Genomic DNA, 214,545 nt, shown 5'->3' with positions numbered 1-214,545 from the left:
TGGCTATCATATGCCTGTTAATTTCTTGTTTGATATTGTTAAAATGGATTATAGGCATTTGTTAATAACTCAGTAGACTGCTAATACGTGCGTTGAAACAGATAATAAGGAAAATAACAAATCATCCCACTTGTAAGAATTCAATTACTTTCACGAGTCTGTCTAAGAGGAGATTTCTTAGAATAATTCAAAGAGATTGTCTACATGTTCAAAGTCACTATCACTCTCTTCCTCCCTCTTAATTGTCCTTGCTTTAAAGGTCATGGTATTCTCAAGGTAATGAGTAACTGTTGCATCATTGACTCCAAATATAGACTGGTATTACTATTCCACAAGCACAAAGTGATTTCAGACTGGCACACCTATTGGTAGAAAAATCAATACGTTTACAATTCTTCCGTGGCGTCATTCAAGATCATGCATGGGTAGTAAGTTACTGACTGACATTTTCCGCATGTATTAAATTACAGTGCAAATTTAGAAAAAAATATAAAGAATTATGTAAAACGAAAAAAGGAACAAAATATTTGATTGCAAGCTTGTCTAGTAGTAAAATAATACAGATTTACGAGAGCACATGACATGTCAAGAGTTTATTAAATTTCCATATGTTTGTCTGACGCAAGAGATAAACATCCTTCCCACACCGTGATGAGCAAACAAGACAAATTAAACACTGGAAAGTATGATGCAATTGAGATAATTTGTTTGTTTGTTGTTTTTCAGGGAACTAGATGTTAAAAAAATATATGGAAAAAAAATGTGGTTTAATCTTTAATGTAAACTGAGTTTTTGTTACGGAAGTAATTTTGTAGTAAAATTCAATCCTCTAGTTTTCTCCATTTTAAATAAAAAACAAATAAACTTGAACATATTATTGATGTGGTAGTCAGGCTGTAAATAGCTAAGACAACCTTATTTTCTATGACTGTTAGTCAGTAGACATATTTTGTTGCCTAAATGACACAAAACAATTTAATAGATATCTTCTCCTTTATTTAGTACAGGACTGTTTATCAGTATATTTACACAAAATTTTCAATTTGTAGACACTTATCACTGAATCGGACATAATAAACAGGAAAAATTGGTCCAGATTTGGGTTTTCTGTTAGCTGAACTGGATCAGTCTAGATCCGAGTAGTTTAAAGCAGAAATTGTCCCCCCATTTACAGACTTTTGATGCTAAAACGTAATAGAGTGGGGTTTTTTATTGCCAGTTTTCTCGGTGAGCTGTTGTGTTCCTATTTTTATAACTGAAACACTATTTTGGTCTAAATTGTGTCAAGATTAAGACATCAGTTTTAGGGTTTTCATGAAATTGAACAGAATATTTTTAACTTTGCTTTCAAGCATTATTCTTAAAATCATAATTTGATCTTACACTCCCTTTCTGTTTCTAAGTAAAATATTATCAGTATTAAGTGGTAGATTTTTTTCAAGGAAAAATACTTGACTAAGTGCAAAATTGATGAGTATAAGTACTGCATAAAGTAGCAAAACTGTTTGAAAATAAAAGGCAAGTCGGATGTTTTTCAAAACTGTTGTTTTCATAGGCTGTCTCTGCAGAGACCTTGAGTGTTTTTTAGCAGTAATGCATTTGTCAAGTAGGGTGTTTTTGATTTCATTGTAACAAGAAGTGTAAATACCAGAATCTCATATCATGTAATAGTTTTCTTGTTTACGTTGTTTAGGATTTAAGGGAAAGAATACTGTTTTAAGTTTTTTTTAGTTGGGTAAGTTTCTTATATAGTCTAGCACAGGCAATATTTGATGTATGCTGGTATTTTTGCTAAATGATACATTAACTATCTGCAAAATAATGACTCATGAACATCACACATTCAGCTGAATCTTGTTTAACCCTTACCCTACTAAATTTCTAAAATGGACTGGTCCATCATCCAATTTGGGCAGTACCACTTATTATTCAAAGGGGTGTTCACTGGAAATTTACTTGCTGAATAGCCATGTCAAGCCTAAAATTAATCTTGTGAATGAAATAATCTAAATAAAAGTTGTAGTCTGCTGGGGGGAAAGAACTGACCAGTCAATTTCTTATCCCACCAAACAGAGCAACTACTGGCTAGCGGGGAAAAGAACTGACCAGTCAATTTCTTCTCCCCACCTGACAAGTCAAGTACTGGCTAGGGGGAAAAGAACTGATCAGACATTTTCTTCGCCCACCTAACAGAGCAAGTACTGGCTAGAGGGGGAAGAATCGGTCAGTTCTTTCTAGCAAGTACTGACTAGAGGGGAAAGAACTGACCAGTAAATTTCTTCCCCCACCTGACAGGTCAAGTATATGATAGGGGGGAAAGAACTGACCGGTCAATTTCTTCCCACTTAACAGAGCAAGTACCGGCTAGGAGGGAAGGAACTGACCGGTCAATTTCTTCTCCCACCTGACAAAGCAAGTACTGGCTAGTGGGGAAAGAACTGACTGGTCAATTTCATTTCCCCACCTGACAGGTCAAGTACTGGCTAGGGGGGAAAGAACTGATTGGTCAATTTCTTCCCCTACCTAACAGAGCAAGTACAGGCTAGGGGGAAAAGAACTGACTGGTCAGTTTACTTCCCCCACCTTACTGGTCAAGTACTGGCTACGTGGGAAAAGAACTGACCAGCAGTAATTTCCTTAGTAAGTTACCTTAGAAGAAATTGAAACAGGAAAAAGGCAAATAAAAAAATACAACAGAAATTAAAATAATTTCTTTTAAAAACATGTTTTTAAATTTACACAAAATATGAAACATATTTCTTATTTTATATGAAATTTAAATGAAAACCAACTTTCGGAAACAGGCTAGTTAAGAATAACCAAGAATAACCAGTTCCAATTCACTAACAGGGGAAATAATTGACTAGCCAGGAAAATTGATGAGGGGGGAAAGAATTGACTAGTTAGTTTTTTCCCCCCATAAGAATGATCAAGAGTAACCAGTTGCGATTTGGGGGAAAAAATTGACTAGGGGGGGAAAGAACTGACCAGTCAGTTTCTTCCCGGGGAAAAAAAAAAACTAGTCAATTCTTTCCCCCGGGGAAGAAACTAACTAGTCAGTTTTTTCCCCCGGGGAAAGAACTGACTGGGGAAAAAACTGTCTGTTACACCAGATCCACTTGAATCTCAGGTCATCTTTTATGATAGCTTATTGGTTATCGGTACAATTGTTTTGCTTTTGGCGGTTTTTAGCTCACCTGTCACATAGTGACAAGGTGAGCTTTTGTGATCACCCTTTGTCTGTCGTCTGTGCGTGCATCCGTCCGTCCGTCAACAATTTCTTGTCTGCGCGATAATGGTTTCATTTATGATTTTATTTTAACCAAACTTACACACAACTTGTATCACCATAAGACCTCGGTTCCTTTCTTGAACTGGCCAGATCCCATTATGGGTTCCAGAGTTATGGCCCCTGAAAGGGCCAAAATTAGCTATTTTGACCTTGTCTGCACAATAGCAGCTTTGTTTATGATTTGATTTTAACCAAACTTGCACACAACTTGTATCACCATAAGATCTTGGTTGCTTTTTTGAACTCGCCAGATTCCTTTATGGGTTCCAGAGTTATGGCCCCTGAAGTGGCCAGAATTAGCTATTTTGACCTTGTCTGCACTATAGCAACTTATTTATGATTTTATTTTAACCAAACTTCCACACAACTTGTATCACCATAAGACCTCGGTTCCTTTCTTGAACTGGCCAGATCCCATTATGGGATCCAGAGTTATGGCCCCCTGAAAGGGCCAAAATTAGCTATTTTGACCTTGTCTGCACAATAGCAGCTTCATTTATTTATGATTTGAATTTAATCAAACTTGCACAAAACTTGTGTCACCATAAGATCTCGGTTCCTTTCTTGAACCGGCCAGATCCCATAATGGGTTCCAGAGTTATGGCCCCTGAAAGGGCCAAAATTAGCTATTTTGACCTTGTCTGCACAATAGCAGCTTCATTTATGATTTGATTTTAACCAAACTTCCACACAACTTGTATCACCACAAGATCTTGCTTCCTTTCTTGAACTGGTGAGATTCCATCATGGGTTCCAGAGTTATGGCCCCTTAAAGGTCAAAAATTGGCTATAATGACTTCATTTATGGTTTTAATTTGATACAGACTTCCAAAATATCTTCAACAACAATAAATCTTGGATTCCATGACAAGTCAGATCCAATCGTAGGTTCCAGAGTTATTTTATATCTGATTACCTCCCCTGATTGTAATCAAATTGGATTTATATCAGTAAGTACTTATAGGACTTATTTGAAATTTCATTACAGTGTTCGAAATTCACGGTAGTCCGACAGCCCGTGGCTACCAAATTTCAGCTCGGGCTACCGATTTTCCACAGGTACAAGCCCGACTGGGCTACCGAATTTTCCTCATTTGTTTAAAAAAACATGCTAATTAAACGAGTACTGCATCGTGATTTTCCAGACTGAGAAACGCTTATGGAATTATTGGTTTTTGCACTCTCACGTGTTGAGAATCAAACACAGTGTCAAAGACATAACCGCAGCGCTAATTGGCTGAATACAATCACCTCTAGCGTAAAGGGTAATTTGATTAGCTTTCACACTTCTCGCGAAAATCTCACAAGTACCTGCAGTAGGCGGAGCTTAAATTATGTTATCAGCGTGTGTGTAAATGTGTATTCAGCACTCGGTATTACATCTTACAAATTGTCAACAGTCCGAGTTGCAGTAATTGGCGAGTGCGGATCCTAAAAAATCGGGCATAACAGTTTAGATTTCGTTTTGACAAGGAGTGTCATGTCCGATGTTTTTGGACTCTGACGATGCTGATCTGGACTGGAGTATTTAGAGTTAAAATTTTTCAAAAACATGGCAAACATGTACTGTATGTCTTTTTTATTACTTCAAACATGAATAGAGATGTCTGTAAAACAAAATGTTATATGGTGCAAAAATTATGTATTTTAAGGTGTTAAAGTTCGGGCTAGTGAAATTGGTGTCGGGCTTGGAAATTTTTTAATCTGGTAGCCCGAACGGGCTATTGGATTCAAATCTGAATTTCGTACACTGCATTATTGTTATTAGTTGGACTGAGACAATTAGGGTAGATAACTATGGACTGATTTTATGTCAAATTACCTCCCTTTATTTTTACCCCCGCCAAAGGCGAAGGGGATATTAGAAATGCTCTCCGTCCGTCCGTGCGTCCATCAGCAACGATCTTTGTCCGGAGCATAACTCCAAAAGTAATGCAGGGATTTTCTTCAAACTTCATACACTGATAGAGCACATTAGGAGGAAGTGCAGTGTGCAAGAACAATAACTCTACCCTGCCTATTTTTTGAGTTATTCCCCTTTATCATATTTTCTTTAAAAATTTTGTCCGGAGCATAACTCCAAAAGTACTGGAGGGATTTTCTTCAAACTTCATACACTGATAGAACACATTGGGAGGAAGTGCAGTGTGCAAGAACAATAACTCTACCTTGCCTACTTTTTTTAGTTATTCCCCTTTATAATATTTTCTTAAAAAAAATTGTCCGCAGCAGATCTTTTTCATGCATGGAGGGATTTTGATATGTCTTGGCACAAAGGTTCACCACCACGAGGCAGAGTGTCATGCGCAAGAACCAGGTCCCTAGTTCTAAGGCCAAGGTCACACTTAGAGGTCAGAGGATACAAGAATGAAAACCTTGTCCGGAGCACTTCTTTATGCATAGAGGGATTTTGATATAACTTGGCACAAATGTTCATCACCACAAGACAGAGTGTCATGCGCAAGATCCAGGTCCCTAGGTCTAAGGTCAAGGTCACACTTAGAGGCCAAAGGTCAGATACAAGAATGACTTTGTCCGAAGCATTTCTTCTTCATGCATGGAGGGATTTTGATGTAACTTGGCACAATTATACACCATCATGAGACGAAGTGTCATGCGCAGTTCCCTTCTTTAGAATTACTTCCTTTTGTTGTTACTTTAAATAGCTTTTATTGTAACTTTTTCATTACTAGTCGTAGGGAAAAATCGAGACCACTTTTCAGTAGTACAACATGCATGTTACATCCAATTTTGAGGTGTATTTTGACCAATCTCTACCTAGTAAAGATTTTTGTGTGGACTTAAAAAATTTTTTTTTTTTTAAAGATTTACTTCCATTAGTTGTTACTATAAATAACTTATGTTGTAACATTTTTATAATTGACCACAGGGAAAAAACAAGACCACTTTTCTGTGGTACAACCTGGATGTTACTTTCCAATTTTAGGTGTATTTTAAGACATCTCTACCTGGTAAGGAGTTTTTTTGTGGACTTAGAAAAACAAAAGACTTACAATGATTACTAAACAACCACAAAATTAAAATTCCATTTGCAAATACAGCTGCTAGAGTAAAGAAATTTGCTGTGACGGGCATATATTGTGACATTCTGGCAGTAAACCACCTCACCACTGAATAATTTTTTCTTCCACATCTTTAAAACCCCTGATGTGGACCACAACTAAATGGTTTTTCAAAGCTTCTCCCAAAATGAATACTTTCAGACACTAACTTGCCAGGAACTTTAGCCTTCAATTATTATATGCCCGGCGGGGGGATTGGCCATGTCTAACATGGCTCTTGTTTAAAATTAAAATGGTACAATGGGTATATCTCCATAACTAATGAAGATACTGATCTGAAATTTCATTTATGTCAACAGATTTATTTGGCAGATCCTTCAATTTACAATATTTTTTTTTTATAGTTACTTCCCTTTTACGTTACTATAAATAGCTTATTTTTAGTAACTTTTTTATTATTGGCCGTAGGGAAAAACTGAGCCCACTTTTCTGTGGTACAACATGGATGGTACCTCCAATTTTTAGGTGCATTTTGACATATCTATACCTTGTAAGAATTTTTTTTTCTTTTTTGGTTAAATTTCTTTCCTTTGTTGTTCCTGTCCTTTCGACTTAGATATTTTTTCTTAGGACCTTCTTGTCCTCAAGTGCAGTGATAACAGGTGAGCGATATAGGGCCATCATGGCCCTCTTGTTATTAAATTGTAATCTTTCTGAAGATCCTTGACTTAATGTTACGAGTAGTTACATGTGCAGAATTGTAGTTAAGGATTAGGTATACCTGAAAATACATGTATAATATCTGTATTTTTTGTCATTATTTTACATGTATGTGAACTAGTTACCTTGGTTACTTGGTTTTAGGTGACTTTTATACAGTAAAATTTCACTCAGTTTAGTTTTGATGGTTTGATCATCCAGGCTTTTTCAAGTTAAGTCATGTGATCCCCAACAGTTATATTTTTGTGTGATTTGAGTACTCAGAACCCAGGTTAACTCTAGCATTTTACTCATCCCCTTGTGACCCCGTGTGGCGGGTGTTTTACTGTATTTAAAAACGCCCCTTTGCAGGTCTGCAGAATATGTGGAAATGCTGTCTACTGTGATAGTTACACAGTGAAAATTGATGTGAAAATAGAATGAATCTAGCTGTTAGGTAATATCATACTCTTAAGATACGACCATTATTAAGTGATTCCTTTATTGTGATAAATTTTTGAAGGCATGTCCGCTTTGAGCTGCTTCAGCCAAGTATATTACTGTAAGACTATTTATACCGTGTTCACACTAGCAGATTGGTTTTATTAGCTCGACTATTCAAAGAATAGTCTAGCTATTCTACTCACCCTGGCGTCGGCGTCGGCGTCACACCTTGGTTAAGTTTTTGCATGCAAGTACATACAGCTATCATTTAAAGGCATATAGCTTTGAAACTTATTTATTCTTTTTCTAGGTCAATTGCCAACCTCACTGGGTCAAGTTCCATAACTCTGACATGTATTTTGAGCAAATTATGCCCCCTTTTGGATTTAGAAAATTCTGGTTAAAGTTTTACATGCAAGTTACTATCTCCAAAACTAATGCAGATATTGAAATGAAACTTCACATGTGTCTTTGGGGTAATAAAACTAGTTGATAGCAGCAAGTCCCATAACTCTGACCTTGATTTTGGCCAAATTATGCCCCCTTTTGGACTTAGAAAATTCTGGTTAAAGTTTTGCATGCAAGTACATACAGCTATTACTAAAAGGCATATAGATTTGAAACTTATTTTTTCTTTTTCTAGGTCAATAACCAACCTCACTGGGTCAAGTCCCATAACTCTGACATGTATTTTGAGCAAATTATGCCCCCCTTTGGACTTAGACAATTCTGGTTAAGGTTTTACATGCAAGTTACTATCTCCAAAACTAATGCAGATATTGAATTGAAACTTCACATGTGTCTCTGGGGTTATAAAACATGTTGATAGCACCAGGCCCATAACTCTGATATGCATTTTTGGTCAAATTATACCCCCTTTTGAACTTAAACTCTTTTGATATTTAACATTTTGGGTAAAATTTAGTCGAGCTTGGCTGTCTTACGGACAGCTCTTGTTTTTATCAGGCACTAATTGGCTATAATTGGTATTTGACATTTAAAACCCATCAAAATATAATCTAGTTTGTGTCCATACTAGGCAAAGAAATGTGGTTTAAATATATACATGCAATGTTGGAAGTTAACATATATTTTGCAGTAAGCAAAAAAAGGTAACAAAGAAGGAGGCTAACAGAAACAAGAAGGAGTCATCAATGTTTAAACTTCTCTGTTCATCTAAGAATTTCTGTTCATTCCATCTATAGTCCATTTTGAGCATCAGCATGACTCCATATCGCAATTTAATGTTTGTGTTTTTCATCAACACTCCAATTACTTTTGCCAGCCATAGCATCAATTGTTTGATACCAAAGAGAAACAGATGATATTCTTTTGCCAAAAGGTAAGATCTGTGGATTTGGGATTGTAAAACCAGTTCTTACTCACATTTGCGTTCACACTTGTAAAATAATGCAGTATTACTTTTTAATATGGTATTAAAACCACCTCCCGAGGTAGTTTTAATGCTACATTACAGAGACAAAGTCTAGATAGGTCACAAAATATCAAAGCCTGAAAGTTCTGATAGATTTTCAAATTATTACAGTGGTCACTTCAGTTAATCCCTCCTTAAGTAAACAGTACACATATTAAATATTATATAACGAGTTTTCTGTTTGCATACTTAACATACTAGATATTAAGTCACAGGATGTCGGCTTACCCTTTAAGAACTTTTAAGCCGTAAATACCATTGTTGTAGGACACTGTGTCAGTTAGTGAGATTTTGGTGTACATCTTGATTTAATACAAGATCAAGCGGCTTTGAGACATCAGAGTGGGTGGTGATACCTTAAGACAGGCATTAGCTTTGATAAATTAGTTTGATGTCAGAGATCTGACTTGGTCTTAAGGTTCATAGACCATTTATGAAAATCGTCAATTTCAGTTTGTCAGTATACTTTGTATTCCATTTTAACATACGAGCTCCATTAATGAAGAAAAGTACTTTTGAAAGTACATAGAATACATAATAACACAGAAATTGCTGACAGGCCGTACTGGCGATATAATGAAAATTTTATAAAATTCAAATGCGTAGTTTAAAGGGAAAACATTAAAGCCTTGAGAGGCAGTACTGGCGATACATGCAAATTGGATAAAATTCAAATGCGTAGTTTAAAGGGAAAACATTAAAGCCTTTCGGTAATTAAACTTTATGTAAATCAGATGATCTTAATATATTGTTGGTATTCATGGTATAATGCTGCAATTAACCAATTAATTTCAAAATTGCATTATCTTATCTTAATGATTATTTTATTTTATTGTTTTTGACACAAGTCTACCAATATCTCTGTCTGTCTGTTTAGGGATTGCATAATTGTGTTTTTTTGTTACATGAGAGATAAAGAGAGATAAAGATGTAAATGAAAATGTTTTGTGACTACATTTAATTAGTTCAGAATCTATCTTTAATACTGAGTCTTTAAAAATTTGAAATGATAGGTAGCCATTGGTATTCCAGTTATAAATTAAATGAGGTTGGATTCTGCACAATGCAGGCTGTGTTGTGATTTGTATCAAAAATTTAGTTTTGAAGTATGTAACTTGTTCAATATTTCAAATACTGTTGGACACCTTAAAGAATTTCAAGAAATGAGCCGCGCCATGAGAAAACCAGCATAGTGGCTTTGCGACCAGCACGGATCCATACCAGCCTGCGCAGTCTGGTCAGGATCCATGCTGTTCGCTTTTAAAGCCTATTGGAATTAGAGAACCCGTTCGCGAACAGCATGGATCCTGACCAGACTGCGCGGATGTGCAGGCTGGTCTGGATCCATGCTGGTCGCAAAGCCACTATGTTGGTTTTCTCATGACGCGACTCAAATACAGATGAAACTCGGATAACCTTAAGCCTGCTGGCAGCACGTGGTTCTGCCTTTGCAACCAGTGCAGACCAAGATCAGCCTTCACCTACCGGGTTTTAGTTATAGCAAATTACTTGATTGCTATGAAACTCTATTAAATATATTAAACTACAATTAGAGAACTGTTTTGTACCACCTTACCCAAAACTTGGAGAAAAGGCAATGTTGATTAACTTTTGTTTGTGTGATTGTCAGTTTGTGTGCTTATCTTGAAGAGATGGTTTGGTGTGGGATTGGTCAAGACTTCAATCACATAGCTTTACACATGAGGCATACATATAAAGTTGTTCGTGAACACCAATGTTTTTGAAGGGAGTTATATTTCTGCAAGTAACTGCTCTGTGCTGTGTTCAGTATATACCAAGCATATAATAAATTATTCATATTATGCTTATGCAGGCCTTTTAAACCAGTGCACGCTTTTCTAGCTTTTGCTTTTCGGTTAATATAAGTTATGTGAAATTGTATATTTGCATAATTGGAAGAGATTGCAGCCAAAAAGAAGCACTTTTTAGTAGTGGATTCTTGATCTTTCAAGATGAAATGCCATGACATTTGAAAAATGGTATTTAAAAAAATATCTTTAATGCCAAATACACAGTACTTTGACTATCAACAGATGTATGCTAGTCAGAAAGAATGTTCTCAAGTACTTCAGTTTTTATTCACTGAAAAGGAGTTAATACATGATTGCACTGTCTCTGCTTTAAGTTATTTTGTTAGTTTCTTAATTCCTCTGTCGATCAAAAAGCATTTCTTATCTCAGCTATACAGTTCAAGGGACAAACAACTAACTTGATGGATTTCAGTGAAATGAAACTTTGTACAAGTGCTAAGCCAGGGGAGTCAGGTCTTTTCCTCAAAGGTGAAGGCAAAGAGCACTTGCTGGCATTTGTCACTTAGTAGCGACACGTTCTTCTATGTTGTTCATCTTTCTTTATGTCAATTCTCTGGTTCCTTAGGTGTCAAAAACATTATATCATTTCTGTCCAAGATAATATTTATAGGTGATCAAAACACAGCCAAAATTTAATCTGATAAAAATTGTAAAAAAAGATTTTTGAATGCATTATTGTTATCTATGGATTAGATTCAGTAGATAGGTGATATTCAAGACTTTGGCATGCCCTCTAAGTTGCACCAGTGATTGTAATAAAGGCAATGGTTTTTAGCATGAGTGATAATGGTAATAAAGACAAACATTTCATCTGTGACCAAAATTTGAACTTTTGAAATTTTAAATTCATTGTGCTGTTCAGTAACTTAGTTCATATTTCGTTGTCCTGATATGTCTCTTTATTGCCTTGATTCTGTGTGACCTTGAATAAAGCCTTATCAGTGGAAACCACTTGACTGGTTCTCTAAAAAGTACTTTGATAAATTGGGGCAGTTGATATGTAGAGTACTTAGTTACTGTAGATACAGTAGCTTTGCAATGACAAGTGAATTTAAGATTGCAACTGTCCGTGTTTGAATTAAAAGGTCAATTTAAATTTTAGCTCTGCTATTTGAAATTTTTCTCACATGTGAGATACTGTTGTCATTCTTTTGGTGATGCCTTCATGTTGAGTATTTTTATGCCCCCGGCATCTACTGATGCGGGAGGCATATAGTGGTTGTACTGTCCATTTGTTTGTCCGTCCGTCCGTACAAGGTTAACCAAATGGGACCGTTTCATCTAGCATCAATACCCCTAACTAGAATGACTTGATACTACCTGTACGAAAAAGTTCACCCGGAATCCAGGCGGACAAAATACGGTATGTCCGGCAGGATTCCTGGTCATTGGCCAATTACTTTAAACAGACACGGACTACTATTCTTAGTAACATCCACCTGGTATTTTGAGACGGAATATGTAAATATGTCCAGGTCATGTGATCCAGTCCACCTGGAATTTAGAATTTGTCCGGCTGGACATGGCTTTTTAATGTATATAAAAGTATTTCATATGTCCTAGCGGACATCTCAATGTCCAGGCGGACATCTGAAATGTCCAGGCGGACTATTCAGATGTCCGCCTGGACATCCCAGATGTCCGCCCGGACATCCCAAATGTCCGCCCGGACAACCCAGATGTCCGCCCGGACAACCCAAATGTCCAGGTGGACATCTAATATGTCCAGACGGACATTTGTCAGTGGCCCTGCTTATCCAGGAAGACATGAAAATAGGTTACAACCCTATTGCCAGACAACCCATCTATACTTAAAATTCAGCTAAGCCTCAGGCTCAACTGAACTTTTACATAATGGGACATATGAAACTATGTATAACCCTATTGCCAGACAACCCATCTATACTTAAAATTCAGCTAAGCCTGGCTTAACTGAACTTCTACAAAATGGCCACATGACACTTAATCTCTGACCTGATTTCAGTAAGTTAGATAGTACCTTTTAATGATTTTTAAACAACCCTTTTGCCAGTCTAAATATCAATGATATTGTTTTCCAGGTTTGTAAAAGTGCCACTAACAAAACTGGCAATGGAAACCTGTTTTATTAGAAACCTGTATGTTCCTTTCCAAAAACTACACAAGTTATATCTCTTAAAAATACATTTAATCCACATCACTGAATTCCTTCTACAAGTAATTTTCAGTTTTTCTGAGCCAGTGACCGCTTCATTTTCTTTCTGGCATAGGCAGTCTGTTCAGTCACAGCCATGTTGAGGTCCTTGTCTTGTGGTGTTCTTTTCTGAACATCAAGGCTCCAAGCTATCACATATTCTGAAGAAGGATTGTTTCTTTTAAAGATCATTTCACATTTAAAAAAAAAATTACTTTGTGTAGAAATAGCCTGATATAAGAACAGGTACTTGTATTTACAGGTCCATTAATTCTTTTTTGCTTTAAATACACTGCTTAAATATTTGAGACTGCTGCTGTATATAATCAGCTAATGCATTAACAAAATGATACAAGTAAGTGGTAGATTCTCTTTTCTACTTAGGTTCTTTAGAATAATATCAGCAGAAAGTAAACTGACTTTTCTAAAAAAAAAAATACCTTTGCATGCTTTAATTCTTTCTGCATCAAGGGCTGGTCTGGTGTCATCAGCTTTAATGGGGGCCAGTCCCAAACCTCGAGAATTTGCCAGTTCAGATGTGGAAAAAACACCTTAAAAAAGAATGTGTTTATTAAGAAAATTGTAACAACGAAAAAATTGATATACATGTATAAGCCTTTAAAAACATGCTAAAACTGTCAATATTTTCCATAAAAGCTGTCTTAAAATATTTTCGTCTGATTATGAAGAGTGTCATTTGGCTCTGGTGAGCTAAAAACATATTGGAAATACTTAAAAGGAATGAACCTTCAGATGACCCTAAAAGCTGTCTTTAAAATAGTATATCCACTAACATACCTGTCAGCAGTTTCGACATTAGGGTGAAGGCTGGGCGCTCATTTTTCAAGGCCAAATTGCGGGCTGCCCTGAGGACTTTCCTCGGAATTTTCACGTTTCCCATTAGTGTGATATTCTGAAATATATAAACATTTTTAAGTAGTATTTTGTTAAGTGAGAACAGTGTTTCTTAAGATTACAATCTATGAATGAGCTTTTGAAAAAAACACAAAAAAACAAGATCAGTTACATGAAGCTAAATTTCATATGTTGCTATTCTTAATTATTTTCAGAAATTAACCACACTAAGTACATGTAGCATACTGAATTAACACTACTAGTACCAGAAATGAGGAGTGACAAGTAAAACAAGAGCTCTGGCAAGCAGGGCAATATACGCCCGAAGGGTTACATCACAGGATGGGAGCAAAATTTAAAGAACTTGACTTGAAGCCCAAAGGGCAGGAACAACAAAGGGAAGAAATTCCCAAAAAATTCTAAGTCCACAAAAAAACCTTTGCTCTCTTAAGTGTGACCTTGACCTTGACTGGGGGTATAACATAATACGTCCCTTCGAGTGTATAAAAAGAAGACAACAGTCCCTTTTGTTTTGGTTACAGTGTATGACAGTAACACGTGTATTCCAATAAAATAGGGTTGTTATGATAAAAGTGAGATCTATGATGCTGTATCTGGCTCATGTGGATTTTGCCAGATTTGATCTCACGAGGCGCGCAAGCCCCAAGTGTGATCCATTGCAAAATCCACTCAACCGAATACAAAATTCAAGATATATCTACTGTTGCAATGACCCTTTTATTATTTACCTCCACCATTTTCTTTGTTATTGAACGAAATCTTCAATGTTTGCTGTTAGAATAGAAATAAATGGTTTTTGTGTGCGCTGTATCAGGCCATGCATATTCAATGAAAGTAGTTCAGCAACATACAAACTGTACAAAACAAAATGTTTATCTGCCTGTTCATATATGCTTATAAAATACAAGCAGTATTTCTGACAGAATAAAATTATAAAGATAATTATAATAAAGAGCAAAATTAACCTTTTCTGCTTTACATTTGATAGCATTCTATTCTGGTTGATGTACTACTCCATATTTCTGTCCACGGGATTTTTTAAAAGTTAAAGCTATCTAAAACATTGCGACTGTCTTCCCACCCGCAAAATCAGTACATTTGATGTATATAAGAAGTATAAATAAAGCTCCCCTCTGGAGTACCAAGTTAGCATTACTGAAGTTGGCGCTTTAAATGTACTTCAGTTTGACGGCAATAACTATGTATTAGCAATCAATAGGAAGAAGTACACTTGAAGGCCCGTCTAAAATATGCTAATTATGCATCAAATGTGCTTCGTCAGGGAAGTATCTTTGAAGCTTCTAATGAAGCACAACTGAAGTCCCAGCTGTAAAAAATATGGAAATTATGCCTCAAATACGCTTCGTTCAGGGAAGCACAACTGAAGTCTCACCCACTGAAGTACATTTGAAGTTCCATCTTAAATAAGTAGCATTATGTGCCTCAAATGTGCTTCATGTAAAGAAGTATCTTTTAAGTATATCAAGAAGCATGGATAAAGTCCCATCTGAAGTACCTTTAAAGCACTATCGAAGTAATTTTAAGCCCCTTGAAGCTGTTATTGAGCATGTACCAGACAAACCTGACTAACAAGCTAAATGTTGACAGACAACAGACAGACAGACATCGAGCGATCACAATAACTCACCTGAGCAATTCACCCGGCTGAAAAAATGCCACGTTTTTCTGTGAAAAACTATGGAAATAATCACTGCGGCTTTTTTGCGGAGTATTCGGACTCCCTTTTCCGTAGAGTTTTAGCGGAAAATGATAAAGTAGAGACTGCGGAAAAATGTTTCTTCCGTAAGAAAATAACTGCGTAAATCCGCAGATATAAACATGCGGAAAAATTTAGTAGAAATATAGTTTGCGGAAACCTGTGGACATAAAAAAAATGTGCGGAAACCTGTGGACATTTGTGCGGAAATTTTTTAATAAGAAACTCGGGTACATAATAAGTGTGTTAATTTTCAGAAGCCTTGAGTTTTGTGTTTTTTGAAGAACACAATAATTACCTTACTTTTGTTGAAATTTTCCCCATCAAATCATACTTCCATTTTCTAATAACAATGCATATTCTGGGCCTTATATGAATGAATGAACTCGATGATAAAAGTCGACAGAACTCTGCAACTGTAAAACAATAAATTTTATTTTGCACTTGTTAATCACAATTCACAATTCAATTGATTTCCAAATGTCAATTTTTACTTAGTTTTCACTTGGCCCCATCCTCGAGGGTTTCAACATGTTCAACAAGTCCCTGAGACGAAACTGAACAAATGATTCTCCAGTACCAAATTTCTCCTTGATGATTTCTGAAATTAAATCATAATGGATTATTTAAAAGGAAATGAGACTTAAAATTGAGAGAATTAAACAAGAGATCCGCCAAGCAGGACAATGTACATCTGAAGGGTTACATCAGAGGACGGGAGAAAAATTAATAGATCTATTTATAGTAACATAAAAGGGGAGTAAACCTAAAATTTCTGTTGTAAGTGCTTGGCCTCATTTTATTTTCAAGTGTCTTATAGATTTTATTAGAACTGATTAATAGATCCACCATATATGTTGTACCACAGAGAAGTGGTCTCAGTTTTTCCCTACGGCCAATAATAAAAAAGTTACTAAATAAGCTATTTATAGTAACATAAAAGGGAAGTACTAAAAAAAATGTAAGCGAACAAAAGTAGGATCTGCCAAATAAAAACAAGAGCACTGCAATGCAACGCAAATGCAGAGCAATATTCACATAAAACAAAGTCATATGACCTTTGACCCCTAAGTGTGACCCTGACATTGAATTTAGCAATCCGAAACATTCGTTCTGCACATCCTTTCAATGAGTGAACATTTGTGTCAGGTTTCTCTGAAATCCATCAAGGGGCTCGAGAGTTACAGAGCAGAAGGGAAATTGCTAACCAACACACAGACAGACGGACACCAAGGCGATAACATAAAACATTGGGCGTATAAAAAAGAATCAAGATCTTATGGTGATACAAATTGTGTGCAAGTTTGGTTAAAATTAAATCATAAATGAAGCTGCTATTGTGCAGACAAGGTCAAAATTGTCGATTTTGGCCCCTTCAGGAGCCATAACTCTAGAACCCATTATGGGATCTGGCCGGTTCAAGAATGGAACCAAGATCTTTTGGTGACACAAGTTTTGTGCAAGTCTGATTAAATTCAAATCATAAATGAAGCTGCTATTATGCAGACAAGGTCAAAATAGCTAATTCTGGCCCTATCAGGGGCCATAATTCTGGAACCTATTATGGGATCTAGCCGGTTCAAGAAAGGACCCAAGATCTTATGGTGACACAAGTTTTGTGCAAGTTTGGTTAAAATCAAATCATAAAAGAAGCTGCTATTTTGCAGACAATGTCTAAATAGCTAATTTTGGCCCTTCCAGGGGACATAACTCTGGAACCCATTATGGGATCTGGCCGGTTCTAAAAAGGAACCAAGATCTAATGGTGACACAGGTTTCGTGCAAGTTTGGTTAAATTCAAATCATAAATGAAGCTGCTAATATGCAGACAAGGTCAAAATAGCTAATTCTGGCCTTTCAGGGGCCATAACTCTGGAACCCATTATGGGATCTGGCCGGTTCAAGACAGGAATCAAGATCTTATGGTGACACACGTTGTGTGCAAATTTGATTAAATTCAAATCATAAATGAAGCTGCTATTATGCAGACAAGGTCAAAAATAGCTAATTCTGGCCATTTCAGAATCATAAATGAAGCTGCTATTATGCAGACAAGGTCAAAAATAGCTAATTCTGGCCATTTCAGGGACCATAACTCTGCAACCCATAATAGAATCCAGCCAGTTCAAGAAAGGAACCAAGATCTTGGAGTGATACAAGTTGTGTGCAAGTTTGGTAAAAATCAAATCATAAATGATGCTGCTATTGTGCAGACAATAGCTAATTTCGACCCTTTCAGGGGCCATAACTCTAGAGCCTTTTATGGGATCTGGCCGGTTCAAGAAAGGAACTGAGATCTTATGGTGACACATGTTTTGTGCAAGTCTGATTAAATTCAAATCATAAATGAAGCTGCTTATACAAGTTTGATCAACATTGCTTGCAAATTGTGGTCTCTATTGTGTTCACAAAAATATTGTGGACGGACGGACGAAGGGCAATCACAAAAGCTCACCTTGTCACTATGTGACAGGTGAGCTAAAGACAACTCCAATTTGAAATATTTTATCGAAGTTCATTGTCTCAATTCAACAAACTTGGAAAATTTGTTAGAGTGGTCAGTAGTTCGAGTCTCAAACAATATAGATTGTGCAGGGAATTTGCGTGAGTTTGAGCCAGGCAAGTTTGATTTACTTTGTCTTTTTAGAACCATGTTTTTTCCCCATAATAGTACTTTAAGTGTTACAAAGTGAATTTTTTTTTTATAAATCATCTGACAACTGATGATCAAAGACTGACTTACTTTTGTGAATCCGCCTTATGTTATACTAGATGATAAAGTCCTGAACTACAGCTGGCAAAGCTGGCTCATCTAAATTTGAAGTTGGGCAGCTGAACTCTGAAAGCAAAACAAACCAGATTGTCAGGTTTAACATACAAGAGGGCTATGATAGCCTTGTATCTCTCACCAATGTTTAGTTGCAAATTGCGCACTAGACACTCAGTTACGAACAACTGTGCCAAATAACATCAAAATGCCTCAATGCATGAAGTTACAACTCTCGACAAAGTAGTTGTCAGTAGTTGTATCTGAGTGTCACCTATGGCATCTAAGTGTAACCTTGAATTTAGACGTAGGACCTGGTTCTTGTGTATGACACTTCATTTCATGATGGCGAACAATTGTCTCTTCAAGCACAAAAAAGAAATGCTCCAGACAAAGTAGTCATTCTTGTATCCTGATAGCTCATCATGAACACTTTGCTCTTTCACAGATGAGCTAAAAAAAATACACATGCACTCACCAAGTTCTTGTTTTCAACTTTTATTGCTGCAACAGTCATGTAGTCTGTGTGGAGAGCCATAAGCTTCTGACAGATGTCTTCTAAGCTCTGTCTTCTAAGCTCTGTTGCTGCCAATTCTGATGCATCATTTAATTAGCCAAATCTTGGCTCATATATGTGCGACACTTCTGTGCATTCGATCGGGATCTGCAATAATGATTTGATTTATTATTTATACTGAAACTTTACAAACCTTTTTAAAACGATGTGTCAGACAAAACTTTGATGATACTTTTAATTAACAAGTGTTATATACATCCATGAAACAATAATCTGTTAATCTACCATAACAATGACTACAGGACAAATCACCATTAAATATATTTCATATGCAATCTATATAATGCCCGAGTTAATTTAATTAAAAATAATGTAGACGTCTTTTTAGTCTACTAAAAAAAAAAAAACGCAATGGATAGTTTCCATTTTAGCGGGTCCCCATCGACTTTGACTATTTATTTTAGAAGGGTAATGTCACAGACACTTGGGGGTCAGAACCTGTCCCCTCTCCCAATCCGCCCCTGCCAACCTTCAACCAATATATTTTCGCTTTTTAAATCAAACTGAGCACATGTCTCGATCATACAACAACTTCTGTTACCATTTCAACATGTTTAAAAAATCTCCCATATGCTATCAATGCTCAGAAAAACTAAAGACAACTTACTCCGAGCGTTTTCAACACAAACTAGCTTGTCCAAGGAATAGGAGAATAGATCCCAGCTTGATGTCAAATTTACTACACAGAGCCGGGACACAGACAATATCGTTAGTGGTTAAAATAAAAATACTTGCCAATGACGTCAACTGCCGCGGTGGCCGAGAGAGTACAGACGCTGGTTCTGTGAGCTTATTTTTGGGCAGGGCCGCGGGTTCGCTCCGCGCTATGGGCGATCTTTTTTTCCTTTTTTAGGTATTTTTTTTTATATCTTGAGAATATATTGTTTAAAAAGAAAATGAAAATATTATATTAGAAAAAGAAAAAAAAGAATGCCCGAAGCGCGGAGCGAACCCGTGGCCCTGCCCAAAAATTTCTTTCAAATCTAGCGTCTGTACTATCTCGGCCATCACGGCTGTTGACTTTCTAAGCAAGTATTTTTATTTTAACCGCTAACGATATCGTCTGTGTCCCGGCTCTGCGTAGTAAGTCTGACTGCGCAACATCAAGCTGGGATCTATTCTCCTATTCCTTGGACAAGAAAATTGTGTTTACACAATCTGACTAAAGTGCTTGATCTTCTAAACGAAGACCTGAGAACGACCCATTCACATTCGTCTTCTGTATATTTTGGATTTCCATTATTGCTATTTTTATGTTATCCAATCAGACGACTTGTTCGATTGTCAAAGAGTAAGAAAAATATGCAGTTATTCCAGGACTCGAACCCGGGACCCCTCGCTTACAAAGCAAGTGGCCTACCGACTGAGCTAACCGGCTATTTGATACATTACGACATAAGAATTGTAAATATCAAAAGTCAATGCTACAGGTAGATTTGCAAGATGTTGTAAGCTAGGCTCTAATTGGCTAGTGAAAGGGCCGTCAGAACGAGGCAATGAATAGGTCGTTTTCAGATCCTATGCGTAGCGTAATAGGAGATGTACTTTAGTCAGATTGGTGTTTACATTGCGAAGTAAGTTGTCTTTAGTTTTTTTGAGCATTGATAGAGTATGGGAAATTTTCAAACATGTTGAAATGTTAACAGAAGTCGTTGGATGATCAAGACATGTGCTCAGTTTGTTTTAAAAAACAAAAATGTATTGACTGAAGGTTGTCAGGGGCGGCATGGGAGGGGGAGGGGTGCTGACCCCCAAGTGTCTGTGGGTAATGTTAGATACTGCGATGGTAATAAACAACTGACGCTGCAAATGTCAGAAAATTAAAAGCAGCCACTCAGCGACAGTAAGTTTGTCTAGTCACATCTAAAGACTCCATCATCCATGTAAGGATCCAATTTATTTTCTCGCGGGGGTGGGGGGCGGGGTCTTTGGATCCGCTAAAATGGAAACTACCCGGATCCGCCGTGTCAGCGTGACAACATTAACATCATATACCACCACAGCAGAAGCCATGACAGTCTTCCCCGAAAATAATAGATAACAAGATTTTTTTTATAAAATTTAGTTACGACTACGTACCCCGAGTTGTTCCTGGTCGTTAATTTTTCCACACTAAACATTTTCTCTTGACTTCTTTTCCGACATCAGGCATGTTTTACTTCTGGACAAAAGGCAAAAGATTTCTCGGCTCCAATTTCTCTACGATTATCTTTTGGTCAACGTGATATATACAGACTAAAACTGTCGCAAAACAGTCACAAACATCTTCCTTCTCTCAATCTTTAAAAATGCCGCCAAATAAACCCGACCGCTTTGACAACCAATAGAAATACTTCAAACAATTTGCCCTTGGTCTTATAGCCAATCAAATATGTCATTACAAAAATACAATATTCGTCGATCTCCTGATTGGCTGAGAGACCTTGGTAAACAAACATGGCGGCTACTATGCGATCGAGGATTAATTTTCTCAAGAAAATTGTTTATTTGAAATAAATACAGCCGAACAGGCAGTTAAATGTATGTCGTTTCATTGAAATGTTATAGTTTTACTGTTCTTCATTGTTTTTCTAATGTGAATTGGACAAAAGTCCTAAAACAACGCGTAAAATGTTATCTTACAGTTCATTCGTCCTCGGTCCCACTCGTTCCCATTTTGACAGTTCGTGTTCAAGTAATAATTTATTCGTATCATTCACGGTTAAAGTTCATGCAAGCTTAATGTTTCATAGACAACTGTTTTCTATGCAATTTAAGTTTATAAATTCAGTTAAAAAGAAATAGAGTGGCATTTTAGTATACTAATAATTCTTCAAATAGTCAGCTAAAAAATAATATATTATGAAGGCCGTAGAACTGAGTGATATATTGTTTCGCATAAGAACGAAAAACTCTGGTTATTCTATGATGAATCAGGCACTTCGGAACTTATTATTTTGATTCTAACACGACAATGTTTTAAAAATATGCAACTACTTTCTATGACTGTGCTACGCATCTTGATGGGATGACGTCATTGCACGCGAATGGTTTATTGTAGAAATTTTAACCAGATATAGATTTTACTCTTCATGTACGTAGGTTATTTGCTGGTTGTGTTAGAATGGATTATTTAAGGAACAAGGATTTTTAATTTACAAAAGCATGCAATTGTTTGAGATACCAATTGATATGTGAATATAACCATTTTGAGCTCACCAGAACACAAAGTGCTCAAGGTAAGCTATTGTGACCAGTCATTGACTGTCGTCCGTCATGCATAAACATTTGTCTTATTGACACTCTACAGACCACATTTGTGATCCAATCTTTATGAAACTTGGTCAGAAAGTTTGTCTTGATGATCTGTAGGCCAAGTTTGAAACTGGGACTTGTAGGGTCAGAAACTAGGTCAGTAGGCCAGATGAAAGAAAAATCTTGTTACACTCTTAAGAGTCCAAAATTTAATTTGAAAATCATGAGGATTGGTCAGTGTTTGTCTTGATGACCTCTAGGTCAAGTTTGAATCTAATTAATGATAAGGATATGTAAATTATCTCATTTTGCTCTCCATGTTTGGAGATAATAAAATTAATTATCTCGTTATAGTCTTTGTTTAAGGGCTTTTTGGAAATGTTGAAAATTTTATTTTGTGAGAGCAAAAAAAGTGCTTAAAAATGTCTAAGTGTTTTCCGCACATTTTCCAGCATAGAAACTGCCCCAAAAATAACTAAGTCGAAACTTTCCGCAGGTTTTAAGTCTTTTCCACCTTTTTATACGGACAAACAAAACTTTCCGCAGTGTTGTCCAACAACTTTTCCACATTAATTTCAAAAACATTCCACAAAAGAGATTATTTCCACAGTTTTCTACAAATCTTCCGTAGGTTTCCACAATATTCCACATAAAATTATATTTTAATCTTAATTCCGCAGACCGATGTGGAAAATGTACAGCCGGGCTGAGGTGAGCTTAAAACAGGCTAGGTAAAGCACAAAAGTCAGCCTAGGGTATTTAACAAGCACAAAATTGCATAATATTTATTAAGCTCTATGTATGTAGGAAAGTAACAAACAATACTATTTATTTATTTATTTATTTATTTACTTGGGTTTTACGGCACACCAACACAGTATAGGTTATATGGCGCTTAACAGGACTACAAATTTTGGTTTCACGTCTCATTTACATCGAAATAAAAACATGAGGTATGGAATCAAAATTTGCATATCTGTCCACCTTTGCTCCGGTCCTTACAGAAATTTTTTTGATCTATTTTATGTATGCTTTCCGTTGCCAGTGCCTGGTACCTCCTATAAACGGTTATGTACAGTCCTTGCCAGTAGACTTGTCCCCCATGGTACCTATGTACTTAACTAACTCATTTCCCAGTTTAAATATTCTTATACTAATCTGCAGAAAATACATGGTCAACTTCTTCTATGGCATCTAGTCTCTAACTGACTCACAAAAATATCATTATAAATTTTGAACAACTATTGAAAGAAACAGACAAGTTCACCCCTAGATGAAACCCGCTTCAGTAGGCCAACTCCATGCTACCAGTGCAAGGGTTAAAATGGTACAAGTATGGTAAGCTGTACCCCCCCCACTGCTGATATCTTATGGATATGTGTGTGACCACAGAATTGTTAAACTTGGTATTGGAAATAAACAACTTGTTTTCTAGCAAAAACTGAGAAAGGGACTATTACACTTTACACAAAGTGCGGCTGAAATTGTCAGGTGTCAACCCTAATGGACAAAGCTGACTTTCATTTACATGGAATTATTCTATTCTTGTGTAATTTACATATATGCGTTTTGAGTATTACGTAAATGGTATTTTTTTCAATGATATAACAAAAATTAAGGAGGGTATGGGATAGTGTCAAAAAGCATGAGCTAGAATATGCAGATACAATTTTTAGTGCGAAAAGAATCCAGTTGAAATCAACTGTAAAATTTACACAATGTGGCACTGGGGCTTTAAGATTAGCAAGACAAAATATCTGTACAACTTTAATTGTTTATTACAAATATACAAAGTTTAGCACTTTCATAGTATAAAAAACCACTACTGCACATAAAATGAAGGAGTCACTTTAAAAATAGAAAGTCACAGAAGTACATTTTAAGTTCCTTAGATGCAGGTATTTTTCAAAGTTAAGAAAGTATATTTGAAGTTCCACTTGAATCCTCAATTATTGTTTATTAAAGATTCTAAAGTATCATTGAAGTCCCCTAGTACTTCCTTGAAGTCCCATGCTCAAAAGTGGAGCACAATTAAGGCCCCGGAGACTTCAGGGGAAGTATGAGACAAGTACAATTGAAGTCTCCGGGACTGAATGCGAAGCAGATCTATGTGATTGGAAGTACCTTTAAAGTACATCAGAAGTGTATTTGAAGCAGAGGCCTTTTTTGAAGCTCCTACTACTTTTGTGGCTGGGTTGTCCTTTTAATACTAAAAATATCTACCTCATCTGGTGTGGAAACCAGTGGTTCTTGGGGCATAATCAGACGTTTACGAGGGGATCTTCTTACTTCTTGAACATCCCCTGTGCTTTGAGTGGTTTGTGGTGTTTGTATAGTGTTGGGTGAACTGGTTTGTGGTGTTTGTGTAATGTTTGGTGTAGTGGGCTGTGGTGTTTGTGTAATGTTTGGTGTAGTGGGCTGTGGTGTTTGTGTAATGTTTGGTGTAGTGGGCTGTGGTGTTTGTGTAATGTTTGGTGTAGTGGGCTGTGGTGTTTGTGTACTGTTTGGTGTAATGTTCGGTGTGGTGGTTTGTGCGTGATTAAAATCCAGCTGATGAGCATGATTCTGTGCTGTATTGGATGGAGTATTGAAGATTGACTGCGGAGTATAAGGTGAAGTGTTTGGGGTCTGGCTGAAATGTGATTGACCTGAATTTTGCGAAACATTGGTAGGGTTATTGTTGGGTGATAAATTGAAGGACTGATGCTGCTGACCAGGACTTTGCAAAATGTTTTGACTGCAATAGTCCTGAGTATACTGTAAAGGTGATGCAGTATACTCTTCCATGGATTGATTTAGTGATGTAGAAGCAGTGTGTTGTGAAGTATGTGTTGTTGAGAAATTGGAGTGTTCATATAAATATGGCTGTTGAGTGAAATGAGTTGGCATAATGGAAGAATTTTGTGAATTTGATGTGTATGGTAGATCTAGATAGTTTTTGGCTGTTCTGGCATATGAGGAAGCTTCATTTCCAATCTCTGTGTATTCTTTCTCTTCCTGAAATATTGGGAAAAAAATATTTTAATGAATGCATATCGCGGGCTTAGCGCAAAACGGTTGTAACTTATATGAAATAAAGAAGGAGTTACAACCGTTTTGCGCTAAGCCCGCGATATGCATAGCTCTGGCATTTCATCAGCCAACACAAACACATTTTCTAAGACTTACTTCCGGTTTCAATTGCAAAGGTACATAGTGAGACTTGATTAATCTCTGTCAAAACCACTCCTTTAAACAGCTGATATGACAGATATCAAAGATAACAAGGAATCTGTAAAACCAGATGATGGTCCCAAATGCATGTGCTTGTCCCAATATGGGGAATGAAGTATAAGAAACCAATAAAAAAGTGGGGATAATAAAAAGAAAAAAATGAATAAAGGGAGAAAATTAAAATTACTGACCTACCTTACCGAGCATGTTACCATTACATGTATTCACATAATTTCTGATTTGTTTTCTAGACCAGAATTAAAATTTTTTACGTACCTTTGACTCAAAATAGCGAATCATTTCTTTTATCTCTGCCTGAATTGAAGGAGTCGACAGTTTTTTCAGAACGGAAACAAGTTCTGTTGAAGGAGTAAATTCCTTGTCTGCAATCAGGAGATAAAATACTTCCAATTAATGTAAGCCTGTTCTGTGATACAGTTATTTACAAAAAATGACTGATATGAAAATAAAAACAAGAGGCCAAAAGGGGCCTAAGTCGCTCACCTGAAGAAACTCTTAACCTTCTGAGTTTGCCTCTAACCAATTTTGGTGAACACCTTTTCAAGCTGTTCATTTAAACAAATTATTTAAAGGTTGTTTTTTTTCTATATTTTGCTGTTACGCACCAAACATGCGTACTGGTGACCATCAGGCAAAATCATTTAGGTAGTTCTATTTTAACTCTAGTGACTGCTATAAGGGCCCAGTATCCCCAGTTGAATAAACAAGTTTGATGAAGATCCATCCAGAGGTTCATATGAAGTCATTTAAAGGCATTTCTGTTTTTCAACTTTAGCTGCCCATAAAAGTGCCAATAGCCACCCCCTCCACCCAGCTGAACAAATTTTGGGGAGTATAATTATTCTGTTGATGCTACAAACCAAGTTTGATGAAGATCCATCTAGCTGTTCATGAAACAAGAGCTGTCGCTGGAGACAGCTCGCTCGACTATTTCGATGCTGGATAGTGAGACTGGGCACACGAGGAAACTGGAGTGTTTAATGACGCCAACGGATGAAGATATTGCACAATAGCTTATGTGTGTGTCAAAAATAGACAGGTAAAGATAAAGTGTATCAAAACACTGTATAGTACATTTCTAAGCAAAAAGAGGGGCATAATTCCTAAAATATTGGTGCAAGAGTATGCACCTTGTGTCATATGATGTGGGTGATGATGTGAAAGGTTTAAAGTCTTTAAAGGTTTTTCTATTTTTAACTCTGGCCAACCATAAAAGGCGTTAAGGTCAATCATTTGAACAAACTTGATAGAGATTCATGCCATGGTTTGTAGTTACTATGACCAGTAGAGGAGAAGATGTTTAAGTAAAAATGTTGACACAGGACTACAGATGACAGATGCCAGACTATCCACAAATACTAATAGCTTACCTTGATCAACATTTAGGTAAAATAAAATATTGTACCAACATTATGATAATACTATTTTTTAACAACTTGATGCTGTCTGACCAAAAAAAAAAAGGCTATTATAATTAAATTCAGTAGTAGTTTTTAAAGAGAAGCAAAGGTTTAGAGTAATTATGTCATGACCTGGAAGTTGTAGGTTCACGCTCAACTGGCTCCATGTACATACCTCCACATCAAAGTGTTTATAGAAACATTCACGCTTCCTTCACACTCAAATAGTATAGATAGGAAGTACTATTAATTTTGTTTAATTTTTGCAATTTTGCGCTACATTATCTAAAATGAAACAAAATCATGAAAATTAAGAAAATTTACAAACCCTTTTCATTTATGAGACGCCATGTTTCCATAAGAGATGTTCCAGGAAGTTCTTCCACATTCTGACCAATGACCATTTTCCTAGGGTTGCTGTCAGGCTTTTTTGGAGGTGAACTTTCTTTCTTAGTGGGTGCCTTCTTTCTTTGTGAAGTTTCCCCCTTCTTCAAATTCTTGGTTGGCATCTTGGGTTTTGGTCCATCCTTATCTTTCTTGTTCTCATATTCTAGTAGCATTTTCACAGACTGCTCACATGGTTCAAACAGAACTTCTTTCAGGAGTTGGTGCATCACCCCTTTTACATCAGATTGGTTTTCTATGAATAAATTCATTGTATCATGATTTTAAATGATTCCATTGTTTTAAATAATGTTAAAAAATAGTATAATGTACGAACGTTGACTGATGATTATGAAATTCAACCACTTTGTCATTAAAAAATAATTCTCCATATTATATTGAAACTTTCCCAAAAAAGCTGCAAGAGTCATTACTAATCATTAGTAATGAAAAGTGACCCAATGTCAGGCCTTTATGTGTTAACAGTGAGCATGTGCAAAAAAACATACTCTTCCCAAGTAATTTTGGATAAATATTACTTAGGAAGAGTCTAGCTGTCGGGTAACCGGATGACAAGCCTGCATTCTAGCTGTATGGGTACTGGACGGCTAGCAAAACATCTGGGGAATTTCTATCCGTTCGGTAAAACAGCCTAAACATTAATTCTTACAACACACAATTATAAATAATTGTTTGGAGCGTGTAAAACAAGCAAGTCATCAATTAATTTTGACCATTATTTCGATAAAGTAGATAAATTATGAATGCTAACTACTTTTTTTCTAAAAGTTTTGAACACCACACGCCCCCTATTGAAATTAAATGTCATTTAAAACAGTTGCCATTTAAAAAAAGTGTTAATATATCAAAATTTCAAGTATTTTAAAACCGTTTTAATTTTGAAAATCCAGTGAAAAAGTTTTAAAATTTAAAAATTCTGATCTCATAAAAACATTGCTTTGCTGCCTGGCCTTATGAAGTGATTTTAATGAGTGACATCAAGGCAATCTCACCATTATTGAATTGGCAAGCTTTCGTTTTATCGGCTGAATTGCAGTGATTTAATCGTGACCTTTAGTATGTAGTATGTAGTTCACACAAAATTCTGTTTGCAGATAAGTATCAATATCTTTAGTGAAAAACAGGTATCATTACTTATTCATTACGAAAACAATTATGGGATGGCTAGATAATCCCCCAAGGATTTGCTAGGTGTTCGGTCACCAGGCTAGGCGTCCGGTTACCGTATGGCTAGACACTTCCTAATTTTTAAACAGATACATGTAAGTCATTTATTTATACAGAATATTTACCAATTTTGTTTTTGTTTACACTAGTTGGTGTTGTGGTTGCATTTGGACGGGGTGTTCAATTATATAAATAACTGCTAGTCTGAAAGTCAAAATAATTCAACTTTCAGATTGTTTATATTTATGACTGGCAATCTAAACATCATAACTTTGAAGGACCAAAATTATGGCGGATGAATCTCAGTAGACAGTCATGTAAAGTTACTGGTTTTATCGCTTGCGCATATTATCGTGTATACATGGTAAACGTTAATCATATACAGTACATACATAGGTTAAAATCACCAGAAAATTCGTAATTTAAGACATTATTTGATAATTTTCACATAAATCAATGAGGAATTGAATACCCTTTTGATACATTACAGTTTTATTTGAATTTATGGCCAATTCGTGAAATAATCATCATTTAAACCTAAAGCATGTAAAGCGTCGTCAGCGATGAAAATTTCATCAGAATTTGCTTTTCGAGTGTTTGACCGAGTGGACATGAAATTTTAGTAAAATAACTGATTGTAATCAAATAATTCAAAGGCGGCCAATTTTATCATCTGTAGGAGTTTATCATCAGTATCAGTATGCAGCCATTCCATAAAAAAAATTAAAATGAAATCATGGTTATGTAGATTGGATATTATAGTTTATACACGGTCTTCCAAAGTGAAAGTAGATATATGTACTTTCACTTTGGAAAACAGTGTTTAATTTCCAATATCCATACTTTCGCGTCTTAAAATTCATACAGTTTTTATGATACCTTCTATGCAACACAATAAGCTAAGTTTAAAAAGCGTTTTCAAGCGTTCAATTTCTTAGGGGGCACACTTTTTGGAAATCGTGAAGGGTCCAGGGAATCAAGTGTTTGCAAGTTGTCTTGGTTGTTGAACAGACGTTGATCAGAGAATTGTTATTTGACGCTATTTTTCGTGTCAGGCAAAATTATGTACGTTTACCGATTCGCCTCTACATTTCTGAAATATAGTTCCAGTTAAATACAGCAAAATGTTATCTACTGTCTTGCCGTCAAATCCCGAGAAAAACAGCCGCTACCTAACATTTCACGCCGGAAGTAAACAATACTGTATTGTGCGCATGTGCGCTGACACATATTCGACTTCGCATACACTTTAAAAAAAAACCCTGCTCTTAATAAGCATAAAACATGTTACAATGTTTAGCCAATATAACTATAAAAAAAACAGTGAGAAAATAATAGATTGATATAGAAATATTGTAGATAGCAGCAAATATGTTAATATCAAAAATTCAAAATATAAAGGCAGATCTAGATTGCATCAGGGACATAAATAGATATACATGTATATACATTATTCCTGATTGCATTAAAACTTTCTTTTAAAACTGGACAGTATCCGAAATAATTGATCAAAGTTGATTTTTTCACAAACTGGAAAGAAAAATAAGAATAAGAAGGCGGGACCTGAAAGCCAGTGCGGTTTATGGTGACTCAGTTTCAAAGGTCCAAAATAATTAATTCCGCCAATATATATCGTCGGCGACAGCCTACTGTTGTGTTTTCGGCGCCGGTCGACGATATAGTAGTGTTACAATGCCATTTATTGTTCATTTGAATGTACGAGATAATAGAAGTTTATATTTACATACCACCAATATGGACGATAGTGCCCTTCCATGGTTGTCCCTTGAATTTCACTGTACACTCTCCTCCTTTAACGAAATTCTCACATTGCAATGCCTTACTGTTTTCGTTAACTACAGTCAAGGTATTATCGCCCGAGAAAAACACACACGCAAACATTTTTTACAGAAATTTAAGCACTTTTTTTGTAACGATGATCCAAGAATGCTTTAACTAACTCGAGGTTCGGAATGAACAGGTTTACGCGGTCAATCTTCGAAACTTGCAGTGTAGTTTCTCCGTAGGCAGCCAGCGGGGTTTCAGTAAAATTGTGGCAATTGCATCTATATCTTACGCCATAAAATCTATATCTTACGCCATAAATATCCTTCATTGGGCCCCTGTTTCTAATCGGGCTGCTGCATCACGTGATGCGTAAACAAAAGTTCTACATACAAGACGGCTCAAAGCGAGTTTCAGAATAAAAAAAGATGTCGGCAAAGAGAAAAAAACGTGGGCCTTATCGTGCAAATATTAACTGTGATGTTGATGATGAACTGCACCCACCTACAAAAAAATTGCGCAGACCTGATGAAAAAATATGTCACGAGACAGTTATGAATAAACTTAGGGAAAGTTTACTTTCACGTAGCAAGGATAAAAAAGTTAACGGATATTCAAAGGTAAGATTGATGTGATATATTACAATGATCACATTTCTTAATTACAGCACGTGTGTATATTATCATATGAGTTCAAGCACTTGTCTCATCGAGTACAATTCGGGACTGATACTGGTCGAATCATTAATTAAAGGCCCATCTAGACGGTACTCCTGAGGTGTTCATTTTTTTAAGGAGTACACCTTGTACATCTACACAGCAAATTATGGTTTATGCAACTCATTATCCTTTATTTAATTTCCCGCCAACATTCCTTCTGCACAATGTAAATGCTTGAAGAAGACCTTTTGTTGTGTGTTTGTTTAGTAATAATTTGTGTTACTGTTAAAAATTAGAAGGGATAATTTGATAGGAAGACAATGGGTGAGGTCATGGATAGCCAGGAGGGATAAATTTGGTGCATATAATGCACTGTTACACGAACTTGATGCTGAAGATCCAACAGCATTTAAAAACTTTATACGCATGGACAGACCTTCATTTCTTGAACTGTTGGAATTAGCCACACCCCTTATCAAAAGTGCTCTTTGTCTGCAGTCTTTCTTGGAATAATTAGGATTTCTTATATTCCATAATAGTTCTTCCCAGTGATAATATTCAATTATTTTTTCTGTGTCTGCGATGCTCCAACTAACCGACATTTTTGTATATAATCACAAATAAATTCATAAATTGTACACTATACTTCAGGAATGTCATACAACAACACTTTAATTCGCTTAATTGACGACACTGATTCCAGAGTATGCCCATGCAAAATATACTGATGTTTAATGGGTGAACGTTTGCGAGAAATGGTAATTACATTACACTTTTCCGGATGGAAAACCATTTTCCATTTTTGTTCCCAAGACGCTTTATCTAGACTCAGTAATTAGACTGTAGTGTTTCCGCATCCGACGTAGATGTTACTGCCATATATGCAATGCTGTCATCTGCAAAAAGTCTAAGTTTGGATGTTAAGCCTTCAGGCATATGTCATTTATATAAAATAGAAATAAACTCTGCCCGAGAACACTTCCTTGAGGCACACCGGATTCGACATTTACTGGTTCAGAGGAGACTCCTTCGACGATAACCGACTGTGACCGATGTTCCTTTTGCCATATATGTTTATTTTACCTCGAATTCCATAATGATAAAGTTTATTTACTAGTAGGGAATGGCCCACTTTATCAAACGCCTTACTGAAATCCATAACTAAAACGTCAGTTTGTTTCCCACTTTCCATGTTTCTAGTAATATCATCTACAAATTCTATAAGCTGGGATTCGCAAGAACGACCGCGACGAAATCCATGTTGGAGCGGGTAAAGAATGTTATTTCTATCCGCATGGTTCATTATATGACTGGTAACTATAATAATAATAATAATAATAATAATAATAATAATAATAATAATTTCTTTATTTTACGAAGGTAAACTCATTATGCAATCACATAAGCAGATACAAAAGAAATCACATATTTACAATGAGGCCTTCAACAAGGTACAGAGTATTTTAAAAAAATGCATATTAAAACAATACAATATAAAAAACAACAAAAGGTAAAAACACATTTGATCTGAACACCTGTAGCATTATAATTATGCAGTGCAGACTTCATCAAATAAAAGTTTTTTGTAACTGTATTTGAAAGAGTTCACATTCGCTGCATTTCGGATAATAACTGGTATAGAATTCCACAGTTTCATTGATAAAAATTTGAAAGATTGTTTCATATAATCTGAATTTAGTCTGAAATGAGTAATTAAACCTTGGGAATTAGATCTTAGGTTGTATGACTTGTTGTCGGAAACAGTAATCAACTGAGTAATATATTCCGGGGTTGAACCATGTAGAGCTTTAAACGTCATTACAGCTATATGTAATTTATGTCTGTTTTCGACAGAAAGCCATTTCAGTTCTTTAAACATAGCAACAGAAGAAGATAACAAAGGTTTTGCTAATATCCATCTAGCAATACTTTTCTGAAACACAGATACTCTTGAAAAGTATGTTTTGGGAGCATTACACCAAATTATCGCAGGTAGTCAATAATCGGAATGATGTAGGCATTATAAAACATTTGTTTCATTTCTAGTGTAAGAAATTTTGAGATCTTTCGTAGAAGTGTAAATTTGTTAGATATTTTTTTGCAGACATTTTCTATGTGAACATCCCACTTTAAATGCTGATCGATATGTACACCTAAAACTTTTTGATTTGTGACAAAACTTATACGACAGTTATTTACTGTTAGATTCAGAGAGGCAGAATGTCTTATTTTATACTGGGAACCTATCAGCATCGAAGTAGTTTTTACAGGATTAAGTACCATATTGTTTGCAGCGCACCATTTATCTATGATATGTAAGTCAGACTGTAAATTTGTCTCAATAAGGGAAACTGACCGATCAGCCACATATAAAGTTGAATCATCAGCATACATGTCAAGATTAGAATTTTTCAAATGTAAAGGCAAATCGTTAACGTATAAGAGAAACAATAAAGGGCCTAAAATTGAACCTTGAGGCACTCCTGTTTTTATGAATGATTCATTAGAAACACTAGTATTTAATTTAACAGACTGCGTTCTATTTGAAAGATAAGATCGAAACCAGCCAACAGAGGAGGGAGAAAAATGGTACAATTTCAATTTTTGAAGCAAAATTTCGTGATCAACCAAATCAAATGCTTTACGGAAGTCAAGAAAAAGACATTACCCGAATCTATTTCTTTCAACCATTTATTTACAAGGTGAATTAAGGCAGTGTGACACGAGCGTTTTTTTCTGAAACCTGACTGAGCCGCATGCAAAATATCAGTTGACTGAAAAAAGCAGCATCATCTATACCGGACAAGGCTAAGTCATGTAGGTAGTTTTCTTCGGAAAATTTACTAAACGATCTATAAGTGATGGTTTTATGCTTTACAAATTTAATGTGTTTACTGACTTTACGTATAAAACTTACAGGATAATGGTCACTTAAACTTAATTCTGAGACATTGAACTGAATAACATTTTCCATATGTGTAGTATAAATATGATCAATAGTTCTTGTACTAGTCTTAGTAACTCTTGTTGGTAAAGTAATCAATTGAGTAAGTCCATACTTTAAAACAAAAAATTCCCACTTCTTATTTTCAAATCCATAAGTATTTGAATAATTAATATTTATATCACCCAACATGTATATTTCATCACAATAGTCTATTGCTTTACAGTATTGCTTTTCAAATTGATCAATCCAAGACTGCGTTGAATTAGGTGGCCTGTAAGTAAAGACAATTAGAAACGGCTTAGTGTTTTGAAAACATATTTCTAACCAAATACATTCTATGTCATGAGATTCAATATCAATTCTTCGTAAGAAAGGTATGTTATTATTAACATAGACCAACAAGCCACCACCAGATTTATCTATCCTATCCCGGCGAACAATATTATAGCCATTAATAAATAATTCATGTTCAGCAACCTTTTCAGATAAGAAAGTTTCACATATTCCAAAAATATCTATTACATTATTACCTTGCAGAATACAGTTAATTTCATCATATTTCATCATTGTTAGCATCGAAATTGAAAACAAAGTATGTTTTCTTAATTGCTTTTTTCCGAGCTATATGAGCTATAAAAACCCAATTGGCATCCATTTAAACTTTAAAGAAATTATTCACTTATTCGAGAACCGAGTTGTGCTTTCTTTGCAGTAGTTTATCTTTTGGGTGAATGTGGTTATTGTTGGTATTAATGCAATGAGCCTCGTTGTGGACGTAAAATGGCGACGGTCTGTCGGAAGTTCTCTTTGTTTTGTTTTTAAATTGATTTTCGGGTAAGTTATCACATTATTGCTTATAAAGTTGTGTTAACTCTAAATTATATGACCTACTGAACACGTCTTTTCATCAAAAGTATGACTGACAAAAGGTATCATATATTTTTGTTCTGTTAAAAGTTTTATTAGATTTTGAGTGACATAAAATTTTTAAAAAAATCTGTAAATATTATATTTACTAAGTAGATTCTGATTCTTTTCTACTTCTACATCAATACAAAACTTCAGTCAAGCACTGACCATTATGTTTTGGAACTTAAAAGAAAAATAAAATAATAAAGGAAAGAAAAAACAAGACTGGGAAAAATGGAAGGAACGTCTGGTAACCCGATGCATAGCCTGTGTTCTAGCCGACCGGCAACTGGACACATAGCCTATTCTTTAGTGGTTTTCAGTTGGTCATGATGTAGTGACCCAAGTCTTCTGGTTAACCAGAAGCCAGGTTAGCTCAGTTGGTAGCACCCAGTCTAGACAGTCAGATTGTTTTATATTTGTGACGGGCAATCTTACTGTCAAAATATAGAAGGACCAAAATAATGGAGGATAAATCATAGTACACAGTCGTGTAAAGCAATTGGTTTTACCGCTTGCGCATAGGCTGTGTAGAAGAGCAGTACACTTCTTCTTCGGTTAAACTCCAAACCTGAGAATTGATGTTACTTTCAAATTTTTGGTGTTTTTTAAGGTATCTCTACCTGGTAAGGATTTTTTGTGGACTTAGAAAAATAAAAGAATTACAATAATTTCTAAAAAAACAAACATTGTAAACAACCACAAAATTAAAATTCCATTTGCAAATACAGGTGCTAGTGTAAAGAAATTTGCTGTGACGGGCGTATATTGATATTGTGACATTCTGGCACTCTTGTTACAATTAAAAGTAAAAACATTTTTGTGGAAGACTGTTCCATAACCGTATTGCACTCAAGAAGAACGAGCCTTCGTGGAGTAGAAGTCTTGAATGCGGGACTATGAATCACATGCTGTGACTTCTTGATGACTTAATATTTGTTCTGATTAGTTATGGAACCGATGGGATAGCAGTAAGTTGATACACTACTTTATAAAGTATAATGGTTTTGCTGATCTCACAACGTTCTTTTAGCCTTGGCAAAGATAAACTTTCAAGCATAGATGGTGCGTCCATTTCATTTTTTTCCCACGAAGTTATTGTGTATTTGATGATCCGGTAAAACTGTTTTTAATTTTAGCGAGGTGTCAGTTTTGTTGTTCACAGTTTGATCTCGGTTGGAGATGATACTCGATCTTTAATTACTTAGTATCGTTATATCTATGATTTTTATATTTCTTTCATCAAAATAATGTTAAATTTACATGAAATTGAAATTGTTTAAGGACAAAAACAACAACAAACAAACACTCGATCTTTTACAGAATGTAACAGCAATCTTAAATTTTAGTGTAGGCAATTAGCGCTGAGAGTAGTTTCCCTTTTAATGGCGAAAATCGTAAATAAACTTATTTTTAAGTTGCAAAATCGTATATACTTGTGAATACTACGTGCTCACAATTCGGGGTTGGCCCTGGAGGTCATAAAACTGCGCATTTTACATGAGTATCAACGGTATGTTCGGTAATATGAAAGTATAATGACATTTATTGAACATGTTTAAAATGTATTCAGATAGCAACAACCACCACTTTTTGTTAGTTTTGATTTACAGGAATAAAATTATGTTTTCGGACTCTTAAAATGTGTATGAATGACAAATCAGTTGTGTTTTTGAACATAAATATTACTGATAAAGTTTTATGTGGTGTTAAAGTCGTGTCCTAGATTTTGACACGTAACAACATTTTCAGGTTTTTTGTGCAAGTGTCCGCATTTAATTGCATTTTTTCCACTACATGTATTTGATCTATTTTGATATGACTTATTCATCCACTATAAAGGAACATTTTCCTAGTTTCTTTAGAGAGATTATGAAGCCATTCAATAAAAAAATATGACTGAAAATTTAGCCCCATTCAAATAAATGGTACTGTCACTTTGGAAAACAATGTATAATTTCTAATCTGCACATTTTTAAGTCTTGAAAATCATACAGTATTTTAAATACCCTCTGTGTAACATGATAAGATAGGTTTGAAAAGTGAACACGGGCATTTCAATTTTTTTGTGGACACATTTTTTGGAAATCCTGAAACAAGGCTTTGCAGGAGTTATCTTTCCTGTAGTTATTGCTAATTCAGATTTGCACTAGAAGAAATTCCATATGAATTCAAATGAAAAACAAACAAACCAAACATAATTCTGTTTGTTTATATAACATGCTTATGATTAATAAATACATACTGTTTGATTTATGATTGCAGTCATTATTTTTGTCTTGCAAGTTTTCTTGATTAGAAATGTCATAAAATGTTAAGTTCTGCATAAAGATTGTTTGCACACTATAATATACAGTGCAGTAACTTACAAAAGATACATTTATAACCAAAAACCATGGAAATCTACCTTTTGATTGTTGTAGACAAAGGTTTGCAACACGCAATATGTACCCTGCCCCATTTTTAACAGTACGGTACCTTGCCCTTTTTAGAGCTCTTGAAAATTCCCTATAAATGCACATCTTTTCATTTAAAAGAGTCTGTTGAAAGTTGAAATACGATGAATATGAGATTGTGTTGTTAATAAGCATGCTAACTTGATATTGTACCATCATTGATAAAATGACTTAAAATTGTTATTTATATTTGTCATAAGAAAATATAAAACACATAAGATATGACCTTAAATTCCATAAGCCATTTGCTTTCCCATATTTCAAGATCTTTCTGTAGAATAGTGGTGTCTTCTGCTGACCTTATTACTCTGTATAATAGACAATCGTATGTGAAAAGGCATGGTGTAGAAAAGATACAGTCTGGCATGTCATTGATGTATACAAAAAATAATAGAGGGCCAAGGACTGTGCCTTGTCACTGTGGAACCCCTGATGCTACGGGACTTCGAGAAGAACGTTGACCTTCAAGAATGACTGACTGGTAACATCCTGTGAGGAAATCAGCGATCCAGTGATGCAAGTTTCCACGTATACCATAACTTAACTTTGTAGTTTGGCCAGTAGACATTGGTGTGGCACCTTGTTAAATGTAGGGGTGAGTATTGCCACGAAAATTGGTATTGCGATATATTGCAATATTGTATGTGGATATTGCAATATACTGGGATATATTGTACCAGTTATTTAATGAACAAAAACATGATGAATCATACTGCTTTTTTCAAATTTATTCAATTAAAAATGAGTAAAATGACTAACTAGTATCAACAACACGAGTGTTTGCTCCACCTTCTCAATAAATAAAAATACCAGTAAACAAAAAAATAAAAAGTTTTGACTAGATTATGGGGAGTATTGACAATTTGTCATACACAAATACTATTAACTGTTGATGATTTTGCCTTTATTTTCAACAATCTCGAAGTCCGACATGTTGCTATCATGCTATGACGCCGATTACCGGATATTCAAAAGTGAAAGTAGGCTGCGTCAAAATATTATTTAGTTTATTGTGCGGCACTACATTCGGTTTACGGATACAATCATATGACACAGGTTGCTCAATTCACTGATTATAAACGAGGAAAGTGGTATAGCTGTTGTATGAATAATAAATTCTAGTTGATAGAAAAATTTCTAATGAGTCGCTGACAAATAAGAAATTATATTTATCTAAATTTTCTTATTGGTTTTATTATGTGGAATTGGGTCCGTAAAATAGCTGTAAACCAGTCTGCTACCTGCACCGGAAATGAAAGGAGAAAAATGAAAACAAAGTTGAATCGTGCTGGCAAGAAAAGGATTTTTTTTTGTGAATCTTCTTGGTTTACGTTAGTGTTACTTAATGTTATAAAATAACCGGTATTCGAAAATCATATCGCAATATCGTATCGTCGGAAAAAACATCGCAATAACCGGTCTACCGCGGTATATCGCCCACCCCTAGTTAAATGCTTTACTGAAGTCCAGTATAGTGTTATTTCTAGAGCTCAAAAAGGGCAGGGTGCTGCCAAAAAGGGGCAGGGTGCTGTCAGAAAGGGGCAGGGTGCTCTTTTAGATGTGAAAGTCACCATAGCAGTAGTTGCATTTCTAGATGTCTATAGTTAATATGTATTCCATTTATCTTTATTGCACACTTAAATGTCACAGAATAAAGTGGTAAATCTTCCCAAAACCAGTAACAAAGTTTACAAAGGCTTTTTACTTACTTTATAGTTTAGGTTAAACCATTCAAGCCTTTCTCTTAAAAAATGTCACCAAGAATGTCAACTTATTCATATGAATATGAAATAGTCAGGGGTCACACTGGGAATTTTTTCTCTGAGCCACTGCTTTTTTCCGAAGATAAAATTATGATGCCAACAACCGCGAAGCGCATAGCATTGACGTTCTTGTAGGACTACAGTATATGTACCAAAGTACTCATACCACTCAAGAAGTTAATTTACTTATTACATATTTTTTAGTAACCCTTTAAAAAGCTATTTAGAAAATTATTTTTTGTTAACTTCTAAAATTATCATTTTTATAAACATCTGCCATTTAATAAAAAAAAATCTGAAAATCACATTTAAAATAAAGATGTCAAAAAAGAAAATTTTTTGTTTAAGCAGTGTCTTATTTTGCACATTGCCTATAAGTGGGTGGGGTTCGATGCCTTCGCATGTTTTATTCTCGAAAAATACTTCAAAATAAGAGCTCCTTTTGCAACAGTTGTCATATTTTTCTTAAATGTAGACTTTTTATTGGCTTTTTATTAAGATTGCTCTAAAAAATCTCGTCAGAAAAGACAGAAATAATAGTTTTTGCCCAAACTAACCCTCGGCAACATAGAAAATTTGCTATAGATCGTCTAACGGCCGATTGTTCATAAAATAGTATCAAGCTCACAAAATGATGATTATAATTATCCAGTTTGTTATTCAATAATCTAATTATCGCCAATTAACTGCCTGATCAAATAAAAATTTTGCAAATTGTCTCCCTCCCTTTCAATAACGGATCTTGTTTGTCTACACAGATTATCGATTTTTCACACCTTTTGATTCGAAATATGGAAAAATTGCATATGACATCGGGAGTAATAAGACTCGTGAACGGACATTCTAAACTTACTTTTACTTTTGATATTCATTAAAATTTCTGCATTTTCTAGTTTAAATTACAGTAGAATCAAACTGCATTGATATATACTTGTTATTATACTAAACAACAGTCTAATCTAAATTTTGCACAAAGAAATCTTGGGCACTTTTCACGTGCTCGGTAATCAGCTGGCTGCTTAGGAACGCCTTTTTGACATTTCACAGGATCCATACTCTTTATCAATTAGTTTTAACACTTCATTGATTCTCATTACCTGTGTGCACTCGCCGTGACGTAATTTGCTGATCAAAAAATCGTCGAGGCATGTCAACAGGGAAATTGGCGGGATTTAGCAGAAGATCAAAGGCAAGAGGTGCAGCATGGTGGCAGTAAAAAAGGGCAGGGCGGGGCGCCCCGCTGCGTCGCACTAGAAATAACACTACAGTAATGCATCATCAACTTGACCTCCAACGTCTGCTAAATCCTGTACATCGTGATAATGAGTTGTGACTCGCATGATCTTTGCTTGCAGAATCTGTGCTGTGCTTCGCTCAAAATACTATGGCTTTCTAAATGTGAAATTATGTGACTGCGTATTACATGTTCAAGCAATTTGCAAAATATAGATCTACATGTATGTCAAGGACACAGGACGATAATTTGATGGTTTATGAATACAAATAAGGGGGTTATGCCTTTAGAGCATTGATCAGTAAGTTGATTTCTAACATCACTGACCATGTTTAAAGCATAAAAAAGTGCAGTTTTGCAACCTTGTTTTAAAAATTTGAAAAAAAAATCTCCAAGGCCATAAAAGCATTTCGAGTCCTACACTGGGCAGATGATTTTCTTACAAAAAGACAATAATCGTTTAAGTATTTTTCAATGAATGTTGACATAAGCTTTCACTACCTTGTATAGCTTGATCAGCTGCTGTTTTGTTCTCCAGGACTGTCAGTAAGACTGCTTGTGTTCCTGTACATAGCAATTTGTAGCATACGTGACTACATGGCTCTGTACCATCTCTGCCTTCCTGACGGCTGATGCAGTATATTATTTGGTTCAGACTACAGAATGGTAAGTGAGGTTAGACCTACAGTACAGTCAGCGCGGAACCTTCATTTGAACACCCATCGCATTGCGATGGATGGCCGCGATGGTCCTTGGTGGTCGGCCGCGAGGAACCCTGGTGTTCATTTAATACTCAATGTAACAAGGGCTTAATATACTGATGCTTTGGTATCCCGATTGTTTATGCGGAGGTTATGTTGTAGGAATCCAAGCATATTCTCTTTCTTTACAATCGTGTCAGGGTGAGTATTCCAGGAGAGGTCAGATTGATGTCCATCCCCAAATATCTTGCCGTAGTGTTTGACCTTTAAGTGTATTCTTTGTCTTGATGGGATTCCTGGCTGTAGTGTCAGTACTTAGTGATGCAGAGAGTATTACATTTGTCTGGATGAAAGGACTAGTCATAGTTTCTTCAGGTCTTTTTGTAGGTTAGCTACATCGTCACTGGAAGTTATCTCTCTCTACACTGCACAATCATCTGCAAATAGCCTTTTCTTTGACTGGACACTGTCAGGCAAGTCGTCGATGAAGACCATGAACAATTAAGGACCAAGGACTGCCACATGTTGCACGTCGCTGACCACTGGTGCATTGTCTGAAATCGATATACTAAAACCTGCTGATGTCTGTTTGTCAAAAATGACTATCCGTCATTCCTCTGATCAGCTTGGTTAACAGATGCCTGTGTGGAACTAGGTAGAAGGCCTTTGTGCAGCTACCATGTCTATCTGCTTCTTTCAGTCTAGGCTGGCTGCACACTTATGTGACAGTGTCAGTAGTTGCCTTTTGCTTCCTTGCCTTGCTGGGAATCCGTGCTGGTAATCGGCGTAAGTGGTTTAATTACTGTGTAACCAGTAATGGCTTTGCCTGTAGAAATACATGAATAGAAGGTGAAGTTTCATGGAAGGTGTTAAAGGCCCTTTTAAACATAATCAGTAATGGCAGAATGAAAATATGATCAATTGAAGAGGCCCTTGATTGACCAGGGACTGTTATTGAAAGCATACTATCAATAGACCTTTGTTGAAAAATACAAATGCGGCAAAGTTTAAGCTGAAGGTTAATCACTAGTTTAGGAGCTTATCAAAGATGGAAATTATTTCATTTGGGACTGTCGTGTCTAACCAGATGATAATTTTGTTACAAGATGCATTCTCCGCCATTGAACAGCAGCCCTTTGGTATTTTGGAATCGTGATTTCTGTTTGACCAAACGTGACACCCTCCGGACAGAACTGCAACATTTTGCCCTGGATTTAGTGGAGAATGCAATCAGAAGACTGAGGGAAAATTAAAACATTGGTATTGCATGTAGCAGATTCTACTGATTGTTGTGAGTGACCTTAATTTATGTTTTTAATTATACAAGTTTGTAAGTATTGGCCAGTGAATTTTACTCGTGCTCGGCTGACAACCTTATTTTAGCTGGTGTTTTCATACTGTTCTGTACTGGCGCATTTTTTGCTAGCTGGGACTTTCAGCCGGAGGGCCGGCCAATGAACAGAAAGGGCTAGAGACGTATGGATGGTTTCATTATGTAAATACATGTAAATGCATATGTGAAATAGTGATAGATAGTTTGTGTAATTGTCTCACAACAGGGTGTGAAGTGAACCCATTGCTTGAGGCTCAGACATCTGGTATCTGGCCTTGTGTATGGTATATATCATTTTGAAGGAGCTCGTATTTTGCTACATATTGTTTATTTTGGCATGATTTAGGATGAAAATGAGTTTTGTCTGTCTGGTCAAATTTTCATCCAAGGTCCAATATTGTGCCTGTGAGTTGTAAAAAAATTTTTGTACTTTCTGTTCAGTTTAATCAAGTGATGGCTGACTTTTTCCCTGATATTTTGTGCAGAGATGTGGAATTCTTATATGCAACTTGGGACATTTTGCTGGTGGACAAATGTGTTGCTTTTTATTTTTCATTTTTCATTCTGTTTGTATGCGGAACATTCAACAGATCTAACAAAATGCCATAATTATCCGAAACACAGCCATCTGCCAGTAAGAAATTGTTGATAGCAACTTCACTAGCTTCAAATCTCTCATGAACCATTCAAGATATTGGCTTCAACAGGGTTTCAGAAATCCCATGTCTGGAGCCCGGGGGCTACCAGGAAATTCTGTCGGGCTACTAAATTTTTTCAGAGCGTGCCCGCCGGACTACCTTGCAACTCCGTAACGAGTAGCCCGGAAATCAATAATTTAGTCTTCAAATATAATTTTGATAGTTGTCTATAATCCCCTTGTTTATCAAGAGATACATGCCCGAGGCTTTAATTATCTTACCACCTAATGTCACAATCGGCAAACAATTAACCGTTTAATCGTACCCGCAGGCAGATGTTTACAAAAACATGTGCAAGAGTGATTTTAGACTGATCGTCGCTGATCGGTATTGTTTAAAACAATATGCAAACCAGTCTTAAAATTACGTCATTTTAGCGCCACCGGCCAAAGTGTACTTTCGGTTTCGCTGACCTCAATATTTATCGAGCGATCAGAAAGAACAGATATGTTTGATTTTGAGGCAGTTTAGTGCTTACACTGATTGTTTATGCTTTTCAATGTAAATACTTGCCTAACATGCAAACAAATCGACCATGATTTTGCAAAATATCAGAAAGTATACAGAATTTTGGACAAACCAAAGAAGTATAAAATACACAGAATGGCAACTGGCTGTAATCTCGCATGAGCTCGTGTCAGGGCGTGATTCGGCGTTATCTTACTAAAAACAAACAACGGCGAGCATGGAGTTACAATTTGTACCTTTAAAACTACATTTAAAATAACAAGAAGCGTGGTCATATGGTGATAATTATTTTACCGATGAATAATTGCTTTCGCATACAAAATGGCGCGTGGAGAAAGCGCCACTTCCGGTAAACGAGATCTCGTTTTTTTGTCACGGGAGGTTGGCGAGATTTGCTCTATATGCCTTTCAAGTTGCCAATCTATTTTTATAGCTCTTTGGACAAACATAAATTCGGATAAGTGAATACACAGTGTCAAGAAACTGAGAGACGTTATATACGCGGTTCTAGTACGTTTATTAAACCAGACAGATGTTTAGAATCAGACAGGATCAACTTTAAATAATTTTGAGATAAATTACAATTCATACAGCTCTAAGTTAGTAAGTTCTAAAGAATTTGCAAGTTTATAAAAATTGATTTGCATTCCTTTTTTTATTGCCATGTTAGAATAATTATCAGGAGTACTCCTGATACTATTTCTCAGTTTAAAAACATGTAGTTTTATCTTTTAAAATGAGAAAAAGGAGTAATGATAATTGCTATTTAAGAGAACAAAATTTATAACAGTGTGCGTTTGGCTAAAATTATGAAACCTCTAATAATTTCCACTGTAGTATAGAAGCACATAGTAAATAAACCAAAATGGCCGTTGCCAAATAAACTTAGATGTTCGGGCTACCAGATTAAAATTTTGGTAGCCCAATGGGCTACCAATAAATTTGCAGATTTCTGAAACCCTGGCTTCAAACTTGTCATGTAGATACTAAGGTAGTGATGAGACGATGTGCAGAGAACATGAACCTGGTCTATAGGTTTAAGGTCAAGGTCACAGTTTGAGTTCAAGGTCAAATCTGTCTGTCAGATTTAGTGTCTTGGGCTTAACTTATTAACCATTCAAGGTATTTACTTCAAACTTGGGATGTAGGTAGGTGGTGATGAGACAATGTGTAGGGTACACGGAACGGGAGTGTAGGTCAAAGGTCTAGGTCAGACCTGCCCATCATATTTCATGTCCAGAGCATAACTTAAAAGATAAAGGTATTGACTTGAAACCTGGAATATAGCAGGTGGTGATTAGACGATGTGCAGACTGCAACAATTTACACTTCCCTCCTCCACAAACCACTGCCACTAACCATTTGGGTCTAGTACAAAAATGTACATGTACATGTATACCTATTACAAATTGGAATTCGAAAGAAAGAACTTTTATATTCTGGGACATTACACCTTTGTTTTAAATACTTATGGTCATGTGGGAGCCCCTATATTTTTTTGGAGGGTAAGAAGATTTTCATGTTGATCTAAGCTATAAATAAGTGGTGATAAAACAAATTAATTATATAGGGTTATCACCTCCCCCCGTCTCACACCCCTACCCCTCCCCATTTATCATAGTGACCTTGGCACATTTTACTTTGGAGGGTCATTAACAGATCCAATAATAAATAACTTATTGGTACAAAGACATCAGCTTACAAACAGATTCAAAGAATTTTCTTCAGTTTTTAACTCGACTGTTCGAAGAATAGTCTACTGTTTAGCTATTCTGCTCACCCTGGCGTCGGCGTCACACTTTAGATAAAGTTTTGCATGCAAGTACATATGGCTATCATTTAAAGGCATATAGCTTTGAAACTTATTTTTCCCTTCTAGGTCAATTTATACTAACCTCACTGGGTCAAATCCCATAACTCTGACATGTATTTTTGCTAAATGATGCCCCCGTTTAAACTTGCAAAATTCTGGATAAAGTTTTACATGCAAGTTACTCCAAAACTAATGCAGATATTGAATTGAAACTTTATGTGTCCTCCGGGTTATGAAGTTAGGTGATAGCATCAAGTCCCATACCTCTGACATGCATTTTGGCCAAATTATGCCCATTTTTGAACTTAGAAAATCCTGGTTAAAGTTTTCCGTGCAAGTAGTGAAGTACATTATGGTTATCATTTAAAGGCATATAGCTTTGAAACTTATTTTTTCTTTTTCTAGGTCAATTATCAATCTCACTGGGTCAAGTCCCATAGCTCTGACATGTATTTTGGGCAAATTACCGTAAAAACTCGAATATATTACGCAGTTTTCTTACGATTTTTTTCATTTTCTCAAAGGGGTGCGTAATATACACCAAGGTAGAGCTTCAAACATTTTTTCCCAGCTTGAAAACCCGAAAATATCGGTGAAAATAGGACAATTTTGTCAACTGTCATGTGTTTACATTTTGGGCCGTGCTTTTTTAACCTCCTCTTGAAGAGTGTTTTATTGAGTGGGTCTAAAAACACATACGGAACCGAACCTCTCATGATACATGGTAACGTTGGTTTTGATTGAGAGTTAAAATTTTTGTAATTGTAAATCTAATTAATAAATATGGTACATATCCAGAGCATCGGATAATGTGTCAGTTTAATAATTAGGCAAAATACAAAATTTCGCGGTTCCGGGCTGTAGGTGTTTGATCATTGAAATCATTATCTTTCAAGGATCAGTGGTTGGGAAAGGAGGGAGCGATGCGCGATTTCACACATTCAATAAAAAAATAACCCATTGAAATTCCAGTAGAATGCGCGAAAATCCCGGCAGAAAAAGAACTATAGAAATCGCAAAAATCGATAAAAATATACCACATGTATGATGACGACTTTACAATAGGCCAGGGGACTGCAATAGACTATTCAGTCACAGTGTTAAAAATAGTATCAAATCGAGACCGAGTCATTGATGCGTCGTAGCGATACTTTCGAGGGATACTTATGCGATTTAAATCACGTTCCGAGGTGTTTCCAATTATGATTGGATGCAGCGATCCAATCAAAATGTTCGATAGAAAAATCTACCATAGTTTTGGTTCTGTAGTTGCTGAGAAATTATAAAAATAAGAAATATGTTGACGATTTTCACCAGCAAAAAATGTGAATTTTATTTTCGACTTGGTATCATAAGAAATGTATATCGATAAGTTTTTCTTTGATTTGCATTTGAAATGAAAAGTGCAAAGCATGATGAAAAGGACCACTGTTGGATGACTTACCGATGTCAAAGAAATGGCCAACATCACCGCTGTTTTTTAAGTTTGACATTTTAATATTTTATTTGTCGCAACAGAATGAATAAGATTTCGAATATAAATGAATCAGATTTGCTTTGCATTTCGTTTTCATTTCTGTATTTCTTTATAAAAAGTTATGGTAAGTTGAACTGTAACAGTTTTATAAGTGAAAGTGAAACTAGAGAAATATTTAGAAAGTGTACGTGTTTTAGATGCATCAGATTTTGTTAATATTATATAATTACAATTGTCATTATTGTATGCTGTACGTGCTGTTGATGTGGATTTTACAGGCCACCATGCTTTCTCTTTTCATAGCCAAATATATTTTAGTAATTCATATTTTTTTCTTATTTTCTAGTCGATACTTTTTATTGAAATTAAAAAGCCCCATGGAGTTTGAAAATCCCCCATTGATTTCAGGGCCAAGGGGGGATTTTTCACATTGCAAAAATTTCTTTCCCAACCACTGAAGGATGCCCAAATAAATTGCAATTAAAACAGATTGTTATTTCTTTATCTCCAGCCAATTATTACTGATAAATATAAACAAACATGCTAATTAACCGCGATTTTCTCGTTTGATGTGCCCATAATTATGAGAAGTTTGTTTGCACGTCTGTTAAAGCATACTAAGGTGTTGACAGCTTGAGAAAGTTCTAAAATACTTTAGAAAGATTTGTCTCTCAGATATTGTCACAGTTGTCTGTAACCGATTATGCAGCTATTGCGATTTTCACGAGAAATAATTTTAACGCATGCCGCTAATGGCCGATTTCGAGTTTGTAAACAATGTTTTTCTGACTGAATTTTCGGTGCGTAATATTATTCCAATGTAAGCATTTTCCCCAAGATTTTGATACAAGATCAGGGGTGCGTAATATACATGCTAGCGTGATATATTCGAGTTTTTACGGTATGCCCCGTTTTGGACTTCTGGGTAAAGTTTTGCATGCAAGTTACTATCTCCAAAACTAATGCAGATACTGGATTGAAACTCTATAGATATTTTAACATTAGAGTAATATTCCCTCTTGGACAACAATTCGAATAGTTGAGTACTGGCTTTCTTACAGACAGCTCTTGTTTGTCAGGCTATTATTTAAAAATCATTTGTTTGTGGTAACACGTCCTACCCATGAAAATCACTGCGACAAACATTTTTTCTGATCAGTCAGATGAAAATATTGTTTTTCCTCTATATGACACTACAAAAAAATTCCCTAACTACCTACCTACCAACACAAAAAACTATGGGTGGTGTTACCGCGTACAAACAATCTCTTAATTACGGCCTCATTTTTTAGCACCATTTCACAGTCTGGAATTAAAATATTCTGTCAAGCACTGCTATGGCAGGTATGAAATACAGTGTTGCCCATACTTTTAAAAGCACATGAAAAGTATTTTGATGGACACAACTGATGCGTGGGATAAAGCTGTGTTTGAACCTGCTTATCTGGACCAGAAAGTAATGAAATAGTACTTGACAATCACTTTTCCTTTAGAACAGTCCACTTGTATGAAAAGTGTTTGGTACTTGAAATTTAGATTGAAGTGTTTATGATTTGTGGACATTTACTATAGGTTATCAAATGAATTAGAAGATGTGTTGAGATTCCAAGACTAGACTTAACAGTTATAGGATGAAACAAGTAATTTTGTACATATTCATGATTTTTTTTTACATTTCTTTGCTAATTTCTATTTTGTTTTCCTGGGGAATTTTCTTGGAAAAAACATACTTTTATTATAAGGGTAATGGGGCGATATTTGAACCCAAAAACAGCTAAACAAGTGTCCTGAAGTTTCTGACATAAATGTTTGTGGAGAAGGTTTAAACATAGCTAATGAATGTCTTCACACATAAATGGTTTGTGGAGAAGGTTTAAACATAGCTAATCAATGTCTTCGCACTTAATTGGTTTGTGGAGAAGGTTTAAACATAGCTAATCAATGTCTTCGCACTTAAATGGTTTGTGGAGAAGGTTTAAACATAGCTAATGAATGTCTTCGCACTTAAATGGTTTGTTGAGAAGGTTTAAACATAGCTAATGAATGTCTTCACACTTAAATGGTTTGTGGAGAAGGTTTAAACATAGCTAATGAATGTCTTCACACATAAATGGTTTGTGGAGAAGGTTTAAACATAGCTAATCAATGTCTTCACACATTTATAAATGGTTTGTGGAGAAGGTTTAAACATAGCTAATCAATGTCTTCGCACATAAATGGTTTGTGGAGAAGGTTTAAACATAGCTAATCAATGTCTTCGCACTTAATTAGTTTGTGGAGAAGGTTTAAACATAGCTAATCAATGTCTTCGCACTTAAATGGTTTGTGGAGAAGGTTTAAACATAGCTAATGAATGTCTTCGCACTTAAATGGTTTGTTGAGAAGGTTTAAACATAGCTAATCAATGTCTTCGCACTTAAATGGTTTGTAGAGAAGGTTTAAACATAGCTAATGAATGTCTTCGCACTTAAATGGTTTGTTGAGAATGTTTAAACATAATGAATGTCTTCACACATAAATGGTTTGTGGAGAAGGTTTAAACATAGCTAATCAATGTCTTCGCACTTAATTGGTTTGTAGAGAAGGTTTAAACATAGCTAATCAATGTCTTCGCACTTAAATGGTTTGTGGAGAAGGTTTAAACATAGCTAATCAATGTCTTCGCACTTAAATGGTTTGTAGAAAAGGTTTAAACATAGCTAATGAATGTCTTCGCACTTAAATGGTTTGTGGAGAAGGTTTAAACATAGTTAATCAATGTCTTCGCACTTAAATGGTTTGTTGAGAAGGTTTAAACATAATGAATGTCTTCACACATAAATGGTTTGTGGAGAAGGTTTAAACATAGCTAATCAATGTCCTGCACTTAAATGGTTTGTGGAGAAGGTTTAAACATAGCTAATGAATGTCTTCACACATAAATGGTTTGTGGAGAAGGTTTAAACATACCTAATCAATGTCTTCGCACTTAAATGGTTTGTGGAGAAAGTTTTATGCAGCTATTGAATGTCTTCGTGCAGAAAGGTTTGTGCAGAATGTTCAAATAAAGCTTTTGAATGTCAGAAAGGTTTGTGCAGAATGTTCAAATAAAGCTTTTGAATGTCGGTTTGTGCAGAATGTTCAAATGCAGCTATTGAATGTCTTCGTGCAGAAAGGTTTGTGCAGAATGTTCAAATAAAGCTATTGAATGTCGGTTTGTGCAGAATGTTCAAATGCAGCTATTGAATGTCTTTGTGCAGAAAGGTTTGTGCACAATGTTCAAATAAAGCTATTGAATGTCTTCATGCATGTAAGCTGGAATTTATATTTATGTGTCATTCATGCACTAATTAGTTTAAAGTATATAATGAAAATTCTTGCATAAAACTACTTTTTTCACTGGATCCGCCCATGTATTAACGGGAGAAAAATCATGTGCAAACAAGGCAATTCACGTGCTGTTAATACCCAATTTTTATTTTTGAAATGCTTTCCCAGGGACGTATACGTATTTCTGCGCAGATTGACATCTTGTATCTGCGTCTTGTTTCTTTCATAAAAACCTCTTCTTGAAGCGTTAAAGATGCAATCTAATCCATAGAATGTTTTACTGTATCAGTAACTTAAGCCAAATGCACTGCTACATTAATGTTCGTACTCGTTTCTACCCTTGTTTACTCCCCTTTCAGAACTCTGCGTCAATTCAGATTTCGCAGACAACCGTGAATGTTAAAGAATCGCGTGTTTACCTGTGCGATTCTTTGTTTTTAGGAATCATATTTATGATTTTGGTAAGTATCAGTCGGTATGTTTTTATCTAATTTCTCGAAGAATTTATATAAACAGCTTGGAAGCTTGACACTACGTTCCTACTCATCCGTACTCCAACTGTGTCCATACTCAATATAACTCGAATGTAAAGTTACTATTCTTGAAATTGTGATCGAGTCCACCAAATTGTGAAATAATATGAACAATTATTGGTAGTTTTATGTTTGTAATAACGAGAGATAAAAAAAATCGCTTAAAAACCTTCAGGATGTGCTTTTGATAGTGTTGTTTATTTCTGGGCCCTGGATATGGATATTTAAAACATGTTTACCATTTCCAAGAACAACAGGAATGGTAAATAAAAAATGTACCGGAATCGTCAAGTCATCACATATGAAATCAATACGTAAAGTCGTCGTGTAATGTTTTTTATGCAAGAATAGCGACAATACACGTTTGTTTTGTGTATTAACGTCTGCAGAAGCCCTTGGGATATGTTTGTGACCTCGACCTTAGGTCTCGGTCACAAACAATCCCGCGGGCTTCTGCAGACGTTAATACACAAAAAAACGTGTATTATCCCTACATTATAAAAAGTCACCCAGTCTAAAACAAGACTTTTAATAATAGGTTTCTCCTCCCTGCTAAGTTTTTACCTCTCTGGAAAATCTTTCTCACATTTTTACTGCTAACTACATCATCTTGTGTTTTTATAAGTGTTCTTATCTTGCTCTTATCAGCAATATTTCCAGCAAGGAAAAGAAACATTTGGCTTTGGTTTATTCATTGTGTTCTATTGATGGGACAGATATTTCTTAATTTCAATTTTCTCTCTTCTCAACCATAGCAAGTCTGAAGTATCACAGGAGCTGCACACACTGATACCTAGATGCTTAACAATGGGGAATATCTGGAAAATGTTCAGAGACCTTTATAATAAAATAGCATGTCTTTGCCTCAGGGCCTCTGGTGGGCCTCAGAAAGTTGTAGCCACTCTTTAATAGAAACTGCCAAATTGAAGCTTAAAACTGCTGATACATGTATTTAGCCACATTTTAATAAAATCTTGTCGCCACTTTCAAAAATCTGTAGCCAGTTCTTTGAATTTGTAGCATTTGGCTACATTGGCAAATGACAGAGGATGCCCTCTGTGACTACAGATCATGTGCCCCAAGCTTTTATGGTTTGAAGGAAGTTAAACATTGTTTAGCCGTACGTTTTCACAAGCGTTAAAACTTCTGGCTTGTAGGAAGTGAAGCTGTATGCTGACAAGCACAGAACTTTTAAATTTACTGGAAGCCATGCTCTATGCTTTTAGACATCAGAACTTCTGGCTTGCAGGAAGCCAAGTTGTATGCTATCAGGCATATCAGATCTTTGGATTTACAGGAATCCAAGCTATATGTTGTTTGGCAGCAGAACTTTAGGTTTGCAAGAAGTCAAGTAGTATATATAATATGCTCCCAGGCAGCAGAACTTTGGGTTTGCAAGAAGTCAAGTAGAATATATAATATGCTCCCAGGCAGCAGAACTTTGGGTTTGCAAGAATTCAAGTAGAATATATAATATGCTCCCAGGCAGCAGAACTTTGAGTTTGCAAGAAGTCAAGTAGTATATATAATATGCTCCCAGGCAGCAGAACATTGGGTTTGCAGGAAGCTGTAGCTATTTGATTATATTTCCAAATTCTACAAATGTTTAGTTACTGACATTTAATGAAACATTCTCTGTATTTTCAGGTAGTGTGTGTCATTGTTTTATCAAGAGATTTTATACTTGGTAAGTCTGCTAACACATTTCTTCCTTCTCTAGATTTCTGTGTAATACTGAACAATGATTTGTTAATTTGTTTAAAAACTGATATAATGTTATTTGTAAAAGACACTTATTCTGATTCTGACTTGCATAAAAGGTGCTGATTATTTGCTGTAAGCAGAAGAGGAAACAAGGTTTGGGAAACTTTATTACAGATAGTAACTAGCTTCCAGTACGGGAAGCAGTCAACTTTTTTACTTGTTTGTTTTTAAAAGTTGGGTATAGTACATATGAATATACACAGTACCATTAGGTCAGAGAAAATATTTTTGATTCTTATCTAGATTTCGAAAAAAAAAAATGGGATAGATAGGCTTTTCAATTATTTTAAATACATTATTTTTGAAACAAGAGACACTTTATGTCAAAACTTTCTTATAAGTTGACAGATGAGATAAAAACTTCTGTACTGATAATATAAGTGTATGATGTTTTGTCTTTTAATTGCCTATGTATTTAAAAAACTGCTCTTGATATGTGTAAAAGTTCAATTTCTTGTGATAGTAGACCATTTCATTTCAATGTTTGGGGTGTAATCTCAGTTAATTGTATACTGCACAAAGTATATACCCCCACTTACTGTCGCTGTACTGTACAATTAAAATGTTGTTCCTGTCACTGTGCATTGTGCTTAGACTGCTGGAACCAGATCTCATTGTGTTTGACTCATGAAAATATCTAATGTTTGTTTATTAAAATTTAATTCATTTTCAAACTAAAGATATTTAATAGGGATGGCAACGAATATTCGAATATTCGAATATTCGTTCATGACACGAATATTCGAATACTGTTTCACTATTCGAATATTCGGAAAAAAATATAAAATCATAAGAAATAAATAAAAACCAAATGCAAGAACCAGTATGTTCGTTTATCTTATTTACCAAAATTCGCTTTCATAGTAAATACGCGCGAAAATGGCTTCCGTCGCTGTCAGACGTGTCACTTTGTATATTAGCGTGCCGAGATTGTACATCGCTATGGTGATGACATCGTACTCTGTAGTAAATACCGCTAATTGCTTACCTTTAGAAATTTTGTTGGTCCCCAATTGATGTAAATCCGTTACAAATCGCCTTGTTTTCGGTAGGTGCGAACCGCATATAATTAAAAATCACCAGAAAGCACCTGAACTAATGACTCGGATTTCAATCAAAGTCGATTTAAGATGTATTTCAGTAAAGAAAAATGCCGAAAAGTGTTGTAAACAAGTCAAATGTGATAAATATTATTTTTATGTAAAACGGATTCGTCTTGATAATAAATGAATTTCGTATGGAAAAAATAGTAGAATCTACTCAATATTCAGACAGAGGATAAAGTTACGCAAAATATATCTTTTAAAAGACCCCCCCCCCCCCCCCCCCCCCCCTCCCCCACCACCCCACAGTCTTAATTTTACACCCCGTTTAATCGAAAATATTGTTCATGCTATTAGGTGATTCTACTGTCAAAATGCAAGCAATGCCGCCTGTCTTTTTAAAGTATTTCACGCGATCATCCGATAAGAAGTCGGCTACGTGTAATATGTGTGGAGAGAACCTTACATACGGGGGACTACATCCCTGTAAAAACATGTTAAAATTAGTAAAACCTATATAGATTATATGTAAATGGAGGCAAATAACAAATATTTTATATTCAAAAAGATGAACAAGCGATGAGAACGATAAGTCGGTCTGAATTCGTCAATGTCTAAATTACTTCCGGTGTAAACGAAAGTAGAATTAATGCAGATCGCTGCTAAGGGTACGATAAATTTATAAGATTTTGAGTTGATTTGTCGATCATTTGATGACCGAATATTCGAATATTCGTTCGGAAGGCTGACCGAATATTCGAATACCAAAATTGCTATTCGTTGCCATCCCTAATATTTAAGTCTTGTCATAGTGCATCCCGAATCTATGAATCTAATGCTCCCTGCTTTGCATGTGAAAATGGCATAAATGTGACTAACTGCAATTTATGCGCAAGGTCTACCTTTTCATAATATATCTTTGAACCTAATATTGTTACTGGTCTGTCAGGCTCACAATGGTGTATTTTATTAATCATGATAAATTATGTATATTCTTATGCACGGGACCTTTTGAAACAAACAAGTGAAAATTGGTGATTTTTCTTCAGGAAGCAAGATACTATTTTCAGTATCAAGTTTCCCAGTCTGACAGAATGGAACCCACTGATTGTTTCCTCAATGGGAAGTATTCCCTATTGTTTCCTGTCCCTGTAGAAACATGTATAGATGTATTTTCTGGCATGCTTGTGAACTTGCACTGTGCATCCTGTGGTGTTTGTAACTTGGGTTTATTTATTGTGGAAATGTTAATATTACATCTGTTACAGTTAGTGTACTGTGACATTTTACATTTTTTCTCTCATTCAGCTGTTTCGAGTTTCTGTTTTCCTGCTCTAAAACCAATACATTATATGGTTATGGATTTAACAAGATATTTGAGAGCAATTGCCAGAAGTGAATATTTCAGCATCTGAGATAAGATTCCACATCTGACAGGTTATTACTTGCATAATGAATTATTCTTTGATACACATAACAGAAAGGTAGGGAATGAGCATTTAAAGGCTCAATTTAATGAAATAAATGTAGTCTACATAACATTGCAAATAAGCCATCAGTTGATTAATGCAGTCGTTGATAGCAAAGGTATTACTATAAATGTGTAAGCCAGTAGGGATGTTTTTGATGTAGTGATCTATTTGTCAAGCCAGCTTGCAGAATCGAAGATGTAGTCGTCCAAAATTAATGGCTGTTTGGTGTATGTGCATTAGTTGGTGTGTGCATTAGTACGTGCTTCCGTCATGGAGCAATGGTGTTTGTATTTGGCATGAATGTTTACCTCAATGAGACGGAGTGTCGTGCGCAAACCTCAGGTTCCTATCTCAAAGGTCAAGGTCACACTTTGAGGTCAAAGGTCATGTCAGATCTTGTCCAGGCTATAACTTTGACATGCATAAAGGAATCTTGTTTATATTTGCCATGAATGTTACCTTCCATGCGACAGAGTGTGGCTTGCAAACCCCAGATTCCTATCTTAAAGGTCAAGGTCATTAGGGAGTCAAAGGTCATTTTAGAGCTTGACCGGGTCGTAACTATGGTAAGTATGAAGCAGTCTTTTTTTTTATTTGGCATAAATGTTTATCTCCATGAGATGGAGTGTTGCGCAGGTACCTATCTCAAAGGTCAAGGTCACACTTAGGTGTCAAAGGTCATTAGAGCTTGTCCGTGCCATAACTTTGACATGCATTGAACTGTTAGATTTGTATTTGGCATAATGCCCCTATTTTAAAAGTCAAGGTCATACTTAGGGTCAAAGGTCATATAAGATCTTAGGCCATAACTTTGACAAGCATTGTTCAATCTTTTTTGTGCCCAAACTATGAGTGGTTGTGTCATATAGATTTAGTTTTGTTAGTGTGCCTGTCCGTCTGTCCATCCGAAAAAAAGTTTGTGGTGTGCCAGACTCAAAAAGTATTTGATTGAATTGATGAAACCTTGCATGAGTCTTGCGCACCTCCTCTTTTTCATCTGGCTCCGCCCGTTATTTCCAGATTTATGGTCCCTGAAATGGTAAAACCCGCCTACTTAGCTCAGTAGGAAGAGCACAGATCTATGGATCGTGGGGTCGTGAGTTTGATCCCCGGGCAGGGCATATGTTCTCCGTGATGATTTGTTTGAAGACATTATGTCTGAAATAATTCGTTCTCCACCTCTGATTCATGTGGCAGGGGCGGCATATTCAGTTGTTCGTATTGCCCAGGTTGTCCCAAAGCTTGTACGGACAAGTGAAATTTTACCAGAATTTACTTTATAACTTCCATACGGACAAGCAGAAAATGGCAATTGACAAAATGGACAAACAAGTCAAAATTCAGATTTCGCCGCCCCTGTATGGGGAAGTTGCCAGTTACTTGCGAAGAACAGGTTTGTACTGGTACAGAATCCAGGAACACTGGTTAGGTTAACTGCCTACTGTTACGTAACTGAAATACTGTTGAAAAAAGGCATTAAACCCAAAACAAACAAAACTGAAATAGCTCAAAAAGTATTTCATATAAATTGACAACTTGTATGAGCCATTTATCATGATATGAACTTGTGCACCTCCTATTTTTTGTCTGGCCAGAGTTATAGCCCCTGAAATAGTAAAAAATGCACATTTTCACCTTGTGGCGTGAATGTTCTTTGCAAAATGTCTGTTGCAGTGTGTTTGAAAGTCTGGAAATAATTGTTTAACCATTGGGAATTAGGATGATTTCACTGGAAGAGTTATAAAACTTATTAAACAGAATGTTGGCACTATATAGAGTTACTTGTTAGACTTGCATGATCAGTTAAATGCCTTTTTTTCAAAGACTTTTTAACAAATGTGGGAAGAAGGTAGAAGAGTTATGATTTAAACAGAAGGTAAGTAGTGTACAGTTGCTTGTTACATACTGATGATTTATGTATGCTTGCACACTAACTGATTATGATGAAATGGAGGCATAACATGCTATAATACCTGTCAGAGCAACAGCCCTCCCAGTTAGTGAAATACAGGACAAAAAAACATTCTGCTAAAACCATAAACATAATCTTTATCATTGTGTTAAACTTACAAGCAACTTCCAGAATGGAACTGGTTAATAAACTGAGGTTCTGTGGGAGAAATAATTAGTCTTTAATTAGTTGACTTTTGTTATGATACCTGTGAAACTTAGACTGCTATGTACACTTAGCTAGTATTTCATATAAATTATCATAATATGGATGTATCTAGAGACCTACCATAGCTCTTCGCATTCTTCGATTTTTCAAAAAAAGTGGTTTTTACAAGAGCACCGGTTACGATTAAACATGTAAACAACGGACTCTGCCTGTAAATTATTTGAATGAATGAATGATCCTCGATCTTGGTCATAATATTGATTGACAGTGAATGCTAATGACTCCTTGTGTTGCAGAAAGGTATTTAGTTTGTAACTGTAATTTCCTATCAATTGATATCCTCTCGAAACTGGTAAAGTAATTGCTTATATTTGGACAAAGCCCACTGTCTTTGCAATTCGCCAGCTAATAAAAAGGCAAATATGTAAGATTCAGTGAAAGTTATATTTCACTGGTACTACCAGATAGTAAGTTCATACTCTAAAAAACACGTCAGAGAAATTTGGGCAGTTTTGACCGATTAAAATGTTTACAGCATTAGATTATATTTTTTCTTTACACGAAAATTGCCGTTAGGTAACAAAGCAAATACGCCAATAATCCGGAGTAGGCCAATTATGTGTTATTGTCACAAAACTGTTCCAGTTCGAGTTATGTAATTGGTGCACTTAAACTGCCTAGCTATAGCTACTGCTGTTATAGGGAAGTGGTAGAGTGTCTGCATCAGGTGTGAGAGGTCCTGGGTTCGAGTCCCAGTTACAGCTTAACAATTTTCATTCTGCTACAGCATCTTTTTGCTGTTAAAGGACTGTTCCAGTTGTTCTATATTTTTAGCACACAGTATCATGGATCATTATTTAGAAATCCAGATCACAGTTGAATGTTAAATCAGATGCACCCAAGAAGAAAATATTCGCTATATTATGTCCCTTTGATGTTTCTGCTCTCCAGGTTCAAGAAGAGTTACATTTCCTTGATCACAAAATATTCTTTTACATGAAAATATTAAATGCTCATAACTACGTTTTTGCTTAAAATATTGTCAATATATCTATTTTTGAGAAATATATGGACATTTGTCTTCATTTCAAAGCTTTTTAACTTCATACCTATGATTTGAAAAACTTAGGTACTATCTCTATATATCTTAAAGTTTCTTGGAATACAAGGTTTGATACTGAATGAAAATTTGGTATATGACTAATGGATACAAAGTCTTGCTTTGTAAGTTCACAGGTAGCAACAACACTAGAGTCTTAACTTCTTATACTAAGTTCAAAGTTTGAGGTAGTTGACAGAAAAGACCATTTTACTGTGTTTGTATGTGAGTGTGTTGTGATGAAGCATTTTGGTGGTGTATGCAGGTGCAGTAGCAGGGAATGTTTGTTATGTCATGGATGTTAGGTAATAATTGGGTAATTAGTGGCATTTAATGGGTGTAAGTATGTGATAATTAATGCAGGCAGCAGGAGCTTTCCATCAAGTGGTATATGGAAAACATCCCTGACATGTCTTTGATTTTACTAAAGATGTTCATGTAACTGCCTCGGGTAACTATTGACAGTATTCTTTTTGTCTTTGTTCAGACCCTGTGTTTTGTTCACAGGAGATAACTCCTGAGGCTCTTCAAATTTTGTATAATTATGTCCCTTTTCTTCTCGAAACACATAATCAGAGCCAAGAAAGATTGGTCAGAATATATAAGAGAAATGATTAAAAAAAATTTAAAAAATTTTCTAGTCAGTAGCCAAACTAAGTATTCTTCTACAGCAGTAGATATAGTAAGATGTTTAGTAAAAGTGTATCTGTATATTTATACTGCAGACTAATCAGCACTTGCATGTATCTCTGGTTGGGCATTATGATTTGACCACAGGCATTGCATGTAGTGTTCTGTCAATCTGTGTATGAAATTGGAAACAGTGTGAAAAAACATACAAAAATTGTATAAGTGTAGATTTCTGGAAGCACAGAACTCTGTGAAGAATTGAAAAAAAAAAGTTTCTGTGTCATTGTGCATAATTGGGGGATTGTCCAAATGTGTAACTAATTCAGAGCAGTGCTGGAGGGAGATTGTAAACTTACAATTTATTGCTATTTTCCTTCTTTAAGCAGCACAGCAAGGCTGGTTTTTTTTGTATAAAGATAAACAACTGTGAATTTCTTGTTGAATTATATGTCTTGTAGATTATTATGATAAAGGAAAAGAAAATTTCTTTGAACCTTGGCTCATATAAACAAATAATGCTTTGAAGTATAACCTGCTTATTTCCCAGAGAAAGTTCTTGTACAATAAAAGTTCATGGTTTACTTTGAGAGAAAAGAAACTCAGATAGTTACATTCAGGCAGAGCATCAGGGCAGTCAATGACTATACCGCACCCATCCCTGCCCTTAATGAAATCCCTGCTTTTCATGTTTTTTTTACATTTTATTGCATTTGTTCTAGAAAACACTCGTTGGTCTGTTTTTCTGTTTGAGCTCAGTAAGTCTTCCTTGTGTACCCAACTCCTACAGAATCCAGCCAGATCAAATGTAGATTTGGTAAACAATGTGTATGAGCAACATTAAGTGAATATGTACATATTGTTGGGACTTTCATTTCTGGTTATTTTCTGAAGTTATACCCCTTTTTAGACATAACAATATTACAACTACATCAAAATGTACTTTTTTGTACTCAACTTATCAAACTTGAATGAAACTTGGTGTACAACATGAAAAAGAAATGGGCGTATTGTCCCGACTTTTATGTCAGATTTTTAGCTCATCTACAGGAAGAATAATCCCCTCCCCACACCCCTTGCGAACTTCCCACCAAAAAAAAGAAATCTTTAAATTCTGCTGTTTCTTTAAATATTGCTCCCATTCTCCTGTGATCATGGTGATATAACCCTTTGGGTGTATATTGCCTCGCTTGGCATAGCACTTGTTAGATTTCATATTACAGTCTGTGAACAATATTGTCAGAGTTTGACATGTTACAGTTCAGTTTTATGCGTTATATTTCAACTATATTGTAAACATGGTCATATTGAACTCCATGTAACAATATGAATGAGTGACTATAATATGAATTATTTCTAGAAAATTAGCTCTCCTCATCACATTTGACATAAAAAGGTTATTCTCAATTTGTTTGCTGAAAGAAAATTGTTACGTTGTTTTAAAGACTAACTGCCAGTAAATACATGTAAAGTATTAGTAACAATCTGAATTAGATCAGTGTAAGTTTAATATTGTCATACAATTATACTGCAGCTAGATGTTCCCTGAGACATTGTAAAAGCTACAAAATGTATAACTAAATATTTCAATTATGATGTTATTGTAATCTGTTCAAGCAAGTAATAGAAGCTGAAAAAAATCGTCTGCCAGCATTTCAGAAACCTTTTCTGTTAAATTATTTGTCTGAGACAGTAGAGAAATTACTGTTCACAGTTATATATTAACTGAATATTGAAGCTGAACTCGACATGGTTAAGTTACATTATTGCTGTGACCATACACTCAACTTGGTATAGTTACATTATTGCTGACTATTTCTCAACTTGATATAGTTACGTTATTGCTGACTATTTGCTGTTACCATACACTCAACTTTGTATAGTTACATTATTGCTGACTATTTGCTGTAACCATACACTCAACTTGGTATAGTTACATTATTGCTGACTATTTGCTGTTACCATACACTCAGCTTGGTATAGTTACATTATTGCTGACTATTTCTCAACTTGGTATAGTTACATTATTGCTGACTATTTGCTGTTACCATACACTCAACTTGGTATAGTTGCATTATTGCTGACTATTTGCTGTTACCATACACTCAGCTTGGTTGAGTTACATTGTTTCTGTGACCTTACACTCGACTTGGTATAGTTACATTATTGCTGTGACCATACACTCAACTTGGTTAAGTTACATTATTGCTGTGCTCATACGCTCAGCTTGGTTAAGTTACATTATTGCTTTGACCTTACACTCAGCATTGTTAAGTTACATTTTTGCTGTGACCATACCCTCAGCTTGGTTGAGTCCTCATTATTGCTGTGACCACATACACTCAGCTTGGTTAAGATACATGATTGCTTTGACAATACACACAGCTTGGTTAAGTTACATTATTGCTGTGACCACATACACTCAGTTTGGTTAAGTTACATTATTGCTTTGACCATACACTCGGCTTGGTTAAGTTACATTATTGCTGTGACCACAAACACTCAGCTAGGTTAAGTTACATTATTGCTGTAATCATACACACTTAGCATGGTTTAGTTACTCAGCATGGTTTTGTTACATTATTACTGTGACTAAACACTCAACTTTGTAAAGTTACATTGTTGCTGTGTCCTGACACTTAGCTTGGTTAAGTTACATTATTGCTGTGGCGATACACACTCGGCATGGTTTAGTTTCTCAACTTGGTTAAGTCACATTGTTGCTGTGAACATACACTCAACTTTGTAAAGTTACATTGTTGTTGTGTCCTTACACTTAGCTTGGTTAAGTTACATTATTGCTGTGACTATACATTCAGCTTAGTTAAGTTACATTATTACTGTAAGCATACACACTCAGCAGGGTTTAGTTACTCAGCTTGGTTAAGTTACATTGTTGCTGTGACCTTACACTTAGCTTGGTTAAGTTACATTATTGCTGTGACCATACACTCAACTTGGTTTAGTTACACTTTTGCTGTGACAGTACACTCAGCTTGAATACGTTACATTATTGTTGTGACCAACACTTAGCTTGGTTTAGTTACATTATTGCTGTGACAGTACACTCAGCTTGGTTGAGTTACATTATTGCTGTGACCAAACGCTCAACTTGATTGAGTTACATTATTGCTTTGACCATAAACTTGGCATTGTTAAGTTACATCATTGCTGTGGCCATACACTCAACTTGGTTGAGTTACATTATCGCTGTCAACAGACACCTTGGTTAAGTTACATAACTGCTGTTACCATACACTCAGCTTGGTTTAGTTACTTTATTGTTGTGACATTACACTCAGCTTGAATAAGTTACATTATTGCTGTGACAAAAGCTTGGTTTAGTTGCATTAGTGCTGTGACCATACACTCACTTTGGTTGAGTTACGTTATTGCTTTGACCAAACCCTCAAATTGATTGAGATAATTTTTTACTTTGACTCTAAACTCTGCATGCTTTAGTTACATTATTGCTGTGGCCATACACTCATCTTAATTAAGTTACATTATTGCTGTGACCATACACTCAGCTTGGTTAAGTTACATTATTGCTGTGACCATACACTCAACTTGGTTTAGTTACAATATTGCTGTGACCATACACTCATCTTGTTTAAGTTACATCATTGCTGTGCCCGTAGATTCAGCTTTGTTTAGTGACATTATTGCTTTGACTATAAACTCATCTTTGTTAAGTGACATGATTGCTGTCAGTAGACACTCACCTTGGTTAAATTACACAACTAATGTAAACATACACTCACCTTGGTTCAGTTACATCATTGCTGTGAACATACACTCAACTTGGTTAAGTTACATCATTGCTTTGAACATACACTCAGCTTGGTTAAGTTACATTATTGCTTTGATCATACAGTCAGTTTTGTTTAGTTACATTATTGCTGTGCCCATAAACTCAGCTTGGTTTAGTGAAATTATTGCTGTGAACATAAACTCATTGTGGTTAAGTTACATTATTGCTTTGACCATACACTCAGCTTGGTGTTAAAACATTATTGCTTTGACCATAAACTCATCTTGGTTTAGTTACATCATTGTTTTGACCATAAACACAGCTTGGTTTAGTTACATCATTGCTTTGACCATAAACACAGCTTGGTTTAGTTACATCATTGCTTTGACCATAAACTCAGCTTGGTTTAGTTGCATTATTGCTTTGACCATACACTCAACTTGGTTTGTAACTTACATTATTGCTTTGACCATAAATTCAGCTTGGTTTAGTGACATTATTGCTTTGACCATACACTCAGCTTGGTTTAATAACATTATTGCTTTGACCATAAGCTCAGCTTGGTTTAGTTACATTATTATACCCCAGCAAAACGAGGTTTGGAGGGTATATAGGAGAGAGCTTGTTGGTCAGTCTGTCAGTCTGTTTGTTTTCATGGTTTTAGGAAAATAACTTATGAAAGGCTTGACAGATTTAAATAATTTTTGGTACACTGGTGTAACATCAGGAAATACAGGTCAGTTTCAACTTTGAGGTCAGTAGGTCAAAGGTCAAGGTCACAACGACTCTGAATAGTTAAACGGTTTCCGGATGATAACTTGAGAACGCTTGGGCCTAGGATCATAAATTTTGGTACACAGGTGTAACATCACAAAATACAAGTCAAGTTCGACTTTGAGGTCAGTAGGTCAGAGGTCAAGGTCACAGTGACCCGGAACAGTTAAACGGTTTCCGGATGATAACTTAAGAAAACTTGGGCCTAGGATCATAAATTTTGGTACACAGGTGTAACGTCACAAAATACAAGTCAGGTTAAACTTTGAGGTAAGTAGTTCAAAGGTCAAGGTCACAATGACACAAAACAGTTAAATGGTTTCCAGATGATAACTAGAGAATTCTTGGGTCTAGGATCATGAAAATTGATAGGGAGACTGGTCATGACCACAGTGATCCGGAAAAATTTAAACGGTTTTCGGACAATAACTTCAGAATGATTGGGCCTAGGATCACGAAACTTAATAGGGAGGTTGGTAATGACCAGCAGTGAGCCCTATTGATTCCGAATTCAAAAGGTCAAAGGTCATAGTGACTCAGAACATTTAAACCGTTTCTGTACAATAACTTGAGAACACTGAGGTCAATTATGTAAAATTTCATAGGGAGGTTGATCGTGACCAGCAGATGACCCCTATTGATTTTGAGGTCAGTAGATCAAAGGTCAAGCAAGTTTGGCTTTGGCAATGACTTTGTTTTGTGACAAGGCCATATTGTGGGGGTATAATTCGCCACTCCTGTGACAACTCAAGTTGCTTTGACCATACAATCAGCTTGGTTTAATAACATTATTGCTTTGACCATAAACTCAGCTTGGTTTAGTTACATTATTGCTTTGACCATAAACTCAGCTTGGTTTAGTGACATTATTGCTGGGAGCATACACTCAATTTGGTAAGGTTAATGTATCCATTGACTATTTAATTAATTTATTATTGTGACTATTTAATTTTGCATACCTATAATTTCTTTAATTAATATATAATTTGATCAGTATTTCATTGGAATCAGTATGTATCAAGAGCAGGCTTTGTCCTTATAAATCTGTCAACATTTTGAACAATTTTCTAGTCTGTGTAAATAGTTAATGAAAGTAATATAATTTTGACCAAATTTACAGCAGTATGATATTGTGAAGAGTATTTTTTCAAGGATTTGATGATAAAAGTTAGATCAACAAGATAGGATTGAAGTCTATAATACTTGAGAAAGATTTATTTTGATCTAAATCCCCTTTTAATCAGATTTTTGCCGTAAGTACAAATAAGAGGGAGAGCAAGTGGACTTGAAAGTGATTTTCTCTGTTTTGTTTGTAGATTAATGTACTAGAATGTGATTGACATTGAAGGGGAAAATGTAAAGGAAAGAAAACTGGAACCTTAATTTGTTTAATGAAAATAGTGCTAGTTATTCTTTTGCTATATTTGTTCAAGTGGTATTATGATTTTGCTGTGGTAAGTTTGTTTTTCTCCATAAAAGTTCTTCCCTGTCAATATTCATTTAGAATTGATCTTCTGAAGCCTGTAATGATACCATTAATACAATATGTACTAAACACAGCTTACACAGATTAAAGAAAGAATAGGGAATTAATGTGTCAAAATCTAAATATTTCAAGCTTCTGAATAACAATTTATCTTTGGTTAGAGGTATATTCTAAAGCATTACAACTGATTTATATTAAAGTTAAACAGACCTTTTGCTATTTTCCTTTCAAAACTGAGTCAGCAGCAGCATTTTTTCTTATTTTGCATAAAATATTCTGCTTTAATTGTTCGAGTGTTTTTATCATTTTCTCTCTCACACAGCTACAAAGAACTTTCTGAAGTCAGTTTGGCAGGCAAAAACGTTTAGTTTAAATCAAATATAATAATAATTAAATGAATATCATAAAATAGGAAGTGAATAATTAAAATATGTTAGATAACAACAAATAAGTATGTTAGTATAAATTACCAATGAAAGAGATACAAGTCAAGTTTATGCAGGAAATGGGAATTAATAGATAAATAGGGAAAGCAACAAAGATCTGAAACAAATCTTGATGAAGACAGTGAACTGATACAAAAAGATTTCATGATTTCTTACTTGTACCTGCATTGTACTCGACTTAGCTATTTGGTTGTGAACATATTTGGCAGTTGGGGCTTTTTTTCTCTAGAAGAAGCCCTGGCCTTCTTGTTTTTGATTCCTCTTTGATTCATCTTAAATTGTGAAGTTTTAGCATTGTTTTCTCTAGAATTGTGAAAAAAGTGTGATATTGACTTTATTTGTGGAACGTCATTTTACACAACAGTTTCAAATATTTAGCATCTAAACTATTCTGCATGGAAGTTTTCTATAGTTATAACATTTTGACTGGAGAATTAACTTTTTTTTATGGAAGTGCATATTGTAAGAACCTCTTATTTGCATTTATTATTTGCACAATCTATATGCATGTTGTTAAGATAATGCAACAGATCAGATGTCTCTGCGTCTACGTGGTTTCTGTATGTCTATAGTATTGTGTATTACATTGAAATGAGACTAGACTTACCTTGAAAATAAAAGTGCCGAGTCATTATTAGACTGCAGTAAGATAGAGAATAAAAAATATTGTATGATTACCAACAGTTATATTGTCATTATTTACCTGTTACTTACTACTATCAAACAAACAACTGTTTGATACAACAGTAAATGCAGTTTCAGCATTGACCTTATGGAGCAAAGTTTAAGTACTGTAAAATCATTTAATTTCGTGGGCATGAAATTTTGTGGTTTTGGTCAAAACGGCAATTTCGTGGGGATATGAATTGGTGGATTTCAAGTTTTGAACATAAAATGAATGGGAATTTTACATGTTCATTGGGATTAAATTTCGTGGATTGACTCAACCACGAAATCCACAAAAATTAGTCCCCAATGAATATTAATGATTTCACAGTATAGTCAGTCAAATTTAAGCATCATTTTTATGCCAATTTTCACTTTTTATAATATATTCTTTTTGAGATTTAAGGAACAAGAAGACCCATTTCATAGAGTTAGATCCCTATTAGAAATGTATGTTTTTTTTCTTTCTTTTAGCTCACCTGAACAGAAGTTTCAAGGTGTGCTTACATTTTTATAGGTTGATGGGTGTCCATCTTTTGTCTTCCATCAGTCGCAGTTTACATAACCATCTCCTCTGAGCTACTGATCAGAATTACCCAAACTTGGTCTGAAGCATTCTTGAAAGGGCCTCTCTTACGTTTGTTCAAATGGTTTGGCTTTACCCATTTAATGGGCAGCATGACTTAGGGCTGAAAAGTAGAAATACCTGGAAATACCTCATCTCATGAACAGCTCGATGGATCTTAAAATTCATCGACCAGCTAATAACTTACATACTTGTAGAGCAAAATCTATCTCGTTCACCTTATATATGTATCACATATTCATCATTTAATTTTTATGCCCCACTTCGAAGAAGGAGGGGTATATTGTTTTGCAGATGTCGGTCGGTCGGTCTGTCAGTCGGTCTGTCTGTCTGTTGGTCTGTATGTAGACCAGTCCGTTTCCGGATGATAACTCAAGAACGCTTAGGCCTAGGATCATGAAAGTTGATAGGAAGGTTGATCATCACTTGCAGATGACCCCTATTGATTTTGAGATCTGTATGTCAAAGGGCAAGGTCACAGTGACCCTGAACAGTTAAACGGTTTCTGGAAGATAACTCAAGAACGCTTGGGCCTAGGATCATGAAAGTTGATAGGGAAGTTGGTCATGACCAGCAGATGACCAGGAACAGTAAAACGTTTTCTGAATGATAACTCAAGAACGCTTGGGCCTAGGATCAGGAAGATTGATAGGGAGAATCATGACCAGCAGATGACCCCTATTGATTTTGAGATCATTAGGTCAAAGTTCAAGGTCACATTGGTCAGGAACAGTTAAACGGTTTCTGGACGATAACTTGAGAACGTTGGGCCAAGGTTCATGAAAGATGATAGAGCGGTTCATCTTAACCAGCAGATGACCCCTATTGATTTTGAGGTCAGTAGATCAATGGTCAAGGTTACAGTGACCCGGAACATTTAAACCATTTCCAGACAATAACTTGAGAACGCTTGGGCCTAGGATCATGAAACTTGATAGGGAGGTTGGTCATAACCTGTACATGACCCCTATAGATTTTGAGGCCAGTAGGCTAAAGGTCAAGGTCACATTGACCTGGAACAGTTAAACCCTTTCCAGAAGATACCTTGAGAACGCTTGGGCCTAGGATCACTAAACTTAATAGGGAGGTTGATCATTACCAGCAGATGACCCCTGTTGATTTTGAGGTCAGTAGGTCAAGGTCCATGTCACATTGAACGAGAACAGTAGAACTTTTGTTTACAGTGAGCAAATAATTTCTGTTCGTTGTGCAATTACTGAATGCATCAAGGGAGGCATTTCATGTTCGACGAGCTCTTGTTAATGTACAGTTGAGTGATACAGAGCCATGGTGACCCTCTTGTAAGGAAATACCATGCCAGATCTGCCCAAGGATTATTAGGTAGGGAGAATGTTTGAACTGCTGTAGCAAAAGATCAACATTTTCTAGGATTCCTGATAATTTGTGGGAAGAAATTGACATTTATTGCTTAAATTGTATTAGCAGATGTTAAATGTTCATCTTGTTAATACACAAGCTCCAATTTTATGAGTAATTAGTAACATTAAATGGATAAATACTGAGAAAGACAGGGTAGAAATATTCCAGATAATCATTATTCTGGTATTCAATGAAAAAAGTGTCTGAAAAATGTTAGGTGGTTTTCAGTGTGAAGGTTTCAAGTTGGTAAGAGAAGGCAGATGGCTTCAGTTCAAGTGCTATTCAGTTTTAAGAGAATTAGCACAAAACGTCTTGTTACTTTCTCTCTTTGATTTTAACACCACACTTTTTTCATTACTGGAGTGGGAATTTTAATGTAAGCCTTTGCAAGTTGTGTTTGTTTTGCTATTCCCACTGTAAATTTTTTTCTAGAACTAGTATTAAGTTCTTGAACATCAAGAACTTCTGAAGAACTTGAAGAACTGTTCTTGAACAGCAAAACAGTTCTTAGACTATTGTTCTAGGTTACAATGATTGTTCTTGAACATTGGTTCAAAAACTGCAAAAGTTCAAGAACTTATAAAATGTTCTAGAACTAGTATTAAGTTCTTGAACATTCAGGAACAATATTCAAGAACTTCTGAAGAACTTATAAAAGAACTGTTCTTAAACCAGCAAAACAGTTCTAGACTGTGGTTCTAGAACAATGATTGTTCTTGAACATACTTTTTACAATAATGAATAAGTTCTTGAACTGTTCATGAACGTTCTTGAACATTAAATTCATAATGTCACATGATCAGATTATTTTGTTGCATGCTGGGAAATTTTTTGCATGTGATTCAGGAATTTTTTAGAAGTTTGTGCAGCAAAATAAGAAGGAAATATTTATCATACTACAGTAAGTAATGGTTTAAAAGGAACATGAGTATAATGAATATCAAATAAGTAATTATGATGTTGTCATTAATTGTTCATTTAAAAAAAAATATAAGATCCTGTTAAAATGTCACAAGTTTTCACGACCCTGAAGCAAAGCTAGTATCTGAATTTCAATCTTGAGATTAAATAAAATTATACATTATTTCACTTAATGTTTTGTTTTTTATGCAGCAATTGTTTACTTCTTATTATGCTCCCTATCGCACTCTAGTTTACTGTTTTACTCATGTCATTTGTTGAGGGTGTAAAATGTCATTGTCACAGTGACTGAGACTAAAAAAACAGTCTCTGGCCACTGACAGAACATCACTTTGACCTATAGTTGTCAGATTTCATAGGATGTGCCATTGGCTTAGATGGTCAGTCTGCTAAATAACAGTAATGTAGTTAAAAAAAAATATGTTGTTTGTGGCCCCTGCCAAGATCAGTTCATGAAATTTTCGACAGGGTTCTTGTATTTGTTTTTGAATTTGTTCTTGAATTTATTCTTGAATAGTCGAAGGGAGGGACTCAATTGTATTGAACTTCTGTAATCATATCTAGAAGTTCTTGAACTGTTCAAGATCATTGCAGAATTAATATTTGAACTAGTTCTTGGATAGTTCAAGAACATTAAAATTGCCATTATAGAACTAGGAGTTCAAGAATTTGTTCTAGGTTTAGTTCTAGAAAAAGTTCTTTAACTTTAAGTTCTAGAATGGCCATTTAATGTTCATGAACTATTCTAGAACTAGATTCAAGAACTGTTCAAGAATTATTTCTTGAAATAAACATAAACAGACTATAATGCTGCATATAGCTTTGAACCTAGAAGCTCTCCTGATGCTGACTAACTTATGCTGGGCTACAGTGCTGTGGAATGGCTCCTTAACAGATATAGCTTTTTCATTGGACATATTTCAAGCTTCGTGTGACATTTGAAGGTTCGCTGGTTAAAATTCTTTTCTGCAAGCTAAATTATATGACACTTAATGTTAGTTTGTTTAACAGTGCATATCTAATGCCGTATATGACACTTAAAGTTAGTCTGGTTGGAAGTTCTTCAGTGGACATTCATATCTAATGCCGTATATGACACTTAAAGTTAGTCTGGTTGGAAGTTCTTCAGTGGACATGCATATCTAATGCCGTATATGACACTTAAAGTTAGTCTGGTTGGAAGTTCTTCAGTGGATGCATATTTCAAGTCTTATCAAAAAGTAACCAGAGCACATCAATACATTTTGAAAAGATTTGCAGGGCCCACGCTGTCGTTCGCCACTCGAGCCATTTGGCGAATCTGCGATGAAAGTGGCGAAGAAAAATCGCGAGTGGCGAAAATGAAAAAATGTTCGTAATTTGGACCGCCATTTTGTTTCAGACGTTCTAAATCGTAACCTCCGAGAAATTATGTTAAAAAACAGTTGACTGGTATTTTACCTTATAAAATTAACTTATTTCGGGATAGTACTACCCAGTCTGCGTTTACTTTACATATAACAATGTGTAATAAACATCTTGACAGGCGAGAAGATGCAATTTGCAATCAATTAGCAACCGATTATCGGGTTAAAATAATCTTTTTGTTTTGTTGTCATTACGGCAGATTAAATGATTGATGCCTTTAATTTCCATGGATCAAATAATTAATAAATAAATCGGCAAAATAATGAATGGTTTGATGAATTTTTTAACGTTGTCGCCACCGTCAAACAGTATCTCAGTCACAGGCACGGGTCCAGTGTATTTTTTGTTTAATATAAAAATCCTTTTTTTTTCACACAAATATACTTTTTATATGTTAGTGTATGATATTGTGACCGGATTTTTTGTCATCATTTTTTTTTTTCATTTGACTAACATATAGAAAGCATATTTGTGTGAAAAAAGGTGTTTTTTTTTATATTAATCAAAAAAAAAAAAAATACACTGGACCCGTGTCTGTGATGGAGGACGGACGTTTTGGCCACAGACGTTTTGGCCCGGTTGTTTTGGCCTTGTTTTGGCCTAGGATGTTTTGGCCAAGAAAATTTTTGAGGTAGGATGTTTTGGCCAAAAAATATATGCAAAATATGATCTGGATATTAATATGTAATCATATATTACAGTATCAGTGATCAGTTATTAAGAAAAATAATTGTGAATAAAATTTAATTTCATAACTCTTTTGATTTGTTGTTTGTTTGTTTTGTTTTGGGTTTAACGCCGTTTTTCAACAGTATTTCAGTTATGTAACGGCGGGCAGTTAACCTAACCAGTGTTCCTGGATTCTGTTCCAGTACAAACCTGTTCTCTGCAAGTAACTGCCAACTTCCCCACATGAATCAGAGGTGGAGGACTAATGATTTCAGACACAATGTCGTTTATCAAATAGTCACGGAGAACACACGCCCCGCCCGAGGATCGAACTCGCGACCCCGCGATCCGTAGACCGACGCTCTACCTACTGAGCTAAGCGGGCGGGCTTTGATTTGTTGTAAATGGCAAATATTTTCACATACACACACACACAATGTATATATATATATATATATATATATATATATATATATATATAAAGATTATAAAGAAATGAAAGTAAAATACCATGAGTATGTTTTATTATCAGTTTAATTTATTCACTTACACTATAACAAAGAGCTATAAAAATAAATGTTTTTTTATACTTCTTTTACTATAACATTCTTTAGAATAATCTCCAGACCATATTTTGCATGATATGGAACCACAATTTATTTTTGGCCAAAACGTCCTACCCCCAAAAAATGCCTGGCCAAAACATCCTAGGCCGAAAGATCCTAGGCCGAAACGTCCGGGCCAAAAACGTCCACTGGCCAAAACGTCCTACATTCGTCTGTGATCTTAGTAAGTAATTAGTAAAGGTGTTTGCCAAGTTTTTTGAATGTCTTTAAAAGTTAGGAATGGATTTGAAATGTAATCCTGTATCAGGGTAGATTTCTCGGAAGCACAGAGCACCAAAAACACAGCCCCCGGGCCATGCACTCACATAGTAGGCCCACAACAAAAAGAAGCTGTAATGGAAAAATATTTCAGACAGGTTGCTTCAAACATCCAACAACATTTTAAAATACAAAACCTGCATTAGAGGTATACCCACTTTCATTCAAAAGTCCCCCTATATAGCTAGAATATCACCATTTGCTTATGGGAAGTAACAAAAATTTTCAACGCGCCGCGGGAAGGGAAACGTCTCCAGCACCCTCCCTACCGTTCCCGAGAAAAAGGTGGCTCCAACTTTTTTCAGCCCAGTGTGGGCCCTGGATTTGGTATCTTCCTAGAATCAAAGTCCACTGTACAATGTTGTTTATGCACTATAAGTTAATACCTTTTTATACACAAAGAGCTCAATGCTCTGTCAGGTCACCTGCTTTCAAACCAAGAAAATTAATGAGATCTTAATTATTAGCCTGGTCCTCATTAATTTTATATGTTTGATTAGAGTAAAATGGAGATTGTATGAAAACCAGTAAGTGGTTTGTCCATTAAATACTCATTTGTTATATCCCTGGTCTCATTCTTTCTGAAAGGTACATTACAATATAAATGGGTTCACTATTTTATAAAGTGATTACAAACTTTGAGTTCTTGCTTCAGCTTTGAAATGCTTTGCCAGCCGCAAATCTGACACTTTTCATATATCATTATTATTACATCAAGCTCTACGCTATTATTTTATTGTTACCTGATGGTGTTTGTGCTGATAGATAAAGTTCTAAAGTATAATATTGTAGTATGATAAGAACTGATGGCCATCCTACTTCATTGTACTATACCCTTCACATACAGAACAAGCATTTTCCCAGGATTGTCTGTTGGGTTGGAATCACAAGAATTAATCGCTTTATTTTTTAGAATTTTAATCATTTGGTTATAGCACGTAAGAATTTAGTGCTTTCAACCCCATACTTACTACCCATGTCTAATATATTGGCAAATTGACTTCTAATTGTTTATATATATATTATCAGCTGGGATATATGTCTCACCTGGGCTACAGATTGAGGTTCAAAGAGTTGTTCACCTAGCTCATTAACTTTTATCTTTATTGAGTTCTAGATGGCTTACACCTTGCTCAATATCTACTGGGATCATCAAAGATATGTGTTTCTAGAGGTCATAATAAGCTGTTTCTATGGTTTGGAATTTTTCTGAGTATGGAGCTTTTTAGTTATTAACTTACGATATAATGTTGTGCTTTAAAGGGGTATGCAGGTAAAATTATCGATGAAAAATGAAATTTCTTTTGTAGAAAAAACATTTCTCACATTTTACTTAGATTCCTTATAATTCAATCATTATGGTGCCATTGTGGGAGCACAGCTTTTATCTTATAGTTTACTATAAACCTGACCTATGTTGCAATAGAATGTCACATTCTACTTTTCTTGTTTGTTATTACTCATTGTGCCACCATAGACAATGTAAGAAAATTAGAGTTTGATGATCAAATTATTGATTGGACAATTTGTCACATATATATATTTTCTTGACTTTTTGTATACAAAACAGTTACAACAAGTAGTACTGCTACCACAGCAAGATTTAATCTGACCATACAGCCTGTTTTCCTTTTATTAATACCAAGACAAATGGAATACATAAAACCCAAATACTCTTTTAAATTGTAGAACCATGTAGTGTATGTTCTAGTAAAGGGCATTTTAAGATGTCAGATATTGAAATATAGATTGTTACTCTTGGATATGATGTCAATTAAATCAACAGATAATGCTGGTAATATGCTTGAGGGAAATTAAAGGGAGATAATTGCAAGTTTGACATATTGACAGATGTTACCTTGGAGATCTATATAAGAGATACAGTTTGAAATTCAGAACAATTGTTTAAATTATTAAATACAAAAAGATTGAGTGAATGCAAAATTCACTTAGCGTTACAGTAAATAGATTTAAGACGAACATTTACAAAAACACATTTAGATTTTGATCAAAAGAACAGCATCAATACTAAAAAGTCTTATTACATTTATTCATTTAGACAATTATTACCCTTCATTGAGCATATGACATGGTCATGTGACATGCTAATTATAGCTTGAAGGGACAGAAAAATCAAATAACCGTAAAGTCTGATTGTAGGATGAATCATGATTTTTAAAAGACATACAAACATACGAATGTAATTTTGAAGTTAATTAAATTGAAGTTTAAAGGATTTTAATACAGGAACTGCGGTATTAAGGTACTTTTTTAACACATTGTTTTTGTAATTTGTTTTGTAGGGAGAATTGCTGATGCATATTTTGTCTGTAAAATAAAAATACTTTAATAAAATCCTCATTTTATATATAATTATGTGCTTACTGATTTAAAAAAAAAGTAAATGAATAGGAGGTTTTTTTTAGTAATCTGATTTTTGCTTGCTTGTTTTCTAGTAGATGTATTAAGATATCATTGAAAGGATTATAAGCTTCTCACGATGTTGATCCACCCTGTCTATTAATGTCTTGTCTAAGTATATATTGGTGATAATTTTGAGATGTAATATACACTGATACCAAGAAAAAAGGAATTTGTTCCTTACGATAAATATTACTACATCTGATATAAATTAATGTATAATCCGTCATCATACATGAAATATATATTTATACCATAGTTCCTTAATTATAAGATCCAAGATGTGTACATTGTTAATCAACTACTCCCAGCAGTTACTGCACTGTATGATGGTAAAATACATTTTTGCATTGTAACAAAAATTATCATGTTACTTTAATGATATTTTAAGCTGTTGACCAATAAAAGCAGTAACTGTTGTTCTCTCCAGGTATATTCTTACTGTGTTCTTGACAGAATAAATGACTATGTTGCATGGCAGAATTTGGCCGGACTTGTGTTCATGACAGAATTAAAAACTAAGTGAGACAGAGCAGAAATTGTCCAGACTTTTTGTTCATGACAAAAATTAAGACTATATGACTGGAAGTTATATTGACAAGACTTGTGTTCATTACAATATTAATGACTATCTTTCATGTCAGAAATTAGTTTGGCTTGTGATCGTGACAGAATTGTAGACTGTGTGACTGGGCAGTAATCGTCCAGACTTGCGATATGACAGAATTAAGACTGTGTGACTACACAGTAATCTGCTAGACTTGTGTTCATGACAGAATTAAGACTATGTTACTATACAGTGATCTGCTAGGCTTGTGTTCATGACAGCATTTAAGTCTGTGTGACTACACAGTAATTTGCTAGACATGTATTCATGACAGAATGGAAGACTATGTGACTACACACTAATTTGCTAGACATGTGTTAGATTTCATGACAGAATTGAAGACTGTGTGACTGGACAGTAATCGTCCAGACTTGTGCTCATGAATGAATTGAAGACTTTGTGACTACACATTAATTTGCTAGACATGTGATCAATACAGAATTGAAGACTATGTGACTGGACAGTAATCGTCCAGACTTGTGCTCATGACAGAATTGAAGACTATGTGACTGGACAGTAATCGTCCAGAGTTTGTGCTCATGAATGAATTGAAGACTTTGTGACTACACATTAATTTGCTAGACAAGTGCTCATAACAGAATTGAAGACTATGTGACTAAATACAGTAATTTGCTGGACTTGTAGTCATGACAGAATTAAGACTAAGTGCTACACAGTAATTGCTAGACATGTGTTCATGACAGAATTGAAGACGTGTGACTGGACAGTAATCATCCAGACTTGTGCTCATGAAGGAATTGAAGACCATGTGACTTCACAGTAATTTGCTAGACTTGTGTTCATGACAGAATTGAAGACTGTATGACTACACAGTTATTTGCCAGACTTGTGTTTATGGCAGAATTGAAGACTATGTGACTTCACAGTAATTTGCTAGACATGTGTTCATGACAGAATTGAAGATTGTGTGACTGGACAGTAATCATCCAGACTTGATCTCATGAATGGATTGAAGACTATGTGACTTCACAGTAATTTGCTAGACATGTGTTCAAGACAGAATTGAAGACTGTGTGACTGGACAGTAATCGTGCAGACTTGTGCTCATGAATGAATTGAATACTATGTGACTATACACAATAATTTGCTAGACTTGTGTTTATGTCAGAATTGAAGATTGTGTGACTGGGCAGTAATCATCCAGATTTGTGCTCATGAATGAATTGAAGACACCCTTATGAAAAACCTTCCCTATTGTCAGTGTATGGTCAGTTTATGTCTAGTGTGTAAAATTTGCTTGTGAGTCAATTTTATTACAAATTAAGATTTGCAATATTTCAATTATCAATAATATAATATTGAAATCAAAAGAAATTTGTCCGAGATTATGTAATTAGCATGTTTAGTTTTACAAGGTAGCAAAAATACATGACTTTTAAATTTTCTGTATCTGTTTAGCACAAATAGTTTTTGAGGACAGACTCTGTGTTACAATGAAAACTGTAAAATGATGAAAAAGTACCTTTACAATGTGCGCATCAATGCTGGAAGACTATTTAAAACTGAAAATAATTTTGGAGGGAAAAAATCCAATACATCGGCCATTTTTATAAGGTGTCTCGTAATACTTGTTTTGTTGTGAAAATTGCTAAGATGGATATATTTCCAGTGTATTGCCAGTATGTAACCAGTGTATTGTCAGTATCTGCTCTGAGTATTTTAAAATTTTTTTATATCCAATGTACTGTCAGACACACAGACAAAATCCATGCCATATTGTCACTTCTGTAATTTTTTACAATTCCAGTGTGTTGCCTTATAGTTAGATTATAGAAATTATGTTTTTTATGTCCAGTTTCTTGCCATTTTCCTGCCAGATTTCTTCCAGACACTGGAAACAAGCTGAAAATATTGTCAGTGTGTTGACATGCTGATTGTTATGTGCCAGTTTATTGTCATATAGTTGGCTGCCCCTGCGAAATAATCTGGAACAGTTCTAGAACTATACTAACATTGCTCTAGAATAAGTGCTCTAGAACAGTACTAGAACAACGCTCATTAGTTCTAGAACATTTAAAGAACAGTTCTATTACGTTAAATGAGACAAATCTGTCCCTGGAATGTTTTAGAACTGTTCTGTTACTTTTTTTAGCTCACCTGTCACGAAGTGACAAGGTGAGCTTTTGTGATCGCGTGGCGTCCGTCGTCCGTGCGTCCGTCCGTAAACTTTTGCTTGTGACCACTCTAGAGGTCACATTTTTCATGGGATCTTTATGAAAGTTGGTCAGAATGTTCATCTTGATGATATCTAGGTCAAGTTCAAACTGGGTCACGTGCGGTCAAAAACTAGGTCAGTAGATCTAAAAAGAGAAAAACCTTGTGACCTCTCTAGAGGCCATATTTTTCATGAGATCTTCATGAAAATTGGTCAGAATGTTCACCTTGATGATATCTAGGTCAAGTTCGAAACTGGGTCACGTGGGGTCAAAAACTAGTTCAGTAGGTCTAAAAATAGAAAAACCTTGTGACCTCTCTAGAGGCCATATTTTTCATGAGATCTTCATGAATATTGGTCAGAATGTTCACCTTGATGATACCTAGGTCAAGTTCGAAACTGGGTCACGTGGGGTCAAAAACTAGGTCACTAGGTCTAAAAATAGAAAAACCTTGTGACCTCTCTAGAGACCATATTTTTCAAGAGATCTTCATGAATATTGGTCAGAATGTTCACCTTGATGATACCTAGGTCAAGTTCGAAACTGGCTCACGTGGGGTCAAAAACTAGGTCATTAGGTCTAAAAATAGAAAAACCTTGTGACCTCTCTAGAGGCCATATTTCTCAATGGATCTTCATGAAAAATGGTCAGAATGTTCACCTTGATGATATCTAGGTCAAGTTTGAAACTGGGTCACGTACGGTCAAAAACTAGGTCAGTAGGTCTGAAAATAGAAAAACTTTGTGACCTCTCTAGAGGCCATATTTTTCATGGGATCTTTATGAAAATTGGTCAGAATGTTCATCTTGATGATATCTAGGTCAAGTTCGAAACTGGGTCACGTGCGGTCAATAACTAGGTCAGTAGATCTAAAAATAGAAAAACCTTGTGACCTCTTTAGAGGCCATATTTTTCAAGAGATCTTCATGAAAATTGGTCAGAATGTTGACCTTGATGATATCTAGATCAAGTTCGAAACTGGGTTACGTGCGGTCAAAAACTAGGTCAGTAGGTCTAAAAATAGAAAAATCTTGTGATGTCTCTAGAGGCCATATTTCTCAATGGATCTTCATGAAAATTGGTGAGAATGTTCAGCTTGATGATATCTAGGTCAAGTTCGTAACTGGGTCATGTGCGGTCAAAAACTAGGTCAGTAGGTCGAAAAATAGAAAAACCTTGTGACCTCTCTAGAGGCCATATTTTCCACGAGATCTTCATGAAAATTGGTGAGAATGTTCACCTTGATGATATCTAGGTCAAGTTTAAAGGTGGGTCACATGCCTTCAAAAACTAGGTCATTAGGTCAAATAATAGAAAAACCTTGTGACCTCTCTAGAGGTCATATTTTTCAATTGATCTTCATGAAAATTGGTCAGAATTTTTTATCTTGATGATATCTAGGTCACATGTGCTCAAAAACTAGGTCACTATGTCAAATAATAGAAATAACTAGGTCATACTCAGTTCAACACTGGGTCATGTGGGGATAGGTGAGCGATTCAGGACCATCATGGTCCTCTTGTTTATCAGTTGTTCTAGAACAGTTCTATAACATTTCAGGCACAGATGTTCTAGAACTGTTCTGACCAATTGTTCTAGAACAGTTCTACAACGTTAAATGGGACAAATCTGTCCCTGTAATGTTCTAGAACTGTTCTGTTACTTCTTTTATCAGTTGTTCTAGAACAGTTCTATAACATTTCAGGGACAGATGTTCTAGAACTGTTCTGACCAATTGTTCTAGAACAGTTCTACAACGTTAAATGGGACAGATCTTCCCTCATTGACATGTTGAGTAAAACAGTAAACTAGAGGTGGGATTGGGAGCATAATAAGAAGTAAACAGCTGCTGTATAAAATACAAAACATTAAGTTAAACAATGCATAATTTACTTTAATCTCAAGATTGAAATTCAGATGCATGTACTAGCTTTGCTTCAGGGTCGTGAAAACTTGTGACATTTTAAAAAGACTTTATTTTTTTAAAATGAATGATTTATGACAACACCATAGTTACATATTTTGATTTTCAGTATACTCATGTTCCTTTTAAACAATTCCTAACTGTAGTATGATAGTTATTTCCTTCTTATTTGCTGCACAAACTTCTTAAAAGTTGCTGAATCACATGTGCAAAAAATTTCCCAGCATGCAACAAAATAATGGAAACTGATCGTGTGACATAATGAATTTAATGTTCATGAACATTAATGAAAAGTTCATGAAGTTATTCATTTATTGTAAAAGGTAATAAACCTAAGTTTTATGTTTAATGAATGAACAGTTCAGAAGTTAAAGTTATACAGGTTTTTTTTAAATTTTTGTGTAACAATTATTGTATAGAACATTTGAAGAACACAAATCCCTTAACTGTTCTAAAAGTGTACTGGAATTCGGTTGCAGATCGTTTCTAGAATATATGCAGAACTTGATTTGACAAAATCTTCTAGAATTTTGTTTCGGAACATTTGCAGATCATTTGAAGAAATTGATATTTCCTTGAAATGTTCTAAAAATGTTCTACAAATAAGTTCTGGAACATTTGTAGAACTTGTAAATCACAGAATAGGTCATGAATTTATTTTGGAACATTTTAAGAACACTTTTAGAACCAAATATTGTTCTGCAAATGTTCTTGATTTGTACAATAAAATGTTCCAGAACAGTTCTATAGTAATTGTTCTAGAACTGAGTTACGGAACACTTCTAGTACTGTTCTGTTACGTTCGGAAACAGTTCTAGAACTATACTGATTTCTAGAACAGATTTTCACAGAGGTGGAAATAATATGGAAGTAGTGCCCATGTTATTTTCAGCTAACCTTTTCTTGGAAGTTTGTTCCCATATAGGAGTCAGATTATTTCCAGTTACCTTTTTTTTTGACAGACTGTTTCCAGATCATTGACAGTTACCTTGCAGCTTAATGCCAGCCTGTTTCCATAATTATTTCATTTTCGTAAGGACTAAGTGACATCACAGTAAGTTGCTAGACATGTGTTCATGATAGAATTGAAGACTGTGACTGGACAGTAATTGTTCAGACTTGTGTTCATGACAGAATATTGAAGACTTTGTGACTCAGACTTGAATATCGTCTAGACTTTGTGTGCATGACAGAATTTAAGACTATGTTATTGGGCAGCAGTTCAGGTCTGAGTCTTGTATTAATACAGAAAATTCACCAGATCTAAAGTGTTCATGACAGAAGACTATAAGGGCATGCACGGCCAGCTCAGTTGAAGCAAATAATTTTAGTAGCATCAGTTCAATGTAAAAATATGGAAAATTTGCAGAAATTTAATTATTAATGAAAGGAGTTTGTTCTTATGAATTAATATTTGACATAAACATTGTTTCTGTTTCAAGTGTTGAAAGTAGAGAATTCTGGTAGCACTTTGTATTTTATCTGCTCACATCCAGCAGAGATTTGATGTGCCTAACATTATCAGATAAGCATCTTGGCTGATTCACTGTGTACTATATACCACTTACTTTTTATACCCAGTATGTGAACATCCCACCATATAATGGATTGTACTTTGTAATGGATGGTTTGTGTCTACAATATCATGCATAATTATGCAGTTAATTAGTGTGTCACATATATTTTATTGAAATTCAAATGAAGAATGTGTTAGGGTTATTGGTGTAAACTCTTATCAAATTTAATATAGGAAAAAAGGAGTGTTAAGAATGTATCTGGTGTTGAAATTGCAGCATAATACAGTGCTATACTGGATAGAGTACTAGCTGATGAAGGTATATTTAGATTGTGTCTGATGAGTATTTTAATCTGATCTTGCACTGAAGGTATTTTGATCTAGCTGTAATATATACCATCTTATATTTTTATAGGCAGAAGAAGTGTTCTTACAGAAACATTCGAGTAATTAATAAGAGACTGAGGAACATCTTTTTTTCGTTGATTCAGTTATTCATTGACAGTTGCCAGCATGCTGTTAACACACCAGCTGATGTTGACAATGAGTTTTATTTGGCCTTATTTGGAATCACTTAATATTGTACAATGCTGTCAGGTGGACGCCAACTGAGTTTGAGAATTTTATCTCGTGCATGAAACATGGTTATTGTCTAGACAAATCTTGTTTTAAAGTGTTCTTAATGCTTTTTTCTTCTTCTTTGAAGCTACATAACTGGTATATCATGTCTCAGGATGTTTTTATAGATAACAAAATTTGTCAGACTACAAGCTGCATTTTTTTCCAAATGGAAGATATTTTTTTACTGAAAGTTCAGATTCTTGTGACCTCAATTTCTGAGATGTTTAAAAATTGCTTTGTTTATAGATAATACGAAAACCGTTTATATTCTCATTAAAACAGGGCAATATTCATGTCCCTCCAACATATTAATTGGCACCATGTACAGACACTGAGGAATAATGCTGTTGGCTAATATTTAGTTTATACTGATCTATTTTAGCTCTGTTGATCTTACTCTCAAGTCTTACCATTGCAATACTAGTGTCATGTGAGAATTAAGGCGTGGTAGTGATTTTAGAATCCTGGTTTGAGAGGCCAACACATTAACTAAGACCACTGCTTCAGATACTAATATTGCATTTCCTAAAGAAGTTAATCTATGACTGCAGTCTTGAGGCTACATTGAATGTTGATCAATGATTGCAGTCCTTGTTATGAAAAATTTTGATCTAAAAGCTGTGTTCACACTATAAAGCAATCAAAAGAGGCAAATAATTCACGAGATGCCTATGTACTTCTACAGTTCGTTTTCGTAAACATCATGTTTGTAAACATTAAAGATTGCGTTTTGTAACCTAACTCGGGGTTCCTTACTTTAGTGTGCCTTGTATAAGAAAAACGTGAGCTCAAGCTTAAACAAAATATAATCAAAAATTGTAAGTAGAGAAATTTTGGTTTGAAAACGTGTATACACATACGTACATGTATGACCTAGTAATCGAACTGTAAGTTATTTCGCAGGATGCATAATGTCTCCCCATTTTAAATATAATTAAAACACTGTTTATGTTGATGTCATGTTGACCTACCGTTTAGCACTATACATTTTGATAATTGATTTTGTATCTTAATTTAAAAGGAAGAAAGATAATTGCTACTATATGTCACTGGCACTTAATCTCAATATAAACAACATGGACTATAAGCTAGCATAACATGAAATAAACATTTTAAATTTTGTATCACGCAGCCAAACTATTTACAGTAATTTCATAGTCCTTCTTTTTTGTGAATTGATCATGTTAAGGAGTGAATTGAATTTATGAATATTTAATTGTTTCTATAATTTCTTCCAGATAATTGAGATTGATGATTAAAGAATCTTAAGGCCTGTGTGTGTGCAAGTTTATATAAAAAAGGTAAAGAGAAAAAGGTTGCACTTCTTAAAAAGTAAATATTGATACTTGACAGCTAGAGTTTGAACAAGTGCCACTGAGGCATTAAACTGAATATTGTTAGGACAAAACCCCCTTGCTTAGCTTTACACCTCAAACCTGTATAAAAAACTATTTAGTTTTTCATGCATTAAAAGAAATGGAGACTTTTATCCTTTGAAAAAAAAGGTTGAACAAGTAAACAGCATGTGGTTTTACAGATAAAAATCTTTTTGAACTATGGGGCTTGTTGTATAGCGGAAATAATGGTCTGATTGTTACACAGGGAGACAAGAGTCCAACCTGTCTGGAGGTCCTAAACTGTGTAAACTTTCAATATATTCTTTTCATTTTACATTGATTCAATAAGAAAGGTAGAACAGTTAGTGGCAGTTCCTTGACCTAGTTCTTCTTTATAATAAGATAACTTTCTTTTGAAATAGTAAAATATTCTTTGCCACATTGAAACATGTAAAAACTATAACATACACATACCGTAGATACCCATGTATAATGCGCAGTTTTTTTACCTCCAGGACCGCCCCCGAATCGTGGGTGTGCATTATACACAGGTATAGACGATTTTCCAACTTCAAAAACAAGTTTCGTTTCCGATTTTTGCCATTTTAGTAAAGGGAAACTACTCTCCGCGCTAACTGTCACTGCTTAAATCAAAGATTGCCGTTTCGTTCCGTAAAAGATCGACTGGTTTATTTTTCTTTCAAACAGAGTTAATTTCATATAAATTTAAAAGTATTTTGATGAAAGTAATATTTAAAAATCACAAAAAAATATGATACTAATTAAAGATCGAGTATAATAATATCTTTAACCTAGATCGAACTGTGATCAACAAAATTGACACGAGGTGACACGCTAATTGCTGGTAATTACTGGCTGTTTGATCGTAACAAAAAGACTATCACACCTTTTGTTATTGGTTTGAATTGAGAAGCTCATGTCATTTTGAAAGATACCTTTCCGAAATATTGAAACAGTTGCTTTCTACTTATTCAGAATATTTAATTAAAAAAGAAAACCACCAAATATAACAATATTTCACTGGTTTTATTATCGAGAAAACAAAAATCGATAGTACTGCGAGACCGATGCTGCTCTCGGTAAAATTAATTACTGGTGTTGATGTAAACTCTTCTTTTGTTTTCCATCCACCTCAAAATTGACCAAAAATGTTTTTTTCCTGGATTTTTGGCTAACATCGGGGGTGCGGATTATAGACGGGTGCACATTATACATAGGTATCTACGGTACTTATGATTGCCAGAGTGCATGCAGTTGCAGTGCATGTTTAAAAATGATCTTTAAAACTTGATTAAATGCCTTTTAGTGTGACATGTTCTCAAGAAACCAACATTAATGATATTTTGCTTGTAGTATCCAATCCATCAGCTTTTGCTCCTCACACCCCCAGCTAAAAGTAATATATGAAAGTTTACTTATACCTAGTAGTCAACTGTAACATGAACATACAGCAAGAGGATTTACAGTGTTCTCTGGACAGACATCTAGTTGATTAGTTACTGTAGTATTTCAGAGGGTTGAGGGGGTTAGTAGCTGAAATACCACTAATACTGACTTTAAAAACCCAACAGTGACAACAAAACGTTTTAGGCAGACAAGAAACAGACAGACCTAGTTGAAATGATCCTCTCTTAGGCACACAATGTAGTTTCAGTGAGCCACTTGGAGACTGAAAGGTGAAAGCTGTTTGATATTAGAGCTACTTTTAGTTTCAGTGAGGCTCTTGGAGACTGGAAGGTGAAAGCTGTATGTACTTTTAGTAAAGCTCTTTAAGACAGTATGATATTAGAGCTGCTTTTAGTTTCAGTGAGCCACTTGGAGACTGGAAGGTGAAAGCTGTTTGTACTTTCAGTAAAACTCTTTAAGACAGTATGATATCAGAGCTACTTGTAGTTTCAGTGAGGCTCTTGGAGACTGGAAGGTGAAAGCTGTTTGTACTTTCAGTAAAGCTCTTTAAGACAGTATGATATCAGAGCTACTTGTAGTTTCAGTGAGGCTCTTGGAGACTGTAAGGTGAAAGCTGTATGTACTTTCAGTAAAGCTCTTTAAGACAGTATGATATCAGAGCTACTTGTAGTTTCAGTGAGCCTCTTGGAGACTCAGACCCTTAGAGATGCATGTAGTTCAGGTGAGACTTGGACACTAGAGTTTCTTGTATTTTCAGGGAGCCTCTTAGAGACTGGCACTAGAGGTGCTTGTAGTGTCAAGGAGCCTCTTTGAGACTCTGATGCTAGAGCTGCTTTTAGTGTCGGTATGCCTCTTAGAGTTTCAACTTCTTGGATACTCAGACACAAGAACTGCTTGTAATTTTATTGCACCTCTTGGGGGCTCAGAGCTGCTTGTAGTTTCATTTATACTCGAGACTCAGACGCTAGAGCTGCTTGCTTGGATACTCTGATGCTAGAGCTGCTTTTAGTTTCATTTAACTTCTTGCAGACTCATACACTAGAGCTACTTGTAGTTTCATTGAACCTCTTGTAGAATCAGACACTATAGAGCTGCTTGTAGTTTCATTGAATCTCTTAGATACTCATGCAGATGTTTGAGCTGCTTTTAGTTTCATTGAACCTCTTGTAGACTCAGACACTATAGAGCTGCTTTTAGTTTCTTTGAACCGCTTGGAGACTCAGACACTATAGAGCTGCTTGTAGTTACATTGAACCTCATGTAGACTTGGACACTACAGAGCTGCTTGTAGTTTCATTGAACCTCTTTGAGACTTGGACTCTATAGAGCTGCTTGTAGTTTCATTGAACCTCTTGTAGACTTGGACACTGTAGAGCTGCTTGTAGTTTCATTGAACCTCTTGCAGACTTGGACATGATAGAGCTGTTTGTAGTATCATTGAACCTCTTGCAGACTCAGACACTAGAGCTGCTTGTAGTTTCATTGAACCTCTTGTAGACTTGGACACTATAGAGCTGCTTGTAGTTTCATTTAACTTCTTGTAGACTCAGACACTAGAGCTGCTTGTAGTTTCATTGAACCTCTTGTAGGCGCAGACACTAGAGCTGCTTGTAGTTTCATTGAACCTCTTGGAGACTCAGACACTAAAGCTGCTTGTAGTTTCTTTCAACCTCTTGGAGACTCAGACACCATAGGTGCTTGTAGTTTCGTTGCACCTCTTGGAGACTCGGACACTATAGAGCTGCTTGTAGTTTCATTGAACCTCTTGTAGACTCAGACACTAGGGCTGCTTGTAGTTTCATTGAACCTTTTGTAGACTCGGACACTATAGAGCTGCTTGTAGTTTCATTGAACCTCTCGTAGACCAGACACTAGAGCTGCTTGTAGATTCATTGAACCTCTTGTAGACCCAGACACTAGAGCTGCTTGTAGTTTCATTGAACCTCTTGGAGACTGAGACACTAGAGCTGCTTGTAGTTTCATTGAACCTCTTGTAGACTCAGACACTAGAGCTGCTTGTAGTTTCATTGAACCTCTTGTAGACGCAGACACTAGAGCTGCTTGTAGTTTCATTGAACCTCTTGGACACTCAGATGCTGGAGCTGCTTGTAGTTTCATTGAACCTCTCGGAGACTCGGACACTATAGAGCTGCTTGTAGTTTCATTGAACCTCTTGGACACTCGGACACTATAGAGCTGCTTGTAGTTTCATTGAACCTCTTGGACACTCTGACACTATAGAGCTGCTTGTAGTTTCATTGAACCTCTTGGACACTCGGACACTATAGAGCTGCTTGTAGTTTCATTGAACCTCTTGGACACTCAGAGACTAGAGCTGCTTGTAGTTTCATTGAACCTCTTGGACACTCGGACACTATAGAGCTGCTTGTAGTTTCGTTGAACCTCTTGGAGACTCGGACACTATAGAGCTGCTTGTAGTTTCATTGAACCTCTTGGAGACACAGACACTAGAGCTGCTTGTAGTTTCATTGAACCTCTTGGAGACTCAGATGCTGGAGCTGCTTGTAGTTTCATTGAACCTCTTGGAGACTCAGACACTAGAGCTGCTTGTAGTTTCATTGAACCTCTTGGAGACTCGGACACTATAGAGCTGCTTGTAGTTTCATTGAACCTCTTGGAGACTCAGATGCTGGAGCTGCTTGTAGTTTCATTGAACCTCTTGGAGACTCAGACACTAGAGCTGCTTGTAGTTTCATTGAACCTCTTGGAGACTCGGACACTATAGAGCTGCTTGTAGTTTCATTGAACCTCTTGGAGACTCGGACACTATAGAGCTGCTTGTAGTTTCATTGAACCTCTTGGAGACTCAGACACTAGAGCTGCTTGTAGTTTCATTGAACTTCTTGGAGACTCGGACACTATAGAGCTGCTTGTAGTTTCATTGAACCTCTTGTAGACTCAGACACTATAGAGCTGCTTTAAGTTTCATTGAACCTCTTGGACACTCAGATGCTAGAGCTGCTTGTAGTTTCATTGAACCTCTTGGAGAATCGGACATTATAGAGCTGCTTGTAGTTTCATTGAACCTCTTGGACACTCAGACATTATAGAGCTGCTTGTAGTTTCATTGAACCTCTTGGAGACTCAGACACTAGAGCTGCTTGTAGTTTCATTGAACCTCTTGGACACTCGGACACTATAGAGCTGCTTGTAGTTTCATTGAACCTCTTGGAGACTCGGACACTATAGAGCTGCTTGTAGTTTCATTGAACCTCTTTGACACTCAGACACTATAGAGCTGCTTGTAGTTTCATTGAACCTCTTGGAGACTCAGACACTAGAGCTGCTTGTAGTTTCATTGAACCTCTTGGACACTCGGACACTATAGAGCTGCTTGTAGTTTCATTGAACCTCTTGGACACTCGGACACTATAGAGCTGCTTGTAGTTTCATTGAACCTCTTGGAGACTCAGATGCTGGAGCTGCTTGTAGTTTCATTGAACCTCTTGGAGACTCAGATGCTGGAGCTGCCTGTAGTTTCATTGAACCTCTTGGAGACTCAGACACTAGAGCTGCTTGTAGTTTCATTGAACCTCTCGTAGACTCGGACACTAGAGCTGCTTGTAGTTTCATTGAACCTCTCGGAGACTCGGACACAAGAGCTGCTTGTAGTTTCATTGAACCTCTTGGAGACTCAGATGCTGGAGCTGCTAACCACTTCAGCTGCTTGCTTCTGGCCAATGCCATGTTAAGATGCAACTTTGATCAAAATAAAGAGCACGGGCGTTTGATCTTTTCCACAGGAAATTTTAGCAGTTTAATAGATGCTAAGTATGACTGAAAGATAAAATCTGTTTGCCATTTGAAATTTGAGGTCACAATGAAAATGGATTTAAAATTTGTCACTGCACAGGTGTATGAAACAACTTTAACAGTGGTTGACAAGTACATAAACAAGTTCCCAGTTTAATCAGGTGTATCACAAACAGTTTTACTTAAAATTTATTGTGAAGTGAAGCAGGAATTTTTGAACTTAGTGATTTAAAAAAAATAGATCCTTATGTTGAATTGTATTGATGGAGAAAAATCTGTTACTACTCTAGCAGTCCAAAGAAAAATTCGACTTCTGTAAGAGCTGTGTTTGTTACCGAAAGGTTCTAAATGGAACTATAAATCAACAAATATAAACACACATTTTAACTGCTTTCTGTTTTCTTTAACATGTGTGTTTACAAACTTGGTGTACACAAAATAGTTGGAATAAATGATTCAATTAGACATGTTTTAGTGAAAGGTTCAATGGGTTGTGGTATGTACAATGAGATTAGAAAACTTGCATTTAGGATGTATTTACCAGGCTTTTGTAAGTGATTAATTATTTCTTAATGGGATTTTTTAGTGATGTGAGTGGAAATAATGCAGTTTCATTGTTTACACAGGCACTTGAATGAATTTTGATAAAGAATAATTTATGAGTGCAGTAACATGATTCTGTATATACATAAAGTTGAAATTTATGACCATTTAACTTTTCTTCTTTTGTTATTTAGTTTGGAAAACTCAGGTGCTAAAGTAAGTTGTGAATTAGAGATTGCCATTTGTAATTGAGGTAGCTTTGCAAATTACATTTTATTTTTCAGGTCTCTGATTCTGTGTTTTCTTGTGAGAACCAGTGTAAAATAGGACATGATGTTTATGTGTTTCTGGTCATTAGGGAATTGTCATGAGACAGATGATGACTCATAATGTATGAGAAATATTATAATAGTTCTTTGATTTCACTTCTAAACAAAGACCTGAGAGGTTTAAAAATCAATCAATGTTATAGCTGGACCAGCTGGCATTTAATGGTCTCTGTTCACTGAATATCACTGTGACTTGCATGAACCAAGAATGCATGATGTTGATTAGCTTTCTCAAAGACTGATTGAATTTCTAATCAATTAGCTTTTCATTAACTGTAATTACATTGAATTTATGTTTTCTCTTTCTGTATAGTTAAAGTTTTAAAATGAAAAGTTTTCTCAGGATATTTTCATGCCAAAATTATGTAAATTTTATGACTGCAAATTGTAAAATGTGATTATAAAATACAAAGTGAAATGGAAAGAAAATAAAGGGGAAAATGGATTACAAATGGCATTAATATGAAGAATGAATTAAAAGTAAACCTATTGATTGAATATTGTCTTATATCTGTGAAAAGGATGAAAGCGGAATTGGGATAAATTACAATTTAGTTGTATGAACCTGCAGAAACATATTACTAGTATAATATAGAAACTTGATGCAGAAACAGATGTATAGATTTAAAGTATAAACTGGCAAAGAGGCTTTTTGGAAAGGACTTGCATAGAAACTGGTGTTGGCACTAGGTGTCTGGACTTGATGTAGAGACTTGGTGTAGTCAAAATTATATAGTATAGGAACATGCTTTAGAGATTTGGCGTAGAGACCTGGTGTAGAGACTTGGTGTAGTCAAAATTAGTGTAGGAACCTGCTTTAGAGATTTGGTGTAGAGACTTGGTGTAGAGACTTGGTGTAGTCAAAATTAGAGTAGGAACATGCTTTAGAGATTTGGTGTAGAGACTTGGTATAGAGACTGGTGAAGGCAGCAACTGATGTAGAGATCTACAGTGTAGAGACTGAGAGAGAATAAACTTGCCTGTCAAATGTTTAAAGGATCGAGTCATAAAGTGGATGCAACATTTTCTACATTAGATGTTTTGCTAAAGTCATTCTTACAGTAGCTATTTGTCTGGATCTGCATGTGAATGCATCCAATAATTCCTTTCTTGCAACATAAAAAAACAGTAGTTTCCCCTGTAAATTGTCAGTTAAAAATGCAAGTTCTTTTTTTCTTGGCAAGACTGTTTACATGCCAGTGTTCGCTTTTTACCACCAAGAATCCTAATGAGCCAAAAATAAGAATGTTTTAATGCGTCATTGCTTATGAGATAGAAATACTTTCTTTTATAAATTTATTGTGTTGATAGCTGTTGTATAAGAGAGAAAAATCTCTGCAGGATTCCTGGTCATTGTCAGCTTCATAAGTCTGGAAGCATTCAAAATAGTTTATATATGACTAAGTCTCATTTTTGGTCTTTTAATATTTTGCTTTTTTCTTGGACTTCCTTAAATCAAAATTTCAATGCATATTTGACAGCAATAAATTGTACTGTTCAATTTCAACAAAACTTTTAATCTAAATGAGATCTCTGGTGGCAGTGTACAATATTAGCTTGTCAAATACTGTCAAAAGGTTATAAATTTAGAAAAAAGGTTTTGTTAAAAGAAAAATTGCTTGTAAAAAATTTAATGAGATTTATGGGAATGAATTCAATAGCTGATGATAGTTCTTTAGTTATCTTAGAATGCTTTATTAATACAATGACATTTTGTGTAACTCTGCTTTTCTAGCTCACCTGAACTTTCTTCTCGTGAGCTTTATGTATAAGGTTGATGATCTTACATCCATCGTCTGTTGTCCTGTGTCAACTTTTTTACTTGAACATCTCTGAAAGTACTGGTCAGAATTTTGCCAGACTTTGTAGACATGGCTTTTCCTTAACCTCTCCAGTAGGGCCAATTTTGGCCATATTCCCAGTGCCAATCTAAGGCTCCATTTTAACTTTCAAAGCCTGGGTAGTTACCCTGGCATGGACCTATCTCAAGTTTGTTCAAATGGTTTTTAAGGGGTTGCAAGAGGTAAAAATAAAAAAAAAACTTCTCCTCACAGACCACTTGATTGATCTTCACCAAATATGTAACATCTTTGTACAAACCTCTTTCAGTTTTATTTAGACCTTTAAAAGGCCTTAAGTATTGAAAAATAGAAAAGCCTTTAAGGAACTTCTTCTCATGAACCACATGATGGATCTTCTGCAAGCCCAATTGCTCTGTAGCATCTTTATATGGTTGTCTTTCAAGCTTGTTCAAATTGTTCTGCTTGACCCCTTTTAGGGGCCATAAGAGCTAAAAAAAACCATGACCCTCCTGATTGTACTTCACTGGTCTTGTTTTATAGCATCCTGGCATGGACCTCTTAGTATTTTGTTCAGATGATTCAGTTTGACCCTTTTAGGGGCTGACAGAGCTAAGAACAGAAAATCCTTAAAAAAAACTTCTTGTCATGAACCACTTTATATATTGGTCAATGTTGATTTGTATCGTGCTTCATTGAACCTCTCAGATTTGTTCAAATTTTGGGGCGGTCATAGCAAAACTTTGAAAAGGCTTTAGATACTTTCTAATGAAACTGCTGCTAAATATTTAGGATGTTTACTAGACTTTGTCAGAGGTCAGGGTCCTCAGGTGAGTGACTTAGGCCCATTTTTGCTTCTTGTTTTGTTTGACAGTTTAATATCACACACAAGAAAAAAAAAACAAGAGATTATTACTATTTCTTTTCTATTTTCAGGTTTTAATAAGATAAATTGTCTGCCCAGTTTTGCCACAGAAACATCATCTTTATTTATGGAAATTTACAGCCAGAGAAAAAAATGTCGCCAAAGAAAGGAAATTGACTGTGGCATCTCCAGCAGTGTAAAGGACATGGTTCACCGATAAAAGTATTTTGAAAAAGGATATAATTTATATAAGTTGTGCTAAAGAAATTTTTTTCGAGGATTTTTACTTGATCAAAGAATATTGCCCAGGAATGTGAAGAAAAAAGGAACAGGAGTGTTTTGCTGACTTTGTATAGTTTATTACATTTGATTAGCCATATCACTTGGAAGTTTTATTATCCTCATACATGTAGATGGGAATAAATCAGAAATGGAATGGCATAAATAATTCATGGATATAACAGAAAAAATCAGCAATTTCCTGTTTGTGGTACTCATATTGATATTGTAGGAGGAAATATTTTAGATAGTGATGTATGATCCGTCACTGTAGCAGATATCACACACACATATTGGATATATTTGGTATATAGACATATTTAAGCAAAGTGATGTAAAGTAAAAAGTCTCATCTTTTACTTGTATAGTGAGGCATCAGTCACAGTGTGTCTATGGTTTGGAATTTCTGTTGTCAATGAGTGTCATTTAGTTGGATGAATTATTTTGAGGATTTGAGAGGAATGTTACATGTTTTCTAACACTATATTTACATTGATCTCACAGTTGTCATTATGGGAAAGAAGTTAAAGGAAGAAAATGGACCTAAGTGTAAGAAAAAGGTACCAAGTGGTTTACTGCTGAAAGTTTGCTGTCTCTACCAGATCATCTCTCTCACATCAGGTAGGAAACAATGAACTAACAGTCTTTTTTTATCAAGTCATATATTTTAATAACAAACTGTTAAATCATAAGGAGGGGTGAATGTGAAAGAGTTCTAAGTGCATATAAATAAAGAAGCTAACCACTCGAATTAATCAGTGGCAGACTGAATTATTCAGTTAATTATAAGGTCAAAATTAAGATTAAGTTTGCTGTCTCTTGATCAACCTGCTCAAAACACTGCACTCCATGTTTTTTACAGGCCCACAAGCAATTCTGTTAAAGTGAACATTCATTCAAATGCTTTACAGAACAGGCTTTAAATGTAAATTCCAAATATTTTTCAATGGTAGACAATTACATTATGTTACTCTGTTTGTACATGTCACACGTTGTGAATAGATGGCATTTAATTGGCCAGTAGATGTACCTTATACTATAATGTTCAATTTGCTGTTTTACTGGCAAAAGCGACTTTTTCAAATATTAATAAATAAAACATTTTAATGTAGCTAGTCTGACCATTGCAGAATTTTTGTCTTATCGTCACCTTATTTCCACTATGCCGTAACTAGCTTTTTGATAGTTCTGGGAAACACTGTTTAAAGATTGAGTGAGTGTCACGCTGGCCATTTTCGTTTTGCTATTTAGCAGACATGTCAGTACAGATGCTTGATACATAAATGGTAGGTTAGAAGTTCTTCTGAACTAGTAGGAGAAAATGATCAGTGAATACAGAGAGAAATGATCATCTATTTCACTGGTTTGAATATAAAGATGTCAACAGATATAACTGCTGCTGTCAAGTGCAGACCCATTGTCTCACACTCTCTACTTTTATGTCTCACACACTCTACTTTTTTCTCTGTCTTGCCTTGCTATCATGTTTATACTAGAGTTATTTTCTCTACTTCCTAACATAAATGTCATTTGTTCGCCTGCAAGTCACCAGTTTTGGTTCATTGTCCTTAAAGCGGCCTGCCTCCAGATCGTTCGGCAACAAAAAAATAAATTTTTTTTTAGATATCTTGAAATAAATGCTATATTTCTTAAGAAGGTTTTAAAACTTAATTACTGACAAACTTTATGTTATGGAAACACATGAGAATTTGCAGTTTTTAGTACTTTTTACGATGAAAATCGAGAAGCGTTTGTCACGCTTTTACTCCAGGTAAACTGTCTCGATTATAAATATCTATATTTTGAAGTCATTATTCACTACTTCAGCTATAGCGCTATTGGTTATGATGACGGGAAAATGTCTTTATTGTCGCGGTGGTCCGGGGTTCGATTCCTGATGGGGTCATCTTTTTTTCTTGATTTGGAATTTTTAAAATATTTTAGAAACAAAAATTCATATTCTAATGTTCATAATGTGACCAAAACTTCAATTTAAAAGAAAGATTTTTTTTAGCCAAATCTGGAGGCATGCTGCTTTAAATAAATACATACCAGCAAGACTATTTGAATTTAGAAAAATGTTTGACTGTAAATGTATTACAATTTTAGACTGTCCTACAGGGACCATCAGTTTACCTACTTCTAAGATTTTGCAGATGGGTAATTTAAATTTATCTGATATTGTTTCTCAAAGTTTCTAATCACAGATACACTCTGCATAATTTATGTTTTCGTCAACTTTATTAGGAAACTTGAATAATCTTCCCCAGTCCATTTCCAGTCCAGAAGACAGTGGATATTCTGATTGGCTGATGTCGAAATGTATGTCAAGCATCATTTCAACTACACAATCATGCATGTTAAAGTACATGTGTCCGGATTTGTTTGTCCGGACCATAACTTTGCATGGAGCAATCTTATTTATATTTGGCATGAATATAAAGCGCAGTGAGACGGAGTGTCATGCGCAAACTCCAGATTCCAATCTCAAAGGTCAAGGTCACAGTTGGAGGTCAAAGGTCATTTCAGAGCTTGTCCGGCCCATAACTTGGACATTCATTGAGGAATCTTGTTTATATATGGCATGAATATTTAACTCAATGAGACGGACTCTGTCTCAAAGGCCAAGGTCACAGTTAGGGGTCAACGGGCGGGCTCGACATGTTTTCTGTGGGCATCTAGTTCAGATAAGAAAACAACCAAATATGTACCCCTGTATGATTTCACATTCAGAATAATTGATAAGATTTCTTTCATTTATCATTTAGAGTTTGTGTAATTAATGTAGGATGTCAAGTCATTAGTGATCTGTAAGCTGACAGTTTCTATAACCATTGGTGTGCTGTATGCTGTAAGAATTGGAGTACTGTAAGCTGACAGTTTCTATAACCATTGGAGTACTGTAAGCTGCAGTTTGTGTAACGTAGGATGTCAAGTCATTGGAGTTCTGCAAGCAGACAGTTTTTGTAACGTAGGATGTCAAGTCATTGAAGTTCTGCAAGCAGATAGTTTTTGTAACGTAGGATGTCGAGTCATTGGAGTTTTGCAAGCTGCCAGTTTTTGTAACGTAGGATGTCGAGTCATTGGAGTTCTGCAAGCTGACAGTTTTTGTAACGTAGGATGTCGAGTCATTGGAGTTCTGCAAGCTGACAGTTTTTGTAACGTAGGATGTCAAGTCATTGGAGTTCTGCAAGCTGACAGTTTTTGTAACGTAGGATGTCTAGTCATTGGAGTTCTGCTAGCAGACAGTTTTTGTAACGTAGGATGTCGAGTCATTGGAGTTCTGCAAGCAGACAGTTTTTGTAACGTAGGATGTCGAGTCATTGGAGTTCTGCAAGCAGACAGTTTTTGTAACGTAGGATGTCGAGTCATTGGAGTTCTGCAAGCAGACAGTTTTTGTAACGTAGGATGTCGAGTCATTGGAGTTCTGCAAGCAGGCAGTTTTTGTAACGTAGGATGTCAAGTCATTGGAGTTCTGCAAGCAGACAGTTTTTGTAACGTAGGATGTCAAGTCATTGGAGTTCTGCAAGCTGACAGTTTGTGTAACGTAGGATGTCGAGTCATTGGAGTTTTGCAAGCTGCCAGTTTGTTTAACGTAGGATGTCAAGTCATTGGAGTTCTGCAAACTGACAGTTTTTGTAACATAGGATGTCAAGTCATTGGAGTTCTGCAAGCTGACAGTTTTTGTAACGTAGGATGTCAAGTCATTGGAGTTCTGCAAGCTGACAGTTTTTGCAACGTAGGATGTCAAGTCATTGGAGTTCTGCAAGCAGACAGTTTGTGTAATGTAGGATGTCAAGTCATTAGAGTTCTGTAAGCTGACAGTTTGTTTAACGTAGGATGTCAGGTTGGAGTTCTGCAAGCTGACAGTTTTTGTAACGTAGGATGTCAAGTCATTGGAGTTTTGCAAGCAGACAGTTTTTGTAACGTAGGATGTCAAGTCATTTGAGTTCTGCAAGCAGACAGTTTTTGTAACGTAGGATGTCAAGTTATCAGAATTCTGTAAGCTGACAGTTTGTGTACCGTAGGATGTCAAGTTATTGGAGTTCTGCAAACTGACAGTTTGTGTAACATTGGACAGAAATGGATGAAGAATCCTATTTAAGTTGCTGTGTGTAACAAAGAATATTAATCAGTAAGATTTCCTGCAGTAGCTATAAATGGATGTTTTTGCTGTTTTGTCAGTTTAGGTTGAACCATACATCAAAGAACCTGTTATAGAGGCATCATATTTCATCCCATCCATGTACCTCTGTACGCCACAAATTGTTTCCATAGCGGAATTGAAGAACGGTGATATCACAGAATAGAGAATATATGATTATTACATTTTACATCAATATAGCTGATTGAGCACATTTGCACGCTTCCATTTTTCATGTTTTGAGAGGTGGATAAATTGACTCTACCAGTTTTTCTGATTAAATTTTCTTGAACAGTTTTCAGTATTTCTGGATGAGATAAAATTGGGGGTTAAATTGTAAAATTAGTGAGAAAGAAGATTGGCTGTCAGAACTCGTGTTTTTGAAAGGAGTTTGTTTAAGTACTGAAAGATTTTTACAAAGTTAGATCATAAGATGAACATTGAATTCAAGTATTGTTGCTACTAATTGTGATTGGGGTACACTAATTGTGAATTGGGGTACTGTTGCTACTAATTGTGATTGGGGTACTGTTGCTACTAATTGTGATTGGGGTACTGTTGCTACTAATTGTGATTGGGGCTACTAATTGTGATTGGGGTACTGTTGCTACTAATTGTGATTGGGGTACTGTTGCTATTGTGATTGGGGTACTGTTGCTACTAATTGTGATTGGGGTACTGTTGCTACTAATTGTGATTGGGGTACTGTTGCTACTAATTGTGATTGGGGTATTGTTGCTACTAATTGTGATTGGGATGGGGTATCAACCTCAATGCTAACTTGATCTTATACAGAATTTCAAAAATTTACAACTGAGTTGTTCATCTTGTTTTATTAAATATCATCCCCCACTCTCTCATGTCCATAACAAAATAATTTCAGCTGTGCCATCAACTTTCTGAAAGTTGGTAAAAACTTGTTTACTTTTCCAGAGAGACAGTGCACTAAGCTGCTGGAATTACTTTTGTCTAAATTCCCCGTTGAAAGATTGCACAGAAAAAAAGCAGCTTGTTTCCAACTTTAATTTCAGTGTAATCTAGTACATTTAGCAGAATGAATCCAATTGTTACAAGTTGGTTTGTGTACCATATGCCACATCAATTAGTGCTTTACATGGCTGAAAGAGATCTTCTAAATAAACAGAAGTGAAGTTAGTGTAAACATGTTTGCAATGTGACCAGTACCCAGACTCTAGGGCTGTAACGAGTATCCGAGTACTCGGATATCCACGAGTTTGACCAAAAGTTCGAGTACGGATATTCGTCATTGTCAAGATCGTTGGATCGCGATCTTTTTCATTAATACATGCAATATGTATAATTCTATCAATAAAACTGAATTAAAGCCACATTAAAAGTCTTTAATGAATTTCCTTGCACATCTAAGACGATTACGCGTTGTCAGATTCTAAACCGGATGTAAACAAATGTCTTAGGTAGAGTTAGCATCGGTCTTATATTCGAACTAAAATTAATATGAAATCTGTCAAAACAGTGAATAAACATTTATCATTTAAGTAATTAAATTCAATAAAAAGTTAGATACGAAATCCCTGTTCAAAAAAAAGAAAATTTTCTTATAAAAAAATACGGAACTGTTACTAAATAGTGTGATATTAATGACCGACGTCATATCGTTATCTGCAAGAATGGCCGAACATTACAAAAGTCCACCCGCGAAACCTGACTTTAATTAATGAGAAAAACATTAAACATAGGTCAAAACTATTAAACTGAGCACCATGAGAACTACAAATTTAGATTACATAAAGAAAAAAGTACAAAAATAACAGGCTTGCATTTTTGTACATTATAAGTTGTTGCTGATGATCCGTTGTTCGATCTGTGAATCGTAAGCCCCGACTCGCGGATCGGATCGGATCGCCACTTGTCTGACGATCCACAGCCCTACCAGACTCCATAGAAATTAAGCAGTGAAACATAAATAGACAACAGCTAGTGCCTAGACTGTGATTTTGGGGGCCTCCGTGGCCAAATGGTTTATGTCGCTGACTTCAAATCTCTTGCCCCTCACAGACAAGTTTAATTTATTAAACTTGAAAATATCCCAGAAAGTTTTTACCAGGTAGTGTGTGTATATTTAGGAAGATAACTTGACACTAAATTATGTACACAAGAAAATACCAATGATATAACAAAAAAATGTAGGTAAGTTCAAATTTCCCTGAATTAGGGCATAAAGATGGCTTAAATGGTCTTTATTTAGTAGTTGTTTCTTGGACAATATACTGGTAATCATCTAATATCATCTAACATCTTTATTAATATTTACTTTGATATACCGTATTTTCCCGAATTAAGCCAACCCTTACTTAATTACCCCTCCACCATTTGACGAATAAAAATCACAAGAACGGAAAATTCACTAACATCATTTTTATAAGACATAATAGTAATTTAGTACTAAGGTCCAATGTATTAATTAAACACATTTTTAACAGTCATGTACGTAGATTCAAAACATTGGGTACTAGTACGGTATTAACAAAAAATTAAACCGTTAAATACTTTTGATTTGTTTTTTCACCACTCGGCGACGCCCTGCCACTTTAAAATCTTGATCAGCAAATGTTTTAATATACCTTTTCTCGCAGTTTTAGAACTTTAATTTAAAGCAGGCACTGGGTGTCAAACATTGACATTGGTATTGCGTCTTTTAACTACGCATGTACTAAGGAAAATGTTATCGGAGTACATAGCTGTTTGGGTCATGACGTAATGTGTAGTGTCGCGAGCGTGTCAAAAAGCCAGACATGGAATACACGAGGTACCGTATTTAAATGCATAAAAGACACACTGCATTAAATTGGATGCCAAATAATTACGTTTTGGGGAGATTAAACAACACAGAAACACTTTACAGCTAGTTTGAACGATGTTTTTAAGTTTTGTAAAAATTTTCATTTTTTATTTTTTTACCTCAAATAAACGCCCCCTCTTTGGAAAATGTAACGCCCCCGGGGGCGTTAATACGGGAAAATACGGTACCTGTCATCCATAGAATATGGAAATACTCCCTGTTGAATTGACTATACATTCAGTTTTTGGTTACAAAAGGACTTTCGTGTTGAGACATTTTGGTCAATGGTGGTGTATCTGTTTATTTGATAACAGCATTATATTTATCAGTTGCTAGGATGATTTTTATAAAACATGGACACTGTGTGCTATATGAATACAAATTCTCAAAATTATTGTCCTTTCAGAAAGCTTGCATCATTTTAAATTTTTTCACTTCGGTAGGGCCCCTTTAGAATGCTTTGAATTCAGAGAAGTTTCAAATTTATATCTTTTCATCTTTTATGTAATTTGAATTTTAAGTGATTTTAAACACTTAATGGTATTTGATTCATTTTAAATGACTTAAAATTACATAATAGACACAAAGTTATTGCAGAATTTATGGGTTTGATTATGAGATTTTTTGAAGTACAACAGTCTTCATGTGACATGTACCAAATAATACAAGCTTGTTTCTTGATGCATTTTATGTTTATTTACGAAATACAGATGTTCTTTAATCATGAGGGTATTAGTTTAGAAAAAAGTTTAAATTTTCTCATCTGTCAAACTACCACCTTGCAGAAGTCAAGTCACTTTAATTCCATTAAACTTACCTGTTTTATCCCTTCTGAAGGAAATTAGGCCCTACAAGGATCAATGAGATTGCTTTAGCCAGGCAACAATATGACCCTTTGTACTTGTATAATATTATATATAAATAGTTACATGTCTGTCTGGTGCCATATCTAAGACAGGGCTCAGGAGTATTTCAGTAAAACCAGGTAATAATGTAAATTCATCCCTGCAAGTTTCAATGAAATTGCTTGAGGGCCAGATGTTATTGCCTGTAATACATAAATATTTATAATATTTATGTAGAGTATTTCTTTGCAATACTAGGGTGTAGTGAGCCAGAATACTTTGAAACAGAGATTAAAAAATGTGTTCTGCTCACTGGGATCAAGGTCAAGGTCACTGTTACTAAAACTGATTTTGCTCTACTGTTTCTGCTCTATGACTTATGACAGGAATAAAGTATCATGAAACTTGGAATTTAGGAAGCTTACGTGGAGGCCAGGGGTTTAGTTATATTTAGGGCAGGTAAAGGTCAAGATCAGTTTTACTTTAACTTTAGTTTCACTATAACAGCAGTTAGGAAGGAGATAAATAGACTTAACCTGGTAAATAGATAGGTTTAATAGAAATCAATGTTTTTGGTTGCATTTTGGGTAACTAAATGGACCTTTTGTGCCATTGTTTCTAAATAAAGAAAAATTGTTTTTGATCAGTCTTTACTTAGGAATGTGGAATTAAAACCAGACTTGGTATAATACGACTGGTGGCTTTCATGGAGACAAAATTAAGCTAAATTTTAGTGCTTTTTGGCTTGCTTTAGTCAAAGTCTAGGACAGTGTTACTAAAAATAGAAGAATATGTTTTGCTTAATGATTTGAGTTGGAAATGAGACAACACTAAACTTGGTATTTCAGTATCTTTCATAGAGACCAAGGTTTGGTTGCATTTAGTTTGCTTTGGTCAAGGTCATTGTTACAGAAAGTCATGTACTTAAAATATAAAATGTTTTTACTAGAAATGAGATATTTTGACATGAAATATGTAAGCCGTTTGTACTAAACTTGTGTAAGGACTGCATGAGAGACATTGGAACCAAACTGACATCCATTTTGAAAATATAGCAGAGAACGATTGATATTGATAACTAATATTTCTTTACTACCATTGCATTGAGACAGAACCATTTACTTGCCAGATAGAGAAGCAAGATGCCAAGAAAAAAATACACTGATGCCCTCAACTAGTTCCTGATAGGGGTAAATTCATCTTAAAATTGCTAAACACATCACAATAGTCTGCCTTTGCAAAACTGGGAAAATAAATTTGTAAGCTATCTAATATTTTGTCAGACTGTTGATACACTTCCAAGTCAGGGACAGTTCTCCACACAGTCTGATATTCTGCTAAGCCAATGAAGCAATTCAGTTCCACACACATTTTGATATACCGCTAAGCCAATGAAGCAATTCAGTTCCACACACATTTTGATATACCGCTAAGCCAATGAAGCAATTCAATTCCACACACATTTTGATATACTGCTAAGCCAATGAAGCAATTCAGTTCCACACACATTTTGATATACCGCTAAGCCAATGAAGCAATTCAGTTCCACACACATTTTGATATACCGCTAAGCAAATGAAGCAATTCAATTCCACACACATTTTGATATACCGCTAAGCAAATGAAGCAATTCAGTTTTACACTCATGCCGATACATTGTCATGCTCATGGAGCAATTCCACACAAATGCTGATACACTGCCAGACCGATGGAGCAATTTTATATAAACACACATGCTGATACATTGTCATGCAATGGAGCAATTACACACACATATTGATACACTGTCATGCCCATGGAGCAGTTCCACACAAATGCCAATACACTGCCATGCCCATAGAGCAATTCCACACACATATTGATACACTGCCATGCCCATAGAGCAATTCCACACACACATTGATACACTGTCATGCCATGGAGCAATTCCACATACATATTGATACACTGTCATGCCCATGGAGCAATTCCACACACATATTGATACACTGTCATACCCATGGAGCAATTCCACACACATGCTGATACACTGCTATGCCCATGGAGCAATTCCACACACATTGGTACACTGTCATGCCCATGGAGCAATTCCACACACATGCTGATTCACTGCCATGCCCATGGAGCAATTCCACACATAAATATTATATTGATACACTGTTATGCACATGGAGCAATTCCACACACATACTGATACACTGTCAATCCCATGGAGCAATTCCACACACACACTGATACATTGCCATGTCCATGGAGCAATTCCACACATATGCTTATACACTGCCAGAATGAGATCTGTCGAGCAATTAAACACAGTCATGCTGGTACACTGACAGGTCCAAGGTGCAACTGCATGCACATGTTGATACACTGTCAAACTCATTCACATACAAATAGTTCTTGTAAAAACACAGCACTAGCCAGATCCATGCAACAGTTCCTTAAACATGTTGATGCACAGCCAGATCTATGGAGCTATTCCACACATACATAGTTCTTGTAAAAGCACTGCATTAGCTTGATCGATTGAGCACTATACCACACACAACTAGTTCTTGTAAAAAAACTGCATCATGTTACACTGTCAGTTCTATGGAGCACTATTCCACACACAACTAAATCTTGTAAAAACACTGCACCAGCCATATGTCTATGGATCAAATCCACACACAAAAACGATATATTAGGTTACACTGTCAGGTCCATAGAGCAATTCTGCACAGAAATAGTTCTTGTAAAAACACTGCATCAGGGTTACTGTAAACAAGTTCTTATTAAAGCTAAGAATCCAGCATTAAAGTGATGCTCACATGAAACTTAAATCAATTTTAAGTTGGAATTGATAAGGTTCAGATTGGTTCCTGTGGACTTGGAAGCATGTCAAGTCTTTAAATGCTGTCATAAAAGTCATGCTAAGTCCTGTAACTTTTTTACCCCAACCACAGTTTCATACATCTTAAATACTGACTCATTTTTAGCTCATCTGATTTTTTGAAAAAAAAATGATGAGTTATTGTCATCACTTGAGCGGTTGTCGGCGTCGGCGTCGGCGTCTGCGTCGGCGTTGCCTGGTTAAGTTTTATGTTTAGGTCAGCTTTTCTCCTAAACTATCAAAGCTATTGCTTTGAAACCCGGAATACTTGTTCACCATCATAAGCTGACCCTGTATAGCAAGAAACATAACTCCATCTTGATTTTTGCAAGATTTATGGCCCCTTTTGTACTTAGAAAATATCAGATTTCTTGGTTAAGTTTTATGTTTAGGTCAACTTTTCTCCTAAACTATCAAAGCTATTGCTTTGAAACTTGAAATACTTGTTCACCATCATAAGCAGACCCTGTACATCAAGAAACATAACTCCATCTTGCTTTTTGCAAGAATTATTGCCCCTTTTGGACTTAGAAAATCAGTTTTCTTGGTTAAGTTTTATGTTTAGGTCAGCTTTTCTCCTAAACTGTCAAAGCTATTGCTTTAAAACTTGCAACACTTGTTCACCATCATAAGTTGAACCTGTACAGCAAGAAACATAACTCCATCCTGCTTTTTGCAAGATTTATGGCCCCTTTTGGACTTAGAAAATATCAGATTTCTTGGTTAAGTTTTATGTTTAGGTCAACTTTTTCTCTTAAACTATCAAAGCTATTGCTTTGAAACTTGCAACACTTGTTCACCATCATAAGCTGACCCTGTACATCAAGCAACATAACTCCATCCTGCTTTTTGCAATAATTATTGCCCCTTTTGGACTTAGAAAATCATTTTCTTGGTTGAGTATTATGTTTAAGTCAACTTTTCTCATAAACTATCAAAGCTATTGCTTTAAAACTTGCAACAGTTTTTCACCATCATAAGTGGACACTGAACATCAAGAAACATAACTCTATCCTGCTCTTTGCAAGAATGATGGCCCTTTTTAGACTTAGAAAATCATTGGTAGGACAATATTTCTATTACACAAAAAAAAATCAGATGAGCGTCAGCACCCGCAAGGCGGTGCTCTTGTGTTTAATGTATTATGTTGGCATAAAAATGAACACAATTGAAATGAGTGCTGATAAAAGCAGAGCAGATCTAAATAATTGTTAGTGTAAACATAAAAAAGCTGAACTCATTTATAAACTTTATTGGTACAAAAACTATCATGTTAGATGTCTGGGTCTAGGAAAGCAATGAAATAAAGGAAGGGACATCAGTTAATTATTTCATTTCTTTTTACAGCCCTCCAACTTCTGGCAATAAATCTAGTTTATTATGGAAAGAAAATAACATGTCTATCCTTGGATACTGATTTGACTCACAAAGTCTGTACAGACATATAAAGCCATAAAGGTAGTGCTATTTAAAGTTTATGCATCTAATACTAAAATTAGGCAGCAAATTTCTGTAATTGTGCCATATTTTAATGAAATGTTCACAAGAGTGATTGGTATGAAGCCTAGTTGTGCATGTTGATGGCACATCCTGCTTGCATTTATTTTTTTACTAAACAATAAGTCTAATGTTGAGATTCCTGACCACACTTCATCTCCAAAACTTCTGTCACTTCACAGGTCAGTTATTGGTATAAAGACATGTCCAACTTGTATCATTTTTATAAGCTGTGACCCCTTATATTTTAATTAAATTCTTCCAGACTGCCTCTGTAACACTGCTTAGATTTCATTGTTACTTCACTGTAATGATCAGTAGCAAGTGTAGTTGAATGATTTTTCACTGAGTCAGTTTGCACTTTGATTATTATGTATAAAATCTGTGTGTTGATTCTTGTCCATGCTTCTTTTCAAATCTACCACCACACAATGAAACTTAAAAAGATTCACTGATATTAAGCTATTTCGTTGGCAGTCACCTTGCTCAAGTTATTCATTTGGAGTTAGGGCCGCTTATAGTTTCTTGTGTTATTTGAATGAAACTTCATAGGAATGATCTGACAGTATCAAGTCTAAGTTAGGTCTGTAATAAGAGTTTTATTGTTGCATAATTTTTCACTGAGTTAAAGTCCTTTGATTTCATTGGTTACATCTTCATTTTTCGTTTGTTTCTCAGTGATAATTAACACCTTTTTCCTGTCTGTTTCCTAATAAAAAAAAACCTGCCTATGCATAGGGAGACTTTTTTTTTTTCAGAAAGGTCAATCTAGTCATGAACTAAATCTCAAGAAGATTCTCAAGTCACATGTTGTTCATGCAGTACATTATAAGGCAGTTCATTTTGAGTTACTGAAGTTTTTTGACTTAAAAATCATAATGTCATGTCGGAGAGATACCATTCCATATATATACATGGACAAAACAGCCATGACTGGATGTCTTTATATAAAGTCTACTGCCATATAGGATAGTTAATGTTTGTCTATAATATTATATTTGCTAAGAGTTATTGACCAGAGGCTGGAAGCTTTTTCAGCGCTTGATAGGTGATTGATACAGATGAATATGTCAATATTTACTTCTATTTCCGAATTTATCCATTTACACTGTCTTCCATTTACAGCCAGCCAGATGTCTATATAGTATCATCTAAAAGATACATGCAGAAACCTGTTTGATTTGTTATTAGTATAATGAAAAGTTAGATGATGATGCTGCAGCTTGTTATACCATCTGAACCAGCTAGTAGTATCTTTGCATAAACACCGAAAATTAATTAATTACAGTTTCAGTGCTGCTATGCAATCCACCTACCCAGAAAACAAAGATGGCGATGTGTCTGCTGTACTACTATGGTAAGATGGTGATATGTCAGCAGTTTGCCTAAATATGGTCAGAGCTGTACTGCTGAATATGGTCAGATGGTGATATGTCACCAGTTTGCCTAAATATGGTCAGAGCTGTACTGCTGAATATGGTCAGATGGTGATATGTCACGAGTTCGCCTAAATATGGTCAGAGCTGTACTGCTGAATATGATCAGATGGTGATATGTCACCAGTTTGCCTAAATATGGTCAGAGCTGTACTGCTGAATATGGTCAGATGGTGATATGTCACGAGTTTGCCTAAATATGGTCAGAGCTGTACTGCTGAATATGGTCAGATGGCGATATCGGCAGTACTGCTGAATATGGTCAGATGGCCATATGTCGGCTGTACTGCTGAATATGGTCAGATGGCGATATGTCAGCTGTACTGCTGAATATGGTCAGATGGGGATATGTAGGCTGTACTGCTGAATATGGTCAGATGGGGATATGTCGGCAGTACTGCTGAATATGGTCAGATGGTGATGTGTCAGCTGTACTGCTGAATATGGTCAGATGGGGATATGTCGGCAGTACTGCTGAATTTGGTCAGATGGTGATATGTCAGCTGTACTGCTGAATAAGGTCAGATGGAGATATGTCAGCTGTAGTGCTGAATATGGTCAGATGGTGATATTTCAGCTGTACTGTTGAATATGGTCAGATGGTGATACATCAGCTGTATTACAAAATATGGTCAGTATTGTAGATAATTCTCTAGAGAGAGGAGAATTCAAATGAAGTCTTGTAACAATATTGCTAGATGGCTGAGACATCGTAGCTAACACGATTGATGGTTAGAGGGACACGGAGATTAATTAGAATTTATTTGAATACCAAATAAAGTGGAAAACGTTGTTCCCAACAATTTTCTCAGAAAATTTTTCTTCCCGGAAATTGCTTACCAAGATATTTGGTGGCAAGGAATTTATGTTGCAGACTACTGTCTTAAACATGATTTAATATACATTCTTAAACATGATTTAGATTTTAGTTCTTTTTCTAACAAAATAAGACCCACTAGGTTACACCAAAATTTCAATAAACAGAGTTTTTCTTACCAGTTGTAATACACTAGTTGTAGTAGATTACAGTTGTACAACGGAATGTTTTTTTAAGATGATTAAAAAAGCAAAATTATTCCTTTTACTGTACATTACTATCCGACCAGGGATACATGACAGTGACGTCATATTGTGTTTACTTTCCAATGTTTACCTTATATTGTACTGGATTATGATTATGTTTCTTTACCTATAGCTAGCATGGATACGTAGCCCAGAGGATAACGGCGCTGTCGTAGTAACCGAAAAATACCGAGTTTGAATCCGGTCGGTGGAACTTTTTTTCCCGCACAATATTTTTAGCTTAAGCCGTAAGAGATGTAATGAAACAGAGTGAAATAAACATCGAGTTATACAAATAGAATTTTAGACATATCTGGCCATGAAAATACGCCAGTAAGTGACAAACAAAATAAAATGTCAAGACAAATAAAAAATTACAAACATTTCTGATTTTAATTAAAAAATAGGGTGAGGTTGGGTGGGTAAAAGAAAAATATTGCAGATCCTTTCTCGTTCGAATTAATGTTAAACTAAACGCTGATTGGTTGCTATAAGTATCCACGCTAATTATATGTACAGTAAGAGTCTGCGGGCCAAGTTAATATTCGTCGTCCGGCACATAAATAATTTTATGGCATATAAAATACATTTATGTTATCCGTGACAACCACCAAATGCTCATTAGAAGCTAGTATGGGTAAAATTCAACACAAAACTAGGTATAGATTGATATTTGGGCTTTATTAAGCCGTAAGAGATGTAATGAAACAGAGTGAAATAAACATCGAGTTATACAAATAGAATTTTAGACATATCTGGCCATGAAAATACGCCACAGCGTGGGTGGTTTCATAATAGGGAAACAACCCACAACAGTTGGCCTTGTTTTGAGGATCTTTTGCGAAGGAATCTATTATGAGCAATAACCGGACAAAGACGGTAGTTTTTGTTTGACTGAAGGGTGATATTGGAAGGTTTACCATTGAAATGTTTATATTTTGGCATGTGAATTGTGGCTTTGTGAAGCATTTTGTTTTTCTGGTGCAGAACCAGATTTTCCACTGTATAACGTTATGAGAACCTGTCCTAGTAAGAGTTATCTCCCCAATTCTTAGTAGACCAAAAAACGACACTAGAAAAATAGTCTTAAACAGTTGTCTATCATAAGATGACCTTACAACTTCTCTTAACGATCTTACAAGGGAGAGTAGGATTGGCAAAGTAATCGGACGTCGGCAGTTTGTCGAAGAAGTTTTCGTTCTCAGGGCGTACATTAATTTTGAAATTAGGAATGTATCGACAGGGTTTTGAGCATTGTTTATCTTATGCAGATATGCTAGACTGGACAATCTTGAACGAATGGTTGAGTAGCGATAACCTTGTTTATGGCAGAAGGCTATGTACTGGGCTAATTTATGTTCTGTTATTGGAAGGATGCGTTTGCCTGGATAAGTATGGGTAGAAAACTCACAGAAATGTTGAAAGGCATTCTGGTATGATTGTTTTGTGGCCAATGATAAGGAACTATTTAACAGGTCTAGTACTGTATGATCTAACACAGATCTAAAACTATTGACTCCACGTCTGTGGGATCTTTGTCCATATGTGGTGCTGCAGCTTTGAACTGTACGATCTGTAAACGTGACAATAGATCGGGCAAATGATTTAATTTACCAAGGATATGTTTAGCTTTAATCAAAATGTTAAACCGCATGCAAAGTAGAACAAAACGTCTAACAAGATGCATTAAGGCTTGGTTATTTGAAGATTGTTTGTTTAAGATATGTACTACAGCCTCATTATCAGAATGTAAAACCAGACACTTGTTTTTTATTAACAAACCCCATTTTTCAAGAGCTACAATAATGGGGAACAATTCTTTAAAGGTTATAGGCATCTCTTTAATAGGTTCCGGCCAGGTGCCGTAAAACCAACTTTTCCCAAAAGAAAAATATTGCAGATCCTTTCTCGTCCGAATTAATGTTAAACTAAACGCTGATTGGTTGCTATAAGTATCCACGCTAATTATATGTACATAGTTAACTTGCGGCCGGACAGTAAGAGTCTGCGGGCCGAGTTAATATTCGTCTTCCGGCACATAAATAATTTTATGGCACATAAAATACATTTATGTTATCCGTGACAACCACCAAATGCTCATTAGAAGCTAGTATGGGTAAAATTCAACACAAAACTAGGTATAGATTGATATTTGGGCTTTATTAAGCCGTAAGAGATGTAATGAAACAGAGTGAAATAAACATCGAGTTATACAAATAATTATCTTGATTTTCTGGTGCATCACGAATTATGCGTACAGAATAAATTGTGTAGAAAACATTCGTTATTTCACTCCAAATAAAATGGCTAAAATGGCTATGAACACGTTTTTAACTGTAACAACCTTTGGAGAATAACGAGAAAGCAATATCTATTCTAAAACACAATAGACTGACGGTGAGACAGGCATAATAATTATGTTGCACTAACATTTTATATACTTCATACTATAATAAATGATTGATGATGAAAAAAAAAACTTACAAAAAGAAACATCTAAAAACAACATTTTTCCAAATCAAGGAAGCAAATGTAACTGGTCTTTCAAACAATATTTTTGCTACAAAAAATGCATAAAATATACATCGCCTACCACTGGTTTCGAACTTACATTGCCTGCGTGACAAGTAGCCAACACATCCACTGGACTATACCTTACTTAGAGTTTCTCATACGATAAGGACATATTTCTATCTATTATAGGTATACATCCGTTTGGGGATATATCGTGGTTATTTATAGTTTGTTGACAAAATGACGTCACTGTCAAAAATTGTTGGTGGATTAGTAGTTGCACATATTTCTGTTTCTGTATCCAAATAACATTAAAGGCCTTTGTAAACATGATCTCAATTAATCTCTTTAATATAAATTAAATAGATTCTACAGTTTATGTCATCACTTACTGAATACATCATTTATCAATGCTAATCATTCTACTGAGCTTTGAAATAAATATATTTGATAGTGTAGGATGGGTTAGTGCCAGTTGGGGTGGGGGTGGTGCTGTGGTGGGGGGAGGTGGTGTTAGAGTGTCATTCTGTGACAAAGCAGTTCTACATCTTAGTATCTGAAATTGTATAACAGAATATATATATTTAAAAACATGAGTCACTACTATTGTATATGATTTTTACTGAATGTCTAAATCTGTTGATAGCTTTTTCTGTACTTTTCTTAGACTTCTGTAGATACTGTATTACAGTAACTAATAAAAGACAAATCTGGTGGCATCATCCTCTTCTCCCCTCCCCCTCCACCCACATTGAAAGACAATATTAAAGTGAGACAGGTATGATATAAAAGTTTCATGCCTCCCTGCCTTATCAGTGTTATGTTTAATTGGGGTAGCTAATGTAATTATATTTGCCCAAGTCTGACTATCTTCTACAGTAATCATTTAACAGATGAAAGTTTTATTTACATTTATTCCAGTTGTAATGTGTGTAACACTATCTGATGCTGCCAGGCTGGCACCTTCCACTGACAGTTCTCCTATCTAAAAGTGGATCTCATCTTCATGATCTGCATAATTAATTATTCAATTAAACTGATCTTGTTTTAACAAGATAGATTGGTTGATAGGCAGTTTAGCTAACAAATGATGTTACAAAAGCTAAATGAACTTGGTTAAATGATGATAGATTGATGTGAGTGTGCTGTGGTAAAAAATCTCCAAATCTGCCACTAGAAACAATTACGAAATTGATTGAAGAGTATTGAAAGTTGCCTTGTATTTCACTCACAGAATACAATATTGACTTAAGTTATTATTTATAAAATCTTGTTATTGATACAGTAAATACCAATTAGGAGGGTACTATAGTGAAAAGCTTTAGAGCCAGGAGGGCAGTGTCTCCAGTTGCTTTGTGTAGCTATTGCTACTGGCTGCAGGGCCACCTACACTTATATCATTATTTGACAAAGAACTCTTTAGTAAGTGAAAAGTGATATTTATGTGGCAGTAGTTTGTAGAGGCGTAGGTTTTGTTTTTAATAACACTGCAGTCTAAAAGGGGAAATGTATAATAGGCCCATTATGAAAAAAATAGAAGCTAAACAAGTTGCCTAATGACAGATCAGTAAAATAACAGAAATGGAGCTAATAAAGATATTGCATTAAGCAGCCTCTGATTGTACTGCAGAGCTGCAATACACTGTGTAAACAACTCATTACCATGAAAATATGCCACATGGAGAATTAAAATCCTTTAACATTAATTATACATCAATCATTCTGGTAAATAAAAGAGTTTGATGGCTGGCATGTGGGTTGCTGTGCAGAAATATTTTAATATCCTTTATGTAGGCAGTTATATAATAAAAGTTTGATATCATTTTCCTCTGATTACACAAATTCAAAAATTATATTTAGACAGTATCATTGAATGCCGTAAAATTATGTATCTTGTATTTCTTGCCACTCACAATGTACACACACATTACATTTATATACACAGCTACTTGGTTAGGGGCCTCCGTGGCCGAGTGGTTAAGGTCGCTGACTTCAAATCACTTGCCCCTCATTGATGTGGGTTCGAGCCTCACTCGGGGCGTTGAATTCTTCATGTGAGGAAGCCATGCAGCTGGCATACGGAAGGTCGGTGGTTTTACCCAGGTGCCCGCTCGTGATGAAAATAATGCACGGAGGGGCACCTGGGGTCTTCCGCCACCATTAAAAGCTGGAAAGTCGCCATATGACCTATCATGTGCCGGTGCAACATTAAATCAGAAAAAAAAAAAAAAAAAAAATGGTTAACATCACAACATTGGTAAATGTCACAGACATAAAATCCCTCAGTATATATCCAGTAAACATGCTGGTTAATACCACAATGTACATAAAGTCCATTGGTACTAATGTGGTAAACACACTGGTTAATACCAAAGTGTACACACAATACCTTGGTAAATATCACAGTAAATGCACTGGTGAATACTACAATATATACACAATACCTGGGTAAATATCACAGTAAATGCACTGGTTAATACTACAATGTATACACAATACCTGGGTAAATATCACAGTAAATGCACTGGTTAATACTCACATTATGCACACAATACCTGGGTAAATATTACAGTAAATGCACTGGTTAATACTACAATCTACACACTGGTTAATACCACAAGGTACACATAATACCTGGGTAAATATTACAGTAAATGCACTGGTTAATACTACAATGTACACACTGGTTAATACCACAATGTACACACAATACCTTGGTAAATATCACAGTAAATGCACTGGTTAATATCACTATGTACACACAATACCTTTGTATTTCACTGGTTAATATTACAATGTACACACAATATCACAGTAAATATCATAGTAAATGCACTGGTTAATACCACAATGTACACACAATACTTCGGTAAATATCACAGTAAATCCACTGGTTAGTATCACAATGTACACACAGTATCTTGGTAAATATGATAGTAAATACACTAATTACTACCGCAATGTACAAGCAATACCTTGGTAAATATTATAATAAACACATTGGTTAAAACCGAAATGTACACTCAATGCCAAATTGGTAAATATAACAGTAAACCTCACATACTTTGGTTAATATCAAGAGGGCCCCTGTTGTTGAGTGGTTAAGGCCACTGACTTCAGATCACTTCCTGTGGGTTCAAGTCTCTTGTGGGGTGTAGAATTCTTTCATGTTATGAAGCTATCCAGCTGGCTTAAATATGGTTGACGGGTATATAAAATGTACCCGGGTGACTGCCTTCGCTTTAAAAGTATCCAGGGGTCTTCCTCTACTGTCAAAGGTGGGAATGTTACCTTATCACCTTTTAAAAGAGTCCCCACCCCCCTGCTCCCCGACACTTTGTTTTCTGGGAATCTATAAGACTGATCAATCCTAAATCAGCTTAATACACTAAATATGAAATCTAGATTATTTTGGTCTACAGGTTTAATTGTGTCCACTGTATTAATTGTTGGGAGTTTTCCATTCTGTCAGTAAAGCTAACTAATATTAACTTAAATACTTTCAGCAATAGACATAATTAATTGTATCCATAATAAGAGTTTTATGATAACTTTGTCTGTCTGAGAATTAACTTATTACTGACAGAAAAAATTGCAGAACATTCAATCATCTCTCCTTATACAGACACTGAATCTTGTTACAGACTTTATTATCTTTCTCAAAACATTTATACTATTAAATGTAAGGTATAGACAATTGTCAGGTAATAGTGAGTTCTGTATCTGTCAACTTATGTATTGGGTATAGACAGTTGTCAGGTTATAGTGAGTTCTGTATCTTTCAACGTATGTTTTATTTATAGATAATTGTGAGAGCTGTATCTATCAACTAATGTATTGTTTATAGATAATTGTCAGCTTATAGTGAGTACTGTATCTGTCAACTACTGTATTGTTTATAGGTAATTGTCAGGCTTAGTACTATGTCTTTCAACTAATGTATTGTTTATAGATAATTGTCAACCTATAGTGAATACTGTATCTATCAACTACTGTATTGTTTATAGGTAATTGTCAGGCTTAGTACTATGTCTTTCAACTAATGTATTGTTTATAGATACTTGTCAGGCTATAGTGAGTACTGTATCTGTCAACTAATGTATTGTTTATAGGTTATTGTCATCCTATATGTCAGCTGTGTACTGGGTATAGGCAATTGTCAAGCTATAGTGAGTTTTGTATCTTTCAACTAATGTACTGGGTATATATAAATGTCAGGTAATAATGAGTTCTGTATCTTTCAACTAGTGTACTGGGTGTAGATAATTGTCAGGTAATAGTGAGTTCTGTATCTTTCAACTAATGTACTGGGTATAGACAATTGTCATGCTATAGTGAGCTCTGTATCTGTCAACTTATGTACTGGGTATATACAATTGTCAGGCTATAGTGATTTCTGTATCTTTCAAATAATGTACTGGGTATATACAGTTGTCAGGTAATAATGAGTTCTGTATCTTTCAACTAATATACCGGGTTAGACAATTGTCAGGCAATATAGAGTTCTATATCTTTCAACTAATGTACTGGGTATATACAATTGTCAGGCTATAGTGAGTTCTGTATCTTTCAAATAATGTACTGGGTATATACAATTGTCAGGTAATAATGAGTTCTGTATCTTTCAACTAATATACCGGGTTAGACAGTTGTCAGGCTATATAGAGTTCTATATCTTTCAACTAATGTACTGGGTATATACAATAGTCAGGGCTATAGTGAGTTCTGTATCTTTCAACTAATGTACTGGGTATATACAATTGTCAGGTAATAATGAGTTCTGTATCTTTCAACTAATATACTGGGTTAGACAATTGTCAGGCTATATAGAGTTCTATATCTTTCAACTAATGTACTGGGTATATACAATTGCCAGGCTATAGTGAGTTCTGTATCTTTCAAATGATGTACTGGGTATATACAATTGTCAGGTAATAATGAGTTCTGTATCTTTCAACTAATATACTGGGTTTAGACAATTGTCAGGCTATATAGAGTTCTGTATCTTTCAAATAATGTACTGGGTATATACAATTGTCAGGTAATAATGAGTTCTGTATCTTTCAACTAATATACCGGGTTAGACAGTTGTCAGGCTATATAGAGTTCTATATCTTTCAACTAATGTACTGGGTATATACAATAGTCAGGGCTATAGTGAGTTCTATATCTTTCAACTAATGTACTGGGTATATACAATTGTCAGGTAATAATGAGTTCTGTATCTTTCAACTAATATACTGGGTTAGACAATTGTCAGGCTATATAGAGTTCTATATCTTTCAACTAATGTACTGGGTATATACAATTGCCAGGCTATAGTGAGTTCTGTATCTTTCAAATGATGTACTGGGTATATACAATTGTCAGGTAATAATGAGTTCTGTATCTTTCAACTAATATACTGGGTTTAGACAATTGTCAGGCTATATAGAGTTCTATATCTTTCAACTAATGTACTGGGTATATACAATTGTCAGGCTATAGTGAGTTCTGTATCTTTCAACTAATGTACCGGGTATAGACAATTGTCAGGCTATAGTGAGTTCTGTATCTGTAAACCTACAGTAATATGTAGTCTAAAGATGCAAACATCAAGCTTTGTCAATATACAAACCTGTAAGTACTGAACAAATACTTGTAGATCATGCACAGAAATGTGATTTTCTAATTAAAATCTCCAGCACATTGAGTGAGTCAGGATCTTGAAAGATAATGTTTCAATAAAAACTTTACAAGTATGTAATTAACATGCTTATGCAGCCCAAAAGTGCCTTCTCCATCCAAGAATATCTGATGTAAAACACCTGCTTTCCTCACTTTCTGTATAGGTTACAGTCTGCTTCAAACTTATTAGCAGTCTGATGCTCTGTTTTTGGAGACAGAAATGTTATGTATAAGACAAATTTGATTATCTTGGAGTTTATCATGCTCTGCAGAATCTAGATAGTTGTGGAGAGGCTACATTTGTTGTCTTCTAGATAGTTGTGGAGAGGCTACATTTGTTGTCTTCTAGCTGATGTATAGGACAGGTCTATAAATATCATTTTGTAACATTTGTTGTCTTCTAGCTGATGTATAGGACAGGTCTATAAATATCATTTTGTAACATTTGTTGTCTTCTAGCTGATGTATAGGACAGGTCTATAAATATCATTTTGTAACATTTGTTGTCTTCTAGCTGATGTATAGGATGGATGAATATCATTTTGTATCATTGGTTGTCTTCTAGCTGATGTATAGGACAGGTCTATAAATATCATTTTGTAACATTTGTTGTCTTCTGGTTGATGCAGAGGATGGATGAATATCATTTTGTAACATTTGTTGTCTTCTGGCTGATGCAGAGGATGGATGAATATCATTTTGTAACATTTGTTGTCTTCTAGCTGATGTATAGGACAGGTCTATAAATATCATTTTGTAACATTTGTTGTCTTCTAGCTGATGTATAGGACAGGTCTATAAATATCATTTTGTAACATTTGTTGTCTTCTAGCTGATGTAAGGATGGATGAATATCATTTTGTATCATTGTTGTCTTCTAGCTGATGTATAGGACAGGTCTATAAATATCATTTTGTAACATTTGTTGTCTTCTAGCTGATGTATAGGATGGATGAATATCATTTTGTATCATTGGTTGTCTTCTAGCTGATGTATAGGACAGGTCTATAAATATCATTTTGTAACATTTGTTGTCTTCTAGCTGATGTATAGGATGGATGAATATCATTTTGTAACATTTGTTGTCTTCTGGCTGATGCAGAGGATGGATGAATATCATTTTGTAACATTTGTTGTCTTCTAGCTGATGTATAGGATGGATGAATATCATTTTGTATCATTGGTTGTCTTCTAGCTGATGTATAGGACAGGTCTATAAATATCATTTTGTAACATTTGTTGTCTTCTAGCTGATGTATAGGACAGGTCTATAAATATCATTTTGTAACATTTGTTGTCTTCTAGCTGATGTATAGGATGGATGAATATCATTTTGTGTCATTGGTTGTCTTCTAGCTGATGTATAGGACAGGTCTATAAATATCATTTTGTAACATTTGTTGTCTTCTGGCAGATGTAGGGGACAGATAAATATCATTTTGTAACATTTGTTGTCCTCTGGCAGATGTAGAGATTGGGGTGAATATCATTTTGTAACATTTGTTTTCTTCTGGCTGATGTAGAGGACAGTTGAATATCATTTTGTAATATTTGTTGAGGATGGGTGAATAGGGCAGGTCTATATAATTTTGTAACATTTGTTGACTTCTAGCTGATGTAGAGGACTGATGAATATCATTTTGTAATATTTTTGTCTTCCTGGCTGATGTAGAGAACAGATTAATATCATTTTGTAACATTTGTTGTCTTCTGGCTGATGTAATGGACAGGTCATTTTGTAACATTTGTTGTCTTTTGGCTGATGTAAAGGACAGGTCATTTTGTAACATTTGTTGACTTCTGGCTGATGTAAAGGACAGGTCATTTTGTAACATTTGTTGTCTTCTGGCTGATGTAAAGGACAGGTCATTTTGTAACATTTGTTGACTTCTGACTGATGGGAAAGGACAGGTCATTTTGTAACATTTGTTGACCTCTGGCTGATGTAAAGGACAGATCATTTTGTAACTTTTGTTGACTTCTGGCTAATGTAAAGGACAGGTCATTTTGTAACATTTGTTGTCTTCTGGCTGATGTAAAGGACAGGTCATGTTGTAACATTTGTTGACTTCTGGCTGATGTAAAGGACTGGTCATTTTGTAATATTTTTGTCTTCTGGCTGTTGTAAAAGACAGGACATTTTGTAACATTTGTTGACTTCTGGCTGATGTAAAGGACAGGACATTTTGTAACATTTGTTGTCTTCTGGCTGATGTAAAGGACAGGTCATTTTGTAACATTTGTTGTCTTCTGGCTGATGTAAAGGACAGGTCATTTTGTAACATTTGTTGTCTTCTGGCTGATGTAAAGGACAGGTCATTTTATAACATCTGTTTACTTCTGGCTGATGTATAGGATAGGTCATTTTTTAACATTTGTTGATCTGACTGATGTAAAGGACAGGTCATTTTGTAACATTTGTTGTCTTCTGGCTGATGTGAAGGACAGGTCATTTTGTAACATTTGTTGACTTCTGGCTTTGTTGTCTTTTGGCTGATGTAAAGGACAGGTCATTTTGTAACACTTGTTGACTTCTGGCTGATGTAAAGGACAGGTCATTTTGTAACATTTGTTGACTTCTGGCTGATGTATAGGACAGGTCATTTTGTAACATTTGTTGACTTCTGGCTGATGTAAAGGACAGGTCATTTTTCTGGCTGTCATAGAGGAGGAGTGACTATCACATTGTGTCATTTAGTTTAGCAAATGCTTGCTCCATATCTATGGTCATAAAAGAGAGAAAAATACAAGTAATTTATTTGACCTTGTGACATGACAGAGCGTTTCAAGAATTATGGCAAGAAAAAAGACATTTGATACAAAATTACCATAGATTACTTAAGTGTAAGGCAAGACATAATTGCTCAAGTAAATTTGATATATTGTTATAGGAGACTTTCCATTAGAAACAATCTCCTTATTAACTTCCCTAATTCCACAGATATTCTCAAGACTTGGTCACTGTGATACCATTAGTGCTGTGAGTCTGCCTGTATTTTACACAGAACTGCCAATAGATGGTAATTAGTTAGAGAGTAATGGTCAATTTGCAAGCTGTCCCAACATCTATCTTACTTTGTGTTGTCACATTTCACTAATGGCATTCAGGACCCTGCATTCTATTAATGGCCAGTGACCCACAGAAAACAGAGGAATACAATATCTAAGGAGAAAAATATGCAGAGAAGGGACATTTTGTCTCAAAAAATACCAGTTTAATGATTGATTTTCTCCACTGATTTTTGTCACAAATGCCATTGAAACTGTCATCATTCTTAAATTATATTGCATAAATAAGGACTCCTACAGTTTCTTTAGATGTGCACAATATTCATAACCTAACTATGTTCTGCCAGGAAGAAACTTGTAATGCTTTAATTGAATCTTCAGAAATTAGAGACAGTGTTCTGCTGGCATGTACATGTTTTCAACTGATATTAACTTTGAAAAATAAAATAAAAGGAACTCCATGTCCTCTACAAGATTTTATGGTTCAGAATAAAATATAAGTAAGGGAGGACTTTGTGACCCAGAATAGTGTAAGGAAGGGTTTTTTTGACCCAGAATAGAGTTAGGAAGGTTTTGTGATCTAGAATAGAGTTAGGAAGGTTTTGTGACCCAGAAGGGAGTTAGATATAAGGGCATTATGACCCAGAATAAACGTTTTGTGGCCAAGAATGATTTATTCCAGTACAAAGAGAATGACCATTTGGTTGACTCAGACCACGTGAATCATGATCATTAAATGATTGATGTTGATAATCTGCTTGATCATACAAAAGCTTGAATTATATATTCAGCCTCATTAATATGTAATTAGCCATTTCATTCATTGATTTCATATTTAATAGCGTTTAGATTCCTATCGACATAATGGTATGGTTATAATTCACTGTAGTCATGGTAGATAGATATCAATGTTGGCTGGTATTTAGTAGGTATGAAAATGATATGGTTGAGATACAAGTCTGACGAAAATCTGAAGCCAGGCGCCTAATGTCCCATAATCTGCAGTTGTTGATGTAATTTGTATTTTATTGCATTAATATATTTACAGTAAAGTCTGAAGAGAAATGTAAATAATTGTTACTGATGAAGTAGTACCTGTAGAAGTTACAACACTGATCTGTGAATTATGGTAGTTCTGATAATTGCAATCTTCAAACTGAATTAATTCTATATGCATGTTATTTCAGTAATAACTTCGTAAATGTAAAATGGCAATTTGTCAGGAGGCAGTAAAACCGTATTTACTCTGTTAAAGGAAGGCAGAGTCCTTATAAACAAATATGTGGTTATTGCGTTACATGTCAAACAAAGATTTATATCATTAAGCTATATGGTTGCAATGCACTTATAGGGTTTTGGTCTTAAAACTCAAATCTTCAAATTGTGGTTCCTATATACTTGTTACTTATTAATGTTTAATATGATTATATAAAATTATGGCGGACTACAGTACTGTCACTTTTCAAGTGGCATCAAATTTGTGTATGCTGAGTCTAAACTCAATCATTAGTGCACAATTTTGTAAGAGGGAAATTTCGTTTAAGTGAATTAGATTAGGGGATTTTCACATATTTAACAAAAAATATAACACCATTGACTACTAAGATGATACCAAGACAGAAATTTTGTAAATATAGGTTACTAGGAAAAATATTTTCATGCCAAACTGTAGATATGGTGTTTTGCATTTTGAACACTGTCAGTAAACTTAAAGATCTGCTTTCATGTTTCCTACCACTTGAATATAGTCATGTCTGTTTCATGTTTCCTACCACTTGAATACAGTCATGTCTGCCATATTGTTGCCTGTAACAGTTATACAAAAAATAATGTGTTGTAAAAAATAACATTGCAGAAATATAAATTTATTTTTCAGGTGCTAATGTTCCAACATTTACAAATTTCTACTTTTCTACGGAGCCGAGAGATGTGACAGGCTATAAAGGGAAGTCACTAGAGTTACCTTGTTCCGTAGTTCATGCTGACCGTGGCAAGCCGGCAATCAACTGGTACAAAGATGATCATGTCATTGATTTCAGTACAGAAAGAAGGTTTGTTGGAATTATACAATATTTACGTTTATGTAAATGCTAGTTTATGTTCTATCTGTAATTTCAATATTTTGGTTTGGTGGACTGTTACTAATATCTAGGTTCTAGACCACAGTTACCTTCTGAAGCATACACAATGTAAAATGAAAACTTTTAGATATATGTTACGTATCACAGAAACATTGGAATATGCAAAAGTTTGAGAGAAGAGTTCTAACTTTCAAATAGAGCTATTGTTGTCACCCTTTCATTGGAGGCTGCGTCACAAGTTTTGCATGTAAGCAGGTTTGTCTAAGACTATTTGGTCTAATGCTTTCAAACTTCAAACATGTCTTCGGCATCATGAGGTGATCTCATTTGGGAAGTTACATAACTCTAGCTTTTAGTTTCTCAAAATCATGCCCCTTTTAAAGTTAGCATTTCAGGTTTAAGTTTTGCATGTAAGCAGATTTCTCAAAAACTAAGAGACCAAATACTTTCAAACTTTACACATATCTTCAGCATCATGAGGTGACTGCATGGGACACGTTATGTTACTTTAGCTTATATTTTGAAATAAAATTGTGCCTCTTTTTAACTTAAAGTTTTGCATGTAAACAGGTTTCTCAAAAATTGCCAGGCTAAATGCTTTCATACTGAAGGCATGTCTTCAGCTTCATGAGATGACCTCTTTTGTTGCAAGTTACATAACTCTAGATTTCATGTTATCAGTATTATGATTTTTTCCCACAATTTTGCATGTAAGCATTTTTTCTCCGGAAATGCTTGTCCCATTGATTCTCTTCACATCTTTGGCATCATAGGATGATCTCACATTGAGAGTTTTGTAACTTGCGTTTTAGCAAAATTATGCCCCTTTTCAGCTTAGAACAATTTCGCTGAAGCTTTTGTATATAAGCTATTACAACAAGGTGAAAGGGCCTGAAATAGTGAAGAGCTGTATCATTAGACAGCTCACGCCTATTCTCCTTGTATTTTGGTCACATTTGGTATAAAGTTGTCTCAAAGGCTCTTCTAGTCTGGTAATTGAACACTTTCATCAGGCATAAGATGTTAAGATGTTATTCCAGGCACTAAAACTGGTTATTTATAGGCTGGTTGAAGGATTTATTTCAGTCAGAGCCATAATAAAGTTCAGTAAGGTTGATTCATAGAATCATAAATAACAAAAGTTATGTGACAACTTTGTTTTAGATGGACAGAAATTAAGAGATTCTTCAAACAACTGCTCTTTAGACTTTAGTTTGTTTGTCAACTTAATGTTGAATTCTTATTTCTTGGGAGTTATTAAATAAAAAGGAAGAATCTTGTCATTTGTATGAAAATTACCCATTTTTATGCCTCCGGCATGTACAGATGCGGGAGGCATATAGTGACTGTCCTGTCCTGTCCTGTCCGTCCGTCCGTCCATGCGTCTAAACTGGGATAATGGGCCATTTAAGTAGCCCAGAGGTGACTAGGGAGCCGTTTATAAACAAGGGGCCATGGCCCTTTGTTTTTTGCTGTAAATGAGTCACAGGGCCTCGGGGGAGGTAATAATCGTGTTTTCAAGAAATGGCCCATTACACAATGTGTCCAGAACTAGTGGGGGGGGGGGGGGGGGGGGGGGAAAGACCCTTAAGGGGCCATTTTGGTTGATCAGCAGATGATTGGTTGGGGGCCAATGTTGACCCTTGTTGGCCCACTAAACGAAAGTAGTGGACCGTCCGTCCCTACAAGGTTAACCAAATGGGACCGTTTCGTCTAGCATCAATACCCCTTACTAGAATGACTTGATACTAATGCAGTTGTAACCTGTGACCATTCCTCATCTTCAGACATCGCCTGACCTCAGTTTGGACTTAGGTTGCTTTATATGGGCCATCTCTTGGTTAACCAAAAGGGACCATTGGTCTAGCATCAATACCGCTTACAAGAATGAATTGATACTAATACAGATGTAACCTGTGACCATTCCTCATCTTCAAACATCACCTGACCTCAGTTTGACCTTGACCTCATTTTGGACTAAGGTTGCTTTGTATCGACAAGGATGCCACCGGGGGCATCAAGCGTTTATTGAACGCAGCTCCTTGTTTCTTTGGAACATCAATGAAAATTTGAAAACGTTGACTGTATTTAACTCAGATAGACCTATTCATATTTACAGACATTTTTAGAGTCAAGGATGTAGTTCAAAGATAAATACAACCTGTTTATATTACTAACTTGTATTTGCAATCTCTTTTTTTTACATTTTTAGCTTGACTTTTCGAAGAAAAAATAGAGCTATTGCACTTCACCCCATCACCGCCGTTGGTTAAAGTTCTTGAAAAAGTCAAATATCTCTCTCACTATCAAAGCTATTGACTTGAAACTTTAAATATTTGTTTACTATCAAAGTCTGCAACAGGAGAAACAATCCCCATAATTCTGATTTTATAAAGTTTGGTGTAGGATACATCAGAATAACATTATTGTTAGTCTTACATTTACCATAAATAACAGACGTGTAATGCTAACTATTTCAGATATAGAGTGGCAGACAATGGTTCCCTGCTCATATCAGATATCACAGACAGGAAGTCCAATACAGATACAGGAAGTTATCAGTGTGCTGCCACTTGGGAAGGGCAGACCATCCTTTCTAAGAAATGTACTGTACAGATAGCAGGTACAAGTTATCTCCACTTTATGTAACTTTTGAAGATTGGTAGTATTGAAGTCAAGGTCATAATCTGCATTTTTTTGTCATTGATGGAACAGTAAGATAGTTGTACAGTTTTGCCATGTTTTATGCATTATGCTGTGGTTTTTAGCTCATCTGATTTTTTGAATAAAAAATATGACGAGTTATTGTCATCACTTGATCAGCGTCGGCATTGGCGTTGCCTGGTTAAGTTTTGTGTTTAGGTCAACTTTTCTCCTAAACAATCAAAGCTATTGCTTTAAAACTTGCAACACTTGTTCACCATCATGAGCTGACTCTATACAGCAAGAAATGTAACTCCATCCTGCCTTTTGCAAGAATTATGGCTCCTTTCAGACATAGAAAATATCAGTTTTCTTGGTTAAGTTTTGCGTTTAGGGCAACTTTTCTCCTTAATGGTAAAACTATTGCTGAAGCTTGGAGCATTTATTCACCATTAAAAGCAAGTACTGTAATTCTACATTGCTTTTTGCAAGAATTATGGCCCCTTTTGGACTTAGAAAAACAGATTTCTTGGTTAAGTTTTGTGTTTAGGTCAGGTTTTCTCGTAAACTATCTAAAGCCGTTCCTTCAAAAATTGCAACACTTTCTCACCATCATAAGCTGACTCTGTACAGCAAGAAACATAACTCCATCTTGCTTTTTGCAAGAATTATGGCCCCTTTTGGACTTATAAAATATCATAAAAGCACATGGGTAGGACAATATTTCTATTATACAGAGACAAAAAAATCAGATGAGCGTCTGCACCCGCATAGTGTTGCTCTTGTTAGAACTACACATCTGTTTTGTTGGAACATGATTTTATGGGTTTCATATTGGACAGATGACACAAATGGGATTGATGCAAGCATGAAATCGATGAAATTTAGTATTCCGTGGCTGTTAATGATTTCGCCGTATGCTTTATTTTATTTGATATTTAATGATTATAAAATATGTTTATGAATGAGTTTTGCAAACAGAATTATTTTGTATTGCTGTCATCACAATGTTAAGTTTTATTTTATTTCAGGAATAGAAAGAAATTTTGACATAGAGCCAGAAGATGCTGAAGTCTACCTCACGGATACTGCAATGTTTCAATGTGCCATTCATTCAGTTCCTCATGCAAATATCACATGGTTTAAAGATGATACTTTAGTTACAGATCGGACTAACAAGTTTAGAACTTACCCCGAAGGGGTGTTAGAAATATTTAATGTTGAGTTTAGTGATTTGGGAACGTACCATTGTTCGGCTGAAGGCGTAGATAGAACACGGCGAAGTAGGGATGCTAAACTCTCCCAGAAGAAAGCAGGTAAGCAAGAGTCATGATTCTTGGTTATATTGCTAACTCTGTCAAAGAAATTGCTTTTACCATGAATATCAGTGAGCTTGATTGTTTTGCAATATTTTTGCTGTCACAAATGGAAACTTAATATATGTGAAGAAGTATAAGATAAATCTGTAAAAAAGATCTTTTGGAAGCATAAAATACAACCAAGTATAGAAATAGCAGACTGTGAGTCTGTTCATGAGAGATATTGTAATGTGCAACACCCCTCACAACCTCTAGCACTGGCTGGCTAAAGTGGAAATGTGTTGTAGTAAAATTGAATAGACTCTGTGATCCCAAAGGAACAGAAAATACAACACTGAGTCCAAGTATGGGGAGACATTTTACAGCTATATCTAATTGATAGATATAATCCAGTTTGTGTCTGACTTGACCATGTTGTATGAAACTCCCAGATGATTTAAATGGAGTTTTTATACAAAGTTACTGACATTTTGTCTGCAAGAGCAACATTTCTAGTAGGCAAGCACTGACTGCACTGAGGTTAAAAGCCAAGGTGAAGATCAATCAATATCTTAGAACATCAGTTTGTCTGTGTGTGTTTCAAATATGATACACTTTTATACCCATCTTTCAGGTAATATCTCCTAGATACAGCACCAAGTCTCTATTGTAATAAGATTTTCCCCCTTCTTTGACTGAAGAAAATCTAGGTTGAAGTTTTGTATACAAATTATTCTCCATAAATAATCTTCAGGTGTTGAAATGAAACTTTATACAAATTATTGAGAAAGATGAAACATGGTGAAAGGTGCAAAGTCTATAATTCTAAATTGTGTTCTGGCAAAGTTATGTCCCTTCTTGGACTGACAAAATGCAGCTTTAAAATTTTGCATGGAAATTACTCCAAAACTAATGTAGATCCCTGATTGAAGTTTCACAAAGATGTTGGGTGCCATTGAAGAAGGTCACAGCATGAGGTTTCGTAAATCTTAAATTAATTTTGACATAATTATATACCTATTCTTAAATAGAAAATCCAATTTATCAACAAGCCTTTGAATAGTGAAGTATGCTGTCATGAGGCACCTTGTCCTACATATGAATCTTACCATTTCATGCAAATTTCAGATAATGTTTAAAATTGAAGTGATATATTTCAGAAATAGAAAACGAGTTTCAGGGCGTGGAGCCAGCTTTCACATTGAAACCTCGAGACACATCAGCAACGATGGGGTCAAAGGTCATCTTATTTTGTGGTGCATTTGGACTGGGCTCAGATATGGGAAGACCTAGAATCACATGCTAAAGATGGAAAACAATAGATCTGTAAGTATTGATGAAAACATAATCTGTAGTATTGATGACAATGGTCGTATATTGATGACAATAGTCTTAAGTATGATGGACAATAGCTAGTATTGATGACATAGATCTGTAAGTATATGAAGAACAATAGATCTGTAAGTATTGATGGAAGAACAATAGATCTGTAAGTATTGATGGACAATAGGTCTGTAAGTATTGATGGACAATAGGTCTGTAAGTATTGATGGACAATAGATCTGTAAGTATTGATGAACAATAGGTCTGTAAGTATTGATGGACAATAGATCTGTAAGTATTGATGGACAATAGATCTGTAAGTATTGATGGAGACTGTAATAAAGCTTCAGTAACAAGGTACGGACCTTAAGCAAAAAATAATAAAAACATAGGACTATTTTTCACCTTTTCAGTGTTAGCAAATTATCAGTTATGCATGTATATAAATATAGTAGCATGATGTATTTATTTGCTTGGTTTTTAGTAAAGCTTACAGCACAGTACCTGTTCTATGTCTGCAGAAATGGCAACAGTTACTGGACAACATTACACCCACATCAGTCTATACCTTGTGTATCCAATTCCTCGAGTGTTTCCACGGAGTTCAAATAAACCTTTGTATACATAATCAGCATGAAGTGGGCATGGGTATATTATTTGAACTTTAATACCTTAGATACAAAATATAAATTGGAAGCCCGCCCGCTTAGCTCAGTAGATAGAGCATTGGTCTACGGATCGCGGGGTCGTGAGTTCGATCCTCGGGCCGGGCGTATGCTCACTGTGACTATTTGATAAACAACATTGTGTCTGAAATCATTAGTCCTCCACCTCTAGTTCATGTGGGGAAGTTGGCAGTTACTTGCGGAGAATAGGTTTGTACTGGTACAGAATCCAGGAACACTGGTTAGGTTAACTGCCCGCCATTACATAACTGAAATACTGTTGAAAAACGGTGTTAAACCCCCTGCCCCCCCAACCCCACCCCCACCAAAAAAAAATATATATAAAAGATATATAAATTGGAATCATACATGTTTATCTGTTGGATCTGCCTATCTGTAAGTTCATTGTGTGCTCTCTATACCTTCTAAATCTGGTAAAATATAATATATGAATTGCTGGGTAGATTTTTTTTTAAAAGTAGAATCAAATTGTTAACATTATTAAGATCACGTGCAGAGCGCAAACCCCAATAACTGAGTCCAAGGTCACATTTGGAGGTCAAAGGTCAAATAGCTTAACTTTGTGTCTACTCCATATTGTCAGGTGGCTAACATTTTGATAGTTCCTTATTGTCTAAATTGCTTGAAAGATTTCATAAAACTAGAATCGATTATTAACCTGATCAGGATGATGTGCAGAGCATATGACCTTGGTAAATAAATTCAAGGCCAAGGTCAAATTGATGTCAACGATCAAATAGCTTAAATTCGTGTCCACACCATACCTTCTTAATAACTGAATGAATTTTCATAGATTTAGTATCGGTTGTTAATCTCAACCACAAAGTCCAGGAAAATTAGTTTGCCATGAATATTAATGATTTAGCTGTAGGTTAAATTTGCTTCCACTCTGTATATTCTTATATATTCTGTATACAACTGTTGTCCTGCTAAATTTCTATAATGAACTTGTCAATCTTCCAATTTGGACAGTACCATTAACTGTTAACATGGGTTTCAAAAAGATACTGACTGAATGGTGAACAGTGCAGAACATGATCTGCCTTCCAGGATGTTCAGGCTGATCATGATCTGCTCTGGCTGCAGAATCAGTCGTGTCCAACATGATAAGGGTTAACTACTGGAAAGGTTTGAACAGTGTTGACAACATTCTTGTTCCCGCTATAAGTTACTGTCATTTCTAGCACATTTCAGGGGAGTTGTAACATAGCTCTCATAATATGCTGGCTGCTGACAATATTTCATATTGCCTTATGTTGTCATATTTGATAAAATGTCAGTATTTATAGCATATGTCAGCAAGAATACTCTGCAGACCAGGGATAGATTAATTTCACAGCAGTGTTAGAAATCTGCTATAAACCACTATAAAACCTCCTTAAGATTGTGTTTTCTTTTCTATGCAGTCTGCTAGTTCTGTAGCATATATCATTAACAAAGGAGAGCAGTTACTTATTAAAATGCTTGCATCACTAGTTAATATTGACTTGTAATGTTTTTGATAAACTCCTTTCCAAATTTTGAAGAAGCATCTTAGTACAGTATACACCTGTAAGGGTACCCATCCCTGATCAATGCCTTCCCCAGTCTCTACAGAAACATCTTAGTACAGTATACACCTGTTAGGGTACCCATCCCTGATCAGTGCCTTCCCCAGTCTCTACAGAAACATCTTAGTACAGTATACACCTGTAAGTGTACCCATCCCTGATCAATGCCTTCCCCAGTCTCTACAGAAACATCTTAGTACAGTATACACCTGTAAGGGTACCCATCCCTGATCAATGCCTTCCCCAGTCTCTACAGAAACATCTTAGTACAGTATACACCTGTAAGTGTACCCATCCCTGATCAATGCCTTCCCCAGTCTCTACAGAAACATCTTAGTACAGTATACACCTGTAAGTGTACCCATCCCTGATCAATGCCTTCCCCAGTCTCTACAGAAACATCTTAGTACAGTATACACCTGTAAGGGTACCCATCCCTGATCAATGCCTTCCCCAGTCTCTACAGAAACATCTTAGAACAGTATACACCTGTAAGGGTACCCATCCCTGATCAATGCCAGTCTCTACAGAAACATCTTAGAACAGTATACACCTGCAAGGGTACCCATCCCTGATCAATGCCTTCCCCAGTCTCTACAGAAACATCTTAGAACAGTATACACCTTAAAGGGTACCCATCCCTGATCAATGCCTTCCCCAGTCTCTACAGAAACATCTTAGAACAGTATACACCTGTAAGGGTACCCATCCCTGATCAATGCCTTCCCCAGTCTCTACAGAAACATCTTAGAACAGTATACACCTGTAAGGGTACCCATCCCTGATCAATGCCTTCCCCAGTCTCTACAGAAACATCTTAGTACAGTATACACCTGTAAGTGTACCCATCCCTGATCAATGCCTTCCCCAGTCTCTACAGAAACATCTTAGTACAGTATACACCTGTAAGGGTACCCATCCCTGATCAATGCCTTCCCCAGTCTCTACAGAAACATCTTAGTACAGTATACACCTGTAAGTGTACCCATCCCCCCAGTCTCTACAGAAACATCTTAGAACAGTATACACCTGTAAGGGTACCCATCCCTGATCAGTGCCTTCCCCAGTCTCTACAGAAACAAAACACAAAAGTCAGGTTTGAAACACATTCAGCTAAAAATTCAAAACAAATCAAAGCAAAACTATCATACAAATGAATTGTTTATGGTATTGGCACCTATTTGAGGGAGTGGGAAGGGAGGTGTAGATATATGGGTTTACAAGTTGCTGTATTTTATTTTACTTGGTAAACTTACTTTGTAAGCAGATTTCTGTCCAGTTCAATATGCGGAGCTTGTCCATATTTGTTTTTACTCATTTATATATTTCTTTTCACTTAGTGCATATTTTTTGCCAAAAATTAATAAGTACAAAGTGATCGTGAGCTAGTGTGTTGGACGTGTATCTGAGCAAATATTTTTTGTAACAGTTTGCAGAACTGTCTCCGCTTTCAATAGAGAAAAGATTGAATGTGTAATAATATCTGTTACATTTTGAATTGCAAATCAGTTACGATTTATTGACAACTTTGTCATCTTCCAAGACAGTTTACCAGAATATCTTAGAATTTTGTATTTCTAGTATTTGTTTAAAAATAATGTTTTTTCTTTGTTACATCATGAATATTGCTGAAATCTCAACAAAGTCACACATTCCTTTATGGTCTTAATGTCTGAAACTTCAAATCTTGTTTGAGGGAAATGTTTTAAGATGAGTGTGTCTGTTCCAAAAGACAAGACATTCAAATAAACAGAGAGGGACCTCTGTTATCTTCCTTGCTATTGATGGGTTTACATAGGTTCCAATTCCTGATGTAACAATATTACCTAAAATTTATCAGTGTGAAAGGAAAAAGATCCCACAAAACTTGAAGCATAACTGAACTATTAAATAGGGAAATTTTATAGTGATTTTACATGATGTGTTGTAGGAACAAAGATGGTAGAGTCACAATGATAGGAGGAGGGAATCTACAGATACTGGATGTAAGGCTGGGGACATCAAGCAATCCCGACAGTGATGATGCCACGTACATGTGTAGAGCAGAGAATGATGTAGATTCCGTGGATGCCGAGGCCAGACTTACAGTATTAGGTATGTAGATTCCGTGGATGCCGAGGCCAGACTTACAGTATTAGGTATGTAGATTCCGTGGATGCCGAGGCCAGACTTACAGTATTAGGTATGTAGATTCCGTGGATGCCGAGGCCAGACTTACAGTATTAGGTATGTAGATTCCATGGATGCCGAGGCCAGACTTACAGTATTAGGTATGTTGATTCTGTGGATGCAGAGGCCAGACTTACAGTATTAGGTATGTTGATTGCGTGGATGCCGAGGCCAGACTTACAGTTTCAGGTATGTAGATTCTGTGGATGCCGAGGCCAGACTTACAGTATTAGGTATGTAGATTCCATGGATGCTGAGGCCAGACTTACAGTATTAGGTATGTAGATTCCGTGGATGCCGAGGCCAGACTTACAGTATTAGGTATGTAGATTCCGTGGATGCCGAGGCCAGACTTACAGTATTAGGTATGTTGATTCCGTGGATGCAGAGGCCAGACATACAGTATTAGGTATGTTGATTCCGTGGATGCCGAGGCCAGACTTACAGTATTAGGTATGTTGATTCCGTGGATGCCGAGGCCAGACTTACAGTATTAGGTATGTTGATTCCATGGATGCAGAGGCCAGACTTACAGTATTAGGTATGTTGATTGCGTGGATGCCGAGGCCAGACTTACAGTTTCAGGTATGTAGATTCTGTGGATGCCAAGGCCAGACTTACAGTATTAGGTATGTAGATTCCATGGATGCTGAGGCTAGACTTACAGTATTAGGTATGTAGATTCCGTGAATGCCGAGGCCAGACTTACAGTATTAGGTATTTGCAGTGTTATGGTAGCATTTTCTAAAAAGAAAAGTAGTCACAGGAAAATCTAGTTTGTATTCCTATTTTGCACTTACATATTTAAATTTGTTGGGAAAGATTCATAGCCAAATTTGAAGAAGTACTTGAGCTTTATAAATGAAAGATCTGATGGTGGCCTATGTGTAGCGTTGTAAGGAAATGATTTTAATCAGATTTATTCATAGCCCTACATTCCATTATCGTTTTTTTTTGCAGTTCAGGAGTTGTATACTCTACCTTGTTTTACACCTCTAAATAAAAAAGTACATTGCTTTCGAAATCAGAATGATTTAAAGGTTTTTTTACATAGACTGTGGCACCAGACTGGTTTTACAGCTTGTTACAGTGTTCTAATATCAGACTGGTTATTACAGTGGGTAGGGACATCAGGCTGTTTTGCAGTCTGTTAAGATAGGCTCTCGTATAAGACTGTTTTGTTGTTTTTTTCAATGGATTCTAACATCAGACTGGTATTAAGGTTTGTTACAATGGTTCTGAGATTAGACTGGGTTTACAGCTTATTGTACCACACTTTGACATTATCTCTCTGGAATATGATCCTTTGGAACATAGAATTAATAACTTTTGTGACAGAAGATATTTGTCTAGTACATTTAACCTGTTAGAAATGTTTTCTAGTATCTGTTTTCTAGTTTATAGACAGTGAATTATGACACTAGATAACTACTGGTTTTCCTGTTGGGCTTATTATGTTACTTAGCCTGAGATGTTCCTCAGTCACAGAGAACAATTAACAGATTCTCTATAGAGCTTTCTCTGGTTTAATAGTTCCATTATAGGATACCACTAAATCCTGACAAAGTGTCCTGTTAAATCCTTGCTATGAAATATATCTCACTTTCTGATTTTGTTTGATCTTTGTTATTAAAATTGTGTAGGCATTTTTAGCTCACCTGAGCAATGCTCAGGTGAGTTTTTCTGATCGCTCGATGTCCGGCGTCCGTCGTCCGTCGTCTGTCGTCTGTCGTCCGTCGTCTGTCAACATTTAGCTTGTGTATGCGATAGAGGCTGTATTTTTCAATTAATCTTCATGAATATTGGTCAGAATGATAACCTTGATGAAATCTAGGCCGAGTTCGAAAATGGGTCATCTCGGGTCAAAAACTAGGTCACTAGGTCAAATCAAAGAAAAACCTTGTGTATGTGATAGAGGCTGTATTTTTCATTTAATCTTCATGAATATTGGTCAGAATGATAACTTTGATGTAATCTAGGCCGAGTTCGAAAATGGGTCATCTGGGGTCAAAAACTAGGTCACTAGGTCAAATCAAAGAAAAACCTTGTGTATGCGATAGAGGTGGTATTTTTCAATTAATCTTCATGAATATTGGTCAGAATGATAACCTTGATGAAATCTAAGCCGAGTTCGAAAATGGGTCATCTCGGGTCAAAAACTAGGTCACTAGGTCAAATCAAAGAAAAACCTTGTGTATGCGATAGAGGCTGTATTTTTCAATTCTTCTTCATGAATATTGGTCAGAATGATAACCTTGATGAAATCTAGGCCGAGTTCGAAAATGGGTCATCTCGGGTCAAAAACTAGGCCACTAGGTCAAATCAAAGAAAAACCTTGTGTTTGCGATAGAGGCTGTATTTTTCAATTTATCTTCATGAATTTTGGTCAGAATGACTGCCTTGATGAAATCTAGGCCAAGTTCGAAAATGGGTCATCTCGGGTCAAAAACTAGGTCACTAGGTCAAATCAAAGAAAAACCTTGTGTATGCAATAGAGGCAGTATTTTTCAATTGATCTTCATGAATTTTGGTCAGAATGATTACCTTGATGAAATCTAGGCCGAGTTTGAAAATGGGTCATCTGGGGTCAAAAACTAGGTCACTAGGTCATATCGCGTAAAAACCTTGTGTATGCGATAGAGGCTGTATTTTTCAATTGATCTTCATGAATTTTGGTCAGAATGATTGCCTTGATGAAATTTAGACCAAGTTCGAAAATGGGTCATCTGGGGTCAAAAACTAGGTCACTAGGTCAAATCGCGTAAAAACCTTGTGTATGCGATAGAGGCTGTATTTTTCAATTGATCTTCATGAATTTTGGTCAGAATGATTGCCTTGATGAAATTTAGACCAAGTTCGAAAATGGGTCATCTGGGGTCAAAAACTAGGTCACTAGGTCAAATCAAAGAAAAACCTTGTGTATGCAATAGAGGCTGTATTTTTCAGCTGATCTTCATGAAATTTAGCCAGAATGATTACCTTGATAAAATCTAGGCTGATTTTGAAAATGGGTCATCTGGGGTCAAAAACAAGGTCACTAGGTCAAATAGAAGAAAAACATTGTGTATGCAATAGAGGATGTATTTTTCAATTGATCTTCATGAAATTTGGTCAGAGTGATTGCCTTGATGAAAACTAGGTCGGTTTTGAATATGGGTTATCTGAGGTCAAAAACTAGGTCACTAGGTCAAATTAAAGAAAAATCTTGTGTATGCGATAGAGACTGTTTTTTTCAGTTGATATTTATGAAATTTGGTCAGGTTGATTGCCTTAATGAAATCTAGGTCGAATTTGAATATGGGTTATCTGAGGTCAAAAACTAGGTCACTTGGTCAAATCAAAGAAAAAACTTTTGTATGTGATAGAGGCTGTATTTTTCAGTTGATCTTCATGAATTTTGGTCAGAATGATTGCCTTGATAAAATCTAGGTCGAGTTTGAACATGGGTCATCTAGGGTCAAAAACTAGGTCATATCTAAGAAAATGCTTGTTTTATCGCAAGAGACCAATTTTTTGGTCCAATCTTAATGAAAATTGGTCAGAATATTTGTTTCCATGAAATCACTAGGTCAAACATGTTTTACACTGTTATGGAGTGTTTCTTAGGTGAGCGACCTAGGGCCATCTTGGCCCTCTTGTTAATATGTATCAGTATGTATTAGGTACCAATAAATTTATTAGCTTTTACTTTTGTAAAATGGCAAATAATATTTCTTGGAATTCTTTCTTGTAAATTGGCTTATTGAAGGTGATTGCTTCTATGTATTTGCCCACCTGGTTCTACCCACCTCACCATGCCTAAATTAATGCCAGAAGTGGCACCTTGGGTCTTATCTACCGTTAAAAGCTTGAAAGTCATCATAAGTCTGTGGTGTTAAACCCTACAAATTCATCCTATATTTTCATTCTAGATCATTTTGATATTCTTCAGGTTTATATTATTGAGTAAAAAAACAGCACCTCTTCATGGACATTATTCTGAATTTTTAGGTTGTTTTTTTTAAAGTTGTAATCAAAATGTAAGAAAAAAGTTTTATAACAGATGTTAATTGCTATTTTCAGTTCCACCTTCATTTATACATCAACCTCAGAACCTGTTTGCCAACGAGAAGTCAGATGCTAGTATTCCATGCCAGGCTAGTGGCCATCCTGAGCCAGAAATCACTTGGTTCAAAAATGGTGAACCTATAGTTCCGGATGACTATTTCAAAATATCCGGCATTAAGAACCTGAGCATTCTGGGACTGATCATGTCCGATACTGGATTCTATCAATGCTTTGCAGAGAATTCTGTAGGCAGCCTTCAAGCCACAATACAACTAAAAGTCATCCAACAAAGTAAGTATATACATGCTTTTTTAATGTTTTGTAAATATTTTAGGCTTTAAAGACCATCTTGTCTGTCTATACCACTTTTCTCCTGTGGTTACTTTATGCTAAAAACATTTCTTGGAACAGTCGCAGACTATGTAAATTAGTCTTCAAAAATCTTGCCAAGTTTTTTGTTTAAAGTAATGTTTTTGTAAGAAGACAATGTTTATATATTGACTTGTCCCAAGTTTTATTATTTTGATAAGCAGAATGTTCCTTATGGAATTGTCTTCTTTTTTGACATAAGTTTCTAGTTTATTGAACAAAACTTGGCGTTCTGACGGATAATTTTATGACCTTTGTGTTAAACTTCTCTTTTTCTTGTCTTTTGATACAAGAGATCATATTGACCTAAGCTCAGTTTCTTCCTTTTAATGTCTCGCCATATGTGGGGGAGATATATTGATGTTTTTACTGCTGCAGAATCTAGGAACACAGGTTAGATTTACTGCCTGCTCTTACATAACTCAAATACTTCAAGAAAAATGGCGCTAAACCCAAAATAAACAAAACCCAGTCTGCAATAAGACAGTAAAACTGTTGATTTTTCTCTGCATAGCCAGCCATAGGTAATACCGTGTCTGTATGCCAGCTGAATACATATAGCCGGCCATAGGTAATACTGTGTCTGTATGCCAGCTGAATACATAGCCGGCCATAGGTAATACAGTGTCTGTATGCCAGCAGAATACATATAGCCGGTCATAGGTAATACAGTGACTGTATGCCAGCTGAATACATAGCTGGCCATAGGTAATACAGTGTCTGTATGTCGTGTGACAAAATTCAGATTAGGTCATGGTTTTGAAAAAAAATAGTGCTTGAAAAATTGTAAAAAGTCCTTGAAAAGTCCTTGAAAAGTACTCGAATTTTGTCTCTGATATTCTGTATGAACCATGGTGTCTGTATGCCAGCTGAATACAGTAGCCAGCCATAGGTAATACAGTGTCTGTATGCAGCTGAATACATAGCCGGCCATAGGTAATACAGTGTCTGTATGCCGGCTGAATACAGTAGCCGGCCATAGGTAATACAGTGTCTGTATGCCGGCTGAATACATAGCCGGCCATAGGTAATACAGTGTCTGTATGCCGGCTGAATACAGTAGCTGGCCATAGGTAATACAGTGTCTGTATGCCAGCTGAATACAGTAGCCGGCCATAGGTAATACAGTGTCTGTATGCGAGCTGAATACAGTAGCCGGCCATAGGTAATACAGTGACTGTATGCCAGCTGAATACATAGCCGGTCATAGGTAATACAGTGTCTGTATGCCGGCTGAATACATTAGTCGGTCATAGGTAATACAGTGTCTGTATGCCGGTAATACAGTGTCTGTATGCCAGCTGAATACATATAGCCGGCCATAGGTAATACAGTGTCTGTATGCCAGCTGAATACATATAGCCGGCCATAGGTAATACAGTGTCTGTATGCCAGCTGAATACATATAGCCGGCCATAGGTAATACAGTGTCTGTATGCCAGCTGAATACATATAGCCAGCCATAGGTAATACAATGTCTGTATGCCGGCTGAATACAGTAGCCAGTCATAGGTAATACAGTGTCTGTATGCCGGCTGAATACATAGCCGGCCATAGGTAATACAGTGTCTGTATGCCGGCTGAATACATAGCCGGCCATAGGTAATACAGTGTCTGTATGCCAGCTGAATACAGTAGCCAGTCATAGGTAATACAGTGTCTGTATGCCAGCTGAATACGTAGCCGGCCATAGGTAATACAGTGTCTGTATGCCGACTGAATACAGTAGCCGGCCATAGGTAATACAGTGTCTGTATGCCAGCTGAATACGTAGCCGGCCATAGGTAATACAGTGTCTGTATGCCGGCTGAATACAGTAGCCGGCCATAGGTAATACAGTGTCTGTATGACAGCTGAATACATAGCTGGCCATAGGTAATACAGTGTCTGTATGCCAGCTGAATACAGTAGCCAGCCATAGGTAATACAGTGTCTGTATGCCAGCTGAATACATATAGCCGGTCATAGGTAATACAGTGTCTGTATGCCAGCTGAATACAGTAGCCGGCCATAGGTAATACAGTGTCTGTATGCCAGCTGAATACAGTAGCCGGCCATAGGTAATACAGTGTCTGTATGCCAGCTGAATACAGTAGCCGGCCATAGGTAATACAGTGTCTGTATGCCAGCTGAATACATAGCCGGCCATAGGTAATACAGTGTCTGTATGCCAGCTGAATACAGTAGCCGGCCATAGGTAATACAGTGACTGTATGCCAGCTGAATACAGTAGCAGTCTCGACTAGGAACTCGTATCAAATATATTATCACTGCATTTTATACAGAATGTTGCGTGATGCCATTTAGAAAACCATGGAGCATTGATAAAGTCTAATAAGATATTTGAATACTAATTAAAGCCTTTCTGATGATTTTCTAATTATTCCTTTTTCAGACTCACAGTTACCCATCAATCCATCAACACCTTCTATATATTATCATGTACATCGCTCCGGGGCATATAGTGCCAACTCACCAGAAGATGTCCCCTCTCAGCCAGCCAAACCAAGGGCAGCCATTGTGTCCACTCGCTTTGTCACAATCACCTGGGGTGTGCCAGAACGTATTGGACAATCAGAGATCATTGCCTACACTGTCAGGTGGCAGGAAATTGGCTCGGCAAGGTAACAGATAGCTTAACACAGTACTTATGTCCCTTCATGAAGCTGGGTCAGGTCAGAATCACAATCTTTATAAGGTCAATTTTTTTACCTTAGATAAATTTTGTTGCTCTTGAAATATTTTGATGCAAACAGAAATAGTGTTCACTTTATTGAGTGAATTTAATGGGTTGAGAGGGCCTAGACACTAGTGTGTGGAGATAAAGGCCGCATTAAAATCCTGGATACTCCCATTGCAGTGTGTCCTTTGGCAAGGCATTTTAACAGGATTGCCTCAGTCAACCCAGTTGTAAATGGGTACCAGCAAATTGCTTGGGGTTAGGTGTAACTGGTTTAATTTGTTATAAAGAATAGAGTTGCTTAAAAGCTTTGTAGAGCTGATAATTATTGTTTCTCAAAGCCACGGTAAAGAAAATTTACCTGTACAGTTAGAGTATGTGTATTGACTGACTGCAAAGTAGATACAAAGTTGTTTAACGTTTTGATGCACTTCCACTTTCTCTGTGTCAGCACTTGATGGATTTACTGCAGACTTAGAACTGTTATTCCTAATTAGGAATAATTATTTTAAAGTTGAAGCAAATCCATCAAACAGCTGCTGCCTTATGTAAGTATGGGGCTGTTGGGAAGGAAAGTATCATCACAAAGTTTTTTTCTTTGCTCTTTCCTCTCGACAATATCAAATATTTATTCTTCCTTGTAGTTTCCTTTAAGTTTAATTTTTTTCTAGAATTTATATTTTCAGCCTTATTTAATTTTCATTTTTCTGAATGTTACGAATATACAAAGAAAAGGATGCTTATTTTGATAATCTTGGTATGACAGCTGGCAAAGATCAATCCTCTAATGTTGTTTAAACTTGTGGCAGACCGACCCTTTTGCTTTTATATATAATTTGAATACCCTTGCACTTACAAAATTCTTAATTTAAGTTCACCATTTATGTGAGTGTCATGAAATTTGTATTGCTATATGAAGAAAGCAATGAAATGTGATTAAATCAAACCAAAAATAGTGATTAACAACAATGTAAGAGCTATACTATCTTCTTTCAACCTGCATTTATTCTGTCCAGATTAGTATGAACCATGATGCCCTTAATCTATCCTCACAGTGTTTAGATGTCTCACTCTATCTGTCCTCACAGTGTCTAGATGTCTCACTCTATCTGTCCTCACAGTGTTTAGATGTCTCACTGTATCTGTCCTCACAGTGTTTAGATGTCTCACTGTATCTGCCCTCACAGTGTTTAGATGTCTCACTCTATCTGTCCTCACAGTGTTTAGATGTCTCACCCTATCTGTCCTCACAGTGTTTAGATGTCCCACTATCTCTATCCTCAGAGTGTTTAGATGTCTCATCCTATCTGTCCTCACAGTGTTTAGATGTCTCACTCTATCAATTCTCACAGTGTTTAGATGTTTCACCCTATCTGTCCTCACAGTGTTTAGATGTCCCACTATCTCTGTCCTCAGAGTGTTTAGATGTCTCACCCTATCTGTCCTCTGAGTGTTTAGATGTCTCACCCTATCTGTCCTCACAGTGTTCAGATGTCTCACTCTATCTGTCCTCACAGTGTTTAGATGTCTCACCCTATCTGTCCTCACAGTGTCTAGATGTCTCACTCTATCTGTCCTCAAAGTGTTTAGATGTCTCACTCTATCTGTCCTCACAGTGTTTAGATGTCTCACTCTATCTGTCCTCATAGTGTTTAGATGTCTCACCCTATCTGTCCTCAGAGTGTTTAGATGTCTCACCCTATCTGTCCTCACAGTGTTTAGATGTCTCACCCTATCTGTCCTCACAGTGTTTAGATGTCTCACTCTATCTGTCCTCACAGTGTTTAGATGTCTCACTCTATCTGTCCTCACAGTGTTTAGATGTCTCACCCTATCTGTCCTCACAGTGTTTAGATGTCTCACCCTATCTGTCCTCACAGTGTTTAGATGTCTCACTCTATCTCTTCTCACAGTGTTTAGATGTCTCACTCTATCTGTCCTCACAGTGTTTAGATGTCTCACTCTATCTGTCCTCACAGTGTTTAGATGTCTCACTCTATCTGTCCTCACAGTGTTTAGATGTCTCACTCTATCTCTTCTCACAGTGTTTAGATGTCTCACTCTATCTGTCCTCACAGTGTTTAGATGTCTCACTCTATCTGTCCTCACAGTGTTTAGATGTCTCACTCTATCTATCCTCACAGTGTTTAGATGCTCTGCAGACAGTAGGCAATTACAGAAGAACATAATTTCTCACTCTATCAGATAGATGTCTCACTCTATCTGTCCTCACAGTGTTTAGATGTCTCACCCTATCTGTCCTCACAGTGTTTAGATGTCTCACTCTATCTGTCCTCACAGTGTTTAGATGTCTCACCCTATCTGTCCTCACAGTGTTTAGATGTCTCACTCTATCTCTTCTCACAGTGTTTAGATGTCTCACTCTATCTGTCCTCACAGTGTTTAGATGTCTCACTCTATCTGTCCTCACAGTGTTTAGATGTCTCACTCTATCTGTCCTCACAGTGTTTAGATGTCTCACTCTATCTCTTCTCACAGTGTTTAGATGTCTCACTCTATCTGTCCTCACAGTGTTTAGATGTCTCACTCTATCTGTCCTCACAGTGTTAAGAAGTCTCACTCTATCTGTCCTCACAGTGTTTAGATGTCTCACCCTATCTGTCCTCACAGTGTTTAGATGTCCCACTATCTCTATCCTCAGAGTGTTTAGATGTCTCATCCTATCTGTCCTCACAGTGTTTAGATGTCTCACTCTATCAATTCTCACAGTGTTTAGATGTTTCACCCTATCTGTCCTCACAGTGTTTAGATGTCCCACTATCTCTGTCCTCAGAGTGTTTAGATGTCTCACCCTATCTGTCCTCTGAGTGTTTACATGTCTCACCCTATCTGTCCTCACAGTGTTCAGATGTCTCACTCTATCTGTCCTCACAGTGTTTAGATGTCTCACCCTATCTGTCCTCACAGTGTCTAGATGTCTCACTCTATCTGTTCTCATAGTGTTTAGATGTCTCACCCTATCTGTCCTCAGAGTGTTTAGCTGTCTCACCCTATCTGTCCTCACAGTGTTTAGATGTCTCACTCTATCTGTCCTCACAGTGTTTAGATGTCTCACTCTATCTGTCCTCACAGTGTTTAGATGTCTCACTCTATCTGTCCTCACAGTGTTTAGATGTCTCACCCTATCTGTCCTCACAGTGTTTAGATGTCTCACTCTATCTGTCCTCACAGTGTTTAGATGTCTCACCCTATCTGTCCTCACAGTGTTTAGATGTCTCACTCTATCTCTTCTCACAGTGTTTAGATGTCTCACTCTATCTGTCCTCACAGTGTTTAGATGTCTCACTCTATCTGTCCTCACAGTGTTTAGATGTCTCACTCTATATGTCCTCACAGTGTTTAGATGTCTCACTCTATCTCTTCTCACAGTGTTTAGATGTCTCACTCTATCTGTCCTCACAGTGTTTAGATGTCTCACTCTATCTGTCCTCACAGTGTTAAGATGTCTCACTCTATCTATCCTCACAGTGTTTAGATGCTCTGCAGACAGTAGGCAATTACAGTAGGACATAATTTCAGGACATTAAAATTACACCAATTAGTATAAAGGCAACACGTGAGCGTTTTACATTTACAAGGCATTATATATTGCATATTAATCTGTTTTCCAATCAGATTTTTCCTTGCTATTTCATGTGAAAGACCTTGTACTGTATTATCAGGGTGGGTTTACCACTAGGGGAATTAAAACTACTTGATCTGACCCTTGTGAAAAAGCATTTAATGTCAACATGAATAATTCATTAAAAAGATATTTTCCTACATTTTGTAACAATGATTATATCTTCAGGATATGTTCACTGTTTGTACTGTTTAATTCCTGTTGTAATATTCTGGCATATTTATCATTCTACAGATAGGCTGATAGTTCTTATCAAAATGCCATTGTATGCTAAACATTTCTGTAAGGCCACATCAATTATTTGTTAATTTGTTACATGTATGCATGCCTGTAGAAAATTCCTATACATAGCGCAAGTCCTACATATATATGACTGGATTTAGATAAAATGGTCCTTTCAAGACGGTAGATTAGTTTATTGAAACTCTCTTCCTTGGTTCTGAGACATCAGATATTACTTCGTTTAAAAATATTTGGGTGTCAAATGACTGTTTTTGGCATAATTTAACAAAATTAATTAGCTTGTTGCCATATTTCAGGGAGAGGATATTGAACACAAGTTTACAAGAAGCCAACATTATGCATCTTAAACCTAACACAGAGTACCAGTTCTGGGTGGCAGCTTATAACAGATATGGTGCCTCCATTGTGCCAGCTCAACTCAAGATCAAAACTCAGGAAGAAGGTACCATATGTTTGTAATGTGTGATTAACCTAGTCTTTGTACAATTTCCTTCACATCTCCTGGGAACAAGAGTTTTAATTATTGAAGTGACAGAAAGGTAAATATAGGAAATGTTTGGCCTAAGGCTAAAGAGTACTACAGTGAAAACAAAGTATGAACCTTACACAAAGATAAAAATTGGAAGGAAAACCTTGTACATTACTTCAAGCTGAATTTTTCTAGAATTACCAAATCTTAAGCAAATACCTGTAGGTAAATGCCTGCCATTCAGCTAAACTTGATAGACAGAAAAGAGAGCTGTTTTTGATAGTTCAGGGATGATTCAAGCTGAAATATGTTTGCTTTACAGATGATGTCCCTAGTGAGCCCCAGAATATAGTTGCAAATCCGCTGTCGCCAACCAGTATAGAGGTGAGCTGGGATCCTCCAGCACAGACAAAGGGGGCACTGACAGAGTATGACCTGTTTTACTATGTAAACGGAGCTGTGGAGGAGGATGAGGTTTGTTGTAATCATCATTCAAATCATGATACTATAGTGTTTTAATCTATATTTCAGGCTGTATCTGTTCGTATATTATTCATTCATATTGGCACAAAGGTGAAAAGCTTACCCAGATTTTGTGCACAGACTGTAGTTTTGTCATGCAGGTCAAAGATTTTTAAAAGCCTTCACCATGATGCAACTTGTTGATAAAAAAAGTATTTTAATGGCTTGCTATCTTGTAGATCAAGCATGTAAGATAGAGGGTAAGAAATAATATCTTGTACTGTAATTATAGGTACAGATTGAAAAATCCAGGACAAGCTATAGACTGACTGGACTGGAGGAGTACCAGGAGTACAGTTTCCGTATTGTTGCAAACAATGCTAACGGAGCCGGGGTATCTACAGAAGAAGTTGTTGCAAGAACGTTCTCAGACGCTCCCTCTGATGTACCACAGAACTTCACCCTCGAAACAGCAAGCTCAACTGTATGTCTCATTCTTAGAGTCTTCCTTTCTTAAAATGTTTTGTATAGGATATTCAGAAACTTCTGTGTGTTATCAAGGTTCTCTTGACAACACTGGTGATAAGGTTTGTAACAGATTCATTCAACCAGTTAATGTTCTGAAGGAATAGCTTTTAGCCAAATCCATGAAATTGTTTACTAGAGAAATTATTTATTTCACATAATACAATTTTTTTACATTATTGGTTAAAATATGGAAAGTTCATTTCCATTATTCGCAATTCTGTCAGCATGCAATAAACACTGTAAAGAACAGGTTGTTTTTTTTTCATTGAACAGAGTATAGTGGTGAGGTGGCAGCCACCAAAACCAGAGCACCAGAATGGTAAAATAACAGGATACAAAATACGATATAAGAAAAAAGGGGCAAAAAAAGGTTTGACAGTGACAACAGCAGGGGATCGGGACCTGTATGCACTGACTGACCTAAAGAAAGATACAATTTACCAAGTGCGGATCTCTGCCCAGACTGTCAATGGAAGTGGTCCACCTACAGACTGGCTGTTTGGAAAAACCTATGCTGATGATTTAGATGGTAAATTAATTAATATTATATCTTTACTTCATCCCAAGTTAGAGATAAGAATTTAGTATTACATGTAGATCATTTTCCCTTATTTTCATGAAGATTTGCACACACTATAACTTTCATTATTTAGTTTTATATTTTGAGTAAATATTTCATGCATATAGGTTGAACAATGTATATTTGCATTTCAGAGTCTCATGTTCCGGATATGCCAGATCGTCTTGTTGTACGTCCAATGACAAACTCCCTAATGGTACAGTGGGTACCAAATCGACGTTCTAAATATTTGGTACGAGGGTACTACCTAGGGTACGGCAAGGGAATACCAGATGTTTACAGGCAGCTTTTTGATGCCAACACCTTCTTCTATACAATAGATAACCTACGTAAGTATAATTTAACACTGTTTTCAATGACAACGTTCTCTTCTATACTATAGATAGCCTATGAATATATAATTTAACTGTGACTGTAAGTTTTGGATTGGCATGACTGTGTGATGTGTACTTTCATTTTGTATTCATTATACAGAAAGAACTTGAACTTGTTCTTTGTACTAGTTTATATTTCCAAAAGTATTTGCTTGATTAATATATGATTTATACATGTTATATATTTGCTGATAATTATTGTCATCCGATGTTTTACATGAATACTGTATATATATCCTGCAGAACCAGCCTCAGAGTATGTAGTTTCTATCCGAGCTTTCAACAACATGGGAGAGGGCCAGCCCAGATATGAGACTGTTTTTACCCTTGAAGAAACAGGTTAATTTTCTACTGTTATCTATTTATGTAAATAATGATGTAGTTTTACCTTTCTTAATTATAGAAGGGTATTTAAGACAGCGGACTAAAAATGACAAATGGTAATTTCTGGTCCTTAATGTGATTTTAACAGTCTCCATGAGTTTACCTGTATAGATGATAGATGCTAAAATAGCATACAGAATCTTGCAGAAGTTGCCACTTATCATTATAGGTCACATACCTAACTGCTTACTGCAGTGGTTTATCTTTTTGTAAATTTGTAGATGAAAATTACCTGAAATATATTGTTCTATTGTATTACATATAAACTGCCAGCCTGTAGATTTTGCTATATGACCAGTCTATATTAAGCACATGATTACTGGTCTAGTAAGTAAAAAAAAAAAAATTAGAAAAAACTGAGAAAGTCATTTGTGATGTTATGTATAAAAACACTTACTGTATGGCTTGTCAGTTTGTAGTATAAGCTGTTGGCCTTCTGGCAATATTTTGACTATTTACTGGCATGTCTTTCATTTAGTGTATACACTGATGATAGAAAAATGCAGTTCATTGTAAGAGATAATATGGTTCATAAAACAGCAAAAAATAGGTATTTTACTTGTAACAATATATTCTTAGAAAATTTACAAATGTACATACAATAAGGATCTATATTTCAGCGGAGGAGCCTGTGACCCCAATGTTACCCCCTATAGGACTGAAAGCCTTGGTGTTATCACCACATACAATAGTGTTGACATGGACAGATAACTCTCTAGGCAAGATACAGAGAATCACTGATAACAGATATTATACAATCAGGTAAATAATTTGTTTGCTCAGAATCTCCTCTCAATAGTTTTCAGTCTTAATCTTACTTATTTAATGCATTCTGTATGAACATGGAATCTAACATCTATTATCACACATGGTTAAACAAGTAAAATTTTACCATTTACAAAATTAGATTTAGGGTTTACACCCTTACATAACTGCTCAAGTAATAGCTAGCAGTTGATTCTGATGTACAAATACTGACCATGTTTAAATTTGGGAAGACATTTGATAGATGAAAAGGAGGTTGATATATGACTTGATTGTGCCTTCTTGCCATAATAGAACTCCTAGTGCCATAGTTGCACCAGGGCCATCAATATCTGAATATCTATCTGAAAATGTTTCACACCCTCTCACCTGCCTTAATGACATTACTACATGACGTCAACATCAGATCAGCCTAATGGTCCACTTCCTGGGGCCATTATGATTATGATGTGTATGGCACACTGCAACATCATGGAACCATCAGCAGCGGCAAGAATGACTGTTTTTAAGGGCGTTTTTGTTACAATTTACTGTAACATACTAAAAGAATAGAAAAAAATAGAAAGCTGTGTTAATCACTAATATTTTATGAATATTCCCTGAATTATTATGGTTATTTTGGCTAGATTAACATCAATACCTGGTCGTGGGAAGTACAAGTATGTAAACAGTACAGAGCTTGTCAAACACATAGACGATCTTAAACCAGATACATTGTATGAGTTCAGTGTACGTGTCTTCAAAGGGCGTAGGAAGAGTACATGGTCTATGGCTGTCTCCAATAGAACACAAGAAGCTGGTAAGGAATTCTTTATAGTTATGACATGAAAATAAGAGCATAGAAGTCATTATGTAAATAAATTGTAAAACAGTTGTAAGTTTGATAAACTATTGTAGGTATATAATACAGAACTTGTTGACTGCTAAGTCACTGAACTACCATTAGTAAATTCATTTTATGAAAAATAGAAAAGTAAATGTATTAATTTTATCATTGTTCAGAATATATTAATGAGATAACAGTCTGATCACCAAGTTGGGAAATAAAAAGTAAATTTTTAAAAAGCGTTACATTGTATAGTGTAGTTTTGTAAATAGTATGTTGATGTTGTGTGCTGATTATAGTCTGTATGATATTATAGCACCTGGATCTATTCCCCGAGATCTGACAGCTATACCTGAAGAAGGGGATTCCCTCTCAGTGACCCTAACATGGCAGCCCCCACAGAAACCTAACGGACAGATTACAGGTAGGTGTAACAGGCAGGAGAAATCTCTGCTTACATTTACTAAAAGTGGTGATGGGATGATCCAATGAACAAATATGCTTCTTGTGTACTACCATATATATTGTTGGCATAGAATATAATTGTGTGATATACAATGATTAAATGCAGATTTGCTTTAATATGAGTGAAGCTATTGTGTAAAATATATTTATATGTATCAAAAAAAAAAACAATGTCTTGGAAGTTAAGGATGAATTTGATTGTATTAGGAATAATTTCTTTATAGCAGTTTCTATAAATTTGAAAAAAAAAAAAAAACATTGATGGAAAATGATTTCTTACTGAAATGTTCTTTTTATGCCCTCTTCAAGGACAAGTGTGATACATTGATTTGGTCATGTCTGTTTGACAGTCTAGTCCATTAGGTTTCTGATCAGTTTATAGAAAGCCCCGACTTCCAACAGGAAAACTTAAAAGAATACTTGCTTGTGGTCAGTAGATGACCTCTGTTGTTTTTGGGGTCAGTAGGACAGAAGTTAAAATGAATGAAATGTATTCAGATTAGTAACAGTCTTACTGCTGTCAAACTTCATTGGATAGATGCCCCTTGATAATTCAAGGGTGAGTAGGTCAAAAGTGAAGGTCACTGTAATTTCAAGGTATAAACTTCCTGACAAGATGCTGGAGGACACTGAGTCTACTATCTTCAGTGATGATTGGCTGTGGTTAGTAGGTGGCCCCTGGTGGTTTCTTGTCTAGTAGGTGGCCCCTAGTGGTTTCTTGTCATTAAGTCAGAGGTCAAGGTACTAGTGATACCTAGACTGAAATATCTGGTTAATTACTGGGAAACATACAGGTCTACAGATGTTAAACCTCATTGATGTCCCTTATTGTCTTTTAGATGAATTGGTCAGAGGTCAAGGTCACTTTGTTCTAACGACTGAAAACTTCAAAGATGTTTTTAGTAGATGACCCCAATTATTTTTGGGGTGAATAAAGAAAGGTCAAACAATTTGGTTTACTGTCGTAAAGCTTCATTACATGATTGCTTGTGCTCATTAGGTGACCCCTATTGATTAAGGAGCAGTACATGAAAGGTCAAAAGTCATGTTGACCTTGAGAATAAAAACTCTGATCAATATCTTGTGAATACTGGGGACTTCAGATTTATAGGAAAATTCCTGGTAGTCATAAAATCACCTGTATTATTTTTAGGGTCAAAGGTCAGGATTGCAGAAGCTGGAGATTGCTTTCTACAGCAGTGAAACTTCATAAAAAAGGTTACCTTGTTGCCAGTAGATGACCAACTGTTTTGGGGTCAAAGGCCAAGGTCACGTCCTACTTGTGACTGAATATTACACACCTAGTTACATGTACCTCCTGTCAGGTCATCAAATGGGGGATATTTTTTTTATAAACAGCTCTTGCTTAATTGAATTAATTTCTTCTGTAAATAGATCAGATTGAATTTCATCTTACACCAGACTGAACAGGAATTGTCTCACTCAGACAGTTTATGAGAAATATATTGATTGTTATATAGAAAGTCCTGCAGCAGTTTAGGGGGCTTTTCAGTCCTTAAACATGTCCAAATTCAGATGTGAATTGAAGAAATAAACTATTCCATTTCTTCCAGAAAATTATTATGTAACTGTGTTTTAAGTATTAAATGATTGCATCAAGCCTGATATTTTCTATTCTATATTCTATACTTGTCTTTCTGTCTTCTACAAAAGTTGAAGGTATATTGAATGTGACCTGTGTAGCTAGGTGTTCATACGCAATGTTGTATTGTTAGTCTATTAGTGTTTAATTTTGTAATTTATTCATTTTCACTTCTTTTTCTATCAGCCTTCATTTTCACAAATTTCTTGGAAGATATTTAATTTAAGAAATGATAGATATATTTCTGTATTTTATTTAGGCAGGATTTTGGCTGTTTGCTCTCCTGATTTAATTTTTGTCATCTGGACAACTGCCTGTAATTCATTCACTGATGAAATATTGGAAAAATTTTAGTATTTCAATTCTGATCACACATGTTATTTGTACTTCACAAGTTCACAACGTGGCAACTGTTGAACTACGTTTTAGCCCTCTTTCTTAGCTCAGCAGGGAAAGAGCTGATCTGCTAATTGCAGGGTTGTGAGGTCCTTTCTTGGCGGGGCATATTTTCACAGTGACAGTTTGATAAAAGACATTGTGCCTCAAATCATTTGTCCTCCACCTCAGATTCTATGCTTATTGTTCTCTTTAAAAAAGGAAAATAATGAGACAGACAAAAAGTCGCATCAAGAGTTCATTAAATGTTGATATTCATACAGATATATTTATTATAAGTTCAATGGCTTTATCATGTAGTGAACATAGAGGTCTGAATCAAAGTGGCTGCATCATCCAGGATTGAATATATTATATCCGATATGAAAATATATTGGACGGTCACATGTTACTAATGTGAATCGCTGTTTGGAAGAGAAAAATAGGCACAAACTAACATATTGTGCACAGAGACACTATGTTCCAGAAAATTCTGATTTTTTTTAGGAACTTCATTTTCATACCTTTTGTAGTAATCCGGATTTTCAGCTCCTCTTAAGAAATCAAAAGATATAGTTGAAGGCCAGATGTTGTTTTAGTTGTGTTAAAGACCTCTCCTGTACACACTATATATTTTGTCAGTATTGGTTTCTGTACTTCATTGTCTACTTCAATTGCATGAACTGTCTTTCAACCTTCATATAGCACTGTTACATTTTTCACTTATGTACTTTGCGATATATCAATATTTAAGTCTTCACACCAAAGGTGCACATTTTATTATGATATACTTTAAGTACGAATGTAAAAATGATATGAAGAGACCCATATAACCCGGTAAATCCAGCATTCCCATTTAAATGGATTATGTACTTTTCACTCATCAAACTTATAAATTATACTTTGTGACTTCATGTAAAACTTCTGGATATGAAAAATTCTCATTCCATATTTGGAGAACCTGTTGCATCAACAGCCATTAATTCTGTTAGAAAAACATGAGAAGCAAATAAAAATACTTTGCTTAAAATTGCTTTTCTAATTATTCATAATGTGTTAGACTGCTTTTGGAAAACTGCTTTATAACCTAAGACCGTTTAGAACTGTATGACAATATATTACTGGTATATTTGATGTGTTTTAGGTTACCTTGTGTTTTACACAACTGACCCGACGAAGGATGACCTTGACTGGGTGGTGGAAGGTGTTCTAGGAGAAAAACTTTCCATGACAATCACTGATCTAACTGCTGATACGGTCTACTATTTCAAAGTGCAGGCAAGAAATAGTAAAGGCTATGGACCCATGTCTCCTACCAAGATATACAGAACTCCAAAAAGTAAGTTACAGTCTGAGTGGTGTCCTGCTACCTGGGATATTCAATATATTCAACCTGAATTTGTGCAGAATGTGTATTGGTGTGATACTTTTGTTTCTCTATGTATTGGTGTGATACTTTTGTTTCTCTGTGTATTGGTGTGATGCTGTGTTTCTCTGGCAGTCCAAGGGTTTTGCCAGGTCTTTGAATGTGGACCAGCTTTCCTGCATTAAACCTGTTTTTGATGTTTTATGTTGGCATTCTGGTCTAGTGGTGACCTGCTTGACTGTCAATCCAGAGTTCTAGAGTTAGAATCCCAATTAATGTGGAAAGTTTAGAGATAGGGTGTCTCCATCCCAACTGAGAGACTAGTATTTGTTCTTCCTAGGAAGGAAGGCTCTGCATGTATCAGTGTTGCACACTAAACATTAAAGAACTATTCACAAAGAGCTAGGCTATGTTAACCAGATATATGACATTTGACTGGCAGTCTTGGTCAAGAGGCCTAATTATTTCTGAATTAGTTTGAATAATGTTTGAACTTTCAACAAATTATACATGGATTTGTAGAATTATGTAGTCTGGTTTGTTGGCAGAAGTAGTATTCATGTATGGCACCCAGTCACTGCTTATTATGTCCTTAAAGATATCTTTTAGTAAAAGTGCTCTTTAACTTTAAAAGTACATTTATCTGTTAAAATTTAGGAGATATTTTTTGGTCTGACAGATGTTTTTATGTTTCCACGGTCTCTGATTTCTGTTGTAATTTCTGTTACTTTCAGTAGGTACAAGCACGTTCCCGAAGAGGCCATTAAAACCACAGGACCCTGTCAGTTCTGGTAAGCTTGCACAAGTCGTAATTCAACACTGTCTAGAACATTCAAAGCTGCTTAATCTTTAATTTATGAAACTTACACTTCCAAAAGATCATCTTATAGATTTTAATCCATGTTTAACTGAACAGAGAACTCCAACATTTGAACGGTTATATAACTATTGTTTTGTTACATTTTTAGCTCATCTGATTTTTTGAAAAAAAAATGATGAGTTATTGTCATCACTTGAGCGGTTGTCGGCGTCGGCGTCTGCGTCGGCGTTGCCTGGTTAAGTTTTATGTTTAGGTCAGCTTTTCTCCTAAACTATCAAAGCTATTGCTTTGAAACTTGGAATACTTGTTCAGCATCATAAGCTGACCCTGTATAGCAAGAAACATAACTCCATCTTGCTTTTTGCAAGATTTATGGCCCCTTTTGTACTTAGAAAATATCAGATTTCTTGGTTAAGTTTTATGTTTAGGTCAACTTTTCTCCTAAACTATCAAAGCTATTGCTTTGAAACTTGGAATACTTGTTCACCATCATAAGCAGACCCTGTACATCAAGAAACATAACTCCATCTTGCTTTTTGCGAGATTTATGGCCCCTTTTGTACTTAGAAAATATCAGATTTCTTGGTTAAGTTTTATGTTTAGGTCAACTTTTCTCCTAAACTATCAAAGCTATTGCTTTGAAACTTGGAATACTTGTTCACCAACATAAGCAGACCCTGTACATCAAGAAACATAACTCCATCTTGCTTTTTGCAAGATTTATTGCCCCTTTTGGACTTAGAAAATCAGTTTTCTTGGTTAAGTTTTATGTTGAGGTCAGCTTTTATCCTAAACTATCAAAGCTATTGCTTTAAAACTTGCAACACTTGTTCACCATCATAAGTTGACCCTGTACAGCAAGAAACATAACTCCATCCTGCTTTTTGCAAGATTTATGGCCCCTTTTGGACTTAGAAAATATCAGATTTCTTGGTTGAGTATTATGTTTAAGTCAACTTTTTCTCTTTAACTATCAAAGCTCTTGCTTTGAAACTTGCAACACTTGTTGACCATCATAAGCTGACCCTGTACAGCAAGCAACATAACTCCATCCTGCTTTTTGCAATAATTATTGCCCCTTTTGGACTTAGAAAATCATTTTCTTGGTTGAGTATTATGTTTAAGTCAACTTTTCTCATAAACTATCAAAGCTATTGCTTTAAAACTTGCAACAGTTTTTCACCATCATAAGTGGACACTGAACATCAAGAAACATAACTCTATCCTGCTTTTTGCAAGAATGATGGCCCTTTTTAGACTTAGAAAATCATGGGTAGGACAATATTTCTATTACACAAAAAAAATCAGATGAGCGTCAGCACCCGCAAGGCGGTGCTCTTGTTTGACTTGAAACCTTCAGAGTTGAGAATAATAACAGATAACTTTATGACATAATTGGAGTAATGCTTGCTTCTACTTTTGCATATATACAATGTACAGTACCAGACAGTATACACTATTGAATCTAGATGTCCTAACCTAATTTTACAATATAAAGTAATAATTTTACAGTAACGTATTTCACTTTTCCCCACAAATAGTGATTTAACAGTGACATATTTCACTTGTCCCCACAAACAGTGATTTCATTGTGACATATTTCACTTGTCCAAGAAACAGTGATTTCACAGTGACAAATTTCACTTGTCTTCACAAACCATGATTTCATTGTGACATATTTCATTTGTCCCCACAAACAGTGATTTCACAGTGACATATTTCAATTGTCCCTGTAAACAGTGATTTAGCAGTGACATATTTCACTTGTCCAACAAACAGTGATTTCATTGTAACATATTTCACTTGTCCCACTAACAGTCATGTCATAGTGACATATTTCACTTGTCCCACAAACAGTGATTTAACAGTGATATATTTCACTTGTCCACACAAACAGTGATTTCATAGTGACATATTTCACTTGTCCCACAAACAGTGATTTAACAGTGACATATTTCACTGGTACCCACAAACAGTGATTTCATTGTGACATATTTCTTTTGTCCTGCAAAAAGTGATCTCACAGTGACATATTTCACTTGTCCCACAAACAGTGATGTCACAGTGACATATTTCACCTGTCCCACAAACAGTGATTTCATAGTGACATATTTCACTTGTCCCACAAACAGTGATTTAACAGTGACATATTTCACTGGTACCCACAAACAGTGATTTCATTGTGACATATTTCTTTTGTCCTGCAAAAAGTGATCTCACAGTGACATATTTCACTTGCCCACAAACAGTGATGTCACAGTGACATATTTCACCTGTCCCACAAACAGTGATTTAACAGTGACACATTTCACTTGTCCCCACAAACAGTGATTTCATAGTGACATATTTCACTTGTCCTACAAACAGTGATGTCACAGTGACATATTTCATTTGTCCCCACAAGCAGTGATTTCATAGTGACATATTTCACTTGTCCCACAAACAGTGATTTCACACTGACATATTTCACTTGTCCCACAAACAGTGATTTCATAGTGACATACTTCACTTGTCCTCACAAACAGTGATCTCACAGTGACATATTTCACTTGTCCCACAAACAGTGATTTCACACTGACATATTTCACTTGTCCCACAAACAGTGATTTCACACTGACATATTTCACTTGTCCCACAAACAGTGATTTCATAGTGACATATTTCACTTGTCCTCACAAACAGTGATTTCACACTGACATATTTCACTTGTTCCACAAACAGTGATTTCATAGTGACATATTTCATTTGTCCCACAAACAGTGATTTCACACTGACATATTTCACTTGTCCCACAAACAGTGATTTAACAGTGACATGTTTCACTTGTCCTCACAAACAGTGATTTCATTGTGACATACTTCACTTGTCCTCACAAACAGTGATTTCACACTGACATATTTCACTTGTCCCACAAACAGTGATTTCATTGTGACATATTTCACTGGTACCACAAACAGTGATTTCATTGTTACATATTTCACTTGTCCTCACAAACAGTGATTTCACACTGACATATTTCACTTGTCCCACAAACAGTGATTTCATTGTGACATATTTCACTGGTACCACAAACAGTGATTTCATTGTGACATACTTCACTTGTCCTCACAAACAGTGATTTCACACTGACATATTTCACTTGTCCCACAAACAGTGATTTCATTGTTACATATTTCACTTGTCCCACAAACAGTGATTTCATAGTGACATATTTCACTGGTACCACAAACAGTGATTTCATTGTGACATACTTCACTTGTCCTCACAAACAGTGATTTCACACTGACATATTTCACTTGTCCCACAAACAGTGATTTCATTGTGACATATTTCACTTGTCCCACAAACAGTGATTTCATAGTGACATATTTCACTTGTCCCACAAACAGTGATTTCATTGTGACATATTTCACTTGTCCCACAAACAGTGATTTCATAGTGACATACTTCACTTGTCCTCACAAACAGTGATCTCACAGTGACATATTTCACTTGTCCCACAAACAGTGATTTCACACTGACATATTTTACTTGTCCCACAAACAGTGATTTCATTGTGACATATTTCACTTGTCCTGCAAAAAGTGATCTCACACTGACATATTTCACATATCACCACAAACAGTGATTTCATTGTGACATATTTCACTTGTCCTGCAAAAAGTGATCTCACAGTGACATATTTCACTTGTCCCACAAACAGTGATGTCACAGTGACATATTTCACTTGTCCCACAAACAGTGATTTCATTGTGACATATTTCACTTGTCCTGCAAAAAGTGATGTCACAGTGACATATTTCACTTGTCCCACAAACAGTGATGTCACAGTGACATATTTCACCTGTCCCACAAACAGTGATTTAACAGTGACATATTTCACTTGTCCAACAAACTGATTTCACACTGACATATTTCACTTGTCCCACAAACAGCGATTTCATTGTGACATATTCCACTTGTCCTGCAAAAAGAGACTTCACAGTTACATATTTCACTTGTCCCACAAACAGCGATTTCATTGTGACATATTTCACTTGTCCTGCAAAAAGAGATCTCACAGTTACATATTTCACTTGTCCCACAAACAGTGATTTCATTGTGACATACTTCACTTGTCCTCACAAACAGTGATTTCATAGTGACATACTTCACTTGTCCCACAAACAGTGATTTCATAGTGACAAATTTCACTTGTCCTCACAAACAGTGATCTCATAATGACATATTTCACTTGTCCCACAAACAGTGATTTCATAGTGACATACTTCACTTGTCCCAACAAACAGTGATATATTTCACCTGTCCCACATACAGTGATTTAACAGTGACATATTTCACATGCCCCCATATGTCATAATGACATATTTCACTTACAGGAGCACAAGAAGAAAAGGAACAGGAGAAGACAGAGAAAGGCCTGTCACAGAATTTAATGATCATTATAATAGCGTGTGTTGTTGGGGCAACATGTTGTATAGTGGTTGCTGTGGTTACAGTGTTTGTATGTAGGAAGAGAGATATAGCAGAGAGGAACAGACGCATGTAAGTATATATGTTCCAGTCAGTCACTGGGAGTAGCTAGGATAGAGGGTAAATCATTCGTAATGTTCGGCTATGAAAAACTGTTTCACAAGACTATATTTACATTGAATTTTATGGTTATACGTCTCCTGTATTTACTAAACAACTTCTGGTCTTAATGAGGCATGGAGATTACAATTTTGGATGCAGTAATAGCTGAAATTTATGCTGTGCGAGTTTCAGTTATGTCAAATACTTCCTGAGAAAATAAGAAAACATACAGACATTAAGGCTAGATATTTTATTCTTCAGCAATCTAAGATATTATTAGAATTTGACATGATGAAAGATGTTCAAAAACCATATTCAAGATGGTGACTTCAGTGGTTTAGTTTGCAGACTTCACAGTTTGCTTCCTGGCTGATAGGGGTTCAAAATCCTACTACTGGTATGAGTTCAAAACCCCTTCTGCAATGGGTTCAAAACCATGCTTCATATTATAGACAATTGTACAAGGAAGTAAGTTTATTTGGCATGTGGAAGCTCTATGATATTACCCAGAAGGACTGTATCAAACTCTTTATAAGGAAAAGAACTATACAGTATATATAGGAAGTTTTTCCTCAAAAAAAGTTTGATACCTTCCCCTGCAGTTTCCTCAGGTGCCGACCTGTGCTTGATGTCTGGATTGGTACTTAGGGTCTTCCTCAACCATTAAAGGATATGAGCTAAATTGTGTTGACAGGACTTAAAACCTCAGAAAAACAAATTTAGAAGTTTTTAACTGTCCTATTGTAGACTATGAATTATTGTCTATGTTTATAGGGCAAGCATGTAGAATTATTGTCTATGTTTATAGGGCAAGCATGTAGAATTATTGTCTATGTTTATAGGGCAAGCATGTACAAGGGATCTCCACAGAAAGGAAAAAATGTTCCGAATAAAGGTCCAGGTAGAGGTGAAGGTCAGCCACCAGACTTATGGATAGATCATGATCATTTAGAACTGAAACAGATGGGGCGGGACGAGAGGGCGGAGTCATCTATATCTGTACCGTCAACACGTAGAAACTCATTGAGCAGCGTACATACAAATAATCAGGGTATATTACATCCCTCTGTTATTGCTGTGTCTATTGATCTTATTTGGTACACTGTTTTTGCTGTTTCTGATTGAATATTTTACGTTTTTAGCTCACCTGTCACATAGTGACAAGGTGAGCTTTTGTGATCACCCTTCGTCCATCGTCAGTCCGTGCGTCTCATGCGTCCGTCAACAATTTCTTGTCTGCACGATAGTGGTTTCATTTATGATTTTATTTTAACCAAACTTGCACACAACTTGTATCACCATAAGATCTCGGTTCCTTTCTTGAACTGGCCAGATCCCATTATGGGTTCCAGAATTATGGCCCCTGAAAGGGCCAAAATCAGCTATTTTGGCCTTGTCTGCACAATAGCAGCTTTATTTATGATTTGATTTTTACCAAACTTACACACAACTTGTATCACCATAAAATCTTGGTTCCTTTCTTAAACTGGCCAGATTCCTTTATGGGTTCCAGAGTTATGGCCCCTGAAAGGACCAGAATTAGCTGTTTTGAGCTTGTCTGCACAATAGCAGCTTCATTTATGATTTTATTTTAACGAATCTTGCACACAACTTGTATCACTATAAGATCTTGGTTCCTTTCTTGAACTGGCTAGATTCCATTATGGGTTCCAGAGTGATGGCCCCTGAAAGGGCCAGAATTAGCTATTTTGACCTTGTCTGCACAACAGCAGCTTCATTTATGATTTTAATTTTATCAAACTTGCACAAAACTTGTGTTGCCATAAGACCTTAGTTCCTTTGTTGAACCGGCCAGATTCCTTAATGGGTTCTAGAGTTATGGCCCCTGAAAGGGCCAAAATTAGCTATTTTGACCTTGTCTGCACAATAGCAGCTTCATTTATGATTTGATTTTAATCAAATTTGCACAAAACTTGTATCACCACAAGATCTTGGTTCCTTTCTTGAACTGGCCAGATTCCATCATGGGTTACAAAGTTATGGCCCCTTTAATGTCCAAAAGTGGCTATTTTGGCTTTCGCAGCCATATAGATACTTCATTTATGGTTTGATTTGATAGAAACTTCCAAAACAATAAATTTCTTCAACAACAATAAATTTTGGATTCCATGACAAATCAGATCCAATCGTAGGTTCCAGAGTTATTTTATATCTTATTACCTCCCCTTATTGTGATCAAAATGGATTTATATCTGTAAGTACTTATAGGACTTATTTGAAATTTAATTGTTGTCATTAGTTGGACTGAGCCAATCAGGGTAGATAACTATGGACTGATTTTATGTCAAATTACCTCCCTTTGTTTCAAATTAAAATGGGTATATCTCCGTAACTAATGAAGATACTGATCTGAAATTTCATTTATGTCAACAGATTTATTTGGCAGATTTGTTCACTTTCAGTAATTTTCTTTTTAATTACTTCCCTTTTACGTTACTATAAATAGCTTATTTTAGTAACTTTTTTTATTATTGGCCGTAGGGAAAAACCGAGACCACTTTTCTGTGGTACAACATGGATGGTACCTCTAATTTTTAGGTGTATTTTGACATATCTGTACCTTGTAAGAATTTTTTTTCTTTTTGGTTAAATTTCTTTCCTTTGTTGTTCCTGTCCTTTGGACTTAGATATTTTTTCTGAGGACCTTCTTGTCCTCAAGTGAAATGATAACAGGTGAGCGATATAGGGCCATCATGGCCCTCTTGTTGTATGAACATTGGCTGTGTTTCATTCAAAATGTTGCTCTTGTTAGAGATTGAAATTTTCAAGGAATTCTTGGCAAATTTATCTTACTGATACATTCATTGCTTTTTCCCGGGTAAGTTACAGTCTTTCTGAACAAGTTTGGTTTCAAAATGCATAAGTCTAATAACATATTATGCCCCAGGTGTCAAAGACCAGGAAGGCAATAGTGTTTGAACTGTCCGTCTGCCACACTTTTTAGCTCGACTATTCGAAGAATAAGTAGAGCTATCCTACTCACCACGGCGTCGGCGTCGGCGTCACATCCTGGTTAAGTTTTTCGTACCAGTCCACATTTTGACAAAGTCTTTTGAGATAAAGCTTTGAAACTTTCAACACTTGTTTACCATCACCATGTCCAGTTATAGGCAAGAGTACATAACTCTGTCAAGCATTTTGACTGAATTATGGCCCCTTTTGACTTAGAAATCTTGGTTAAGTTTTTCGTACCAGTTCATATTTTGACAAAGTCTTTTGAGAAAAAGCTTTGAAACTTTCAACACTTGTTTACCATCACCATGTCCAGTTGTGGGCAAGAGTACATAACTCCATCAAGCATTTTGGTTGAATTATGGCCCCTTTTTGACTTAGAAATCTTGGTTAAGTTTTTCGTACCATCCACATTTTGACAAAGTCTTTTGAGATAAAGCTTTGAAACTTTCAACACTTGTTTACCATCACAATGTCCAGTTGTAGGCAAGAGTACATAACTCCATCAAGCATTTTGTCTGAATTATGCCCCTTTGACTTAGAAATCTTGGTTAATTTTTTTCGTACCATTTATATTTTGTGTAAAGTGTTTGACATATGGCTTAGAAACTTTTATATCTTGTTCAGTATAATAGTCTCTATCAATAGGCAAGAGTACGTAACTCTCTCGTCTTTTTTGGCTGAATTATGGCCCTTTTTGAACTTGGAAATTGGTTTTGTTTTATATATGTCCATGTTTTGTCAAGACTATTTGACATTTTGGCTTTTAAACTTTAAACACTTGTTTGTCATTATGATTTCCATCTGTAGGCAAGAGTACATAACTCTGATGACAACTATTTTGACTGAATTATGGCCCTTTTTGGACTTTAAAATTTGTTCAGTTTTTTAGCTCACCTGAGCAATGCTCAGGTGAGTTTTTCTGATCGCTCGATGTCCGGCGTCTGTCGTCCGTCGTCTGTCGTCTGTCGTCTGTCGTCCGTCGTCTGTCAACATTTAGCTTGTGTATGCGATAGAGGCTGTATTTTTCAATTAATCTTCATGAATATTGGTCAGAATGATAATCTTGATGAAATCTAGGCCGAGTTCGAAAATGGGTCATCTCGGGTCAAAAACTAGGTCACTAGGTCAAATCAAAGAAAAACCTTGTGTATGCGATAGAGGCTGTATTTTTCAATTAATCTTCATGAATATTGGTCATAATGATAACTTTGATGAAATCTGGGCCGAGTTCGAAAATGGGTCATCTCGGGTCAAAAACTAGGTCACTAGGTCAAATCAAAGAAAACCTTGTGTATGCGATAGGGGCGGTATTTTTCAAATAATCTTCATGAATATTGGTCAGAATGATAATCTTGATGAAATCTAAGCCGAGTTCGAAAGTGGGTCATCTGGGGTCAAAAACTAGGTCACTAGGTCAAATCAAAGAAAAACCTTGTGTATGCGATAGAGGCTGTATTTTTCATTTAATCTTCATGAATATTGGTCAGAATGATAACCTTGATGAAATCTAGGCCGAGTTCGAAAATGGTCATCTCGGGTCAAAAACTAGGTCACTAGGTCAAATCAAAGAAAAACCTTGTGTATGCGATAGAGGCTGTATTTTTCAATTAATCTTCATGAATATTGGTCAGAATGATAATCTTGATGAAATCTAAGCCGAGTTTGAAAGTGGGTCATCTGGGTCAAAAACTAGGTCACTAGGTCAAATCAAAGAAAAACCTTGTGTATGCCTTAGAGGCTGTATTTTTCAATTCTTCTTCATGATTTTGGGTCAGAATGATAACCTTGATGAAATCTAGGCCGAGTTCGAAAATGGTCATCTTGGTCAAAAACTAGGTCACTAGGTCAAATCAAAGAAAAACCTGTGTATGCGATAGAGGCTGTATTTTTCAATTGATCTTCATGAATTTGGTCAGAATGATTGCCTTGATGAAATCTAGGCCGAGTTCGAAAATGGGTCATCTCGGGTCAAAAACTAGGTCACTAGGTCAAATCAAAGAAAAACCTTGTGTATGCGATAAAGGCGGTATTTTTCAATTGATCTTCATGAATTTTGGTCAGAATGATTACCTTGATGAAATCTAGGCCGAGTTCGAAAATGGGTCATCAGGGGTCAAAAACTAGGTCACTAGGTCATATCACGTAAAAACCTTGTGTATGCGATAGAGGCTGTATTTTTCAATTGATCTTCATGAATTTTGGTCAGAATGATTACCTTGATGAAATTTAGACCAAATTCGAAAATGGGTCATCTTGGGTCAAAAACTAGGTCACTAGGTCAAATCAAAGAAAAACCTTGTGTATGCAATAGAGGCGGTATTTTTCAACTGATCTTCATGAAATTTAGCCAGAATGATTGCCTTGATAAAATCTAGGCCGAGTTCGAAATTGGGTCATCTGGGGTCAAAAACTAGGTCACTAGGTCAAATCAAAGAAAAACATTGTGTATGCAATAGAGGATGTATTTTTCAATTGATTCTTCATGAAATTTGTTAGAGTGATTGCCTTGATGAAATCTAGGTCGATTTTGAATATGGGTTATCTGAGGTCAAAAACTAGGTCACTAGTTGAAATTAAAGAAAAATCTTGTGTATGCGATAGAGACTGTTTTTTTCAATTGATTTTTATGAAATTTGGTCAGGTTGATTGCCTTAATGAAATCTAGGTCGAATTTGAATATGGGTCATCTGAGGTCAAAAACTAGGTCACTTGGTCAAATCAAAGAAAAAACTTCTGTATGTGATAGAGGCTGTATTTTTCAGTTGATCTTCATGAATTTTGGTCAGAATGATTGCCTTGATAAAATCTAGGTCGAGTTTGAACATGGGTCATCTAGGGTCAAAAACTAGGTCATATCTAAGAAAATGCTTGTTTTATTGCAAGAGACCAATTTTTTGGTCCAATCTTAATGAAAATTGGTCAGAATATTTGTTTCCATGAAATCACAAGGTCAAACATGTTTTACACTGTTATGGAGTGTTTCTTAGGTGAGCGACCTAGGGCCATCTTGGCCCTCTTGTTTTAACAAGTCAGCGTTTTGTCAAAACTATTTGAACTGTGGCTTTGAAACTTTTAACACTAGTTTATCAACATGATTTCCATCTGTAGGCAAGAGTACATAACTCTGTCAACTATTTTGACTGAATTATGGCCCTTTTTGGACTTGGAAATTAGTTAAATTTTTCATATAAGTCCATGTTTTGCCAGACATATAACTTAACATATTTGCCATCATGGTCACACATTGCCAGTTAGTGCAAGACTAATCGAAATCCACAAATACAGGAACATTTTTTGTTTAATCCATTTTTATTAGCTCACCTGTCACAAAGTGACAAGGTGAGCTTTTGTGATCGCGCGGTGTCCGTCGTCCGTCGTCCGTGCGTGCGTCCGTGCGTGCGTCCGTCCGTAAACTTTTGCTTGTGACCACTCTAGAGGTCACATTTTTCATGGGATCTTTATGAAAGTTGGTCAGAATGTTCATCTTGATGATATTTAGGTCAAGTTCGAAACTGGGTCACTTGCCTTCAAAAACTAGGTCAGTAGGTCTAAAAATAGAAAAACCTTGTGACCTCTCTAGAGGCCATATATTTCACAAGATCTTCATGAAAATTGGTCAGAATGTTCACCTTGATGATATCTAGGTTAAGTTCGAAACTGGGTCACGTGCCATCAAAAACTAGGTCAGTAGATCTAAAAATAGAAAAACCTAGTGACCTCTCTAGAGGCCATATATTTCACAAGATCTTCATGAAAATTGGTCAGAAAGTTCATCTTGATGATATCTAGGTCAAGTTCGAAACTGGGGCACGTGCCATCAAAAAGTAGGTCAGTAGGTCAAATAATAGAAAAACCTTGTGACCTCTCTAAAGGGCCCCATTTTTCATGGGATCTGTATATAAGTTGGTCTGAATGTTCATCTTGATGATATCTAGGTCAAGTTTGAAACTGGGTCACGTGCGGTCAAAAACTAGGTCAGTAGTCTAAAAATAGAAAAACCTTGTGACCTCTCTAGAGGCCATATATTTCATGAGATCTTCATGAAAATTGGTCAGAGTGTTCACCTTGATGATATCTAGGTCCAAGTTCGAAAGTGGGTTACATGCCATCAAAAACTAGGTCAGTAGGTCAAATAATAAAAAAACCTTGTGACCTCTCTAGAGGCCATATTTTTATGGGATCTGTATGAAAGTTGGTCTGAATGTTCATCTTGATGATATCTAGGTAAATTTCGAAAGTGGGTCACGTGCCATCAAAAACTAGGTCAGTAGGTCAAATAATAGAAAAACCTTGTGACCTCTCAAAAGGCCATATTTTTCATTGGATCTGTATGAAAGTTGGTCTGAATGTTCATCTTGATGATATCTAGGTCAAGTTCGAAACAGGGTCGTGTGCGGTCAAAAACTAGGTCAGTAGGTCTAAAAATAGAAAAACCTTGTGACCTCTCTAGAGGCCATACTTATGAATGGATCTCCATAAAAATTGGTCAGAATGTTCAACTTGATGATATCTAGGTCAAGTTTGAAACTGGGTCACGTGCCTTAAAAAACTAGGTCAGTAGGTCAAAAAATAAAAAAAACCTTGTGACCTCTCTAGAGGCCATACATGGGATCTGTATGAAAGTTGGTCTGAATGTTCATCTTGATGATATCTAGTCAGGTTTAAAAACTGGGTCAACTGCGGTCAAAAACTAGGTCAGTAGGTCTAAAATTATTAAAATCTTTTGACCTCTCTAGAGGCCATACTTTTCAATGGATCTTCATGAAAATTGATCTGAATGTTCACCTTGATGATATCTAGGTCAAGTTCGAAACTGGGTCACGTGCGGTCAAAAACTAGGCCAGTAGGTATAAAAATAGAAAAACCTTGTGACCTCTCTAGAGGCCATATTTTTCATGAGATCTTCATGAAATTTGGTGAGAATTTCACCTTGATGATATCTAGATAAAATTCAAAACAGGGTCACGTACCTTCGAAAACTAGGTCAACAGGTCAAATAATAGAAAAACCTTGTGACCTCTCTAGAGACCATATTTTTCAATGGATCTTCTTGAAAATTTGTCAGAATTTTTATCTTGATAATATCTAGGTCAAGTTCAAAACTGGGTCACATGAGCTCGAAAACTAGGTCACTATGTCAAATAATAGAAAAAACGACGTTATATTCAAAACTGGGTCATGTGGGAAGAGGTGAGCGATTCAGGACCATCATGGTCCTCTTGTTTTTTTTGTGATCGCGCGGTGTCCGTCGTCCGTCCATAAACTTTTGCTTGTGACCACTCTAGAGGTCACATTTTTCATGGGATCTTTATGAAAGTTGGTCAGAATGTTCATCTTGATGATATCTAGGTCAAGTTCGAAACTGGGTCACGTGCCGTCAAAATCTAGGACAGTAGGTCTAAAAATAGAAAAACCTTGTGACCTCTCTAGAGGCCATATATTTCACAAGATCTTTATGAAAATTGGTCAGAATGTTCACCTTGATGATATCTAGGTCAAGTTCGAAACTGGGTCACGTGGGGTCAAAACTAGGTCAGTAGTCTAAAAAATAGAAAAACCTTGTGACCTCTCTAGAGGCCATATTTCTAAATGGATCTTCATGAAAATTGGTCAGAATGTTCATCTTGATGAATATCTAAGGTCAAGTTCGAAACTGGGTCACGTGGGGTTAAAAACTAGGTCAGTAGATCTAAAAATAGAAAAGCCTTGTGACCTCTCTAGAGGCCATATTTTTCATGAGATCTTCATGAATATTGGTCAGAATGTTTACCTTGATGATATCTAGGTCAAGTTCGAAACTGGGTCACGTAGGTCAAAAACTAGGTCATTAGGTCTAAAAAATAGAAAAACATTGTGACCTCTCTAGAGGCCATATTTCTCAATGGATCTTCATGAAAATTGGTCAGAATGTTCATCTTGATGATATCTAGGTCAAGTTCGAAACTGGGTCACATGGGGCTAAAAACTAGGTAGGTCTAAAAATAGAAAAACCTTGTGACCTCTCTAGAGGCCATATATTTTTCCTGAGATCTTCAGAATATTAGTCAGAATGTTCACCTTGATGATATCTAGGTTAAGTTCGAAACTGGGTCATGTGGGTCAAAATCTAGGTCAGTAGATCTAAAAATAGAAAAACCTTGTGACCTCTATAGAGGCCATATTTCTCAATGGATCGTCATGAAAATTGGTCAGAATGTTCACCTTGATGATATCTAGATCAAGTTCGAAACTGGGTCACGTGCGGTCAAAAACTAGGTCAGTAGGTCTAAAAATAGGAAAACCTTGTGACCTCTCTAGAGGCGATATTTTTCAATGGATCTTCATGAAAATTGGTCAGAATGTTTACCTTGAAGATATCTAGGTCAAGTTCGAAACTGGGTCACGTAGGGTTGAAAACTAGGTCAGTAGATCTAAAAATAGAAAAACCTTGTGACCTCTCTAGAGGCCATATTTTTCATGAGATCTTCATGAATATTGGTCAGAATGTTCATCTTGATGATATCTAAGTCAATTTCGAAACTGGGTCACGTGGGGTCAAAAACTAGGTCAGTAGGTCTAAAAATAGAAAAAACCTTGTGACCTCTCTAGAGGCCATATTTCTAAATGGATCTTCATGAAAATTGGTCAGAATGTTCATCTTGATGATATCTAGGTCAAGTTCGAAACTGGGTCACGTGGGGTTGAAAACTAGGTCAGTAGATCTAAAAATAGAAAAGCCTTGTGACCTCTCTAGAGGCCATATTTTTCATGAGATCTTCATGAATATTGGTCAGAATGTTTACCTTGATGATATCTAGGTCAAGTTCGAAACTGGGTCACGTAGGGTCAAAAACTAGGTCATTAGGTCTAAAAATAGAAAAACATTGTGACCTCTCTAGAGGCCATATTTCTCAATGGATCTTCATGAAAATTGGTCAGAATGTTCATCTTGATGATATCTAGGTCAAGTTCGAAACTGGGTCACATGGGGCTAAAAACTAGGTCATTAGGTCTAAAAATAGAAAAACCTTGTGACCTCTCTAGAGGCCATATTTTTCCTGAGATCTTCATGAATATTAGTCAGAATGTTCACCTTGATGATATCTAGGTTAAGTTCGAAACTGGGTCATGTGGGGTCAAAATCTAGGTCAGTAGATCTAAAAATAGAAAAACCTTGTGACCTCTATAGAGGCCATATTTCTCAATGGATCGTCATGAAAATTGGTCAGAATGTTCACCTTGATGATATCTAGATCAAGTTCGAAACTGGGTCACGTGCGGTCAAAAACTAGGTCAGTAGGTCTAAAAATAGGAAAACCTTGTGACCTCTCTAGAGGCGATATTTTTCAATGGATCTTCATGAAAATTGGTCAGAATGTTTTACCTTGAAGATATCTAGGTCAAGTTCGAAACTGGGTCACGTAGGGTTGAAAACTAGGTCAGTAGATCTAAAAATAAGAAAAACCTTGTGACCTCTCTAGAGGCCATATTTTTCATGAGATCTTCATGAATATTGGTCAGAATGTTCATCTTGATGATATCTAAGTCAATTTCGAAACTGGGTCACGTGGGGTCAAAAACTAGGTCAGTAGGTCTAAAAATAGAAAAAACCTTGTGACCTCTCTAGAGGCCATATTTCTCAATGGATCTTCATGAAAATTGGTGAGAATGTTCAGCTTGATGATATCTAGGTCATGTTCGTAACTGGGTCATGTGCGGTCAAAAACTAGGTCAGTAGGTCGAAAAATAGAAAAACCTTGTGACCTCTCTAGAGGCCATATTTTTCACGAGATCTTCATGAAAATTGGTGAGAATGTTCACCTTGATGATATCTAGGTCAAATTTAAAAATGGGTCACGTGCCTTCAAAAACTAGGTCATTAGGTCAAATAATAGAAAAACCTTGTGACCTCTCTAGAGGCCATATTTTTCAATGGATCCTCACGAAAATTGGTCAGAATTTTTTATCTTGATGATATCTAGGTCACATGTGCTCAAAAACTAGGTCACTATGTCAAATAATAGAAATAACGACGTCATACTCAGTTGAACACTGGGTCATGTGGGGATAGGTGAGCGATTCAGGACCATCATGGTCCTCTTGTTTTGTTTAGTCTGAAAAACTATGGAAATATTTTGACCCCATTCTTCAATCAATTCTTCGAATAGTCGAGCGCGCTGTCATCCGACAGCTCTTGTTTTAGCTCACCCGTCACAAAGTGACAAGGTGAGCTTTTGTGATCGCACGGTGTCCGTCGTCCGTCCGTGCGTCCGTCTGTAAACTTTTGCTTGTGACCACTCTAGAGGTCACATTTTTCATGGGATCTTTATGAAAGTTGGTCAGAATGTTCATCTTGATGATATTTAGGTCAAGTTCGAAACTGGGTCACGTGCCCTCAAAAACTAGGTCAGTAGGTCTAAAAATAGAAAAACCTTGTGACCTCTCTAGAGGCCATATATTTCACAAGATCTTCATGAAACTTGGTCAGAATGTTCACCTTGATGATATCTAGGTCAAGTTCAAAACTGGGTCACGTGCCTTCAAAAACTAGGTCAGTACTAAAAATAGAAAAACCTTGTGACCTCTCTAGAGGCCATATATTTCAAAAGATCTTCATGAAAATTGGTCAGAATGTTCACCTTGATAATATCTAGGTCAAGTTCGAAACTGGGTCACGTGCCATCAAAAACTAGGTCAGTAGGTCAAATAATAGAAAAACCTTGTGACCTCTCTAAAGGCCATATTTTTCATGGGATCTGTATGAAAGTTGGTCTGAATGTTCATCCTAATGATATCTAGGTCAGGGTCGAAACTGGGTCAAGTGCGGTCAAAAACTAGGTCAGTAGGTCTAAAAATAGAAAAACCTTGTGACCTCTCTAGAGGCCATATATTTCATGAGATCTTCATGAAAATTGGTCAGAATGTTCACCTTGATGATATCTAGGTCATGTTTGAAAGTGGGTCACATGCGGTCAAAAACTAGGTCAGTAGGTCAAATAATAGCAAAACCTTGTGACCTCTCTAGAGGCCATATTTTTCATGGGGTCTGTATGAAAATTGGTCTGAATGTTCATCTTGATGATATCTAGGTCAAATTTGAAAGTTGGTCAAGTGCCATCAAAAACTAGGTCAGTAGGTCAAATAATAGAAAAACCTTGTGACCTCTCTTAAGGCCATATTTTTCATGGGATCTGTATGAAAATTGGTCTGAATGTTCATCTTGATGATATCTAGGTCAAGTTCGAAACAGGGTCATGTGCAGTCAAAAACTAGGTCATTAGTTCTAAAAACAGAAAAACCTTGTGACCTCTCTAGAGACCATACTTGTGAATGGATCTCCATAAAAATTGGTCAGAATGTTCACCTTGATGATATCTAGGTCAAGTGTGAAACTGGGTCACGTGCCGTAAAAAACTAGGTCAGTAGGTCAAAGAATAAAAAAACCTTTTGACCTCTCTAGAGGCCATACTTTACATGGGATCTGTATGAAAGTTGGTCTGAATGTTCATCTTGATGATATCTAGGTCAAGTTTGAAACTGGGTCAACTGCGGTCAAAAACTAGGTCAGTAGGTCTAAAATTATTAAAATCTTTTAACATCTCTAGAGACCATATTTTTCAATGGATCTTCATGAAAACTGGTCAGAATTTTTATCTTGATAATATCTAGGTCAAGTTAAAAACTGGGTCACATGAGCTCAAAAACTAGGTCACTATGTCAAATAATAGAAAAAACAACATCATACTCAAAACTGGGTCATGTGGAAAGAGGTGAGTGATTCAGGACCATCATGGTCCTCTTGTTATGAACTCAACTCTTCCTACTGTTCCCAGCCAAATGAAATGAAACTTGGTGTATGTCATCTTCATGAAGCTAATGACTGCATATTTTGTGAACTTCAATGTCTGTTGTTGTTTTTTCACTGCCCTTAAATCGCTTGATGGATTTTCATCGAACTTGGTCTGTAGCATCATTATAAAGTTTTCTCCCAATTTTGTTCAGTTGGGAACATTTGACCCTTTTGAGAGGCTGCTAGAATTGAAAATAGAAATACTTTTAAACAACTTCTCATGAACTGCTTGATGAATCCTCATCAGACTTGAAGCATCATTGTAAGGTCTTCTCTCAAATTTATTCAGATAGAGGCACTTGGCCCTTTTAAGGGTCCACTTGAACTAAAGATAGAAGTACCTTTAAACAGCTTCTTGATGGCTATTCATCAAAGTTGGTCTTATCATCATTATAGGGTCCTCTCCAAACCAAGTTTATTCAAATGATTCAGTGTGTCATACATCAATTTAAGGCCATTTTAATGCTTTAGGGCCACTATGGCCTATTGTCTTGAATTATGGCCCTTGTTTAGACTTTGAAATACTACAGCTGCATGAGAACATGGTCTCCTCAACTTCTCACACTGTTTCCTCCAGTTGAAATGTAACTTGCTGTATGTCAAAACATGAATTGGATATGTGCATATTTTTCGTACTTTAAGTTTATGTTGGTACAAGTTTATGTGTATTAATAACTGTATGCATACAGTTAAAAATAGTACACGCTGACTGTATACATGTATAGCTGGCCACTTTGCCACTTCTACCAATATTTGTCTTCTTACCTCATTTTTGTGGTCAGTATAGGTACCAGTAGTTGATAGTTTTGTCACATTATTACTGAATATCAAAAACAGTAGGGCCTGTTTATGTGAAGCTGTTGGTTTAATAGAAAGAAATGTGCAGTTATACAATGACAATTTCAGCGGAGGTTTACCAGTCTGGTAGTGAAGCTGAAGAAAGGTTACTACCTCCAAGCTATCATCAACTCACCAATTCTCAACAACGAAATATCATACGGCCTAAACCATTAAAGCTTCCAGTCGACGCCCAGTCTCATCAGAGAGAACGTAAGTGTTTAGTTTATACATAATTTATTTTAGGCTGATTGTGAAGCAAGTTCTACAACTTATATTAATAACTCTTGACACCTTATTCCTGATAGAATCCATCGCCACGTGGGTATGAGAGAAAAGAAGCCAGTTTCCTTTTAATGCTGAGCGTCAAGCAAGGGAGCTACTGGTACAATTTTTCACGTCTTTGGTATAATGTGGACGGGATCAAACCCAGGACCTCCTACATTTGAAGCGGACGCTCTACCACTAGGTTATCGAAGTGGTGTTTATTAAGTGTTTATTAAAGTGGATGCCTAATCTCATGAGAAAGATCATTTGTAATTATCACGTCCTATTACGTTCATCAAATGTTTGATTAAATATAAGCATACAAGTCTGGAAGATTAGAATTAGTTTTGGGGTATTCTTAAAGTTGTTAAATTGAAGCTGTTCTGATAATTTGTTTTTTATGTGAGTTCAGAACCATGCATGATTTGTGTTATCTCGAATGTTTTTTCTATTCCAGCTGTAGTTGCAGTATCAGCATACCCCAATGGGAACATTATGTCACGGTACACTCCCAATGTGGCTAACCGTCCACCAAGCCCTTCAGAGGACTCTGGTGTGATCCCTATGCGACCAGTGTACCCTAGAACACAGTACCAGATGCAGTACGCAGCACAGGGGCCACCAAGGGTCAATGCAGGGGATATCTCAAATACATGTATGTATAATGCAATCCTGGCATGCTGCTCACTCGTTGACATTATGTAGCATGTTACCAGCCTGCAGTGAAATGCAGCTGAATTAATGGAGACAAATGCATGACTTGTGAACATATTATTGAATTGATTTTAGAAAATCTGCCCTCAAAGAATGCATTTCTGTATAATATGTATAATGTTTTTGAATGTTAAATTACGCCATGCTGTTGCATACGTTTTGACGTCGTTGTTATGACGTCATGTTCCACATGACGTCATCAACGTTATTGCTTGTAAACATTATACCCCTGATGAAGGCATTGAAAGCCGAAACTAGTTGGAAATAAATTAAATACCAGTTTGAAGTTGTTCTTCCATTTTCAATTGTATTGATTAATGTACAGAAACCCTGGAGTTCCAGTTATGGCAGATTTCAGCTTTTTGGTGGACATGTTACATAATGGAGAACTGAACCATATTATACTGATAGCTATAATTATTATACCTACTGTAAACAAAGCCCTTAAAGTTGGAACGTACCGAAAACTAAACGCAGTAAACAATCTGAAGCTCTTACAGTTGTAACATATGGAGAAGAACTAAATGATATTATACATCACTCATTCTGCATAATGAACTATATTTTCACTGAATCACAAAACACAAAAGCTCAGCAAGTTATGGACTGGTTCTATTCAAAACACTGAACATTTTTGTTCCATCTGATTTTTCAGTGTCTGACATGTATTGAAATTTCTGCATTAATCATATTTCCTGCTTAATCCTTTATCTTGTATATAGATAAAATGATCCTTCAACAAATGGCTGAATAAAGAAATAGACCCTTCACTTTATGATAATTTAGTTTATAAACAAGAATTAAACATAATCTCCCTACTATCCCAAATACAGATTTACGTTTCTTCTACTCCAGCCTCATGTCTATTGTCACTTATGAAATTAATATTATTGAACAAAAATAGCAATAAAACACTAAATTTACTCAGGTAGAAGATGTATGTAGCTGCAGCTGTAATAGTTCGACTCAATTCAACTTTGCAAGCGATGCAGCAGCCATTTTAATTTAATCAAAAATCGTTTCAGAAAATATACTAAACAGATATGAAATATATCTGGGCTGCATGTGACGTCATATGACCAGTATAAATGCAAGACACTTATAGAAGGCTAGATAAATATAATATATACTTACTGTGAACAAATTGAAGCTTGTAAAGTTATTACATCCTGAGAACTGAATGATATCAGCCTGATAAATATATCTGCTTGTTGTAAACAATTTGAAGCTCATAAAGTTGTAACATCTGAGAACAGAACAGCATTGTACTGATAGATATATACACCTGCTGTAAACAGTTTGAAGTTGTTAAAGTTGTTACATCTAGAGAACTGAATGATATTTTACAAATACATATATATACTTCCTGTAAACAATTTGAAGCTGTTTAAAGAGTCCATTAAGATTCTTTTATCAAGTTGATCGATTAATTTTGTTTTAACTAACTTGACTTATGTTAGATTTTTATTTTGTTTGACAGCGGCGCATGGTTACCCTGTCGAGTATGGCTGTAAGTATTGTAGATTCCTTTTAACATTTCCTGCATTTTGATTGCATATTTAAATTATGTGGTCGTGTAAAATGTACTTCTACAGTTTGGTTACATGTATTGCTTTAAGTGTGTTGCATGTACATGTATCAACTTGCTGACACCTGTAGATCAGATCTCTTTGTTCATTATCATTAGATGGGTTGTAAATACAGAATGCAGTTGTATTAAATTCTTGATACAGTCATTTGAGAAAGTGCTACATCACTTGCAAGTTTTTGTGGTATAATTTAGTAAGCAAACAGTGTTTTTGTGTTCTGTACTGAACTAGTAAAATTGGAAAGTCATCCAATTGAATACAACTGTATTCCTGTATTTAATGCTGTCTGTATAGTCACATATTTTAATCTCATTTACTTTGAAACATTTCATCATATAGTCATCACATCAGTTTTATATTCTTTCATCTTGCTCAGTTTATATCTGCCAGCAAAAATCACTATTTTCTTTACCTTTTGTAATATTTTATTTTGTAACAAGATTTGTGATTGGTCAGCTATTTTTGTGGTTGCATGGTTCCCTGAGTTGTTTATGTTTCACCATGTTACAGATCGACTGGTACCCTGCACAGAGGAAGATGAACATTGTCATCCTGAAGTGTTTGATGACCAGTACATGAACAGAGTTGGCTATGGCATGTATCATTTATCTACATTCTTTCTCATCATTTCTTAATTTTCGCCTAATTTTCTGTTTTATGTTGATGAAAAATAATACTTTTTGTAGGGTCATACAAGTAAGGGCAGTGTATTTATTTCATAAGTAAACTTGAATCAAATTTACAATTTATCCTTATTAATTTTAAAATTTAAAGCATATTGAATCCTGATGAGATTTGAATTTGACTGCATTCTCCAATATTCTTTATATAAGCAAATGTATTGGTCAGAAATCCAAGTGAGATTGAAATTTGACTGCAGTCTCCAATATTTTTAGCTCGACTATTCAAAGAATAGTCTAGCTATTCTACTCACCCTGGCGTCGGCGTCGGCGTCACACCTTGGTTAAGTTTTTGCATGCAAGTACATACAGCTATCATTTAAAGGCATATAGCTTTGAAACTTATTTATTCTTTTTCTAGGTCAATTACCAACCTCACTGGGTCAAGTTCCATAACTCTAACATGTATTTTGAGCAAATTATGCCCCCTTTTGGACTTAGAAAATTCTGGTTAAAGTTTTACATGCAAGTTACTATCTCCAAAACTAATGCAGATATTGAATTGAAACTTCACATGTGTCTTCGGGGTTATAAAACTAGTTGATAGCACCAAGTCCCATAACTCTGACCTTCATTTTGGCCAAATTATGCCCCTTTTGGACTTAGAAAATTCTGGTTAAAGTTTTGCGTGCAAGTACATACAGCTATTACTAAAAGGCATATAGATTTGAAACTTATTTTTTCTTTTTCTAGATCAATTACCTACCTCACTGGGTCAAGTCCCATAACTCTGGCATGTATTTTGGCCAAATTATGCCCCCTTTTGGACTTAGAAAATTCTGGTTAAAGTTTTGCGTGCAAGTACATACAGCTATTACTAAAAGGCATATAGATTTGAAACTTATTTTTTCTTTTTCTAGATCAATTACCTACCTCACTGGGTCAAGTCCCATAACTCTGGCATGTATTTTGGCCAAATTATGCCCCCTTTTGGACTTAGAAAATTCTGGTTAAAGTTTTGCGTGCAAGTACTTACAGCTATTACTAAAAGGCATATAGATTTGGAACTTATTTATTCTTTTTCTAGATCAATTACCTACCTCACTGGGTCAAGTTCCATAACTCTTAACATGTATTTTGAGCAAATTATGCCCCCTTTTGGACTTAGAAAATTCTGGTTAAAGTTTTACATGCAAGTTACTATCCCCAAAACTAATGCAGATATTGAATTGAAACTTAACATGTTTCTTCGGGGTTATAAAACTAGTTGATAGCATCAAGTCCCATAACTCTGATATGTCCCCTTTTGAACTTAAAACTCTTTTGATATTTAACATTTTGGGTAATAATTTCCAGCTTCTGTGACAATATTTCGAATAGTCGAGCTTGGCTGTCTTATGGACAGCTCTTGTTATATAAGCAAATGTATTGGTCAGAAATCTGGGAATCCAAGTGAGATTGAAATTTGACTGCATTCTCCAATATTCTTTTTATAAGCAAATGTATTGGTCAGAAATCTGGGAATCCAAGTGAGATTGAAATTTGACTGCAGTCTCCAGTGTTCTGAATATAAGCAAATGTATTGGTCAGAAATCCGGGAATCCAAGTGAGATTTGAATTTGACTGCAGTCTCCAATATTCTTTATATAACCAAATGTATTGGTCAGAAATCCGGGAATCCAAGTGAGATTTGAATTTGACTGCAGTCTCCAGTGTTCTGAATATAAGCAAATGTATTGGTCAGAAATCCGGGAATTCAAGTGAGATTTGAATTTGACTGCAGTCTCCAATATTCTTTTTATAAACAAATGTATTGGTCAGAAATCCGGGAATCCAAGTGAGATTTGAATTTGACTGTAGTCTCCAATATTCTTTATATAAGCAAATGTATTGGTCAGAAATCAGGAATCCAAGTTAGATTTGAATTTGACTGCAGTCTCCAATATTCTTTATATAAGCAAATGTATTGGTCAGAAATCTGGGAATCCAAGTGAGATTTGAATTTGATTGCAGTCTCCAATATTCTTAATATAAGCACATGTATTGGTCAGAAGTCCGGGAATACAAATGAAATTGAAATTTTACTGCAGCCCCCACAGTTCTTAACATAGGTCTGCTTAGTGATCAGAAATCCAGGAATTCAGAGTTTAACCTAGATATAGGCATTTATGTACAATCAAAATAAAAATGAAACTGAAGAATTGGGATCAAATTATAGAGGAAAATGTGTTTGGGCATTAATTTATATTGTTTTGTTTCATAACATAACAAACTGTTAATTTTGGGCTGAAGAATATATAAGAAAATATCTCCCATTTACGTATTCCTAAAATTAGTTTTTAAGTTGATTATGTAAGCTTAATATTTCATACAAGTTCTGTCTCTCATATACTCATTACTCCATTCACATCATGACAAAATGTTGAGATAAACAGTCAGTCCTAGTTTCAAAGACTGCTCTAATGAAATGAAAAAAATGTTGAGGTTTGACATAAAGGCTGGGTCAAACCAGAAGGAAAGATTTTGACATAAGCAGGTTTAAATAGCTGTGGTCATTATTCAGAGGTGGTCTTTAGTCTAGGTTTGACTGTTTATTGCAGTAAGTGTATGGAAGTACAGGGTGTATACAAAAACGCTTGAAAAGAAACCTTTCATACACCTAGTGAATTCATACAGTTGTTTACCTGGCTTGGTTTGAAGAGTTGGAATAGTAACATAGTGTGTTATTCTGCTTTGCCTCTTTGAATGGACTGTAGCTGTGATGTGAAATATTAGCTTTGCTGTAAGGAATGACTTTAGCTTTTACTGAGCTTTCACATCTTGAATGACATTGTGCAGTGCCTCTTGAATGACTAGCCTTCACATACAATACATTTAGCTTAGTCACAGAGGACAGAATGGGTAACTGTTGCAACTTGCTGTCAGGAACAGTTTTCCATTCTGCCCTCAGAACTGTGATAGATCATTGCTTGCTTGGCTTGCAGAATTATATTTCAAGATTTTGGAACTAGAATAAAATAGAAAAAGTCAAATTACAGTGCTAAGGATAAAGTTTCAGTCATTAAAGGTAACTGACATTGATTCAATTGCTCCTCACAACTTGCTTGGGGTGTAGAACTCTTTTGTGTTTCAGCTGGCTTACAGAAGGTCAGCAGTCTACCAAGGTGCCTGAAATGGATGGGCACATTGGGTCTTCCTCTACTGTTGAAAGCTGGAAGGCAACCATATGACTGAAATTTTGTCTGTGTGACGTAAAACTCAATAAAACAATGCACTAGCTTATGTTGGTCCAACAGAAAAGCAACATTTGCATTTTTCATACTATTATAAGATCATTTATTTTCATACGAATGTCACTTACTGTTTGCAGGTGGATTTAGCACGCCTTCTCATCATGGTTCTCTCACCCGTCGCCATAAACCCCGTACCCCAATGACTGGCATAGCTACCCCAGTGAAACATATGTCCTCTACAGACATATCTAATTCCCAACATCATTCTGGTACATTTGGTCGCTCTGGTTCCCCTCTTCGCAGCTTTAGTGTTCCAGAACCCCCAGGGTCCAGCAAAACTAGCACTCCTAAGCATATAGGTAAACAGCTTAGCTGGGTGGCAGGTTTTTTATCCCATCTTGCACAATAACTTCCCTTTAACGCTTTGGTGGTAATATTATATATGGTGGTGGTAGACTGGTAGCGCTAGTACATTTACTTCATATGTATCATTAGCATGAATATATAATCCCTTATAAATACATAGATAAAACTAATTTATACTATGCAATTATTTTAGCCAGGAATTAAAACATTTATCCCCAGATACATAGTATCTTGGGGCTGTATTGGAATCACACATGTCCATCTGTTCATCCATCCGTCCGTCCATAATTTTTTTCCGCATTGCCTCGGTATCCTCGTGGTAGCACCCACTTAGTGTGCAGGAGGTCATTGGTTCGATGACTGGCCACATCAGAACAAAAGACATGAAGAATTATATTAACAGCTTCCTTGCTTGGTACTCGGCATTAAGAGGCTAGAACTAGGACTGGTCAGTCTGGTGAAGATAAATGTGATTGGATGATCGCAATTTGATGGCAATGATGAAGTGGGTAAACTTTGTGTCTGCTCCACTAGGAAGATTTTCATAAAACTAAGTATCAGTTGTTAACCTAGAGACCATATATCCTTTATCACTGAACTTAGGATTAAAAGATCAAAGTGCTTACGATTTGTATCTTCTGTATTTTCATAACCACTGGAAGGATTTTCATGAAAGTAGCATCAATTGTTAATATGTTCAAGATGACATGCTGAGTGCACAAACCTGGTCTTTAGGTTCAGGGTCAATCTTGAAGGTCAAACAACTTGATTTCGACATTTTATTTTCCCTTGTTGGGGGTGGGGGGGGGTGGGATTAATCACCTATAGTGATAGCTGTAGTTTTTTTTAGCTCACCTTGGACCAAAGGTTCAGGGTGAGCTAGTAGTTTAGGTGGATAGTCTGGCATCCATTGTGAACATCTTTGCTTAATCATTTTCTCCTGTGAAACTATTGGACTGAATTGCAACAGACTTGATCTGTAGCTTCTTGGAGGGTGCTTGGTCTCCTTTTAGGGACTGCCAGAGTTAAACGTTAAAAGACCTAAAAATGAGTTTGTCTAATGAACCACTTAATGAAATCAAACTTGGTCTGTAGCATCATTATAAGATCATCTCTCAAAGTTTTTTTCAAATGGGCCTCTGGGCCCCTTTTAGATACTGCCTAAAATGACTCCTAATTATGAGCCGCTTAATGGATCTTCATCCAACTAGGTCTATAGTATCATTGTAAAGTCCTCTAAGATTTCTTTAAATGGGAGCATGTGGCCCCTTAGAAAGAGCTAAAAATAGAAATACTTTTAAATGCCACTTGATAAATCTTCATCAAACTTGATTGTTAGATTTTTGTTCGAATGAGGGCACTTGATCCCATTACCTCATAAGCCCCTAAAATATTCTTGTCAGAAAATACATTCAGTACTTCAAAATGATTTCACAAACATTTTCCTTGCATAACCATCTGCCAAAACTGTTCAAGCAAGTGGTGTAACTCAGGTGAGTGATCTAGGGACATCATGGCGCTATTTTTGTTCAATTTGGGGCACTTGGCCTGTTGTAGAGGCTGCCAGAGCTAAAAATAGAGAAAAAACACAGGTGAGCGACTTAGGGCCACTATGGGTTTTTAGTGTATCAGTGTTTTTGTTAAATCATATGATCACAAGACTTGACACAAGTGAAGACCTGTTACAGATTCTAATGCTACCTGCCAATTGGACCTGCTTCTAATTTAAAAGGATTTAAAACATACCATAGTATTAAATATTGACCTTGCAAGTTAAAACATGATGCATTTATTGTAGATATAGATTTACGTATATATTTATATTCTATAGACTGTATTTAGATATTTGAAATTAATTTTAGTCACCTAAGTAAGTCTCTAAGAAAAGTTTGTGTATGCATGGTTTTTATTTAAAGGTTTGTAAGTCTGTGACATGATACAATATATGTGAGACAATATATGTAATATGCTGTTGCCACTGTGTGTTTGTATATAGTGTGAAATCATTAGTATTCATGCTGGAGTCAATCCACAAAATTTAATCCCAACAAACATGTAAAATTCCCATTCATTTTAATATGTTCTAAAGTTGAAATCCATGAATTCATACCCCCATGAAACTGCCGTTTTGACCAAAACCACGAAATGTCATGCCCATGAAATTGATGGAAGATTTGCAAGGCTGCTACACATCACAAATATATGTGGTGAGCTGTTGCCACCATGTGTTTGTGTATATATTGTGTGTGTCTTGTCACTGTGTGTTGGAGTATACATGGTGTGTGTTGATGAAAGATTTGTTAGTATGCTACATGCTAATTATATGTTATGAGTGGTTGCCATTGTGTGTTGGAGTATACATGGTGTGTGTTGATGAAAGATTTGCTAGTCTGCTACATGTTACAATATATGTTATGAGTAGTTGCCATTGTGTGTTGGAGTATACACAGTGTGTGTTGATGAAAGATTTGTTAGTCTGCTACATGCTAAATATATGTTATGAGTGGTTGCCATTGTGTGTTGGAGTATACACAGTGTGTGTTGATGAAAGATTTGTTAGTCTGCTACATGCTAAATATATGTTATTAGCGGTTGCCATTGTGTGTTGGAGTATACACAGTGTGTGTTGATGAAAGATTTGTTAGTCTGCTACATGTTACAATATATGTTATGAGTGGTTGCCATTGTGTGTTGAGTATACACAGTGTGTGTTGATGAAAGATTTGTTAGTCTGCTACATGCTAAATTATGTTATGAGTGGTTGCCATTGTGTGTTGGAGTATACACAGTGTGTTTGATGAAAGATTTGTTAGTCTGCTACATGCTAAATATATGTTATTAGCGGTTGCCATTGTGTGTTGGAGTATACACAGTGTGTGTTGATGAAAGATTTGTTAGTCTGCTACATGTTACAATATATGTTATGAGTGGTTGCCATTGTGTGTTGGAGTATACGCGGTGTGTGTTGATGAAAGATTTGTTAGACTGCTACATGTTACAATATATGCAATGAGTGGTTGCCATTGTGTGTTGGAGTATACGCGGTGTGTGTTGATGAAAGATTTGTTAGACTGCTACATGTTACAATATATGCAATGAGTGGTTGCCATTGTGTGTTGGAGTATACACAGTGTGTGTTGATGAAAGATTTGTTAGTCTGCTACATGTTACAATATATGCAATGAGTGGTTGCCATTGTGTATTGGAGTATACACAGTGTGTGTTGATGAAAGATTTGTTAGTCTGCTACATGTTACAATATATGCAATGAGTGGTTGCCATTGTGTGTTGGAGTATACACGGTGTGTGTTGATGAAAGATTTGTTAGTCTGCTACATGTTACAATATATGCAATGAGTGGTTGCCATTGTGTGTTGGAGTATACACGGTGTGTGTTGATGAAAGATTTGTTAGTCTGCTACATGTTACAATATATGCAATGAGTGGTTGCCATTGTGTGTTGGAGTATACACGGTGTGTGTTGATGAAAGATTTGTTAGACTGCTACATGTTACAATATATGTAATGAATGGTTGCCATTGTGTGTTGGAGTATACACAGTGTGTGTCGATGAAAGATATGTTAGTCTGCTACATGTTACAATATATGTAATGAGTGGTTGCCATTCTGTGTTGGAGTATACACAGTGTGTGTTGATGAAAGATTTGTTAGACTGCTACATGTTACAATATATGTAATGACTGGTTGCCATTGTGTGTTGGAGTATACACAGTGTGTGTTGATGAAAGATATGTTAGTCCGCTACATGTTACAATATATGCAATGAGTGGTTGCCATTGTGTGTTGGAGTATACACGGTGTGTGTTGATGAAAGATATGTTAGTCTGCTACATGTTACAATATATGCAATGAGTGGTTGCCATTGTGTGTTGGAGTATACACGGTGTGTGTTGATGAAAGATATGTTAGCCTGCTACATGTTACAATATATGTTATGAGTGGTTGCTATTGCACATTTCATTGTTTAGTTTGCAGTATAAGTATTGCTAGTGTATATAACAGTTTAGAATAGGTACAACATTGACAGGAGGTAGATAATAGGGCAAATTAAGGGCTGTATTTCCTTCCAAATACATTACACTCCTATACTCTATATATAATCCTGTATATCCAATGTCCACTGTCTATTACACACTCTGTCTGTTACTGTCGACAATTAACATGTCTGTTAACATTACAGAATTAATACACTAACATGTAGTTTCAGTTTCTGAATAAAGCATCTAGCTGTCACTAACTGCAGTATTTAATCACAACTAATACTTCACAGTTTTACAGTATTTCAGAACAAAAATGACTGATTAATTATGCAGAGATATTCTTATATTTTATATGATATATCATATGCCATTAAATGAATCAAAAAAGTATTTTTCAGCAAGACAATGATAAGAGAATGTTGAATGTTAAAGAACAGGGATGTAGATTGTCACTTGATACAGACATATAAGTCTGACCTGTGTATGGGTTTAGTTATTGACATTTAATACATTGAAAATGTTGCAACTGACATATCACATGCATTAAATACTTCATACACATTACTTCGGAATGAAGAAAATGATAATTCATTAAAAGAAATCAGAAATTTTATAAACAAATTTAAGGAAGACATTTTCTTCCATTTACAGTGAAGCCTCAGCAGACAGCGGTGCCGTTTAAAAAAGCTGCTCCAATATCTAGTGGTCCCATAAAGCCACGGGCCATGATGGCTCCTATGGTGTCTCCAAAGTCGGCACCAGATGTACTACAGACCAGTAAGGAGGAGAAAGACATTGAGGTAGGTCTAGATGTCAACAGCTCGTCACTGACAAGCAGTCAACAAACTATGTTATACATATACTTGTTTTCAGTGGTCGGTTAAAAAGCTCAGTCAGAGCTTATGTTGTATTGTTACATGTCTTGCCGACATAAATTAAAACTTATCTTATCTTATCTCAACACCAAAATGGTGTAGAGTTTTGCATTTGGCTATGTTTCAAAATCTGACGCCTGAAGAAAATCATATCACAGCATAAATGCCATTTTGTCTCATTGGTAATGCTGAAAAATACAACAGTTTACTAATGAAACTTTACTATCAGATTTTGGACATGTCTCAGCAAGTTAGTATTTGTTCTTGCAAGAACATTTTAGGTCATCCGATAAATGAAAATTAATGGCCACAAAATGGAACTTCAGGATGAAATTTGGTAACATCAGTACTTTAGGGGCCTCCGTAGCCAAGTCGTTCAGGTCATTGATTTCAAATTGCTTGCCCGTCATTTTTGTAAGTTAGAAACCCTGCTTGGTATGTAGGTGAGTTCATGTGAAGAAACCATCCAGGTGGTTTATAGAAGGCCAGTTGTTATACCCGAAATTTTGCCCTTGCCTGAAAAAAATTTCCTAGGGGACACCTAGAGTATTACACCATTAAAAGCTAGAAAGTTGACATAAATTGTGTTGGTGTTGCTTAAAACCCAGCAAAATTAACAAGCAATACTTGTGGAAATGAAACTCATGATTCAGGTAATTGTTAGCTTACTAGACTATATTGCACAGTGGACAGGTAGACAGGCAGTCTACCAAAATCTACATGTATAGTGTATTAAAATTTAGATATTGCCAGTTTGGCTCCTGGCCTCAGTAAAGTGATAATGTTACAGTAATACCATTGCCAGTATGGCTCCTGGCCTCAGTAAAGTCATACTATTACTGTAATACCACTGCCAGTTTGGCTCCTGGCCACAGTAAAGTAATACTATTACTGTAATACCACTGCCAGTTTGGCTGCTGGCGCCTCAGTAAAGTAATACAATTACTGTAATACCACTGCCAGTTTGGCTGCTGGCCTCAGTAAAGTAATACTATTACTGTAATACCGTTGCCAGTTTGGCTGCTGGCCTCAGTAAAGTCATACTATTACTGTAATACCACTGCCAGTATGGCTCCTGGCCTCAGTAAAGTCATACTATTACTGTAATACCACTGCCAGTTTGGCTGCTGGCCACAGTAAAGTAATACTATTACTGTAATACCACTGCCAGTTTGGCTGCTGGCCTCAGTAAAGTAATACTACCACTGTAATACCACTGCCAGTTTGGCTGCTGGCATCAGTAAAGTAATACTTTTACTGTAATACCATTGCCAATTTTACCTTCAGCCTTGGCTAAAATGACAGTTGTTATTGTAATGCCATTGTATGTTTGACTCCCAGCCCCAATTAAAATGTTAAAGTTACTGTAATCCCATTGCCAAGTTTGCTCTCAGTCTCGGCTTGATCAAACTTTTTTTGAACCATGTGTCTGAAAACAATAATTAGAAAAAATGATATAATAATTATCGGCATTGAAAAAAGTTTTGTTTTCAATTTCCAGAAATCAGTAAGCACAGAAGAACTGACAGCTGAAATGGCGAACTTGGAGGGACTAATGAAGGACTTAAATGCTATTACACAACAAGATTTTGAATGCTAGCATTTACAGCTGGCTATCAAACATTCAACATGTTATATAGAATGAATTGAACAAAACAATTTGTTTTATAGAAATCTCCTACAAATTAGTGCTAAGTAGGGCAGAAAATTATTAACTTTTATATTGAATATTCTTAGTGAGGTATGGGAAAAGGAAAACTTATTATTAAATATTCTCGGTGAAGTACTGGAGAAGGGAAACTTGAATATTCTTGGTTAGGTTCTGGAACAAGGAAACTTAATATTTAATATTCTTTGTGAGATACTGAAGAATGGGAACTTTATATTTATTATTTTTGGTGTGGTACAAAATTTTGTATTGAATATTCATGGTGAGGCACTGAAGAATGGAAACTTTATGATGAGGCACTGAAGAAAAATATCCTTGGTGAGGTACTGAATAATGGAAACTTTATATTGAATATTCTTGGTTAGCTACTGAAGAAGGGACACAATAACAGTTAAAGATACTGCTTCTACAGTAGAACACTGTGTATTTATATTTGACAAAATAGTCATGTGTTTGTAGATTTGAAAGAAGGAATATGAAAGTCATATCTCTGTATAATGTTTGAAACTTGTCAAAATATGATATGTGACAATTTAGGACTTGTTTTAAATGAGGGGCATTGTGTCAGTGTGGAATGAAGAGAATGACAGGGAGATTATTAAGTGTCTTAGATGTAAGGAAGGCAGGATCTCAGTTAATTGTTTGAAGAAAACTGGAGGACAGAAGGACAGTGAATAATGATAACCTTAACCATTAATCACCAACCAAGAAAGGATACAACTAATCACATATGAGCCAAGATACAACTAACCACAGAAGGAGGATACAACAAACCACAGATGAAGCAAGATACAACTAACCACAGATGAAAAAGATAAAACCACAGATAAGCCAAATGATGATGCAGTTAACACCAGATGAACTTGGGCGAGATACAACTGACCACAGATGATTGAAAGACTGGAGCTGAAAGTCATTTAGGCGTATTGTTTGTTATATCATTTTGGACCAATGCATCAAAATTAATTCAGGTTTTGACTGAAATAGTAAATTTTGATTTACTTTTCATAGAGACTTGTCAGAACTAATTCTGCCAAAGGAACTCTGTTTGTAGAATATTTTCTGTATAGAATTTGTTGTTTAATTTATGAGGAACTCTGTGAAACATTTTCTTTATCAAAAGGGTTGTGTAATTATACCCCCACCAAACATGTTTGAGGGGGGTATATAGGAGTCAGTTTTGTCGCGTCCCGTCCCGTCGCGTCCCGAAATCTATTATCTCAGTTATTACCAAATAGATTTGATTCAAACTTAAAATACATGTTCCACCTTATCACCCACATCATGTGACACAAGGTGCATAACTCTTGACACCAAGTTTTCATGAATTATGTCCCCTTTTACTTAGAATTTAAGGTTAATTTTGTTGTATTTTCACTATATCTCAGTTATTACTAAATGGATTTGATTCAAACTTAAAATAGATGTTCCACCTCATCACCAACATCATGTGACATAAGGTGCATAACTCTGACACCATTTTTTTATGAATTATGCCCCTTTTTACTTAGAATTTAAAGTTGATTTTGATGTATTTTCACTTTATCTCAGTTACTACTGAATGGATTTGATTCAAACTTAAAATAGATGTTCCACCTCATCACCCACATCATGTGCCCACATCATGTGGCACAAGGTGCATAACTCTGACACCAAGTTTTCATGAATTATGTCCCCTTTTACTTAGAATTTAAGGTTAATTTTGTTGTATTTTCACTATATCTCAGTTATTACTAAATGGATTTGATTCAAACTTAAAATAGTTGTTCCACCTCATCACCCAGATGATGTGACATAAGGTGCTTAACTCTGACATAAATTTTTTATGAATTATGTCCCCTTTTACTTCAAATTTAAAGTTGATTTTGATGTATTTTCACTATATCTCAATTATTACAAAATGGTTTTGATTCAAACTTAAAATAAATGATCCACCTCATCACCCACATCATGTGACACAAGGTGCATAACTCTGACACCAATTTTTCATGAATTATGCCCCTTTTTACTTAGAATTTAAGGTTAATTTAGATGTATTTTCACTATATCTCAATTACTACTGAATGGATTTGATTCAGACTTAAAATAGATGTTCCACCTCATCACTCACATCATGTGACACAAGGTGCATAACTCTGACACTATTTTTCTTGAATTGTGTCCCTTTTTACCTAGAATTTAAGGTTAATTTTGATGTATTTTCACTATATCTCATTCTGATTGGCTTAGAGCCAAAGGGAAGTAACCTTTTTTTAACCTTTGTACTGAGTTTTTTCCCCTTAAATTCCAGGAATTAGTCTATTTTTAGAAATCCTATTTTTAGATTTTCAATATTTTAGGTATTTTTGTAACTTTTTTATTATAAGTCCTATGTAAAAAGTAAAAACATTTTTCCGTGGTAACATGGGTCGGTAAGACACTTTTTTGTATTCACTTTTAGTGTATCTCTTATATTAGAGATTTAATATATTTACTAGTATTATACTAGTATTACTTATATGTGGAAGCCCAGGATGAAGTACTCCAAAGTATTTTTAAGATTCCTTATGGTTGCCATTCTTCTGTGACAAGACTGTATGGTGGGGGTAAGAGTCACTCCTGTGACAGTTCTAGTTTCTAACTGAAGGACAGGCTAACAGTATGATTTTGTTCTTTCAGTCTCATTTTAGCATGCATCATCAGATATCTCCTGCCACTCACAAAAGTTTACAGAAGTGTTATAAGGTTGACTTTGTTTCTGCTAAATTATTGCCTATATGTTACAGTGTACTGTGAAGGTTACCCGTGTGTTTCAGTGTTCTGTGAAGGTTACCTGTGTTTTACAGTATACTGTGAAGGTTACCTATATGTTACAGTGTACTGTGAAGGTTACCTGTGTTACAGTGTACTGTGAAGGTTACCTGTGTTACAGTGTACTGTGAAGGTTACCTGTGTTACAGTGTACTGTGAAGGTTACCTATATGTTACAGTGTACTGTGAAGGTTACCTGTGTTACAGTGTACTGTGAAGGTTACCTGTGTTTTACAGTGTACTGTTAAGGTTACCTGTGTTACAGTGGACTGTGAAGCTGTGTTACAATGTACTGTGAAGGCTACCTGTGTTTTACAGTGTACTGTGAAGGTTACCTGTGTTACAGTGTACTGTGAAGGTTACCTATATGTTACAGTGTACTGTGAAGGTTACCTATATGTTACAGTGTACTGTGAAGGTACCTGTGTTACAGTGTACTGTGAAGGTTACCTATATGTTACAGTGTACTGTGAGACACAGGTCTACCTGTGTTTACAGTGATATGTATACTGTGAAGGTTACCTGTGTTTTACAGTGTACTGTGAAGGTCACCTGTGTTACAGTGTACTGTAAGGTTACCTGTGTTTACAGTGTACTGTGAAGGTCACCTGTGTTACAGTGTACTGTAAGGTTACCTGTGTTTTACAGTGTACTGTGAAGGTCACCTGTGTTACAGTGTACTGTTAAGGTTACCTGTGTTTTACAGTGTACTGTGAAGGTCACCTGTGTTACAGTGTACTGTGAAGGTTACCTGTGTTTTACAGTGTACTGTGAAGGTCACCTGTGTTACAGTGTACTGTTAAGGTTACCTGTGTTTTACAGTGTACTGTGAAGGTCACCTGTGTTACAGTGTACTGTAAAGGTTACCTGTGTTTTACAGTGTACTGTGAAGGTCACCTGTGTTACAGTGTACTGTTAAGGTTACCTGTGTTTTACAGTGTACTGTGAAGGTCACCTGTGTTACAGTGTACTGTTAAGGTTACCTGTGTTACAGTGGACTGTGAAGCTGTGTTACAATGTACTGTGAAGGCTACCTGTGTTTTACAGTGTACTGTGAAGGTTACCTGTGTTTTACAGTGTACTGTGAAGGTTACCTGTGTTTTACAGTGTACTGTGAAGGTTACCCATGTGTTTTTCAGTGTACTGTGAAGCCGTGTAAAAGTGTACTTGTACGTTGGCAGCTACATTGACATGTTCTAAATCTTAAAATCTAGTACACATGTAAGTTAGTTTGAACAGCTTTCTTTTTAGAAACAATCCAACATGTGAAATAACAGATCAAAAGGGGTAGTGTAATTTTTCAAAAGCTACAAGGGTTCATTATCATTAAAAAATAAACATGATTTGTCATATTAGGTTGTGTAATGTGAAATAAACTGTATGGTATTGGTTTTTGAAACGGGCTTCCATGTGAGGTGCCATTAAAATTGAACAGTTGAAAAATGATTTACCATAAAATCATAATGCATTATGTACATTATACAGTTGTCTCTGTTTTGACTAATTTTATCTACTGTCATATTTTTGGTGCATTCCAGTACACATTTTCTGTGGTTTTACTGTTGTAAAACAGAGTGAGTATTGACAGGCAGATACTGCACTCAAACCAATACCCAGTTGGTTTATTTAGAAAAAAAGATATTTTTATAACTATTTTATAACATAAATAATGTATTAGTGGGTTTTTTTTTTTGTAAGAAATAATGAAAAGACACATTTTGTTTTATATGTTTTTATAATTCAAAAAAGGTTGATGAAAATGTAGATGAATTTTGATGTTTATATTGTCAAAAATCAAGTGTGAAATTACCTTTTTTGGTGTGATTTATTTATTTTATACTTCTCAAAATGGCATTGCTTTAATTATTTTAAATCATTTGTCATAAAATTGTTTATTTTATTATGCAACATTTCATAAACAATGATAAAGTGGCATCTCTGCCTAAATGCTATGATAAGGGAAGTGTATTTATCATATATGAGCCATGTTTTCTATCATTGTCTGGTTAGTAAAGACTTTTAACTCCAAATCTGAAAATGATTTAAAATTTCTACAATGCATTGTTTTTATTTATCATTAAATTTTGGAAATACTTCATGGCATTGGTATAAATGTTTGAGAATGTATGGTGGCAGATTGTTCTGTGATAAATGTTGACTTTCTGATATGATACAAGCAGTCTACTGTATTTGACAGTGTTATAGATCTGTTTCATGAAGTGCCATTTGAACAAACATGTTTTCCATAAATGCTGTTTTTGTAAGAATATTATGTACTTACATCATAAACAATTCATATGTTCAAATTATCTCAACCATTTCCTGTCTTGTTTCAAAGGTTTAGTTTACTCTTGTTTGCATATTTGTAAATCACTTTTTAATGATATTTGTAGATTTTTACATATCTTATGCATTCATACTTTTAAGACAATGAATTTCAGTTTTCATGTGAAACTATTAAGTAACTTTTATTGGCTGTATTTGATATTTCAGGGCAGTTATCTGCAGTGATATGATACATGGCTGTATTTCATATTTCAATGCACTTATCTGCAGTGATATGATTTCTGGTCAATGAAATTTCTCGTATTACATTTTGGTTTGTCAAAGAAAAGTCTGTGGAAAGTTTAGTTCAACTGTCTTAGAGGAAGTATTTAGACCAAAGATAAATAGTTTTAGATAACAATAGAAATATGGTTTATATATGTCCATGAGACAAACCACAGGACTTGTCAATAAACCAGTTCATAGTCTTTTATAGTAACATCTGTTTGTACTGAAACATTTATCCTCACTTGTGTAATATGTCCTGAATGTACTTGATTTTATCATTTTTATACTGTTGCTTTTTATAGCCCATCTGTGTTTTATAGGAATCTTAGTGTTGTGAATTTTATACTTTAGTTTTACACCAAGTTTTTAATGTTTGTAACAGCAATGTGTTGTGATGTTATTTTGTCTTGTTTATTTGAGACCTATGTGAAACCACCCCTCATATTTATACATCTGTTCTGACAGCGTTTCAACACACATGTGTGGTTATATCACATCAAATACTTCAACTCAGATGACTCCTGCATATTCTACTAGTTTAAAAAGTTAGATATGTTTGGACTTGCCAAGTGTGACAGCTATTTAAATCATTCTGACACTAAAACTTAGATATCTAGGAATCTTTCTTTTAAATATTAAATCCCCATGTGGTTCTGGGACGATCTGTGTATGAAAAGAATTGGAACCACTGCCTTACCCTTTCATTATCGTAAGAGGCGACTTATAGGGTCTTAACACTTGGTTTTGCAGTAACTCTGTGATTCCAGCAGGTATGCAAATTTTGATTCCATACCTCATATTTCTATTTCGATGTAAATGAGATGTGGAACCAAAATTTGTAGTCTTGTTTGGCGCCATATAATCTATACTGTGTTGGTGCGACGCAAAATCCAAATAAATAAAAAAATTCAAATGTTGAAATTTACGAACAAGTTTATATTCAATGATCTCTTGACAATTAAGAATAGCAACATCAGTTTTATACAAGTTCAAAATTTAAGCAAGTAGTGATAGAATATTGTCATACTCTAATTCAAATATGGATTGTAAGCTAATTTTAGAGTTGCTGAACCAGTAAAGCAAAAGAAAGTTTACAGAAGAGCACAGCTACTATGTTACTGCCGGACATGTATGGGAACATGAGTCAGTTTTACAGAAAAAACTGTCACATAATTAATATTAAATGCAAACTTTTTTTATGGGAACAGTAAAATAATAAAAGTTTGAACAAAGTGATTTTAAGTGTCTAAGAAATGTTAGTGAGCTGTCTCAGTCATGTTATTAAATTGTACCGTGCTTGTAAGATGTTTTTGATATTATATTTTACTCCTAACAGTTCATGATAAAATGAAGTATACTGGTACTGTGGATATATTGAATACATTATGCTGGTAGTGATATAGTACCGAACCATTCTCCTAACAGATATACATTTATATTCATTAGAACAATGTTTTTATGCCCCCGAAGGGAGGCATATAGTTTTTGAACAGTCTGTCGGTCTGTCCGCAATTTTCGTGTCCGGTCCATATCTTTGTCATCGATGGATGGATTTTCAAATAACTTGGCATGAATATGTACCACAGTAAGACGACATGCAATGCGCAAGACCAGGTCCGTAGCTCAAAGGTCAAGGTCACACTTAGACGTTAAAGGATAGTGCATTGATGGGCGTGTACAGTCAATCTTTGTCATCGAGATGGATTTTCAGATAACTTGGCATGAATTGTGAACCACGTAAGACGACATGCAGTGCGAAGACCCAGGTCGTAGCTCAAAGGTCAAGGTCACACTTAGACGTTAAAGGATAGTGCATTGATGGGCGTGTCCGGTCCATATCTTTGTCATCGATGGATGGATTTTCAAATAACTTGGCATGAATGTGTACCACAGTAAGACGACGTGCAGTGCGCAAGACCCAGGTCCGTAGCTCAAAGGTCAAGGTCACACTTAGACGTTAAAGGATAGTGCATTGATGGGCATGTCCGGTCCATATCTTTGTCATTCATGCATGGATTTTAAAATAACTATGCATGAATGTGTGACACAGTAAGACGATGTGTCGCGCGCAAGACCCAGCTCCGTAGGTCAAAGGTCCTAAACTCTAACATCGGCCATAACTATTCATTCAAAGTGCCATCGGGGGCATGTGTCATCCTACGGAGACAGCTCTTGTTTTAATGTAAAAGTTTGTTTTTTCTCAGTATAAGGTTTATTATCAAAATAACAACAAAAGATTATATCATGCTGGGACAAACTTCTGCTATTTTGTGGGTTTACAGCATAAAAAAATCTTGCTTTTGAAATTGCAGCAACTTGTTTTAGATTTTTGTTCAACAAACTGTGAGATGTTTTATGTTGGTTGGGGTGGTAGACGTGTAACATATGTGTGCTTTATTCATTATCTCATGTCATAATCTGGTGTCATAATTTCATGTCATAATACAAAAGTGTCATAGTAAATGCAGTATCAGCATTTCAGCAGGTTGGGTTTACATAAACCCCGTGAACTGAATGTTGATACTGCAGTGACTTACAAGAACCTGTATATGTTGAACAATTATAATCAAAGATTGCAATGTGTTAGGTGCAGATGTTTTCCTATGTTATAATCCATCCATGTCATATTGTTTTTCATCATTATGTCATAACGGAAATCAGTCTCATGCAGATTATGGAATATTTATGTAAAATTGCTGACAAAATAAATTGATATGAAATATGCATAGTGTCTCTGTCTCAACAAGAACATATTTTACGTTGAACAACTTTCCACATGAACTGCTGGATGGATTGTAACCAAAGTTGGTTTGTAGCGTCCTTGAAAGGTCCTCTAGCAAGTTTTCTCAGATGGTTCCACTTGACTGATTTAGGGGCTGCCAGAGCTGACAATGAAAACAAAAATCTCATGAACTGTTTAATGGAATGTCTCCAAGCTTGGTCTTTATCAACCATCTAAGGTCCATGTTGGCCCACTGCAGAAATCCTTAAACACAGAATCTCCAATAGTTCATCACAGAGCTTCACCTTGAGACGAATTTATTTTCAAAAGGTAGTCCATATTCAGACTTTTTTCATACAGCTATACAAAATACCATATATATCAAATCAACTGAATTCGTAAAATGACTCAGTAGTACAGCAGATGGAGCAGTCTGGTTTCAGATCTAAACAAGAAACGGTTTGAACCTCTAGCTTACCAACATAACAATTTTTCATTTGTAGTCGATTTTTATTTTCAATTATTTGAATTCCTGAGAAGTTTTATCTATTATTATTTTAATAAGACCATGCATGCCACCAACACTTTCCGATCAAACGATACACGGGTAATGCGTTTACTGGAGAACGGACTCGGTGGTTCAGTGGTAACACGGACTACGAAACCAGGGATTTTGAGTTCGAGCCCCCAAAGCTCTTTCATCTAAAAACTACTAACATTGGAATAAGAGTCTCGTGTATGGATGCTCTACATCTGACACACTCAAGAACCAGGGAAGCTTCTGGAATTGGAATAGCACTATCCTCCCACTAACATTACTAACACTCTTCTTGAGGAGTCACCCATGAGTTACCGATGGCGGCTATAAATAAGCTTACCTACAAACAGGAAGCTCTAACAGTAGTCGTTCCAGATACAAAACGTAACAAAACCACTTAAAATCAGGCAACTCAATACACGATGACGAATTTAGCAACCTTAGAGACATTTAAAACTATATCCAGCTGTCAATAAATGTACTGTCAAAAATGATAACCAAGTGAACAATACGAAAGGTGGATGCATAGCTGTAAGAGCCACAGCTTGATTTCATAAGAAAGGTTATTCCATATTCTGAATCTACCAGAAAGAATGAGCTACCGTATAAATGTTGTTGTTCATTTAGGAGGACACGTGTACTTAGACAGATCTTAGGTTTCGGTTTGACCATGAACTCGGTCAGTTATCGCAATGAACAGTGACTTGTCGCTGTCCAGTCTGATGCCATATTTTGATCGTATCAGTCACGAGCGTCCTTAAATATTTATGTATTTTTTCAAATATGTGTGACATATTAAATATAGAATGACTCGACATCACGAAAAGAGACATAACTGTTTACAAGGAAAAACAGCTAAATGTGCGAGTCAGACGGCATAATTCACAGATAGAAACATAACTTCCATAGCAATTAAAATCCGTAATTTCTGTAAATGTGCATTAGCGGAAATATCGCAAATCTGTCTTAAATAAGTTATAAAATGATCTGTTACAGTAGTAATTTCCAGATAAATACCTTGCAACTTTCATTGAATGGCACTCTATTGCTGATGCATTTATATATTGACGAGGTTACAATACACTAGATAGCTGTTCTTCTTTATTCTGTATAAAACTGACATATTTCCAATGGCCACAGCACATATCAGGACCCATTTTGAATGTCTGTAACTTACATTTCTTGAAGAATATTGTCAGTGCTTAATAAAAATCAAAAGAAAGGTGGGGTCATGGTTGATGCAAGAAAAATATTTTCAGTCCAACACACAAACTGCAAATTTAAATCAGCTAAAATTGACCCCAAATTGTAGTGGTGATGTATGCTAAGTTTCCATGACATGTTCTGTCATGATATTAGTTCATTATGAACATGCTACCTACATGTCAAGCACAGATCTGTCATGTGATTTAGCAAAAGAAAATGCAAAGAAAATAAGGAAAATAGCTCTACAGAGCAAAAAATTCTGAGGACTATTTGAAACGCTCCATTTTTCTATATAGTGTGTATGCCATGAACGCCAGTTATGTTGCAGCGTGTTTTATTTTAAACATTGTGTTCATTAACCCTTAGCCTGCTAAATTTCTAAAATGGATTGGGCCATCATTCAATATGGGCACTACTATTTATTATTAGAAGGGGTTTTCAGTAAAAATTTACTGACTGAATAGCGAACAGTGCAGACCATGATAAGACTGCACGGATGTGCAGGCTGATCTTGGTCTGCACTGGTCGCAAAGGCAGAATCACTTGCCGCCAGCAGGCTAAAGGTTAATGAAAAAGTAAATTTAACGTTGAAAAGGGGTTTTGTGAAAGAACATATTTTTTTAATTCTACATAACTCGTTGTTATAACCTATTACAATTTTTATTATTGTATTTATTATTTTTCTAATATGGAAACTACGGAAGAGCATTAGTGCCAGGTGCGTTTATTTATTTAATTCGAAATTCCGAGATACTAACTCGAATACTAGATAGTATCTCGAAATTTCAAGTTAATAAATTAAACGCATCTGGCACTTATGCTCTTCCGTAGGAAACTCACTGCGCTGAGAACTTATTGCGAAATAAGAAATGATCACATGGTCTTCTACGTGACTTTCGTCACGTTTGAGCCACGTTTTCCGACACGCCTACAAATGAACAAGAATAGCATTACCACTGGATACGAGTTAAAGATACGAGAAGAATAAATAGAGCAGTACCACAACTCGCTGAAGTCAGTTACCAAATCACTGACCAACAAATAACACTAACATGGACTATTTAATCCAGATAGCTGGTAAGTTTCAATGTTTAATTTTACATTTACATTAACACCCCAACCTTAGAATGCTTATACTGACCTTCAATAGCAAACGAATTGTGCAAATGGTCTACGGATTTATAGAACCCTACAACCAAAATTTGACCATCGGCTCATTTCTTAAGCCCGGTATTTAACTGATACTTTGAATTATATTCTGTTTGAGTATTCCTACCACTGTTTGTTCACGATCAAGCCCGCCTGCTTAGCTCAGTAGGGAGAGTGCAGATCTACGGATCGCAGAGTCGTGAGTTCGATCCCTGGGCGAGACGCATGTTCTATGTAACTGTTTGATATTGTGTCTTAATAATTCGTCCTCCACATTTGAGTTATATGGCAGTTTCTTGTGCAGGATCATTGTTTAAGTTAACTGTCCAATACTACTGAAAGCGTTAAACCCAAAAACAAACGCAAAACAATTTAAGGATACTAGCTACAACGTGCAGTACTCTACGCAACAAGTTTTATAAACGCTTCAAATTTTCGTCATTCAAACCAGCATTTCTACATGTCTTACATTACTATTCTAATTTCAGGGCTTTTTATAGTAACGGTGAGCGTTGCGCTCGGACAGGACTGCTCGGCTCTGTCAGGTAAGAAGTTTCCTTATTATGGAATGTTTAACTTACAAATTCAGTAGGAAAAGGTGTCCTGCAATTTGCTAGAAGTAACTGCAATCGTGAATGATGGTGCATATTTAATAAAACAACATTTTATGCACGACCGCTCAGTCACCAGTCATTTTGAATATTACATTACACGTGTACCTTTTCTTTTTCAAGGAGCAGTGCATTAAAATAAGCTTACGTTTTTCATCATAATCTGGATCGAATAAAAAAGGTCGTTTTGGAATGACTGTTAACTAGAGTCACTAGTTTATATTTAAAAAAAAAAGTGAGATGTTTTTTCAATCGTTTACAGGCAGCAGCGGAAAACGCTTTATTTTTGATGATATCTACAATGCATGGAACAAACTTCCAAAAGAAATTAAAGCAGTTTTACCTGGTGAGTTTTTGCCTATTTTCCAAGCCACGTTTAAGTTTATAATTTATATAACAGTCCTAAAATGCCAAACTAAGCGTGACAAAATTTTGAGGACGAGCGGTCTCGTATTAGTGAACTTGTTCTATGATGGCTTTCATAACGACACTGTAGTTCTTAGTACAAAATGGCAGACGAAAAACTGAAATGCTGAAGTAAGTAAGTCTATCATCAAAACTTGTTAGAATAACCTTTAACTTCTAGCAGACATGGCTTTAATTAAGAGGTCATTGGCTCTCCTTAACACCAACAGTGTAGAGATGTTTTTTTTTTTTTTATCATTTTGTCATCCTTTATTTTGTTTGATTACATTTGTCCTCCAACTCTGATTCATGTGGGGAAGTTGGCAGTTACTTGCGGAGAACAGGTTGAACTGATACAGAATTCAGGAATACTGGTTAGGCGTAAAAAAATTGTTTGTTTCCGGTTTCCGGACCTACCCTAAATTTTTGGCCCGACCCTAAATGTTTTTATGTCCTTGGAGAATATTTTTTTCAACTTTTTAACAAAAAGATGTACAACTGCACTTTTTATGCTTTAAACATGGCCAATGATGTTAGAAATCAACTTACTGATTCTCTAAAGGCATAACCCCCTTATTTGTAATCATTTTTGACAAAAAAATAATTTCCGAAAAGTTTCCCTTAATAAAAAATAATTCAAAAAAAAAATCCGACCTACCTACCCTAATTTTTTTGAGCATGTTACCGGAAACAAACAATTTTTTTAGGCCTTAGGTTAACTGCCCGCTGTTACATAACTGAAAATCTGTTGAAAAACGGCTTTAAACCCAAAACAAACAAAAATAAACATAAATTTGATATCCAATTCCTGCCTTGATCCCCCGGGACAAACTTCGTTGGCAGTCATGGTTCACAGGGTTCGGTACAACCTATGTTAGTTTGTTTTACTTACCAGTGAGTGATATAATCACGAGTGTTAGTCTAACTGCCTTTTACATCTGCTGAGTTTAACATCTATATTATTTTTGTATTTCAGTCAATACTGAAGTTGATGCAAAATGCCGTTTTGGTAAGTTTTCCAGTTAATGCAAACTGTCTATCTATGTCGTTAATTCAAAATAGTGTCTTGTTAAAAATGATTTTGCCTATATTCTTGCTATTAATAAGCCCTTCATATCAATTTTTCACGAAAATTGCCCCCAAATTTGAGCAATACAAATAAAATAAGCGCATGGTTACTCTTTCACAGTTTTAGCCAAAGTGAATTCTTCAAAATGAAACGTCCGTCAAATTTCAAACTGTAATTCGTCCTAGCAATATTTGCTTATCGAAATACTCATTTCTATTGCAGATTTAACTTCAATAACAGACAGCCAAAGACGTACGTGACATTCTAAATAAAATTATATGGAAGGCCAGTGCACCATGCTAACTGCCAAATACGAAATATTTAATAATGCTAAATGCCAGTTACTTAATGTTAAATGCCAATAATATTATTAGTTAATACTAAATGTTATATACCAAATGCTTTTTGCCATATTATACTTAATGTTATGCTAAATGTCAAATAATAATGCTTATTGCTTAATGATAAATACTAATCGTCAAATTCGTTAACTATACAAATTAGTGATTTCTATTAACATGTTCTACCGGCCATAAGAACATTGGACTGAAACTGTTTACTCCTAAAATGTTTAGAAAAAAGTTTTGAATAGAGACAAAGTTATGTAACAAAGGTCAATGACTATCTAAAGGATGGATTCATACACTGATATATCCAGCTCTGTTTTAAATAAGCACTTAGCAATTAGCATTTTGGCATTTCTCAGTTAACAGTTGACAAATACCGTTTGACTGTCATTATTTGACATTAAGCATTTGGCAAATAGCATTTCCATTAACTATTTGTCATTTCGCTAATAGCATTTTCAATGTAAATTTCAAAGTTTACTTGAAATGTGAACGGATAAAAGTAATTATGCTACTGGTGGGTGGGAGTAACTGCACGAGTGGACTTGTAAATTTAATCTTGTTATCGGAGGAAGAAAGTATCTCAACACGTCGTGTGCACGGGTAAATCTAATCGATTTACTGGAAAAGGGAAAGTAAGTCTCCTCACGTGCACGGGTAGTTTTAATTATGTTACTGGAGGATAGAAAGCATCAGCGGAAGAATTAACGGTTTGAAATTAATTCTGTTAATAAATACATGTATGTATTATTATTAGTACTTTGTATTAAGAATACAAGTATAAACTGATTATTACAATTTCATCAAGAAGAAAAGTTAAAACATCTTGATTTACTTACACTTATTCTAGAACTGTCGATATTTACTTTTGAACGATTGATACTTTTCTAGAACTGTTGAGATCACTGTACAACGATGGTTACACTGTATGCGTAGGGTGTGGTTATACGAATGCTGACCATGGCCGATGTCATTCAATAGACGTTTGCCGCAAAGGATCGGTATGTACCATACCATTGTATTTCAACTGAAACCTGTTTTAGTAAGAAAGTGTTCTCAAGAGTTTGGGTATACGTTCTCAGCACTTTGATGATGAGATTAAGACGTCAGCTGGAAAGTGTAACGATGCTAGGTGAAGACGTCAGCTGGAAAGTGTAACGATGCTAGGTGAAGACGTCAGCTGGAAAGTGTAACGATGCTAGGTGAAGACGTCAGCTGGAAAGTGTAACGATGCTAGGTGAAGGCACAAGACTTAATTTGCATGTTAATATGTTGATCTGGTATTTAAGCACATCTCAAGTAAAAATCACCGTCATGAATGCTGTACGAAACTTGCTTGAACATAAAAATATCTAAAATAATTCGTAGGGGGGCTACGATCTGGAAACATAATCCTTGGGGTCATTTTACAGCAAGGCTTCACTCTGATATCTCAGGTGTATATGTATCTGCTGTTCTTATATTGAAAGTGAATGCTGTTTTATTTTAGAGTTGTATCCGAGCCAAGAACAGGTCTAGACAACCAGATTACTACTGGCACGGATGTTGTGATCCTTCTGACGCAAACTGCAAATCGGTATGTTCATACCATATGTACATGATATACAATAAGTTCATACCACGTGAACACGATATTCAATATGTTCATACCACCTGTACATGATATACAATATGTTCATACCATATGTACATAATTTACAACATGTTAATACCATATGTACATGATATGCAATATGCTCTTACCGTGTGTACATGATATACAATATGTTCTTACCGTGTGTACTTGATATACAATATGTTCATACCATATGTACATGATATGCAATATGTTCCTACAATTGTAAATTATATAAAGTATGTTCATACCATGTGAATATTATATACAACACGTGCTTATACCGTTTGTACATTGTATGTAGTGTGTTCACAACCATGTGTACATTATATACAAAATGTTCCTACCGTTTGTACATTATATTATGTACAGTATAATCATAACCATGTGTACATTATATACAATGAATTCTTACCTTTGTCCATTATATACAGTATGTTCATACCACGTGCACATTATATACAATGTGTTCTTACCGTTTGTATATTATATACTGTATGTTCTTACCACGTGCTTATTATATACAATGTGCCCTTGCTGTTTGTACATTGTATACAGTATATTCATAGCCATGATTGTGTACATTATATGCAATGTGTTTTCCCTTGTACATTATATACAGTATGTCCATAGCACGTGTACATTATATACAATGTGCTCTTACCTTGTAGTTATAGACAGTTTGTTCTTACTACGTGCACATTATATACAATGTGCTCTTGCTGTTTGTACATTGTATGCAGTATATTCATAGCCATATTTGTGTTCATTATATGTAATGTGGTTTTACCGTGTGTACATTATATACAGTATGTTCATGCCTAGTCCCAATGCGTGACTCTAGTTACTTCCATTGTCGGTCCGTTCACAGAAATGAAAGTGATAATTACGTCACGAGTTGGACTAGTTCATACCGCGTAAACGTTATATATAATATATTCTTACCGTGTGTATATTATATACAGTATGTTCATAACAGGTGTACATTATATACAATATGTTCTTACTGTGTGTACATTATATACACAATATGTTAAAATCGTCGGTACACAATATAAAATGTGTTAATATTATATGCAATTTATACAAGGCAATTCTATCTTCATGTGAGGAAGCCATCCAACTGGCTTACGGAAGGTCGGTGGTTCTACCCAGGTGCCCGCTCGTGATGAAATAATGCACGGAGGGGTACCTGGGGTCTTCCTCCACCATTAAAGCTGGAAAGTCGCCATATGACCTATCATGTGTCGTTGCGACGTTTAATAAAAAAAAAAAACTTAAAAAAACTAAACCATGTGTCCGTACCATACGTACATTATATACACATATAATTGCATGTTTTACTTGTATCTTATTCTAACACTATTTATATTTCATACCTATTAAAACAAGATAACGATATTATCTTTATTACAAATCAATCAAGTATTATTATGTTTGTTTGTCCAGGGAGACAATCCTGTCCACTTTAACGTGTTCGGTCGGGATACAACGTTACACTATGAGAAGAAGGCATGTACAGGTCCGCTGTGTAACGAAAGTAAGTAACAATAATGTTCTAACATGGGGAGGTGATAAACCTCGCCTCAGTGAACTACACTTATTTTTGGCTGTGGAACACTAAAGATTATAATCCCTGTCACCCAGCTTTTATTATACAAGGGCAGAACCAGAACTTTGATAGGCCATGGGGGCCTCGAACTTTTGGTACTATTAAAGTTTATCTATGTAATACATGTGGAGACGCGATATGTTTGCTCTGATCGCGCTCTATGGTATAAATGATATTAGTTGAAGACATATGAGCGAAGCGAGCTGAAAGTTCTATGCTTTAAGCTTTCATTTTCATGTTCCCCCACCCCCCACCCTCTCCCCATCCCCTCAGAGAGTATTGTGTTGATGTTAAGAGGTCTAAATAGAACATTTCATGGTTATAAACTGTAGGACAACTACGTAGTCGATTGTCGCAGTTCAGTAATAGAAAAGGAATAATATATTTAACATTCTTTCCATTTTTAATGCAACACTGATAAAAGATGTCCCTTCCAGATCTCAAACCCTTTTGTCTTTTGTTTTTCAGACGGGTATACGGACGAAAAGAATGCACTAGTTACTTACCTAAAAACTGGCTTCACACCTGCACCACAAACCACAACAGCAGGTATATTTTAATGTCTTTGATTTTATAATAACTTATATAACGTACCATCATGTATGTGAATGATGTTTTATAATAACTTATATAACGTACCATCATGTATGTGAATGAAGTTTTATAATAACTTATATAACGTACCATCATGTATGTGAATGAAGTTTTATAATAACTTATATAACGTACCATCATGTATGTGAATGATGTTTAGTTATCGTACAAAGCTTAGTAATATCGGATTGTCTATAATTTTAAAGAAATATATATTTTCAAGAACTCTAAAAATGCACGTCGAAGCAAATCTGATTTTTTTGTAACTGAATATACATCAGATGTCCAGGTTTTACAGACAGTATGACTTTGTCTAAAACATCCTTATTGTCTTCTAAAAATATGAGGAACAGAACTTCTTAACTACATGTCTATAACACCCATCTTGATATTTGAAAATATGAGCAATTACTGACAGTAACATAAAAGCTTGTTTGTTTGTATAGGAAGTCCTGTGTGTAAGGTTTAAAACAAACACATGATATGTACAGCTAGCACAGTATAAATGCGTCTTACCTCTAAAACTCAAAACATTTTTTTTTATAGATGACTACCAACACAAGTTTTTATATTTAGTCAGTTGTGAAGTTGGCATCTAATAACAGTAAGATGCACATTGGAATGTAAAAATGAAATTAATTCATTTTCTTTCATAAGGTAAAATATCAACATGGATATTTTTTGATAAAATTTAAATGTTCAGTTTGGAATATTTAGGTGCGGCAGCGATAGATGGCGCTTGGTCGACCTGGAGCTCCTGGTCAGCCTGTGACAAAACATGCGACCTTGGGTTAAGAACTAAGACAAGGTCATGTACTTCGCCAATTCCACAAAATGGCGGACAGTATTGCCCAGGGAATGACAAGGAATCGGAATTCTGCAATGCTTTTGCTTGTTAACATAACATTGAAATGTATCTATTTATTATTTATTTATTCATCGTGAAGTTAATGTTTTGCCAGCTTTTTAATAAATATGTGATATTTCACTGTCAGCTTGCCTTCATTCCAAAATATTGCCAAACATTATCTGCATTACAGGTAAAACCGATAAAAAATGAATCAAATTAGACTATAAAATAGTTTTGATAATACTTGGTTGCTACATTGTCTAGAAAAAGTCTATTCAATGTGTTGATACTTGAGAAATAAATGACATTTCCAAATTTCACCACTATAGAGTTACATGTCAATATTTTATTGAATGTTGATATTTCCTGCACAAACCTTATTTGGGTATGTAGTAAAACACGTTTACAATATACATCAATGCTAAAACAAGAAATAGCCTCACTTTCAACATTCTAGCACACACTCTTTATAATTGTTTTTGCAATTATCGTAAAGCTTGGTAGCCATGCCGAGGCCATTTTGAATTTTGGCCGTCATAATGATTTTGAGGTTTGGGTCTCGATCAAAAATTAAACGTAAGGTATCAAATTTTAATCATGCATTTACCGGTTTGCTTGTAGAATTATCTGAATGATTTGGTCAAATTGGAGCTCTAAGCACTCTAACTGTGAATAAATATGAAGTATCAGAGAGCCCTGTCAAAAAGCGACAGACGGATTATTGGCAGAAAGAGCGCTGTATTGAAGCAACCACAGCGTGTCTGAATGTTAAAACAAATTGAAACTGTAATGCGTTTTGAATATTCTCTGTCATGGTCGATAATCCTATTTCCGAAAAAATATAGATTGTCTCTAAAGAATTCGTTTTCTCCAATGAATTCGTTTTGTTCTTTTATTTTGGGATATCGAATGTAACCCATGCCTGTCTGCATGTAAAATAAAACTATATCTGTGTTAATTCTTTTCTCGGCGTTATAGGCCTTCAAAATGCGTGTTCGAATTCTAGGAAGAATAGCCGACCAGACTATTCGGGTATATTATTATACGTTCTAAATATTATGGAGGGTGAATCCTATCTGATATTTCAGAAATTGCTCTAAGTGAAAACACACATTCCATTTCACATTAACAGTAACGGTTCCATAGCCATAACGGTTCTCCCACAAAAAGCAATTTCTGCATTTTTGAAACTAAATGATTTTGGAGTTTGTACTTTGGGTATTAAATAGGAAATGTCTTGCCATCTTGCCACGATTTTTTATTTTTAGATAAACTGGATACATGTATTTATCATGCTATGCTCATAGATCTTATAAGATTTCATGCATAATAAAGATTCTTCTTCTTCTTCTATAATCAAAAGCACCCTGGTCATTGAAGATCCAACATCCAGTCAGCAAGTAAAAATGATAAACTTCTTTGAATAAGAAAACAATAAAAACACACTACTCCATAAAATGCTATGAGAAAATGCCATTGATAAAGGCTTTGTTGAGGCATCGTATATAAAGCTACAACTTGGCGCCTTAAATACTTTTTGAGATATCCTCCGGACAACAAGTGTAGCAGACGGACGGACGTCCGAGCCCACATTTGCGTACTTAGTGGCTATGAGAACAATAGGTAACTGGTCGTTTTCTTTGATGTCATTAGTAAGGCTTTTATATGGCTATTTTTCTTTTACGTGGTTAAAAGGCCATTAGAGAGAACAAAAGAGTAGCTACGGAAATACCCATAAGTAGGATGGACGGACAAGGTGGCGACTGCATGCTCACCACCTTCGGGAAGCATAAAAAACAACTGTACAAGATGCCAAATAATAAGAAATATTTAGACGAGAGTTACCTACCAATGTCTATACAGGGAACAACTCCTGTCACTTATTTACTCCAACCCATATGGGTGGCAGCCTTCACACTAATTTACCTCAACGTATGAAAGTGACATCTCTTCTCACTAATATACTTCAGCCTATAGATAACAACTCCTTTCATTAATTTACCTCAATTTTCATACGTGACATCAGGTGTATTTGATTAGTTCGTTTGATTCTAATTGTAAAATCAACCTTAAGTAAACCATAAATCAATATCATCCATTAAAACAAAACAACACAATCACAATGAATAAGCACTTAATTCATTGAATTCATTAGCTGTTATACAAAACCATATCCCTTCGAAAAATGAATAGCGCAAAAAGTTGGGCATAACAACAGGTGTTCCATATGATTTGTAATAATATTTAGGTGTTATATTTCGTTATATATAATTTAATACCTTCATATATAACGGATTATAACACCTAAATAAATGTACGATTTTATAAAAACGTAATGGCTCAAATGAAAAAGTAAATGAACACCCAGACTATCTGAATATCTACACTACTTACTGTAGCAGCTTAATCAAACTGTTTTTGTTAACTGAAATGCAAATTTATGCAATAAAACCAAAAGTATGCAATCACATTTACATCATTCAATTTTAATATTGTCATTTGTTTTAAGATGCTGTATTTCAAGTTTCTGCTCAAGAATTAGGAAAACTAGATGTTACTACAGTAACATATTTAAAAGAAATTCTTTGTGAATGAAACAATGAACAATGTAAACAACAAAGTTCAATGTGTGTCAGATACAAAATACGTTCAATATGTGTCAGATACAATGAAAGTTCAATGTGTGTCAGATACAATGAACGTTCAATGTGTGTCAGATACAAAATACGTTCAATGTGTGTCAGATACAATGAAAGTTCAATGTGTGTCAGATACAAAATACGTTCAATGTGTGTCAGATACAATGAAAGTTCAATGTGTGTCAGATACAAAATACGTTCAATATGTGTCAGATACAATGAAAGTTCAATGTGTGTCAGATACAAAATACGTTCAATGTGTGTCAGATACAATGGAAGTTCAATGTATGTCAGATAAAGAATACGTTCAATGTGTGTCAGATACAATAAAAGTTCAATGGGTGTCAAATACAATGAACGTTCAATGTGTGTCAGATACAAAAAAGTTCAATGGGTGTCAATACAATGAAACGTTCAATGTGTGTCAATACAAGAACGTTCATCTGTGTCAATACAATGAAAGTTCAATAGTGTGTCAAATACAATGAAAGTTCACTTGTGTCAATACAAAATAGTTCAATGTGTGTCAGATACAATGAAAGTTCAATGTGTGTCAGAAACAATGAACGTTTATTATGTGTCAGATACAGTGAATGTTCAATATGTGTCAGATACAATGAAAGTTCAATATGTGTCAAATACAATGAAAGTTCAATGTGTGTCAGATACAGTGAAAGTTTAATATGTGTCAGATGTGTAAGATACAATGAAAGTTAAATGTGTGTCAAATACAATGAAAGTTCAACGTGTGTCAGATACAATGAAAGTTCAATGGGTGTCAGATACAAAATACGTTCAATGTGTGTCAGATACAATGAAAGTTCAATATGAGTCAGATACAATGAAAGTTCAATGTGTGTCAGATACAATGAAAGTTCAATATGTGTCAGAAACAATGAAAGTTTAATGTGTGTCAGATACAATGAAAGTTCAATGTGTGTCAGACACAATGACAGTTTAATATGTGTCAGATAAAATGAAATTTTATGTGTGTCAGATACAATGAAAGTTCAATATGTTTCAGATGCAATGAAAGTTCAATGTGTGTAAGATACAGTTAAAGTTCAATATGTGTCAGATACAATGGAAGTTTAAATGTGTCAGATACAATGAAAGTTCAATGTGTCAGATACAATGAAAGTTCAATATGTGTCAGATACAAAATGCGTTCTTTTTAAGCTGATATAATAGCTACCACCGGAAGCCGATGTGGACGGATATAATTCCACCTTCGACGCAGATATTTTCCTCCACATTGGGCATAAACACAAAATTCAATGGTAAAGTCGGCGTCATATTTGATGCAAGAAAAACATTTTCAGTCAAGCAAACACAATGTAAAGTTAGCCCTAAAATATCCCGAAATATAGTGGTGGTGTATGGCATAAGTTTCCACGACATTTTTTGAGTCTAGATCTATAGGGACAGCAAGATAGCAAGCGTTTTGAAAATGTATAACTTTAAAAACAAACATACAGTGTGTCTCCGTAAGATTTAAAAATAAAGTCATGTCATTGCGAGTAACATAATGTAATGTAACAATATTTGATATATGCAAGTTGAAAACCTGTTTTTTTCCCTTCAATTGTCACTGATATTTCTCTTCTTTCTGTTTTCATGTGATTTTTTTTACAATTTTTGTTGAAAGACGCACCACAAAATAATTGATTCTTTTGTATATCCATATATCCATGATGGTAATTATACATGCTTTGCATGATGAAAATGAGAAACAATAGATATCTAGTTACAAATTGACAATGTCATTATATAAGGCCAAGACAATTTGTTTAATGTCTAAATATATTATTAAATTAATATAGAAGTATGCACAGTACTTATGTATTAAGGTGACTTTAGACCACACTTTTTTTCTACAGTGGAAGATATTTATTATTCTATGTTTAAAACTATTCTGAGAAGAGAATGACTGAATAAGTTTGCAGCTGAAGTTGTGAAAACACATTAATTCAAGGAGAGCCTAAATTGTCCACCTGTAATCTTGTAGAATACCTATATTATACCAGTATTATCAAAATGATTTGCATCAAGTTCATGTAGGAGAGGGGAGTATGTCAATAGGTCGTGGTGGGTCTTTAAAGATGTTTTAAACTTATCGTGTTATAGCCACATCTATTGTAAATTTAGTATTTTAGTTTCAAACTAATTCAATGTATGCATTACACCAGAAAAATAACTTAATCCCATAATTACAAAAGACGGAAAACGAATATTCGAACGTTATTATTTGAAGATTGGACATATTCCAAATAGTTTGCAGTTCATATTCTTCTTTCACAATATTTACGTTAACTGTATATGAGTGTGTTGTAATGCTGGAAAAGTTGTATCATCTAGTTCGAAAATAATAGAGACATTTTGGACCCTATTCCATCTTGAACATTGTTTCGTGTTCGGACTGTATAAGGTTTTTGATATTGCTATATTGAATGAACTTTGAAAATTTAAAATCACACAGAACAATAATGGTTTCTTCCGTATCGTGACGCCATCTAAAGAAAACTTTAAATTAGGACTGGTGTGAAATAAAAGGTCGCCATGATTGTAACAGGTACACAGTAAGTTCAGTGTACACGTGCCAACAATAGATGCTGAAGTGCTACCTTGTTGTAAAATATGATTGTTAAAACAGTTAATTTTGCCCGAGGCCTGCGATCTCCTTGCACTAAAACGTTATTTTATAGTTCAAACATCTGTTTGATACAATGACAAGCGAAGGATTTTCAAAAAAAGTTACCAACTTATTTTCATATTATTTCATAGCTGAAAACATTGGTCCACTTAATCATGGAGTTGTACAAAGCCTACTATGGAAGGAGGCGGAGCAACTGCCAGAACAGGGACTGCATACAAGAAATAATGTGTCTATATAATTGTTTTATTTCTTCTTTTTTAATGCAAGCTGTACTTTCATAGTTCAAGTTTTACCTTTTAGCACCTTTCACTCACGATTTTAATACAGCATTTACCGGGAAGTACTATTTATATATATCCAAATTTTCCTATTGTTCATTAAATTCAAATGTGAACCAGAGGTCATTTAACCTCTACTGGTCTAAAAATAAACCAGAGTGCATAAAGTTAAACTTGCATATTATATTTTCATTGAATAAGAATGTAATTGACTTACTGACATTTTAATGCATTAAGTTTTGCCTTCACTACGCTGCGCTCCGTTTCGGCAAACTTAATTGAATTAGAAAGTCAATAAATGATCTATAACCTATTTGATATTAATGATGCACGTTTTACTACTTTGATTTAGTCCTATTTTTCAAAGCTATATTGTGTCCGAAATTCAACCAATGAAATATAGGGTCGTGTTATAGATAATTTGTTAGATAAAGTTGAAAGCATTGAATTTTGTTCTCCTGCCAATTTCCTCAGTAGGCTTCTATAGGGAAATCGCAAATTTAATGACATTTTCACGAATTCATAAGTTCATAGTGTAGATTTTAATGAAATTTTCAGAGTTTTAAATTTACTTATTTTTAACTGAAAAGCCAGTTAAAATATATAAGTTATTTGTGCTAATGTTTTGACACAATTCGCAAAATATCCTTTAGATTGGCTTCACAATTCTGCTTTTTGATGTTATTGATTAAGTTAGAGCTATTTAAGTTCAGAAGCTGTATACTGTCTAATTAATCTTGAGAAAGAAATAATGCTGAATGTTAAACACCAAGTACAAGGAATAATAGATACACGGTAAAATTTATGCTGCGCGTATAACGGCTACCATGCATTAGTCCTGCTTTTCCGGACAATTCACGTTACACCGTCACTTCCGGTTAACAAACGCACAGAACTGCATGAATAAGAAAATATGTCATTATCAGTAGATTGTAATTTTATGTTAGAAATGTCGGGACGGACGGAGAATCTGTATGGCTACCTTCTGTTTGAACTATGGTAGAACAGGTTCATGAGTGTCCAGATACGCGAATATACGGGACGGATTAGATTTCAACATAGAACAATACGGACTTTGTTTCCTGAGTGTTCGGTGAAATACAAGCTGTAGTTTTTAAGGTACACAATAAATTAAATCTTTGAGGTTTTGTTTGACGTTTTGACATATGCGAATGAAATAAATTGCTGCACCAAGAAGATCAAAAGAAAGCTTCAGTTATTTCCGTCTGTGAATACTTTCATATTACTTGTTCAAACCCAACTGTAGCATGCGATATCTAGTTTACCCATTCATACCGATGTTACCCATGTTAACCGGAAGTGACGGTGTAACGTGAATTGTTTGAACCGTTCAACCGTTATACCACATACATAGGGCCCAATCTCTAGTTCACTCTCGCATTATTCATCATACTTGGAAGCCCTTCACCCCTACTTAATCTACTGCATTGAACTGTCCTCCTTTGTACTGAGCAGCCCTTCTCCTTTGCTTTGAGGGCCTTTTCTCACTTGTGTTTAAGGCCCTGTCTCACTTGCACTACTTTATTCCTCACATTGACAGGCACTTCTCCCTTTTACTGGAGATTCCTTCTTCCTTATACCGGGGAACCCGTCTCCTAAACGCTTAGCGACCCCTTACTCATACTTCAGAGCCTTTTCCTTCGAACAGAGGATCTTTTCTCCCTTCCACCGAATGTTAAGTATCCACTGTATTATGAAGCTATTACCCCCGCATAGAGCTCTTTTATACCTGTGAGGTAGGTTGGGGTGTTGAGAGGGGGTTTCTTCCTCGCACTTTGGAGTCCTTTCACGCTACTTGCCTCTCTTGCAGATAGCTAGAAATGAGAAAGTTAACTGATGTCTTAGAAATATTAAACATATACAACAATAAATACTACAACATTAAAGGTATCCAAAGACCATCTTTCACTAAAACATTTTTCTTTAGATATTTACTTCAAATGTATAAAATCCTCATCAAATGTTTTAACTTCACTAAATATATAAATTAAGCTTGCATATAGAGTTCCATTTATAATCAGATCGGTTGATTGTTAAAAATACAGCCAGTTTTTAGTGGTAGTGTACATTTATACTGTGTTAAACATAAACCTGTTATTTTTTGTATACATGCACTATATTAAGTAGTTGTTTATGTTTTCAAATATGAAATTTGAATCTAATATACCTTTAAAGTAAAGGACAGAATGTAACCATTACGTCTCTCATTATTAGGGAATCGACCGTACCGATTTTCGGGATCAATCTCTCTACGGTAACATGTGGTATATAAGGAATGAGAAATACTATCGAATTAAAAAATGTGGAATTCCGGCTTGTGTTTAGAGCGTCGGACCTCGGACTTTTTGGAAAAATACCATTTTCCTTGTGCGGCCACATAATTTGTCCGAACCGCAACGTCTTGCACATCAGTACAAATATGGGCAGTATTGATTTTTATTCCAAAATTTACCTTTAAATGGATACAAATGCATATTTCTTGGCGAGCTGATGGACTGGAACGATTCCCGACTAAGGGATTGCCTTATTTTATATTATAAACATATGTCCTCAGATAGTCATTAAGGTTGTGTTTCGTCACATTGACAAATATCCGACAATAGTTTTGCTGATTAATGGTTTATATCACACACGTGAATAATAATAACTGCATATATTGATTTTATTTCATTTCATGATTTTAAAATCGTCAGTAGCAATAAATATCTATATTAGATTAAGTACGTGCTGTCGAAAGACCTGAGAGGTTAAATAAGAAACCTTTAAACAAGAATTATGCTGAGACAATTAAAATTTCCTGTGATAAAATAGCTTTGTCATTTCTTTTCCTTTTTTGTCATAAGAACAATACCTATCTGTTTGACTGTATATGGTTAATCTCAAGGGTTTCGCATGTACCGCCCGTCAAATAAAAATGATTTTTATCGCTCTTCCGTTTGTTTTGAAAAGGACACTCCCTTAAAGAGTTGCTGCATAGAGTTCATCTGGAAGCGTCATAAATATTACCTGTCTGTAGTGTGGTGCTACATACAATTAACATACAAGCGCAGGATAGTCAGCAAAGTTTCGATCTTTTTCCAGCTGTGATATGTTCAGAACTTCTGTTGCAAGACCGAGTTACAATGCATTTTCATGCGGATGTTAACTGCAGACTTTCAACATGAAATATTGTAAGCAACAACACTGTGTGTCGTAGGGTAAAATGTTAATGTCTTGTCTGGTGTTCCGTACTTTTGCCAAATTACTCCAATATTTATATATAGTCTAAGGGAAATAAACACCGCCCCTTTACTAAACATTCTTACTAATATTTATGCTTGTGACTTATTTCAACCAATCACGAGCTGGTCACTCATAAAGTTCAATGTTTTGAAAACGTTTATATTTTGATACTGTGCTAAATAGAACCAAATATCTTTGGATATATTCCACATATATTCAGGTAATTAACATTTTTGTACTTTGTAATCATAATTCTTGTCGTTCCTGAAATTTTATACTGATATTTCATGTATTTAATGACTTATTACGAGTTATAAATTACTGCGTTAAGAGCGGTCATTTACGCTCCACCACACCTATTGTAATGCTCGTTTGTTTACAGTACCTTTTTGACAGCTGTCATCTGTCAAATGATTATTTATTGTTTATATTTATTATTTGCTGTTTTATATTTTCACAGTACATCTATGATAATAATGAAATCATATTGAACATTATTATTAAACCCATAAATGAACAACATAAATAATTTTGTCATCCGACCCACCCACTCATACAACCATGTAGCCAAATCGTACAACTATAACATTCTTGAGCTAGCTAGGAGCGAAAAGAAGTGTGACATGTGCAAAAGGTAAGTTATGTCTTTTCTAAACTTTGCATGTCTGCATGTACATTGTTATATTTTGGGGGCTCGTCCACTTACAATTGTACTTGTATTTGAAAATTAAAGAAAATGAATACTCCATTCCAGTCGTGGTGGATACCTGTAGGAAGTATAAAGAAATAGGTTTCGTTCTCAAATGCAGTAATAAATGAAGATGACTCTTACTTAAAACTGCCTAGTGGTACATGCAACACTCATATATCTACGTGTAGGAAGGAACATCGCTAGTTATACGTCAGGAAATAGCCTTCCGAGTAGTAAACTTGGGTCACAACAGAGTTATATGAATAAAACATATGAAGTGCACAGTTTTCTATCTAAAGCAAAAGTCACTCTTTGTCACACCAGTACACGCAAGTACAATTCCTTTTGACTATCATGTTAATAGCGTGTAATCTCATAGTCCTGCCTATTAATTTACACACTAGTTTCTCCGGTGACTGAAGTCTTTTTACCTCGATACAAGAGACCATCTCATTACACTAGCAATGCAAACAAATTTACTCAAACACAGACAATACCACAGTTGTTTCAAAGACAAACTTCTTATAGTGCTGATAAAACACAGACATAGGTAACCTCACAAATCCTTCTTTTTTGGCACAGCATAATACAATGGTGAAGTCATTTTATCACGGTACATCTGTACCCGTAGAAATGCACAGTTAGGGGTCATCTCAAATGTTTGATGACAGTGACATTTCCCTTTTTAATAATCATCATTCTGACTAAAGTACATCTCCAATTAACGCTACGCACATTGGATCTAAAGACGTGCTATTGGTAGCCTCGTTTTGACGACCCTTCCGCTAGCCAATCAGAGCATTACTTGCAACATTTTGTATGTGAAAGTAAAAGTTTAAAAAATCTATATTTAGCCTGGGTTTTTCATGTTTATTATGACGGCCACATCATAACTGCGCCGTCGTGTTTTGAGAGGTATCATATGTCTCGGTACGGACTTGGTCATGTAAGGGGAGAATATGTGTCAAGCTGCCAGTTTGCTCAGTCGGTAGAGCACTCGTCCTACAAGCGGGTTCGAGCCCCGGACTAAATGCACATTTTTCTCACCCTGCGACATTCTACGTTATTTTGATGGTTCAGCCAAATGCTTGTTGAAACGAGTCGCCTGACTGGTTCAAATAAAAAAAGATTTGCGAAAATAAAAATAGCAATATCGGAAATCCAAAATATACAGAAGACGAATGTGAATGGGTCATTCTCAGATCTTCGTTTAGAAGATCAAGTGCTTTAGTCAGATTGAATAATCATCCAAGTATCTATCACAAGCTGATCAAGCCATATGATTTAAGCACACATGCAAAATTTCTGCATCAGGTGATGTCGCAAAACAACTCTGATTATTTAGATACTATCTAGTCTTCGGAACAAAACATAGTGTATGAGCCTCAGGACTACCGTAGCAGACAACAAGAAAATCACACTCAAAGACAGGGACTGTCTTAAAATTTTGTTATCCATAATGACCCGTTAGTCTGCAATCCCTTGGATATAGACCCACCCCATCATCAAAGGTGGCCATGTGAAAGCTATGAAAATGAGGGACCGTCTCAAAATCTTGTTTACTTAGATAACCAGAGGGTGACTCCAATAGCGATTGCTCCACACCAAAGTGAGGGACCGTCTCAAAACCCATTTTACTTAGATAACCAGAGGGGGGCTCTAATAGCGATTGACCCACACCATCAAAGGGGTATGTCAAAGTTATGAAAAAATAAAATTTCAAAGTGAGGGGTCTTTTCAAAGCCCTGTTTACTTAGATAACCAAAGGGGAACTTCAAAAGCAATTGGCCCATATCAATACATTATAGAAATATCTGAAGTATACAGATACCCCTTACACAAACAAGGCAGTAAACATGATACACTTTATGCAATAAAGATGGTCTCCACCAGTCAACACAACAAATACATATACAATCTATTCCAAGTCATTATGTACACAAAGCAGTAGATACATTAGCAAAAATATCTACAAATACACAACATATAGGGAACACATCAGGTTGCTTTACTAACAAAAGGCAGTCGTTGCCTGATCAACACAGACCTGAACAATGCATCGATAATAAACAGTTATACTTCACAGTTAAAAGGCAATCAAGTCATTATGTACACAAAGCAGTAGTACAAATACTTACAAATACACAATATATAGGGAACACACAAGAATGCTTTACTAACCGGGGTTCCCGAGGCGACGGCCTTGCGGGACGGACGACGGGACAGGCGATTCCAGTTTAAAATGGCAATTGTATTTGCCTGATCAATACAAACCTGAACAATACATTGACAATACACAGTCATTCTTTACAGGTAAAAAGGCAACCATGTCTGCCTGCTGAGAACACATTGGCACAAAGCTCAAGCCTGAGTAAACACAAAGCAAAAGAACCTGATAAATTTGATGAATGGAAATATTACATTTTGAAAATGTTGCTAAATGGAACAATTTGGATGGGCTTGAAGAAACTCAACAATTAATCATGAGCCTTAGAGGTTCTGCCCAGAAACCTCTCAGTGATCTAAACCCAAACCAAATAAACAACTATAATTATATACTAACAGTCTTGGATCGCATATTTAATCCAGCAGAACGCGAAACTGCTTCTCGTTGTGAATTCAGAAATCGCAAGCACAGAGACTGTCAGAGACTGCTGCTGATTTAGGCTATGCTCTGCGGAAATTATGTTTGGAAGTTTATCCTTCAATTCAAGCAGATGTCATGTACAATACAGACACTCAAATACAATTGACTCGGCAGTAGCCTTAGCAGTTGAGTTTGAAGCATTCGAGGCTTCCCAGGGTATCCTTAGAAAACCTTGGTTTGAGTTTGAAGTAGTTCCGCGTTGCAATGCTGTCTCAAACAAAAGCAACGACAGTGTTACTTTAGATGGCATTGCATCCCTTCTCAAAACACTAAATCAACTTTGTTACAGAAGTAGCTCAAGTAGCAGAGAAAGGTACGATAGGTCTAGTATTAGGGAATGCTTTAGGTGCCATCAGAAAGGTCATATAGCTTCTAATTGTCTAACGTCGGTTCAGGAAAACTAGAAGAGGCTGACCTTGCGCCCAAAAGTTCAGCCCTTATGAAAATACAAGAAACAGGGCAACATAGGATTGTTTTGAGTAGTATCAAAAAGAGAACATGCTTTTTTACCAAGTTAATTGTTAATGATGTTTGGTGTCAAGCGTTGATAGATTCTGGTTCAGCTGCCAGTATAGTGTCATTAAACATTGCAAATAAGATAGGGTTTAACATAGAAAAACTTCAAAAGGTATCATATACCTTAAGTGCAGCAAACGGTGGTGACCTTAACGTATTTTGGAAAATTACTTTAGGATTCGAAATAGACAATGAGATGTTTTCTTATGAATTCCTAGTGGCTGAATTAGATAATGACATGCCTGCAATCTTAGGTGGTGATTTCCTTGAAGATCATGATGTTAACCTGAAGTTTGGGAAAGCTTATATAATCATAGGCAAACACAAAATTAACCTCCAAAAACATAAAAAAAAACAAAGTAGCTCGTATTAGGTTAGAAAATGCTACAAAAATCCTGCTTAATCTGTAATTACAGTGATTGCTAAGGTAGATTCCCAGGGTGTTATTGAACCTTACAAGGTTATGCTTTAAAAAAGGGTATTAATTGCAAAGGCTCTGGTGACAGCTGATCAAGTAAACATACTTGTATCTTTAATAAGACAAAAAAACGTTAAAGTTGATAGAAACTTAACATTAGGTAGTATTCAAACAGTTACTTCTGTTAGTACAGTACCCGATGAGCATCTTGTAGAAGACGAAACATTTTCATTTCATAGTCATTTACAGCCTTTGCTTGAGGTATCATCCAAAAACTTAAATGTTGAGCAATTGCAAAAATTAAGAACACTTTTGTATGAATTCATAGATATTTTCTGTGATGATTCTGGAAAGGTTACACAAACTGACATAGTAGAACATCACATAGATATATGGAAGTCAAGACCTACAAAATTACCTCTCAGAAGAGTTCCCATGGCTCAAAAGCAAGTCATTGAAAATGAAATACAGAAAATGATAGATCAAGATATCATTGAACCAAGCTCAGGTGCATGAGCCGCGCCTGTTGTACTGGTAAAGAAACAAGTTTCCTCTCCTTAACATAAATGAGGCTCTAGATTTTCTTTCGGGTGCCAAATATTTCTGTACCTTAGATTTAGCGTCAGGACACTGGCAGGTCAAAATCTGTTCACCTTGTTCTAAATTGATGTGGGGTAAAATTACCTCGACTATACGAAGTATCCGCGTCGGCGTCCGTTCCGCATCCACGCCTCGGTTAAAGTTCTGGTGCACTTTCTTTTTATCTTTGTAATTGCTTGATTGATCTGCTTCAAACTTAAAATAGTTATTCTTCATTAACACCAACATCACATGGCACAAGGGCCATGACTCTTGAACCAATATTTCATGAATTATCCCCCTTTTTACTTAGAATTTCAGGTTAAAATTTTTGAGTACTTTCATTGTATCTGGATCAGTTTCAGTTGAAGTTTTATAAGTTAATTTTAAATGTTAAAAAGTCAACACCAGACTGTATGGTTTACGGTGAGATTGGTGCCAAAGCTGTATCATTACTGGTTAAACATAGGGTGTTGTCCTATTGGAGCAAGCTGTTGAATGCTAAGGATGTTAAATTTAGTAGAGTTTTGTATAGAACTGCTCTTGGTCTTTATAATGGCAATTTATTACAAACGTCATGGGTTACATATGTTCACAAAACACTAGATGAACTTGGTTTATCGGATGTGTTTCATAGTCAGACAGTCGTTAGTACAAATAGTTTTAAATCAATGGTTAAAACAAGACTTAATGATCAGTTTCTCCAGAACTGGCATAGTCGAGAGGAACAGACACCTAAGAGTTTGGTTATGAAAATTACTTAGATATTTTACCTAAAAATTTAGTACATGCACTCTCTGAATCATAAATGCCCTATTGAAAAAGGTAGGGTTTTTTTAGCATTGAAATAGATAAACGTACTTGGCAACTTTGTAACTATAACTGCTTAGGCGACAAATTTCGTTATTTGTTATAGTGTCTATTTTTCACAAACTTGAGAAAAAATACATTCCCAATTATTGTACGAGACATCCAAATTCTTTGAAGTTAAGTCAGCTTATTAATGATAGTAGTAAATCTAGACGTGTTAAACTTGCTTTATTTTGTAAGAATATTTTAGCTTATTTTTATTAGACACATTCTCCGCTGACAAAATTGTAAATTTTAACAGATATTTTCTGGTGCTTTTTCAATCTGGGCATTTTGTACGCCTACTTTTGTGGGTTTATTCATTCCGTATTTAGTTTTGTACATTCCTTGAATAATACATGTGCTGTTTTGTTTTGTTTCATTTTGTCACAAATGTCTTGCTACTGTTTTTCAATTTGTGTTTTTCTTACTCTTTATTACATGATTGTATTGTGCCTTGATATGGAATAAACTTGGAAACTTGGAATCTCAGTTATAACTACATGTATTTGATTCAAACTTTAAATATTTGTTCCACATCATTACCTGCTTTATATGTCACAAGGTACATAACTCTGGCACCAATTTTTATGACTTATGTTCCCTTTTCGCTTAGAATTTTAGGTTAATTTTGATGCATTTTCACCATATCTCTTCTATTACCAAATGGATTTGATTCAAACTTACAACAGTTGTTCCACATCATCATCCACATAGTGTGACACAAGGGCCATAACTCTTGCACAATATTTCACGAAATATTCCCCTTTTTACTTAAATTTCATATTTATGTTTGTGCACTTTCACTATATCTTTGTTATTACTTAAAGAATTTGATTCAAACTTAATTTCGTTGTTTCACATCATCATCGTCATCATCATAGTACAAAGCTCCATACGTCTGGTGCAAATGTTTCATGAATTATGTCCCCTTTTTTCTTAGAATTTCAGTTTAGTTTTGATGGTTTTTTTTCACCACATCTCCGTTGTTACTAAATGGATTTGATTCAAACTTGAAATGGTTGTTTCATATCACCACCCACATCATATGACACAAGGACCATAACTATTGCAGTACTATGTTATGAGTAATGCGCTCTCTATACTTAGAATATTAGTTTAGTATTTTGATCCACTTTTGCTCTATCTCAGATATTACTAAATACATTTGATTCAAACTGAAAATAGTTGCTCCACACTATTAGCCATATGATATGACAAATGGGTTATTACTCTTGCAGAAAGGTTTCATGAATTATGGCCCTTTTATACTTAGTTAATGATTTGATACACTTTACCTCTATCTCTTGTTGCTACTAAATACATTTTAAACCGTGTACAATATCTTCATCCGCGGGGTAATCAAACGCTCTAGCAGTAACTCGATCAAGCTGCTTTCGCAGATGTGCCCAGTTTCATTCTCCAGCATCGGCATAGTCGAGCGCGCTGTCTCCTGTGACAGCTCTTGTTATATATGTAGTCATAAACACAATGGTTAGCTTTGGAAATGAAATATTTTTCATAAATATGGTTTTGTCATTTCTTAGTCAGAAACCACTCAAGAATGTTACTGAATTACAAAATTAAACATTTCCGCTTCATACAATTCAAGATAAGGTTCCTTTTACTTTAGTCATTCATTCTATAAATAACAAGTTGTATGTTTTCATATATAAATTTTATGTTATATTTATAACGAATAGTTTAATAGAATAACACATAAT

The 214,545-nt window shown here is 35.6% G+C and overlaps 3 protein-coding genes and 1 long non-coding RNA gene across 7 annotated transcripts; 2 read left to right on the top strand and 2 right to left on the bottom strand.

Moving 5' to 3' along the window:
- Positions 1-12,065: 12,065 nt before the first annotated feature.
- LOC128551320 (proteoglycan 4-like) lies at positions 12,066-30,767 on the bottom strand. Of its 4 annotated transcripts, none has more exons than XM_053532142.1 (7): positions 30,024-30,767; positions 27,032-27,343; positions 25,559-25,665; positions 24,293-25,066; positions 13,697-13,811; positions 13,339-13,449; positions 12,066-13,059 (listed from the first exon to the last, which is right to left on the bottom strand). In XM_053532142.1, the coding sequence occupies exons 1-7, from the start codon at positions 30,175-30,177 to the stop codon at positions 12,929-12,931; spliced, it is 1,704 nt and encodes a 567-aa protein (XP_053388117.1). In that variant the 5' UTR covers positions 30,178-30,767; the 3' UTR covers positions 12,066-12,928. The 4 variants fall into 4 exon arrangements, with proteins under 4 accessions (XP_053388117.1, XP_053388120.1, XP_053388119.1 ...); XM_053532145.1 differs by lacking the exon at positions 30,024-30,767 and adding an exon at positions 29,345-29,987 and having other exon boundaries at positions 12,067-13,059; XM_053532144.1 differs by lacking the exon at positions 30,024-30,767 and adding an exon at positions 29,411-29,987 and having other exon boundaries at positions 12,067-13,059.
- On the bottom strand, positions 15,909-21,358 carry LOC128551321 (uncharacterized). The gene is made up of 4 exons (XR_008368755.1): positions 20,915-21,358; positions 18,737-18,922; positions 18,235-18,330; positions 15,909-16,092 (listed from the first exon to the last, which is right to left on the bottom strand). It is a non-coding gene; the product is annotated as an uncharacterized LOC128551321 (long non-coding RNA).
- Positions 30,768-34,411: 3,644 nt separating the features above from the next.
- LOC123541921 (neogenin-like) lies at positions 34,412-186,890 on the top strand. The gene is made up of 33 exons (XM_053531222.1): positions 34,412-34,500; positions 52,008-52,047; positions 90,870-91,698; positions 118,821-118,995; positions 121,506-121,648; positions 122,700-122,984; positions 124,127-124,269; positions 124,397-124,455; positions 128,456-128,619; positions 132,757-133,032; positions 135,506-135,734; positions 139,973-140,118; positions 140,468-140,619; positions 140,900-141,091; positions 141,409-141,664; positions 141,850-142,044; positions 142,333-142,428; positions 143,094-143,235; positions 143,865-144,037; positions 144,381-144,488; positions 147,652-147,846; positions 148,608-148,664; positions 153,073-153,238; positions 154,111-154,319; positions 166,980-167,123; positions 167,635-167,832; positions 169,372-169,401; positions 169,991-170,074; positions 173,471-173,692; positions 178,352-178,500; positions 180,077-183,452; positions 183,695-183,810; positions 184,013-186,890. The coding sequence occupies exons 3-31, from the start codon at positions 91,590-91,592 to the stop codon at positions 180,173-180,175; spliced, it is 4,596 nt and encodes a 1,531-aa protein (XP_053387197.1). The 5' UTR covers positions 34,412-34,500; positions 52,008-52,047; positions 90,870-91,589; the 3' UTR covers positions 180,176-183,452; positions 183,695-183,810; positions 184,013-186,890.
- Positions 186,891-191,000: 4,110 nt separating this feature from the next.
- On the top strand, positions 191,001-198,443 carry LOC123542631 (semaphorin-5B-like). The gene is made up of 10 exons (XM_045328558.2): positions 191,001-191,130; positions 191,691-191,747; positions 192,076-192,159; positions 193,195-193,227; positions 193,510-193,539; positions 194,526-194,635; positions 195,124-195,210; positions 196,699-196,789; positions 197,330-197,410; positions 198,173-198,443. Exons 1-10 carry the CDS (start codon positions 191,106-191,108, stop codon positions 198,352-198,354), a joined length of 780 nt encoding a protein of 259 aa, XP_045184493.2. The 5' UTR covers positions 191,001-191,105; the 3' UTR covers positions 198,355-198,443.
- The last annotated feature ends 16,102 nt before the right edge of the window (positions 198,444-214,545 follow it).

This window comes from Mercenaria mercenaria, chromosome 19, assembly GCF_021730395.1.
Source record: "Mercenaria mercenaria strain notata chromosome 19, MADL_Memer_1, whole genome shotgun sequence".
NCBI lineage: Eukaryota > Metazoa > Mollusca > Bivalvia > Venerida > Veneridae > Mercenaria > Mercenaria mercenaria.
This window is presented reverse-complemented; position numbering and strand designations above follow the sequence as displayed.

What these genes read in the sequence shown, in the direction of transcription:
- LOC128551320 (XM_053532142.1), bottom strand. Translation starts at nt 30,177, where the DNA reads ATGTTTGCGTGTGTGTTTTTCTCGGGCGATAATACCTTGACTGTAGTT. An exon ending in GCGTCTCATAAATGAAAAGG is followed by an intron (nt 25,666 to 27,031) that starts GTTTGTAAATTT and finishes TCCTGATTGCAG; the next exon opens with ACAAGGAATTTACTCCTTCA. An exon ending in AATGTCGAAACTGCTGACAG is followed by an intron (nt 13,450 to 13,696) that starts GTATGTTAGTGG and finishes TTCTTTTTTAAG; the next exon opens with GTGTTTTTTCCACATCTGAA.
- LOC123541921 (XM_053531222.1), top strand. Translation starts at nt 91,590, where the DNA reads ATGGGAAAGAAGTTAAAGGAAGAAAATGGACCTAAGTGTAAGAAAAAG. An exon ending in GATCATCTCTCTCACATCAG is followed by an intron (nt 91,699 to 118,820) that starts GTAGGAAACAAT and finishes TTTATTTTTCAG; the next exon opens with GTGCTAATGTTCCAACATTT. An exon ending in GAAGACCTAGAATCACATGC is followed by an intron (nt 124,270 to 124,396) that starts TAAAGATGGAAA and finishes TTGATGACATAG; the next exon opens with ATCTGTAAGTATATGAAGAA.
- LOC123542631 (XM_045328558.2), top strand. Translation starts at nt 191,106, where the DNA reads ATGGACTATTTAATCCAGATAGCTG. An exon ending in AATAACAGACAGCCAAAGAC is followed by an intron (nt 193,540 to 194,525) that starts GTACGTGACATT and finishes ATACTTTTCTAG; the next exon opens with AACTGTTGAGATCACTGTAC. An exon ending in AGGTCCGCTGTGTAACGAAA is followed by an intron (nt 196,790 to 197,329) that starts GTAAGTAACAAT and finishes TTTGTTTTTCAG; the next exon opens with ACGGGTATACGGACGAAAAG.